The sequence below is a fragment of the Dipodomys spectabilis genome, unplaced genomic scaffold (genome assembly GCF_019054845.1).
Source record: "Dipodomys spectabilis isolate Male_0828 unplaced genomic scaffold, ASM1905484v1 ptg000018l, whole genome shotgun sequence".
NCBI lineage: Eukaryota > Metazoa > Chordata > Mammalia > Rodentia > Heteromyidae > Dipodomys > Dipodomys spectabilis.
This window is the reverse complement of record NW_024870695.1, coordinates 10,674,517-10,898,502: the sequence shown is the minus strand read 5'-3', so window position 1 is coordinate 10,898,502 and position 223,986 is coordinate 10,674,517. Positions and strand designations below refer to the sequence as shown.

Below are 223,986 nucleotides of genomic sequence, written 5' to 3'. Positions count from 1 at the left end.
TTTGGCAGCTCTTCTTAGAAGCCTTGCTTCACCTCCAGTATATCAGCCACAATGGTCTTTGGGTCTATAGCTCATCACAAAGCCTTTCTTCCTACCCAGGCTATTGCTTCTGACCCCATGGCTGGACCCACACCTGATGCAATGCTTTTCAGAGGAGCAGGAAGCTTAGAGTCTGGAGCAGAAGCTTGGATGGAAGTCACAGCTCTGGGCTTTCGGGCAACCTCTCTGGTAATCAGTGATCGTGGCATTTTGACACTTGGTCCCACATTTCTCCTTGTAAGCACTCATACATGCAGAACACACACTGTCCCCTCTGCCTGGACTGTCCCCCTGTCCTCTCACTGCTCGCCCATTTGTGACATTGGCTCTGAGTAGCATGAATGTACATCCCACCCCACATTGTTTGTCTTTATTACAGCACCTCTGTGATCAAGAAGTTTTTTCCTTAACATGTGTCTTCCCCCGACCCCAACATTCATCCACTTTGCAATTCCCCCACCCTGAATAGATCCCAATAAATATGGTTTGCTTAGGGAATGGAAAGGAACCATAAGGATTATGTTGGCATTAAAAGTGTAGGGTCAATAGTTGTATTGTCAAAGCTCATAGAATTCACAAACTTTATAGACAATTTGCCTTGTGAAGGCTAAAATGTGTTTGTGATTTTAATTAAGTATCATTATCCCACAATACTGAGAAATTTGTGAAATTTATGCAATCACTTTATTTCAGTAAAAAATTTATTTAAAAAAAAAAAGAGTGTAGGGTTTAGGAGCCAGTCTTGATGGCTCATGTCTGTGATCCACGCTACTCAAGAGGCTGAGACAGAAGAGTGGAGGCTTGAAGCCAGCCTGGGAAGAAAAGTCTGTAAGACTCTTATCTCCAATTAACCACCAAAAAACTGGAAGTGGGTCTGTGGCTCAAATGATAGAGCTGCCTTGAGCAAAAGAACTAAGGAATAGTGCTCAGGCCGTGAGTTAAGTCCCAGGACCAGCACCAAAAAAATTTTTTTGTAAGTGTAGAGCCTAAAACTAGACTGTCAATTTCTTCAGCCATGTGACTGTGAGCATCTGACTTTGATCTCTTTGAGGTAGCAACAGCTAGCCCATAACATAATAAGAATCAAGTGGGTTAATACACATTGACACACTTCAAACACTGTGAAGCCCTCTATGTAGTTAAGTATTATTATCATTGTTGTTTTTAGTAAAAGCTACGGTTTCTACCTGTCTTTTTAAGACTGACAGGTATAGGACTCAACTCAAGTTTCCATGGCCACTGAAGAACCACCTCCATAATAGTGCCAGTTTAAATCCCCAAGCAGGTAGAACACTTTATTCCTGAAAATCATAACCCATCTCTGACTGATCTGTATGCATCCAGCTAGTCCTGTGTGTACAGACATGAAGGGCAGAATGTTCTGTGGCAACCTCAGCAAAACAGAAAGTTGTCATCCTGGGGAGGAAGAAAGGTCCAACACCCACCTCTCTCTGCTTGACAGTTCAAATGAGAGGCTCTTCAGGCCTCGGGACCACAATCTTCTAAGATATGGAGATACAAGACAGAAAGAGTGCTGGAAAGAAATTGGACAGCTAGGATCCAGAAAGATCCCAGGGAGATTTGTGGAGATGCAGAGATGACCGCTGTGGGGACATCTCTCAGCCCACCCTAGCCTAACTAGGAGTGAAAGAGGCTTGAGGAAGAGCCTGGAAACCTGGGCCTTGGCCATATGCCATCCCTTACTTCTAGCCAGAACTGACTGTGGCCTCCTCCCCTCATGCTCATGACCAATAATATGGCTACCACATGAACAACTCCTTCATTTCACATCCTCCCTCCTCCTGCCCAGCCACAGGGAAACCATGAGGCCATTTTCAGGAAATATAATTGAAACCACAACCAGGATCCCCTCTAGCTAAAGACCCACACTCACGTGGCTTCCCTCTGTAGACCTCTCTGAATCCCAGGAATCGGACTGGCCTCCGGGGAACCACCTGCCACACATTAGGCAAGGAAGGGCACTTGTGGGAACTTCCCTTCTTCTGTATGGGGATAAGTCAATACAAGCTCCCCTGGAGCCATTGGGAGGAAACCAGACACACAACACACAAGCCTACAGAGACTGCAGGTCTCCCAGCCTCAGATGGAGGAGTGTGAGAGCCAGTGTTTGAGAGGGGCTTTTGTGAGTGGTTGGAGCATAGGTGATTTTAAACAATGCTGAGATTTTAGAGCTAGTTCCAAATGTCAGCTTACCAATTTATAGCTTTGTAACCTTGGTTGGTCAAAGGAATTAACATCTCTGAGAGCCTCAGTTTCTTCTCCTATGCTAGGAGCTAGCAGGATCTTTCTGGGGGTACACACAAAACTCTAGGAACTGGGCTGGGAATATAGCTTAATGGTAGAGTGCTTGTCTAGCATGAATGAAGCCCTGGGTTCTATTCCTCAGTACCACATAAACAGAAAAAGCCGGAAGTGGTACTGTGGCTCAAGTGGTAGATTGTTAGCCTTGTGCAAAAGGAAGCTCAGGGACAGTGCCCAGGCACTGAGTTCGAGTTCCAGGATTGGCAAAAAAACAAAACAAAAACTCTAGTAATTTCTTTTTATAGGATATTGGGGACAGAAAAAGAGAGTCTAATTTTTCACTGTCTCTCTTCTTGAATCTTTAGTATTTTGACCCACACACATGTACCACCTATTAAAGCATTAGTAAAATGGCCATTTTCAAAAGGAAATGGAGAATGCTTTTGAAGCCAACTAGGCATTGTACCTGACCTAAGGAAGAATGCAACAATAAAAGAACATTTTCCTGTTTCTTGCTCTCAACCCCTGACCTAGAGAGCTTGCTGGACCCCGAGGGAGCAGGTGTTGAGGGGAGGGGGATGAGAAGGGACAGAAATGGAGCAAAGGATGTGCGGGTCCTTTCAGGATTCAACTGGAGATTCTCCTACGTTCTTGTCTGACTCCCGTGTGCTTCACCTAACTGGGCTCCCTTCCAGCCACCGTGCAGGGGTAGCTCTCTGGAAACCTCTGGGGCAGGGTCACCTCATCCTCTATCCCCAGAGTCCTGGGGCGCTGCTGCTGCTGCATAGCCAAGCAGGGTGTGGCTGACACAGAAGAGAGAACAGAGTGCCACCCCAGCCACCCTTGCTGGCTGGCAGCACAGGTTAAGAACTCAAAAGCCAGCCTAGTACCAGGCAAAGATGACGTTCCTGCTGCTGTCATGAACTGGAAAGCAGGTCAGTGGGACTGGAGCAGACAGGGGCCAGGGTGAGGGTAGAAAGAACCTTCGAGGGCTGGGGGGAAGAGGGGTAGAGAGAGTGAACAGGGGTCTTCCCTGAACTCTCAGAGCAGCAAGAAGTTCAATGCTCTTTTCACAAATATCTACAAAACCTCTATTACATGTAAACAAACAGTATCATACAGCCCTATAGGCAGCTGGCTAGTTAGAGCCATAATAGCCCATAGCATACACAAGGACATGATGGATAGAGGGGAAAATAGAAAATTCCTAGCCCTCTGCTAGTCCTATGTGCCAGGCAGTGACTGAGTCTGGACAGCAATCCTGCCAGATGGGTTTGACTGTTGTCTTACAAATGAGAGAGGCATGGGTTGGGAAGGTGGCTCAGTGGTAGAGCACTTGCCTTGCATGCATGAGGCCCTGGGTTCTATTCCCCAGCACCACATAAGACAAAAGGAAAAAAGGGCTGGGATGTAGCTCAGTGGCAAAAGCGCTTGCCTAGCAAGTGCAACGTCCTGGGTTCGATCCCCTGTACCAAAAAAGAAAAAGACAAAAAAAAAAATAAAGTTAAACAAAAGCCCAAAAAAAAAAACAAAACAAATGAGAGAGGCAGATTCTGCATGTTCAGCTCAGAGAGGCCATCTCAGTTGCTCAAGGCCACACAGCAGAGCCAGGGTTTCTATTAGGGTCCTTATGACCCCAAAGTCTTTGTGTTTTCCTCTAGGCCATACTGACCCTGTGGAAGATGACGTGGCCCAAGGTGGGCAAGGCAGGAATGGCATTCCAGGTGGGTAGAATGGAGGAGCTCAGAGCTGAGAGGCAAATAAAGGGGAAACTGGATGTGTTGTGGCCCACATTTGGAGCCAACGTTAGCAGTAAATAAAGCCCAGGCCAGGAGAGAAGAGGAGCTTGGGGTACTGTCTCAGCCCTCATTTTGACTTTGTATTCTTCATTTGCTCCCAAAGTGGGAAGTCCTGCTTTAAGGCTTTGAGTAAGGGAGCCACCAGGGACAATGTGGGTGGGTTGGAGACTTAAGAAACCAAGGAACAATGCAAAACAGACAGCAGGAAAGAAACCCCCTGGAGTCATCACAAAGCAGAGTGGCTGGCGTGGAAAGCAACAGAGACAGCCTACTCCACACACCCCAGAGGGCTTGAGGTTAGGTACTGGGCTGACCACGGTACAAAAGAGTTCTTGTTGGGCTGGCACAAGGAGAAACTAGCTCAGCGGGAAGAGGGGCCTGATAGTTATCAGGGATGAGGCAAAGAAACCAAGCAGATCCACGTTACTCAGGACAGCGGCCAAGCCCGCTCAGCTCTCTCCCACCAGCTTCCTTGGTCACCCCTACAATGAGCAAGACGAGCAAAGGGTGGGCTTCTCTCTGCTTACCTGGCCAGGTAGAAGGTGAATACCTAGCACAGCCCCCGCCTGCAGGCCTTTAGGTCCAGAGAGAACCCAGTCTGTCAGCCTCACCTCCAGGCAGGTGGGCACAGCAGCTGGGCAAAGGACTTTTTCCTACCCCATCCCCCACTCCCAGTCTAATCCCACACCCCTTCCTCCCCTCCCTCTATTCCCAGAAACAGAGGACAGTCACCGTGCCTCAGGCAGCATGGCCTTGTGTTCTTTTAGTGACTTCACTGTAAACTGGCTTCTCTGAACAGTGGTGGAGGGCTGCGGACAGAGGTGAGATCAGGACTCACACCCAACCTGAAGCTCCTTCTCCTCCCTCTCCCCTTGCATCCACACAGAATCCCTCCCCCACCCCCACCCCTCTTCACCCTTCCCAGCTCCTGCTCTGTCTTCATGGACAAGAACAGGGTAGCATTTCTTTTTCTTTCTTTTTTTTTGGGGGGGGGGAGGGGCCTGAACTCTGAGCCTGGGCACTGTCCCTCAGTAATTCAGCTCAAGGCTAGTGCTCTACCATTTGAGCCACAGCGCCACTTCCAGCTTTTTCTGTTATTATGTGGTGCTGAGGAATCAAACCCAGGGCCTCATGCATGCAAGGCAAGCACTCTACCACTGAGCCACCTTCCCAGCCCCAAGAGTAGCACTTCTTCCTTCCTTCCTTCCTTCCTTCCTTCCTACCTTTCTTTCTTTCTTTCTTTCTTTCTTTCTTTCTTTCTTTCTTTCTTTCTTTCTTTCTTTCTTTCTCTCTCTCTCTTTCTCTCTCTCCCTCTCTTTTTCTCTCTTTCTTTCTTTTTTTCTTTCGTTCTTTTTGCTAGTCCTGGGCTTGAACTCTGGGCACTGTCCCTGAACTTCTTTTGCTCAAGACTAGCACTCTACCACTTGAACCACAGCGCCACTTCCAGCTTTTTCTGTGCATGTGATACTGAGGAATTGAACCCAGGGCTTCATGCATGTGAGGCAAACATTCTACCACTAAGCCACATTCTTAGTCCCAGAGTAGCATTTGTACAAAAGTCAGATACTGGCTTCAGAGGTGGATGGGCACTGAGCATCGGGCTGTGGCCCTACTTTAGGAGGTTCAGGTGGAGCTGGAGTGGAGGCAGACAGTCCACGCAGAGGCAAGGTGGGCGAAGCAGGATGTTTAAAAGCCCCAGGGTGATAGCCGCAGGCCACAGAGACATTTCCTGGGACACCTCCAGTTTTCTTGGGAACTCCCTTGCTTCTGGCTCCCAGGCAACAGGAACTCCCCTTGAAGAAGGGAGTTGGGGCAGAAGAAACAAATGTGACTCTGTACCACCTCTCTCTAGCAGGGACAGTCAGGGCAAGATGACCTCTGCCTGGCCTTCTGCTAACCTGGTCTCTAAGGTCAGGGCAGAAAGACTTGGGACTATTCTTCCATAATCTCAAACCCACCTTCATGTAACACACAGATTACACTGCCTCATTCAACAAAAGAAGCATTGCAACTGCTCACCGAAGCTTTGAAATTTGGCTTCTAGTACCAGCTGTATACTCACAGGCCACACAACTTCTCGGGACAGGCCTTTTTCCTGGATTAATTGTGAGTGTACATATGTGCACATGCCATTCTGGGGCTTGAACTCAGAGCTTCATGCTTTCCCTCAGCCTTCGCACTAAAGGCTGGTGCTCTATTGCTTCAGCTATACCCCCACTTTTTTTTTCCTGCTGGTTAATTGGAGACAGAGTCTCTACAATCCTTGGATCTCAGCCTCCTGGGTAGCTAGGATTACAGGGATGAGCCACTAACACCCAGCTTTTTCTTTTTTTCCTGCTAGACTAATTGAGAGCAGGATGATTCTTGCCCTGCCTGCCTTCTAAATTGTTACCAGAATCAGTTGAGTTGAAGAACCATACTTGTGACTCGGTTCAGGGCAGGTATATAGTGTTCTGACTGTAGCCTAGCCTGTGGGTTATTACTATTCCCAATAAAAGACAACCAGTCTTCTTTGGAGAATGTATTCCTGTGCTTTTTTTAAAAAAATCCTTTCTCACTCCCCATCTAATGCTGCAAACTTGAATTAGGGGTGAAGAGCAGTTAAGGACAAGGAGGTCAAGGTCTAACCTCAGCTCAGTCCAGACCCAAGGAAGTTTCTGTTCTTCCCAAACCCCATCCCTGAGTCCTCAAGTTTTTCTAGAGCCTACTATCCTAAAATCACCAGTCTGCTTTTTGCTTTGTGGTGGGATAGAGCAGAGACCAAACCAGAGAACTGAAAGCAAAAAGAAACCCCAAATTTGACATCTGCAGGTAGCAGTGTTATCTGGAGTCAAGAGCATAATCACCTCTGCCTCCAACCCAATTTTGACACCCTTCCCTCCTCCATTCCCCCAACTGGGGGTTTGGGAAGGGAAGGTTGCTCATTCTGGGAAAGCTACAAAGCTCCTCCTCCTGCCCACTCCATCTCAGAGAGAGCACAGAGGCACAAAGAAAGGGAGAGAACTCCAGATAGAATCAAACAGAGAGCCAGACAGAGACCCAGAGAGAGAGAGAGAGAGAGTGCCCTGAAAGCAAAACAAGGAAATAGCAGTGAGAGACAAAAGCTTTCAGAGCCTCCAAAGACTCAATGGGGAGAGAAACAGAGGCTCACTGGGGAGGTGCTTCTGAGCAAGGTGAGGCAGAAGACCCTTCTGCTCCTTTTTAAGCTAGCTCTTCCAGTTCTGTACCCTGGTACCTCACACCCTCTGTTCACCTACATATTCCCTAGGCAAGTGGAGCCCAACCTAGCCAGATGGTTGGTGGGTGGGGCTGCCAGCTGGAGCAGCAGGCCTCTGCAGGCCCTGGAAGAGGAGTATAAAGAGGCAGATGCCTGAAAGGCAGGTAGGGCCCCAGCTTTCAGATGTGTACCCCCACTCCATTGTCTTCCAGGGGCCCAGATGAAATGCATGATCAGGGTAGTCCTTTGCCTCTAGGCTTGGCTCAGAGAAAGCAGAAACCCAAGAAATCTGTATGAATTCACTGTTTTCCTTCAACCATCTCCTCCTGTTGGTAGTGAAATGCCACTGGGTACAAGTGCCAAGGGGGCTCCCCACAACTATTTGCCAGAAGGATTGGCTCTGCCACTGATGGGCTCAGTTGACACTGGACATGTCATTTCCCCTCTCTGGCCTTTGTTTTCCTATTTGTTAAATCATCTTCATAGCCAGGCATTAATGACTCACACCTAGCTACTCAGGAGGCTGATCGGAGGATCACAGTTCAAAACCAGCCCTTGCAGGAAAGTCCGGGAGATTCTTATCACCAATTAATCACCAGAAGAAAAAAAAACAGAAATGGTGCTGTGGCTCAAGTGGTAGAGCACTAGCCTTGAGCTGAAGAGCTGAGAGACAGCACTCAGGCCCAGAGTTCAAGCCCACCACCACCACCCACCAACCAAAAAGCCCCTCAGGAACAGTGCCGAGGGCCTGAGTTCAAGCCCCAGGACTGACTCTCTCTCTCTCTGCCCCTCCCTCTCTCTCTCTCTCTCACACACACCCCTCTTCATGGTCACTTCCAGCTTTAATACATGGTTCTCATTCCAGATGACACCTAGCTGGTATGTGTCTGACCCTCTCCTTCTGCACACAGTGGGTGGGGGAAATAAGAGAGAGCAGAGAGCTCCAACTTCCTCTTCCCAAGCCACCCCAATCTCAACATCTGGAGAGCAAGGTTTCCCCAAATCACCTACGGTACCCCTTACAGTTTTCAATTCCTTTCCTCACAATCCTGCCAACTAAGTCACTGTGACCACACAGAGAAGGTGGGGAGAACCCAGATATTTCAACTTCTGCAGAAAACTTCATTTTTTTTTCCCCTCTGAAGTAAAAAGAATGAAACTAAGGGAGGTAGCAAGGGGCAGGACCAGGAGGAATAAAGAGCGAGGAATGGAGAGAAAAGGGCAGATCTAACGAGGAATTGGGAGGGAGGAGACAAAGAAAATGACTCCCACAGGGCATTGAGGCTTGGCCAGGCTGGGCTGTGAGTGGGCAGCCAGGCTGGCCCCTCCTTTGGTACTGCCAATTCCAGCTGCCAAGCAGAGAGGAGGCCCAGAGGAGAGGGAAGTTGGGCAAAGGGGATGGCAGGCTTCCAGGCTGACCTTATCCAACCCTGGGGCCTTGTAAGGGAAATCTTAAGGATGGGGACTATGACCAGACAAGGTTCTAGAAAGGAGGTTTGCTGCTGTCAGGAGGGCTATGGGCAGATGTGAGGTCAGAGGGATCAAGATGGTCCCTCCAAAGACATTTTTTAAGGTAGGACTAACTTCAGATGAGACTGGGTGGGTAAAAGGAGGGGCTGGATAGCTTGTAGATCATAGTCTATTGATGAGAACATGTGCCAGCTGTAGGGCTCTGAGCAAGCCAGTGTCCTTCATGGACTGATGGACTGATATTTCTTTTGTTTGTTTAGTGTGTATGTGCATGGAATGGTACTGGGGCTTGAGCTCAGGGCCTTAAAACACTCTTGTTTAGCCTTTGCACTCAAGGCTGGTGCTCTGCCACTTGAGGCACACCTAAACTTCTTGCTTTTTGCTAGTTAGTTGGACATAAGAATCTCACAGACATTCCTGCCTGAGCTGGCTTCACATTGTGATCCTCAGAGCTCAGCCTCCTTAGGTAGCTAGGATTATAGGTGTAAGTCACTGGAACCCAGCTTAGACTGACATTTCTTACCTGAAAAGGTCAGAATGGGGGTTTTGGTAGTGGTGAAGGGTTGAAACATGTGACTGCCAAGGTGTTTCCTGGTTCTCCTTCAGTGGGGGAAGCTTAGCTGGTAAGAATTATGGAAAAAGAGAATGAGGAAGGCAGGTGGTGGGGAACTTGGCTTCTGTGGAATCCCCAGGCCTTTCCATATCCAAAACTTTGACTCTGAAGTCACAGCTGTGATTCCCAAGCTACACACACACACACACACACACACACACACACACACTTTTTTTTTTTTTTTGGTCAGTGGTGGGGCTTGAACTCTGGGCCTGGGCCCTGTCCCTCAGCTCTTCAGCTCAAGGCAAGTCCTCTACCACTTGAGCCACAGCACCACTTCAGGTTTTCTGGTGGTTTATTGGAGATAAGAGTCTCACGGACTTTCCTGCTCGGGCTGGCTTTGAATTGTGATCCTCAGATCTCAGCCTCCTGAGTAGCTAGGATTGCAGGTGTGAGCCACTGTTGCCCAACAAAGCATACTTTTTAAATTTGGAGACTCAAAAGATGACACCCTCCAGACCTGGGAGGCATTCTCAACTAGTTCACCTTTCTCTCTTGCTATTTATACTAATTGTTAGTGAAATGAGCTCCCTTCCCATAGCTTAGTCCACTCCTTCCCCTCTCCACAGCTTAGCATGCTCCCTTCCTAGGCAACACTAGGCCCATTTAGTAAAGGCAGTCAATTATCGGCCTCCAACCCCCTTTCCCTTGGGATGGCACTCTTCTGGGGCAGCTACCACCATATAAGTCAACAAGAGCCCCTTGGAGTGACCTTCAGGTCCGGACAGCTGCAGGGCCCCTTATCTACTATTTGGACAGCAGCCATAAATCCTGGTCTGCCATGATGGAGCCCCTGGCCCTCCCGTCCACACCAGGGTCACAGCCTCCTAGCTAGCCCCTTCTAAACCTCCTAGGTTATATAGGTCACCCCAGACAATAACGGGCACTTCTCACTTCTCCCTTGTGAGAAGGGGTCTTGCCAGCCCCCTTTCCAGGCAATAAACCTTTCTTTGTTCTCTGTAGCTTTATGTGTCTTTTTTTTTTTTTTTTTAAACCAGGGCTGAGAACCGAACCCACGGCCTTGCGCGCGCCAGGCGGGCGCCCTTCCGCTGGGCTAAACCCCCAGCCCCTTTCTTTGTTCTCTGTACTGGCTATCTGTGTGGTTTTCTGGCAAAGTCCAAATAATCTAATAACACGAATGACAAAAACGGAAGCCATGGCTCACGCCCGTACTCCTGACTGTGATGTGGAGATCACAGTTGGGAGCCAACCCTGGGCAGGCAAGTCTATGAAACTCTTATCTCCAATTAGCCACCAAAAAAGCAGAGGTGGAGCTGTGGCTCAAGTGGTAAAGTGCCAGTCTGGGGGGGGGGGGGGGCGGCGCTCAAGGACAGCACCCAGGCCCTTAGTTCAAGCCCCAGGACTGGCACCAAAAAAAATAAAAAAAAAGAAGGCCCAGCTGTGGGATTTCCAAGGCCTGGGATTTCCCGGCCCACTCTGGCTGCCCCTGTGTCTCTGGTCAGGCCGCAGTCCCGGGACGCTCCCGCGGAGCCACAGGGGCTAGACAAGGGGGACCCCACGATCGGGGGCGCCACCCGGCCTGGCCGGCCTGCCCAGCCCTCGCCGGGGAGCCAGCGGCTGGGGGCGGAGGCAGGGAGGGAGCGACCGGGGCGGGGAGCGGCGCTGGCGAGAGCTCGCGCGCTGTGTTTGGTCTGTCGGAGGCAGCTGACCTTTGAGGAGGAAATCGCTGCTCTCGGCTCCTTCCTGTAGTAACAGCCTCAGCCGCTGCTGCTGCTGCTGCTGCTGCGGGAGCCCAGGCCGGGCCGGGAGCGCGAGCCGCGGGCGCACAGCAGCCGGCCCCGCCGCCGACGGCCGGGCCCCGCCAGGTGGGTGGCCCCGGGCGCACGGCGCATGGCGCGCGCGCGCCGAGAGGGGGGCCACGACCCCGCCATCGCCCCCGCCCCCCGGCGGCCAGCTGGGTGCGGGGCAGGGGTCTGGGGCAGGCGGCTTCGATGGGGGGAGTTTCGGGGCTGCAGCGGGGAGGACGGACAGGGGGCAGAGACGAAGGCGGGGCGGGGGGGGGGGGAGTGAGAGGTGGACAAGGCCAGGCAGTGGAAAGGGGGCTGGACCCAGGATGGGGGAGACTGCCCAAAGAGGGGAGCATCTCTCTCCCCAGCCCTCTCTTCTTGACAGCCCGTCCACGTGCCCGAGGGGACCAGGCCATCTCTCTCTGCGTTTTGCCCTAACTTTGGGTTAGAAAAGACCCGCTTACTAAAACTTCAGCTTCAGAGTCTCGGGTGTGGGGTGTGGGGTGAGGGGGTGCGTATTCTTGCAGTCCTCTCTGGAGCGGGCTTGTGGGCTTCTGGCATCAAGATTTCCTTTCAGTTTCTAGCAGTTCTCCCCCCCCCACCCCCCACTTCTGGGGAAGCCCCGATGGGGCAAAGGGAGAGGAAGAGGGGGAGGGCACCTGCCTCCCCCAAACCTTGGCAGGTTCCTAGTTGGAAGGGAAAAGTGGCCTGCCCCTCCTCACCATCTTTCTTCCCGCACAGGAAAGTATGTATAGGGAGGATCCCGACCTATAACCATGGCTTCGGTGGGCAAAGCGGGGTAAGGCACAGGCCTCTAAAGAGAAGAGGCCTCATGGGTCCTGTGTTCACCCTAGGTGAGCAGCCATGGCGGGCTGGATTCAGGCCCAGCAGCTGCAAGGAGATGCCCTTCGCCAGATGCAAGTGCTGTACGGACAGCACTTCCCCATCGAAGTGCGGCATTACCTGGCACAGTGGATTGAAAGCCAGCCATGGTAGGTCTCCCCTGTCCTAAGCCCTCTACTGTGGCTCCCCACCATCAAAGTCTTTGGGCCTGTGGATCTCCTCTTTGTGGTTTGATGTGACTCCCATCCTGTCTGTCTTCTGTCCCTGGAAAGGGGAACAAGGAAATGGGACACTCAGAGGGGAAATAGGACTTTCCTACACTTCCATGCCCTGTGGAGTTACCAAGAACAAGTCTGGTGGGTCCCTAGAGTGCCCTGAGTCACCCAGTCTGGCATTCTGGAATCATTCTTGGTTCCTGGCTTCCCTACCCAAGGAGGTGCCACAGGATGTTCTTTTCTCTCCTCTGCCCTATCCCAAGGGATGCCATTGACCTGGACAATCCCCAGGACCGAGGCCAGGCCACCCAGCTCCTGGAGGGCCTGGTGCAGGAGCTGCAGAAGAAGGCGGAGCATCAGGTGGGGGAAGATGGGTTTTTGCGGAAGATCAAGCTGGGACACTATGCCACGCAGCTGCAGGTGGGTGTGAAGGCTGGGCTATCTGCAGGGTGGTAGTACCTGCCTTTTCTTCTAGCAGCAGCACCCTAGGGATTTTTGCTAGCCTGGCCACTGACTTGCCATATGACCATAGTATACTGATAATTTTTCTTCAATTTCCCCCACCCCCTCCTTCTAAGTCAGATCTGCCAAATTCTGGTAACCTATTACAAAAGCAAGTGTGTGTGTGTGGGGGGGGGGTGATGCCCAGCAGGGAGTGTGTGTCCCCAGCAACAGTGGGTGGATGGGTAGAAGGGAGGGTAGTAGAAAGAGTCAAGATGGCTTTGCTATCAGAAGAGAGACTGATGGATTCAAGAAATGAGAGAAGGAAGCAGCCAGATTCCCTGCCCATCTTGAAGCCCTTTTAAAGGCAAGAGAGCTGCTGATGAGAGACAGAGGTGCCCTAGAGGCAAACACCAGATAAAATACTTAAATCAGGGGATTGGAACTAAGATGTTGTCTTCTCCTTTATATAGGAGGGGGAGTTTTGCGGAAACAGGAAAGAGGTGTGGGTGGTAATCATGGTCAAGCATTTATTGGAATTCCCTTGTATTTCTTAGAGAACAACTCTTACATCCAAGCAGCAAAATGCCAGGGAGATAAATAGGAAACAGGAGAAACCTGAGGGGAAGCAAACTAAAAAACCAGGGGGAGGTGCCTGGTGGAAAGCACCGCCATGTGGGCATCAAGCGTACAGAGTCTTGAGTCATCTGCTCTCCCACTTGTTTGCCTCTGGACTGGTACTTACCCTTTCTGGGCATCAGTCTTGACCATGAAATGAAGGGAGGTAGCCAGGTACTTGTGGCTCACACCTGTAATCCTAGCTACTCAGGAGGCTGAAGTCTGAGGATCACAATTCAAAGCCAGTCTGCCCAGGAAAGTCCATGAGACTCTTATCTCCAAACCAACCACCAAAAAAGTTGGAAGTGGAGCTGTGGCTCAAGTAGTAGAGTGCCAGCCTTGAGAGAAAAAAAAAAAAAGCCAAATGCCCAGGCCCTGAGTTCAAGCCTCCATTAAAAAAAATAATGGGAAGAGTCATTTCTGTGTGTCTCCAGTGCTGTGAGTGAAAGAAAGTTGACAGGAAGTTTGGAAGCGCTTTGTAGCCTGTGGGTCTTCAGTTCCTTTAAACAAATGAAGATTTGAGAAAAATACAGCAATGACAAAACAGAGATATTTGAGGTTTCCTAGGGGAAGCTGAGCAGAGGTTGAAGGAGAGGAGGCAGTGGCCCTAGCACGGGGACCAACACAGCTAGAACACAGGGTGGCTACTATTGCATTCTTTCAGAACACATATGACCGCTGCCCCATGGAGTTGGTCCGCTGCATCCGGCACATTCTGTACAACGAACAGAGGCTGGTCCGAGAAGCCAACAACGTGAGTGTCCCTGGGCGTGGGGAGAGGCAGGGAGATCCTACCATGTGCCTTGCTGTCTGGGACACAACTATGGTTATGTAACACTGGCACGAGGCGAGTACCAAGGAAGGGACCTGGGCCATGTGAGAGGCAATATTGCATGCTGGTGTAACCTGACTCCTGGGTTCAATCCCTAGCTTTCTTTGCTGTGTGACTTGAGAAGGTTACTTAACCTCTCTGAGACTTTATTTCTTTTTTTTTTTTCCTTTTTCTTTCTTTCTTTCCTCTGCTGGGGCTAGTTTTCAACCAAGTTCCTTGGATCTCAACCTCCTGAGTAGCTAGGATTTCAGGCCTGAGCTTCTAGGACCCAGAAAAGGATGAGTTTGATAGCCTATATGTGAGGGCAGGAATCACGGCCTCACATTCCAAAGCTTGCAAGTAGTCAGAAGCTTAACTACCACCACCACCCCACCCCCCCATCTCTGGCTTACTACCACCACACAGCTACCTGTAAATGCGGCCTGATTGAGAAATGCAGGTCTGTAGCATGGTGTTGAAGTGCCTGCTTCAGAGGATTTGGTGTCCGAATATTCCAGACTGATGGCACAGGAAGGACCAAGGCCCCTGCTCCAGGCACATGGCTATGTATGTGTTCAAAGAGCAGAGGCAGCGTGGGAGCTGGGGTAAAGGCCAGCAGAGGTCCCTGCTAGACCTGATGAAGCTAGGAGAAGAAGGTTAGAGTTTATTCTGAGAGCAGGTATTTGGAAAGTTCCCAAATACCTGGTTCTTCTCAGTCAGAAATTAAAGGAATGTTGAGATCTAAAGAAGCCTCCTTAAGACTTCTCCTATGACTTCATTTTGGGATCCCCAGAATGTCCTCCCCAATTCCTTAAGCCACGTGGCACTGATGGCTCACATCTGAAATCCTAACTACTCAGGAGGCTGAGAGCTGAGGCTCACTGTTCAAAGCCAGCCTGAGCAGGAAAGTCTGTGAGACGCTTAACTGCAATTAACCACCAGAAAACCGGAAGTGGAGCTGTGGCTCAAGTGGTAGACCACTAGCCTTGAGCAGAAGAGCTCAGGGACAGTGCCCAGGCCCTGAGTTCAAGCCTCATGACCAACAACAAAGAAAAAAAAAAAAGGAAAAAAGAAAATCAAACCAAAGCTCCTGCCCTTTCCCAATAGAAATTCTTGCTATACCTGCCAAATAACCTGTTTCTCTTCTCTCTCCCCCCCTTTGGGCTCTAATTCTAGCAAATGAACCAAAGAAGCCTTCCTTCCTACCCCAGAGTTGGGATTTGGAGTCTGTAATACTGGTGTCCCCTGACGCTTTTCCCCCTCCTCTCTGCCCAGCACATTTCTTACTTCCCCCCTCCTTCTGTCCCTAGTGCAGCTCACCTGCTGGCATCCTGGTGGATGCCATGTCTCAGAAGCACCTTCAGATCAACCAGACCTTTGAGGAGCTGCGACTGGTCACGCAGGACACAGAGAACGAGCTGAAGAAGCTGCAGCAGACCCAAGAGTACTTCATCATCCAGTACCAGGAGAGCCTGAGGATCCAAGGTGAGGCTGGGCAGCAGGGTGAGGGAACCATGTGTGTCCTTACCAGGGGGAGGGGGAGGAAGGAATATTCTGTGACCCCTTAAAAAGATCCATTAGGATAAGGTCAATGTCTGTCTCCTCAAAGCCAGAGGTCATGGCCCTCAGTGTTGTTTTGTTTGTTTCATTTCTTTTCTTTTTCTTTCTTTCTTTTTTGTCAGTTGTGGGGCTTGAACTCTGGGCCTGGGCACTGTTCCTCAGCTCTTCAGCTCAAAGCTAGCGCTCTACCACTTGAGCCACAGTGCCACTTCTGGTTTTCAGGATGGTTTATTGGAGTTAAGAGTCTCACGGACTTCCTGTCCGGGCTGGCTTTGAACCACAATCCTCATATCTCAGCCTCCTGAGTAGCTAGGATTACAGGCATGAGCCACCAGCACCCAACTTTTTTTTTTTTGTCGGTCGTAGGGTTTGAATTCTGGGCCTGGGTGCTGTCCAGCGCTCTTCAGCTCAAGGAGAGTGCTCTACCACTTGAACCACAACACCACTTCCAGTTTTCTGAGTGTTATATTGGAGATAAGAGTCTCATGGACTTTGTTGTCCAGGCTGGCTTTGAACCAGAATCCTCAGATCTGAGCCTCCTGAGTAGCTAGGATTATAAGTGTGAGTCCTGGGCGCTGGGCTGTTTGTTTCATTTTTTGTGGTGGCTTTGGGGTTTTGAACTCAGGAGGGCCTCAAGCTTGCTAGGCAGGTGTTCTGGAGCTGGAGCCAAACCTCCAGCTCATTTTTGTTTTAGGTATTTTCCAGGTAGAGTCTTGTGGGTTTGCCCCAGTCTCAGACTGAGATCCTCCTGATATCTGCCTTCCACGTAGCTGGGTTTAACAGAAATAAGCCAACTTATTTGGTGCTTCTGCTACTGGCCAAGCACTATGCTCTAGAGTAAACTCTGCATCATGTATAATTTGACTCAGTTCTAGCAGCAAGCCTGTGGACCAGATAGCTTGTTGTTTCTATTTGTCTGATGGTACTAGGGAGGTTCAGAGAGAGCTCAAGACTTGGCCTAGGTTGCCTATAAATCACAGAACCAGGTCCCAACTAGAGATTTGTCACAAACTCCCTGTATCTCACTAACCCATATTCTCTCCCATATGGTAGGTAGCCATTGAAATCTGAGTATGAAAGGAGATGGGCAAAGTGAAGGACTTGGAATAGGAGACCCAGGTGGATCCAGGCTGGGGAGGGATGGAAGTCCAGGGGGTTTCTCCTTCAGCCTCATGGATAGCAATACTACTTATGCTTCCTGAATAACTGGGATGACAGGCACAGACAACTTGCCCAGCTTTTTAACTGGCTGACATGAAGTATCTTGAAGTTTTTGCCTAGTGTGGCTTCCAACTATGATCCTTCTAATCTCTGCCTCTTGAGTAGCTCTGATCACTAACGTGAACCATTATGCACAAATTCTCATTTTTCTTGTGATTAATTCTTCCACCTGCATGTTGTTTACAAGTGTGTTATTTAATTTCCACTTATTAATTCCTAGATGTTGTACTTTCATTGATTTCAATGTTATCTTCTTATTGAATTCTATTATGATTCCACTCTGACTGGAGAAGCTATTCTATGTGGTTTCAGTCCTTACAGTGTGTGTGTGTGTGTGTGTGTTCGTGTGTGGTGAGATGAACTCAGCATCTGGGTGCTATCCGTCAGCTTATTTTACTCAAGGCTAGTGCTCTACCACTTTGAACCACAACTCCACTTCCAGTTTTTAGGTGGTTAAATTCTTCAAACCATGATCCTAAGATCTCAGCTTCCTGAGTAACTAGGATTACAGTCATGAACCACCTAGTGCCTAGCTAGGTGTGTGTGTGTGTGTGTGTGTGTGTGTGTGTGTGTGTGTGTGTGTGTGTGTGCGCGTGCGCCAGTATAGGACTTGAACTCAGGACCTCACATTCTTGCTTAGCTTTTTCACTTAAGACTAGCACTCTACTACTCAAGCTACACCTCTACTTCAGGCTTTTTGCTGGTTAGTTGGAGATCTCTCTTTAAATTGTATGCCCAGATTGGCTTTGAGCCCTGATCCTCAGATCTCAACCTCTTGAGTACCTAGGAGTACAAACATGAGCCACTAGCCCCCAGCTCAAGAGCTCAGCATCTGCTCTACCTTGGTAATGCATCTTGTAATTGAAAAGAATGGATATTCTTTGGTTGTTTCATTCATAAATAACAACAATAAGGTTAATAATGTTAATGGGAGGCTGGGAATGTGACTTAGTGGTAGAGTGTTTGCCTAGCCTGCATGAAGTCCTGGATTTGATTCCTCATTACTACATAAACAGAAACAGCTGGAAATGGTGCCGTGGCTCAAGTCGTAGAGTGCTAGCCTTGAGCAAAAGAAGCTCAGGGACAGTGCCCAGGCCCTGAGTTCAAGCCTCAGGACTGGCAAAATAATAATAACAACATCAACAATAATAATAATGGGAAATGTAAATTTCAAGAAAAATTTAGTGAGTAGAATGAGTTGTTTTTCATGTAGTCATGTGCTATATGACATCTCGGTCAGCAATGGACCATATATATGACATTATATATTACATAGCCTAGGTGTGTAGCAGGTTGTACAAGTAAGATGTGTAAATGCACGCCCAGCAAGGAGTGTACATATACAATCTCTACTGTTTGCACAATGACAAAAATCACCTAATAGCACACATCTCAGAATTATCCCCATCCTTAAACAATTTGTGATTGTATTCTCAAATCTCTTTAGTATTAGGCTTAATAAAAGACAGCTGGGTCTTATTGTTAAAATGTAATACCTTGTAGCCTGGAAAATTCCACTGTATATTTGCTAGATATTAAGATGATGGTCTGGGCATGGTGGCAGCTGTAATCCAAGGTCTCTAGAGGCCAAGGCAGAAGGATTAAGAATTCCAGGCTAGCATGGATTATGTAGTGAGATCCTGTCTTAAAAACGCACACACACAAAAAAGGTAAATGAGGGCTGGGAATGTGGCTTAGTGTAGAGTGCTTACCTAGCATGCATGAAGCCCTGGGTTCGATTCCTCAGCACAACATAAACAGAAAAAAACCAGAAGTGGCACTGTGGCACAAGTGATAGAGTGCTAGCCTTGAACAAAAGACGCTCAGGGACAGTGCCCAGGTCCTGAGTTCAAGTCCCAGGACTGGCAAAAAAAAAAGGTAAATGATGTCTTATAAATTTTTTGAAAAAAAAAATTCACTTTGTGGAACCTTTCAGGGATTCTGAGAAACACTTTGAGAAACACTGATCTTGGTCTTTATTTGTTTAGTTATTTTCCTAATTGTTTTGTCAGTTACTGAAAAGGAAAAAAATTCTAGTATAATTATGGAATTGCCTACTTTTTTCTTTATATGACTTGAACTAATATTAAATGTAGACATATTTACACTTATGACCTTCTTATAGATTCATATAACCATTTTGAGATGTTTTTCTTAATATCTGCTAAGTTTACTTCACTAGAAATGAGCAAAGTAGGGCTGGGAAGGTGGCTCAGTGGTAGAGTGCTTGCCTTGCATGCATGAGGCCCTGGGTTCAATTCCTCAGCACCACATAAGCAGAAAAACCCAGAAGGGGCGCTGTGGCTCACATGGTAGAATGCTAGCCTTAAGCTGAAGAGCTGAGGGACAGCACCTAGGCCAAGAGTTCAGGCCCCATGACCGACAAAAAAAAAAAAAAGAAAAGAAAAAGGAATTAGCAAAGTATTCCAAGGTATGGGAGTGCACCTGTAACCTCCACTACAGAAGAAATTAAAATATGTAGGACAATCACTGTGGGGCACTGGAAACCTTACTCAGGAGAATGAGATCTGAGGATCCCAGTTCAAAGCCATCCTGGGCAAAAAAGCCCATGAGATTCTTATCTCCAGTAAACCAATAAACTACTCAGAGAAAGCTAGAACTGGCCCTGTAGCTCAAGTGGTAGAGTACAAGCCTTAAGGACAAATTGTTTCAGCAACAGCACCCAAACCCTGACATCAAGCCCCAGGACAGGCAAAAAAAAAAAAAAGAGGGGGGGCATGTGCCAGTAGCTCACACCTATAATCCTAGCTATTCAACAGGCTGAGTTCAAAGGCTGTCCTGGCAAGGAAAGTCTGTGAGACTCTTATCTCCAATAAACCACCAGAAAATTGGAAGTGGCACTGTGGCTCAAGTGGTAAAGCTGTAGCCTTGAGCTGAAAAACTCAGGGACAGTACCCAGGCCCAGAGTTCGAGCCCTACGACGAACAACAGCAACAAAAAAGAAGAAGGAGGAGGAGGAGGAAAAAGGGGGAGGAGGAGGAAGGGAAGGAGGAGGAAGAGGAAGAAGAGGAGGAGGGGGAGGAGAAAGAAGAAGAAATAACAAGTGAAAAAACAAAAGAGCTAGAAGCAGGACTCAGTGGTAAAGCTCCTACCTAGCAAGCATGAGGCACACAGTTCAAACCCCACTATAAACAGCAACAACAAAAGGATATGTACATATCCTTGACTTTAGCAACAGCTCCACTTCTGGCTTTTTGGTGATTAATTGGACATAGGAATCTCAGAGAAGCTGGCACTGGTGGATCATGCCTCTAGTCCTAGCTACTTAGTAGGCTGACATCCAGGATCTCAGTTCAAAGCCAGCCCAGACAGGAAAGTCCATGAGACTCTTATCTTCAACTAACCACCAGGAAACCAAAAGTAGAGCTGTGACTCAAAGTAGTAGAGCCTTGAATGTAAAGAAGCTAAGGGAGAGCACCCAGGCCCTGAGTTAAAGCTGCAGGACCAGAAAAAGACAAAAAGAAAAAAGTCTCAGAGACTGTACTGCCCAGGCTGGCTTTGAACCACAATCCTCATATCTTAGTCTCTTGAGTAGCTAGGATTATAGGCATGAGCCACCAGCGCCAGCTTATGATATTTAAAATTTTGTTATTTCCCTTTTCAGTTTTTGTTCCACTGTTTATCTTTACTACTTTATTATTTTTTTAGAAGAGCATTTTTATTCATTTGCTTTGTGTGTGTGTGTGTGGGGGGGGGTTGTGGGGCCTGAACTCTGGGCGTGGGCACTGTCCCTCAGCTCTTCAGCTGTAGACTAGTGCTCTACCACTTGAGCCTCAGCCCCACTTCCGGCTTTTTCAGCTTATGTGGTGCTGAGGAATCGAACCAGGGCCTCATGCATGCAAGGCAAGCACTCTACCACCGAGCCACCTTCCCAGCCCCTGATTCATTTACTTTTTTGGCAGTTTTGTACTCCGAACTCAAGGCCTCATGCTTGCAGGAAGGTGCCCTACTTTTGAGCCACACCCCCAGCACTTTAAGTTCTCTTCTTACCCAAATTAGTGCTTTTCTGTACACCAAGGGAGCATAATGACTGACAGGAGGTAGATGTTGAGTCAGTGTTGACAGGATGGTTCTAGCATCTTCCATCTGAAAAGGATAGCCTCTTCCTGCACTGGGAACAGGAGATATCAGCATTGACAGTGACAGGGTTTATGATCTTGGACATAGGTTTTTGTTGCCTGGGTGGGTTTGGGCTTGGATTCTAGCTGGGATTGGCATACAACACGTGTGTGCTGTCAGTCTGTCCCCTTTGTCCAGCTCACAATTACAAACATGGACCAGGGCTGGGGATGTGGCTCAGTGGCAGAGCACTTGCCTGGCATGCACAGGAATCATGGGGCCATCCCCAGCACTGCAAACAAGCCCAACAAAACACAGACTATGGATCTGTTTGTACAAGGCAGGGCATGCTCGACCGGTGGTGACTCTGGGCTGCCCTGGCCTCCTTCCCATATTGCCTGCAAATGGCCAGTTGAGACCTAAGAGAGTCATGTGCATGGGAGGCTGGGCTCAGGGGTTGGGCTGCCACTCACTCCCTGAGGAGGGGACAAGGGCAGGATCGCAGAGGGCACTGTGAGGATTGCCTGCTGTGTTCTGAGTCTGAACAAGACTCCAGCTACTCAGGGACATGGGAGATGCATTCCTGAGCCCCAGTTCTGGGTTCTTCCTGTCTGTCTAGCATTGCTTTCCTCCATGTCTGGGGCATGAGACGGGTCAGTGTGACATGGTACCCAGAGGCCAGCCAGGCACTCCAGAGAGAAGTGTCAGGACACACATGGTCTTGATTCTCTGGGTGAGGCTGCCTGGGCTGCTTGAAGGCTGTGGGGAGGAGCAATGGCCCCAGCGCTGGAAACACTGTTGGGAAGGGGATGGGGGAGAGGTGCCAGGATTCCCCAACTTCACACATGGGGGCAGTGAGGCCCAGCAAAGAGGGGTTTCCTTGAATTCCCCCAGCTCTTAAATGGCAGGCACACTTGTACCTTGGTCATTTGGCACCAGGCTGTGCTGTGTGGGGCAGATTCCTCTCAGCCTTGTGTGTCCACTGCCCAGAGGGCAGCAGGGATGGTGGCAGGGCCCTGAGGCTGCCATCTCAGGAGCCCTTCATCTTTGGGCTCTGGTTGCTGGGAGATGGGGCTTGCCACAGATGGGTGACCCTGAGGGTCGCTCCAGAACAGATGAGTGCATCCTGGGGGCTCCCTGCCGGCACCGGGAGATGATGGTGGTGGGTGTCCTGTCTGTCCTCTAGCTCAGTTTGCCCAGCTGGCCCAGCTGAATCCCCAGGAGCGCCTGAGCCGGGAGACAGCGCTGCAGCAGAAGCAGGTGTCCCTGGAGGCCTGGCTGCAGCGCGAGGCACAGACTCTACAGCAGTACCGCGTGGTGAGTGGGGCCTGTGACCCTGGGCTCCCGGGAGGGAGCCCCTCAACCTGAGTCCTTGGGGACCAGAGAGAGGGTGGGAGCAGGAACCAGGAGAGCAGGAGGCCTGCCTGTCTTCCTAGGGGGATTTGTGAGACAGAGTCAGGCCTGAGAGCAAACAGCCTCCTGGGCCTGGCTGCTGGGCGAGGCCTGCAGGGCTGGAGCATGGGAGGCCAACGGGGCCGCTGTCCCCTCTCCCTCACCCCCCCTCACCAGGAGCTGGCTGAGAAGCACCAGAAGACCCTACAGCTGCTGAGGAAGCAGCAGACAGTCATCCTGGACGATGAGCTGATCCAGTGGAAGCGGCGGCAGCAGCTGGCTGGGAATGGGGGTCCCCCCGAGGGCAGCCTGGACGTGCTGCAGTCCTGGTAAGGCTGAGGGAGGCGCCAGGGTGGGCTGGCAGGGGTGCCGGCTGCCTCTGCTGCCTCGGAGCAGCAGGCTTCCACTGTCTGGCAGCGCAGCACACGGGGTCCTGGTTCCTGCAAGACTTTGGTCCCTGTCCAGTGCCACCTCCCCCTCAAGGATGAGTCCTATCTTGGGGAGTGGGGAAGGGCTTGGGTGTGCAGTGACTCAGGCTGATTTTGAAAAACCAGGACGGCCCCTCCTGTGTAGTTCTTTACTTCTAGAAGGCAGACTCTGCTTCCCAGCAGCTCACAGGAGCGTGGTGAATGAACGCTCCTTGTTGGCTGGGTCTAGCTTCCAGGGTGGAGCTTTGTTGTGGGTCTCCCAGCGCCTGGTGAGACTTGCAGGAGAAGCCATTGTCGAAGCCCCGTGGGCCTTGGGTGTCTTGCAGGTGTGAGAAGTTGGCTGAGATCATCTGGCAGAACCGGCAGCAGATCCGCAGGGCAGAGCACCTCTGTCAGCAGCTGCCCATCCCCGGGCCGGTGGAGGAGATGCTGGCTGAGGTCAACGCCACCATCACAGACATCATCTCAGCCCTGGTGACCAGGTGACTGCTGCCTCACAGCCAGGTCCACCGGGGCAGGGTAGATCCATGGGTGGACAGGTGGAGGTCCAGGTGCTGTCTAGACAGGGACCTCCCTCAGTCCTGCTCTCTCCCCACACCCCACCCTGGATGGTCCTAGTTACTCTGGCTGCTTGGGGATTCCCTCATCCAGAGTCTGTTGGTGGGAGCTGCCCCCAAACTCAGTCTACCCTCCCTGACCATGGGAGGGGGACAGGGGAAGGAACCCTGGGAACAGACACAGCTCCATATGTCTCCCTCCTGCAGAGGCCAATGGGAAGCTCCTCCCCTCCCCTCCAGGAGAACTCCCTGCCCTTTCCCCTGAGCCAGCCCCTGGTCATCCTGTGGCCACTTGTGTCCCCTGCAGCACGTTCATCATCGAGAAGCAACCTCCTCAGGTCCTGAAGACCCAGACCAAGTTTGCAGCCACCGTGCGCCTGCTGGTGGGTGGGAAGCTGAACGTGCACATGAACCCACCCCAGGTGAAGGCCACCATCATCAGTGAGCAGCAGGCCAAGTCCCTGCTCAAGAACGAGAACACGCATAAGTGAGTGTGCTCACCTTGCCTGCCTCTCCTGGTCTGGGATTAGCTACGGCTTGTCTCCCTCCATTCTTGCTGGTACCTTTACCTGGATGGTCTCTCTAGGTTCCTCTGTCTAGTCCTCCTGCCCAGAAGCCTTCCCCATTCCTGCCCATACCCAGCACATAGTAGGTCAGCCTATATGTGACTGTCATATGTAGACAGGCTTTGCCAGTCTCCTCAGTCTACCTGCTTACTAGCAGCATAGTGATTACGGGAATAGCTGTGTGACTGGAGACCTGAATCAGGGCTTGTGGAGGGGTTCACATTCCAGGTGGTGGAAATTTTTCAGTTGGTCTCAGGAGGCTGCTAGTGACAGGGATTGTAGTGGGCAGAGCGCATGTGCTGTGTTCTAAAGGAAGTGTGTGGAGAAGGCATAGGTGACTTGCAAGCGCCAGGTCGGAGCTGGCCACTCACAGAGTGTGCAGCTGATGATGAGTTGTGAGAGCAAGTGAGTGATTACCCAATTACACACTATTCCTGAGTACCTTCCTTGCGATGTGGGGCTAGCATGAGGAAGGCGATGACTGCTCCCCCTGTCCTGCAGCTCTCTGGGTAGCTAGGAAGCCAAGAGAATAATACTTCTTCCCTCCCTCTCTCCCTCCCTCCCTCCCTTCTTTGCTTCCTTCCTTCCTTCCTTCCTTCCTTCCTTTTTTGTGCCTGTTCTGGGGCTTGAACTCAGGACCTTGCAATCTTAGCTTTTTTGTTTAAGGCTACTGCTCTACCACTTGTAACACCTCTACTTCCAGAATTTTGCTGGTTAATTGGAAATGAGTCTCTTAGATTTGTCAGCCCCCCCACTCACTTTGAACCAGGATCTTCAGATCTTAGCCTCCGGAGTTACTGGTATTATAGGCACGAACCCCTGGCAGCTAGCTGAAAAAATACATTTAAAACAGCAACAACAAAAAAAGTCAGGTACCAGTGGCTCACACCTGTAATCCTGACTACTTAGGAGGCTGAGATCTGAGGATTACAGTTCAAAGCCAGCCTGGGCAGGAAAGTTCCTGAGATTCTTATCTCCAATTAACTGGCAGAAAACCAGAAGTGGCGTCGTTGTATGTGGCTCAAGTGATGGAGCGCTAACCTTGAGTGCAAAAGCTGAGGGACAGTACCCAGGCCCAGAGTTCAAGCCCCACGACCAACAAAAATAAATAAATAAGACAGTCTCCCAAAGTGATATTGGTCATAGGAGGGAGGGAGTGGGAGCTAGCAACACCAACAGGTGATTGAGGATTGAGGATGGCCTTTTTTTTTTCTTTTGCCAGTCCTGGGGGTTGAAGTCAGGGCCCGGGCACTGTCCCTGAGTTTCTTTGTTTTTTTTGTTTTGTTTTGTTTTGTTTTTTTTGGGTCCGGTCGTGGGGTCTGAACTCTGGGCCTGGGCGCTGTCCCTCAGCTCTTCAGCTCAAGGCTAGCGCTCTACCACTTGAGCCACAGTGCCACTTCCGGCTTTTTTCTTTTTGCTTATGTGGTGCTGAGGAATTGAACCCAGGGCCTCTGGCATGCAAGGCAAGCACTCTACCACTGAGCCACCTTCCCAGCCCTCCCTGAGTTTCTTTTGCTCAAGGTTACATCACTTCTAGCTCTTTCTGTTTATGTGGTACTGAGGAATCGAGCACAAGGATTCATGCTAGCCACACGCCCTTCCACGAAGCCACAGTCCCAGCTGTTCTATGGAGACATTTGAGTGTGAGACAGAACGAGGAGATAGTGGAAAGTGTTTGGGGTGACAGAAAGAGCATGTCCAAAGTCCTAAGGTAGGAATCCAGTGTAGCATGCTGAGTAGTCAGTCAAAACCAGTGTTGCTTTTTGCTTTTGTGTTCTGAGTTCTGGAAAGGGAACCCAATAAGACCAGGGAGCAAAGCAGCCTTGATCATGGAATACTTATAAGTCTTTTGTTGTTGTTGTTGTTTTGCACAAGGATTTGAATTCAGGGCTTTATGTTCTCATTAGACTTGCATGCTCATGGCTGTCACTTTACCACTTGAGCCAATCGTCCAGTCTGGCATTTTATTAGTTAAATGGAGAAAGATTTTTCTGCCTAGGCTGGCTTCAAATTGTAATCCTCCAGGTCTTTCTCTCCTGAGTAGCTAGGATCACAGGCCTGATCCACTTAAAATGGCTTAGGCCATTTTAAGTACACTAGATACTACCAGAGGCCCTTAAGTCCCCCACATCAATCTCAAAGCCTAAGCAGTTCCTAACCTACAAAGCTAGAGGGTTGTAGATATGGCTTAGGTGGTAGGGTGCCAGCATCAGATGGCAAGTCCACATCCTGGTCCCAGACAAAAAGAAGGGAGGGAGGGAAGAAGAGAGGGAAAGAGGAAAGAAGGAAGGAAGGGAGGGAGGGAGGGAGGGAGAGAGGGAAGGAAGGAAGGAAGGAAGGAAGGAAGGAAGGAAGGAAGGAAGGAAGGAAGGAAGGAAGGAAAGAAGGAAGGAAGGAAGGGCCGAAGGGCCTAAAGCTAGAGACGCAGACTTCATCCTCAGAGGCCTGGCCTTGGCACCTCTAGTTGATGGAAAAGCTAAAACCCCAGAGAGACCAAGAGATACTGGTAGGGATTGAGGGGCCTGGGCTGCTACAGGGCTGACCAGACTGAGGTCCCAAGCTCAAGGACAGGACAGGACCAAGCTCCTCACCTGGATCCCATGTGGAGCTGGGTCTACCCTCTCTTTTGCAGTGAGTATAGTGGTGAGATCTTGAACAACTGCTGTGTCATGGAATACCACCAGGCCACCGGCACCCTCAGCGCCCACTTCAGAAACATGGTGAGCACAGGACCCAGCCTCAGCTCGTTGGAAAGGTCTGCCCAGAGCTGAGTATTGGTAACTAGCTTCCATCTCCCTGTCCCCTTCCGGCCTCCTGCCCTGTAGTCTCTCAAGAGAATCAAGCGTGCTGACCGGCGGGGTGCAGAGTCCGTGACAGAGGAGAAGTTCACCGTGCTGTTTGAATCTCAGTTCAGTGTTGGCAGCAATGAGCTTGTGTTCCAGGTGAAGGTGAGGCTTCCATGTCTGGCCTGAGACTACCTGGCTGGTTTGGGAAAGCCAGAGCATTCTGATTCTTTCTAGGTTCCCCCCTCCCCCCAGTTATTCTGCCATGCTCTTTTAAGTCCACATAGACAAGTAGGCTGAGAAGAAATGGGATGTTCTTTTGGTTTGCCTGTGCATCGGATTCTTGGGCAGGGCTTGCGATTGGAATGGTAGGAGAGGAATGAGGGTAAAATGCTGTTCACATCTTGCCAACAGTTATTCCTTTGACTTCTATAGACGCTGTCCTTACCTGTGGTTGTCATTGTTCATGGCAGCCAAGACCACAATGCTACTGCCACCGTGCTGTGGGACAATGCCTTTGCAGAGCCAGTGAGTCCCCAGGGAGCCTCCACCTTGCCCTTCCCCCCCCTCCACCTCTGCCCCCCTCAGGCCTTAGGACATTCCCAAGGGTCCTAATTCCCCACGGCCCTGCTGAATAGCCTTTTCAGACCCCAGGACCGGAGCAGAGCTGAGAAGGGCAGCTGAGGTCTGGCTAAGTTCTAGAATCCTGAACTGGACTCTGAGCTGCTCTTACTTTGCTTTATGGCTGAGATCCCTCATCTCTGTCCAAGTGTCCTGGTCTGGGTCTTAATCTCTACTGGCTCACACTTCCTCTTCTCCTGTCCCTCTTTTTATTCTTTCCCTTGTCTTTCTTTGTGTCTCCTTTCTGGATGGTTCTCAGACCCCCCTCCCCCTCTCTCTGGGTCTCTGAACATCTCCCGTTTCTTAGTGGGTGGCTCTGGGTCTGGGTGGGGGTGACATGGGTATAAACATTTCTCCCTCAACTGTCTTCTCTTCCCCTTTATTCCTTCCCTCTCAGGGCAGGGTGCCATTTGCTGTGCCCGACAAAGTGCTGTGGCCACAGCTGTGCGAGGCGCTCAACATGAAATTCAAGGCCGAAGTGCAGAGCAACCGGGGCCTGACCAAGGAGAACCTCGTGTTCCTGGCACAGAAACTGTTCAACAGCAGCAGCGCCCACCTGGAGGACTACAGCAGCATGTCCGTGTCCTGGTCTCAGTTCAACAGGGTGAGCAAGCAGCTGCCAGCTACCTGCCTTTATCAGCAGGGTTCTGACAAGCCGTGTCCAGAGCTATGTCCCAGCCTCCATCCCCAAACATCCTCTCCTAGAGTCAGGAGAGATGGGAGCTCAGACGCCAAAGAAATGTAGACAAGAGGTGGGCACCCGTGGCCTGTAATCCTAGCAGGAGGCTGAAATCTGAAGATGGTGATTCAAAGCCAGCCTGGGCAGGAAAGTCTGTGAGATTCTTATCTGCAATTAACCCTCAACAAGCTAAAAGTGGAGGTATGGCTCAAGTAGCAGAGTACCAGGCTTCAGCAGAAAATCTAAAGAAATGAGCTTAGGCTCTGAGTTCAAGCAATAGTATTGGCAACACGAAAAGGAAGGAAGGATAGGGGCTGGGAAGTTGGCTCAGTGGTAGAGCGCTTGCCTTGCATGCCTGAGGCCCTGGGTTTGATTCCTCAGCACACATAAGCAAAAAGAAAAAAGCCGGAAGTGGCGCTGTGGCTCAAGTGGTAGAGCGCTAGCCTTGAGCTGAAGAGCTGAGGGACAGCGCCCAGGCCCAGAGTTCAGGCCCCATGACCGGACCCAAAAAATAAAAATAAAAAAAAAAAGGAAGGAAGGATGGAAAGGAGGGAAGGAGAGAGAGAAAAGGAAAGAAAGAAATGTAAGCCAGGGATCATAAGGAATTGTGCCCTTGGTGTAGTAAGCCAAAGCAAAATTATGGACAAAACCCAGAGCTTCCGTCCAATCCTAGATCTAATTTGAAGATCTAATCGAACTAATTTGAAGGTCCCTTCTACTCTCTGTGCTTCAGTTTTGCCCAGCTGTCAATGAGGGGATGGGGCAGGAATGTCCTTAAAAGGCTTGTCCAGCCTGGATAACTCTTTACAGCTCCCACCCAAGGGATTGTGGCACGTTCCTGTGTTAGAAGCATGGGGAGAGTTCACTCTGACTCCCTAGGACACCAGTAATGGGCTGTGTTTGTATATGGACTGCTGGGGGCCAGCTGGAGGAAGTGAGAGGAGGCCTGGTAGGGGCTAAAGGGCCCGGATTCATGGGCCTCCATGACTCCTGATGCTGGGTTTCCTGGGGCTCTCAGGAGAACCTACCTGGCTGGAACTACACCTTCTGGCAGTGGTTCGACGGGGTGATGGAAGTGTTGAAGAAGCATCACAAACCCCACTGGAATGATGGGTAAGGACTGGGGTACAGGCTCTGGTGACAGGTCTTGTTGGGGGGGGGATTCCAGAGACAGCAGCCTGCAGCCCAGCAATGACACCAAATGCTCTGTGTAACCCAGCGCCATCCTAGGTTTTGTGAATAAGCAACAGGCCCACGACCTGCTTATCAACAAGCCAGATGGGACCTTCCTGTTACGTTTTAGCGATTCAGAAATCGGGGGCATCACCATTGCCTGGAAATTTGACTCACGTGAGTGCACAGTTTGCTCATCATGGCCCAGTAAAAGGGACCCTATCTGCTGTTCCCATGCTCCCACTGTCCACCAGGCCTGTCTCTGTAGAAGGTTCTCTGGGGGAGGGGAGAGGGCAAGAGTAGAGCTCAGAGTGTGGGAAGAATGTTGCTTGAATATGTAGCCCTTTCCTGTCATTCTCCATGTCAGAGAATGTAAAATCACTGAACCCTCTCCCAGACTGTAGAAGTACTGGGCGAGTCTCTTATAAGTTGTCTGCCTTCAGCCATGACCAGTCTTGTGGGGGTGTCTACTCATCCCATTAGCTGAGCAGAATGTTCCAGTATCTACTTCTATGAACAGATGTGCGTGCAGGCTGGGCTTCCAGGGTCAGCTTGCAAAAGGCACATTTTGCAGCAACCTTTCTTAAAAATTCTATACCTGTGATCCCAGGTGGGGGTCCCCTTCTCCCCCTGCCATGGCTGGGCTTGTGGGAATGAGTTGTGTCTTTCACAGCGGACCGCAATCTGTGGAACCTGAAGCCATTCACCACGCGGGATTTCTCCATCCGGTCCCTGGCTGATCGACTGGGGGACTTGAACTATCTCATCTATGTGTTTCCTGACCGCCCCAAGGATGAGGTCTTCTCCAAGTACTACACTCCTGTGCTCGGTGGGTCCTAGGCCTGGTGGGGGCCCTTCCCTCCTTTCTAGACTGAGCCCCAGGCCGGGGCACTTGCTCAGGAGGCCATTTCCCTATGAGTTCTAGTGTCTGTGATGAAGAAGAGGATTACAGGGTTCACACCTGAGCAGCAGGAAAGTGAAATCCATCCCAGCTTTCTCCTCTGCTGAGCCAAAAGCTGGGGTGTTGCTCCTGAACCCTAGAGGAAGAGGTGGCAAAGTTGGGGGAGGAGCCCAGATAATCCCCACCCACAGATAGTGCTCCACCCTGTTTTTGTCCTGGTTCAGGGCCTTGACATTAGCTCTTGGCTTTTTCACTCAAGGCTAGTGTTCTACCACTTAAGCCACACCTCCACTTCCAGATTTTGTTTGTTAACTGGAAATTAGAGTCCCATGGCTTTTGTTGCTGGGGCTGGCTTCCAATGTCTATCCTCAGATCTCAGCCTCATGAGTTGCTAGAATTAAGGTGTGAGCCATGAGTGCCTGGCTGTGCTCCGTTTCTTTGCTTCTGGTGCCTGTCCTGGGGCTTGAACTCAGGACCTGGTCACTGTCCCTGAGCTCTTTTACTCAAGGCTAGTGCTCTACCACTTGAGTCTCATAGATGTTCCTGCCCAGGCTGGTTTTGAACTGCAATTCTCATATCTCAGGCTCCTGAGCTAGGATTGTGTGACTTAGCAGCACCCCGTTTCTGCTCCCTCTTTTCCTTTATTTATTTATCTGGACCTGGGCACTGTCCCTGAGCTCTTCAGCTCAAGGCAAACCCTCTACCACCTGAGCCACAGCACCACTTCCAGTTTTCTGGTGGTTTATTGGAGATAAGAGTCTCATGGACTTTCCTGCCTGTACTGGCTTTGAACCATGATCCTCAGATCTCAGCCTCCTGAGTAGCTAGGATTATAAGCATGAGCCACCAGCACCTGGTTCTGCTCCCTCTTAACCAATGGTTTTCACTGTTCCTCCAACTACAGTGCACAATGTCCTCCTCCACCTGTTACAGTTCTCTGTAGGACTGTGACATTACTTCTTGTTCTTGGGCTGTTTCTTTGGCAGAAGCGGAGACAGGGTCAGCGGAAGTAAAGGAAAAGAGAAGGGTTGGAAGCCATCCTTGAGAGTTTTGGAGAAAGTTTATGCAGGAGAGTTCTCAGGGTCATCTGGCGGGAGGCAAGAGACAAGTTTCCCTCCTACTTTCTTTTCACCATGGTTCTTGCCTTGGCAGCTAAAGCAGTGGACGGATACGTGAAGCCACAGATCAAGCAAGTGGTTCCTGAGTAAGCGTCACCCACTCCCAGTCTCCTGTCCCTCCTCCTTCTATGTCCCCAACATCCAACATGGCCACCCTCCCCTGCTGAGCCCAGCACCCCTGAGCCCCTGCGAACCTGATCAGCCCTTCTGGATCCCTAGGCTTAGTCCTATTTCATCAGCATCCAGGGCCCCATGACTAGAACCAGATCCCCAGGACTCAGTGGGGCACCTTGTCCTTCTGCACGCTGCAAATGACGTCACCACACCCCACATCAGCGCCACTGGCCTCATTGTGTTCCCTTCTGCAGGTTTGTGAACGCGTCTGCGGATGCCGGAGCCGGCGCCACGTACATGGACCAGGCGCCCTCCCCAGCAGTGTGCCCCCAGACTCATTACAACATGTACCCACAGAAGTAGGTCGTGTTCTTGTGGGGGTCCGTGGGGAGGTACTGGGAGCCTGGCTGCAGCTGGTCCCCTGGGCGGGGTGGGTGGGGGGCAGGGCTGGTAAGCAAAAGGAATGAAAGATCCTGGGGATCTGAGACCACTCAGGGAGGCCTGAGCTGAGGTCCAGCCCAGTGTGGAGAGGGTAAGGTCATCGATATACTAGGATTCCATCCTCCCTTTGGTACTTTCTGTGACCTTGAGAAAATTACTGAGCTTCTCTGATAGTGTCTTTAGCTGAAAAAATGGGGATGGTGGGCTGGGAAGGTGGCTCAATAGTAGAGCGCTTGCCTTGCAGGCATGAGGCCCTGGGTTCGATTCCTCAGCACCACATAAGCAGAAAAAGCCCGAAGTAGCACTGTGGCTCAAGAGGTAGGGCTCTAGCCTTGAACTGAAGAGCTGAGGGACAGCGCCCGGGCCCAGAGTTCAGGCCCCATGACCGACCCAAAAAAAAAAAATGAGGATGGTGGGCAAGAACAGCCATCTCATAGGTGAGGCGTTGGAAGGACTTGGTATAGAGTAGCTATTAATAGGGTTTTGGTTTGGCTTCATTTGTTGTTGTTTTTTATGCCAGTACTGGGCTTGAACTCAGGGACTCACGCTTGTTCTTGGCTTTTGTGCTCAAGGCCAGTGCTTGAGCCACATCTCTGCTTCCCAGAGTCGCTATCGATAGGGTGGTTGTAATGTAGAGGCAAGGTGAAATATTAATTTCCGTCTGAGCTGTGCGTGGCCTGGACTAGACATGTTGGGGTCTGGGAGACAGCAAGGGGAAGTGGGACCACCACACTGTGGGAGTCACAAAGACCCAGATTCTAACCCTGACTGCAGGTGACTCAGGGCAAGTTTCCTGACAGGACTGGGCCTCAGTTTCCTCCTCTGTGGCATGGAGTAGCTATCTACCTTTAGATAGAATGCTTAGTGATGCTGACATTCAATCAAATAGCCCTGCACATGGGTGTTACAGCATCAACATGCAAGGAGCAAGAGGAGAGGAAATGAACTCCTTGAGATCATCCTGTGAGGTAGCAAGACATGCAGGTGGAAGTGGAGCATCTCCCAGGGAGCCAATGACTGACAGCTGCCCAGCTGGGGGAGGGGAGGGGTGAGCGAAGAGCTCTCCTGCTCTCATTAACCTCTGGGCTGGGTGAAGGGGGCGGGCCAGGAGTTCATCTTACATCTTCTCTTTTTCAGCCCCGACCCTGTCCTGGACCAGGACGGAGAATTCGACCTGGATGAGACCATGGATGTGGCCCGGCATGTGGAGGAACTCTTACGGCGGCCCATGGACAGTCTTGACCCCCACCCTTCCCCACCTGCTGGCCTCTTCACCTCTGCTAGAAGCTCCTTGTCGTGAATAATTCTCTATGGAGACAACTTTCAACCTGAATAGTGTTTATCAGTTATGCCTGTAGTATTGCCCTGCATACTTACACCTTTGCAGGCATTATGTTGTGTGTGTGTGTGTGTGTGTGTGTGTGTGTGTGTGTGTGTAAGCGCGTGTGCACATGCACGCACGCTTGCTTGTTCACAAGGGGTGCCTGTCTCACTTTTGCTGTCCTAGCTATGTGGCTGCAGCAGCAATAGCTTTTGTTCGTTCAGATCAAGGTCTCCAAGGACAAGATCTCTCCTGGGTCTAAATGTCATGGGACACATTGCCATTGCAAGCAAACTGGCCCTCCCAAACCTATCCTTTCTCTGCTCAGTGGCTATTCAAGTGAAATTATTCCAGAAGAAGGAGGGAGATAGGGAAAGGCTACTACTCCTGAGCTAGAAGCCTCCTGTGTATTCATATATGTGTATTGAGTGTGCATCTGTCCTCATGCGCATGTGGTGGTCTCCTGCTTTCCCCTCTGCAGAAAGTCCATCCCCCCTCCCCCCCCCACAGTGTGTCTAGGCTATAACAATTCAAGTTGGGTTCATTGGAGTCAGAGCTGTCTGAGCTGCTCTGTGTACAGAGTTGCTTGGCCTCATGTCCTTGAACCAGAGCATGGGCTTCAAATCTGAAATGCCCTTCCCATATTCCTTTCTCTCTCTCCTCTCTCTGTCTGTGCCAGTCCTGGGGCTTGAACTCAGCACCTGGGCAATGTCCCTGAGCTTTTGTGCTCATGGCTAGCACTCTACTGCTTGAGCCACAGCCTCACTTCTGCCTTTTTGGTGGTTGACTGGAGGTAAGTCTCATAGACTTTCCTGCCTACATTGGCTCCAAACCTCAGATCTCAGCCTTCTAAGTAGCTAGAATTATAGATATGAGCACTGGTGCTCATATCTCACTCTTATAACCCCTCTGTCCTTCCTCCTCTTCCTTCTCTATGCCAGAATGGAGTTTGAACTCAGGGCTGTGTGCCCATTCAGCTTGCTTGCTCATTGAGGCTGGTGCTCTACCACTTGAACCACGCCTCCAGTCTACCATCCTGCCAGTTGTCATCTTCCTTCTCCTCTTTCCTTCCTCCTCCTTCTTCCTTGTTGTTCTTCTCCTTGATACACCTTCCCTATATAATCTTGGCTGGCCTGAAACTCACCACCCTCCTGCTTCAGCCTCCCAAGTGCTAGCTAGGATTACAGATGTGAAGCACCATGCCTAAGCTTTGGCCTTTTTTCCTGGTCTCTCTGTTTGCAACTTGGCTTTGCCAGGAAGAAGGGAAGGACTGGCCTAGAACATGGTGGATGAACAGGGGTCTGAGACTTGCAGGGTTGATGATCTCCCTGCAGGGAAGTGGCAGGGGGTCCGGATGGGGTGGGGAGCTGCAGCAGAACCAGCCACCAGCTGCAGGCTGTGGAGGAAAAGCTGATCTTTTTGCACCCTGCTGGGTGGTGGAACCTGGAACAGGCGTCACACAGTTGCATAATAGGCTGTGGTCAGGGAAAGCCTCACTCCAACCTCTCCCTCCCTCTGAGGCCACACTAGCTCGGGGCAGCCCTTGGCAGAAAATTGAGAGTCCCAGGTTTTAAAACTTCTGAAGGGACATAGGGATAAAAAGAGGGATTCTTTTGTACTTTGTATATATATATAGGCCACACATTTGAGTCAACTGGTTTTGAATAAAGTATTTTTTTTTTTTCATAAATTGCTTTCTGGTTTGCAGAGTGGATGGCAGTCTTCTTGGGTCACTGAGGCTCTTTTGTTTGGTTCCTGAGTGTCAGGTTTTAGCAAGGAGCTAGAATTCTTCCTTCTCTATGGTATGAGGTGCTAACCACCTCTGGAAAGCAATGCTTTTTTTTTTTTTTGGTTGGTCATGGGGCTTGAACTCTGAGCCTGGGCGCTGTCCCTGAACTCTTCAGCTCAAGGTGAGCGCTCTACCACTGGAGTAACCGCGCCACTTCCGTTTTTCTGGTGGTTAATTGGAGATAAGAGTCTCATAGGCTTTCCTGCCCAGGCTATCTTTGAACTGTGATCCTCAGATCTCAGCCTCCTGAGTAGATAAGATTACAGGTGTGAGCCACCAGCACCCAGCCATCAGTGCTTCTTAAAAGGCTAAAGAACTAGGTGTGTGTTTCAGGTGGAGGGGGATGTTACATAGCCAGGAAAGCAAGGACTTGCAGTCCTGGAGAACGGAGCAGGAATGACTAGGGAGGAGCCCACAGCTGGAGCTGTGGCCTAGGCCTCTACAGATCAGCTATTAGCAATCTTGTAGCCTGAAGCTGAGGGCCAGTGCCAAAGTAATGGCTGGCCCTCCTGGAGCCCAGAGCAGCAGAGAACCTGGACAACAGCCTATCCTCCCTGGCCTGTTCCCAGAGACCAGCAGGTGGCACCATCCAACTGCTGCTTTGGCCTGAAAGGGAGAGGCTGGCCAGGACAGAGGATCAGCTTTCCCCATGTGGACCCCTCAGGCCCAGCTGTGGCTACTCCCAGCCTGGAGATGGGACCTTGGAGTCAGGAACACAAGCTGGGTGGCGGTTTGGGGAGCAAGGAACCACAGGAACCACAGGAAGGCAGGCTTTCGTCAGCACTCAAAGCAACGACGACTGGCCCAGAGCAGCTGTGTGGGTGGGCAGGCTGAAAGCAGGCGCTGGGTGAGCAGGATGAAAGCGGGCGCTGCTGCACCTCAGCCGCCCTAAATCTCACTTCCATCTCTCAGGGGCAGGGGAAGGGAAGCGCTGGTATCTCTCACACAAGCAGTCACCATGGCACAGCCCTGTGAGTGGAGGAGGGCGGGAGAAGCTGAGAGATGGCTCTGCTGTCTGTGGCCTTTCTCTGAATTATCACTACTCACTGCCTAGGGGCCTCTCATCAAGCAGCCAGTGAAGAGTCTGCAAGTTGTCGTCCCTCCCCCTCCCAGCCCCCCAGTGAACTGAAAAGAAAGTGATAATGACCCAACTGTGGAAGAGAGGCCTGGGGGAGGATCTGCACAAACCCCCTTTAGTAGCTTATCTGACTCCAGACAGGATACAGCAGCCTTGGAGGGAGGAGGCTATTCTGACACCTTCCTGCCACTGGACACTCTGTCCCCTCAGTCCCTCCATCTGGAGGCTGGTGGCTGATGCCACCACCTGCATCACTTCAGGCATGAAGCCTCAGCTCTGGGGTCTCCTGGTCACTCCTAACTGGTCTGTGCAAAAAGGTCTTTTCAGAATGTAATCAGAGAAAAGGGCACCTCCACCAGCCGCACACACAGCTGTCACACTTTCAGACAGTTCCTATATAACTTTTATTTCTGGAAGTTAAAGTAGATACAGCAATGTACAAAAAAAAACCCACAACACAATAATATAAATTTTTTTTTTTTTACACTAGGAAGTATACATTGGAATTTGAATGCAGTGGCCGGGGCAGCAGCTTACAAACTACTATAATAGGGAGGCAAAGCGATCTGCAGTAATCCCTGGGCTGGGCTGGGGACAGGCAGTGAGCAGTGAGAGAGAAAGCACGCAGGTCCCGAGGACTCTGTCTTATTTAAGGAAGGAATTGGAACAAGTTTCCACTCCTTAGAACTTTCCTACAGTCAGTAAGCCCAGATATGCATGCTACCTAACTAAAGCTATGAACTTTACAAGACCTGCTCCATAGAAGCCCAAGACCTTTGCCCTAGATATCCTAGGGTTCAAATCCAAATGCTAAGCCCAAGTCTCATCTTTCTAAATATTCTTTCAGTTTATGAGTTCAGCTTATTTGTGTACTAAAGTGTGTTGGAGGGAAGGGAGTTCTCCATACTACAAATGGACAGGGTGGCCAAGGTAAGTCCTGTTTGTCTTGGACAGAAGATTGTCACCCCAGGACCTTCAAACGCTCACTCATTTGTGTCAAACAAACAGGGCTCCATAGATACTCTAATGAACGGAGGCACCATGCCTCTGGGTTAGAGGTGGCCCACCCGGGTCACTAAGCGTGCCTTCTGAGCACACTGCCAAGTGCTCAGGAAGCTGACTGGCCAAGGCAGCAGGTGAAATGAAGGCCACAGCAGGTGCAGGTGGTCTGGTTGTTCTGCTTCATGGGGGAAGGAAGGCTGGGGAGCAGATAGTCACCTGTCTCAAAGGACCCTGGAAGTATGTCCTTCACACAAGGGTAGCCCTTAGGTTCATCAGTCAGCCTATGCCCTATGGTAATAGGTGAAGAAGAATTACAGGTGCCTTTGAACATCTCCAAGAACCTGGGATAAGGATTATATTCCCTGAGTTCAACTAGATGCTTTGCCGGGGCCCCAGCGCATGAGTTATATTCAACCTGTAACCTTCTCATCTCCTTCCACAAGGTCCCGAGACTAGGATTTCTAAAGCAACAGGACAAGGGGCCTTTGTGGACGTGGGGAAGGAGACATTCTACTAGCAGGGTTAGGTGGGAAAGGAAGCCAGAATGACTATAGGCCTGATAAGCCACCTGCAGGAACAAGCTGGCTCTGAAATGGATCCAAGTCCAGGGAAAAGGGAGCAAAGGTTGGCAGCACTCTCTGCCCAGCCTTACCCAATGGATGACACATTCCAGTGCAGATAGTTTAAAAAGAGTCTGGGATGTTTGGTTTTTCCTTAAATGATCTTAGTTCAAAGCTGAAACCCAAGCCATAATTTGAGAATTTTTTTCCCCCTGGTGCCAGTCCTGGGGCTTGAACGCAATGCCTGGGTGCTGTCCCTGAGCTTTTTTGTTCAAGGCTAGTGCTCTGCTACTTAGGCTACAGTTCCACTTCTGGCTTTTTGGTGTTTGATTGGAGATAAGAGTCTCACAGACTTTTCTGCCCAGGTTGGCTTCAAACTATGATCCTCTGATCTCAGCCTTCTGAGTGGCGTGAGCCACAGGTGATAACTTTTTTTTTTCTTTCCTGGCCAGTCCTGGGGCTTGAACTCAGGGCCTGGGCACTGTCCCTGAGCTTCTTTTGCTCAAGGCTAGCACTCTACCACTTGAGCCACCCCAGATAACTTTTAAGGGTTTGATCTAAAGCCCATTTCAAGGTTTATACAAATTATCAGCCTGAAGACAGCTGAATGCTTAAAGCACCAAAGAGGCTGTTAAGTGAGTTTTCTTAAATACAGAAAGGCTATGCTGCTACAGTGTGTTTTGCCCTTTAATTATTATTATTAAATTTTAAAATGAAAACCAAGAAGCTTACATAGTTTTCTATTTGGACATTAGCAGGGTTAAAAGCGCAATGCCAGGAGTCCCCAGGGAGCCTGGCACATCAGCTCGCAGAAGTAGGCAAAAGGACGCCACTGGCACCAGGAGGCTCTTGTCTATCAATAAGCAGCAAGCCACTGAGCAAGAAGGGCAGGGGAGCAAAAGAATACAAGACACTTCCTTTCCCTCCTCCTGCCCCTCCACATCCCTTACTTTCTTCTTGCATAAAAGCACATCACCCACATTCACTCATTTCTCTATTTTTAAAAGTGTCCAGATTGCTCAAAGATAGCAGAAGTAGGAGAGTTTAAAAAAAAAAATCTGGAGCCACAAAGTTAAGAGTTTCAGATGATCTGGGGTTCAGCTGCTTAAGGGGCGGTGGAACACGGGTAAGGTGCCTGGATCACATGTCTGCAGCTTCCGTTCTCAGCTCCTCACATGGGGGAGGTAGCACACTCCGAGGTCAACTCCATGTCAAAGGTGAGCGACTCTGCAGAGACAGACAGAGAATGCTACTTCAGCCACCTGACCCTGCAGCTGACAGGACACAGCCCCCAACTGATCAGGTCAGAGTGCAGGCCACTACTGCTAACCAGTTTCCTGATCCTTCAGGTCAAGGCAAGGCCTGAGCCTTCCCTCCCTACAGGGCCTTGCCCTTTAGAAGGGTCAGGGAGTTCTCTACCTTATTTATCCCCAGTTCATCTTGTTTCAATAAGATCTAAAGCTGCCCTGTGTGACCTGGCCCCATGCAGCCACTGAATGCCTGAAATGAGTCTAGTTCAAATCAAATGTGCTAGAGATGTCCAGAGCCCACTATTGGTTCAAAGACTTAGCATGGGAAAGAAAAAAAAAAAAAAAAGGAATGAAAAAACAGCTCATTGATTTTTTTCTCTACATGATGGACGGATGGCCTGTTGGATGTCTTGTATTGATAACTTTGATCAGAAACAGTGCCCAGGCCCAGAATTCAAGACTAAATACTGGCATGTGCACACACACACACACAACACATACACAATTGACTTTAATGCTAGATTCCAGTAATCCTACCTATTCAGGAGGCTGAGATCTGAGGATTGCAGTTTGAAGCCAGTCTAGGCAGGAAAGGCCATGAGACACTTATCTCTAATTAACCACCAAAAACTTGAACTATGGCTCAAGTGGTAGATGCTAGCCTTGAGTGAAAAAACTCAGGGACAGTGGCCAGGCCTTGAGTTCAAGCCCCAGAACCAGCGCAAAATTAATGATCATTTCACCTGTTTCTTTTTACTGCTGGAAATGTTACACTCACACACAGCATGCATTCTACTTTGACAGTCTCCTCCTACCAATACAGCTCCATATACCTGAGCATCACTCAAAGGGGACTAAGTTCTCTCTTAGGGACAAGAAAATCTGAGGACCAAATACTTACCAAACTGCCCTCCCGCTGAGGGCTCAGCACCTTCACCATTATTTCCAAACTGCATCAATGAATCTAAAGTGCGGGGGGACATCGGCAGGTCAATGGTATTGCTGCAGGTCGTTCTGTAGGAAATGGGGAGCGGCAGGAGGGGAAAGGGCCGGGTTGACAAGACACAATGGAGGGGGTAAAAAAAAAAAAAAGAACAAAACACACACACACAAACCATCAAACTCTGGTCTCCAACAGAAAAATAAAAGCTCAAGCTTTTTAAACACACAAGGTCACTCTGAGCACTAAACACAGCCCAGGAGTATCCAACCCCTGCAACAGGGTAAGTCTTACCCAGTGTCCCCCCTATTCCTGGGGCTCAGGGGTGGGGTGGGGTGGGAGGTGACTGAAGACATTAGAAATGAATACAAAACTGGGAAAGGAAACTACTTACGGTGTCACACAGATGAACTTGGTCTTCAGGTATGGAGCAGCACCTGGGAAGTGGAAAATGAGGTTTACTGATTGTGACTCTGCGTGTAGAACAGGAAGGAGCCAAGTCAACAGAACTCACTTTATCCTTACATAGAGAGTTTCTGGAAGCCTTCATCTGCCCCTGGGGTTCCCTTCCCTCAGCATGTGCTACCTAATACCGTCACATTTGAAGTTTGATTCTCTCCTAAAATATTCCTGAGCTCTGAAGACTTTGAAGCATACTGTGGCTCACCTGAGCCAGAGCCAACCTGGTTCACTCTTTCCTAAATGATGCAAATATTTAACCAATGTCATGTGATCTGAGCTTGTATCTCTTAGGTAATTTCTCTGCATGTAGGGACAGAACTGTGCCATCCATGGTTAGCAGCCCAGACTCCAACAAGACTAAGAGATGTGAAGGGGCCATGAAGACGACCGGTGCTAGAGAGAGGTTCCAAAGCTACTGCTATTCTCACAAACTGAGAGCACTGGTGACTGCCCAGTTGGATACATGCATCAAACAAAAAGCAGCTTTTATGTCCAGGAGAGATGTCTTTGTAGTACAGTACAACTATCCCAACTTGACAGTTACCCAGGCCCAGAGACATCTTCAGTAACTCAGACTTTGGGTAAAGCATGCTCTCGTGTGCAAAAGAAGAGGGAGAGAGAAGGAGTTGCTGCCATCAAAGGAGTCTTGACCACTCTAAAATGAGAGCTGGAGAATTCAACTACTAAACAAATCACCTTGGAGGCCCGGGGGCAGAGTGGGTGAGCCATGAGAAGTGAGGACATAACTTGGGGCTTAAAGAGAAACTATAAACTGGATGTCAGCTTTTGTCTGTAATCCTAGATACTCAGGAAGCTGAGATCTCAGTATTGTGGTTCAAAGCTAGCCCAGGCAGGAAAGTCTGTGAGAACCTTATCTCCATTTAATCACCAAAAAGCTGAAAGTGGAACTGTGGCTCAAGTGGTAAAGTGCCAGCCTTGAACGAAAAAGCTAAGGAGTAATGCTGTGGCCTAAAAGAGAGAGAGAGGAGTGGGGAGAGAAACTGTAGGACCAGGATATCTGACATGGCAACAGATGACCAATCTGAGTTTATTCCAATTCCAAAGGAACTACTGAGGCAGGGTTCTGATAGTTACAAATCCAACTTGTTTGACCAAGACCTGAGAACAGCTGACATTATAGACAGAGAAAGATTAAAAAAAAAAAACAAATAAACAGGCTTAGCCTAAGATGGACATGTCAAAGCCAAGAAAAACTAAGACTGATCAAAGAAATAACAGTCAATTCATGTGTGGCCCTGTACAAGATAATGAACGTGCTTTATCTAATTTGTAAATGGCTCAGAACCCTCCCAACAACCCATCAAAAGATACTATGTAGGATCCTGGTAGAGAATAAGGAGGGAAGAGGCTCACTCTCTGAGGCACTCATATACTATAATACTCGATGGAAACAGGAAATAGTCACAGGCTTACGTTCCTGAAGAATCTCATTTGAACCCTTATACCTTCACACTGCCTGGTCACACCTAACCCTCAGTGCACACTCCTCACCTTCTCCTCTACCTCCCCACCAGGCAGAAAAATCACTCAGGAGTTTGTGCTTTCCTTTCCTTTCTTGCTCTCTCATCTCTTTCAAATCACTCAGTAGTTCTCCTTCCTCCCTCCCTCTCTCCTTCCCTCCCTCTCTCTCTCAGAATCATAGACTGGTTCTAAAAGCTGAGTGTAGAAGAGAAGTGTTGGGTCCATGACATCAGTAATTCTTTCCTTGATTAGCGCCTTGCCGCTAAACAATGTCTTGAATAGGAAAGACCTACCTCCCTGCCAGGGGAGACATGGAGACAGAGGATTCATCCTAAGCTGGGAGCTTGGATCTTCAAAGCAAAGTTAGTGGAAAGGACCAATACTTGCACCTCAAAGTTCTCAGCAGAAGGAACAAAGGGTGGTGTGAAGAGGCTGATAAACAGATCTCCCAACTGAAGTACAAGGTGGAAAGAGAGATAAGGGCAGACAGGAAGTGAGGGCTAATCTCTTCCACAATGTGAACAGAGCTTACCACTGGAACAAAGGGAAAAGGAAAGTCAGTTGGCAACAAGCTCCTACGGCCTCCCTCAATCTAAAATTCCTATAAAAGAGTGGGAGGGAAGCTATGGCATCGTGCTGGGGTGCTCCTTGCACAGAGGTAGTTTTTTTTGGTGTGTGTGTGCCAATCCTAAGGCTTGAACATAGGGCCTGGGCACTGTCCCTGAGCTTTGTGCTCAAGGCTAGTGTTCTACCACTTGAGCACCCTTCAAAATGTCCTAGTCTCTGTGTGTGTGTGTGTGTGTGTGTGTGTGTGTGTGTGAGTGTGTGTGTGTGTGTGTGTGTATTTTCTATTATTTCCCCTTGCAGACTGCTGAGCTCTCTGTGGGACAAGAACTAGTGACTCCAATTTGAACCTTCTCATGAATCTCACCTCTAAAAGCACTCACTACAAAGTTCTTCCCCATAAGGAAGAATGAAGATTCCCCCTAGCTCTTCAGACCTTCCTGACTCTCCTTCCAAAGAACCTGTAGTTTCCAATCTTTCCCAAGAACAAAGGGCCAGGACATAGAAAATCAACAACTACCTGGGTCTGCTTCGGGATGCTCCTGGCTTTCTGGCCGACAATACTTTCCAAACGCCTCCTCCTTAGGAATGTCAGGGTAGAGATAGACCAGCGGAGATACCAGGATGTTGGTAGCATCCATGATCTTATAGCCCATGATGATTTCAGCAAATGACATGTTGTTTAGCTGCTGCTTTGTATATGGCTCCACCGACTGGATCTGGGTCTTGCCTGTCATAAGAGATGGGAAGGAACAAGAATGAAACCTATAACTGGTAGTCTCAGAGAAAGCTGTCTGATATATCTTTCCTGGGAGAGGGGAGGCATATGCCAGCCTAGTGCTTGAGACCCGGCAGCATGACACTGTGGAAAGATCCAGACTAGATTTTTACAGTGGCTCTCCAGCTTGATCACACATAGCACACTTGCATAAGGTATTACTGGGGTAGGTATGAACCAGGCACCAGTGGCTCACATTGTAATCCTACCTACTCAGGAGGCTGAAATCTGAGGATCCAGATTCAAAACCAGCCCAGGCAAGAAAGCCCGTGAGATTTTTGTCTCCAATTAACTACCAAAAAAGCTAGAAGTAGAGTTGTGGCTCACGCGGTTAAGTGTAAACCTTGAGCAAAAAAGCTCAGGGACAGAGCCCAGGCCCAGAGTTAAAGCCCTAGCATTGGCAAAAAAAAAAAAAATGTAGAACAAAACTGAAATTGTAAACGATAGACAAATAGCCATTGAACAGGCAAAACAAGCTGGTAGAGAAATCCTTCAGCTGGAAGGATTGAGAGAGAAGTCAGTTGTTTACAAGTCTGAGTGAGGCTGGGGAGTCCTAGGCCCTCTCTGCCCTCTAGGGGTCAGTACCTCATAGTAGCAGCTAGGAGGCAGTGGTAGAAATGGCCACCAGGTGGGGTGAGCAGAGTTATCTTACCACTGATGTCCTTTTCCACCCAAGTAAAGGTGACTCCTCCTTCCTTGCTGCTCTCACTGAATCTCAACAGGAAGGTGCCAGGAGGCTTGGTGCTCAGGATGGCCCGCTCCCGCTCCTTGCTGATGAAGCCCATGATGTACCTAGAGCCAAAGAAGGCCAACATTGTTTGGGCTCACAGAGTATTCCCTCTGCCACTGTGACTTTGTCACACCTGTACCCACACTGTGCAAGACAGAAGAGTTTCAACCTACCCTTCATTCCAAAGGGCTAATATGTACTTTTTCACAAGGTCAATGATATTGTCCAGCCAGACCCAGAAGGAGAAGCCCTTGCCAGCCATGTTTTCCTGGAGAAAAGATTAATAAGGAAGCCCAGTTCAACATCATCTTCCTAGCCTTTTTCTTCCTGGGACACAATGCACTGTGAACACCTTTGGGCCCATGAACCCTCAGCAAGGTCCTGCTGGCTGCTTGAAGGAGGGTCCAAGGCCTTCCAGGCCTGACACCCTCCATGAACACCTTGCAGGGGAGTGCTCCTACCCCCACTCCCAGACGTGACCGCAAGGACACAACAATATCACTTACTTTGCAAAACTTGGCCCATGTGATTTGACACCCTGAGTAGTTCACACCAGGTCCTGAAGGGGGACAGGGGACAAGAACAAAATAAAAATTTTTTAGTTTAAAATCAAATTTTATTTCCCCGAACAGAATGCTCACAATGGTAATGCTCAACTGTCCCACAATGAGCTGTGAGTGAAACCATTGGCTTTAATGTTATCTCTAGGTTGCCTCCACTATGTGTGTAAACGTGCACATACGTGTGCATATGCGCGTGCACACACACACACACACACACACACACACACACACACACACAGAGTCCCCTCATTGACAATGCCACCTCCTGAGCTGTTCTTTAGCCTAGCATCAAGTCCTGTGCTCTTTCTATCTGTGAGTGTGTTCTGGGGACCAGCAGCACACACTAACAAGCTAACAAATGGGTTTAGGATATATTTGATAGCAGCCTGGTGCAATGCTACTTTTAGACCACGTAGCCAAAAAAAAATAACTTACTTTTTTTTTTCACCTAATAATTTTTAAATAAGGCCAGGTGCTGGTAGCTCACACCTGTAATCCTGTTACTTAGGAGGCTGGCTGAGATCTGGAGGATTGTGGTTTTGAAGCCTTCCCAGGCAGAAAAATCCAAGAGATGCTTATCTCCAATTAATCAGCAAAATGCCAGACTGGAGGTAGGGCTCAAGTGGCAGAGCACCAACTGTGAGTAAAAAGCTGAACCAGAGGTCCTGAGTTGAAGCCTCGATACAAGCAAAAATAAAAATTCTGTGTAAGCCTGGCAAAGTAGCATATGCATGTAAACAGCACTTGAAAGGTGAAGGCAGGAGGATCACAAGTTCAAAGCCAGCCGGGCTATAGGGAGACTTTGTCTCAAGAGGTTAGTGATGTAGCTGAGTAGTAGAGCACTTGCCTAATATGTGCTTGCCCCTGAGCTCCAACCCCATATTGAAGAAATAGGAAGTAACGGAATGCCAAAACACTTAGTTCCATCTTTTAAGGTTAAAATATCTTTTAAGGTTAGCTAGTAGTACCCTGGAAGGTGAGGGAGACAGCAACCAAGAGAAAAGAAATCTGCCTCTAAGCTCATAATCTGGGCGCCAGTGGCTCATGCCGGTAATCCTAGCTACTCAGAAGGCTGAGATCTGAGGATTGAAATTCAAAGTCAGCCTGGGAAAGAAAGTCCATAAGTCTCTTGTCTCCATTAAACTACCAGAACAGCGAGAAATGGAGCTGTGGCTCAAGTGGTAGAATGCTAGCCTTGAACAATAGAAGCTCAGGGAGAGCCCAGGCACTGAATTCAAGCCCCAGGACTGGTACAAAAACAAACAAACACAAAAAAAAGACTTCTAGATTAGAAGCAAACTTGCCCTGTGCCCTGACTCTCCACCGTGGCATGGACCAATGCCTCCCTCCAAGCAGATGCTAGGGAACTGTCTGGGCAAAGGCCCCTTAGAATCCTTGCCTGAGAAGGGCAGGGAGAACAAGGGGTGAAATGCAGACCTAGGAGTTTTTCTGCCAGCGTAGTCAACTGCTCGATGCTCAGGCCCCGCTTTGTAGTGGAGGAAAACTGCCAACTCAGCACCTCGGCCACTTGATCCCAGGTTCCAATTGGAGGCTTGGTGAAGAAGTTCACGTTCTATTCAAAAAGAATATATGTGCTCAATGGAGCTAACAGCTCTCACCAGGACCTGACCAGAGAAAGAGATTTCTGAGAGGATGGGACACTAACCTTGGGGTTGTTGGTCAGCATGTTATACCACAGGATTGATGCCCAGGCATTTGGCATCTGACAGATGTTGGAGATCACCACAACTGGCAAAGAATGGGTCTGTGGAGAACATTGGGAATAAGCCAGAGAGTCAGTGCGCCTTCACAGACCCCCCAAATCTACTCATCTGCATCTCACGGGGTTTGCAGTGGACAGGACTGCCCTAAAGCACAGCTGTTAGGGAGTCTAGACAGGAGGCCTTGAGCCCACTCAACACCCAGAGAGGGGAAGACTGAAAACAGGGAAGACTGAACTAAGGCTGCTGTCTGACCACAACAGGTGTGGCTTGTGAAATCTGCCTGTGAGTTGAGACTGATAGACCCTTGTTCATAAGTCTTGAAGTATGCTCTCCAAAAATGAAGACTCCCCATTTTCCTGTGAAATCAAAGATGAAGATTCTTGCTTTTGCAGGTTTAACTTAAAGACAGTTGGCATGGGGCTGGGAAGGTGGCTCAGTGGTAAAGCACTTGCCTTGCATGCTTGAGGCCCTGGGTTCGATTCCTCAGCACACATAAGCAAAAAAAAAGCCAGAAGTGGCACTGTGGCTCAAGTGGTAGAGCGCTAGCCTTAAGCTGAAGAGCTGAGGGGAAGCGCCCAGGCCCAGAGTTCAGGCCCATGACCGGACCCAAAACAAAACAAAACAAAACAAAAGATGGTTGGCAACAAAATGCAAATGCTATCATTTTCTACACACTGAAAGCTAAGACTCATCCGCTCATACTACCAAGTTTTGGCTCTAGTGTGTGTGTGTGTGTGTGTGTGTGTGTGTGTGTGTGTGTGTGTGTGTGTGTGTGTGTGTGTGTGTGTGTGTGTGTGTGTGTGTGTGTGTGTGTGTGTGTGTGTGTGTGTGTGTGTGTGTGTACTAGGGTTTGAACTCATGGCTTCAAACTCTTGTTCAGCTTTTTCACTCATGGCTGGTACTCTACCACTTGAACCATACCACACCTCTACATCAGGCTTTTGCTGGTTAACTGGAGACAAGTCTCCCAAATTTGTTTGCCTGGGCTGACTTCAAATCTTGATCTTCAAATCTCAATAAAAGTCCTGTTGCATGCTTTCACCCTGAGTCCCTGCACACAGGGCCACCCTGGTTCTCTCAAAAAACTCACTTCAAGGTCAATCTTGAGGCCTTGGTGGTAAACCTCAGTCTCGAAGGTGATCAGGTGCAGCTCCTCAGTCACAATCAGGGAGGCCTACAATGAATGAGGAGGAGAATGACTTACAGGCCTCACAGACACAGCCTCACTATACCACAAGTCAGCAAGCCACAAGGTGGCCACAGAGAGGCGGTCAGGCCACAAGTCAAAGGACACATTCCCTTCAACATGAAGAGCTCCAGGCCTTCATTTTGTCTTTTACTACGTTACACAGAAATAAAAGGTTATTTACAAAACATATTAAGGCTGAGTCATTCCCTACACCCAGGTTGTGGAAAAACAGCTTTTTGCATAGGCTGTCCCTGAACTTTGATCCTCCCCAATCTCTGCCTCCCAAGTAACTGCTATATCCACCAATTGGTGTGGAAGATGACTCAGGAGAGACTTTCTGTTTCTCGTAAAGATCACTCCCCAGACACTCAGGGAAGTACTCTGAGCCAGAGAACTCCATAGCACATGGCCTTCTGAACATGTCCCATTGGCCCCAAGTGACTTTTCTGAATGATAGCAGTTGAAATAACAGGTGAGACCTCTTCCTCCCTTGAAGAGAAAACCCTCCCAGTTGGCTTATTGGCTTTCACTCAACAAAACTTACGTCACAATTGGCACGGCCTCCATTCCCACATCTTTGCTCCCTCAGGGTCTGTAAGAAAGGGGGAAAATGTCATATGTCACTTCAGCTGTGTCCCATCCTCCCTCTCCGACAGATGCCTTTTTTTTTGCCAGTCCCAGGGCTTGAACTTGGGCCAAGGCGCTGTCCTTGAGCTTCTTTTTTGCTCAAGCCTAGCACTCTACCACTTGAGCCACAGCATCACTTCCTGCTTTTTTTGTTTATGTGGTACTGAGGAATTAAACCCAGGGCTTCATGCTTGCTAGGCAAGCACTCTACCACTAAGCCACATTCCCAGCCCTGACACAGCCTTTCGCACACAGGGGTGGGGGTTTCCCTGGGGGCTTCTCCCACCTACCAAGTGCTTGAACTCTGCAGAGAGGCTGCCATTGTTCGATTCTTCCATGTTCATCACTTTCGTGTTGGTACCCAGAATATTAAATTTCCGGGACCTGAATCACAGAAACAAAATCAACCACATGGGTGCCTAAGTGGCCAGAAGATAAAGTTACATTAGCCAGAACAAAAGGAAGCCTCAAGGCTGAACTTACCCTCTGAGAGCCGCAACCTCCCCAGAGTCTCTGTTAAAAACACATCAAGGTTAATAAAACATGACCTAGCACCAGTCAGTGCTCCTGAGCAATTCTGTAAACTATTCAGTTACATTTTATTTTATTATTATTTGTGTGTATGCAAGTATGTGCATATGCTGGTACTGGGGACTGAATTTAGGATCCTGCACTCATGTTTGTTTTTCCATTCAAGGATGAGCCACACTTCTACTTCCTTATCACATACTTCCCTAACTCACAAAAGTCCCTACTTGCCGTGTGCCGGTGGCTCACACCTGTAATCCTAGCTACTCAGGAGGCTGAGATCTGAGGATCATGGTTCAAAGCCAGCCCAGGCAGGAAAGTCTGTGAGACTCTTATCTCCAATAAACCACTAGAAAACTGCAAGTGGCGTTGTGGCTCAAGCAGTAGAGCACTAGCCATGAGCTGAAGAGCTGAGGGACAGTGCCCAGGCCCAGAGTTCAAGCCCCACAGCCAACCCCCCCCCCCCCCAAAAAAAGTCCCTACTCATGACATTCATCAGAATAAACACGCCTACAGAGCAGGTCTAGGGGTGAGGGCATCATAGTACTGTCTCAATCACCAAAAGGAGGGAATTCTATGCCAGCCTGCTCTTATATTCCTTACTTCACCTAAATAGGGGTGAGAAAACATATGGCCTTAACCACTGCCAGCAACCTGAAGGGAACCTGGGTGTGTGGTGATCTTCATGATGGCAGAGAAGAAAGACAGAACTCCCTGAGGACACCCATGAGTCACTAAGCTCAGCTCCAGGAACTTGCCCCAACTCTGCATTTCCAGTTATACTGGGTGGCAAATGTCCTCACTAACGAAGCCACACTGGGTTTTCCCAAAAGTCTGCTGTTGGCAGCAATGCACACATCTCCTGGGTGCTAGCAAGAAATCCTGTCCAAAAAATAAAAAGAAATCCTGTCCCGTGAAAGCACCATCAACTCTATGTGTTGGAATGCGCTATCTTCTAGGTGGTCACATTTCTCAATTTTCATCTGTTAATACTTTGTAAGTTCTTCTCTAATTTTGAATACTCCCTAGAGTTTTAGAAAATATAGCTACTTTAAACAGTGAGTATCAATCATTTTACAGAAGAAAACTGACCAATCAGAAATCATTTATAAGACACCTTCTATACACCACATTCTCAAACCTAAGTTCTCCTCCATATCTACATATCTATATATATGGAATGCAGTTCATTGGTGTGGTGTTTTGTTTTGTTTTTTTTTGGTCATTTGAAGGGCTTGAACTCTGTCCCTTTACTCTTCAGCTCAAGGTGAGCACTCTATCACTTTGAGCCATGGCTTCACTTCTGGTTTGGGGGTGGTTAAGATGGAGATAAGAGTCTCACGGAACTTTCCTGCCCAGGCTGGCTTTGAACTTCAATCATAAGATCTCAGCCTCCTCAGTAACTAGGATTATAGGTGTGAACCACCAGCATCTGACCTAGCCTACTTTTTTTTGTTGTTGTTGTTGTTGGTTGTGGGGCTTGAACCTCTGGGGTTGGGCACTGTCACTGCACTCTTCAGCTCAAGGTGAGCGCTCTACCTCTTGAAGTGCCACTTCCAGTTTTCTAGTGGTTTATTGGAGATAAGAGTTTCATGGACTTTCCTGCCTGGGCTGGCTTTGAACCATGATCCTCAGATCTCAGCCTCCTGAGTAGCTAGGATTACAGGTGTGAGCCACCAATGCCCAGCTCTGGCGTATATTTTTAATATTCCTTTTTTTGTATTAGCTTTTTGTTTTGTTGGTTGTGGGACTTGAACTTGTATTAGCTTTGATATAACTGACAACCAATAGACTACATTATTTAAAATGTACAATTTGATGAAACTGATGTATAGATTCCACACATACTTGTGAAACCACCAATACAACCAAGGAACATATATCCATTACCCCAAAGTTTCCCTGTGATCATTTGTAATTCATCCCCCAACCAACCATACCCTACCCCAGCCTGGCCCCAAATGACCACCAATCTGTTTTCTGTCACTGTAGATTTATTTGCATTTTTAGGATTTTATATATGTGGCATAAAATGATAGGGGAGGAGTGGTCTGGTTTCTTTCACTAAGCATAATTACTCAGTTTTATTCATGTGTCACCACTTCATTGTTTTTTGAGTACTAGGCCATGAATGGAGTATAGAATGATGGAATGTCCACCATTCAGCTGGGTGGCCATTTGTGGGCATATACTTTCATTCCTCTTGGGCTAATATCTAACACAAATGACAAGAGTCATAGGCCAGGTAAAGGTTTTACATTCTAGGAATCTGTCCTGCTTTCTTCCATTAGCCATTCTCCACTATTGTATATTGATTCACCTCTGAAGACAGCCTTGTTAACATGTAACTATACCTCAATTTTGTTCTGGTGGACCACAGAAAGTCAGATTTAACCTCCCAATCCAATCCCCAATATCAAATTGTTCTCAGACCATTAGTGTGAGATAATGTTTCAAACTTATCTTCATTCCATTTAACAACTTCAGATCTATTTCTAGACTTCATTTGGGGAGGAAAAAAAAAGGAGTTAAGCTTAGGAATACTTACTTATCAATGCACACTTTAATTTTAAGCTGATAATTCAACTCAGGGAATTTGACCAACAACCTAGTTAAAAAAAAAAATCCAGTTTTAAAAAAAAGTTAAGTTTGGGGCAGGCAGGGGGAGGATGGGAAGGGATGGGAAGGGGAAACAAAGGAGGAGGCTACCATGCTTGATAAGAAATGTACTCATTATCTTGCCCATGTAATTGTAACACCTCTGTACAGTATTTTCACAATAAAAAAATTAAAATTAAAAAAGTTAAGTTTCTCCAGTAATCTCTAGTTTTAAAAAAAAAAAGAAAAATTCACTAGGCACTAGTGGTATATGTCTGTAATCTTAGCTACTCAGGAGGCTGAGATCTGAGGATCTGAGGTTCAAAGCCAGCCTATGCAGGAAAGTGTGAAGCTCTTATCTCCCAGTAACTTCCAAAAAAGCTGGAAATGGCGCTGTGGCTCCAAGTGGCAGAGCGCTAGCCTTGGGAAGGACGAAAGGAAGGAAGGAAGGAAGGAAGGAAGGAAGGAAGGAAGGAAGGGAGGGAGGGAGGGAGGGAGGGAGGGAGGGAGGGGAGGAGAGGACAGAAGAGTTGAGGAGAGCAAAGGGGAAGAAAGGAGAGGAAAGGAGTAGAAAGGAAAAGAAGGAAGAGCGAGCTCAGAGACAGCGCCCAGGCCCAGAGTTTAAGTTCTAGAACCTGCTTTTAAAAAAAAAAAGTAAAATTTAGCTGGAGGTATAGCTCAAGTGGTAGAGAGCCTGCTCCATTTCTAAGAGCCGAATAAACCGTAATCCCAAATGCCTCCTCCATCCCGCCCAGGTAAGCTCCTTCAGACAAAAAGACACTGCAAAAAGCCTACAAATGGAGGACTTGGACAAACCTGTATGAAGTTCACGAAAAGAAAGTAAAAATCACTCAATGAAATATACAGCAAGAAGATGCTCTGCAGCTGCTATTCTTTCTATTAAACTTGAAACCCAGCACCATACAAGTTTCCAAGGAGGGAAATTTCACCCCACAAGGGGAAACCCTCCATGTCTATTTGGATCTGGGGGCTTGCTGGGGCCTCACAGCTAGCCCATCAATAAACCTACTCTTTCCTTGAGATCTTCAAGGAAGAATAGAACCAAAAGTCCACAGTATTATTGTGTCCCTTTTGAAGCAAAGGAGAAACTACAGCTTACTGGATTAGATTAGTCTGTCATCACAGAAATGTACCTAGCATTTTTTTTTTTTTTTTTGGTGCCAGTACTGGGGCTTGAACTCTGGGCCTGGGCATTGTCCTTTAGCTTTTTTGATCAAAGCTGGTATTCTACCACTTGAGCCACAGCTTCACTTCCAGCTTTTTGGTGGCTAATTGGAGACAAAAGTCTCATGGACTTTGCTGCCTAGACTGGCTCGAACTGTGATCCTAAGATGTCAGCCTCCTGAGTAGCTAAAATTACAGGTTTGAGCCACAAGCACCAGTAACCGAAGATAAACCAAAGAACATAACTGTATCTAGTTCTTTGATTTTGACATGAGACTCAATAAGCAAGTTGATACCAGGCCAACAAATTCTATACCCACAATAGGACTGCTGGTGAAGCCTGAAGGAAGAACTCTGAAGCCAGACATGATAGAACATGTCTACAGTTCCAGCTATGCAGGAGAACCGAGTTAGAAAAGGATGAGTTCAAGACCAGCCTGGGCAACATAGCAAGACTCAGCCTCAAAAATAATTCACAAGGGGCTGGGAAGGTGACTCAGTGGTAGTGTGCTTGCCCTGCATGCATAAGGCCCTGGGTTCAATTCCTCAGCGCCACATAAGCAGAAAAAGCCGGAAGTGGTGCTGTGACTCAAGTGGTAGAGTGCTAGCCTTGAGCTGAAGAACTGGCCTCACAACTGACAAATAAATAAATAAAATAACACACCAACAACAACAAAAGAACAACACTGGCCACCCACTTTTCTTTGGATCTAAGAATGTCCCTAAATAAAAGCTCCCGCCAAATGTAAGCCCAGTGGCCCACCTGACTTTAGTGGTAAACTGGACTCCAGTCTTGATGACTAAGGGCCGGTCGGGATGCATAGGCATGCAGGGCTGCCGTTCAACCACAAAGGCACTGAAGGGAAAAGAAGAACAGTGTCACATTACTTCCATGGTGACTAGTCTTTGTCCTGTTCCTTTGAAGTCAGCTAGTCTTTTGCTTTAGGGCATGATTTTTTTTTTTCCTTCACTTTTTGGATAAGGCAAAGAGGACAAGAATTCTAAGATACCTTTTCATTAAGTTTCGAAATAGCTCCACAATTCTCTCTTCCAGCATTGGCCGGTGCTGCACAATGGGGTCCCCTTTATAAGAAACCTTTTGCTGCAACTCCTCTAGCTTCTTAATTTGTTGGCGGGTCTGAAGTTGAGATTCAGCTAATGATGTTATCCTGCCAATAAAATCAGAAAGTTATCAGTTACCAGAGTGTACACAGGTTAAGTAGAGAAGAAGAAAGAATAAATTCCAACCTGGGAATGGTGGCACATGCCTATAATTACAGCATTAAAGAGGCTGAGATAGCCAGGCATCCGTGGCTCAAGCCTGTAATCCTAGCTACTCAAGAGGTTGAGATCTAAGGATCATGGTTGAAAGCCAGCCCAGGCAGGAAAGTCCATGAGACTCTTATCTCCAATAAACCACTCAGAAAACCTGACGTGGCTCAAGTGGTAGAGTACGTGCCTTGAGCTGAAGAGCGCAGGGAAAAGCTCCCAAGCCCAGAGTTCAAGCCCTATGACTGACCAAAAAAAAAGAGGCTGAGACAGATCACAAGGTCCAGACCAGCCTGGGCTACATGGTGAACTCCTGTCTCAAAAAAAAAAAAAAAAAAGAAGAAGAAGAAGAAGAAAGGAAAGAGAAGGAAGGAAGGAAGGAAGGAAGGAAGGAAGGAAGGAAGGAAGGAAGGAAGGAAGGAAGGAAGGAAGGAAGGAGTCTTCTAAAGCTGGACACCAGTGAGTCACACCTGTAATCCTAGCTACTCAGGAGGCTGAGATCTGAGGATCACAGTTCGAAGCCAGCCTGGGCAGGAAAGTCCATGAGACTCTTATCTCCAATAAACTACTCAAAAAGCTGGAAGTAGCATTGTGGCTTAAGTGGTAGAACATTAGCCTCATGCACGAAGAGGTTCAGGGATAGTACCTAGGCCCTGAGTTCAAGACCTACAACTCAGCTAGGTGCTGGTGGCTCATGCCTGTAAACCTAGCAACTCAGGAGGCTGAGATATGAGGATCGCGGTTCAATGCCAGTCCAGGCAGGAAAGTCCATGACATTCTTATCTCCAATTAACCACTACAACACTGGAAGTGTTGCTGTAGCTCAAGTGGTATAGAGTGCTCGCTCACCTTGAGCTGAAGAGCCGAAAGACAGTGGTCAGGCCCAGAGTTCAAGCCTCACAACCGACAAAAAACAATAACAAAAACAAAAAACACCAGGAGCATGAATGGAGTTGTTGCTGGCGGAAAAGCACACAAGCACAGATATAGAGAACATGAAATAGATAATTTGTTTTCATTTTCCCCATCCTATCTTCTGTGTGTATCACCACATGTGATACTGACTAACTCAGGAGTCTGGATGGCCTGCACACTCATTACCTATGTAAGCTTGGCCTCTCCTCTTGACTATGGTAGACCTCAGTCTTTCCTGGCTTGAAGAGAATGGAGTGAACCACGATAGCCATGAACCCTTTTGATGTCAGTCTCACAGATTTGTTTGCCTAGGCTGGCTTTGAATTTCAATCCTTAGATTTGAGTCTCTTGAGTAGCTAGGATTATAGGCATAAGCCACCAGCACCTGGCTAAATTAAATGTATTTAAAATACAATAATGTAAATATACACACACACAAATATATTCTGTGCCAGTCCTGAACACAGCACCTGGGCATCATCCCTGAGGTTTTCATGCTCAACGCTAGTACTCTACCACTTGAGCCACAGCTCCACTTCCAACTTTACTGATGATTATCTCCAGTCTCACAGACATTCTTCCCAGGTTGGCTTCAAACCAAGAGCCTCAGATCTCAGCCTCTTGAGTAGCTAGGATTACAGGCATGAGCCCCTGGCACCTGGCCAAAGGTTGTTTTTTTTGTTTTGTTTTGTTTCTGTTTTCTGGGGGCGGAGGTGGGGCGGGGAAGGGATCTGAGACCAGGACTCAAACTCAGCATCTGACACTTTTTATTCATTGGCTGGTAAGCTACACCTCCAACCTAGTATTTTTTATTTTAAAATTGTTCAAATAAAGTAAAAACACTAAGTTTTAGACTAAATTTGAATATGTAAAAGCTCCCAACTTAGCCGGGCGCTGGTGGCTCACGCCTGTAATCCTAGCTACTCAGGAGGCTGAGATCTGAGGATCACGGTTCAAAGCCAGCTCGAGCAGGAGAGACTGTGAGACTCCTATCTCCAATAAACCACCAGAAAATTGGAAGTGGCGCTGTAGCTCAAGTGGTAGAGTGCTCGCCTTGAGCTGAAGAGCTGAGGGACAGCACCCAGGCCCAGAGTTCAAGCCCCATGACCGACAAAAAAAAAAAAAAAAGCTCCCAACTTAAAGATATAGTGCCAACTGGAACTAGGTTCAAGCTAGGTATTTAGTTGGTGGTAGAGCACTTTGCCAAGAATACTTAAGCACAACCACCACAAAGATTTTTTTTTTAAAGACAGAGGGAGCAGTGATATCAGCTCTATGATCATAACCATGATTATTATCTCAGCTCTCTAGAAGGAAGAGAGAGACGTCTTCCTTCTGTCTCTTACCAGTTTTCAGGACGATCCAGGCAGATGTTGGGAGGGCCTCCAATGCACGCAATCTGTTGTCGCCGCTTCCAATCAGCCAGCTCCTCATCAGTGAGTGTTTTCTGCACATATTCCATGGCCGACAAAAGCCCTGCCAGCTCACTCACAATGCTCTGGTTAGAAACGAAAACAAAGTCAGAAAACATTTCCCCACGCAATCTCTAACCACATTCCTTAGTCAGTTCCAGAGAAGGAACTTATTAGAAACCAATCAAGTTGTGTCACGAGAGGTGCCTGATACCAGGGCTGTCCAAGGCGCTTACCCTCCGCATCTGGTCCAGGGCTGTGAGCATCTGTTCCAGCTGTTGCATCTTCTGTCTAGTCACAGACTGGTTGTTTCCATTCAGATCCTGCATGTCTGTGGAGGGGAGGAAAGATTCTTTGACCAGAGGGAATCCTCTCAGCCTTCTAAACAAGGCCCACTGTAGAGGTTGAGACAGGAGAATGATGAGTTCAAGGCCTGCCTGGGCTACATCTCAGAATGAAAAGAAGGAAAGAAAGAGAGAGAGAGAAAGCAAGCAAGCAAGCAAGCAAGCAAATGGAAAGTTTCATTAACCATTACGTTTCAGAAGCTCGTAAAACTCTTGCTATAAAAACTAAACACAGTTGGAAAATAGTCTTTAAAGTCAGTAACACAGACTCATTTTCTATGGGAGATTTTTGTTGTTGTTGTTGTTCGGTTGTGGAGCTTGAACTCTGGGACTGGGCACTGTCCCTGCACTCTTCAGCTCAAGGTGAGCACTCTACCACTTGAGCAACAGCACCACTTCCGGTTTTCTGGTGGTTTATTGGAGATAAGAGTTTCACGGACTTTCCTGCCCAGGCTGGCTTTGAACCTTGGAGCCTCAGATCTCAGCCTCCTGAGTAGCTAGGATTACAGGCGTGAGCCACCAGCACCCAGCTGAAGTCAATAAATTTTTAATCATTTCACATGTTGTGATTCCTTCACTGCCCATCAAAGTGAAGCTCAAGATTTCTCTTGAAATCTAAGGCAGCCCTTTTTTTTTTTTGTCAGTCGTGGGGCTTGAACGCTGTCCCTCAGCTCTTCAGCTCGAGGCAAGTGCTTTACCACTTGAGCTACAGTGCCACTTCCAGTTTTCTAGTGGTTTGTTGGAGATAAGAGTCTCACAGACTTTCCTGCTCAGGCTGGCTTTGAACCGTGATCCTCAGACCTCAGCCTCCTGAGTAGCTAGAATTACAGGCGTGAGCCACTGGCACCCAGCAAAGGCAGCCCTTTTTGAAGCAAACAATTCAAGCTAGCCATACCACTCACTGCTCAGGAGGATCTATGGGAGATTTTAATGTATCTAATATTCACTTGCCTCCTTGACTCTTGAGGGTTTTATAGTTGAAATCGAAGTCATCCTGGAGATTCTCTACCACTTTCATTTTCTGTTCTAGATCCTGTTTGAAACAAACCAACCAAAAACAGAAGTGAAAAGAGGTTTCCTTGGGGAAAGAGACAAAGTTTCTGAGAATGAAAAGGTGCACTCAGGGCTAAAGGCCAAGGCTCCTGGCTGAGCCCCGCTTTACCTGTACACGCTTCCGAACATCCTGCAGGTGCTGTTCCAGCATCTGCTGCTTCTCTGTCACCACAGCAGCTGTAGGGTGGTTAGGCTGGCCTCCTTGCTGCAAAAGACAGGATTAATACACGTGTGAACGCACAGAAAGACCTTGTCCAGTCTCCATCCCACCCTACTTGGCTGGCAATGTGATTGTATTGTGAGAGGAGGAGAAACAATGGGACAATGAGTGGGATGTGATACATGAAAACCCTCATGTTGCCAGGTGCTGGTGGCTCACGCCTGTAATCCTAGCTACTCAGGAGGCTGAGATCTGAGGATTGTGGTTCAAGGACAGCCCAGGCAGAAAAGCCTTATCTTCAGTTAACCAACAAAAAGAGCTGGAGGTGGAGCTGTGGCTCAAGTGATAGAACGGTGGCCTTGAGCCAAAGAAGCTCAGGCACAGCACCCAGGCCCTGAGTTCAAGCCCCATGACCATCAACAAAATAAGCAAGCAAGAAAGAAAGAGAGGGGAGGGGAGAGTGAGGGAGGAAGGAAGAAAGGGAGGGAAGGAGGGAAAGGAAGAGAGGGAAAAGAAGGAAAGGAAAGGAAAGAAGGGAGGGAGGGAAAAGAAAAGACAAGACACATTGTTAAACCTGTGTCACTGGCTTTTGACTGACAGGTCATCCTAGAAACCCATTCTCCATATTGAAGTAAGAGTTCACACGCTAAGACAGGGTTCCTGCCATCAAATAGCTCACAGTAAGTATGTCAAAAAAATTTCAGATGTGGGCACCAGTGGCTCATGCCTGTAGTCCTACTCAGGAGGCTAAAATATGAAAATCACAGTTCAAAGCCAGAGTTGCCAGAAAAATCTGTAAGACTCTTAGCTCCAATTAACCAGCAAAAAGCTAGAAGTGACCATGTGGCTCCAGTGGTAGAACTCCAAGCTGGAGTGAAAACACTAAGGGATTCAAGCCCCAGTTCTGGCACAAAGGAAAAATCAGAACCAGGAATGGAGTCATGGCTCAGTAGTAGAGTGCTTGCCTAGCAAGCATGAGGCCTGAATGTAGACCTCAGTACCACAAAAATAATCAAACAAACAAACAAATCCAGATAGATGGGGGGTATAACTCAGTGATATAGTGTGTCTCTAATACCAGAAAAACAAACAACTGCAGAACAACAGATGATAGCTGATATTAATGCCTATTTAAACATAGTGTAACTCAATCATCATGAAACAGAACAAAACAAAAAAATCCTGCCTCCCCCCCCCCCCCCCAGGAGGAATGGCTAGCACTTTGCAAAGGCCAATTAACCTGTGAAACTAATAAAACAACTTGTGACAGAGGAGATAAGTAGAGGCTTGGTGAACAAGAAAGTAAGAAAGTGTACAGGGCTCCAGGACAGAGATGCTAATTGATGGGGCAGAGCTGAGAGCTAGGAAAGATGTTATCAACCCAGTTTTCCAAGCTGGAAACCTCAGGCATCTGATTTCACACTGAGTCACTAACCTTCTGGGTCTCTTGAACAGATCTCTGTGCCACAGGCTCTCAGTTCAGGCCCCACCAAGCCTATCTCTTGGCTTCTCACCCATCTCTCTCATGTCCAGTCTATTCTATCTGCTGCTGCCAGGAGACTCCTAAATAGGTCTGAACTTGCCAGTATTAGAAGAAGCCATTTTTTTCCTTTCCCATGTTTATCCAAGCCCATAGAATACAAACTTCTTAGAAGTCTGAGAGTAGGATCCCACTCCCCACCCCCATCTTGACTTTCTCTCCCTGTGGTAGAAGTGACTCATCTCTTTGGCAAGAATGTGAGAAAGACTAGGCAAAGACATCTTAAAAGAGCCCAGCCCTGAAGCTGATGCTCTTTCCTTCCCCTGTGGTCTTTCAGAATATGTCTGGGAAAGGAGTGAGGATCTTTAGATGCAGTTCTAGAAAGTTCCATCTCTGCATTGGCTGCAAAGAAGGAGCCAAGCACAACTCCATATGAAAGCTCCATGTGAATGGCTGCAGGCATGCACTATAGAGCTCATCTCTCCATGCAGCTCTATCTCAAAAGTCAGACCTAGAAAGCCCCTGTGCTTACAGCTCAAGCCATGCTTTCAGTCTAGTTCTACCAACCATACAGATGCTGCCATCATCTGTTCTGGGCTCCCATCTCTATTTCTCAACTGGTACTGTACTTATAGGGAGAAAATGAGAGTGACTAAATTATCTCCTACAGAAGCCTGACTCTAAGCCTGACTTCACTAGGGGAGTTGGGTGCTGGTGGCTCACACTTGTAATCCTAGCTACTCAAGAGAATGAGATTTCAGGATTGAGGTTTGAAGTCAGCCTAGGCAGGAAAGTCCCTGAGAATCTCCAATTAATTAGCAAAAAGCCAGAGTGGAGCTGTGGCTGAAGAGGTAGAGTGCTAGATTTGAGCTAAAAAACTCACAGACAGTGCTCAGGTCCTGAGTTCAAGCCCCAGAACTGGCACATACACACATAAAAAGGAGCTAAAAACAATATATTTTAAGATATATATTTTATACCAAAGCTTAAAAACAAGAAGTGCCAGGCACTAATTGATGGCTCACACCTAGCTACTGAGATTTGAGGGTTGTGGTTTAAAGCCAGCCCAGGCCAGAAAGGCCATGAGACTTTTATTTCATCAATAAGCTACTCAGAAAAAGCTGGAAGTGATGCTGTAGCTCAAGGAATGATAGAGCACTAGTTTTGAGCACAAAGAGGCTCAGGGGACAGAGACCAGGCCCTGGGTTCAAGGCCAAGGCAAGAAAGAAAGCAAGCAAGCAAGAAAGAAAGAGAGAAAGGGAGAGAGAGAAAGAAAGAAAGAGAGAGAAACAGAGAAAGTGAGAGAGAACGAAAGAGAGAAAGAAAGAGAAAGAGAAAGAGGAAGGAAGGAGGGAGGGAAGGAAGGGAAGGAGGGAAGGAAGCGAGGGAGGGAAGGAAGGAAGGAAGGAAGGAAGGAAGGAAGGAAGGAAGGAAGGAAGGAAGGAAGGAAGGGGAAGGAAGGGGAACAAAGTCCCCATTTATAGGCTATTAAAGGAAAGTTTTCCAGAAAAAGTTTCCTATAACCAACTATTTAAATGACTTGCATATATCCTTACAGATATTTTCTTATACCTATCAGCTATAATCCTAGCTATTCAGGAGGCTTACACCTGGATGAGTGCAGTTCAAAGCTAGCTTAAGAAGAAAAGTAGTCTGAGATTTCATCTCAGCACAATAACCAGAAGGAAAAAACAAAACAAAAACCTGCTGGAGACCGGCACTTGCAGCTCACGCCTATAATCCTAGCTACTCAGGAGGCTGAGATTTGAGGAAAGCCAGCCCAGGCAGGAAAGTCCAGAAGACCCATCTCCAATTAACCATCAGAAAACCACAAGTAGAGCTGTAGCTCAAAGTGGTAGAACACTAACCTTGAGCAGAAAAGCTCAAGGACAGTGCCCAGGTCCTGAGTTCAAGCTCCATGACTGACAAAAAAAAGCCTGGCTGGAAGTAAGGCTCAGGTATGAAAGCACTAGCCATGAGCAGGCAAGCCAAGGGAGCTCAAGGCCTTTAAGTTCAAGACACAGTACCAACCAAACCAATCAATCAGTAACTAAAAACAAATTCCTGTACGATTGCACTACACAGTTGTTCGGCTTTCCTTTTCTCTCAGTCTAGGACTTTGTTCTCAGGTCTCACCTGGGCTGCAGTTGCTGCTGTCTGGAGAAGGCGAGACTCTTCCCAAAGACACCTGGCTACAATCCGGGCAATCTCCATTGGTTTTTCAAGGTACCTGCTCTGTAAGGAGGAGGGAAAAACAGTGAAAAGCTGCAGCAGACTATGGAGGCATGGACAAAATAACACTAATTTCTGCAGAGCCTAAAGGAAGCCTTCCATGGGCTTTCTGTACAAAACTACAGAGGCCTCAAAGCCTGGCTTTCTGCAAGCAGGGGACGAAAAAGAGGGAAGAGAAGAGGGGTGATTTCAAGGAAGAGAAGAAGTACAGGAGGCTGAGGGTTCGGACAATGGGTTATTCTGGTCTTACAGGGAGGGAAGTAGTGGACTTTGTTCACAAATATTCAATTTATGGTCAAATCTTTAACATTTAAAACTCAGAGCTATCTTCCTGTAAGGAGTAGGTGTTATTAACATGCTAACACAAGATAATTAGCATTACAGCAATCACTTTATTACTTTTTAATGAGGACATGAGAATTGAATTCTGATAACCATGCTCAAGGGCAAGTATATAATTATTTAGTCAAATGAGAAAGTAAGTACTTCCTGGAAAGAAAGCTAACATTCCACTTTGCAGGGCCAGTGTCTCCTACTCCACTTCCCATCCCACCTGGAGAAACTGCTTGATTCTTCGCAGATTGTGCTGGTAGAGAACATTTGACTCTTGTAGGAAGCGGCTATACTGCTGGTCTATCTCACCCAGGAGATTATGAAACACCAACGTGGCATGTGACTCTTTGCTGGCTGCATATGCCCTATGAAAAGAAAATGATTCTGAAACCTACGTTCACATTCACTCACTCACACATACCACTCATTAAACTAGGCACTGGTGGCTCACTCTTGTAATCCTAACTAATCAGGAGGCAGATATCAGGATCACATTTCAAAGCCAGCCTATGCAAGAAAGTCTGTGACACTCATCTCCAAGTAACCACCAAAAAGCTGGAAGTGGAGCTGTGACTCAAGTGGTAAAAGTGTTAGCCTTGAGCAAAAAAGCTCATGCACAGTGACCAGGCCCTGAGTTCAAGCCCCAGTACCAGCCCAGCTCAGAAGAAGGAAGGAGGAGGAGGAGGATGAGGAGGAAGAGGAGGAGGAGGAGGAAGAAGAGGAGGAGGAGGAAGAGGAGGAGGAGGAGGAAGAAGAGGAGGAGGAGGAGGAGGAGGAGGAGGAAGAGGAGGAGGAGGAGGAGGAGGAAGAGGAGGAGGAGGAGGAGGAAGAAGAAGAAGAAGGAGGAGGAGGAGGAGGAGGAGGAAAGAAGAGGAGGAGGAGAAGGAAGAAGAGAAGAGGAGGAGGAAGAGGAGGAAGAGGAGGAAGAGGAGGGAGAAGAGAGAAAGAGAGAGTGAGAAAGAGAGAGAAAGAAAGAAAGAAACCACTACCAAGCAGAAAAAAAAAAAAAAAGATAAGCCTGATGCTGTAGCCCATTCATCACATTCCATTTTTCTTTTCTTTTCTTTTTTTAAATCTTTTATTAGCCCAGACTGGTCTCATATTTGGGACCCTCCTGCCTTATCCTCCTTACTAGTGTACACCTCTATGGCTGGCTACTTTCCCATTTTTCTTTCTCAGCAACAATAAATGACATTAATTTCATAACTATTAGCAAGAAATCCAGATATTATTGACCACTTTCATAGTCTTTGTACAAAATATTTGCACAAAATAGACTTATAGGTTGTTTTGACTTAAATTCTCAGTCAACTCTGTGGCCAGATTATTAGTACAAATAAATGCACATTAAGCAATCTAAACCTGGGAGGCCTATCTCCACCATCTCTGAATCACCTCGTTGGCTCTTCACCAAATCAGGGCATGTATTCTGGAAAAACTAGGTCATATTAACATAGGCTTGAAGTAAGTCAAAATTAATGGGCAGACCTGAATACATTAAAGTGAAATAAATAGTTGCCATTAATTCCTCTATGAAAGGAATCTTCCTCTTTCCTACATCTCTTTCCTTTAATTAAAGGGGAACTACACATATGGACCAAAACTTCTATCTGAGATTGATTTTGCAGGTAAAAAGTATTTCTACCATATCCTGGGAGTGTCAGAATTCCCCATGCATCAAAGAGCTTCCCAAATAAATGATCTAAATGAACCTTCAAAACATCTCCCACCAAAGTGGGCTATTCAGGGTGCTAACAGACAGCTGCTGATCAGCCCTTCTAATACAGAAAATGCTTTATAAGCTTAAAGTTAGCCCTTGATCTCTTATCCCTTGATCTCTGACACTCTTATAGTTTTTTTTTAATGACTTGGGTAGCAAAGCCTGAAAGCAGAAGAGATAATGTGAGTACATGCACACACACGCATGTACTCACACCTGTACTGTGGCTTAAACTCAGGGTCTGGCATGAGCCACCAGCACCTATCTGATCATGGCTCTTGATTCAAACCAAAGCTTAATATTATAGGGAGTTTCCCAGGGAGGACTTACCAGTCTTGACTCTCAATCCAAGGTGCCAGGAACTGCCGCAGCTCCATGGGGAAGCTGTCACTGTATAGTTGATGAAGTTGTTCCAAGTACCGTGTGTCGAGCTGCTGCAACTGATTCCATTGGGCCATCCTGTTGGAATTGGGGGATCAGAACTGTAAAACACAGTGTTAGTATGGTCACCACAAGCCCAATAAGGGCAAACAATCTGGAAATACATCCACCCAACATAGATGTTTGGTGTCAATATATATACATAATCCCTACCTTTGAAATACCTCAGCTTCTTTAAAACTGGGGAGGCAAATAGGCATAATGCCCAGTTCTAGAAACCTAGACCTTAGAAAAATTCCTGAAGTTCCAGATTTTTACTTCTTCTAATGCTGCTTGGTAAGTGGGAAGCCCTAAGTTCAAACCCTAGTACTGAAAAAAGTTGTAACGTCCAACTCCAGAGTTACTGAAATATTTCTGATGATCCCAACCCAGTGCACAGCACACAACAGAGGCTCAACAAATCTGTTTCTTTCTTTCCATTACACACCATGGGTGTGTGTGTGTGTGTGTGTGTGTGTGTTGTATGTATTTGTGTGATACTGGGATTTGAACATAGGGCATTTACCAAACAGATGTGCTATCAATTAAGTCACACCCCCAAACCTTTTTTTTTTAATTTTGTTTTCTTGAGGTAAGTTCTGGCTATACAGTCCAGACTGGACCCAAATGTACAATCTTCCTACCTTGACTTCTTAAGTACTAGGAATACAAGTATGCATCATAATGTCTGACTTACACCTTATGACTTTTCAGGTAAACTATAAACCTATACTGACACCAAAAATAATTCCAGGTATATGAGTTTTCCTCAGGTTCATGTATATTCCAGCAAAATGGTCAACTATGAGAAATAAGTGGTTAGTCACTTTCAGTCCTCTTTCTGCATAGTTTGAGCCATGAAAATGCCTATATAAGTCATCTTAAGATCTAAAAATATCTACAGGTAAGAGCCAAAGACTAAGAGGTTGTAGGTACATATGAAACACTAGCTGAAATAAAACCAGAAACCAACAGCCATTAGATCTCTCTAGCAATACTCACAGTATGGTAAAGCTAAATCCACCGCATGAGCTGGGCACCAGTGGTTCTCACTTGTAATACTATCTATGCAGGAGGCTGAGATCTGAGGACCAAGGTTCAAAGCCAGCCCAGGCAAACAAACAAAGCCCACATACTCCTTTCTAATCAATCAACAAAAAGCCAGAAGTAAAGGTATGACTCAAATGATAAAGTGCTATTCCCATGAGCAAAGAAACAAAATGAGAACATGAAGCCATGAGTTCAAGCCTTAGTACCACCACACCAAAACAAACAAACAAAAAAAACAACAACAGAAACAAAAAGAAGCTATTTAGTTGTATATCTTGAATACAGACTAGTCTATTCCCTAAAGCTCCAAGTCATAATCATAAAATGGCATCTAGTACACCTGTTCAGTTGAGGGTAAACATTAAAATAGAACATGCATAATTCTCTTTGGATTTTCTTTTTCTTTTTTTTTTTTTTTTTTTTGGTGTCAGTCCTAGGGTTGGAACTCAGGGCCTGAGCACTGTCCCTGAGCTTCTTTGCTCAAGGCTAGCACTCTACTACTTGAGCCCCAGCTGCATCTCCAGCTTTTTAGTGGTTGATTCTCCAAGTTTCACAGACTTTTCCTTCCTTGGGCTGGCTTCAAACTGCAATCCTCAGATCTCAGCCTCCTAAAGTAGCTAGGATTAAGGGTGTAAGCCACTGGTACCTGACAACATTTCTATTCTTAAACATTAAATTTTAAAATATTAAATTGTCAAGGGCTGGGAAAGTGGCTCAGTGGTAAAGTGCTTGCCTTGCATGCATGAGGCCCTGGGTTCGATTCCTCAGCACCACATAAGCAAAAAGTAATAAGCCAGAAGTGGTGCTGTGGCTCAAGTGGTAGAGCGCTAGCCTTGAGCTGAAGAGCTGAGGGACAGCGCCCAAGCCCAGAGTTCAGGCCCCACGACCGGACCCAAAAAAAAAAAAATTAAATTGTCAAAACCTGATTTATTTCTAGTCCCTAACTCTGAGGAGGCTTGTTCTGTTGTAGCTATTTGAATTTTTAATTGGGACTAATGGATTGTTAGTAATATAAAAATTACACTATTAGCTAGATGCTGGTGGCTCACACCTTGTAATCAATCTAGCCACTCAAGAGGCTGAGATCTGAGGATCATGATTAGAAGCCAGCCTGGGCAGGAAATTCCATGACATTCTTATCTCTGATAAATTACCAAAAAAGCTAGAAGTGGAGCAGTGGTTCAAGTAGTGGAGTGCTAGCTTTGAGTAAAAGCAACTCAGGGAGAGAACCCAGGCCCTGAGCTGAAGCCTCTGGATGGGAAAAAAAAAATGCTATTTCTTAAGCTAGAGACTAGCTAGCAGCTTTCCTCATGATTAAAGCACCAAGAATGACTATTTTATCTCTTAGTCTAACCACCATAAGTAATACTGTAACAATATCTTATATCAAAGTAAAGTTATTCTAAATTAAACCCAAAGAGAAGGTGGTATTTTTAAGGAAATCGTGGGCTTTTGGGTTATAGTCTAGAGTAGCTGTGTCAAATAGGTCTTTATAGGCTGCTTAGTTACAAGTCATATTAATTAACAGCAGCCACAAAGCAATCAAATACTGTTCACAAGAACAGCATATGCTTAAGAGATGACTAGCTGTTTTACTGGAAAAAGTTTTAACGAGCCCACTTACTTCACAACTTAAATTGTTTTGTCTTGTTTTTCGTCCGAGAGCTGAGGACCAAATTCAGGGCCTAACACTTGCCGAGCAAATGTTCTTCCACTGAGCTAAATCCCCAACCCCAATTAAATTCTGTTTTTTGTGTTGTTTTTCTTTTTTCTTCAAATTATGAGTTAATCAAGAGGCTATGGATATAGCTCAGTTGGTAATACCTGGGGTTCAATCTCTAGCACTGCAAAAATAAAGAACCACAAAACCCCAATACAACTTAATGCAAAGAACTCCTGAAATTATCATTATCATCATCATTATCATTATTTTGGTGGTGTTATCAGGGTTTGAACTTGGGCTCACATTGGCTAGGCAAGCATTCTATCATGTGAACCATGCCTCTACTCTCTAAAGTATTTCTTATCTACCAAATAATTCTAACCTTGTGGTCAATAAGCACTTCAGTGAATCCCAGAACACACTGGGTGATTTGATTAACAATTTGAATACCAAATACCAATTTGAGTGCCCAGGAGAGACCAGAAGCCCTTCCATACAGTGTCTAAGGGCACTTATTTCTCCCAAAGCATTTACTAGGCTTACCTTGGCAGATCAGGGACTCTAATACATCAGGGGAAAGTATGGTATTATTTTCTATAACTGGAGAGAATAGGAAAAAGAAAAAGAAAAATGACAGAGCATGGACTTTTCAAACTAGGGCTTTCTCAGCCCCTTGGTGGATAACCTACCAACAAGTAATAAGGCAAATTACCATTGTCTAATAAGGAACTTATTACTGTAAAGATCACTAAAAAAGTGGGTTCAAGGTCACAGTTGTCATTTGTATACTTCATCTAAAGAAACCAAGGGATTTGCTGAGAAACACAGGGGGCCACTCACAAAAGGGATTCATGACATCACCTCATAGAAATTCTCATCTCACATCTACGCACCAGTGGATGTGCAACGTGATGGGAAGGTGAAGAGGACAACGGCAGATGTGCACAGTCATCCAGAACAGAAAGATATCCAACGGTAATTCAGAAAGTGATCCTCAGGTCCTTTAGAAAGTGATCTAAAGACCACTGCTGTTCCACCTCACGTGTCACGTGAGTCTTTTAAACACTATCCACACTTCATCTTAGAAATGCCTGTATTTTAAGTAGGGCATGCTGCTCCTCTTTGCTTTCAGAAAAGGCTCAAGGGACTAAAGCAACCAAAGAAAGCATGAAGTGCTTATATGTGCACTTATTTCCATAGAAACTAGTCCTTTTCTTTTGTCAGTAATGGGACTTGAACTTAGGGCCTGAGCACTGTTTCTGAGCTCTGCTGCTCAAGGCTAGCAATCTATAACTTTGAGCCATAGCTCTGCTTCTGGTTTTTTGGTGGTTAACTTTAGGAGATAAGTGTCTTACAGACTTTCCTGCCTGGGCTGGCTTTGAACCACAATTTTCAGATCTCAGCCTCCTGAGTAGCTAGGATTACAGGCATGAGCTACCAATGCCCAGAAAAACTAATCCTTTAAAAAGAGTTTTTTGAGCCAAGTGCCAGTGGCTCATTACTATAATCCTAGCCATCCAGAAGACTGAGATCTGGGGATCATGATTCAAAGCCAGCGTTGGCAGAAAAATCTGTGAAACACTTTCCTCCAATTAACCACCAAAAAGATAGAAATAGAGGTGTGGCTCAAGTATCAAGTAGGAGAGTTCTAGTCTTGAGCAAAAAAAGCTCAGGGGCAGTACCCAGGCCTTGAGTTCAAGCCCCAGGACACACACACACACACACACACACACACACACACACACACACACACACACACACACACACACACACACACACACACACACACACACACACACACACACACACACACACACACACACACACACACACACACACACGGTGGGCAGGAGGGAAACTATACTTACAGGATCATTAATTGAGTTGAAGCACATAACATTTAGGATACAGCCAGCGTGCAGTATAAGTGTCTGTATTGCTAACGTAACTGATCTCCTAGCTGGCCTTGCTTCTCATTCTTGGCTGCCATCTGCTAAGCTCCTGGCACCCACTCTGTTCTTTCAGCTACTCAAAGTCACCAAGCTCCTCCCTGCCACAGGCCCTCACACAAGCTTTCCTTCTAACAGCACCACTTGTCTCTGCAGGAGTCACAATCACTCTGCAGGACTGTTTGCAGGACTGCGAGGCCCAGGAGGACAGGCAGAGCCTCAGCTCTTGGCCTCTAGCATGCCTCTCCTCTCTCCACCACCCAGCACAGTGCTCCTGACTCTTAGCCTGAGCCCTGGCTCTGTGAGTGAAGAAATCTCATTGAGTATTGCCTCCTGATGTTCAAGTTTTCCCAGCTAAGGCCTCAGCTATCAGAGAATAAAGATAAGTCATCCTGCTGTGCCTCCCCGAATTCCTGCCCACACAATCAGTAAGTATAATAAAATGTTTACCTTAAATTTAGGTTGACTTAAACTTTTTTTTTTTTTTTTTGGTGCCGTCCTGGGGCTTGAACTGAAGGCCTAGGCAACTATTCCTGAGGGTTGTCCCCTCTTCTCCGCTCATGGCTAGCACTCTACCACTTGAGCCACAACTCCACTTCGAGCCACAGCATCACTTCCAGTTTTCTGGTGGTGTAGAAAGAAGGGTCTCACAGACTCTCCTGCCCAGGCTGGCTCTGAACCATGATCCTAAGGATCTCAGCCTCCTGAGGGATGACAGGCATGAGCCACCAGTGCCTGGCCACTTCTGGCTTTTTGATGGTTAATTGGAGTTAAGAGTCTCATAGACTTTGCTGCCTGGGATAACTTCAAACTTCAATCTTCAGTCTTCAGATTGCAGCCTCCTGAGTAGCTAAGATTACAGATGTGCGATATCAGCAGGCAGCAACTTACATTTTTCCCAACTTAATGAAAACCAAGTGTAGTTTTAGATTTGATTTCCATGGAAAAGTAATTCATAATTTTAAGGGAAAAGAGTTTGCTAATAAAACTATTTTAAAAATAAACCTATTTTCACTACATACTTTCTAAATGGTTCATCCAATCTTGCTCTTTCAAATGTTATCTATAACTGAGCCTGGTAGCTAAAGCCTAGAAGGCAGGAAGTTCTCCACAATCCATTGCTACCTTAATCCACACAGCCAGCATCTCTTCCTAGACAGCTGCTGCCTTGATGTCTTCATCCTTGCCTGTTTGCAGTCAATTCCCTGCAGTGCAGATCCTTTCTAAGTGTAAGCCAGAGCCTTCTTCATTCCTCTGCTTAACACCTCTCAGAAAAAAATTCAGACTCCTACAGTGTATAACCCATGGATAAGCCTTTCAGCCCTGAGATGCCTCTAACCTCCTCCCCTGCAGCTCTCTCCCTTCTTTTTTTGTCAGTCATGGGGCTTGAACTCTGAGCTCTTCAGCTCAAGGCTAGTAATCTACAACTTGAGCCAGAGCATTACTTCCAGTTTTCTGGTGGTTTATTGGAGATAAGAGTCTCATGGATGTTCTTGCCAGTGCTGGCTTTGAACGGTGATCCTCAGATCTCAACCTCCTGAGTAGCTAGAATTACAGGCATGAGCCACCAGTGCCTGGCCTTTTCCCTTCTTATTCCTGTCTCTTTCCAGCTCCTAAAATATACACTGTCCATTTCTGCCCCAGGCCTTTCGCACTTGCTTTTCTTTCCACCTAAATAGCCACATGGCTACTCCCTCACAAACGTCCCATGACACCAATCTATTCAGAATATAACACATCCAGCCTGGTGCCGGTGGCTCACGCCTGTAATCCTAGCTACTCAGGAGGCTGAGATCTGAGGATCACAGTTCAAAGCCAGCACGGGCAGGAAAGTCCATGAGACTCGTGTCTCCAATAAACCACCAGAAAACTGGAAGTGGCGCTGTGGCTCAAGTGGTAGAGCGCTCGCCTTGAGCTGAAGAGCTGAGGGACAGCGCCCAGGCACAGAGTTCAAGCCCCACAACCGACAAAAAAAAAAAAAAAAAAAAGAAGAAGAAGAAGAAAAGAATATAGCACATCTTAGCATGTTAGATTTTTTTTTTTTTTTTTTTTGCCAGTCCTGAGGCTTGAACTCTTCTTTTGCTCAAGGCTAGCACTCTACCACTTGAGCACCGCTTCCAGCTTTTTCTGTTTATGTGGTACTGAGAAATCAAACCCAGGGCTTCATGCATGCTAGGCAAGCACTCTACCACTAAGCCACATTCCCAGCCAAACATGATAGAAACAAGTACTCATCATCTTCTAGTATGAAATACAGTGTCCAGATATGTAATACAGTATTTTCAGGGGATCCGTTCCTGGCCCTTTGTGGTTGCCAACATCTGAGGATGCTCAAGTCAAGTCCTTTCTATAAAATGGCATATTTGCATATCATCTTCTCTCTCTAGCTAATCAGGTGTCTAAGATCTAAGGATCAAAGGTCAAAGCCAGTCTGGGTAACAAATCCATAAGACTCATATTCAATTAACCAGAAAAGAAAATATGAGCACCAGCCATAACATGAGCAAAATAGCCAAGCGAGAGCTTAAGGCTCTAAGGTAGGCCCCACTACAATGTAAAAACAAAACAAAACAAAACACAGATTTTCAGAAGAACTATCCAGAAGATCCATTATCAGACCAAGAGGAATCCCAGAAAACAAAAAAGGAACAAAATGGCAAGGACAGAATTACCAAAGAAATAATTTCCCTTTCCGATCATAAGAGTATCATCTTATACCCAGTCCAATACATGAAAGTAGATCTACACTGAGGTACATGCTATGACACTTCAGAACAGGGGAAACAAAAACATTTGGTCAAGCTTTCCTATGAAAGAAACAGGTCTTTTGGGCAGGCTCAGAAATCAAAACAGCACTAGACTGGCAAGAGCACAAACACTGAAGGATTCCAAGCCAACAATGCCTTTTAGATTAAGAGCAAATTACTCAGTCAGTGCCTACCCAAATGATCACTGAAGTATAAAAGAGAACAAAGATATTTTAGGTACCTAACAATTGAAAACATTTGTTCCCCAAGCATTTTTTCTCAATGGTGGGTTTCTAGATTATGTGCTTCAGCAAACAAGGCAGCAGAGCCAAGAAGAGAAAAACAGTCTCTAGCAGGTAAAAGCCCAGCACAGGAGAGTAGTAAAGATGAAACAGAGTTTGGGAGGCCTGGATGGGATGGATAGGAAGGATGGAGGTCACCAAGAAAATTCTGTGATAGATACCAATGTTTCATTATTTAATTTCAACTGCTAGGCTCTCTTGAAAGACCTGGTAGAATGTTTAGGAAAAGTTAGCAACAGGTATAAGAAAACAAAACAATTTTTTTCAAATAAAAAAATATTGCAGGACACTGGTGGCTCATGCCTGTGATTGTAGTGCTACTCAGGAGGCTGAGATCTGAGGATTGTGGTTTGAAGCCAGCCTGGGCAAGAAAGTCTATGAGACTCTTACCTCCAATTAACCACCAGAAAATCAGAAGTGCCCAGGCCCAGAGTTCAAACCCCATGACCAACCCCTACCCCCAAAAAACAAATTTAATTCCAGGCAACATAAATATTTGTGGTTGAAAAGGGACACAAGGTCTCATACTATAATCCTACTTACATGTGAAGCAGAGTTCAGGAGACTGGCCATTCAAGGCCCTTCCTTTTGAGTCCTCATCTCTACCAACAAAAGTTAGGTATAGTGGTATGCACTGTCATCTCAGCTACAAGAGAAGCTTAAAAATAACTAAAGCAAAGAGGGCTGATGCTGTGGCTCAAGTGATAAAGCTCCTGCCTAGCAAATATAAGACCCCGAGTCAAACCCTACTGCTGCCAAAAACAGGAACCGACTCATACTTGGTTTATACTTGAACAGTACTTACTCAATCAAAATTAAATACTCACTGATTTGACTATAAGTTATAACAGATTAAGAGGAAAAAGGAAGGTACAGCCGGGCGCTGGTGGCTCACGCCTGTAATCCTAGCTACTCAGGAGGCTGAGATCTGAGGATCGCGGTTCAAAGCCAGCCCGGGCAGGAAAGACCGTGAGACTCCTATCTCCAATAAACCACCAGAAAACCGGAAGTGGCGCTGTAGCTCAAGTGGTAGAGCGCTCGCCTTGAGCTGAATTGCTGAGGGACAGCGCCCAGGCCCAGAGTTCAAGCCCCACGACCAACAAAAAAAAAAAGAAAAAGGAAGGTACAGAGGTTGTCAGAGAAGTAAATCTTCACCAATCGTAATATAAAAATGTAATATTGTCAGGTGCCAGTGACTCCTATAATTCTAGCTACTCAAGAGGCTGAGATCTGAGGATCTAAGTTTGAAGCCAGCCCAGGCAGGAAAGTCCATGAGACTCTTATCTCCGTTTAATTACAGAAAAAGCCAAAAGTAGAGCTGTGGCTCAGGTGGGACAGCAGCCAAAGCTCAGAGTTTAAGCCCCAGGACTGGCAAAAAAAAAAAATTAAAACATATAATATACATAGAGATAGATAGATTTATCAAAAATAATAGTATAGGGCTGGGAAGTTGGCTCAGTGGTACAGTGCTTGCCTCACATGCATGAGGTCCTGGGTTTGATTCCTCAGCACCACATAAGCAGAAAAAAGCCAGAAGTGGAGCTGTGGCTCAAGTGGTAGGGTGCTAGCATTGAGCTGAAGAGCTGAGGGACAGCAACTAGGCCCAGAGTTCAGTTCCCAGGACCAACAAAAAAAAATTAAATAATAATAGTATAAGCATATTACTTAGAAATAGCAAACTAAATACCAGGAAAAAGTTATATGAGCCAGGCATGGTGGCACACACCTGTACTCCTAGCTGCTGGGGAGGCTGAGACAGCCTGGACAACTTTGTGAGACTCTATCCCAAATAAAAAAAATAAACTGGGTGTGGTACATATGCTTCTAATCCAGTTGTCGAAAGGCTGTGATAGGGGGATTTCAAATTCAAAGCTTGCCTGGCTCACATAGTGAGCGCTAGGCCAGACTGGATCACTTTTACAAAGCTATCTTATAAATGAATGAATGGCTGAAGCTGTAATCAGTGGTAGTGTGTTTGGCTAGCATATTCAAGGCCTGGGATTCTATCCTCCATTCTGAAAAAAATTAACAGAGGAAAAACAAAGCTAAATACTTCTTAGGACCACCTAAAAGCAATACGTAGAAGTGAAAATGGGAAAAACAGGAGATTGTTGTTTTCAATATAAGCATTTCAATATCTGATTTTTGTTACTTATATTATTACCTAGATAAAAATTAAAATTGTTTTCAAATCAGGTGCCAGTAGCTCATGTTTATAATCCTAGATACTCAGAAGGCTCAGATATAGAGGATGGAAGTTCAAAGCCAACCCAAGGCAGAAAAGTCTGTGAGACTCCATCTTCAAAATAATCAGCAAAGGGCGGGGAATGTGGCTTAGTGGTAGAGTGCTTGCCTAGCATGGCTGAAGCTCTAGGTTCGATTCCTCAGTACCACATAAACAGAAAAAGCCAAAAGTGGCACTGTGACTTACATAGTAGAGTGCTAGCCTTGAGCAAAAGAAACTCAGGGACAGTGCCCTGGCCCTGAGTTCAAGCCCCAGGACTGGCAATAATAATCAGTAAAAAAAAAAAAGTGCTGGGCTAGAGGTATGGCTCAAGAGGTAGAACACCAGCCAAGGCAAGCATGAAGCAGAGTCCAAATCCTAGTACCAGAAAAAATACATATATATTTAGATAGTATATTATATCTATCAAGTGAAATGTTTAATATCCAAATATACTAAAAATAATTAGCATAATTTATTTTGTCTTCATGAAGAACTTCCTTGATCTTTAACTCAGTCACCCTTTTACTTATTCATTCAAAAGAGATCCAAGGACAAGGTAGAGATGGTGAACGGCACAGGTGGTCTCTGGCCAGAAGTAAAGAACCAGACCAACGGTAAACTAGGAAAATAATGACCACTCATAACAAGAACAGTAAAGAGGGGCTGGGAAGGTGGCTCAGTGGTGAGCGCTTGCCTTGCATGCGTGAGGCCCTGGGTTCAATTTCTCAGCACCACATAAAAAAAGAAAAAAGCCAGAAGTGGCGCTGTGGCTCAAGTGGTAGAGTGCTAGCCTTGAGCTGAAGAGCTGAGGGACAGCACCCAGGCCAAGAGTTCAGGCCCCACGACTGGACCCAAAACAAACAAACAACAAAAAAAAAACAGTAAAGATTCCTTGTGATAAAAATAGATATGTCAGGTGGGTATGCTGGATAGTCTCAAAGGCTAGAAGAAATGTTTGCTCAAGTTCTAAGGGAAACACCCCTTTCTTCTGTTAAAATCTCCCCCTTGGAAGTTTCTAGAGCCAAAAACAGTGGGAGTTTAAATGTTTCAGTGGGAAACCTCTATGCTTAGCTTTCCCTTAGGAGACTCTCGACTCTGGGTCCTGTCCAAGGCCAAGTCCAAGGCCTTAGCTTCTGTTTATAGTGGATGTTGAACCAAAACTCCTGGATGAGGAAGAATCATTACATGCCACACTCAGATGCTCACCCTGGCAGTCCAGAATGGTTTTAATTCCTTCTTTTGGTGAATTATGTTGTTTGGTTGGTTGGTTTTGTCTCTGAAGATTTCCCCCATTTTCCTTGAGAGTTGAGTTTACCCAGGACTCTTGGATATTTTGTACAAAAGTAGTTTTGGGGTATCCAGTCTAATACACAGGGGAAAAAGAAGTCAGGAAGGATGAAATAAAGGAGTTTGTGAAAACAGTAGTGGTGGAAGCCACCAGGCTTGAATGCAAATGGAAACATGGGAGATGAAAGGAAATAAGGACTGGGAGAGAGGCTCAAGTCTGCAGAGAGAAGTTGAAGACTTTCAGTGTTGGACAAAATAAACAAGAGGAATCTACAAAGTGCCTAAGGGAAATGTCAGGAAAGCCAGAGAGTTGGGGGGGGGGGGGGGGGTGTCAGGCCGGAGAAATACACCAGGTGAGCAGAGTGGTTAAAACATCCTCAAGGTCAAAGGCCAAGATCAAGGCTCAGATAACCTCTCAAGAGAATGTAGAAAAAAGCAGCCTTAGAAGGAGGGGCCTGAGGTACTTCAACCTCTGAGTTCAGAGAAGGAAGGATGGCAGGAAGGCCACTACGAATCAGTGAGACAGAAGGAAAACTAAGGGAACGGCCATAGAAGCCAAAAGACTATATTAGTACCAAAAGGTGGGCAAAAGGGCCACAGTTTGGCAATGCAGAGATCACTATGGCACTGGGCCACTGGCACTTTCAATTAGTTCATGTTTCTGAACTTCAAATCCACCAAACTACTCAACAAGGCACTCAAGCTACTCATTACTTTTCTTCCTGGAAAAGGCACCCAGGACCCCTTCACACTTCTGAGCTTTAGTCTGATCCCACCTCACCCCCCCCCCACCCCCACTACACACACAAAAATCTGATTGTAGAAGGCCCAAGAGGAATAAATTGAGAATTTAGAGATTCTCTTCCCTCAAAACATTATTTTTTGCTGGGTGCCGGTGGCTTACACCTGTAATCCTAGCTACTCAGGAGGCTGAGATCTGAGGCTCATGGTTCAATGCCAGCCTGGGCAGAAAAGTCTGTGAGACTCATATCTCCAACAAACCACTAGAAAACTAGAAATGGTGCTGTGGCTCAAGCGGTAGAGTGCTTGCCCTGAGCTGAAGAGCGCAGGGACAGCGCCCAAGCCCAGAGTTCAAGCCCCACAACTGACAAAAAAAAAAAAGATTATTTCTTGATGGTTGGGGTTGTGGATGTGGCTCAATGGTAGAGTCCAAACTTAGCATATGTTGAAGGCCTGGATTTGATATCCAGCACTGGAAAAAATGAATAATTTTTCCTCATTCCAATCCACTTATGCCCACAAATGTTTAACAAATGTGGCTGCCAAGTAGAAGAGCACTAGCCTTGAGCAAAAAACCCAGGGACAGTGCCTAGGCCCTGAGTTCAAACCCCAGGACTAGTGCCTGTGCACACATGCACACGTGCATGTTCACACACACATACACACACACACACAAACCACCATAAAAATCAGTATGTAAGCCTATATATTCATGACTGTGGCCCAATGGCCAGCTTTATAAATAAACACAAGAAAATTTAAAAGTGAAAATTATGCAATTATTTGATAGGGTGTTTCATTTCCTTGTCCCCAGTACACAAACCACAAGCACTCCGTGTTTGTTTCTACATGCAATTGAATTCCTGGAAAAAAAAATCTTGTGTGGTGAAAAGTTTTAAAGGGCTAGGCACTCATGGCTCACCCTGTAATCCTAGCTACTCAGGAGGCTGAGATCTGAGGATCATGGTTCAAAGCCACCCACGGCAGGAAAGCCCATGAGACTCTTTTTTTTTTTTTTTTTTGTCGGTCGTGGGGCTTGAACTCTGGGCCTGGGTGCTGTCCCTCAGCTCTTCAGCTCAAGGCAAGCACTCTACCACTTGAGCTACAGCGCCACTTCCAGTTTTCTGGTGGTTTATTGGAGATAGGAGTCTCACGGTCTCTCCTGCCCGGGTTGGCTTTGAACCGCGATCCTCAGATCTCAGCCTCCTGAGTAGCTAGGATTACAGGTGTGAGCCACCAGCACCCGGCAGCCCATGAGACTCTTATCTCCAATAAACCACTAGAAAACTGGAAGTGATGCTTGCCTTGAGCTGAAGAGCTCCAGAGCTGCAGAGAGAAGATTGAAGAGTTTCAGTGTTGAACAAAATAAACAAGAGGAATCTACCCAGGTCCAGAGTTCAAGCTCCAGGACCGACCCAAAAAAAAAAAAAAAGGTTTTAAAGGGGGTTGGGAATGTGGCTTAGTGGTAAAAAAGAAGCTCAGGGACAGTGCCCAGGCCCTAAGTTCAAGCCCCAGGACTGGAAAAAAAAAATGTGTTAAAGGGGAAGGTTAAGGGATGTCCCTCAATAGTAGAACATTGCCTAATGTGCTTGAAGTACTAGCACCACAAAAAAGGAAAATAAAGTTTTATGGAAAAAGAATTAAATATAGGTCTGGAGATGTAGTTTAGTCACACAGTGCTTGCCTAGCATATATTGCTGGCACTGAAGAAAAAAGTGGTGTGTGTGTGTGTGTGTGTGTGTGTGTGTGTGTGTGTGTGTGTGTGTGTGTGTGTGTGTGTGTGTGTGTCTGTGTGTCTGTGTGTCTGTGTCTGTGTCTGTGTGTCTGTGTGTATGTATGTAAAATACACAGAGCCATGCCTGTTATCATGACTACTCAGGAAGCTGAAATTTAAGGATCACAGCTCAAAACCAGCCCAGGCAAGAAAATCTATTATCTCCAATCACTACTAAAAAGCCAGAAGTAGAACTGTGGTTCAAGTGGTAGAACACTAGCCTTGAGTAAAAAAAAGGTCAGGGACTGAGTTCAAGCCCCATGACCAGCACAGAACATAAAAGAGTTCCTGAACAATAAGAAAACAATCTTAGACACAGTGGACCACACCCATAATTCTAGCACTTGGAAGGCTGCAGGCAAAAGGACCATAAGTTCCAGGCTGGCCTGGGCTATTCAATGAGACCCTACCTCAAAAATAAAAGGTGGTTCATGCTTATAATGCTAGCTAAGGAATAGCACTCAGTCCCTGAGTTCAAGACCCAATACCAGCATAAAATAAATGAGTCAATAAATAGAAAAAGAAACTAAGCAAAACAAATAACCTAAATTAAAGCTGAACCAACACTTCCCTAAAGAGAATCTAGATAATAAAGAAGCCTAAGAAAGCTGGGCACCAGTGGCTCACACGGTAATCCTAGCTACTCAGGAGGCTGAGATATGAGGATCACAGTTCAAAGCCACCCTGGGCAGGAAAGTCCCTGAGACTTTTATCTACAATAAACCACTAGAAAACCAGAAGTGGCGCTGTAGCTCAAGTAGTAGAGTGCTCGCCTTGAGCTAAAGAGCGTAGGGATAGCACCCAAGCCCAGAGTTCAAGCCCCACGACTGACAAAAAAAAAAAAAAGAAGAAGAAGAAGAAGCCTAAGGTTCACAGCATCAACTACCATTTGGAAACTGCAAATTAAAACAAGCAACTTTATTAATAACTACCAAAACTTGTAAACAACCAAGATTTCCTTCAGGTGAAGAATAGAAATACACCTTGTGGCAAGGTCATACAATGGAGTACAGACTAACTCATTTTTGAAAGATTTTAGCAATGAACAGAAATGAATTACCAAGCCAAAAGACAAGGAGGAACTTGAAATTCATATTGCTAAGAGGAGGAAGACAATCTGAAAAAGGCTACTGTATGATTATAATTATATCACAGGGACATTTGGGACTGTATAATGATTTAATATTTTGTCTGATACTGAAATGGAAGATACAACATCATTATATTTATCAAAACCCATAAAATGGCTGGGTGTTGTGGCTCAGTCTGTATTCCCAGCAATTCAGGAAGCTGAAGCTGGCCAACCTGGACTGCATCATAAGATCCTGCCTCAAAAACGAAACAAAAAATCAACAAATGAAACAAAAAAAATTAATAGAGCCTTATGAAAAGGTTGGGGTTTTGGTTGTTTGTTTTGTTTTTGTTTGTCCAGTCCTGGGGCTCAAACTCTGGGTCAGAATGCTGCCCCTGGACTCCTTTTTGCTCAAGGCTAGCACTCTACCACTTGAGCCACAGCTCAACTTCTGGCTTTTTCTGTGATTAATTAGTAATTAAAAGAGTTTCATAGACTTTCTTGCCCCAGCTAGCTTCAAACCACCATCCTCGGATCTCAGCCTCCTGAATAGCTACAATTACAAGTGTGAGCCACCATTGCCTAGCTTAAAAAAGATTTTAGAGCCAGGAGCCAGTGGCTCATGCCTGTAATCCTAGCTATTCAGGAGGCTGAGATCTGAAGATCACGGTTCAAAGCCAGCCTGGGAAGAAATCTGTGAGAATCTTATCTCCAATAAATCACTCAGAACACCAGAAGTGGTGAGCTGAAGAGCTGAGGGACAGCACCCAGGCCCAGAGTTCAAGACCCATGACCGACAAAAAAAAAAAAAAAGTTTTTAGAAACAAATCAAAATGGAAGCTAAGCAAGATCCTCAAATAGACAAGCAAGCTCCTCAAATAAACAAGTTTCTCTATAAAGTCTTATCAAACATCATACTCAGAAAAACAAACATAATTTTGTAGAATGTAATAAGCACTCTTCAGAGAAGAGCTGATTTTATTCATTAGGTCCTACACAGAAGAGTAAGAAAACATGAAATTCTAGTCTGATGCAATAAATACTTACAACTTAGAGAAAAGAATATACACTTAGAACAGCAGTAATGAATAAATTGGAAAGGAACATTGTTCCAGTTTCTGGTAAGCATAATTTGTGATCTAAATGCTAAAATATAGGCTGGGAATGTGGCTTAGTGATAAGAGTGCTTGCTAGCATGCATGAAGCCCTGGGTTGGATTCCTCAGTACCACATAAACAGAGAAAAACAGAAGTGGCACTGTGGCTCAAGAGGTAGAGTGCTAGCCTTGAGCAAAAGAAGCTCAGGGACAGTGCCTGAGTTCAAGCCCCATGACTGGCAAAAAAGGAAAGGAAAAAGGGAAGGAAAGGAAAAAGGGAAGGAAAGGAAAGGAAAGAGGGAAGGAAAGGAAAAAGGGAAGGGAAAGAAGAAGGGAAGGGAAGGGAAAAGGGAAAGGAAAAAAAAATGCTAAAATTCACACCCATATACCATGTGACCAGAAACAAGAATTCACATAGGACTTTCCAGCTACAGAGCACCCTGAGGTAGTCAAGATAATGTAACAACCCTATTGCTTGCAGATACTTTCACTCCAACTTTACAGATAAGGACCAAAGGTTAAATGACCTTACACACAAACAATGGTAGAGACAGAAAAATCTGAGTCTTCAAATCCCCTAGGCTAGACAAATTATGTTTTAAGTCATATCTCTGCTATAAGATCTCTGACTTTTGGAACTTGTTACACAATTTTAAGAAAAATGAGAGCCTTAGTTATATTGCCTGTAACAAGTGAAAGTTAAATCTGAAATAAACATAATTTTTTTCTGTTATTCATAGGCCTTGAACTCTGGGCCTGGGCGCTATCCCTAAGCTCTTCAGTTCAAGGTGAGCACACTACCACTTGAGCTACAGTGCCACTTCTGGTTTTCTGGTGGTTAACTGGAAATAAGAGTCTAACAGGCCGGGCACCGGTGGCTCACGCCTGTAATCCTAGCTACTCAGGAGGCTGTGATCTGAGGATCATGGTTAAAAGCCAGCCTGGGCAGGAAAACTCCATGAGACTCTTATCTCCAATAAACCACTAGAAAACTGAAGTGGTGCTGTAGCTCAAGTGATAGAGTGCTAGCCTTGAGCTGAAGAGCTCAGGAACAGAGCCCAGGCCCAGAGTTCAAGCCCCACGACCAACAAAGAAAAGAAAAAAAGAAAAGAATCTCCAAAGCATTTTACCTCTAAAAATAACAGTGATTTCTAAACCCTAAGGATATAACTTCACAATCTAAAGATTTTATGGTCCTTGTTAAATAGGCCCTTGTAAAGTTTATGAAACTAAGGACCAACATACATCAAAATACTGAGCATTCCTGCTAAAATGACCCTAAATCAAACAATTCACTGTCCCTGGGACAGACCCAAAGAATCCCAATCTGTTTCTGTTTCTCTCTCTCTTTCTTTCTCTCTCTCTCTCTCTCTCTCTCTCTCTCTCTCTCTCTCACACACACACACACACACACACACACACACACACACACACACACACAGAATTCTTTTTTTTTTTTTTTTGTCGGTTGTGGGGCTTGAACTCTGGGCCTGGGCGCTGTCCCTCAGCTCTTCAGCTCAAGGCAAGCGCTCTACCACTTGAGCTACAGCGCCACTTCCGGTTTTCTGGTGGTTTATTGGAGATAGGAGTCTCACGGTCTCTCCTGCCCGGGCTGGCTTTGAACCGCGATCCTCAGATCTCAGCCTCCTGAGTAGCTAGGATTACAGGCGTGAGCCACCAGCGCCCGGCTACACACGGAATTCTTATGTTAAAACTTTTAGATTGCCAGGCACAGGTGGCTCATGCCTGTAATCCTCACTACTTAGGAGGCTTAGATCTGAGGATAGAGATTCAAAGTCAGCCTGTGGAGGAAAGTCTGTTTTTTGGGATTTTTTTTTTTTCGGTCGTGGAGCCTGAACTCTAGACTTGGGCGCTGTCCCTGTGCTCTTCAGCTCAAGGTAAGCATTCTATCACTTGAGCCACAGCACCACTTCCAGTTTTCTAGTGGTTTATTGGAGATAAGAGTCTCACGGACTTTCCTACCTGGGCTGACTTTGAACTGTGATCCTCAAAGCTCAGCCTCCAGAGTAGCTAGGATTACAGACGTGAGCCACTGATACCCAGCTTCTATGAGACTCTTATCTCCAATTAACCACCCGAAAACCAGAAGTGGCACTGTGGCTCAAAGTGATAGAGTGCTAGACTTAAGCCAAAAAGGTCAGAGACAGCGCCCAGGCCCTAAGTTCAAGCCCCACAACCGACAAAAACAACAACAACAACAAAAAAAAACTTTTTAGATTAATAATGCACAATTTTTTTGCTCTCAGAAGCAAAAATCTATATATCCTAAATCTGTATATATATATATATATATATATATATATATATATATATATATATATATATACTTTTTTTTTTCTTGTTCCCATTCTGGGGCTTGAACTAAGAGCCTGACATGCTCAAAGATAGTTCTACCACTTGAACCACAGCTCATCAGCCTTTGGCTGGTTAACTGAAGATAAGAGTCTCACACACTTTCCAGCCTGGGTTGGCTTCAAATCTTGATCCTCAGATCTCAGCATCCTCATAGCTAGGATTACAGGCATGAGCCACTGATACAGCCTATGCCAATGAACTTTTCAATAGTCTACCTTGCACTATGAATATGGCGTTTCCAATTTTGTTTTGGTTTTTGTTGGGGGGGGTCCGGTTGTGGGGCCTGAACTCTGGGCTTGGGCGCTGTCCCTCAGCTCTTCAGCTCAAGGCTAGCACTCTACCACTTGAGCCACAGAGCCACTTCCGGCTTTTTTCTTTTTGCTTATGTGGTGCTGAGGAATCAAACCCAGGGCCTCATGCATGCAAGGCAAGCGCTCTACCACTGAGCCAACTTCCCAGCCCTCCAATGTAGGATTTTGTTTTACGCATTAGTCAAAGTCAGCCAGAGCAAGAAAGTCCTCAAACTCTATTTCCAATTAACCAGCAAAAAGTTGGACTAGGGGTATGGCTCAAGTGGTAGAGCACCGGCCACATACGCTATGTGAAGACAGGAATTCAAGCCAGAATACTGACACACACACACAAAGAGAAACATTGTTTTAGAGATACACAGATTTTTCCAAATGCTAGCACATTTCATTATACCTCGCACCTCCCCTCCCCACCCCCCAAAAAAAGTCCTATTTGTTAACATTGAAAAATTACATTCACACTGGGAATGTGGCTTAGTGGTAAAGTGCTTGCCTAGCATGCATGGAGCCCTAGGTTCCATTCCTAAGTACCATATACACAGAAAAAGTTGGTAGTGGCTCTGTGGCTCAAGTGGTCAAGTGCTAGCCTTAAGCAAAAGAAGTTCAGGGACAGTGCCCAGGCCCTGAGTTCAAGGCCCAGGACTGGCAAAAAAAAGAGAGAGAGAGAGAAAGTTACATTTATAAATATTGGGGCCGGGCGCTGGTGGCTCACGCCTGTAATCCTAGCTACTAAGGAGGCTGAGATCTGAGGATCGCGGTTCAAAGCCAGCCCGGAGAGGAGAGACCGTGAGACTCCTATCTCCAATAAACCACCAGAAAACTGGAAGTGGCGCTGTAGCTCAAGTGGTAGAGCACTTGCCTTGAGCTGAAGAGCTGAGGGACAGCGCCCAGGCCCAGAGTTCAAGCCCCACGACTGACCAAAAAAATAAATAAATAAATATTGGGAAGCTGTAAAACCCAGTACATACAGGTTTTCTCAAATTTTAATTTTTACTCTTAAGCTCAAGTTTTATCACTGGCAACAAATACTGTCAGCTGTTTTTCAATAGCCAGCCAGTTTCCTTCTTTCATTTTGAGATGTCTCTGACTCTCTCAGTTGGTCTGTCAATCATTCTTTCAAGTAAAAGTAGTGTTTCATGGAAGAAGCCACTAATTTGAGAACACAACTCATTTCACAACCATCACATTTCAGTGTAAAAGAGTATTTGAGTTGTCAAGCAAGGTGGCTCACACCTGTAATCTCAACTACTCAGTTGACAGAGGTGGGCAGATCTAAATTCAAGGCCACTAGGGGAAGAGGAGAAGAAGGAAGGAGGGAGGGAGACCTCATCTCACCCAAAAGCCAGACCTGGTGTTTCATATCTGTAATCCTAGCTACACAAGAGGCAATAGACAGGAGGATCATGGTCCTAAGCCAGCCTCAACAAAAGCACAATCTAAAAACAGAGACTCAATCTTAAAGTAGATTGTTTACAACTATGAAAACAGAACAATGAAACTTGTTGAAATTGTTTTGGGAAGAGAAGGGGAGAAAGAGTGATACAGGGGGTGAGAGAAATCAGAATAAATTACAAGCATTTGTGGAGGGCTAGGATGTGGTTAGTGGTAGACTGTACGCATGAAGCCCTGGGTTCGATTCCTCAGTACCACGTAAACAAAAAAAGCCAGAACTAGCACTGTGGCTCAAATGGTAGAGTGCTAGCCTTGAGAACAGAAAGGTTCAAGGACAGTACCCAGGCCCTGAGTTCAAGCTCCAGGACCAGCAAAAAAAAAAAGTGAATTCTAACAACTAAATCCCCCTTCACTTATTAGAAATGTTAAGTAAATAACAATAATGCTAGGCTCTGGTGGCTCATGCCTCCAATACAGCTACTCAGGAGACTAAGATCTGAAGGTCTTGGTTTGAAAAGTCTGTGAACTCTTATCTCCAATTAACTGACAAAAAATCCAGAAGTGGAGGTGTGGTTCAAGTGGTAGACCACTAAACTTGAGCAAAAAAGTTCAAGGAGGGACTGGAAAGGTGGCTCAGTGGTAGAGTGCTTGCCTTGCATGCATGAGGCCCTGGGTTTGATTCCTCAGCACCACATAAGCAGAAAAAGCAAGAAGTAGGGCTGTGGCTCAAGTGGTAGAGCACTAGCCTTGAGCTGAAGAGCTGAGGGACAACGCCCAGGCCCAGAGTTCAGGCCCACAACTGGCAAAAAAAAAAAAAAAGAAGTTCAGGGACAGGGCTGGGAATGTGGCTTAGTGGTAGAATGCTTGCCTTGCATGCATGAAGCCCTGAGCTGGGTTCTATTCCTCAGTACCACAAAAACAGAAAAAGCTGGAAGTGGCACTGTGGCTCAAGTGGTAGAGTGCTGGCCTTGAGCAAAAAAAGAAGCTCAGGGACAGTGCTCAGGCCCTGAGTTCAAGCCCCAGGATTGGCAAAAAATAACAACAACAACAAAAGAACCTTGGAATGTAACTCAGTAGTAGAGTATTTGCCTGGCATATGCAATGGGTTCAATCCTCAGCCAGAGAGAGAGGGGGGAGGGGGAGGGAGAGAGGGGGAAAGAGGAAGAGAGAGGGAGAGAGAGGGGGAAAGAAGGGGACAGACAGAGAGGCAGACTGAAGGCATGGTTCAAGTAGCAGAGTGCTTGCCTAGCAACTGTAAAGACTGAGTTCAAGCATCTTTACAGCTGGGTAGCGTGCTGGTAGCTTATGCATATAATCGTAGCTACAACAGAGGCTGAGATGTGAGGATTTGGGTTTGAAGCCAGCCCAAGCAGGCAAACCTGAGAATTTCTTGCCTCTGATTAGCCACCCCAAACACCCCCCCTCCCACAAAAAAAAAAAAAAAAAAAAAAAAACAGAAGAGGGGCTGTGAGAAGCTAAGGGACAGTGCCCAGGCCCAGAGTTCAAGCTCTAGAACAGGCAAAAAAATTGTTTTTACTAGCACTGGCCGTAGAATACTTCATTTTTTCCACATGCCCCCATGCAGGAGATAGCTACCATCCTAATTATATCTTGAAAAATGTTTCAAGGAGTTTTCTTTCCCTAAACATATCGATATAAAGGCCCACATACAAAACTGAATTGTCAGGGAAAGTCAGCCTAAGATTAAATATTTATTGTGTCTAAACCACAAGTAGAAAAAAAAATTCAAAGGCTGACTATTTTAATGTGAACTCAATGCAATATTGCACTTGGTTTGGTTTACAGGAGAGGTAATTACACTGCTAGCATTTGGGTTTTAAGGCTTTAAGAATTACTTGGGGGAGGGTGGGTGGACAAAGGAAAAGTCTAAGGCTTTTCAATTCTGTGCCAAACAAGCAGGGCTTGCTGAAAGCAAACAAAATTAGTGTTAGTAAAGATGTGAGAATCATCCATTTTAGGAAATTTTCACCTAAGCAGGTGTTGTTTAAGTTCAGAGCTTCAAGTGCTCGGACTCTCACAAGAATGAAAGGTCAGAAGACCACAAACTAATAAAATCAATCAACAAAGCGGGAAGAAGCAAGTAGCTGACACACACCCCAGCACGCAGGGTTTTCCTAAATCAGGCTTATCTTCGCAAATCCAAATTAGTTTTCAGAAATGGTGTCTACAAAAACTACCCAAACATCCCCCTAATAATTTGTACTCCTCCTCGACTACAAGGAAGCCATATTTACCAGAAGTTTTACTTTCTCTTTTCAAGCTCAGTCAGCTTCCTCCTGCTCCATACAATGCCAAAACACAACTAGGTGGCCTTGAATAATCCTTAAAAGTAGAGAGAGAGAGCTGGACATGAAAGAATTCACTTTATGGAGAAAATAAATAGTTTTTCACTTCAAGGCTGTTTAGAATACTGGTTAGTTTGCAAAGACTTACAGGGACAGGAAAAGAAAACTCTAAGCCTCTAAGGAACTCCATACTTGTATATTTATACATATATACACTCTCGTACATAGTGATGCCTGTACCCACACTCCATGAAGGTAGCTAATTCAGCTGACAGGTGCACAGCAAATCAGCTCCCAGCTTGACACAAATCATCCACATTATCTGCATTTTCTTGACTTGACTCAAAGTTTCTCCTGTTGTCTTCTTCCTGAGAAATACTTAACTCTAATCACTCCTCTGTCCTTCAAACTTAGGAGGTGATTATTTGTTCGATTTTAGGGCTGGGGATCAAACCCAGTGCTTCAGGAGTTCTAAGTTAAGTGTTCTACCACAAAGCTACATCCCCAGCCCAAAACAACTTTGATTCACTTTCCTAGCTTTTTTTTTTTTTTCCTTCCGTGGTGGTGGGAACAGGGAGGGTTTAACTCAGAATCTCACAATTGATAGGCAGGTGCTTTACCACTTGAGCCCTCAAAACTTTCAATTTTATCTGTACCTTTTCTCCTTCCTCAGTATGAAGGATTGAATCCAGTGCCTTGAGCATGCTGTCACCAAACTACATTCCCATCTCCTTTTGAAATTTTAGTGCTGGTACTATGGCTTGAACTCAGGGACTTGTTACTCTCATTCTCTCTCAGCTTTTTTTTTTTTTTTTTTCTTACTCATGGTTGCTGCTGCTCTATCATCTGAGCCACATCCCCAGTCCTTTGTATTTTAGGGGTACTATGAAAAACTCCACAGTGCTCAACTTTTAATGTGTTACTTAAAATAGATAGGATGCCCTCATTGATTTTGGCAGATGAAAGAAAATTACCACAAGAGCCTCTGTGTGACCAGGGATTTACAGTTTGCCATGTGTTTATCTTTTCTCCTCTACCACAGTATAAATTCCCATCCCTGTTCATTTAGTTTGTTCCCAGTAGGTTACAATCTCCCAATTACACTTTGTTTCCTTTGGGTCATGAATGAGTATCATGAATCATAAGTTATCCAACTTTGTAGTTAGATACTATGGTTTTTATAATAGTCATAACCAGCATTTGAATGTACACTATCAGCCAGGTTCTGTGCAAAGTAATTTATGGTACAGTCTATGCATTGTCTTACTTCATCCACACAATTACTCTGGTAGCCATGGTTTGGGTATATAGAAACTGAAACCCAGAAGTTAAAGCAATCAGGGTCCGGGAGGCAGTGATCTAAAGCCCAAGGAGTCTGGTCTCACAGCAATTCTTTAGCCTCTTTAGCAACTGTGTAGCATGAAACTCTCAAACACAATCAAAGCTCAAGGGTTTCCACACTAAAATACTAGTGACCTTAGAAAAGCTCAAAATCAGAGCTGAGTTCTGGTGGCTCACGCCTATAATCCTGGCTACTCAGATGCTGAGATCTGAGGATCATGGTTCAAAGTTAGCCTGGGCAGGAAATTCCATGAGACTCTTATCTCCAATTAACCACCAGAAAACCAAAATGGCGCTATGGCTTAAGTGGTAGAGCACTCCCCTTAAACTCAGGGATAGCACCCAGGCCCAGAGCTCAAGCCCCATGACAGACAAAAAAAAAAAGCTCAAAATCTAAGTCATCGGCTGATGCAATTAAAAGGTCAAAGATCAAGTCAATTGTTCACTGGTTGGCAGTCACTCATAACAGAAGATGAGCTAGTAAGAAGGAATTATTTTATTTGGAAGAACTGACTTGTCCGTCTTGTTAGGCTGTTAAAAGGAACTTGGGAAAATACATACTAAACTATTAACAGGAAAATAAGTTTAAGTATTTTAAAAATAGCATAGATTGCTCTTATAAAAAGATAACTTATTTTAATGACCTTTAAACTTAATTAAAGGGCTGAGATGTGGCTCTGTGGCCTCCTGCTCTCTCAGTTTAGTTCTCCTAAATTAGGAACTTCCACTTATAGCTTCTGAATACACCATGCTGTTTTAAGCCTCTTCACATTCATGTTCCTTCAGCCTTGACTGTAACTATTTACTACTCAACCTTGTCAAAATTACTATTCATCCAACAAAACCCTATATTATAGACAATATAACAAAGCCTTGCTCTTACTCCCAAGGAGGAGGGGGGGTAAATCTAATCTCTGTTCTTAGACAGTTAATATAAGGACTTAGATTTAAAGAGCTCTTATTATAAACCAGCATAATGCTAAGAATTTCATTTGAAATATCTTACTGAATTTTGTCTGTGATTTTTTTTTTTTGCCAGTTCTGGGGTTTAAACTCACTGTCCCTGAGCTTCTCTGTGCTCAAGGTTAGCACTCTTCTGCTTGAGCTACAGCACCACTTCCAGCTTTTTCTGTTTATGTGGTACTGTGGAATCAAACCCAGGGCTTCATGCATGCTAGGCAAGCACTCTACCACTAAGCCACATTCCCAGCCCTTGTTTTGTTTTTTGACATAATGTCTCACCACATAGTCCAGAGCTGGCCTCAAACTCCCAGTCTTTATGCCTCAGCCTCTTGAGTGACTATAGGTAAATCTAGCTCTAGTCTTTTTACAGACAAGAAAACTGTCCAGATTCAAGATCTATTTATTAAAGATGTATGTATTTATTTATTTGTGTCTATCCTGGGGCTTGAATTCAGGTCCTAGGCACTATCCCTAAGCTTCTTTTTGCTCAAGGCTAGCAATCTACCACTTGAACCACAGCACTTATGGTTTTTTCTGCATAGTTTATTGGAGATAAGAGTTTCAAGGATTTTTCTGCCTGGGCTGGCTTCAAGCCGTGATCCTCAGATCTTAGCCTCCTAAGCAACTAGGATTACAGTCATGAGCCACTAGCATCCAACCAACCCCAAATTTTTTATTCCAGACCCTGAGTCTTGAACTATTCCTTTTCATCTCCCCTATCCTAAATCCATACTGGAATAGCATGCGCCCTGGTCCCTACCACATCTCCAGTTCTGTAAAAAGCAGGGATGATATCTCATCATTCTCCTTGGCTGCCACCAAGCATAATATATAATACGGTTGCAGATTTGAATGAAGACTTGTGATGACCTAACATAAAAAAATGAAAATTAGCCATCATTTTAATTCCTATCCCCAGACGCTAATTCTTTTTAACAATTAGAAACATCTCTAAAAATTTACTACTAAATACTATCTGTTCATCCTAACTACAGTGTACTACAGTAAACCAGGGTTCCTAGCAACAAGTATGTAAGGACAACATTCTTTTCCCATCCTAAAGTCAAGACAGTCCACACTAAGGCTGCTCCAGAATACCAGTTCCTCAAGATCTGGGGTTGTGCCTCAAGTACACTTTAGGTGATGTTTTAAAAATCAAATGACCCAAAAGTCTTATATACATTTGTATATAAAATTGAGTGCTGAGGGTGTAAACTCAGAGGTAGAGTGAAAGAAAGAAAGAAAGAAAGAACAAACACAGGTACTGGCAGCTTATGCCTGTAATCCTAGCTACACAGTATGCTAAGATTTGAGGATCTCAGTTCCAAGCCAGCCCAGCAGACAAATCTGAGAGACTCTTATCTCCAATTAAACAAAGAGCCAGAAGTGAAGCTATGGTTCAAATGATAGAGCACCAGCCTTGAGCTGAAAAAGCAAAACAAGAGGACAGGGCCCATGGGTGCCTATGGCTCGTGCCTATAATCCTAGCTACTCAGGAAGCTGAGATCTGAGGATCACAGTTCAAAGCCAGCCCAGGCAGACACAGGTGGCTTACACCTATAATCCTAGCTACCTGGGAAGCTGAGATCTGGGGATCTTGATTCAAAGTCAAGAAAGTCCATGAAACTCATTTCTCCAATTAGCCACCAAATAACCAGAAACAGAGGTGTGGCTCAAAGTGGTAAAGCAGTAGCCTTGAGCACAAAAGCTCAGAAACAGTGCCTAAGCCCCTGGGTTCAAGCTCCAGGACTGGCAGAGAGAGAGAGAGAGAGCCCACATAGGCCCTGAGTTCAAGCCCCAGTAGTGGCACATAAAAATAAAAAAGATAGGAAGAAAGAAGGCAACAAGAAAAGGGGGGAAGAAGAAAGGAAGAGTGGTGACTCAGACAATCAAAAAATCCTCAAAATCCACTTCTGCATATAAGCAGCCTATACTTTTTTTCACCCAAAATACCAAATAAGGATATGGTGTCCCAGTTTATAAGGCAGCAACTCCCCTAGGGCAAAGGGCAAATGCATCGATTGACATTGAATAAATTAGCCAGGAACTGCCAGGCATGTGTCTGACACATAGGTAGGCACTCAAACATTTGTAAAAGCTTTCCCTCCAGCATTGTGTGTGTGTGTGTATTTGTGTACATTTCTGGAAATGGAATCCAAAGCCTTAGGCATGCTAGGCAAAGGTTCTATCACTGGGCTACATCTCCAGCCCCTCAAGGCCTTGATAAGTAGGCATTCCTCCTTTACACACCCAATAACCTACCAAAATGTTTTTCCTGTGTTATGTCTTCACACCTTCTCATTCCATGTCCTTGACACCATCAAATTCGAATTCTACCCATTATTTAGGACCCAATTCAGAGCTCTCCTTTCCCAACAAGACTACCTAAACAATTTCAAGCTTTACAATCTCTCCTTCCTCTTAAGACCTACAGTGTTTAGCATCTCACTGTCTGATAGAACTTTCTACAATAATGGAAATGTTCTATGTACCATATTTATGTTCTTTTAAATATAATAGCCACCTTGTTGAGTAGGGAAATGTCTTATCTAGCTGATCAAACTGCTGCATGAATGACATTTAAAGCATTTATCAAATTGCTCTATTTACATAGACTACAAATTCAAAGATCAAAACACATCTGATGCTTCAGAGCAACTTTCACAAATTGGAAGGGTTATTTATTGATTTGTACACCAGCTCTCAGAAAACTTCAGTTAAAAAGCTCCTGCGTTCAGGCATCTGATGTGATCTGATATTCTTCATTACCTCAGTCTCATCTCATATCTGAATGTCGACACATTAGAGGCAGGAAGGAAAAAACAACTTCTTGAGACTGAAATGACCACTAGGTGGTCAAGCCACAAGGTGCTTTATTTTTATTTATTTTTATTTTTTCTGCAGGTCATGGGGCTTGAACTCTGGGTCTGAGCACTGTCCCTCAGCTCTTCAGCTCAAGGCTAGCACTTTACCACTTGAGCCATAGTGCCACTTCTGGCTTTTTCTGTCTATGTGATACTGAGGAATTGAACCCAGGGCTCCATGCATGTGAGGCAAGCACTCTACCACTAAGCCACATTCCCAGCCCCCAATTTTTTAAAAATAATTCCAGATTTCCTTCCCTGTTCAGTATCCAAATGACTGGACAAAAACTCTACTAGTGCTGTCTGGCATATGCAATAAGGAAATAAATGGATTGCCTCAAAGAACATAGTTAATACAAAAAGCCCTGAGCTCAAACCCCAGTACCACCAGAAAAAGAATTCTTTTTCAAGAAAAATAAAATAGCAAATTATCTGAATCAGGACATAATACAGTCTAACTCCATACATGTAAGGTGGAGATGATTTACTGCTTTGATTTAGTCAAACCAATGCCTTATCTATCAGCAGTCAGCTCAAATCCTTGAGATATCAAAACCAGCAAACACACACCACACGCATTTTTACTAAGAAAAAATGACTAACCACTAGTTGTGTTAAAACACATATACCAACTGATAGAAGAGTAATGTGTACTAAACATGAAAAAACAACTTGGGTGACAGCTGTTGCTAATTTAAGAACACCCTCACCCACTACCAACAGGTAAAGTTTGCCTACCGAGCTCAGCCAAGGCCAGCCCGTCTTTGTTTCCCTCTCTTCTGCATTTACCCAAGTTCTTGGCTCTGAGACAGAAAACTCCCACTCTTGATTGGTTCATTCTGTCCTATGCAATTAAGCAACACCACAATCCAGTAAACGCAATGGCTTAATTCTTTATCATCCAGTCGACTTTACTAGGTATTTATAAAAGGACAATGTCAAAGAGGAAAGAGATTTGTCACACTCTACAGCTGGTTTGACCAGGGATTTATCGTATCATATATATATATATATATATATATATATATCACATCCACACGGTGGAGAGAAGCACATCTTAACCTAAAATAAGGTGGAAGAGAATTTAGAAAGAGTCCAAGTTTGTCAATTTCCCTACAGGAAACTTGATTCTTAGGCGGGCTTCGTACCCACCACCAGCCAGCCAGGGAGGCTGTAAGGGGGACAGACACCTCTTGCCACCTCTGGAGGGGCACAGCTGGCACAGCTGAAGGAACAGAAGTAGGGCCTGGGTGCAGAGAGTAGCTCAGTCCGGAGCCCCTGGGCCCGTCGCCGGGGTGGGGAGAAAGGAGGAGGCTCTTTCCAACCACCACCCCCACTTGGAGATCGCAGGCGTGACTGACAATCGCCCCCCCTCCGACCCAACGTCCCCAGAGGGCCGGAAGTCGGGTGGCTGTCCCCTCACTCCTGCCACCCTCAGACTCGCATGTCCGCGTCCGAGGTCGTACCCCATGAGCTCCCAATCGCTCTCCCTCCGCAACTCCCAAGATCGAAACTTCCAGCGTCCCTTTCCCTTCCGAGGCCCTTTCCTGTCATCGCCGGGAACCGTCCCTTTAGGAAGGACCCTCTGTATCCTCCCCGCCCCCCTAAAGTGTCCATTCACAACTCCCTCCGACGCCCCCTCCCAAAAGCTCCGGCCCCCGCCGCGCCTCCCCGGGTCCCCAGGCCCGGCGAGTGGTCCGGGTGGGGGGAAGCGGCCCCACCCTTCGCCCCCTTCACCTGTTTCTCCGGCTGAGGCCGGACAGGCCGGGCTGCGCTTGCGCCGGGTGCGGACCGTGGGGCTCTCTCAGGCTGCCGGGCCTTTTCCGAAACCGACGCGGAAAGAGACAGCGCCGAGCAAGGGGTGCCCGTCAGGGGATCCGGCTGGGGCTCGTTCCCTCCGCCGCGACGTCGGAACCCCAGGCTCCCCCCCTCCCAGTCTGCTCCTTTGCAGCTCCGGAAACCGCTGAATTACAGCCCCTCTAGCCAATCCCCACCCAGACCCTGCTTGGTCAAGACACGCCCTCATACATAATTCATGAGGCTGACGGCGTGCTTGGCCACCCAGAGGCCCCAGTGTATCTGCTGTACCTACAAAGCCCCACCCACTGACCAATGAGGAGAGGTTGTAAAAGAAGAGGCGGAGTCTAAGGAAGACTAGGGACAGCCCCTTGTTCTGGCTGTTCCAAGAGCTTGGTGCTCCTCCCACCGTAGTAAAAAGGAAAGAGCGGGGGCCTAGGCTACACATGCCCGGAGGGAGGGAAAGAAGATGCCCGGAATATCCTGCTGAAAACTCAGCTGAGTTCCTGGCAGTGCGTGACGTCAAGACACTTTAAATGCCCAGATACAGCTCCCTCCAGCCCGCTCTCCCTTTTCCCGGCCCTTGGCACCACGTGGGGGCGAGGTTGTGAGCCTCTTACCACGTGGGAATCAACCATTTAGGCAGTCCCCTGGTGTTACCAGATCTCAAGGGCCCAACTCTTGAGTTGGGGGACTTTGGGGAAGACAACAAAAAGAGAATACGGGCGACTCCTGCCTGCTTTGAACTTCAGTTTCCGCGTGAGTCCGGACATACACACCCGGAAACATGACGTGGAAATAGAGTAATTACTAGATTGCGTGGGGAGAAGACAGCTAGTGGATGTAACCTGGTCCTATAGTGGCTGTAACCCAGTCCTCCATTCCATGGCTTCAGGCATCAAACCCCAACAGTCAGCCCATTGGTCAGTACCCCAAAATGCAGAGACTGTATATACATATGCACAGTGTTGACATTTCCAGGTATCTATCTGAATTGAAGTGCTTGAAATTAATCTTTTCTTTTCCACCTTGTGCCACAGTACCACATAAAAAGAAAAGGCTGGAAATGGCACTATGGCTCAAGTGGTAAAGTGCTAGCCTTGAGCAAAAAAAAAAGCAACCCAGGGACAGTTCCCAGGCCCTGAGTTCAAGCCCTAGGACTTGCAAAAAAAAAAAGGAAGAATTGGAAGCAGGGGGTGAGAAAGATTTACATTTGCGTAGTTAAAATAGTCTCAGGTCACAGGCAAGGCCTGGCTCACCAGTAATTCAATTTTCATCTCTGGAGATTTGACTGGTGGTCCATAGCTTTTGGCTGTTCTCTTCAAGATGATAGGAAGATGGCATTGCCTATCTGAGGAGTTTGCCTTTTCACCAGATGCTAACATGCTTATCAGTAAATCCTATTCTTTCTGGAGCTCAGGGTGATTGTAAAATGACTGACTGCAGCCGGGAATGGCTCAGGTCAGAGCCCAGATACAAAGTGGGGAGGGAGGGCTGGGAAGCTGGCTCAGTGGTAGAGCGCATGAGGCCCTGAGTTCGATTCCTCAGCACCACATAAGCAGGGGGAAAAAAGCCCGAAGTGGTGCTGTGGCTCACAAGTGGTAGAGCGCTAGCCTTGAGCTGAATTGCTGAGGGACAGAGTTCAGGCCCCACGACCGGGCCCCCCCCCCCAAAAAAAAGAAAAAAACAAAGTGGGGAGGGAAGACTGGGTATCTAGCTTCTAGTTAATTCACAGGCCCAGCAAAAACAGCTTTTTTTCTTTGAAGTCCAAAACTGGGACTTGAACGCAGTACCTGCCACTTTCAGTCATTTGCTAACCTTCTACCCACTGAGCCATGCCTCCAACCCCAACAGTACCGTTGTGTTTTTTTTGTTGTTGTTTTTTGGTTGGTCATGGGGCCTGAACTGTGGGCCTTGGTGCTGTCCCTCAGCTCCTCAGCTCAAGGCTAGCACTCTCTCACTGGAGCCACAGTACCACTTCTGGCTTCTTCTGCAGTGCTTGAAGAATCGAACCCAGCACCTCATGCATGCAAGGCAAGCACTCTACCACTGAGCCACCTTCCCAGCCTGAAAGTAGCTTTTAAGTTGCCTCTTACAGTAGCACCTCATATCCATATGTAATGCTGGTTGTATTAAAAATAGAACCCAGAATCTTGGAAATAGAACCCGGGACACTCTACCACTGAACTATATCCTTAGGCACCACTCCTTCTCCAAGTGTGAGGTGAGGCTCTCTATAGAGTAAATAATAGAATCACTGACAGTAGGCTTGAGTTTCCTGATTCTTGGGAGAAGCAGACCAAGGTAGAAACTGTTACATGTATCTGTAGAGTCTGTGTATGTATTTATCTCTATCTTCACTGTAGAACAGATAGCCCATCTGACCTGAACTCTTTTAGCTAAGATATCCCAGGCAATTGACTGGTTTCCTGATAACATATTGTCAAATATGTGCCCAATGACTTACTGCTGGATATTGTTGTTTGTGTTTTTGTTATTGTCTTGCTTTTGTTTTGTTAGTGTTGTGTGTGTGTGTGTGTGTGTGTGAGTCCTGAGGCTTGAACTCATAAAAGCCTGTGCTTTTGTGCTCAAGGCTAGTGCTCTATCACTTAAGCCACAGCTCCACTTGCAGTTTTTTGGTGGTTAATTGGAGATAAGAGTCTCATGGCTGAGCACCTGTGGCTCATGCTTATAATCCTAGCTACTCAGGAGGTTGAGATCTGAGGATCACAGTTCAAAACCAGCTTTGGCAGGAACATCCATGAGACTCTTATCTCCAATTAACCACCAGTTGGAAGTGGCATTGTTGTTCAAGTGGTAGAGTAATAGCCTTGAGCTGAAGAGCTGAGGGACAGCATCCAGACCAAATTCAAGACCCATGACTGACAAAAAAAAAAAAAAAGTCTCATGGACTTTACTACCCAGGCTGGCTTCAAACCATGAACCCTAGATCTCAACTCCTGAGTAGCTAGGATTACATATGTGAACCACCAGCTCCCGCCTTCTCATGTCTTCCTTTTAAGACAGAGTAGAACTCTAGCTCACTGGCCTTACAATTCTCCTGAATGTTAGGATTACAGGCTTGAGCCACCATGCCTGCCTGGCTCACTGCTTCTCTTCTTTCTTACACAATCATGTGCAGCACATAAAGAGAGAACATATTGATCTACTGACAGAAAACTAAGGTCAAGGGTGTCTGTGGCTCATGTTTGTTATCAGGATTCAGGTTCAAGGCCAATATAAGCAGAAAAGTCCATCAGATTCCATCTCAAGGGAAAGAAGCTGAGTGTGATGGCATTTGCCTGTCTTCCCAGCTACAATGAGAAGTATATAATGGGTGGATCGGGATGAGTTGCCTCTGCAGGCAGGAAGTAAGACTCTATTCCCAAAAATAACCAACAAATGAACAGGGTTGGGTGTGTAGCTCATTGAAAAAGCACCTGCATAGCAAGCATAAAGCCCTAAGTTCAAACATAGGACTACTGAAAAAAGAAAACTAAGGTGAACCTGGAAGCTGAGTAAGTTAGTGTGTGCTTATAATCCCAGACACTGACCACACACCCAAAAGAGCTCATCCTCAAGGCTGGGAATGTGGCTTAGTGGTAGAGTGCTTGCCTAGCATGCATGAAATCCTAGGTTCCATTTCTTAGCACCATTAAACAGAAGAGACCAGAAGTGGTAGTGTGGTTCAAGTGGTAGAGTACTAGCCTTGAGCAAAAGAAACTCAGGGATAGTGCCCAGACTCTGAGTTCAAGCCCCCAGACTGGCAAAAATAAATAAATAAATAAAAGTAATAAGATAAAATAAATAACAATTCCAGGCACTGGAGTGGTTGAAGCAGAACAATTTGAAGTTCAAGGCCAAACCTGAGTGACTTAGAAAGACCCTATCTCAACATAAAAATGAGAGAAACTTCAGACCAATTAATTGTACAATATCTAGACCACAGAGGTATCCTAAGGGGGCTCAGAATCAGGATTTTGGATTCTACCACCCAGCTTTATCCATCCACTCAAACCCTGCCTTCCTACTCTGACTGCTAGGAGTTGGCCTTCCTTTCCCTTCCAACATCCCTACTGTGCACATACCTCACATACCTTTATACACCCTTCTTTGGGGAAATGCTATAGTTTCTCTCACTTCCGCCAAAGCTTTGTTGGCCCAACATCTCTCTTCACTCTATCCTTCCCCTTGTTGCCTTGGATCAGCCTAAAACTTCAATATTCAATCATATCACCGTCTGCTTTAAAAAGCTCTGCTAAGGCTGGGAATGTGGCTTAGTGGTATAGTGCTTACATACAGGAAGCCCTGGGTTTGAATCCTCAGTACCCCATAAACAGTAAAAGATTGGAAGTGACTCAAGTGGTAGAGTAATAGTCTTGAGCAAAAAGAAGCTCAGGGACCTTGCCCAGGCTCTGAGTTTAAGCCCCAGGACTGAGGAAAAATAAAAGGCTCTGATAGGGCTAGGCACTGATAGTTCATGTCTGTAATCCTAACTACTCAAGAGGCTGAGATATGAGGATAGCAATTCAAAACCAGCCTGGAGACTCTACCATTTGAGCCTACCACCAGCTTTCTGGTGGTTAATTGGAGATAAGTGTCTCACAGATGTTCCTGCACAGGCTGGCATTGAACCTTGATGCTTAGATTTCAGCCTCCTGAGTAGCTAGATTACAGGCATGAGCCAATGGCTCATGCAAGACTCTAATCTCCAGTTAACCACCAAAAAGCAGATGTATGGCTGTGGCTCAAGTGGTAGAATGCTAGCCCTGGGCAAAGAAGCTCAAGGACAGCATCCAGGCCCTGAGTTCAAGCCCAAGGACTCCCACTCTCCCCCCCACCCTCAACCCCCGCAAAACGAAGAAACAAACCCACAAACATTCCTATTCCCTAATATCTACAGATAAAATCTAAGTTAAAAGAAAAAAAAAACTGACTATCCAACACCATGCCAGACGGATGATAAGAGTTCAATCAAGGTGGCTCAGTGGTAGAGTGCTTGCCTTGCATGCATGAGGCCCTGGGTTCGATTCCTCAGCACCACATAAGCAAAAAGAAAAAAGAAAAGCCGGAAGTGGCGCTGTGGCTCAAGTGGCAGAGTGCTAGCCTTGAGCTGAAGAGCTGAGGGACAGCGCCCAGGCCCAGAGTTCAGGCCCCATGACCGGACCCAAAAAAAAAAAAAAAGAGTTCAATCAAGCCGGGTACCCTCAGCTCATGCCTGTAATCCTAGTTACTCAGGAGGCTGAGATCTGAGGATCGTGGTTCAAAGTCAGCCCGGCAGGAAAGTCCGTGAAACTCTTATCTCCAATAAACCACCAGAAAACTGGAAATGGCACTGTAGCTCAAGTGGTAGAGCACTTGCCTTGAGCTGAAGAGCTGAGGGACAGCGCCCAGGCCACACGACCAACAACAACAACAAAAAAAGAGTTCAATCATTGTTATAGTACCCCTTCCCATTTATTCTGACAGGCACAATCCTACAAATTCTGACCTGAACTCTGCCTTGCCAACCTCATCTTATACCCTCAGCTCCCACACTGAATTTATCGCCTGCCTCCAAACACGTTAGTACCTTCTATAACTTTGTGCCTTTAAGGGTATTCTTCCCTTCACCTAGATTGTCTTCCTTTCCACACTCCCTGCTGGAAAAGTCCTGTTCATTTCCCAAAGCTCTGTTCCCATATTACCTCCTCTGGGATTTCCAGGATTCTTCCTGGCAAAGGTAATCTCTTCTTCTGCTAGAGTCATTCAGCAGGTTGTTTATTCATCCAGAATAACATTCATTACCTTGAACTATAATGTGTCCATTTATTAGCCTACTCCCTGATACATAAAATTAATATTAATAATTAACACTTAAGCAATAGCCATGTTCCAGGAAGTATATGCATTTTATATGAATTATTTCAAGTTGATCTCACCAGAAGCCAATGAAGTGAGTATTATGATTCTCACTTTATGACTTAGGAAATCAAGCCTTAGGAAGTAAAGGACTAGCCAAGCAGGGTAGCACATGTCTATAATTTCAGCATTTGAGAGGCTGAGGCAGGAGGCTCAGGAGGCTACCCTGGGCTATATACCAAATGAAGGATCTGCCTCTCCCCCTCTTGGCCCAATTTTTTTATGAATCTGAAGATGGAATATGAAGGATTGAATCCTACCTTATTCCCCAGGGTCAAGCAAAGCACCAGGTGTGTGTGCACGTGCTTGTCCACAGGCAGGTCATCCTGACCTTGGCCTCAGGAGACACTAGCCCCCACACCAGCTTCCACTGTGGGCCTGGCCAAGGACATCATCTTTGATCCCAAGGAGACCAGACCCCATTTTTTTATGCTCTGCTTCCTTGTTAAGCCCTACATAAACCCACCCCAAAATCTAGTCCCTTGCACAACCTCAGTGGGAAGGTCTGCGCCCCTCAAACAGTCCTCACCTGCTGACAATTGAGTCCAGCCTATTCCTTTTCTGCTCTCTATTTTCCCAACACCAAGTATGAGGTGAATTGAAAAAGAGAGAGAGAGACAGAGGGGGAGAGAGAGAGAGAGAGAAAGGAAGGAAGGAAGGAAGGAAGGAAGGAAGGAAGGAAGGAAGGAAGGAAGGAAGGAAGGAAGAGAAAAGGAAGGAAATGAGAGACAGGTCCAGAACTGGTTCCACAACTAGAAACAGGAGTGAACTGAAAATAGAATCAAGCCATTGGGTTCCCACGGCTCCAACCTCTAACCCCAACTACTTGGGAGACTGAGATCTGAGGATCACAGTTCAAAGCCAGCCTGGATAGTAAAGTCCATCAGACTCTTATCTCCAGTTAATCACCAGAAAACCAGAAGTGGTACTGTGGCTCAAAGTAGTAGAGCATTAGCCTTGAGCAAAACAGCTCAGGCCCAGGCCCTGAATTCAAGCCCCAGAACCGACCAAAAAAAAAATAGGCAGAGGCAAGAACTGCCCAACTCACTAGCCTCTCTGAGGGGAAGTCTATTCGGTCTATTCACTGTGAATTCCTTGGCTCTTCTAGCTACAAAAACACCACTCAGACATCATCATAGGAGCATGATTAAGATTTCCTCCGGCCTGAAAAACAGTCCTCTCAACTCAAAATTTTCAAGTCTAAGGTTTTTTCCAACATTGCTTAACCACCATTCATATCCTGTCATTCAGTTCCTGTAGTAGCTTCCCATGGGCCTTCAGATAAAAGAGTTCTTTATCCCACCCCTGCCAGGCCCTGCCCACTGCCATCTTCCCTGCTACAACTGAATTCCAGCCAGTCTACTTCCCAGCTCAGGGCCTTTGCATACGCTGTTTCTCTCTGATCTCTGGCTTTGGTGTAACTAGTTCCTTTTTACTCTACCTGTTTTACTGCTAGAGACTAAGTCTAGCCACAACTATCTAAAGTTACTCCCACTCTGTTAATCACTTCCCCTATATCCTATTTCCTGTGAACTCATTGTAATTCTGATTTTATTTATCTGTGGATAGGGTCTCTTGTCTACCCCTTCCCCATCCTGTTATTTCCAGAAAGATGTATAGACTATGTGTTTAGTAAATAGTAAATAATTAGATGAAGCCCGGCTCCACTGGCTCACACCTGTAATCCTAGCTACTCAGGAGGCTGAGAACTAAGGATCACGGTTCAATGCCAGCCTGGGCAGGAACTTCCACGAGACTCTTATCTCCAATTAACCACCTGAAAGCTGGAAGTGGCACTGTGGCTCAAGTGGTTGCCTTGAGCTGAAGAGCTTAGGGACAGCGCCAAGGCCCAGAGTTCAAGCTCCACAACTGACAAAAAAATATAATAATAATAATAATATGAGCTCCTGGTCCCTTTCTGGCAGCTTTTTCAATTCTCTCCTCCTCCTAGCTTTCTCCTCTTGTTCCTTCCCTTCTGTCTTTGAAGATACTTCCTCTCACTTGTCTTTCCCTCCCCCGTCCCCTTTGGTAGTACTGGGGTTTGAACTCTGTGCTTACAGGGCAGGCACACTACCATTTGAAACACACTACAATCCCTCTCTCCTGTCTTTTTTTTTCTTCCTGTTTTGAGGCTTGAACTCAGCCTTGTATACTCAGTTTTCTTGCTCATTGCTGGCACTCTACCACTTGAGCCACACCTCCAGCTTGACTCTTTGCTGGTTAATTAGAGATAGAGTCTCACAGACTTTTCTGCTTGGGCTAGCTTTTTATTATAATTTTATGCATACTAAGGCTTGAACTCAGGGCCTCATGCTCTTGCTTAGCTCTTCCACTCAAGGTTGACCCTCTACCATTTGAGCTATACTGCCACTTTGGGCATTTTGCTAGCTGATTGGAGATGAGAGTCTGCTAGGGCTGGCTTTGAACCTTGATCCTTAGATCTCAACCTCTGGAGTAGCTGGCACTATAAACATGAGCCACTGGCCAGGTTCTCTCTGTCTTAGCCCTGCTATTTCCTCATTACTTCTCTCCCATTATTGTCCCCATGTCCTCATGCACTTGCTTTATCCAAGTGACTTCTGCTTTCTCCTGCCAGACAGAAGACTGTCTCCTGCAGGCCACAAAAGAACCTCCTCATCAAGGTTAATGTTCTCAATATATCTAACTTACTTCTTTTTCTTCCCGGAGACAGGTTGTCACCATATAGCTCAAGCTATCCTGGAATTTTCAAAGGTCTTGCTTCATCTTCCTGAGTGCTGACCGAGCCCTGCTGTCACTGTACTTAGCTTTGCTGAAGAACCTCTGATGCTGTCAATCATTTCTTTTTCTCCTCTGGGACATCCCTTTCTCTCTTGGCTTTGATGGTTAATAGAAGCAGTTGCATTAACTTGACAGTTGAAGCTAGGTGCTGGCGGCTCATGCCTGTAATCCTAGCTACTCAGCTGAGATCTGAGGTTTGCAGCTCCAAGCCAGCCTGGGCAGGAAATTCCATGAGACTCTTATCTCCAATTAACCACCCAAACTGGAAGTGGAGCTGTGGCTCAGAGTGGTAGAGCACTAGTCTTTTTTTTTTTTTTTTTTGGGGTCTGGTCCTGGGGCCTGAACTCTGGGCCTAGGCGCTGTCCCTAAACTCTTCAGCTCAAGGCTAGCACTCTACCACTTGAGCCACAGCACCACTTCCGGCTTTTTTCTTTTTGCTTATGTGGTGTTAAGGAATGGAACCCAGGGCCTCAGGCATGCAAGGCAAGCACTCTACCACTGAGCCACCTTCCCAGCCCTAGAGCACTAGTCTTGAGCATAAAAGCTCAGAGACAGGCCCAAGCCCTGAGTTCAAGCCCCATGACTGACTAAACAACAAAAACAAAACACTTAACAATTGAGGGGAGCTAAAGTAAGAGAGACATCCTGGGTTTGAATCCTGATTCTGATACAAGATAAGCTGCATAAACATGGGGCTCCAGGTTCTCAATCTCTCTAAGCCTTGTCACCCTCATTTGGTGGGCTTACATTAAAATTCTTTCCTTGGAAGATATTCTCAAACTCCCTGTGAAGCATGGCAGATAAGAACTAAGAAAGAGTGTTGGCTTCAGCAGCACATATACTAAAATTGGAACAATACAGAGAAGATTAGCATGGCCCCTGTGCAAGGATGACACGCAAATTCGTGAAGCGTTCCATATTTTGGACCCTTTCAAAGGGTAGCTGATTCCCTTCTCCCAACCCTGAATTTCTGGGCACCTGCATATTGCACACTGAAGCCGAAGTAGTATTGCCAGAATTTGCCCAATTCCCGTCTAAAACAAACCAAGACAATGTAATTTAAAAAAAGAAGAAGAAGAAGAAGAACTAGGAAGAAGGTTCTGGGGAACACTGCAACAAGGAATATGGAAGCACCTACCCCAGGGGTTGTGAGAAGAAAAAATGAGACAATTAGCAAAGCTCTTGATTCAATATATGACACAATGTGCTACTCAATAAATACATTAGCTCTGTATTATGTATCTTTTTTTTTTTTTCTGTCATGGGGCTTGAACTCTGGGCCTGGGCGCTGTCCCTCAGCTCTTCAGCTCAAGGCTAGCGCTCTACCACTTGAGCCACAGGGCCATTTCCAGTTTTCTGGAGGTTTATTAGAGATAAGAGTATCGCGGACTTTCCTGCTCAAACTGGCTTTGAACTTTGATCCTCAGCCTCCTGGGTAACTAGGATTACAAGTGTGAGCCATATATCTTTAGCTTATGAAAAATAGTGAAGAAGGGACTTATAGAAAGAACACAGATCAGCCAGGCGCCGGTGGCTCATGCCTGTAATCCTAGCTACTCAGGAGGCTGAGATCTGAGGATCATGGTTCAAAGCCAGCCCAGGCAGGAAAGTCTGTGAGGCTCTTTTTTTTTTTTTTTTTTTTTTTTTGAGTCCAGTTATGGGGCCTGAACTCTGGGCCTGGGCACTGTCCCTCAGCTCTTCTGCACAAGGCTAGCACTCTACCACTTGAGCCACAGCGCCACTTCCGGCATTTTTTTTCTTCGTATGTGGTGCTGAGGAATCAAACCCAGGGCCTCATGCATGCAAGGCAAGCGCTCTACCACTGAGCCACCTTCCTAGCCCTCTGTGAGACTCTTATCTCCAATAAAAACCACTAGAAAACCGGGAGTGGCATTGTGGCTCAAGCGGTAGAGCACTTGCCTTGAGCTGAAGAGTGCAGGGACAGCGTCCAAGCTCAGGGTTCAAGCCCCATGACCGACCAAAAAAAAAGAAAAGAAAAGAAAAGAAAGGACACAGACCCAGGAACTAGGAGCTCGTGCCTGTGATTCTAGCTAATCAGGAGGCTGGGATCTGAGGATCAAGGTTAGAAATCAGCATAGGCTGGAAAGTCCATGACACTTCTATCTTCAATTAATCACTCCAAAAGCAAGAAGTGAAGGGGTGGCTTGAGTGGTAGAGCACCAGCTACCACTAAACCTAAGGGACAGTGTTCAGGCCCTGAGTTCAAGCCCTAGAAGGGTATGTGAGTGTGTTCCCATAATCCCAGCATTCAGGAGGTTGAGGCAGGAGGATCACAAGTTCAAGGCCAGCCTGGGCTACATAATAAAACTCTGTCTCAAAAAAGGAAGAGCTGGGCTGGGAAAGGTGGGAAGAGCTGGGAAGGTGGCTCAGTGGTAGAGTGCTTGCCTTACATGCATGAGGCCCTGGGTTTGATTCCTCAGTACCACATAAGCAGAAAAAGCCAGAAGTAGTGCTATGGCTCAAGTGATAGAGTGCTAGCCTTGAACTGAAGAGCTGAGGGTCAGCATCCAGGCCCAGAGTTCAGGCCTCATGACTGACCAAAAAGAAAGAAGGAAAAAAAGAAAGAGCTGAGCAATGGTGGCTTCATATCTGTAATACTAGCTACTCAGGAGATTGAGATGCAAGGATTGCAGTTGAAAACTAGCCTAGGGAAAGAAAGCCTATGAGACTCTTTCTCCAACAAACAACTGAAAACAGAGCTGTAAGTGGAATTATAGCTCAAGCCATAGAATGATAGCCTTGAGCAAAAAAAAGCTCAGGACTATAGAAAGAGACAGGAAGGAAGGAAGGAAGGAAGGAAGGAAGGAAGGAAGGAAGGAAGGAAGGAAGGAAGGAAGGAAGGAAGGAAGGAAGGAAGGAAGGAAGGAAGGAAGGAAAGAAGGAAGGGAGGAAGGAAGGGAGGGAGGGAAGGAGGGAGGGAGAGAGGGAAGATGTTAGGAAGGAGAGAAAAAAGGAAGGAAGAAAGAAAAAGCAGAGAGAAAGAAAGAAGGGGAGAGAGAAGAGAATGAGAGAGAGGCCGGAGATTGCTCCCAAATTCCAATGAAGAGTTATATAACCACACCTTAGGAAAAACAGTTCCCAGAAGTTTGTGAAACATCCCGCTGCTGAAGTTCTGCCCTTCACATGTCATGACTTGCCTGAAAATACTTATTTCTGTCTGTCAGCTCCTAATTCTAATCCTGACAGAGAGCACTTCATTGGCTCAACAGGACCTTAACTAAGTAGCCATGTTCAGGGGCTGCATTCTTTTCTGTGCCAGTACGGGGGAATTGAACTCAGGGCCTCGTGTTCTTGCTTGGCTTGTTCTCTCAAGGCTGGCACTGTACCACTTGAGCCACACTTGCAGTGTGTGTGTGTGTGTGTGTGTGTGTGTGTGTGTGTGTGTGTGCGTGTGCATGCTGGGGCTTAAACTCAGGACCTGGATACTGTCTCTGAGTTTTTGTAGTCAGGCTAGCCCCCTACCAGGGTGCCACATATTGACTTCCAACTTTTTGCTGGTTAATTGAAGTTAAGAGTCTCATGGACTTTCCTGCCTAAGCTGGCTTCAAACCATGATCCTCAGATAGATCTCAGCCTCCTGAGTAGCTAAATCAACAGATGTCAGCCACCTTTTTGAACATCCTATGTTCTACTCTACTCTCTTTCCTCCTATCATTCTCTGAAAGATGCCTGTTGCCACCTCCTCCTCCACCTCTTCCTTTATCTTCTTACCAGGAACCGTTCTACCACTAAACCATACCCCTGCCTCCTACCCAGATTCTAAATTCTTTTTTTATTCCTCCCTTGGAAAATTCATCTAATTCTACCAATTTAATATACATCTTTCTTCTGATAACTCTTTCATGCCTTGTCTTACCGCGCCCCCCAACCCCCCATCCAACCCCAATCCCGAGTCACTGGGATTACAATCCTGTACCACTATGCCCAGCTAGCATCTGCTGCTTTTAATAGATACTTACTTCTTGGTATTCTGCCTAACTCACTAATCCTTTCCCAGGATTTTCTCCTCCCAACTCACCAATCATACAGCAGAATATGACTCCTTTGGCCACATCTAAGATATGATCCTGTCCTCCTGGCCATAAATAATTAAATCTAGGGCAGATACTAGTGTTAACTGGGTTTAATCAGATCCTCTCTGTGCCAGGAATCTGGAATTGGAAATGGACAGCCTCAGAGCTTGGAAGCTTGGGCGCAGAATTCCACTGGTGTCAGCACTCCATCATCTCCTCCTGCAGAAGTCCCCAGAGATCCCCTAATTCCTACTCTTCTAGACTGTACTCCATGATTCCTTGGAGTCCAAGGAATATCTTGGCAGCCATTCAACAGGAACTTATTTTCCCTTTAAGCTGGCCAATGTCCTTTCTTTTACACAGTCATGAGCTGCAGAGCGATGTTTCAGCCAATGATGGATGACATGTACTGTAGTGGTCCCCTAAGGTTATTACCTCCTAATGATGTTGGAGCCTCTTGCACTGTGTACATTACATTCTGCAATCTCACTGTACTGTGTGTACACTGTCAAAATCCACTAAGGATTTCAAGCAATGCGTGACTGTACTTCTAACTGAATAGCAATGATCAATGCAATAATATGAGTTTTTTTTTTTTTTTAGGATCTAATGGCATGAAAAGCAAGTTCAATGCTTCCTCTGCCCTCCAGCAACATCTACTGAAAATCTACCCATGTTTACAGTAGCAATTTAAAAGGCCCTTTCCTCCTCTCCCTTTTCCCATAATCCCCAAGCAGGACTGATTTCCCCCATTACTGCCTCCCCCCAGCCCCGGACACTGACGTTGAGCCTTGTTTTTCCTCTTACAAGCAGCTCTTTGAGCTATTTTGAACATCTGCCTCTCCCACTAATTGCAAACTCTTTCAAATCATGAGCTGGATTTTGTTGTCTTTTTCATCTCTGGCTCCCAGCACAGTTACAAACAGATCATTTGGAAAAAACAGTGGGTTGTTTTGTCTGCCTGTCTTCCTTTCTCTTTTCTCTTAAGATAAGGCAACATAATTTTCCTCTGCAAATGATGCTTTCTTTCTTTCTTTCTCTCTCTTCCTTTCTTGCTTTCTTTCTTTCTTTCTCTCTCTTTCTTTCTTGCTTTCTTTCTTTCATTTTGCCAGTCCTGGGACTTGAACTCAGGGCCTAGGCACTACCCTGAACTTCTTTTTGCTCCAAGCTAGCACTCTACCACTTGAGCCACAGCACCACTTCCAGCTTTTTCTGTGTATGTGGTACTGAGGAATCAAACCTCAGGCTTCATGCATGCTAGGCAAGCACTCTACCACTAAGCCACATTCCCAAACCACTTTTTTTCTTTTTTTCAAAATACCCTGAGACAGACACTCTCTCTCTCTCTCTCTCCCTCCCTCCTTCCCCCCCCTTTCTCTCTCTCCCCCTCTCTCATCAGTTGGTCATGGGGTTTGAACTCTGGGCCTGGGCGCTGTGCCTGAGCTCTTTAGGTCCAGGTGAGCACTCTACCACTTGAACCACAACGCCACTTCTGGCCAGGAACCTGTAATCCTAGCTACTCAGGAGGCTGAGATCTGAGGATCACAGTTCAAAGCCAGCTTGGGCAGAAAAGTCTGAGAGACTCTTATCTCCAATAAACCACTCAGAAAACCAGAAGTGGTGCAGTGGCTCAAGTGGTAGAGCGCTCACCTTGAGTTGAAGAGCTGAGGGACAGAGTTCAGGCCCAGAGTTCAAGCCCCATGACAGACAAAAAAAAAAAAAAAAAAAAATCTCCTGGACTTGGGCTGGGAAGGTAGCTCAGTGATAGAGTGCTTGCCTTGCATGCATAAGGCCCTGGGTTTGATTCTTCACCACATAAGCAGGAAAATCTGGTAGTCTTTTTTTTTTTTGGGGGGGGGGGGTTGGGTCATGGGGCCTGAACTCTGGGCCTGGGCGCTGTCCCTCAGCTCTTCAGCTCAAGGCTAGTGCTCTACCACTTGAGTCACAGTGCTACTTCTGGCTTTTTTCTTTTTGCTAATGTGGTGCTGAAGAATCGAACCCAGGGCCTCATGCATGCAAGGCAAGCCCTCTACCACTGAGCTACCTTCCCAGTACAATAAGCAGGAAAATCTGAAAGTGGCGCTGTGGCTCAAGTGGTAGAGCACTAACCTTGAGCTGAAGAGCCAAGGGACAGCGTCCAGGCCCAGTGTTCAGGCCCTACACTGACAAAAATAAAATCTCACGGACTGTCCTGCCCAGGCTAGCTTCGAACCACAATCTTCAGATCTCAGCTTCCTTACTTAGTAGCTAGGATTACAGGCATGAGCCACCAGTGACCAGTATTCTTTTACTCTTCATTACAAGTTTCTGATGGGTTCTAGAAGTATTCACATAATGTCTGTTTGACCAGAAGCACAGTGGGCTGTACAATCTATAGGGACCAATGGAAATCATTGCTGAGATGCTAGCTGAAAAGATGTGGAAATAAATCCTCTTCACTGGGGTTGCTCAGCTGTTAGGTCATAAACCTGCAGCTGTTGAGGGTCCTCTTTGCCACTGTGTGGGAAAAATTTGATGATTAACATGAATTAATATGTTGTAACAAACACAGAGGAAGAGTAAAGATTCAAGAGAGATGGATTCCTAGTGCTATTTTATCAGAATGTTGTGTTGTGTTAGCCACCCTCGACCTATTTCTGGGGATTTTTTCAATTAAAATTACCCCTGGGCTTGTTTTCAGCTTTGATGTTTTGTTTGTTTTGCTAATATTGGTTTGAGGTGAGTTTATGCCACTTGCAAAGGGAAGGAACTTGTAATTCATTCACTAGACAAGTGTTTATTGATTTTTTTTAAGGGGGGAGGGCTGGTGGCTCACTCCTGTAATCCTAGCTACTCAGGAGGCTGAGATCTGAGGATTGTAGTTCAAAGCCAGCCCAGGCAGGAAAGTCCATGAGATTCTTTTTTTTTTTTTTTGTGCCTGGTCGTGGGGCCTGAACTCTGGACCTGGGCGCTGTCCCTCAGCTCTTCAGCTCAAGGCTAGCGCTCTACCATTTGAGCCACAGCACCATTTCCAGCTTTTTTCTTTTTGCTTATGTGGTGCTGAGGAATCGAATCGAACCCAGGGCCTCATGCATGCAAGGCAAGCATTCTACCACTGAGCCACTTTCCCAGCCCCTCCATGAGATTCTTTTTTTTTTTTTTGGAGGGGGGGTTCTGGTCATGGGGCCTGAACTCTGGGCCTGGGCATAGTCCCTCAGCTCTTCAGCTCAAGGCTAGCACTCTACCACTTAAGCTATAGCGCCACTTCTGGCTTTTTTCTTTTTGCTTATGTGGTGCTGAGGAATCGAACCCAGGGCCTCTGGCATGCAAGGCAAGCGCTCTACCACTGAGCCACCTTCCCAGCCCTCCATGAGATTCTTATCTCCAATAAACCACTAGAAAACCAGAAGTGGTGCTGTGGCTCAAGCCATAGAGCACTCACCTTGAGCTGAAGAGCTGAGGGACAGCGCCCAGGCCCAGAGTTCAAGCCCTACAATCAACAAAAAATTTAAAAAAATGAAAATAAAACCAGTTCTATGGAAGGTCTGAGAAAGTGATGATTAGGAAGATTAGAATAAAACTGAGGAAAAAGTTGTTTTAAGGGGAATGGTTAAGGAGGGGCTTATGCCTATAATCCTAATTACTTGGGGGGCTGAGATCTGAGGATTACAGCTTCGAAGCCATCTAGGTAGACAAGCCTAAGAGACTCTGATGTCTTGTTTTGTTTTGTTTTTGGGGGTCCGGTCGTGGGGCCTGAATTCTGGGCCTGGGCGCTGTCCCTCAGCTCTTCAGCTCAAGGCTAGCGCTCTACCACTTGAGCCACAGCACCACTTCCAGCTGTTTTTTCTTTTTGCTTATGTGGTGCTGGGGAATCGAACTCAGGGCCTCAGGCATGCAAGGCAAGCGCTCTACCACTGAGCCATCTTCCCAGCCCCAAGACTGATCTCTTTAACCAACAATAAATCAGAATTAGAGCCGGGCACAGTGGCTCACACCTGTAATCCTAGCTACTCAGGAGGCTGAGAACTGAGGATCACAGTTCAAAGCCAACCAGGGCAGAAAAGTCCATGAGACTCATATCCCCAATTAACCACCAGAAAACCGGAAGTGGCACTATGGCTCAAGTGATAGAGGGCCAGCCTTGAGTGGGAAAAGCTAAGGGACAGTGCCCAGACTATGAGTTAAGCCCCAGTATTGGTACAAAGGGGAAAAAAAAGGGTGGGGGAAGAGATGGAAATGGGATACCACACCACACTAGAGTGGGGGTGAAGGGTGTGTCAGCCTGTGCAAAGGCCCATACAACTGGAAATTTCCATCTCATCCTGTCCACAGACAAATTCCCTAAGAACATGTTGAGTAACAAAAACTGAACCAGGACCGGATTCTTAAGAAGTCTTGTGGGCTGGGAAGGTGGCTCAGTGGTAGAGTGCTTGCCTTGCATGCCTGAGGCCCTGGGTTCGATTCCTCAGCACCACATAAGCAAAAAGAAAAAAGCCAGAAGTGGTGCTGTGGCTCATGTGGTAGAGTGCTAGCCTTGAGCTGAAGAGCTGAGGGACAGCGCCCAGGCCCAGAGTTCAGGCCCCACGACCGGACCCAAAAAAAAACAAAAACAAACAAAAATATTTTCAAATGATCTATGAGTTACTCTAGTTACTATTGTAACTCATAGACTGAACCATTGTAGATCAGAGATTCTACGTGGTAAATAGATTAGAAAGAGGATCCCAAGTCACTTCTAATGTGGCAGGAGAGAGGGATGAGGGACTCCACTCAACCAACACTGACTGCAGCTGTGTCCTGACCTCATGGAAAGTTACTTCCTAAGAATAAGACCTTGGAAGGTAACATAACATGCCCCTGATAACTCAGGACCACCAAAAGGAACAAAGAAATCACAGAGACCTGATGGTTCAATTTGAGGTTATATATAGAGGAACTTCCCTTGCTCCTAATATTCTTTTTTTTTTTTTTTTTTTCAGTCATGGGGCTTGAACTCAGGGCCCGGGCTGTCCCTGAGCTTCTTTTGCTCAAGGCTGGCACTCTACCACTTGAGCCACAGTTCCACTTCCCGCTTTTTCTGTTTATGTGGTACTGAGGAACTGAACCCAGGGCTTCATGCATGCTAGGCAAGCACTCTACCACTAAGCCACATTCCCAGCTCCTCCCAAAATTCTGTGACAGATCATATCCCTACTTTATTGTCTGCCTATATCTCTTGGAAATAATGCTAATGCAAATTTATATTAGATGAAAGTGTTGGTATAGGATCTTGGAATTCCCATCAAATCCTATTAGATAACAGGGACTAGCTCTCCAATGTCAGTTTCACCCATTTTCCTTATCTCCAAGACTCTTACCACCAAAAGTGGAGCTGTGGCTCAAGTGGTAGAGCATCAGCCTTGAATGAAAAGGCTGAAAGACAGTTCTCAGGCCCTGAGTTCAAGCTCCAGTACCAGTACCTCCCCCCTCCCCAAAATTGGGTGAGGACAGTAAAGCAATTTGTTGATATTGGAAGGGTATTAGGTGAGTTATGGCAGAAAAAGGAAAAGACTGTGGGTGAGAGATTCTAGATGATGGCTTGCTAGCCAAGGGAAAGCATGAGTTTACCTGGGGTTCAGGTCTGGTGTCATTCCCCCCTCACAAGGGACAAATTGAGGTCTCAGAGGTGTTAGCAGTCTTGGGATATCTCACCTGGAAAGTGAGAAATTTTCTAGCTTCTGGACTCTGAATTTTCAATATCATCATCCATGATGCTGGTGGGAAGCAACCTTTTCTGGGGAACCTAGAACTCTGGATAGTTCTGGAATCTTCTGTGGGAGGTGGGGGGCGAGATAAAATGGGAACACATTCATGGTTCATGAGAAAGACTGTCTGAGATAGCAGCAGGAGGATGGAGTAAAGTCCCAGAAATGGCATTACTTTCATGAGGAATACCTTCAGCAGGTGGTTTTAAGGCAGGCAAAATCCACAAGATGATTCTGTTTCTAGCAGATTGATCCTGAGGAAAGAGGATAGAATATGTGGGTACAGCTGGCATAGAGATGCATTGATGGCCAGGTGTCAGTGGCTCACGTCTGTAATCCTAGCTACTCAGGAGGCTGAGAACTGAGGGTCCCAGTTCAAAGCCAGCCCAGGCAGGCAAGTTTGTGAGACCCTTATCTCCAATAAACCACCAGAAAACTGGAAATAGCACTATGGTTCAAGTGGTAGAGCGCTAGCCTTGATCTGCAGAGTTGAGGGACAGCTCCCGGGCTGAGTTCAAGCCCCAAGACTGACAAAAAGATAAACAAGAGATGCATTGATGTCCTTTCTGACATCCAGATCTCTTTGATGGGGCCTCCAATTTCTCCCTTCCAAGGATGCCTCCTCCAAGCCTATAATTGGGTGGGGTAGGATATCTAGAGGAAGTTTAGGATAACAGGGTGCATATTCTAGATGCATCCTGAAAGCTGGGAAAGGGGACCCAAACAATAAGGGATTACAGATTATTATTTTAAATATGGTGGATCCAAGCCTTTGCCTGGCTCTGTCATTTACCAGTTATGTGACCTTCCATAAATCAATTTCCTCTTCTCTCAGATAGGGATAAGAAGGATGGAATTGGACCTCCTAACAGATTAAATAAGCACTTATATGCCAAAGGGCTTAGAAACTTCCAAGAAAAAAAGGTCTAATACATTATAATTCTCTCCCTCTTCCACCCCTAGCCCAGCCAGGTGAGATAAATTTATACTACCAATCTTCTTTCCCTCTCTCCTTCTCTCTTTCCTTCCCTCTATCCAGTCTTCTCCCTAAGTTAATTGCTTTGGAGAACATGAACTCACACAGATCCTTTTAGAAAAGCAGGTTTTATTGGTCGGGCTGCTCACCAGGACACAGCAACGTAAGAGGCTCCCTAGAGCCCACAGGAAACTGCATCTTCCCATAGCTCAGGCCCCTTCTGCCCATCAGCACTTAGAGACTTCATCCCACAATCCCCCATCTCCTTCAGCTGACAAATCTCCAACCATTCAGAGGAGGAAGGGAACCAACAAAAGGAAAAGAAAAAAAAAAAAAAAAGCAAAGCTTTGTGTTGTATAAAAGGTTTGTGTCCCCAGGCTCCTTCCCTCCCACCCCCTTAACACAATTAGCTATAATTCAAAAAGAAAAAGAAAAGCAGAGCAGGGAAGACAAGGAGTCCGGCAGTAGGCTGTAGGTGAAGCCCCAGCAATCCTTTGGGACTGTGACTTGGGAGGGGGAGGAAGAGGCTTCTCCTTGGTCTGACAAGTCTTTAATGGAGAAAAGCAAGGGGACTAAAATGTCCTGAGGATAGCATTGTCAGTAGATGACAAAAATCAAGCCTCAGACTGCCCCAATGTTTTGGTAAATGCATTCTTAAAGACAAGGAACCCAGCAGGGTCTGGACAAGTCCTACATGTCAGAGAAAGATGTGCTTCTGCAGGAACAGCTGTACAGGCTGCTCTACTGCGCGCCCAGTGCAGACCTCCCCTCCAGCTGTCTGCTCACACACAGCCAGTCCATTAGCCACTCATGCTCTTTCCCCCAGCCTGGCTCTTAACTCCCAGCTCTCCTGCAGCCTGCTGCTGCCCCCTTCTGGGACCCTAATTTCCTAGGCAAACCCCAATTGAGGGATCTTCGTTAAGAGTCACCTCTCCTTTCTCTTTGCCTCACCCCTCTTCCAAACTGCCTTCCTATCGTCCTACTCCTGAAACTGGTCCTGATGTCCTGGGACTTCCAGATTTGGATTTTATCCAGTATTTCTTCATGCTACTAATAAGGACGCTTCTCTCTTCATCCTTCTTTTCCACTTGTTCCTATTATCCCATTCTTCTTCCCAAAGCCATAGCCACGTGCTCCTGTGTGCAGACAGTGTGCAGAAATGGAAGATGTGTAAAAGTGCCCCTCCCCCACACGTGTTCCCACCCTCTTCCTTCCCCAGGCTCTGTAGTTAACCCACACTAGTGCAAGGTCACTGGGCTTTTCTCCCCAGCCTGAAGTTCCCATAGACTTTCTCAAGTCTTCTAGTAGGAATCTATGGGCAAAAAGGCTCTTTAAGGTTTACACTTCTTGCAGTAATTTTGGCTTCAGAGACTCCTGGGGTGAGGATGAGAAGAGCTCAAGGAGCAGGAATGACATAGCCGGATGGGTGTGATGGGGGGCAAAATGAGTGGCAGGCAGTTTCCACCCCCACCCCCATGGGGCCCAACCATGGAATTAAGGAATCTCCCCCCCCCCCCAAGGATCACTAATATGGAAAAGCATATCCCATCCAGGCTATGTCCAAAGTGAGGCTGTCCAAGGTGGGGGCGGGGCCTGCCTCCCGCCCACTAACCGTGTGATTGGCAGGCACGCTCCTCGGTGGGGAGGGGGACAGGGTGGGAGGAACTGATATTTGAGAAAATTCTCAACCCAAAAGGGTCTGAGGAAAATGCAAAAGAGCAAGTTTGGAAAGGGGAGAGTAGGTGGGTAGGGGCTGGGGACAGAGAGCGGCAGCAGGCGGCAGGGCGAGGCGCGGAGCCCACCCCGTCCAAGTGCCAGAGCCCCACGCTCGCCCCCCCCCCCCCGCGCATGCGCGCTCTCTTGGCGCGGGTGGGGCTCAGTCGCTGTCACTCTTGTCCACCAGCACGGCATCCGACTCCTCGGTGATCTCCAGCAGCGTGTGCACGTCGGGGCTGCTCCCGCGCAGCAGGTCGGCGGCCTCCCCACGCGGGGCGCCCTCGTCATCGTCATCGGGGCCCACCTCCACCATCTCGGTGGCCTTCAGCACCTCCACCTCCCCCTCGCGGATCTTCTTGACGTGGAAGGTGAAGGGCGGCACCTTGTAGACGGCCGTCTTGGAGCGCGCGTAGACCACGTGGTCGGGCGTGAAGGACTTGCGCAGCTTGTCACGTGACGTCTTGAGCTTCTCGCGGCGCTCGGCGGGGACCAGGCGCGTGCCCAGCTTGTTCATGCGCTTCTCCAGCGTGTGCCGCGTCTTCTCCAGGTTCTCCTTGGTCTTCAGGCGCGTCTTCTCCAGGTTCTCGCGGGTGCGCACCCTGGTCTTTTCCATCTTCTCCTTGGAGAAGGCCTTCTTGAAGTCGTCCACGCGCCGCAGCCCGCTGCGCTTGATGCGCTCCGCGCGCGATTCCTCGATCACCTCTTCCACCTCCACCGCCTCGTCGGAGGAGAGTTCGAGCACCGCGGCGTCCTCCTCCGGGCGCTCGCCCTCGCCCAGCTCGTCGCCTTCCTTCTCCGGCAGCGCCTCGGACTCTTTGAGAGACTTGCCGACGCTCAGCTTAGCTGGCAGCTTCACGTCGTCCTAAGGAAAGAGCAGCGCAAGGTGAGAGTGGGCCCGAGCGAGGGGAGAGCAGGTAGGCGCTGGGAGGAGGAGGGGGAAGACCCCAGGTGGTCGACCCTGGGGATGGGGGGGGGCTGCGTGGTTGAATTTGACAGCACCTGGTACCGTTGCCGCACACATTGTGGGCACCCCGTACCTGTGATTTAAGTGGTCCCTGTACAGGCAGCACGGGGTGGGATCGTGGCAGGCATTATAACTGTAGTTAGTTAAGTATCTCGGAGAGCCCCCAGCCCTTACAACTCTAAGACCACCCCACTCTACCCCCCCCCCCCCAGATGGCAGGGAAACGCTTGATTTGAAGATGCAGCTTAACTTTAGACGTGGCAGAGCGCCCTCTGGTGTCCTAAATTATATAATGCCCTAGCCTGGCCAAAAAGCAAGAGCTTGGTTGGGACAATCCGCTGAAAGTTTGATTGGGAGGCAAGGGAATGAACTCACAGGCCACAGGGAAGCTTTAAGGTAACGTCAAGGCACTGCATTTTCCACCCACTAGAGCCATTTCAGAAACAGGAAAGGAGACGGGCTAAACTCACACAAGGAGACACACATACACATTTCCATGACATTCTCATATTGGTTGACTCCACCAGTGGTCATAATCCCTCCCCCAGGCAGAAACTGATAGAAGAAAGGAAAAGAGCCGGTGCTGGTGGCTCACGCCTGTAATCTTAACTACTCAGGAGGCTGAGGTCTGAGAATCAAGGTTCAAAGCCTGCCTGGGCAAGAAAGTCCATGAGACGCTTGTCTCCAATAAACCACTAGAAAACCGGAAGTGGTGCTGTGGCTCAAGTGGTAGAGCGCGCCTCTTAAGCTGAAGAGTGATGGGTGTCCCATCCCAGTTTACCCATGGTCTTTTTTTTTTTTTTTTTTTTTTTTTGCCAGTCTTGGGTCTTGAACTCAGGGCCTGAGCACTGTCCCTGAGCTTCTTTTTGCTCAAGGCTAGCACTCTACCACTTGAGCCACAGCGCTACTTCTAGCTTTTTCTGTTTATGTGGTACTGAGGAATTAAACCCAGGGCTTCATGCATGCTAGGCAAGCACTCTACCACTAAACCACATTCCCAACCCTACCCATGGTCTTTAAACACACACAGCACCACTGTTGTTTTCTATACTGGGGAAATTTTCCAAGATCCTGAAATGTTGCTCCTGAACATTTCACCATCCCAGGCTTCCTCTCTCTCTCTCTCTCTCTCTCTCTCTCTCTCTCTCTCACACACACACACACACACACACACACACACACACACACAATATCACCACATCAAAAGTAGAAGATGCTGAGTACAGAAAGGAGCCTGATCCAGAACATAAACAGGGGCTTCCATTTAGTCTAGATACTCTTCAATTACTTCAGACCAGCAGGTTTTCTGAAGACAGTTTTCCAGAATTGTAAGAAAATCCCATCTCCTGAGAAAATGTGGCAACACAAATTGACCTCTCTTACACAAGCGCTCACGCACGCACGCACGCACACACACACACACACACACACACACACACAACCTATTCATAAGCTACTTGGAATCTCTTTGGATTCCACTGGAACCACCTGCTACAGAATTCCTTCCCTACCCCCCAGACCTCTTTCCTTTCCCTCGCATCAACATCCCCCCAGAATTTCCTGGTTTACACTGAAAACTAGGAACACCTCCTCCCAACTTCCTTCCCTCCCTGTCAATAACATTAGCAGGGACAAAGAGGGAAAGCTAGCTCCACCTCTTCTCCCAACTGGGCAACAGCTCTGTTGGGCATCAAGCCACCTCTAGCTCTCTATTACCCTACTACACCTCCCAGCAAGCAAGGTGACCTGGGCACAGAGCATGCTGGGACTTGTAGTCTCCACCTGCCATAGGTGGCTTAGTGCTATTGTGGGCATTCTGGAGCATAGTTCTGCTTCTGCCTCTTATTCACCAAGGCAATGAGTGAAAGAGAGGGTTTTTGTTATTGTTCTGAGTATAGGAAGGTCTCAGCCTCTCTCAACATTCCCTCTGATTTCATCTGTATCTTTTGGGTCTGTGTATGTGTGGTGTGTGTGTGTATGTGTGCCTAGATCTCGGGGCCTTCTGCTCTCCACTTTTCTTTTCTTTCTTTTTTTTTTTTTTTTTGTTGTTGTTGGTCATGGGGCTTGAACTCTGGGACTGTGCACTATCCCTCAGCTCTTCAGCTCAAGGTGAGCACTCTACCACTTGAGCCACAGCACCACTCTGGGTTTCTGAGTGGTTTATTGGAGATAAAGAGTCTCATAGAGTTTCCTGCATGGGTTGGCTTTGAACTGCAATCCTCAGATCTCAGCCTCCTGAGTAGCTAGGATTGCAGGCGTGAGCCACCAATGCCTGGCTTGGCTTTTCTTTATTCAAGACTGATTCTCTACCACTTGAGTCACAGCACCACTTCCAACTTTTTAGTGGTTAGTTGGAAGTCAGAGTCTAATCCAGTCTGGCTTCAAACCTCAGTCCTCAGGTCTCAGCTTCCTGAGTAGCTACGATTAAAGAGGCAGGCATGAGCCCCCAAGCATCTGGCTCTTTTAGGTCTTTTGTAGTCATCTCCCTGCCTGCCACTGGCGACTTAACATCAGGACTTAACATCATTAGGACTTAATTCATCATTTTAGGACTCCCTAGGAGTAAACTCTGTTACAGGAAGAATTTACCCCAGTGTGTGTGTATCCTACTGAAAAGTGAGGTAAAGTTCCCTAAGCTCAGACACTATGGATGGATTGGGGAGGGCAGGAGGGTTGAAGAGTGACTACAGGGAATAATAATAATCAGGAAACGGTCCCAGCTGCTAGAAAGCAAATTCACATTGCCCCACCCCCACCCCCAACTCCCAAAGGCTGAGCTGGTTGGTTTTCCTGGCCTCTGGCTTTCTAGATAAAGGCCTTTGCCAGCTAAGCAGGGAAAGCTGATTGAGAACTTTATGCTTCTCATGGCCATTCTGTCTTCCTGACACCCAAAGAAAGCTCTCAAACGACAGTATGGAGAGCAGTCTCAGTGTGAGGAGGATTATTCTTGGATTTGGGGACATCTACTCAGATCAGAAAGGTAGTTGGAGGGATATAACCCCATTTACCATAGGCTTCTACCAAAGGAGCTATCTTTTTTGGTGGAAGGTTGGGGACAAGGGAAGAAACAACTTGACATTAAGGCCTAGGCAATGTCCTGTAGGTGTGCTCCAGAGAGAGAGAGTGCATCCTTAGCTTTTCCCCTCTGTTAATGGATTTGTTCCCCCCCCCCTCCTTTCCAAGCCAGGTTTCCCCCATGACTCACAGCCTTGGAGTGTTGTCTTGGGCCCACCCAGTCTGCCAGTTGCTACAACAGCCAAGAATACACAGAAAGCACTTCCCCCAACCCTGGACACACAAGGCCAGGCACCTTTGTCCCACCCCCGCTTCCCTGGCAGAGTTCCTAGGCCAATGGAGGGGCCTTAGGGGGTGCAAAGAGAGAGCTCTGCTTGTTCTGTTTTCTGTTTGTATTAAAACCACCACTCCCAACAGGCTTGTTTTCCAGAGTTACCTTTAATGACCAGGTCTGAACAAAACCATGCAGTTTCCCCTGCCCCCTGCCAAGCACACACAGCTCTCCAAACCCAGAAGGTATGAGTCCAGGATGGAATTAGAGGAGCCTCAGGAGGGCTCCCACACCTTCCACTCTACCTCCAGAATCTGCTATAGAAATGTAAGGTCTGGTTTCAGAAGATCTTTATAAGATCATAATTTGATTGAGTACCTACTACATACCTGGTCCGTGGCCAGGCATTTCACATTTGTTAGGGAGAAGGGATAAGTGCCAAATGGCTCTAAATAGGAGCCTCTCTTGATTTACTGCTAACCAGTTCTGTCTCCAGTCACTGCTGGGGAAGACACTGGAGAGGTAATTCAGAGACGCAGGTTAGAGTACTGGCTTAGCAAGAGCAAGGCCCTGAGTTCAATTTCCAGGAGAGAGAGAGAGAGAGAAAGAGAGAGAAACCACTGCTTAGGAAGTAAGAAGGACATGTGCAGAATTGAGGAAAAATTAAAGGAGAATCCTGGAATCTACCCAGGACCCCTCCACTTCAGGCTGTCAAAATAAGGAGACAAGCTAGGCACTGGTGGCTCATGCCTGTCATCCTAGCTTCTGGGGAGGCTAAGCTCTGAGGATCAAGGTTTGAAACCAGCCCAGGCAGATGCTTCCAAAAGACTCATCTCCATTGGGCTGGGAAGGTAGCTCAGCGGTAGAGTGCTTGCCTTGCATGCATGAGGCCCTGGGTTCGATTCCTCACATAAGCAAAGTACCACATAAGCAAAAAAAGCCAGAAGTGGCACTGTGGCTCAAGTGGTAGAGTCCTAGCCTTGAGCAAAAACCTAAGGGACAGTGTCCAGGTTGTGAGTTTAAGCTCCAGCACACACAAAAAAAGAAAAAAAAAATATCCAAAAGTGCTCCTTACTGAGGGAAAAATGAAGCCAGAGCCAACTAAAATATTCTCCGTCTTTCTAGCCCCTCTCCCACTCTCTCCCTCCTTCCTTTCTCTCCCTCCACCTTCTCTCTTTCTCTCTCTCCCTCCCCTCTCCCTTTCTCTGAGCTAGCCAGCAGCCTCTGAGAGCCCTGCCCAAGGCAGAATCTGGCAAACATAAGGGATTTCTTTGGGAAATGTTTTCCTCAGCTACAAGGAACGGGTGGAGAGGGCACAGAACAGTCCCCAGGCCTGGGCCTCGAGAGGCCCTCCTCCAACGAGGCTTACAGCCAAACTGGCCTATCCCTGAGGAGGCAGTTGCAGGGGGAAGGGAAGAGAAAATCCAAAGCCACACCCAGTTTCATGCAGCTTCATGCAGGACAGCCTTTGCGTGCAGTTTTTAGATGCTGGGAGCTCTACTATTAAAACAGCTACCAGCTGGGATGTGGCTCCATGTTAGAGAGATTGCCAAGCACATATGAGGAGGCTCTGGGTTCTATCCCCAGCACTGCAAACAAACAAACCAAAAAAAACATAAAAAAAACTCCATGGCTCTGCCTGTAATCCTAGCTACTCAGGAGGCTAGGCTAAGCTCTGAGCACAGCGGTTCAAAGCCAGCCCAGGCAGACAAATTTGAGAGACTCTTATTAAGAGACTCTTCTCTCCAACTAACCAGCAAAATGCCAAGAGTGGAGATGTGGCTCAAGTGGGAGAAGGCCAGCCTTGACTGGGAAAAAGCCAAAGGGAGAGCATGAGGCACTGAGTTCAAGCCCCTGGACTGGCACAAAACAGAGAGAGAGAGAGAGAGGAGAGAGAGAAGGAAGGAAGCAAGCAAGCAAGCAAAAGAAAAAGAAACCAAGAACAGAAAGCCCCTTCCCTTTCCCTCCCACCCCCTGCACACATCATATTCGCCTCATCTCTCCAATGTCTATCACCCACCCACAAGGGCAGTGTCTTGGAAAGACTGCCCATTCTGGCACTACCAACAGTCGATGCTGCTGGAGGTCTGGAGTGACACCCCACGCTCACTGGCCCCAGAGGACCAATAGATCCTAGATGCCCCCACTGGCTCTTGGCTCCTCAGTGGTGGGCCGGGGCCCAGGCTCTGGGTAATAGGGCAGTGTCCTAGGCGTCTGCTCAAAGTCTGGGAGCTCAGGCTTCAGGTCAAAAGGCTCAGTCTCAGGCAGAAGGTCAAAAGGCACGATCTTGGGTGTGGCCCGGGCAGAGGGTGCATTCGGCTTCTTCTTGGGCTAAGATGAGGAAAAGGGGTTTAAATGGGGCTTGGGATGGGTGTGGATGGGGTTGAAAGAGGTCTCTGTAGCATGCAGAGTTGGAGCTGGTGAGTAGGGAAGTGAACACACAATTATTAGGGTAGGGGAAAAAAAAACCCACCCACACTTAAAATGCTTTATCAAGAGAGCCCTGGGGCTGAAAGGGAAGGGACAAACCCAAGCCCTTGAATTAATAAACAGCTTTAAAGGAACCTCCCCTCTCTCCCTCCCTCTAGTCTTCCCCAGTCCCACCCACGGGCTCCCACCTTCTACCCTTCCTGAGCTGTGGGTATGAGATGACCACGCCTACTAGAGGTGGAGAGATGAGGAGAAGCTGCTGGGTTTTCTAAGGGATCAGTGTGGACTCTAACTGGTAAAAGAAAAGGCACACATTTCTTTGTCTCCTTGTACCCGAAGATGAACTGGGCATTGGGTGCTGTTCGGGATATAAAGAGGAACAATCATGTGAGGTGGCTCATACCTGGAATCCTAGCTACTCAGGAAGATCAGGTCAAAGAATCATGGTTGGAAGCCAGTATACAAAGACAAATCTGAGAAACTCTTATTTCTAAGTAACCAGCAAAAAGCTGGAAGTGGAGGTGTGAGGTATGGCTTAAGTGGCAGAGCAATAGCCTTGAGTGAAAAAGCTAAGAGACAGGGCTCAGGTCTTTGAGTTCAAGCCCCAGTACCAATATACAGACACACACAGACAGACAGACAGACAGACAGACACACACACACACACACACACACGGGACAGATATGCAGGGGAATCTGACTAGTTTCCTTTAGTCATGCCCCCACCTCATGCTCTCTGCCTTGCTCACTAGCGGCGCTTGGAATATCAGTCATTAAAATACACAGAGCAGGACACTGGTGGCTCATGCCTGTAGTCCTAACTACTCCAGAAGCTAAGATCTGAAGATTGTAGTTCAAAATCAGCCCAGACAGGAAAGTCTGCGAGACTCATCTCCAAATAACCTCCCAAAAGTCAGAAGTGGAGCTGTGGCCCAAATGATAGAGCGCTAGCCTGGAACAGAGAGGCTCAAGGAAAAGAGCCCAGGCCTGGAGTTCAAGCTCCAGGACACACACACACACACACACACACACACACACACACACACACACACACACACACACACACACACACACACACAAACCAGTCTAAAACTAGTCTTTTTTTTTTTCACACACACACACACACACACACACACACACACACACACAAACCAGTCTAAAACTAGTCTTTTTTTTTTTTTTTGACCAGTCTTGGGGCTTGAACTCAGGGCCTGGAGAGGCTCAAGGAAAAGAGCCCAGGCCTGGAGTTCAAGCTCCAGGACACACACACACACACACACACACACACACACACACACACACACACACACACACACACACACACACACACAGAGAAACCAGTCTAAAACTAGTCTTTTTTTTTTTTTGACCAGTCTTGGGGCTTGAACTCAGGGCCTGGGCTCTGTCCCTGAGCTTTTGCTCAAGGCTAGCATTCGACCACTTGAGCCACAGCACTACTTCTGGCATTTTTTTTTTTCTTTCTGTTTTATTTGGTACTGAGGAATCGAACCCAGGGCTTCATGCATGCTAGGCAAGCACTCTACCACTAAGCTACATTCCCAACCAAAAGCTAATTTTTCTTAATCACAGTTGGATCTATGTCCTGGGGTCCTCCTGGGAACAGCTCATTGTCCCTCCTCAGGGGCTGATGAGAAATACTGCTTCTGATTGAAGAGAGGGACAGATGAGGACACCAGCAGAATTAAACAATAGCAATATTCAGTAAGACCTGTATAGTCACAAAACCTCAAAGTAGTAAAGTAGCTGGTCCTAACCTGCCAGGGAGTGTCTGTTGAAGAGGCAGATAAAGGAGAAAGCCAGGGGCTGGGAAGGTGGCTCAGTGGTAGAGTGCTTGCCTTGCATGCATGAGGCCCTGGGTTCGATTCCTCAGCACCACATAAGCAAAAAGAAGCCGGAAGTGGCTCTGTGGCTCAAGTGGTAGAGCGCTAGCCTTGAGCTGAAGAGCTGAGGGACAGCGCTCAGGCCCAGAGTTCAGGCCCCACAATCGGACCCAAAAAAAAAAAAAAAAAAGATTAAGAGTCTCTTGGATTTGATTGCCAGGACTGACTTTAACAAAAAAAAAAAAGAGAGAGAGAGAGAGAGAGAGAAAACCAAAATGGTTCTCTGGACACAAGAGTCCAGGCTGGGGGATACCAGTGGCCAGCCAGCTCCTCAATCCTTATACTGTCCACCTTCCCACTGTCATTGGGATGGCAGACTACACAGGGCTTCTACTTCAGCACTAGAAGTTAATAGCTACCAGTGTTGGCTACTAGTAGCCAACGAAGTATGCATGTACACACACCACACAGAGACAGCATCCCCAGTACCAGGACTTCAGTCTCTCAGAGAATAAGGAGCACCCCAGGTTAAGGGCAGCCTTCACCCTGATTTCTGCTGCTTAGCCTGGAACAGGAGATCAGGGTGGGAGCACTAGCTGAAACAGAAGGAAGAGTAGACCTGGGTTCTGGCCCCAGTTTTTGGCCCCCAATCTTATATAACACAAAGCAAGTGAGTTCCTCTTTCTGGTTCCCAACTTCCTAATCTACACAAAGAGAAAGATAAAGCTGATTGCCATTAAGATCCTTCCAGCTCAAAAGGTCTATAATGACAAAATGATGAAGTATCTTTCACAATGGGACAGTTGCTGGTGGCTCTTGCCTGTAATCCTAGTTACTCAGGAGGCTAAGATCTTAGGATCATGGTTCAAAGCCAGTCCAGGCAAGCAAATCCAAGAGACTTTTTTTTTTGGGGTCTGGTCGTGGGGCCTGAACTCTGGGCCTGGGCGCTGTCCCTCAGCTCTTCAGCTCAAGGCTAGCGCTCTACCACTTGCGCCACAGCGCCACTTCCAGCTTTTTTCTTTTTGGTTATGTGGTGCTGAGGAATCGAACCCAGGGCATGCAAGGCAAGTGCTCCACCACTGAGCCACCTTCCCAGCCCCGTAAGAGACTCTTAGTCTTAATTGTTGCTTTGCAGTGACATTCTTTTCCCTCTTGTTATTAGTTGCCCCTCTATATTAAATACCTCACCTTTTTTATTTTGACCTTTAAAATAATAATAATTTTTTTTGTCGGTCCTGGGGCCTGAAGTCTGGGCCTGGGCGCTGTCCCTCCGCTCTTCAGCTCAAGGCTAGCGCCCTACCACTTGAGGCATAGTGCCACTTCTGGCTTTTTTCTGCTTATGTGGTGTTGAGGAATCGAACCCAGGATCTCATGCATGTGAGGCAAGCACTCTACCACTGAGCCAACTTCCCAGCCCAGACCTTTACAATAATTTTTAAGGACAATAGGAACATGCAGATACTAAAATTTTAGTCTTGGGGACTACTCCTAAAAAAATACCCCTTCTTGGACTCGATGACCAAGAAAACCCAAACTCAGCTTTTCTGGAGGAAGGGTATAATAGGCACATTCTCCATTCACTAGGTTTAAAGGCTAGAAGGAATCTAAACACTAAGATGAAAGAGGCTTGAATTTCTTTTGGAACAAGGTAGCCTTGATTCCCATGGAGTCTAGGAAGGGAGTTGCTAACAGCTGGGTCAGGATTTGGGGAGGAGAAACCAGCAAACTCATTCCAGCCTTGTTGTCCTCTACTTTGGCATCCATGAGCCACTTGATCCCTTAGAGGCTTCTCAAACCTATCCCAAAGAATCCTGAGCAGGTCTGATGACTCTTACGTGCTGGCCACCAGCTTTGTCTCATCAAAACTATTCCAGAAGTTGGGGGCCTGTGGCTCACACCAGTATTTCTAGTAACTCAGAAGGCTGAGATCTGAGGACCATAGTTTAAAGCCAGACCAGGCAGGAAACACTGTGAGACTCTTGACTCCAATTAACTGCCCATAAAAGCTGAAAGTGGAGCTGTGGCTCAAGTAGTAGAGTGCAAAATTGAGCAAAACAACTTAGGAACAGCCAGGTGCTGGTGGCTCATGCCTGTAATCCTAGCTACTCAGGAGGCTGAGATCTGAGGATCACAGTTCAAAGCCAGTCTGGGCAGGAAAGTCTGTGAGAGTCTTATCCCCAATAAACCACCAGAAAACTGAAGTGGCGCTGTGGCTCAAATGGTAGAGCGCTCGCCTGAGCTAAAGAGCTGAGGGACAGCGCCAAGGCCCAGAGTTCAAGCCCCACAACCAACCAAAAACAAGCAAAAAACTCAGGGACAGCACCCAGGCTCTGAGTTCAAGCCCTAGGGCAAGTACCCACACAAAATAAACACTATTCCAAAAGTGGCTCATGGAGTTCAAGTATGTGTGTGCACGCACACACACAGATACACACACAAACAGATACACACACATTATCCCAGACCTAGGCATAGTGATTCAAGCCTGTAATTCTAGCTGCTTGGGATGCAGAGATCCAGGATTGAAGTTTGAGGCCATCCTAGAGACGAAAAAGAACGTGGAGAGACTCCATCTTAACCAAGGACTATGCACTATGGCATGTATCTGTTGTCCCAGATACTAGGGAAATAATGGCTGGGCACAGAGGCATGTACCTATCCCTAGAAATATAGGGAAGCACAAATAGAAGGATCACAGTCCAGGTTTGAAGTGAGACCCTACTTTGAAAATAACTGATGATGGGCTGGGAAGGTAGCTCAGTGGTAGAGTGCTTGCCTTGCATGCATGAGGCCCTGGGTTCCAGTCCTCAGCACCATATAAGCAGAAAAGGCTGGAAGTAGCACTGTGGCTCAAGTGGTAGAGTGCTAGCCTTGAGCTGAAGAGCTGAGGGACAGTGCCCAGCACCAGAGTTCAGGCCCCACAACTAACAAAAAAAGCCCAAAAACAAAAAAAAAAAATGATGAGGGCTGGAAATGTGGCTCAGTAGTAGAGTGCTTGCCTCACATGCATGAGTTCCTGGGTTCGATTCCTCAGTACCACATAAGCAGAAAAAAGGCAGAAGTGGTGATGTGGCTCAAGTGGTAGGGCGCTAGCCTTGAGCTGAAGAGCTGAGGGACAGCGCTCAGGCCCAGAGTTCAGCCCCCAGGACCAACCAAAAAAAAAAAGCCAGAAGTGGTGCTGTGGCTCAAGTGGTAGAGTGCTAACACTGAGCAAAAGCAGCTCAGGAACAGTGCCCACGCCCTGAGTTCAAGCCCCAGAACTGGCAAAAAAAAAAACAAGAAAAAGAAAGAAAATAACTGATGCAAAAAAGAGCTGGAATCATGGCTCAAATGATACAAACAAACATATTCAGACAATAGTTCCATTCTCTCTCCTTTTCTGTGTGTGTGCGTATGTGTGCGTGCGCGCGTGCCTGTACAAGGACTTCAACTTAGGAGATCTCATGTTTTCATTTACTTTTTCACTAAAGGATGGCACTCTACCACTTGAGCCATAACTCACTTCTACATTTTTGTTGGTTAACTGAAGATAAAGAGTCTCACTAACTTTTCTGCTTAGGTTCTCTTCAAACTGGGTTCCTCATATCGCAGCTTCCTTGAGTAGCTAAGATTAGAGGTGTCAGCCACCGGCACCCATCTCTTTCTGGATTCTAAAATAACTCAAGGGGCTGGGAAGGTGGCTCAGTGGTAGAGCGCTTGCCTTGCATGCATGAGGCCCTGGGTTCGATTCCTCAGTACCACATAAGCAAAAAGAAAAAAGCCGGAAGTGGCGCTGTGGCACAAGTGGTAGAGTGCTAGCCTTGAGCTGAAGAGCTGAGGGACAGCACCCAGGCCCAGAGGTCAGGCCCCACGACTGGGCCCAAAAAAATAAAAATAAAATAACTCAAATATATCTAAATCACTGCCTGAGAGGCTTGGCTCTGTAACACTCATAGCTCCACCCAGTTGCACTGTGTTTAAGAGTTTATTGTTTTTCCAGGACCAGGACTTGAATTCAGTGTCTGTCACTTCTGCTCAATGACTGATGATGTTCTACCACCTGAGTTATGCCTCCAGCTCCTGATGGTATTTTAGAGCAAAACCTGGCCTGACTCTCTCAGTAGCCCTCAGTCCATGCACCCCGATTACTAGTACAATTTGCTTTTCTTTATTCATTTGCTTTTTTTATTCATTCTGCTGCCCAGCTAAGCATCAACTAATAGGATGGAATGCCAAACTGCTAGCTTTTATTTGTGGACAGATAAGTGAACCCCAACTAAGAAATTGGATCAGGGGGCTGGGAAGATGGCTCAGTGTTAGAGCACTTGCCTTGCATGCATGAGGTCCTGGGTTCAATTCCTCAGCACCACATAAGCAGAAAGAAAAAAAAAGCCAGAAGTGGCGCTGTGGCTCAAGTAGAGCACTAGCCTTGAGTTGAAGAGCTGAGGGACAGCGCCCAGACCCAGACTTCAGGCCCCAGAACCGACAAAAAAAAATATTATTATGATCCTTTAGTGTCCTCCTCTACCTTACCCCCACATCATACCCTCCCATCTGCAGTAGGAAATACAGCATCTCTTCCCTACTTTTCCCTCTGAAAACCCTACAGCATACCAGAAACCACTTCTCCAAATCAATCCATCTCAACTCCTCTCTCTGTCCCTCTCTCCTCCTTTCTCCTCCTCTCCTTCCCCCCCCCACCCCAATCTCTCTTTTTTCCTGGTTACCCAAGCATCCTGCCTCCCAGCCTAACTTTCTCATAACTGCTGCCCCCAGTCTTCCCTATTAGGTCTGCCAAAACACACAGCTATTTTTACCTCATTCTTTCTCAGGCCTTAGACCTCTACAGACCTGAGGAGGAGAAGCATCTGTTTTTCTCCAGAAGTGGAGGTCTCTCTCCCCCACCTCAGACATCTATACCACAGCTCAGAGAAGTTTGGCAACCGTGGACCCCACCCAGCTTTACTTGCTGTTATCGTTTCCCTACCTCTGAGCTCCCTTCAGGATTGGAGCATTTAATTTTTTAGTTATTTCCGCAATGGGTCTGCTCCACCCTCACCCCTTTCTCCATCTCCTCCTTTTTTAATTTCTCTCTCTTCTGTTGTGGGACTTGAACTCTGGGCCTGGGAGCTGTCCCTCAACTCTGCAGCTCAAGGTTAGCACTTGAGCCACAATGCCACTTCAGGTTTTCAGGTGGTTAATTAGAGATAAGAGTCTCGGGACGTTCCTGCCCAGGCTGGCTTTGAACTGCGATCCTCAGATCTCAGCCTCCTGAGTAGCTAGGATTACAGGCATGAGCCACCGGTGCCTGGCTTCCTCCTTTTTGAAGTGTTAGAAATCAAACCTAGGCTCTTGCCCATAGTAGGCAACTATTCTACCATTTGAGCCAAGCTTCCAGCTGTACGCCACTCTTCTGCCTCAACTCTTTGAGGCTTAGTACACATATAGTCAAAGCCATGCTGTTATAGACACTCTCCCCAACCCACCCACCAACACACACACTTGCTATTATAGACCCCACCCTGCCCAGTGCTGGGAAGAGTGGGAACAAAGGGATGTCATGGGCCTTGGAAGAGAAGTCTTGTCTCCATCATAATTCTCTTGTCTCCATCCATAACTGTCAGAATTTCTGTCTTTAACACAAGGATGTTTAACACAAGCCTTGAGCTGAAGAGCTGAGGGACAGCGCCCAGGCCCATGACCGGACCCCCCCAAAAAATAAATAAATAAAAAGAAAATCTTCACTCCCCCCCATACATCCTACTACATGCAAGCAGTTAGGGTAAATGGATAAAGCTCTGGGTAAATATGTACTAATACGAAAAGCAAAGAGACTGGATGTTAGCTGAAATGGAAGAGCAGTTGCTAGGTAAGCCCTAGATTCAGTCCCAAGTACTACAAAATAAATATATGCACAGTTCTTTGGTCTGTCTTTAAAGACAGGGCTATATAATCCAGGCTGGCCATGAACTTGTGATCCTCCTACTTCTACCTCACAAGTGCTGGCATCACAGGCATGAATCATTACACTCCCACCAAGAAGGAAAGCTTTGTAAAGACCCAGGCTTTGTGGAGAAAGGCCTGAGCAGTACGTGCAGGGGAAATGGGAGGAGTGCCATTTCTGCCCTGACCAACCATCTCCTCACAGAGGTACCACTCATCACCTGTCTCTGTTCTTCCCAAACACCTGTCCCAATCTGTATCTCTCTCAGTTCCCTATGGAGAGACCAAGCCAAGGACCTCACCTCACCCCAGCTGATCACTAAAAACCAGCTTGACCAGGCCCCAGAGTGGTGGGCAAAACCACAGGAGGCGTAGGGCTTTTCCTTTTTCTTCCATTCTCTCAGAGACTAGAGTCCAAACTAACCACTAAAGCCCTCAGGATCCTGATCCCTTGGGATAGGAACATCAATCAGGCCTAGGACCATGGAAGGGGGCAAGGCTAGGCACATTCGGGCCCAGCCCTGAGCTTAGACTCACTCCTAATGGGATTAAAAAAGGGGAGTGGAGAGGAGCAGCAATACTGAGATTCCCGAATTTATTTGGGAGTCACGGTACAAAAGTTACATTTGTATTCATTAGAGAAGAATGCAGGCAAAGGAAGCCACTAGGTGCTAGGGGACTTGAGGAGGGGTAGAGGGGAGGGAGCCTAGGGCTCATCAGCCTCCTCTCTCCCACACTCTGCCTCTCCACACCATCTCCCCGGTCCCCTCCCCCGCAGGTATGCGGGTGGGGGGGGTGTGATTCACCGCGCCCAGACCCTGGGCCTCCCAGGAGGCTGTTCACCCGCCGCGCCCCGCACTCCTACCGCCCACGCCCACCCCTTCCTGTCCCACCCGCTTCCAGCAGGCCAAGGGCGCAGGGTGGGGTGCAACGTGGGCTAACGTTGTCCCCAGGAACTTGGAAGTGCCTGGAGGCCCGGGGCTGTTCCGAGGAAGGGGGCAGGCGGGCGTGGGGAGCCGAGGCTGATGCGGGGGCGCGGGGATCGAGTGAGGTGGGCTGGCGGTCGCGTCCCTCGCCTGGCGCAGCCCCCGCGAGTGCGTTCCTGAGCCCTGAATCACCCGCTATATTGGGCCCGAAGCGCCGGAGGCCCCAAGTCCGGGCCTTGCCTCTAGTGTCCGCTTACAGCGGACCCGAACGGTCGCCAGGGACCCTCGGATGTTCCCTTGAAACTGCACCCCAATAGGAAAGCATCTGACAGAACCAAGTTGTGGTACAATCGGCTAAAGGCAGCGTTCCGGAGTCCAATCCCCTTCACCCCCCCCCCACCCCCCAAAAAGTTCCGCTTTTGAGTTAGAGGCCAGAGGGAGGGGCCTGGGCGGGGAAGCGCGGAGTGCAGCGCGCGCCCCCGGTGAGCTCCCCCAAGAATCCGCCGCGCCCCCACCCCGCACCCCAACCGAGTCGAGCTCTCCAAAAAGAGGGAGAGCCACGCAACGGAGTAGGGCTCTTCCCCTAACTCCACCAAGCCCGGGGCGCCGGGGACCGGGGCTGGGTAGCGGGGCTCGGGGAAGATTGGGGGTGGGTGTCGGGGCCCTGAGCGCGGTCTGACCCGCAGCCTCACCTGGTAGATCATGACTTTAAAGTTGCGGCGCCGCAGCAGCTCGGCCTCGTTGACCTCCAGCTTCTTAATCTGGCCAGCCTGGCGCTCCAGGCTGCCGCGCACGGTCTTCACGTTGACGCTGACCTTGCGCACCTTCTCCAGCAATTTGCTCACGGTGTTACTGGTGGTGGCGTGCGCCTTGCCCAGCTTGCTCAGTTCGCCCTGGATGCTTTGCACCGCGCCCTCCATCTCCGCCTGCCGCTCCTCCAGCTGGGTTTGGGTCAGCTGGATCTGGTCGACAGCGCCGATGATTTTATCCAGGAGACTCAGTACCAGCACACCGTTCACCTGATCTGATTTGATCAGCTCTTCAGAGCCGGCCCCCGACGGCTCTTCGGTCGTCGGCGCCCCCACTGGAGAGGGCTCCGGACTCTCGGTGGCATCGGGGAACCCGGGAAACGGTCGCTCGACGATTTGGAGCGTGACGTCCTCCATGGCTTACTGGGAGCCGTGCAGGGAAGCGGCTGGCTGAGTGGAGCGGGAGATCGGGAGAGAAGAAGGAGTGAGAGTGGGAGAAGAGCGAGCGAGCGCGCGGAGAGCTGGAGGAAACTCGAGCCACGTCCGTGCGCACCGGGACGGCGGCCAGAACTGTGGAGCGGGAGGGGGGGGGGGGCGGGATTCGCGCACAACCCAGCTCCCAGGCCAAACCCGGAGTCTCGTAGCTCATTGGCTGGCCCCATCCCAGAAAGGGAGGGATCGGGGCAGAAGGGGGAGACCGACGGCGAGGGAGGGGGGGGGAGACCCAAGAACCGAGCGCCCCACCCAGCCCAGGATGGTTGGAATAGTTGGATCGCGAGACTGGGGGGGGGGGGGGGGGGGGTGTTAGTGGAGGCGGCGGCCGGAGCGGGACTGGGGCGGAGGAATGTGAGCCTGAGAAAGGGATCAAGTCCTCAGAGTGTGCTCTACTTTTCCTCTTCCCTTTTCCCCACTCCTCTGCAGACCCACTTCAGCCTCTTAAAAGTTCTACAAAGCGGCGAGTCAGGTGGACCGTGAGAGTCTGAATTACACCCAGGCGAAATGTGGCCTTAGCCGCTGCCTGAAGGGCCACCTTCCTCGCAATCTTTTTCAAAGCGGCCTCTGACTCCCTTTCCTCTCGCCCCACCCCCTAACTCAAAGTTAGCCAACCCTTAGCCTACGCGAGGTTGAAAGGTGGTGTGTGGAAAAGAAGAGAGGAGTGAAATTAAATCACAGAACTCATGAGGGGCTGCAAAGCTTCTCGCCAATGCTCTGCTCCTTAAAAACTGGCCTCAGAAGGAGGATTAGAATAGGTAATAATGAAAATTGCCAGGTGCCAGTGTCTTGCGCCTGTAATCCTAGCTACTCAGGAGGCTGAGATCTGAGGATCACGGTTCAAAGCCAGCCCGGGCAGGAAAGTCCGTGAGACTCTTATCTCCAGTAAACCACTCCGAAAACTGGAAGTGGCGCTGTGGCTCAAGTGGTAGAGTGCTATCCTTGAGCTGCAGAGCTGAGGGACAGCGCCCAGGCCCAGAGTTCAAGCCCTATGATCAGAAAAAAAGAAGAAAAAAAAAAAGGAAAAGAAAGAGTTTTGACTCATCTCTCACCTGTCTAAAAAATTGCCTCCCTCTATCTTTCTCTAGCTGACAATAAACTCAAGAGAATAAGATGTATGTGTTATGTCCATTTTCCTCTGTACATCCCAGAGACTACCAGTAAGCAATCAGGGAAATCATGGATTCTCTCTGTCTCTGTCTCTCTCTCTCTCCTCCCTCCCTCCCTTCCTCCCTCTCCCTCTTTCTTTATGTTTATCCTGGGGCTTGAACTCAGAGCTTGGGCACTGTCCCTAAGCTTTTGCTCAAAGCTAGTGTCCTACCACTTGAGCCACAGCTCTACTTCCAGCTTTTGAGGAGTAGTTTATTGGAGATAAGAGTCTCCTGGACTTTCCTGCCTGGGCTGGCTTTGAACTGTGATCCTCAGATCTCAGTATCCTGAGTAACTAGAGCCACAAGCATCTGGCAGATTCTCCTATCTTTTTTTTTTTTTTTTTTGGTCTGGTCGTGGGGCCTGAACTCTGGGCCTGGGCGCTGTCCCTCAGCTCTTCAGCTCAAGGCTAGCGCTCTACCGCTTGAGCCACAGTGCCACTTCCGCCTTTTTTCTTATGTGGTGCTGAGGAATCGAACCCAGGGCCTCGTGCATGCAAGGCAAGCGCTCTACCACTGAGCCACCTTCCCAGCCCCAAGATTCTCTTATCTTTATTTGACAGACAAGAAAAAGAAACGCAGGTAAGAGGCCGTATTGGCTTGGCACTTAAACTCAAGCCTATGTGCTTCTGGTCCTTCCCCCCCCACCTTTTTTTTTTTTTTTGTACTGGGGCTTGAACTCAGGGCTTTGAGTTTGCTTGGCTTTTGATTTTTTCACTTAAGGCTACCACTTGAACCACACCTCCACTCCTGGCTTTTTGCTCTTAATTGACTTTTTTTTGCCCAGGATGGCCTTGAGCTGAGTGTCTCATAACTTAGTCTCCTGACTAGCTAGGATTACAGGTGACACTACTACCAGCCCCTGGCTCTTTTGCTCGCTCTTCCTTCCTTCCTTCCTTCCTTCCTTCCTTCCTTCCTTCCTTCCTCCCTTCCTCCCTCCCTCCCTCCCTCCCTCCCTCCCTTCTTTCTTCTTTCCCTTCCTTCCTTCCTTCCTTCCTTCCTTCCTTCCTTCCTTCCTTCCTTCCTTCCTTTCTTTCTTTCTTTCTTTCTTTCTTTCTTTCTTTTCTTTCTTTCTTTCTTTCTTTCTTTCTGCCTGTCTGCCTGTCTGTCTGTCTGTTGTGGGGTTTGAATTCTGGGCCTGGGTATTGTCCCTGAGCTCTTCACTCAAGGTAAGCGCTCTATATTGAACCACAGCATTACTTCCAGTTTTCTGGTGGTTTATTGGAGATAAGAGTCTCATGTATTTTCCTCCATGGGCTGGCTCTGAACCTCGATCCTCAGATCTCAGCCTTCTGAGTAGCTATGGTTACAGGTGTGAGCCACCAACACCTGGCCCTCTTTTTGCTTTTTCTACCTTTTCATTTTGAACCTTTTATTGGGACAGGGAGATGGATGCTGTCTTTTAGTATGTTGGCTGGAAGATTAATTGAAGTATAGTTTTATTCATGGCAGGTACAAAGGAGCAAACAGTTCTCAAAGGCCTAAGAAGGTTCCTTAGGACAGAGTTTCTGGAGGCAAGGGGTTGTCCTGTTCCCACATCTGTCCCTCAGCATGTCAGAGTTTCTGGAGCCACTCCAGCTCCCTTTCCCACAGAAAGGCTGTAAACCTTTTCCCTGCTTAAGAAACCAGGCTTGGATTTCCCCAGCAGGATGGATGATGAGCTCAGCAAAAGGTCACTTCTAGCCTGCATCTACTACCATTATGAAGCATGAAAGCCTGTTCTATGGAGGAGCCAGAGAAGCCACTAATCCAAAAATCTTCATAAAGTTCCATTAAAAAAAAAAACTGATTAGAAAGCCAAATACCAGTGGCTTATGCCTATAATCCTAGCTACTCAGGAGGCTAAGATTCAAGAAACAAGGTTTGAAACCAACCCCAGGCAGGAAAGTCTATGAGACTCTTATCTCCAATTAATCCCCAAAATGTTTAAAGAGGACCTGTGGCTCAAGTAGTAGAGTGCTAGCCTTGAGCAAAAGAAACTTAGGGACAGTGCCCAGGCTCTGAGTTCAAGCCCCAGAACTGGCACAAAAAATAGAAATAAAAAATGATATTTATTTGCCAGTTCTTGGGCTTAAATTCAGGGCCTGGACACTATCTTTGAGCAAATGAGCTTCTTCTCAAGGCTAGTGTTGTAACCACTTGAACCACAGCACCACTTCCAGCTTTTTTTTGTCGGTTGTGGGGCTTGAACTCAGGGCCTGGGAACTGTCCCTGAGCCTCTTTGTGCTCAAGGCTAGTGTTCTACCACTTGAGCCACAGCCCCACTTCTAGGTTTTGAGTGGTTAATTGGAGATAAGAGTCTCAGGGACTTTTCTGCCTAGGCTAGCTTCAAACCACTATCCTCAGATCTCAGCCTCCTAAGTAGCAAGGTTTACAGGCTTGAGCCACTAGCACCCAGCTCACTTCCAGATTTTTCTTAGTAATTTATTGGAGATAAGAGTCTCATCAGCTGACAATGTGGCTTAGTGGCAGGACTAGCATGCATGAAGCCCTGGGTTCAGTTCCTCAGAACCACATAAATAGAAAAAGCCAGAAGTGGCACTGTGGCTCAAGTGGTAGAGTGCTAGCCTTGAGCAAAAGAAGCTCAGGGACGGTGACCAGGCCCTGAGTTCAAGCCTCAGAACTGGCAAAAAAAAAAAAATCTCATGGTCTTTCCTGCCTGGGCTGGCTTCAAACCAGGATTACAGGTGTGAGCCACCAGCACCTGGCCAAAAAAAAAAAAAACTAAAAATTGACATGTAAGGTATAGTACACCAGTAAATAGTACACAAGTAAATAGTACACAAATAAATATAGTAAAAAGAAGTTTCATTTTTCTGCACAAGTAACTAGGTTCCTTCTCTCCCCCGACACCATGGTCATTATTTCCTTGTGGAATCTTCTATAGAAAATTTCTGTACATTTGATTATATATTTAAAATCATATATATGAGCACTTTTCTTTTTCCACTTTTTATTATTAGTTACTAATAAATACATCTTTGAGGTTGTTCCATGTCACCTGACTTATTTCCCAATGTATGGATGCGCTAAACCTATTTATAAATTGTTCTCTATCAGTGGACATTTACAGATGACAGGTTTTTGTTTGTTTGTTTGTTTTTGTTTTGGTCGGTTGGTGGGGCTTGAACTCTGGGCCTGAGCACTGTCCCTCACCTCTTCAGCTCAAGGCTAGCGCTCTGTCACGTAAGCCACAGCGCCACTTCTGGTTTTTTCTGCTTATGTGGTGCTGAGGAATCGAACTCAGGGCCTCATGCATGCAAGGCAAGCACACCTTCCCAGCCCCACAGATAACAGTTTTAACTTTCCTGGAGGGTGCTACAGAGGAGCTTTTGTGCTTGGTTTGTTTTTCTGACTACATGTTCACTAAAAGAATTTTTAAGTCCACACCATCCTATCATTCCCAACAGGAAAATATTTCTGTTCCACTTCTTCAAAAAGGAATGTTAGTATTTGTAGATGAGTCAAGCTATGCTCTAGGGATAGTCCAGAGAATACAGTTCTGACTCATTTGATGCCTTGTAACAGAGAACTTTTGTGAAAGGGCCCTGCCCTGCATAGCTATGGTAGAGAAATGTCCTCATGTACTAGCTTCTCCCACTGCTCCTCTTCTTCTTAAATGCCAGCTAATTCCAACAGGGGGCGTTGCCAGTCTTCCTGCACTGGGTTTACAGTACCAACAGAAAAACTCAGACTAGGAGTATGCCACTCCATTTTAGTGAAAATAAGTAGTTTCTCTCTTAGTAATTGCATTCAGCATGCCATTGCTTGCATTCAGGTTGTTGCTTTGTATTTTCCATTGCTCATTTTCCTTGATGAAAGGCACACTGTTTCATTATGTCATTTGAGCTGCTGAGAGAAAGACCAGAAAAGGGGATTAAAAAACAGATTAATAGCAAACAATTCCTTTGGCCCCAGGTAGAGACCACCAGGACACAACCATGTCAGCAGGCAGAATCTTAGCATTCTATCATATTGCATAATCCATCCATTTTTTGTGTGTGTGTGTCAGTCCTGGGGCTTAAATTCAGGGCCTGGGCCCTGGACTGTAGCTTTTTCATTCATAGGTGTGTTTTGCCACTTTAGTCACAGCTCCACTTCCAGATTTTTGGTGGTTAACTGGGAATAAGAGTTTCATGGACTTCTGCCTAGGCCTAGCTTCAAATTGTGATCTTCAGGTCTCAATCTCCAGAGGAGCTAGGATTATAAGCATGACCATCATATCCCTCTTACACCTATGCTCATGTTCAATAAAGGACAACTATTTTCCAGGAACCAGCTACTGCATTAGGGATTTTAATGATGATAAATAAGGTTTACTCATTTTTGTGGAGATATAGCATAGCAAGAGAGACTGGAGCATAGGTTATCTGTGATGAAATTAATGTAGCAGCTTAGAGAAGGTAGTCACTACTTCTAGGGGAGTTGGAGAGGGTTCATGGATAGGGGGAATCTCTCTATATAAAAGAAGAGACGCTCCTCTCACAAGCCTGGTAACAACGTGAGGTGTGAAAGTACACTGTGAAGAAATCAAGCACTGTTCATCTCCTCTTATCATGGTTCTGTTCTCCTTCTTATCAGTTTACATAAGGGAAAAGCAGCCAAAGGGATGATATGTTCCACTCAGCTCTGGATCCCTGCTGGAAGAACCCTGGGGATACAGTATGTTTTGTTAATAATAAACGGTTGGCATGGATGATGTGTCTTCATGTCAGAGAAACCACAGTAGCCCTCAGCAGCTGGCTCACAGCTGTCACAAACAGCAGGGATTTTTTTTTTCTTGCCAGATTTATATGAAGGCACTATTTTTTTATTTTTTAGGGTTTGGTCGTGGGGACTAAACTCTGGGCCTAGGCGCTGTCCCTCAGCTCTTCAGCTCAAGGCTAGCACTCTACCACTTGAGCCACAGCGCCACTTCCAGCTTTTTTTTCTTTTTGCTTATGTGGTGCTGGGTAATGGAACCCAGGGCCTCAGGCATGCAAGGCAAGCACTCTACCACTGAGCCACCTTCCCAGCCCAAAGGCACTATTTTTTGTCTCTATGTTACATACAAAAACTCCCCATACTACTTGTATATTTCTCTCCCTCAAAAGAGGTGACATGAATCATGCCTGTAATAGGTAGGAGGCTCATGATCTGAAGCCAGCAGGAACAAAAAGCAGGAGTCTGTAGCTGAAAGATAACTAAAGCAAAGAAGGTGGGGGATGTGGCTTAAGTGGTAGAGCACTTTCCTAGAGGAGAGGCTGTGAGTGTAGTATTCTGATTTCCCAGAGAGACATGCCAACACTCAATCAACTAAGCTAGGAGTTTTTATTAGCAGCGTGGTGACTATACCCCACTATTTGGGTAGTAGAATGCAGTGAAGTCTTTTCTCGTGAGGGTCTTTTAAAGGAAAAACCACAAACGGGGTGGGGAGGGTTGTTAACCTTGAGCTGCAGAAGTAGAAGCAAAACACAGTCTTGAGTTGGTCAGCATGACCATTACTTAATTACAAAAGCCAAAACATAACCTTGAGTAGGGGTAGCCAGGCACCAGTGCCTCATGCCTGTAATCCTATCTACCCAAGAGGTTGAGATCCTCAGATTGAGGTTCAAAGCCAGCCCAGGTAGGAAAGTCTGTGAGACTATCTCCAAATAACCACCAGAAAACTGGAAGTGGCACTGTGGATCAAGTGGTAGAGTGCTAGCCTTGAGTTGACAAGTTCAGGGATAGTGCCCAGGCCCAAAGTCAAGCTCCATGACCGACCCACCAAAACAACAACAACCTTGAGTAGGGGTAGTGTATATATGTTTTTTTAATTATTAATTTTTGTAGGTTGTGGGGCTTGAACTTTGGGCCTGGGCGCTGTCCCTCAGCTCTTCAGCTCAAGGTGAGCACTCTACCACTTGGGCAACAGTGCCACTTCTGGTTTTCTGAGTGGTTTATTAGAGATGGGAGTCTCAGGGGCTTTCCTGCCCTGGGTTGATTTTGAACCGTGATCCCCAGATCTCGGCCTCCTGAGTAGCTAGGATTATAGGCATGAGCCACCAGTGCCCGGCTGAGGTAGTATATTTTAAATCCCAAAACATTAGAAACTCATTCCCATGGTTGGAGGTGCACTGAAATTTTCTTTTTCTTTCTTTTTGTCGATTGTGGGGCCTGAACTCTGGGCCTGGATGCTGTCCTTGAGCTCTTCAGCTCAAGGCTAGTGCTCTACCACTTGAGCCACAGTGCCACTTCTGGCTTTTTCTGCTTATGTGGTGCCGAGGAATTGAACCCAGGGCCTCATACATACAAGGTAGGCATTCTACCACTGAGCCCCCTCCCAGCCCTGAAATTTTCTTTACAGAAATTATTTTTATTATAAGTTCCTGACTGATCTAGCAACTCAGTACAGCTGGTGATAAGCCTCAAAGCTGTCAGTGGCCTTTAAAAAAGTTTGTGATGGGGCTGGGAAGGTGGCCCAGTGGTAGAGTGTTTGCCTTGCATGCATGAGGCCCTGGGTTCGATTCCTCAGCACCACATAAGCAGAAAAAAAAAAGCCGGAAGTGGTGCTATGGCTCAAGTGGTAGCGCACTAGCCTTGAGCTGAAGAGCTGAGGGACAGCGCCCAGGCCCAGAGTTCAGGCCCCACGACCGGACCAAAATAAAAATGAATAAAAAATAAGTGGGTTTGTGATAAACTGCAAAGCTGCCAGCTTGGTAAACTTGAGTGAAGGAGAGATGCTCTTTTTCTTTTTCTTTTTTATTTTTATTTATTTATTTTTTTTGGGAGGTGGTCTGGTCTTTTTCTTTTTAGCAAGGATGGAAAAGGCTTAGGCTGACTACTGGCCATTTGACTTGGAGTTAATAATTTTGTTCAACTGAAAAATAAGTTGAGGGCTGGGAAGTTGGCTCAGTGGTAAAGCGCTTGCCTTGCATGCCTGAGGCCCTGGGTTCGATTCCTCAGCACCACATAAGCAAAAAGAAAAAAGCTGAAAGTGGTGCTGTGGCTCAAGTGGTAGAGCGCTAGCCTTGAGCTGAAGAGCTGAGGGACAGCGCCCAGGCCCAGAGTTCAGGCCCCACGACCAGACCAAAAAAAAAAAAAAAGAAAAAAAGAAAAAGTTGAATAAATAAGGGGGCCAACTACAGAGGCTCATGCCTTCGATACTAGCTATTTGAGAGACAGAGATAGGATAATCATGGCTCAAGGACACTCCAGGCAAAAGTTAGGAGACTAAATGAGCTGGGGGCTCATTTCTGTAATCTCAAATACTCAGGAGGTAATCGTCAGGAGGATTAAGATTTTAGGACAGCCTGGTACCCATGGCTCACACTTGTGATCCTAGCTACATCAGGAAGCTGAAATCTGAAGATCGTGTTCAAAGCCAGCCTGGGCAGGCTGGTCAGTCTGTGAGACTCTTATCTCCAATTAACCACCAGAAAACTGGAAGTGGTGCTGTGGCTCAAGTGGTAGAGTTCTTGCTTTGAGCTGAAGAGCTCAGGGACAGCGAGACAGAATCAGAATCCAGGCCCAGAGTTCAAGACCCACAACCGACAAAAAAAAGAAAAAAAAAGAAAAAAGCTAGCACAATTCCATTTCAACAAACAAGCTGGGCAAGTTAGTATACACCTGTATAATCAGGAAGACATAAGTAGGATAAAGGTGTGAGGCCAGCTGGGGCAAAAGCATGAAAAACAAACTAAAAGAGCTGGATAATGTGACTTAAGTGGTAGAGTACTTACAAGAACTAAGCCCTGGGGCTGGGAAGGTGGCTCAGTGGTAGAGCGCTTGCCTTGCATGCATGAGGCCCTGGGTTCGATTCCTCAGCACCACATAAGCAAAAAGAAAAAAGCCAGAAGTGGCGCTGTGGCTCAAGTGGTAGAGTGCTAGCCTTGAGCTGAAGAGCTGAGGGAAAAAAAAGAACTAAGCCCTAGCTGGCTCTGTTAGCTCATCCCTATAATTCTAACTACAGCAGGAGACTGAAAAGATGATGAAGTGCTAGGGGCATGAATCAGTGGTATCACACGGGCCTGTCAAGCTAAGGCTTTGAGTTCAAACCCAGTACCATCAAAAAAATGTTTAAATTCTTCCTAAATCATTTGAGTAATGATAACCTAATATACCTTACCATCTCCAGATACTTTAGTGTGTGCAGGGTCAGTTTGTGTGTGTGTGTGTGTGTGTGTGTGTGTGTGTGTGTACACATGCACCAGTACTGGGGTTTAAACTCAGGGCCTTTTGAATTTGCTTAGCATTTTCTGCTCAAGTTTGCACTCTATAACTTAAGCCATACCACCTCCAGTTTTTTGGTGGTTAATTAGAGAAAAGAGTCTCACAGGCTTTGCTGCCCAGGCTAGCTTCAAACTGCGATCCTCAGATCTCTGCTTCCTGAGTCCCTTTTGATTATGAAGTAGCCAACTAACCTAATTGTAAACACTACCTCTTTTAGTTTAAACCCATTTTAAATCCATTTAGAACTTCTTTCTCAGTCTTTAATGGATACAGCAACAGTCTGTGTTGCCATTCCACACCAGTCAGAGGCCCCTGGGAGTTACAGAAAGTTGTGTCTTGGGGGAAATATGAGTCACTTTACAGATGTACAGCTGGACTCTCACTCCCAGAGCACAATAGAAATGTGGAAATCGGACTGGAGCTCCAGGAATCTATATCCCAACAAGAGTTCAGGCTCTTCCTGTTCTATTATATTGTGAAATGGAAACACTGTTTCCTGGGGAAAGAGTCAGATACTACTAGTGAAGTACACACAGCTGCTAACCGGTACTTGGCTTGCAGAGACCACCTTGTTTAGAGATTTGGAAGATCTGATTCTGATCAGAAACTTGAAAGAAAAGGTCTCCTCTCTTTAAATTAAAAATAATTTTAAAAATAATTTTTTTCTGGCCAAGTGGTGGTAGTTTACACCTGTAAATTCTAGCTGCTCAGGAAACCAAGATCTGAGGATCCCAGTTCAAAACTAGTTTGGGCAAACAAATCTGAAAGATTTTATCTCCAATTAACCACTAAAAAAGTCAGAAGTGGAGCTGTGCCTCAAGTGATAGAGTGCTAGTCTTGAACAAAGCAACTCAAAGACAGCACCTGGGCTCTGAGTTCAGAATAGCCTCCTGCTCCTCTCCTCGCCCCCCAGCCAAAAAAGAAAAAGTGGGTTAGTGTCGTAGCTTAGTTTGAAAGTACTTGCTTAACATTTATAAGGCTCTGGATTCCATCTTTAGCACTGTAATTTTTTTTTAATAAGAGCTTTAACTCAGGGCTAGAAAAAAAAAATTGTGTGTGTGCCAGTACTGAGGCTTGAACTCAAGGCTTCATACTCTGGTTTTTTCCACTCAAGGCTAGCACTCTACCACTTAAGCCACAGCTCCATTTTTGGCTTTTTGGTGGTTAATTGGAGATAATAGTCTTGTAAACCTTCCCGGCTAGGCTGGCTTTGAACCATGAACCTCAGATCTCAGCCTGTAGCTAGGATTACAGGCATGACCCACTAGCACCTGGTATCACCACCCCCCCTGCCTTTTTCTTTTTTTTTTTTTGCCACTCCTGGGGCTTGAACTCAGGGCCTGGGCACTGTCCCTGAGCTTCTTTTGCTCAAGGCCAGCACTCTACCACTTGAGCCACAGCACCACTTCTGGCTTTTTTGTTTATGTGGTATTGAGGAATGGAACCCAGGGCTTCAAGCATGCTAGGTAAGCATTCTACCATGAAACCACATCCCCAGCCCTTTATTTCCTTTTAATAGAGGGATTTAGGCTAAGTATTACTGGTATATAAATAGATAGTTTGCATTTCAAGTTCACTTACTTGTTTATCACAGAAGGATTAAGTCTAATTTCTACAGGAAAACCTTTGCAATCAGAGAAACTATGTATAGTGGGCAAATAATAAAGTTGAATCTTTTTTTTTTTTGAGTTGGTTGTGGGGCTTGAACTCTGGGCCTGGGCACTGTCCCTCAGCTCTTCAGCTCAAGGCGAGTGCTCTACCGCTTGAGCCACAGCGCCACTTCCAGTTTTCTGAGTGGTTTATTGGAGATAAGAGTTTCACAGACTTTCCTGTCCCGGCTGGCTTTGAACCTCGATCCTCAGATCTCAGCCTCCTAAGTAGCTAGGATTACAGGCATAAGCCATCAGCACCCAGCTTGAATTTCTTTTTAAAATCATTCACTGGACTAGCAATGTAGGTCACTGGTTGAGCACATGTTTAGCATACACAAAACTCTGTTAGAGCCCCAGTACTTCAAAAAATGAAAATGAATTGTTTACTGTTCTATAGGGTGTGTGTGTGTGTGTGTGTGTGTGTGTGTGTGTGTGTGTGTGTGTGTGTGTGTGTGTGTGTGTGTGTGTGTGTGTGTGTGTGTGTGTGTGTGTGTACCAGTTCTGGGGCTTGAACTCAGGGACTGGGCAGTTTTGTTGCTCTAGGCTAGCATTCCATATCCCCACTCTAGGTGGGATCTTAAGGACTTACTTTTCAGTTACTTTTTTTCTATTTTGACAAGCACAGAGTTTGAACTCAGGACCTCATACTGACAAGGGCACAGAGTTTGAACTCAGGACCTCATACTGACACTTTACCACTGGAAACCCACTCCCAGTCAATTATGATTCCATTTAATGAACTCTGAGTGAGACTATCTATGGAGGCAGAAGTGGATTAATTATTTACAGGTATTAGGGAACGGGGAGAATGGACGAAGAGAAGACAATGTTGAATCTTATTACCTGATTCTCAGGCTCCTGGAAGACTAAAAAACGTAAAAGAAATTTGCCGCAATCCCCCTCCCCCTCCCCCCCCCCCCCCCCTAGTTTTGGGGCCTGAACTCTGGGCCTGGACACTTACCCTCTTAAGCTCAAGGCTAGCACTCTACCATTGGAGCCACAGTGCCACTTCTGGCTTTTTCCGCTTATTTGGTCCTGAGGAATTGAACCCAGGGCCTCATACATGCTAGGCAAGCACTCTACCACTGAGCCACATTCCCAGCCCCCCCCCCCCTTTTTTTTTTAATGTTCTGGTAACGAATTCACATAAAGAACCTCTGTTTTCCATATAAATCACAGATGTCCCCTTGGAGACAGGACACAGATTGTTTCCTTAGGATAGAGATAGGTCTTTGAAAAGCCCATTGTTTCCCTCACAAATGATTAAGTGATCTGCTTGAATCCACTGATCGCTCAGAACAAAGTTCTGGTGAGCCAAACCTTCCTGAAGCCTCTTCAGCCTTTCTGATAGGGTCCTGAACTTTGGCCCAGGCTTCCTCAGCTTGAGCCAGGGCAGAGCCCATCCTGAAAATTGGCTGGCCTCAGAGGCAAACATTCTTATTCTTCTCTATCACAGCAGATTTCATACCATTTCCCATACCTGGCTCTTTCTGGCTTTGTTTACCTCTCGATAAAGGGAAAATTTTCCTTGCCTAGCCCTTGAGATGCTTGCAGTCCTTAGGGTCACAGCCTTCTCCTCCTCTTCCTCTCTCCCTCCCTCTCTCTCTGGTGCCAATCCTGGAGCTTCAACTCAGGGGCCTGATTTTTTTTTTTTAAACTTGGCTAACACTCTACAATTTGAACCATAGCTCCACTTCCAGCTTTTTGGATTGTTAATTGGAAATAAGAGTCTCAGGGGCTTTCCTTTCTGGACTGTCTTTGAACTGCAATCCTCAGATCTTAACCTACTTAGTAGCTAAGATTACAGGCATAAGCCACCACCAGTGCCCAACTGAAGTAGTCTCTTTTATTACTTCACTCCAAGTTCCTCAAAATAACACTCTGCTTTTACTTTTTAAAATTTTTTTTCTTTTACTTTCAAAGCTTGTGTTTATAATACTTTTGTGTGTGTGTGTAAAAAGCAAAAACTTCATAATAGATTTTGTGGGCTGGGAAGGTGGCTCAGTGGTAGAGTGCTTGCCTTGCATTCATGAAGCCCTGGGTTCGATTCCTTAACACCACATAAGCAGAAAAGGCCAGAAGTGGTGCTGTGGCTCAAGTGGTAGAGTGCCAGCCTTGAGCTGAAGAGCTGAAGAGCTGAGGGACAGGGCCCACGTCAAGTTCAGGCCCCATGACAGACAAAATAAATAAATAAATAAATAAATAAATATTGAGGTTTCCTTTGATGCTTAAAAAGTGTTTTTTTTTTTTCTTTTCCTTTTTTTGTTTGCTAGTCCTGGGGCTTGAGCTCAGGACCTGGATGCTGTCCCTGACTCTCTTTGTGCTTTACCATTTGAGCCACAGTGCCATTTCTGGCTTTTTCTGAGTAGTTTATTGGAAATAAGAGTCTCCTAGACTTTCCTGCCCAGGGCTAGCTTCTAACAGCAATCCTTAGATCTTAGTGTCCTAGTAGCTAGGATTACAGACATGAGCCGCTAGCGCCCAGCTGATTTTTTTCTTTAACTCTACTAATGGTTATATGGACAAGGAGATGTAAGCATAAAGCATGTGACATTTTATGCAACCCTCATAACTCTTGTGATAGACACATGAGGTAGGGAGAGTTTTAGCTTGTGGGACTTAATGCACTGCACAGCTACGGATGTGGCTCAAGTGGAAGAACATCTGTCTAGCAAGTGTGAAGCCCTGAATTCAAATCCAAGTACCACAAAAAAAAAAAAAGTTGTGCAAAAGCCTTTCCAAAAAAAAATGAATTTTGCCGGGCGCTGGTGGCTCACACCTGTAATCCTAGCTACTCAGGAGGCTGAGATCTGAGGATCGCGGTTCAAAGCCAGCCCGGGCAGGAGACACCGTGAGACTCCTATCTCCAATAAACCACCAGAAAACCGGAAGTGGCACTGTAGCTCAAGTGGTAGAGCGCTCGCCTTGAGCTGAAGAGCTGAGGGACAGCGCCCAGGCCCAGAGTTCAAGCCCCACGACTGACAAAAAAAAAAAAAAATGCATTTTAAGATGGGTGCCAGTGGACTAGCTACTCAGGAGGCTGAGCTCTGAGAATCACAATTTGAAGCCAGCCTACCCAGAAAAATCCATGATACTTTTTTTTTTGGTCAGCTGTGGGGCTTGAACTCAGAGCCTGGGTGCTGTTTCTGAGCACTATCTGCTCAAGATTATTGCTCCACCACTTGAGCCACAGTGCCACTTCTGGTGGTTAGTTGGAGATAAGAGTCTCATGGATTGGGGCTGGGAAGATGGCTCAGTGGTAGAGTGCTTGCCTTGCATGCCTGAGGCCCTGGGTTCGATTCCTCACCACCACATAAGCAAAAAAGAAAAAAGCCGGAGTGGCGCTGTGGCTCAAGTGGTAGAGCACTAGTCTTGAGCTGAAGAGCTGAGGGACAGCGCGTAGGCCCAGAGTTCAGGCCCCACGACAGACCTCCCCCCCCCACCAAAAAAAAAAAAAAGAATCTCATGGACTTTCCTGCCCAGGCTGGCTTTGAACTGCAATCCTCAGATCTCAGCCTCGAGTAGGATTACAGGCAGGATCCAGCAGCACCTGGCATAGTCACTGCTTTTAAGCCCCAGTACTGGCAAGCGCATGTGCACACACATGCATGCACACGGACACACACACATAAAGACTTGTGGCAGCAGATGAAAGGAAAAGGAGAGAATATACTTTCAAGGAAGCCAGGAAAGCAGTTCAAAGGGAAAGGCTATGAAAAAATTTGTGGTTAGCAAGCATCTGACTAAGGGTAAATCTTTTTTTTAAAGTCACTGAGGAAGGAAGTGACAGTAATTGTGCAATAGTTTCCTAAAACTTGGCAGGTTTTCAAATGTGGGTCCCTATCTGCCTTGTCAGGAAAGTTGAGAGACACAGGAAGCAAGGAAAAGAGTATGACTCGGTTCAGATGTTGCTTCTCAAGAAAACTTCAATGAAGTCAACTTGTGTCTTCACTCATCCAACAAGAGAGAAGATTCCAATAAAATGTCCATATTTGTCCTTTGTTACTTTATGTAGGCTAGTAAATCAAGGTCGACAACGTTTTTGCCAGGCAGACAAAAAATTTTAAGTCTCAGGTTTTTTTTTTAATATTTCCCTCATTACACTTGAATCTAAAAAGGATTCCACCACCCACAGGCAGAATAACCAGTTTTCCAAGTTCTTACTGACGTGCTTCTGGTTATTACAAACTCAAGAATTCTGCTCCTTTCAAACAGAAAAGGAAAGGGACTCATCATTAATATTTGAGAAGGCGGTTTAAAAAATAATCGGCATCATTTGGCATTTAAAAATTATTCTCTGGGGCTGGGAAGGTGGCTCAGTGGTAGAGCACTTGCCTTGCATGCTCGAGGCCCTGGGTTCGATTCCTCAGCACCACATAAGAAAAAAGCCGGAAGTGGCGCTGTGGCTCAAGTGGTAGAGTGCTAGCCTTGAGATGAAGAGCTGAGGGACAGCACCCAGGCCCTGAGTTCAGGCCCCATGACCGGACCCAAAAAAAAAAAATTATTCTCTTTAATAAGTTTGAGCAACTGCAAACCCCTAAGTGGTCAAATAGACCCACAAGTATCTATCTACCAAAGAAGGTTAAAAATAAGACTTTCAAAACCAGGCACTGGTGGCTCACTCCTGTAATGCTAGCTACTCAGGAGGCTGAGATCTTAAGATCGAGATTCGGGGCTGGGAAGGTGGCTCAGTGGTAGAGCGCTTGCCTTGCATGCCTGAGGCCCTGGGTTCTATTCCTCAGCACCACATAAGCAAAAAAGAAAAAAGGCCGGAAGTGGTGCTGTGGCTCAAGTGGTAGAGTGCTAGCCTTGAGCTGAAGAGCTGAGGGACAGCGCCCAGGCCCAGAGTTCAGGCCCTACGACCGGACCCCCCCCCCCCCCCAAAAAAAAACAAAAACCAACAAGATCGAGATTCGAAGTCACCTGGGCAGAAAAGTCGGTGGGAATCTTATGTTCAATTAACTACCTCCCAAACCGGAAGTGGAGCAGTAGTGGAGGGCCAGCCTTGAAAGAAAAAGCTGACAGTAATAGCCAGACCCTGAGTTCTAGCCCCAGTCCTGGCACATACACACACACACACATTAGATGACTTTTCCAATTTATGGTCTTTAAAGGTTTTTCCTCCTAAGAGAAAATGTAAATCTAGTTGCTGGAAGAAACACACCATGTACTTTAAGAAAGGTTTTCATGTTTAAGTGGAATGGACTATTTCATAGGATCTCTGGGAAACAATTTTTTTTTTTTAATAAAGCAGGTACGCAGTCTTGTCTGAAAGAGAAGGATTAGAAACAAAAGACTAAAAATTCTCAGGGACCCCAAACATCAAAGCCTGGCACCACCGGCCCCGCCCCACAACCCTCCCAGCTGGAGTCACCGGATTGGGATCAAGATGGCGTCACTAACATGAGACTCGCCCGCGCCCCTGCAACTCCGCACTGCGGCAGCCCCAGCGAGACAACACCTGATTGGTCAACGTCGATGAGATCATCCTGTGGGCGGGGCTCTGTGGTGGTGGCGCGGGGGCGGTGCCTTGCTGACGCACGCACGTCGAGGCGCTTCTGCCCTGAGCCGAGGTGGAGGAGGTGGAGAAGGAGGAGGAGATCGCGGCTGCTGTGGCGGCGGCGGCAGGGCCTGAGGTGGGAGGTGAGCGTGGGTTGTAGGTGTAATGCGTCTTGGAGCGGCCTTTGAGGGACGCAGGAACCTTTCCTAATATTCCTCTGGCCTGTCAGACAGAATCAGTAGCGGTGTTAGGTCGCTGGGAGAAAGTGGGGGTTCACCCCTTTTGGGTACCCCTGTCTGTAGCTGAGGAGCTGGAGGGTCACTGTCGGGTGGAGGACCTGAGTCCCCCTCCCCCCCCCCCCCCCCCCCCGCCCCACCGTGCTAGAGGGAGGCGAAAGGATTGAAGGTATGGGGTAAGGCAGACGATTTCAAGGATGGAGGTTCCTTCGATGTGGTATTATTCCCTCCCCTCTTTTTGTTTTTTTAACCTGCCCAAGAGATAGGGTTGCGGGGTCCCGAGAGTTCCTGCTTTTCTCTGGGCAGAGAGGAAATGGAGCAGGTGAATTAGTGCCTCGCCAGGACTGGAGGACTGGATTCTTGGAGGCGGTGGGGTTCTTAGAAGCGGGCGCGCGGGATGTGTGTGTATGGGAGCAATATTTGGACTCCTATTTTTACAGAATTGCTATTGCTTATTTCGTTGTGCGACAACATCCTCCCCCCCCCCCAAAAAAAAAAACAACAAAACCTCTTTGGCTAAATTCGCTTTCTGTTTGACTTCGTTGGGGCGAGGGTAGAGATGATCTCAGAGGACATCCTTGGAGACTGTCATTATCGGCAGCCCCTGAACTATAATGATCAGGCATTAATTGGATGTTTTGAAGTTGTGGAACGCATCTTTGTTGAAGGTGGAGGGCTGGTAGAGGCTGGTTTGGATGATTCAGATACCTATCTCATGTCTTGAGAAACCGTTGTTTTTTAGATGAGCGTGCTGTCTTGTCGCCCTTAAACATCACAAGCACAATGTTGTTCAGATTTCTCAAAATGGTCTCCCTGTCTTCCAGAAAGAGTACATCTTCCTTTGATGTCAGTCTCCCCCTATGTCATGTGCCATACGGGATGTGGGTGACCTTGTGACATTAAAAATGGTGTATATGTTTTCTGAGGTTAGATACTGTACAATCTGTGCCTTAGACTAGCTGATGGAGGATAAAGAATTGGCAGTTTCAGGACCACTGATAGCGCCAGTTTTCTTTCATATCCAACAACTTGTAAAATAGATAGAAAAATTGTAAAATAGATGGAAAACTCCACCTTTATTGCTCATGTATGAGATTTGGCAGATGGAAAAAGATACTTACTTACCTTGAAAATGAGATGAGAAACAGCTCTTGGGGTAGAAAGCTTTTCTCTGTGGCTTATTAAAATTGCTTTGTCATTACTAATGTGTTCTGTCTGATTTGATTTCAAAGTGAGCTTAATATGCTGACTGCCTCTTTTTTATTTATTATTATTATTTAATTTATTTATTTGTTTTGTGTCAGTCGTAGGCCTGAACTCTGGGCCTGGGCGCTGACCTTCAGCTCTTCAGCTCAAGGTGAATGCTCTATGCTCTACCACTTGAGCCACAGTGCCACTTCCGGCTTTTTCTGCTTATGTGGTGCTGAGGAATTGAACCCAGGACCTTATGCATGCAAGGCAAGCACTCTGCCACTGAGCACCTTCTCAGCCCTATTTATTATTATTTTTTATAATTTTTTATTTCCAATTGAGCTCTGGGCTAAAATTGGAGTTAGTCTCTTACGGACTTTCCTTTCTGGTCTGGCTTTGAACTGCCATTCTCAGATCTTAGTCTCCTGAGTAGGTAGGATTACAGGCATGAGCCACCTGTGCTGGCTCATGTTTGAATTCTTCAGAGGGAAATAGTGTTTTCTGAAGAGATTAAATCCTTTATAAAAGTAAAGTATTGGCACTTTGGTTGATGAAAATGGGCATTGTCAGCTGACAATTCACAGTGCAGACATCTTTTATAAGAGGGTAATCAAGGTATGATCTATTTTTGCTCAAGGAAACAACAACAAAAAAAAGCCAAAAAACAAACAATAGAACCAACACTGCAGGCAATGCCTCATAGTACTGTGTCCAGGGTGAAAGAGCTGTTTGAGGTTCCCATTACCAGCCTTTGAATCTGGGTGTATTCTTTTTTTTTTTTTTTGGTGGACATGGGGCTTGAACTTTGGGCCTGGGCACTGTCCTTGAGCTCTTCAGCCACAGCATCACTTCTGTTTTTTTTTTTTTTTTTTGGGTCCAGTCATGGGGCCTGTATTCTGGGCTTGGGCACTGTCCTTCAGCTCTTCAGCTCAAGGCTAGTGCTCTACCACTTGAGCCACAGCGCCACTTCCGGCTTTTTTTTTTCTTTTTTGCTTATGTGGTGCTGAGGAATCGAACCCAGGGCCTCAGGCATGTAAGGCAAGCGCTCTACCACTGAGCCAACTTCCCAGCCCCCACTTCTGGTTTTCTGAGTAGTTTATTGGAGATAAGAGTCTCATGGACTTTCCTGTCCTGGGCTGGCTTTGAGCCGAGATCCTCAGGTCTCAGCCTCCTAACTAGGATTACAGGAGTGAGGGCCCAGCAATCTGGGTGTATTCTTAGCTATTGAGCCCACAGTAGTTACCAGTCCTGACTCAGTTGATTGCAAAGGAAATAATTTTTTTTTTTTTTTTTTTTTTGTGCCAGTTCTGGGGCTTGAGCTCAGGGCCTGAACATTATCCCTGAGTTTCTTTTGCTCAAGGCTAGCACTCCACCACTTGAGCCACAGAGCCACTTCCAGCCTTTTCTGTTTATGTGGTACTGAGGAATCGAACCCAGGGCTTCATGTGTGCTAGGCAAGTACTCTACCACTAAGCCACATTCCCAGCCTTTTTCTTTTTTCCCAGTTGTGAGGCTTAACCTCTAGGCCTAGAGCTTTTGTGCTCAAGGCCAGCGCTCTACCACTTAAGCTCCAGCTCCACTTCTGGCTTTTTAAAAAAAAAATTTAAGGGAGATAAAGAGTCTCACAGATACTCTGGGGTTGGCTTTGAATCATGATCTTCAGATCTCAGCCTCCTGAGTAGCTAGGATCACAGACAAGAGCCGTGACTTAAAAAAAAATTTTTTTTTGGGGGGGTGGGGGTCCGGTCTTGGGGCCTGAACTCTGGGCCTAGGTCTGTCCCTCAGCTCTTCAGCTCAAGGCTAGCACTCTACCACTTGAGCCACAGCGCCACTTCCTGCTTTTTTTCTTTTTGCTTATGTGGTGCTGGGGAATGGAACCCAGGGCCTCATGCATGCAAGGCAAGTGCTCTACCACTGAGCCACCTTCCCAGTCCGACTTTTTAAAATTTTTTTATTTTTTATGATACTCCATAGGATTGCACTTTCTCATTTCCTCTTTTTATTTTTATTCATCAAAACAGGTGTTAAAGACAACTATTGTCAGCAAGAGGTGGAAGAAGATCCTTACTTTGGGGTATTGTTCTAGGTAATTACCAAAGTCACAGCATTTTCTCTCTTACTTCAGGTTGCAGTAAAATTCAGAGACTCTGTTGACAACTTTCTGCCACCATGGGGGAGCTTTTCCGCAGTGAGGAGATGACTCTGGCTCAGTTATTTCTACAGTCAGAAGCTGCTTATTGTTGCGTCAGTGAATTAGGAGAACTCGGGAAGGTTCAGTTTCGTGATGTAAGTAGTTGTGGGGCTGCTTCTTGATGACCACTGAACTGTTTTTCTTGTTAATGTCTAATGGCTTTATTATAAATGTTTTGCTTTTGTTTGCAAAAATAAAGGAGTAACATTACAGAACTGTCTTACAGAGTGTAGACTACATGCCATGTTTCTAAAAGTAAATTTTTTTTTTGTTGATCATGGGGCTTGAACTCTGGACCTGAGCGCTGTCCCTCAGCTTTTCAGCTCAAGGCTAGTGCTCTACCACTTGAGGCACAGCCCACTTCTGGTTTTCTGGTGGTTTATTAGAGATAAGTGTTTCACTGCTTTTCCTGCCCGGGCTGGCTTTGAACTGTGATCTTCAGATCTCACCCTCTTTAGTAGCTAGGATTATAGGCATGAGCCACTGGAACCTGGCGTAAAAATGTTTTGTGTTAGTCCTTCCGTGCCTTTGCTAGCACTTTCTTTGAAAACCATCCTAAGCACTCTCAAGGTACTTGTTTGGAATGCTAGGAGAGGAAAGATAGCAAACTAACTTTTCACTTTGAGTTCCTATAAACAAAATATCAGGCATGTAGGTATAGATACATTGTGCATAAGTAAGTGTGTATACTGATAGCCCATTTTATTTTGAGTACTTAGTGAAGATATCAAAAGAAAATGAGCAATCTAAGAGTAAAAACTACAAAACAAATACAAAGCCCTGAATTCAAACCCCAGTACTGCTAAAGGTAGAAGGTGTGTACTATGAGGTTTATAATCTGATCAAGAAGTCTTAATACACATTGCTGAAAGGCAGTGTTCCCTGACTCAGATCTTCCTATTATAGTCCCAGAGCTCCATGTACCTCTCATTCATCATGGTCATGGTTTTACATTTCATAGTGGAGTACTTGGTTAAAGTTTCTCTCTTCATCTATGACCTATGCACCATGAAGATAGGCATGTTTTCTGGTTATGGGTATTGTATCTTTTTTTTTTTTTGGTCAGTCATGGCGCTTGAACTTGGGGCCTGAGTGCTGTCCCAGAACTCTTTTGCTCAAGGCTAGCACTCTACTGCTTTAAGTAATAGCTCCACTTCTGCTTTTCCGGTGGTTAATTGGAAATGAGTCTTATGGACTTTCCTCCTGCCTGGCATGGCTTTGAATTATGATACTCAGATCTCCGCTCCTGAGTAGATAGGATTATAGGCATGAACTAACAGCCCCTGGCTCAACAAATGCCTTTTAAGTTCAACATTGTTTCTGAGATTTGATCATGTTAATTTAAGTAGTTGTGGTTCATTGCTTAAAACTGCTCTATATGGGGCTGGGCAGGTAGCTCAGTGCTAAAGTGCTTGCCTTGCATGCATGAGGCCCTGGGTTCAATTCTTCAGCACCACATAACAAAAGACTAGAGTGGCACTGTGGCTCAAGTGGTAGAGGGTTAGCCTTGAGCTGAAGAGCTGAGGGACTGCGCGTAGGCCCAGAGTTCAGTCCCCACGATTGACAAAAACAACCCAAAAAACTGCTCTATAGTCATTTTAAGCACATGCAGTTTTTCCTGCTTATGAATGTTAAGGTTGATTCTGATTCTGTTTAATAAATGTACATTCTTTTGTTTTGATTTTTGTTTTTGCCAGTCCTGGGGCTTAAACTGAGGGCCTGGGCACTGTCACTGAGCTTCTTTTGCTCAAGACTAGCACTCTACCACTTAAGCCATGGTGCCACTTCTGGCCTTTTCTGCTTATGTAGTATAGAGGAATAAAGGCCAGGGCTTCATGTATGCCAGGCAAGCACTCTACCACTAAGCCACATTCCCAGCCCTATATGTACATTCTTAAGTATATTTTTGGCATACCTATATGATAATTGCTCTAGGACAAAGATCTTAGTACATCTATTTTTTTGGTATTGAAACTTGAACTCAAGGCTTTATATTTGTTAGGCAGGTGCTCTACCACTTGAACCACATCCATAGGACCTCTTTCCAAAGAATGTTTTACTTTATTTCATTTTGAGGTATAATCCAGATTGGTCTCAAACTCAGTGATCCTTCTACCTTCCCAAGTGCTGGGATTGTAGGTATATGAAACACTAAAAAGTTTTTTCCCCAGTATTTCTTTTTTTTTTTTTTTTGGTCGGTCATGAAGATTGAACTCTGGGCCTGGGTGCTGTCTCTCAGCTCTTCAGCTCACGGCTAGTGCTCTACCACTTGAGCCACAATGCCACTTCCAGTTTTCTGAGTGGTTTATTGGAGTTAAGAGTCTCATGGAGTGGGCTGGGAAGGTGGCTCAGTGGTAGAGTGATTGCCTTGCATGCCTGAGGCCCTGGGTTCAATTCCTCAGCACCACATAAGCAAAAAGAAAAAAGCCAGAAGTGGGGCTGACACCCAAGTGGTAGAGCGCTAGCCTTGAGCTGAAGAGCTGAGGGACAGGGCCCAAGCCCAGAGTTCAGGCCCCACGACCGGACCCCAAAAAAAGAAAAAGAGAGAGAGTCTCATGGAGTTTCTTCCTTGGGCTGGCTTTGAACCTTGATCCTCAGATCTCAGCCTCCTGATTAGCTAGGATTACAGGTATGATGCCTGGCCCAGTATTTTTTAATATTCTTTTAAGATTTATTGACTGGGGATGGGCATCAGTGGCTTACACTTGTAATTCTAGCTACTCAGGAGACTAAGATCTAAGGATCATGGTTCAAAGCCAGTCTAGATAGAAAAGGCTGTGAAAGTCTTATCTCCAATTAACCACCAGAAAACTAGAAATAGAGCTGGTGATAGAGTACAAGCCTTGAGCAAAATTGCTCAGGGACAGTGCCCAGGTCCTGAGTTCAAGCCCCACCACTGCCAAAAAAAAAAAAAAAGGATTTATTGAGGATCAAAGAGAGTTCTTGCTTATGTAACTTATCATTATTAATATTTATTATATTAAAATTTAAATTTTAGCAATGTTTGTTAAATCATTTAAAATAATAATAAACCTATTGCCTGTTGTCATCTATATTACTTTTTTTTTTGGTCTGTCGTGGGGCCTGAACTCTGGGCCTGGGCACTGTCCCTGAGCTCTTCAGCTCAAGGTGAGCGCCCTACCACTTGAGCCACAGTGCCACTTCTGGTTTTCTGGTGGTTAATTGGAGATAAGAGTCTCATGGAGGGGGCTGGGAAGGTGGCCCAGTGATAGAGCGCTTGTCTTGCATGCTTGAGGCCCTGGGTTTGATTCCTCAGCACCACATAAGCAAAAAGAAAAAAGTCGGAAGTGGCACTGTGGCTCAAGTGGTAGAGTGCTAGCCTTGAGCTAAAGAGCTGAGGGACAGCGCCCAGGCCCAGAGTTCAGGCCCCATGACCGGACCCTCCCCCTCCCCCCAAAAGAAAAAAAGAGTATCATGGACTTTGCTGCCTAGGCTGGCTTTGAGCCTTGATCCTCAGATCTCAGCCTCCTGAGTAGCTGAGATTTCAGGTGTGAGCTACTGGCACATGGCTTATACTATTTTTCTGAAAAACATATTCTTATACCAAAACAAACAAAAATTACATTAAGAAGAATCTTTTTTTCATTTTTTCCTTTTTCTTTTGTATGCTGGGGATAAAACCCTAGGCCTTTCACCTGTGGCTTATACCTACAATTCTAAGTACTCAGGAAGCTGAGATTCAGAGGATCTTGGCTTGAGGCCATCCTGCTCAAAAATAGTCCTCAAGACTCTACTTTCAAAATAACCAGCAAAAATCCAGGCACAAACTGTAAAGCACTAAATGAACTAGTAAACCAAGGAAGCTTGTGGTCTTGAGTTCAAACTCTAGTCCCATCGCAGGAAAATAAATCTCTCTGACCTGTGTCACTAGAATAAGCAGGAAGTAAGAAACACATGGTGATATTAAAACCATTGAGGTGATGGTGATGAGGAATAGCCAAGGGGGAAATCAAACCTATGTTTTCCTGCTCAATAAAAAGTATAGCTTGATTTTTCCTGCTCAATAAAAAGTATAGCTTGATTTTTCCTGCTCAATAAAAAGTATAGCTTGATTTTTCCTGCTCAATAAAAAGTATAGCTTGATTTTTCCTGCTCAATAAAAAGTATAGCTTGATTTTTCCTGCTCAATAAAAAGTATAGCTTGATTTTTCCTGCTCAATAAAAAGTATAGCTTGATTTTTTAAAAAAATATTTTGGGATTGTCCAGTCAATTTTGCAAGTCTCTCAGTTTGAAATTGGCTCATTATTTCCTCATGATTTGTTTTAAGTTCAACAGTTTTGTCAAGAACACTACATAAATGAGATAGTATGTCTAAATGTATTGTATTAGAAGGTACATGATATAATTTATTCTTTTATTGGTAGAAGTAAATTTGATCACCTGACTAAGGTATTGTTTGCTAGATTTCTCCACTGCTAAGGCATTTTATCCTTGTGATTAATAAATAATGTGGAGTGATACTTTTGAGAGTTGTATCAATATCCTTTTCTCCCAAACTTTTCTACCTAATAGTTTTTATATCCTTTGCTTTGAAATCTCAGTGATTACAGTGGTACTTACAAAAAATGATTTTTTAATTATTCCTCTTCAATTACTAATAACAATTCTTTTTTTTTTTGTTTTGTTTTGCCAGTTGTGGGGCCTGAACTCTGGTCCTAGGCACTGTCCCTCAGCTCTTCAGCTTAAGCTAGCACTTTACCATTTGAGCCACAGTGTCACTTCCGTTTTTTTCTGCTTATGTGGTGCTGAGGAATCGAACCCAGGGCCTCATGTTTGCCAGGCAAGCACTCTACCGCTGAGCCACCTTCCCAGCTACAATTCATTTTTAAAAAGGAAAAGTGAACTTAGGGCTGATCTAGTTAGGGATCACTAACAACACTGAAATGTGCAAGTTTTGTTTTGTTTTTCAGTTCTGGTGATTGACTTATAACCTGTTAGACACGCACTCTATTCCTGAGCTATATACCACCACCATCATCACCATTGTTATTCTCCTCCTCCTTTTCTTCCTCCTCCTTTTCTTCCTTTTCCTCCTCTCCTTTCTTTTCCTCTTCCTTCTTGTTTTTAGTACTGGAGATTGAACCTTGTGCTCACTAGACAGATAGTATAACACTTGATCCACATTCCTAGTCTCCTCCCCCGCTTTTTTTTGTGCTAGTCCTGGGACCTGAACTCGGGCCCTGGGTGCTGTACCTAAGATTCTTTTTCTCAGGGCTAGTGCTCTACCACTTGAGCTACAGTGCCACTTCCACTTTTCCTTAGTAGTTTATTAGAGATAAGAGTCTAACAGACTTTCTTATTCAGGCTGGCTTTGAACCATGATCCTCAGATTTCAGCCTCTTGAGTAGCTAGGATTATGGATGTGAGCCATCAGCACCTGTCTCCTAGCCCTGTTTTGTGTGTCCAGAAAAGCACTTCGGAGGCTGAGGTAGGAAGCTCAAGCTCAAGGCTAGCCTGGACTTTATAGAGGACACTCTCTCAAAAAAACAATATAAAGCAAAACAAAGAACCTGATGTATTCTAACATTATGTACATTTTTCTAGCAAAATTAAAAGGATTTTGATCTTTAGATTTTAATCTCCTTAGGTTTTATTATTGTTATATATCTATATCTGTAGTATATGTATACAGATATGTAGTAGGGAGTCTAGTTCTCCACCCGCTATGAATATCCAATTAGTTGTAAGACAACTAATTTTTTTTGGCACTACTAGGACTTGAACTCAGGACCTTATGCTTTCTAGGCAGGTGTTCTACTACTGAGTCATGCCTCCAGTCCCTTTTTTGCACTGCGTTTTTCTTTTTCTTTTTCTTTTTGTCGGTCATGGGGCTTGAACTCTAGGCCAGGGCGCTGTCCCTGAGCTCTTGAGCTCAAGGCTAGCACTCTGCCACTTGAGCCACAGCACCACTTCTGGCTTTTTCCATTTATGTGGTGCTAAGGAATCGAACCCAGGGCCTCATGCATAGGCAAGCACTTTACCACTGAGCCACCTTCTCAGCCCTTGCACTGGTTATTTTTGATAAGGTCTCACTTCCTGCTTGGACATGTACTTGGACTACAATCCTCTTATTTTTTGGCTTCCCATCATATATCAGATTACATGTGTGTACCACCATGCCCAGCTTCTGTTGAGATGGTCTCTTGTATGTTTTGTCCAAGCCTGGATTTGCAGTACTCCTGTTCTCAGCTCCCACATAGTTAGGATTGATCCCAGCTATTGTTGAGAAAGGGTCTTGAGTGTATGTCTGAGCTGGCCTCATACCTTGATCCTCTTAATCTCAACTTTCCAAGTAGTTAGAATTATAGGGGTGAGTCACCAGCTCCTGCTCAGAGCAACTTTTTGATTATGTGTTCTTATTTTATGATTTGTGATCTCATGTGTAAAGTATCAAATTTTCACATACAATTTGGATCTGTTTCTAAGTTCTTTTTTGGCTCATTGGCTTATTTATCTCTGTCCTTATAGTAATTGTCATTTCTAAGATTTGATGTTTTATAGGGTAAATATTCTACTTTATCGGAATTATCTTGCCTATTCTAACTCCTCTGTGTTCTTCCATATTCATTTTTATTCTTTTTTTGTTGGTTTTAGGGCTTGAACTCAGGGCCTGGGTGCTGTCCCTGAGCTTTGTCGCTCAAGGCTAGCTCTCTACCATTTTGAACCACAGGGCCACTTCTGGTTCTCTGGTGGTTAATTGGATGTAAGAGCCTCCTAGAGCTGGGCACTGGTGGCTCTTGCCTGTAATCCTCGCTACTCAGGAGGCTGAGATCTGAAAATTGCAGTTCAAAGCCAGCCTGGGCAGGAAAGTCTGTCTGTAAGACTTATCTCCAATAAACTACTCAGAAAAAGTTAGAAGTGAAACTGTGGCTCAAAGTGGTAGTTGCTAGCCTTGTGGGAAAAAAGCTCAGGGACCACCCAGGCCCTAAGTTCAAGCCCTACAACTGACCAAAAAAAAAGTCACAGACTTTCCTGCCCAAGCTGGCTTCAAACTGTGATCCTCAGATCTCAGCCTCCTGAGTAGCTAGGATTATAGGCAAGAGCCACCAGTGCTTGGATTCATGTTCATTTTAAAATTTAGAATGAGATTGTTAAATTTTATTACATTTTCTGTCTTTTTTTTTTTTTTTTTGTCGTTCATGGGGCTCGAACTCTGGGCCTGAATGCTGTCCCAGAGCTCCTCAGTTCAAGGCGAGCACTCTAACACTTGAGCCACAATGCCACTTCCCGTTTTTTGTGTGGTTTATTGGAGATAAGAGTCTCATGGAGTTTCCTGCCCAAGCTGGCTTTGAACCATGATCCTCAGATCTCAGACTCTTGAGTAGCTAGGATCACAGGTGTGAGCCACTGACGCCCAGCTTGCTTATTTCTTCTATAAGATTCTTTTTATTTTTTCTTTCTTTGTGCTAGGCCTGGAACTTGAACTCAGAGCCTGGACTCTGTCCCTGAGCCTTTCTGCAAGGCTAGCGCTCTACCACTTGAGCCACAATGCTACTTCTGTTCTTTGAGTGCTTAATTGGAGATTAGAGTCTCACTGGTGGGTAGGGTTGGGGGTAGGTGTCTCATGGGGCTGGGAATGTGGCTTAGTGCTAGAATGCTTGCTAGCTTGCATGAAGCCCTGCTGTGGCTCAAGTGGTAGAATAGTAGCCTTGAGCAAAAGAAGCTCAGGGACAGTGCCCAAGCCTGAGTTCAATCCCCCAAGACTGGCCAAAAAAATATTATTTTTTGCTGAAGTCAGGCACTGGTCGGTCATATTAGTAATCCTAGCTACTCAGGAGGCTGAGATCTGAGGATCATAGTTTGAAGCCAGTCTGGACAGGTAGTCTGAGACGCTTATCTCCAATTAGCCTTGAGCAAAAGAAGTGCAGAGACAGTGCCCAGGATTGGCAAAAAGAAAAAGAAAAAAAAAAAAAGTTTCACAAGGACTTTTCTGCCCCGGCTGGCTTGGAACAACAATCCTCAGATCTCAGCCTCCTGAACAGCTAGGATTACAGGCAGGAGCCACCAGCACCTGGCTTCTTAATTTTTTTTTTTTTTAAGCTATACTGAAATACATGTAGTTAATGTTCCATCATATTAACCCATGTATAATGTGCACTTCAGTAGTTCTTGATGTAGGGGCTGGGAAGATGGCCCAGTGATAGAGTGCTTGCCTTGCATGCCTGAGGTCCTGGGTTCGATTCCTCAGCACCACATAAGCAGAAAAAGCCGGAAGTGACACTGTGGCTCAAGTGGTAGAATGCTAGCCTTGAGCTGAAGAGCTGAGGGACAGCGCCCAGGCCCAGAGTTCAGGCCTCACAATCAGACACCCCTCCCCCCCCAAAAAAAAGAAGAAATCTAATAATAGTTCTTGATGTATTTCCAGATGTAACCATTACCACAGGTTTAGAACTTTCTGAAACCTTGAACTTATTAGCAGTCTCCCCATTCTCTCCATCACCACATTATACCCCACCTCACTCTGGAAATCGGAGTAATGAACTTTCTTTACCCATTCTATATAGATTGTATAAATGGAATTATATAATGTTTTTGTGTTTTGTTTTTGCCAGTCATGGAGCTTGAACTCAGGACCTGGGCACTGTCCCTGAGCGGCTTTTTGTTGAAGGCTAGCCCTCTACCACTTGAGCCACAGTGCCACTTCCAGCTCTTTCTGTTTATGTGGTACTAAGGAATAGAACCCAGCGCTTCATGCATGCTAGGCAAGCACTCTACTACTAAGGCACTAAGGCACATTCCCAGCTCTTAATGTATATTTTTATGATTGGCTTCTTTTCCCTAACATAAAGTTTTTTAGGTTCATCTATGTTGCAATATGTATCATTGCTTTTGGCTTTTTTTGGGGGGGGAGGGTCAGTCATGGGGCTTGAATTCTGGGCCTTGATGCTGTCCCTGAGCTCTTCAGCTCAAGGCTACTGCTTTACCACTTGAGTCACAGCACCACTTCCAGGTTTTTCTGCTTATGTGGTGCTGAGGAATCGAACCGAGGGCCTCATGCATGCAAGGCAAGCTCACTCTACCTCCGAACCGCCTTCCCAGCCCCGATTTTTTCATGTTTTGAGTAAGAGTTTTCAGGTGCTGTCCCTTAGCTTTTTTACTAAAGGCTTGCACTCTAATACTTAAACCGCAGCTTCACTTGTGGCTTTTTGCTGATTGGAGATAAGAGTTTCTCAAATTTGTCGGTCTGGGCTGGCTTCTAACTATCATCCTCAGATCTCAGCCTCCTAAGTAATTAATATTACAGGCAGTAGCCACCAACACTTAACTCCTTAATTATATACATTTGTGGAATACAGTGACTTTATTTATATATGTATGTATGTAATTAATGTGGATATCTCTATTATCATTTTTGTAGTAAGAGACTTGAAACTTGCTTATTTTGAAATGTACAGTGCATTGTCTTTGACTATAGTTACCTCTTTTGTGTGATAATCTCAAAACTACCTCCTTTCAGACTTTCTACCCTTTGGCCAGCAACTCCTCCTGTCCTTCTTAACCTCTCCTATCTGAAACTTTATAATCTTTGACCAACAACTTCTCTATCCCCTCACTTCCCCCTACTCCCCTCTGGTAACCATCATTCTACTCTATTTCTACGAGTTTGTCTTTTAAAGATTCTACATGTGAGATCATGAGGTATTTTTCTTTTCTCTGTGAGGTTTATTTTACTTAATATAATGTCCCTCACTTTCTTCATCTGTTGATAGATACTTAGCTTTGATGAATAATACCGTGAACACAGAAGTGATTTCTCTTCCCCATAGTTTCACTTACCTTTGCATAGATTTCACTTCTTTGCATAGGATACCCAAAAGTGAGACGGTAGGATTGCTGGGTCATATCCTACTAGTGGTGGTTGTGGGTTTTTTTTTTTTTTTTTGGTCATGGGGCCTGAACTTTGGTCCTGAGCCCTGTCCCTTAGCTCTTCAGCTCAAGGCTAGTGCTCTACCACTTGAGAGCCATGGTGCCATTTCCGGCTTTTTCTGCTTTTGTGGTGCTGAGGAATCAAACCCAGGCCTCATGCATGCAAGGCAAGCACTCTATCACTGAACTACCTTCCAAGCCCCTGGTTGTGGTTTTCTGCTTTTTTTTTTCGGTGGCATTTGGATCAAACCCAGGGCTTGTATAGGCAAGGCAAAGTACACTATCACTGATCTGCATTCTCAGTGCTTTTTTTTTTTTTTGGTTGGTCCTGGGGCCTGAACTCTGGGCCTGGGTACTGTCCCTCAGCTCTTCAGCTCAAGGCGAGCATTCTACCGATTGAGCCACAGCACCACTTCCAGTTTTCTAGTGTTTTTTTTTTTTTTCCCCCCGAGATGAGACTCTTACGGACTTTTCCCTGACGGGGCTGGCTTTGAACTGTGATCCTCAGATCTCAGCCGCCTGAGTAGCTAGGATTACAGGTGTGAGGCACTGGCGCCCAGCCAGGAACTTTTTATTTTTGCATGTGTATCCCAGAATATCTATCACATTGCTTCGAAAATTACATATGGTGTGTAAATGAATAAAACTAGCCTATCACAGGGAGTGAAGACACAAGGGGGAAAAAAAACAAAACAAAACAAGGATGCTTTCTGTCTTCTCTACTTGAGAAGAAAAAGAGAAGGAAACCAGAGTTCTATACCTATTCCCCTAATTTTAGATGTTGGGAAGGGAGCTCGCTGCTTTGCCTGATCTGCTTCCATTCCAGGAATGTGTTGTAGCTGCAAGGAAGGAAGGTTTTGGCTTCGCTTGTGTGACTGGTTGCAAAAAAATTTACATAAATCGGGGGAGGCTGGGAAGGGATGTGAAGGGTAAACAAAGGAGGAGGCTGCAATGCTTGGTAAGAAATGTACGCATTATCCTGCCCATGTAACTGTAACTCCTCTGTACAGTATGTTCACAAATAAAATTAAATTAAATTAAAAAAAAATTTACATAAATCATTAGATGATTTTGATTAGTTTCAGTATACCTTGACACAAAATTAGGTTTTCACTTTGAAGGATGTTGCTTGTTATAGGAAATGGATGCATTTATTTGAAGTTTTTAAATGGGTTTTTATTTTTTAGTTAAATCCAGATGTGAATGTTTTCCAACGGAAATTTGTGAATGAAGTTAGAAGATGTGAAGAAATGGATCGAAAACTTCGTATGTGCATTTTGGTCTTGTATGATGTCACTATAATTTATGTAGATTACAGACATTAATACTTTTTTTATTTTTTTGGTCGGTCGTGGGGCTTGAACTCTGGGCCTGGGTGCTGTCCCTGAGCTCTTCATCTTAAGGCAAGTGCTGTACCCCTTGAACCACAGTGCCAGGTCCAGTTTTCTGGTGGTTAATTAGGGATAAGAGTCTCACGGACTTTCCTGTTTGGGTCTGGCTTGGAACCACAATTCTCAGGTCTCAGCCTCCTCTGTAGCTAGGATTACAGCCATGAGCCACCAGCACCCAGCTAGACATTAGTACTTTTAGTAAAGGAAGGAAATATTACAGGAGAGAAAAAGAGACATTAAGATGATCAATATATACAAATAGATTTTGTGGGGTTTAGGCTAGAAACCTTGTTCAAACAACAGGGCAGGTGGAAAGTACTGCCGTTATTTTTTTCTTTTTTCCTTTTTTTTTTGGGTGGGGGGTGTCCGGTTGTGGGGCCTGAACTCTGGGCCTTGGTGCTGTCCCTCAGCTCTTCAGCTCAAGGCTAGCACTCTACCACTTGAGCCTCAGCGCCACTTCTGGTGTTTTTTTTTTCTGCTTATGTGGTGCTGAGGAATCGAACCCAGGGCCTCATGCATGCAAGGCAAGCACTCTACCACTGAGTCACCTTCCCAGCCCTGCAGTTATTTTTTTCATGAGATTTAATAGCATTATAGAATGCTGAGAGAAGAAAGCAGAGGACTGTCAATTTCAGATGTCAGCAGAGCCACCTTTTAATGTAGGCTAAAGAATGAGTAAATGCCTTATTTCATTCATTCTCTTTAAGTTTCCTTCAAGATGAGTGCTAACCATTTAATGACCAAAGTGCCTAAAGATCAGAGAGTTTTAGTGACTTGTCCAGGAACATAAGTAGTCATGATAAAATTAGTATTTCATGTTGCCCAAGTAATTGTAACCCCTCTGTACAGTATTTTCACAATTAAAAAAAAGTTAAAAAAAAATTAGTATTTCAAACCATGTTTTTCTGTTTGTATCCAAACCTACTATCTTACCACTGTACCAAGCCTCTTAAAGTTGGATGATAGGTGGCTCTGAAACACTTTTCTCTTTTGGTATTTTGATCCTTTTGCAATATTTTTAAAATGTGTTTGCTTATTTAAACTTTTACACTTAAAACTTACCTGAGAGCTTGGTAGAGTGCTTGCCTAGCATGTAGTAAGGTCCTGAATTCACCCTAGCACCACAAAACCAAACTAAAAACAAACCCCCCAAACCGAACAAAAAACCTGATTGTTTTCAAATGTAATACATCCTTTTGGCTAAGAGTTGTTTTACTACTGTGTGGTGTCATGTTCATTTATATTATATATATTTTTTAACTGTGTTTGGCCATAATAATATTTACAAACTGAACCGTCATACTTGGGGAACATATTTTGGGGAGCATTTATATTGAGCATTTATATTTATATTGAAAGGAGTAAAGAGAGAAGGAAGGAAGATGTGGGTTCTGGGTTTACTATCCTCTTTAGAATAGCTTTAGAGAGTGTGGGGTATAAGAAAGGATATGGTAGAGCTGGGAAGGTGGCTCAGTGGTAAAGTGCTTGCCTTGTATGCATGAGGCCCTGGGTTCGATTCCTTAGCACCACACAAGCAGAAAAAGCCGGAAGTGGCACTGTGGCTCAAGTGGTAAAGCACTAGCCTTGAGCTGAAGAGCTGAGGGACAGTGCCCGCCCAAGCCCAGAGTTCAGGCCCCATGACCAACATTTAAAAAAAAAAAAAAAGGATATGGTGGAAATATGAAATGTCTTTCTTAGGCTGAAATACTTTGTAGCCAGGTTTTAAATCTTATTTTTCCTCTAATAGTTGCAGTTCTAGGCTTGTATAGTTAGATGTGACTGTTTTGACTCTTATCATTTTAGGATTTGTTGAAAAAGAGATAAGGAAAGCTAACATTCCCATTATGGACACTGGTGAAAACCCAGAGGTACCCTTCCCTCGGGACATGATTGATTTAGAGGTAAATAATTCTGAGAAAACAAAATATGTTTTTTTTTCTGATTAAGTATGGAAATTACTTTCTGAGTAGGTAGTGAGTAGAGTAATTCTTGCCAACCTTATGAACATAGTGGATTGACTATAAGTAAATTCCCTTTTTTATGTTTCAGACAGTATCTCAATATCTCACTATCTCATATCTCATATGCTACTAAATAAATGTTTACTGATTTATTGAACCCTTATTGGATTAATGTCAAATTATCTAGTTGTCTATTAATCATAGAGTAAATGAATAGTCCCTGGGCTTTTTGATAATATTTGTCCTCTTGAAATGGGCACCAGAGGGGCTGGGAATGTGGCTTAGTGATAGAATGCTGGCCTAGCATGCATGAAGCCCTGGGTTCGATTTCTTAGTACACATAAAAAGAAAAAGCCAGCAATGGGGCTGTGGCGCAAGTGGTAGAGTGTTAGCCTTGAGCAAAAGAAGCTCAGGGAAGTGCCCAGGCCCTGAGTTCTTCAAGCCTTGGGACTGGCAAACAAAAAACAAAAACGAAAAAAAGAAGAATGGCAGCTGGGCACATGGTTCATGCCTGTAATCCTAGCTACTCAAGAGGCTGAGATCTGATGATCGTGGTTCAAAGCCAGCCTGGGCAGGAAAAGTTTATGAGACTCCTATCTCCAATAAACCACCAGAAAACTGGAAGTGCCGCTGTGGCTCAAGTGGTAGAGCACTCGCCTTGAGCTGAAGAGCTAAGGGACAGTGCTCAGGCCCAGAATTCAAGCCCATGACCAAAAGAAAAAAAAAAGAATGAGTACCAGAGGCTTATGCTTGTAATCCTAGTTACTCAAGAGGCTGAGATCTCAGTATCAGGGGTTGAAGCAAGCTGGGGCAGCAAAGTCCATGAGACTCTTATCTCTAATTAAGTACCAAAAAGCTGGAAGTGTAGTTGGCTCAAGTGGTAGAGCACCAGCATTGATGCAGTGCGGGGAGGGAAGCTCAAGAATAGCACCCAGTCCCTGAGTTCAGCAACCTCTAGAGTTAAACAAAAAACAAAGAAATTTACAGAGTGTACAATAAAATCTATAGACAATGATTATGTTAAGCAGAAAAATTACATAAAGAAACTTGGTCCAGCAAAATCAGAAGTATTTTCTGGGTAGGTATATCTTTGACAGGCTAAATTCATTGAATTCAGAATAAGCATATTGAGCTTAGCTTGATTTAACTTTTTTTCCCCCTCTAGGCCAATTTTGAGAAGATTGAAAATGAACTGAAGGAAATCAATACAAACCAGGAAGCTCTGAAGAGAAACTTCCTGGAACTGACTGAATTAAAATTTATACTTCGCAAAACTCAGCAGTTTTTTGATGAGGTCAGACTATTGTTTCTTATAGTTCTTGAGCAGCTGATAATATACCTGCACACATGGGCCATGATTTGATTCCAATAATTATTTTAATTTGCTAGTTTGGAAGCAATACCATTTTTGCACCTTTTATTTGAAGAAATGTCAGATTGTGTTCCATTCTCATGCAGTACATAGCCAGCCATGGTTCTGTATATTTTCACATCTGCAAATTTTCATCTTAAGATAGGGAAAGAAAGGAACCCTAAAGTCATTGCATAAATGTAGTTAAAATTTTTATATTAGATACAGCTTAATATTATAAGGTAAGTATATTCTTAAGGTTAAAGTGTAAGAAAGTAACATCTGGCTATATGCAAAATAATAACAAATATTTAACCAACAAACCCTTTATTATATTTGCATTTTATCTTTGTGTTCACTTTTAAAGTTTTGGGCACATTTTCAATACTTTTAGAAAACACTGTTACTGATTTTTTTCCAAAAGTTTCTCAATATGTTGTATGGAAATACTGGCAAGCATATTTGGATTTTCCCTAAATATAACTTCATCATTTTACAGGGAAAAATGTTAACAAGTTCCTGGGTTAAATAGGTAAATAAGTTGATAAATGGCAGTTTACTTAAGTGGTCCCCTTAAAAGGACTTAAGAGGCTTACAAAAGGCTGCTTTCTTCCAGTTAAACCTGGAAAGAAATATTATCTTTCAATCTGAAAGCAATTTTTCTCATGGACTAAAATACTGGTAACTCTTTTTGACTGATGTCTTAGTCATGATTAGTAGCATTAGACACTTCAGAGATTGTTCTAATTACTACTATAGTGTATAGTTTATTTTCTTCGCATAACAAAAATACATTGCAGAGCTTTTAAATATAGAGGGCCTATTCTAGTGAGCATTGATTACTACCCTTTAGCTTTATTTTTAATTTCTGTCTCTTGAAAAGAGACCACGTCTCGAAGTTGGTACAGTTCTCTAATCAGCAGCAACACTTCACCTGGGACCTTGTCAGAAATAGAAACTATCAGTCCTACCCTAGGCCTGCTGAGTCATAAACTTTGGGGTCAGGCCCAGTCATCATTTTAACAGGTGAGCATGATAGTTTGAAAACCACTAATCTAGAGGAAATGTGCTGAGACTGTGATACATTCCTCAGCCACTACAGATTTGACTCAAGAGAAGCCACACCAATTAAAAAGATTTGTGGAGGTGAGGGCAGAAGAAAAGCTCATGTGAACTTAATTGCTAGGTCCTCCCAAGAATCAGACTAGTTATGTATCAGTAGAGGTTTGGTGGAAAATTCAGCTTGCTCACTGAGTTGAGAATTTGAGACTGGTGATAATGTTCTAAAGTCATCACATAAGAGGGTGTGGACAATGTGATTAACTCTTTCCAAGTGTTTTAGGTCTTTTGCAACAGACATATTTGTTCATTAGAACAAACTACAGGCATTCACCACCATATCTAGCCACCCCTCCTTTTTGTGTGTGTGTCAGTCCTGGGGCACTGCCCCTGAGCTCTTCTGCCCAAGACTAGACCTCTACCACTTGAGCTACAGCTCCACTTCCAATTTTTTTTTGTACTTAATTGGAGATGAGTGTCATGGACTTTCCAGTCTGGGCTGGCTTTGAACTACAATCCTCAGATCTTAGCCTCCTGAGTAACTAGGATTATAGGTGTGAGCCACCAATGCCTGGTTAGCTTTTCCCCTTTGATGTTCCCTTTAGTTTACTGCTGAAATGTTGCTGTGATATCTTTCATCTCCTGTAATCCCAGAATTGGGAGGACTGAATTAGGAAGATCTTGAGTTCAAGGCCAGCTAGGACTAAATTAGCAAGACTTCGTTTTAAAAAAGAAAGGAAAGAAGGAATGAAGGAAGGAAGGATTTCAAGATCTCTTTGTTTAAGGAGTAAGTTCCCTATTTTCTGAAAGTCTGAATAAAGAGTAACAAATGGGCTCCCTTAAGGGAAATAATTATTTAAGTAATTAATTTTCTAACCCAGACATGGTAACACACGTATGTAATCCCAGCTTCTTGGGAGGTGGAAATCAGGAGGTATGTGGTGAGAGACCAACTTGAGTAAAAAGATAGCTAGATCCCCATCTAAATAAATGCTAGGTTCTGTGGTTCACATCTATAATCCTAGCTACAGGAGAGTATTGGTAGGAGGCCATAGTTGAAGGCCACCCCAGGCAAAAGTACAAGTCTTGAGCTGAATGCTGGTAGTTTGTGCCTATAATTCTAGTTAGTTAGGTAATTTAGATAAGAGAATTTAGGTTTGAAGCTAGCATAGGCAGAAAAATTTGGGAGACTCTTGTTTTCTATTAACTAGGAAAAAGGTCTGGCTTGAGGCATTGTTCAAATGGTAGAGCACTAGCCATGAGCAAAAAAGCTGAGAGTTGAAAACACTGAGTTTAAGCTCCAATACAGTGAGCTAGCTAGCCAGCTAGCTAGCTAGTTTTAGATAGACAGGGGGAAGTGGCGCTGTAGCTCAAGTGGTAGAGCGCTCGCCTTGAGCTGAAGAGCTGAGGGACAGTGCCCAGGCCCAGAGTTCAAGCCCCACAACTGACAAAAAAAAAAAAAAGAATAGATAGGGTAATCAAGCAAAAAGGGTAAAAATGAAAGGAACCTTTTAGAAAGATGATTCATAATTTTAAAATTATAAATTAAGGATTTTTTTGTGATTACTGTCTAAACATTAAATAGCAAATGTAAACTCCAGATCTTTATGATCTTGCCCTATCCCCTCCCTCCCTGTCTGTGGAAGTACTTTGCCCATGAGGCTTTGGCTGTGAGTGCTGCTCCCAAACCATTTCCATCAGTGTCCTTTAAATCCCTAGCAGCCTCACAGCAGTCCTGACATGTGACAAGAACCACCGAACCACTGCTTCTACTGTCAAGTACACAGTCAGTGCCTTGCCCTTTCTTGCCATAATCGCAAAGCTTTGGCCAGGTGCTTTCCAGAGGTCTTGCCCTGCTGTTGCAGTGATGCTCAGAGTGGTTGTGTCTACATGCAAGTGTATGTTTAAATATCACACAAAGAGCCAGGTGGTACACATCTTTAATCTTAGCCCTCTGGAGAGAGGATGATCTTGAGTTTGAGACCAGCCTTGGGCTGTAGAGCTAGTTCATGATTAGCCTAAATTACATGGTTTGAACCTTGTCTCATCTAACAATGATGATAATGATGATGCAAAAAAAAGTGAGCAAACCTGGGACCCTCAAATGTCAGAAACTTAAGAGTTTCTCATCAGATATTTTAGTGTTTGCAAATGACCTGAAACACTATCAATAGTAAGCCTCTCGTCTTTTTTTAAAAAATAATTTGATGAATGTAATCAATAATTTACAGAAATTACTTAGCATAAAATGGCTAAATCAGAAAATATTCTTTCCATATTTAGGCATAAGAATTACAATTGGCAAGGTGTGTAGAAAGGAAAAAAGTAAACATGCTGAATATTCTTATGATTAAAGGTGATTAAAAATTCAACTTAGCCATTTCTTATCCAGAGCATTTAAAATGACTTGTTAATGATTATCCTTTTCTCAGTCTTCTTGCTTATGAAGAACTGTAAGAGCTGGAGAGGTTTCTCTGCATCTTTTACCATAAGCACCATAACATATGAGAACGTAAAGAAGACTGGAAAAGTAATGGTTAATGGCATGCAGACCCCTGCCTTCCTTTCCTTCTCAGTTTTTCATCCATCTGCTTTCTTTATTTTTCTTTCTCATCTGCCATCTCCTTTGGGGCTTGGGCAAATACCTCAAGTGGTGAAACATAACTTCTTACTGCAGATGGGAGGTAAAGTGTTTGCTCTTAGCAACTGGTGTAGCTTGGCTGGATGTGCTGTATATACTTAGGCACTACAGAAACAGAACTGAAGTTCTGCTCTCTTACTTCCTGTTAGTCATGGCTTTCAGAATTCTGAATGGGGGAAGGGGTAACCCAGAGAGTATAGCAAGTAACTTAGAGAAACATTGACAATATTTTTATTGTTACTAGAGAACCCAGAGTTTCTATTATTTGTTACAAGTTCAACAATGTGATTTTAGTAATTGCTTCAAAGGTCTTCAGTTGTTCTGGTCATCCTGGTTTCCCACCAAGCACAATTTTGTGTATAAATTTTGACCTTTCCTTGCTAAGACTTAGCATTCTATATACGAAGTAGTGAAAGTAGTAACTAGAATATTGAACTTTCTGCTTACTTCTATTTTTCTGATTATCTGAGAGTGCCAGATAAAGAAGCTTTTGATAGTTCAGAAAGTCTTTAGAGTATTCTAGTTGCTATGTGCTATCTATTGTTTGTCAGAACAAATATGTGTGCATTTGATGATAAGATTTACTTGAAGGAGATTATGTGAACCATATAGTCCAGTAGGAGAGAGTTTTGTCTAGGGCTATCCCAAGAATAAGTTTAAATGTCATCTCATTACTCAAAACGAGTTACTTCCAGTCAGCTAGTTTGAAGTTGAAACAGAAAAAACCCTTTATATTCCCATGTAATTGGTGTTCCCATTATCTCATCTTAAACAATTGCAATCTCATTGCAGTGTTTCTTTACCCTTCTAATATGCCTGTCTTTTGCTTTGCTTTATACTTCACAAAATAATTGCTTTTAGTTTTTTGGCTTTAGACTTACCTGGTTTAAATCAAATTTTCCCTTTCTTTGCTATGCCATTTGTCCTATAACTTTTATCAAAGAAGGTAAGCATGTGGCATGTTTTCATAGCATACTTTGACAGGAGTAGGATCAAACTGAAATTTTTGGATGTAGAAAAATTCTAACATTTTATATTGCTTTTGAATAGGAAGGGTGTTCAGGATTCTTTGTCTTTGGTCAAATAAGTTGTGTGTGAATATTAAAGTTGGGGAAGTCAGGCAATGGAAAAGTTGAAGTTAATTGGACTTTATTTTTCAGAGTAGATTTTCCATTCTGAAGGCAGGACCATTTGGATAGAGAGGCAAGGAGATAATAGACCTCTATGTGGGAAGATCCTTCTCTTTCATTTCATTGTATAAACTGTCATGGTGGAAATCATTTTAAATTTGACCAATTAAGCTATTCCAGTGCCTCTAGATTGTTTGTTTATTGTTTTTTTTCTTCACTTTACTTGATTCTTGAGCTGTGTTCTTAAGAATTCTTCTCTTGTAAAGCCTCTTAACCTTTTTTGGTATTCCTAGAATCCTAATCAGAAAATAAAGCATTAGAAAAACATATTTTCACTTTCTCTCCCCTTTATGGTTGCATCAGAGACGCAGGCTTACCCAACTATTGTGCTTCTTCTCCTTTTGAAGACATACTTTTTTTTTTTTTTTTTGTAGTTAATTTGAGATAAGAGTCTCATGGACTTTTCTGCCTGGGCTTTGTATCCTCAGATCTTAGCCTCCTGAATAGCTAAGATTATAGGTGTGAGCCATTGACGCCCAGTGAAGAAATATTTTTCTAATACCATACTTTGGGGATATTTTGTGCATTTTATATGTGTTCTGAATTTTTTTTTTCTTTGTGGGATTTGGGACTTGAACTCAGGGCCGTGGTGCTGTCCTAGAGCTCTTTGCTCAAGGCTAGGGCCCTACCACTTTGAGCCACAGCTCTACTTCTGGTTTTCTGGGGATTAATTGGAGAGAAGAGTCTCAGGAACTTTCCTGCATGGGTTGGCTTTGAACCTCGATCCTTAGATTTCATCCTTCTGATTAGCTATGATTACAGGCATGAGCCACTAGTGCCCAGATTTTTTGTGTGTGTGTGTGTGCTGGTCCTGGACTTGATCTCAGGTTCTGGGTGCTGTCCATGAGCTTCTTTTGCTTAAGACAAGCTCTTTGCCACTTGAACTACAGCTCCACTTCCACCTTTTTGGTAATTTATTGGCAATAAGAGTCTCATAGACTTTTCTGCTCAGGCTGGCTTCAAATTACAATCCTCAGAACTCAGGTTCCTGAGAAGCTAGGATTAGAAGCATGATGTGTCCAGCCTAAATTTCTTTTTTTTTTGGGGGGTCCGGTCATGGGGCCTGAACTCTGGGCCTGGGCACTGTCCCTCAGCTCTTCAGCTCAAGGCTAGCGCTCTACCACTTGAGCCACAGCGCCACTTCCGGCTTTTTTCTTTTTGCTTATGTGGTGCTGAGGAATCGAACCCAGGGCCTCTGGCATGCAAGGCATGCGCTCTACCACTGAGCCACCTTCCCAGCCCCCAGCCTAAATTTCTTAAAGGCCTGGAGAACCTAGAAATTTAGAGATGCTCCTTCTTTCCTTCTCCAGATCACAGTGTGTTCAAGATAACACAGTGATTTGTTCCTTACCTGGAGAATCTGTGGCGTCCACATTCTCACACAAAGGAAGTTCTAGTTGGTAGCTACCGAGAAATTCGAGTATTAGCAGAGCTGATGCCTACTCACATGCTAAGGTATTTCCTGGTTCATTCAGGGAAACATTGAGGAGAAAAATGGCTTCCACCAAGTTACAGATTTATACATGTCACCATCACTTAATGTTTTTCTTCTATTCCTTATTTCTAAAATCATTTCTCCAGATTCTTTGCTGGAGAAATTATGCTTTCTTTACCTTTGTTTCCTTTGTTTTATTTCCCTGTTCTTTCTGTGGGTATGTTCTTTCAGTGGTTTGTTTGGTGTTTTATTCTTGTTTTGTTTTTTTTGTGTGTTTTTTTCACTTTTTTTCCTGAACCTGTCTCCTGGTTCCTCGTTCCCTGCATGCCACTAACTATTTTCATTAGATATTAATTGATTTGTGAATTCAGGCTGAATTGCATCATCAGCAGATGGCGGATCCAGACCTGTTGGAAGAGTCCTCATCCCTCTTGGAGCCAAGTGAGATGGGAAGAGGCACGCCCTTAAGACTTGGGTAAGTACCACTTCAGCCCATTCATACCCAATAGGATCATATTCTCCTTTGCTGTTCAGAGGAGCAGTGAGGCTGGGCATTGACTTGCTGCCTGGATGTACTTTCTTGTGAGCCTGATGAGAGCTATTTCTCAGTCTCTAGATTCACTTCCTGAGTTGTCTGTCAACTCTCAGCTGGGCCAGCTGAGGTCAGGATAAGACTAACAGGCCTTTGACCTAATAGTCATGTGTAGTGTATAATTTTTGTCCTTCTCTCACTTTTTTTTTGCATGTTAGGTGAGGTAAGCCTGCTCAGAGACACAGATAGCATGTGTTTTCTCTATGTGGAAGCTAGAGCTCAGATATCCTGGGATATGATAAATTATACAGGACTATAGGCACTCACACACTGTAAGACCAAAAGAGGATATTCATAGGGGAGGAACACAAAGGCACAATGCCTATGTGCCTCTGATCATATAAAGTAATATTTATTAAAAAGAACTTCAGGAAATGGAAACGAGATTTTTTTTTCTCTGCTGTTTTGTTTTCTTTTTGTCTTATTTATTCTTTTTTTTTTTTGGGTCCGGGCGTGGGGCCTGAACTCTGGGCCTGGGTGCTGTCCCTCAGCTCTTCAGTTCAAGGCTAGTGCTCTACCACTTGAGCCACAGCGCCACTTCCGGCTTTTTGCTTTTTGCTTATGTAGTGCTGAGGAATCGAACCCAGGGCCTCATGCATGCAAGGCAAGCGCTGTACCACTAGCCACCTTCCCAGCCCCTTATTTATTCATTTATCTGTCTTTAGGAGGATAAGGGGGACACAGAAATGGAGGGACAAAGGGTGAACAAATGCAGCAGTGGTACTCAATGGACACTACATTGAAAGTGAACTATATAACTTGTGGGTGAGAAGGGGAGAGAGCAAGGAAAGGGTGACATTGTTCAAAAAGAAATGTACTCTACTTGACTTACATAACTGTTACCCCTCTCTATATCACCTTTATAATAACAATAAAACATCACAATAAAAAAATCTAGAAGTTGAAAAAATAACAATAAAACAATTAAACAAAAACTTCCCATCCCAGAGTTAGGGATTTAGCTCAGTAGATGAGCACTTGCCCAGCAAGTGCAAGGTGCTGAGTTCAGTCCTCAGCTCTGCAACACACACATACACACACTCACACTCACACGCTCACATACACAATCTTCCTTACCCATGTTGTCAACTAGAGTTCCTGATCTGGCTCTTTTCCCACAGCTTCGTGGCTGGCGTGATTAACCGGGAGCGCATCCCTACTTTTGAACGCATGCTTTGGCGCGTGTGCCGAGGGAATGTGTTCCTGCGACAGGCTGAAATCGAGAACCCCCTGGAGGATCCTGTGACTGTAAGACAAGGAAATTGTGTCCTGTGGACTAGGTCTTATAAAGGGAGTCCAGAGCAGTAGCACAGCATGGCATCACCTGAATCCTCCTCTTCACAGAGGAGCCTTCTGTTTAACCCTGCTTTGATCTGAGAACTTGAGGACTGCTGTTCTTCTTTAACTTAACTACTTTCATGTATTCCGATGTGTACATGTCATATGCATATTTTCAAGCCTTATCTATCTATGGAGGTATTATCTTTATTGGAAATTTTATTTCCAATTACTTTAAACTTTTAACTTTATATATTTCCTGTTACTAATCTGGAGGTCAGAGAAAAATTGCCTTTTATGAAAACTAATTACAGCAAACACCTGGTTCCAAATGTATTAATGTTCATGTGAGAAAAGAGGAGAGATTTCCTAATGGAGAGATTTAATGTTCATAAGCTGATAAAAACTTTATTATCTACTTGTTTACTGGGAAAATCAGAAACTTAGTTTAAGAATAAGTATTGCCAGGTGCTGGTAGTTTATACCTGTAATAATACTCAGGAAGCTGAGATCTAAGAGTTAAGGTTCAAAGCCAGCCTGGCAGCCAAATCTGAGAGAATTTTATCTCCAGTTAACCAGCAAATAGCCAGGAATGGAGGTGTAGATCAAGTGGTAAGGGCCAGCCTTGAGAAAAAAAGCTACAGGACAGTATCCAGGACCTGAGTGCAAGTCCTCAGTACTGGCACAAAAATTAAATAAATAAATAAATATTGTGCAGGATAAGATTATTTTCCCTACTAAGCATTTTGGAAAGTAGGAACAGCCTAGCAGCTTAGTATCTGACAATTCATAACCTACATCTATTGGAACAGGGTAAGTCCTAATTTCAGGGATTATAAGCATAGGTTGAATTTACTGCAAAAATTTCACTTCATTTTTTTTTTTTTTTTTTGCCAGTCCTGGGACTTGGGCCTGGGCACTGTCCCTGAGTTGCTTGGCTCAAGGCTGGCACTCTGCCGCTTGAGCCACAGAACCACTTCCAGCTTTTCTGTTTATGTGGTACTGAGGGATCAAGCCCAGGGCCTCATGCATGCCAGGAAGCACTCTACTCTCAGTCTCACTCACACCTCAGCCCCTGTGTGGGACTTCCTAAGCTTCTAAACAGACATGAGTAGCTTCCTTTCCTTTCTTCTATAATTCTGTCATTTAGGCAACATGAGATTCAAAGCTGATTGGAAAATAAGCCAAAGAAGAACATATTGTAGACTTTCTTCTCTTTGTTGTATCCAAAAACCGAGAAAGATTTTTTTGAAGGTTATCATGTAGATATTCTTTTTTTTTTTTTTTTTTTTTTTGGGTCCGGTCGTGGGGCCTGAACTCTGGGCCTGGGCGCTGTCCCTCAGCTCTTCAGCTCAAGGTAGCATTCTACCACTTGAACCACAGCGCCACTTCCGGCTTTTTTCTTTTTGCTTATGTGGTGCTGAGGAATCGAACCCAGGGCCTCAGGCATGCAAGGCAAGCACTCTACCACTGAGCCAACTTCTCAGCCCCCATGTAGATATCCTTGTAATAAAGCTTAAGAAATGGAGTACAGGGGCTAGGAAGGTGGCTCAGTGGTAGAGCGCTTGCCTTGCATGCCTGAGGCTCTGGGTTTGATTCCTCAGCACCACATAAGTAAAAAGCAAAAAGCCAGAAGTGGCGCTGTGGCTCAAGTGGCAGAGTGCTAGCCTTGAGCTGAAGAGCTGAGGGACAGCGCCCAGGCCCAGAGTTCAGGCTCACGACCAAAAAAAAAGAAAGAAAAAGAAATGGAGTACAGTTGGTCACCATTGACTTAGCTATTCAGGAGGCTAAGATCTGAGGATCATGGTTCAAAGCCAGCCCAAGCAGGAAAGTTTGTGATACTCTTATCTCCAATTAACCAAAAATAAAAAAGCTGGAAATGGAGGTGTGGCTCAACTGATAGAACACTGTCCTTGAGCACAAAAGCTCAGAGACAGCACCCAGGCCCTGTGGTCAAACCCAGGACTGGTGCACGCTCTCTCTCTCTCTCTCTCTCTCTCTCTCTCTCTCTCACACACACACACACACACACACACACACACACACGAAATGGAGTACTGATAGTGGCTAAAGTTAAGGAGGCCATATCCTTAAAGAATTCCTGTTGTTCCTGATCACTCAGAAAGTTAGATGTTGAAGAGATTTTCATCCCCTTCTAGAAGTCTGAACTCTTGTGTTTGTTTCTGGCCCTAGGGTGACTACGTGCACAAGTCTGTGTTTATCATTTTCTTCCAAGGTGATCAGCTGAAAAACAGAGTCAAGAAAATCTGTGAAGGGTAAGAAGCACCTGCTTTTACAAGAGGGCACAGCCTATTGCTTGACTAATGAGGTTTAGGATTCAGAATAGTGAAGTGCATATCCTATTAAGCCAATTTTGACATGGTGAATATATCATTTATTTTGTGTGTACATGTGCCAGTATTAGGGCTTGAATTATGAACTCTTGTCAGCATTCTGTCTCCTTTTTCACTTATGACTGACTGATACTGTACCACTTGAACCACATTTCTTTTCATGTATTGGGTTATTTTTGGTGCTGATGTTGGAATTTTAACTCAGAGCTGTGGTGCTGTTGCTTAGCTTTTTGCTCAAGCCATTCTACCAATAGAGCCACAGCTCTACTTCTCAGCTTTTTGGTGGTTTATTGGAGATAAGACTCTCATGGACTTTCCTGCTGGCTTCAAACTATGATCCTCAGATCTCAGCCTCCTTAGTACTAGGATTACAGGTGTGAGTCACCAGTTATATTTATTGCTTTTTACTGGTAATCGGAATATAAGAATCTCTTGCACTTGTCTGCCTGGGCTGGCTTTGAACCTCAACTCTCAGAATTCAGCCTCCTAAGTAGCCAGGATTGTAGGTGTTCCTAACACTGCTCAGCTTTTGCTCATGTTTTTTGCTCATGGCTAGTGTTATACCATTTGAGCTCCAGTCCAGCTTTTATTGCAGTGGCTAGAGATGGAGTTGCATGGATATTTCTGCCCAGTAGGAGTGAACCACTGGTGCCTGGTAAATATGTTGGTTACAAATGTTAGGTCTATTTTATTGTGTGTGTGTGTTTTTTTTTTGGGGCGGTCGTGGAGCTTGAACTCTGGGCCTGGGCGCTGTCCCTCAGCTCTTCAGCTCAAGGCAAGCTCTCTACCATTTGAGCTACAGCGCCACTTCCTGTTAGGTCTATTTTAAACCATTAGAAAAAGAAATAATCCCAAGTGTTTTGTTTGTTTATTTTAGTGTCATCAAAACCAGTTTTCTTAGTGGGATGCCAATGGCTCAAGCCTGTAATCCTTGCTACTCAGGAGGCTGAGATCTGAGGATCGAGGTTCAAAGGGAAAGTTCTTGAGACTTTTATCTCCAGTGTTTTTACTGGAGAAAACCAGAAAACCGGAAGTGGGGGCGTTGTTGTGGATCATGTGGTAGAGTGCTAGCCCTTGATCTAAAGAGCTGGAGGACAGCTCAGAGGCCCAGAGTTCAATACTCAGGACCAACAGCAACAAAAAAAACACCAGTTTTCTTTGTCTAGGACAGTAGATTTACATATGTGCATTAAGCCATAGCTCTTCTGAAATTCTGCCATATTGACAGAGTTTTTTACATGGATTTTTTTTCCCCTAAAAATTTGCAATAAATTTTCTTACTGTTTTTTAATATCTCAACAATTACATAGCTATGAGAATTTCAAAATAGTTCAAATGTTGTTATTACCCTGTCTGCAAGCCTCTTCCCATAATTAGTGCTGGTTAATGCATTAGCCTTACTTAATCCTGTTTGTGCTGCTAGTAATTTAGAATTCCTTTTCGAGATTGCTTGAATTGAATATGTTAAAAAAAAACTTCACTGTTCCTAAGGTCACACCCATACATTTTAGGTTCCGAGCCTCACTCTATCCCTGCCCTGAGACACCACAAGAAAGGAAAGAGATGGCTTCTGGAGTCAATACCAGGATTGATGATCTCCAAATGGTACACCAAAGGCCAGAGGGAATTTTGTTTTTGTGAACTACTATAGTAGAGGTCTTTTGTCTTTCCTAATTCACTGAGTTTGTTAGGCACCTGCAGAAGTTGAGGATACATTAAGAAATGAAGAGAGGAAGAGAGGAGAGAGGAGGGAAGAGAGAGGAAGGAAGGGGGAAAAAAATGGGATAGGAAGGGGGATTGTACCCATGTATAAGTCTGCCTGGGAGCTGAGCATGTCTCAAGGAATGACTGTTAATAATAGTGTTAGTTGAGGCTGGGAATGTGGCCTAGTGATAGAGTGCTTGTCTAGCATGCATAAAGCCTTGGGTTTGATTCTTGAGTACCACATAAACAGAAATAGCTGGAAGTGGCACTGTGGCTCTAGTGGTAGAGTGCTAGCTTTGAGCAAAAGAAGCTCAGAGACAGCACCCAGACCCCGAGTTCAAGCCCCAGGATTGGCAAATATATATATATATATATATATATATATATATATATATATATATATATATATATATATTTATTTATTTATTTATTTATTATTATTATTTTTATTTTTATTTTTTTTTGGGTCCAGTCATGGGGTCTGAACTCTGGGCCTGGGCACTGTCCCTCAGCTCTTCAGCTCAAGGCTAGCGCTTTACCACTTGAGCCACAGCACCACTTCTGGCTTTTTTCTTTTTGCTTATGTGGTGCTGAGGAATTGAACCCAGGGCCTCAGGCATGCAAGGCAAGCGCTCTACCACTGAGCCACCTTCCCAGCCCTATTATTATTATTATTATCCTCAATGCAGGAATGCTATAGGCATCAGGATTTAAATCCTCTCTAGTTTATGAGTCTGGGATTACGTGTGTGTGTGTGTGTGTGTGTGTGTGTGTGTGTGTGTGTGTGTTGGTATTGGGCTTGAACTCAGGGCCTAGGCACTGTGTGTGTGTGTGTGTGTGTGTGTGTGTGTGTGTGTGTGTGTGTTGGTATTGGGCTTGAACTCAGGGCCTAGGCACTGCCCCGTAGCTTTGTTAGCTCCAAGGCTGGCAGGCACTCTGCCATTTGAGCCAACTCCATTTTGGGCCTTTTGGTAGTTAATTGGAGTAAGAGTTCTTCTATGCATGAACCACTGATACCCAGTAAGTCCAATATTTTTTTATAACAAAAAGAGGGATGGGCTGGTGTCATGGCTCAGTGGTAGAACACCTGCCTAGCAAGTTCAAAGCCCTGAGTTCAAAACTCAGTACTGGTAGTGGAGGTGGGCAGCAGGGATGAGTATGTTTAGCTAAGAAAAAAAGAATACAAAAGTCAGTCTTACCCTTATGCACATACTCTTCTCCCAGGGCAGCTTCTGTTATAGCATGGTGTGTTTCTGGTCACATTTTTTTGTTTGTTTTTTGTTTTCTAGTCCTGGGCTTGAACTCAGGGCCTAGGAACTGTCCCTAAACTTCTTTAGCTCAAGGCTACCACTATTTGAGCCACAGTGCCACTTCCGGCTTTTTCTGTTTATGTGGTACTGAGGAATTGAACCCAGGACTTCATGCATGCTAGGCAAGCACTCTACCACTAAGCCATATTCCCAGACCATCTGGTCACCTTTTTATCTTTTCTTTTTTGGTGCTGGTCCTGGGGTTCGAACTCAGGGCTTGGGTTCTATCCTTGAGCTTTTGTGCTCAAGGCTGGTGCTCCACTTTTGGCTTTTTGGTGGTTAATTGGAGATAAGAGTCTCACACACTTTCCTGCCCTGACTGGCTTTGAACCGTGATCCTCGGGTCTCAGCCTCCTAAGTAGCTAAGATTATATGCATGAGCCACAGGCACCCAGCCATATTGTTATTGTAACTACACAGTCCAGGCAAAGAGCATTGGTATAATTCTAAAATCCATTGAGACTGAATTAGATTTTGACCAAGTCTCTGTGTATTATGCACATTATGGACATCAAAGATTTTTTTTTTTGGTTGTTATTGTTTTGTTTTTGTGGCTTCTGCTATTCAGGAAGCTGATTCAGGAGGATTGCAATTCAAAGCCAGTTTGGGCAGGAAAGCCCATAAGATTCTTATCTCCAGTTAACTATCAAAAAAGTCAGAAGTTGAGCTGTGGCGCAAGTGGTATAGCATTAACCTTGAGCAAAAAAGTTCAGGGATGACTTATATAACTATAACCCCGCTGTACATCAATAACAATAAAATATATGTTGTTGGTGGTGGTGGTTGTGGGGCTTGAACTCAGGGCTTGGGTGCTGTCCCTGAGGCTTTCTGTGCTTAAGGCTAGTGCTCTACCACTTGAGCCACAATGCCACTTCCAGTTTTTGAGTGGTTAATTGGAGATAAGTGCCTCATGGGGACCTTTCTGCCCAGACTGGCTTTGAACCATGATCCTCAGATCTCTGCCTCCTGAACAGGTAGGACTGCAGGCATGAGCCACTGGTTCCCTGCTTAATAAAATAAACTTAAAGAAAAGAAAAAGCACAGGGACACCTGAGTTCAAGCACCAGGATTAGCAGTAAAAACAAAAAACAAAAAAGGCCTACCTAGGGGTAAAGCCTTATCTGTGATGGCAGTTGTATGTGGCAGTCCAAATTCATTTGGAGCTGTGAGTAATCCTCATTGTCATAATGTCTCCCAGATCGCATTCCAGGCATGTCAGGTGATGAGTACTTTACTCTTCCGGTGGTGCTGGCTCACATGCAGGGCATTCTGCTGCTTGCTGTTCTTAAGTGTGGGACTGTCTACTTATAAGCTTGTGGACCTGTGCTACCCACCTCTTCAGGTTCAGGCTTCTATGTGGAAAGTACTGCTCTTTAGCCATCCAAGTGAAAGCTAGGAAACTACATTTGTTGTGCTTTGGGTTGGTGGGTGAATAAATAGAAAGCTAAAAACTGTTTTCTCAGGTGTCTTTTCAGCTGGAAGCTAAATGAAAATGTACATTAGTATAGAACTAATATTTTTTTGTAATTTGACCAAGAATCCAAAAATCCAGCCAGAGAAAGAATAAGGTAGTTCTTTGGTAACTTTTTAAAAAAGGTATGCCTCTTTGTCATTCCTATTCTGAGATATGTTCCTTTCTCCAAAGGTTCTGAATCAAACAGAAGATCACCGCCAGAGGGTTCTGCAGGCAGCTGCTAAGAATATTCGAGTCTGGTTCATCAAGGTGCGGAAGATGAAGGCTATCTACCACACCCTGAACCTATGCAACATAGATGTGACTCAGAAGTGCCTGATTGCAGAAGTCTGGTGTCCTGTCACTGACCTTGACTCCATCCAGTTTGCACTCAGAAGGGGCACGGTGAGTCTCCAAAGCTAACCAGTGAAGCTTACACCAGGAAGAGAGGTTCTGATCAATTCCATTTTATGACATCTTGGCTTTTAGAGTTATTTTTATTTTTTTGATTGGTCATAGGGCTTGAATTCAGGATGTGGGCTCTATCCCTGAGCTTGTTTGCTCAAGGCTAACACTCTACCACTTTGCACCACAGATCCACTTCTGGTTTTCTAGTTGTTAATTGGAGGTAAGAGTCTCATGGCTTTGAACCCTGATCCTCAGATCTCAGCCTTCGAAGCCACCAGTGCCCAGTTTACTTGTAGAGTTTTTAATATTATAATTCTTGTATCCTATAGTTTATATGTAAACAGAATGTCCTACAGTACCAACCAAGTGAAATGATTTGGTCATATGCCCATGATTCTTAGCATGGCTCATAACTGAATATCAGTTTCCTCTTGACTACTTCTGTAGTTCATTAGAGCAATTGCTCTCTAGGCCTGGAAGGATTCAGAGAAATACAAATGTGCCTCAAGTATCAGTTTATTAGGATAGGCTGACACTAAGAGTAGAATGTATGTGGAGAGAGGTATAGCTTTTCTGATGAAACCATCAGAATGAATAAGATATTTATCAGCAGGGGCTGGGAAGGTGGCTCAGTGGTAGAGCGCTTGCCTTGCATGCTCAAGGCCCTGGGTTCGATTCCTCAGCACCACATAAGAAAAAAGCCTGAAGTGGCACTGTGGCTCTAGTGGTAGAGCGCTAGCCTTGAGCTGAAGAGCTGAGGGATAGTGCCCAGGCCCAGAGTTCAGGCCCCACGACCGGACCCAAAAAAAAAAAAAAAAAAGATATTTATCAGCAGTGATGAAAAGAAAACAATATGGACAAAAAGCAGAAGAATGGTACAGTAGTGTGTGGGGGACAAGAACAAGAATTTTAAAGGTTTTGCTGAAAGTAGGAACTAAAACTGCATATGGTTGTTTAGAACCTAATTGTGAATGAATTTTTTTGTGGGGGACTCAATCAGTCATGGGGCTTGAATTCTGGGCCTGGGTGCTGTTCCTGAGCTCTTTTTTGCTCAAGGCTAGTGCTCTACCACTTTGAGACACAGTGCCACTTCAGTTTTCTGGTGGTTAATTGGAGACAAGAGTCTTTAAGACTTTCTTGCGTGGGCTGGCTTTGAACCATGATCCTCAGATCTCAGCCTCCTGAGTAGCTAGGATTACAGGTGTGAGTTGCCAGCACCCAGCTTGATTTTGTGTGTGTGTGTGTGAGGCTTGAACTCAGGATTCACCCTTGCTAATCAGGCACTTGATTTTTTATTTTTTTTTTTTGGTTGGTTGTGGGACCTGAACTCGGCCTGGGTGCTTTCCCTCAGCTTTTCAGCTCAAGGCAAGTGCTCTACCACTTGAGCCTCAGCCCCATTTCCGACTTCTTCTGCTTATGTGGTGCTGAGGAATCGAACCCAGGGCCTCATGCATGCAGGACAAGCACTCTATCACTGAGCCACCTTCCCAGTCTAATCAGGCACTTGAATCATACTTCCAACCAGCAAAGACAGCAAAAGAATGGTTAGTGAACAGAAAAGAACTACTAAAGAATAAAGAGCAGGGGGCTGGGAAGGTGGCTCAGTGGTAGAGTGCTAGCCTTGCATGCCTGAGGCCCTGGGTTCAATTCCTCAGCACCACATAAGCAAAAAGAAGAAAAAGCCGGAAGTGGCGCTGTGGCTCAAGTGGTAGAGCACTAGCCTTGAGCTGAAGAGCTGAGGGACAGCGCCCAGGCCCAGAGTTCAGGCCCCATGTCTGGACCCAAAAAAAAAAAAAGAATAAAGAGCAAGAAGAGGAAGAGTTCCAGTGTCAGCTGTGTATGGGAGAGAAGACAGTCAGTTTGAATGAGCAGCCAGACTGCAGGGATCAAGGCGTGAGGAGCAAGTGGTGAGGAGAAACTGAGCATAAGCTTTGTTTTCTCCGTGAGAGGAGAGTGATGCTTGTGGAAGAAGCAGTTCCATATTTTGAGTTTTGGTTCCACATTTTGCTGGGACTAGAGGTACACACTAGTGTTCTGTCTTAAAGTTTTGTTTTGTTTTGTTTTTTCTGGTAAGGATGTTCTCAGGACTTAATTGAAATTGTATACTTAACTCCAAGTGTCCCCAAAGACTAAACAAGATAACCTTTTGTTGGTTTTATGCAGATAATTTATACAAAAAAAAAACAAAGCACATTTTATGTGTACAGTTTGAATTTTAATACATATATGCATCTGAGTAACCACTGCCACAAGGAGGAGGACAACCTAATCTTGATGTGTTTGCTGATGTTTTTCAGGAACACAGTGGTTCCACTGTACCCTCCATACTGAACAGGATGCAGACAAATCAGACTCCTCCAACCTATAATAAAACCAACAAGTTCACATATGGCTTTCAGAACATAGTAGATGCTTATGGAATTGGGACTTACCGAGAAATAAATCCAGGTAAAAACACTGAACCTTTTTCCTCCTGAAGTTCTCATTTGATTCTTTTAATACCTCACTCTTCTATCCATTGATCAACTAACTTAAAGCTAAAGATGATGTCAAGTCCTCAGTTCACATGTAATTCCTGTGGGACAAGTGTCAATTTGACATGAATAATAAGTTTATCTACTGCTTTAAGAACTCACTGGATTGAATTCTCTGGGTCATGAAGCCTTAGGAACACTTAATTCTCTTTCCTAGCTGGGCACTAGTGGTTCTCAGGAGGCTGAACTCGGAGGATTGTGATTCAAAACCAGCCAAGGCAGTAAAATTCATGAGACTCTTATCTCCAATTAACCACCAGAAAAATAGAAGTGGCGCTGTGGCTCAAGTGGTATAGCACTAGCCTTGAATGAAAAAGCTTAGGAACAGTGTCTAAGGCGGTTCAAGCCTTGCAACCAATCAAAAAAAAAAAACCCAAAAAACAAAAAACACAATTCCTTTTCCTATATTGTTTTTTTGGGGGATGGGGTGGGGAGGTGTTGGTCATGGAATTTGAATTCTGGGCCTGGGCGCTGCCCCTCAGCTCTTCAGCTCAAGGCTAGTGCTCTACCACTTGAGCTACAGTGCCACTTCCAGTTTTCTGGTAGTTTATTGGAGATAAGAGTCTTACGGAAGCCAGGCGCTGGTGGCTCACACCTGTAATCCTAGCTACTCAGGAGGCTGAGATCTGAGGATTGTGGTTCAAAGCCAGCCCGGGCAAGAAAGTCCGTGAGACTCTTATTTCCAATAAACCGCTGGAAAACTGGAAGTGGCGCTGTGGCTTAAGCGGTAGAGTGCTCGTCTTGAGCTGAAGAGCGCAGGGCCAGTGCTCAGGCCCAGAGTTCAAGCCCTACAACCGACAAAAAAGAAATAAATAAATAAAAATAAAAGAGTCTTACGGACTTTTCTGCCCAGGCTGGCTTTGAACTGGCATCCTCAGATCTCAGCCTTTCTAGTAGCTAGGATTACAGGTATGAGCCATTGGTGCCTGGCTTCCTGTATTCTTTTGTATGTATGTGTAACTGTACTGGAACTTGAACTCATGCTCATATTTAGTTTTTGTTTTTTGTTGGTCATGGGTCTTGAACTCTGGGCCTGGACACTGTCCCTGAGCTCTTCATCTCAAGGTCAGCACTCTGCCACTTGAGTCACAGCGCCACTAACGGTTTTCTTGTGGTTGATTGGAGATAAGAGTCTCATGGGACTGGGAAGGTGGCTCAATGGTAGAGCTCTTGCCTTGCATTCATGAGGTTCTGGGTTCAATTCCTCACCACCACATAATCAGAAAAAGCCAGAAGTGGCACTGTGGCTCAAGTGGTAGAGTGCTAGCCTTGAGCCGAAGAGCTGAGGGACAGTGCCCATGCCAAGAGTTCAAGCCCCATGACCAACCAAAAAGACCAAAAAAAAAAAAAGTGTCTCATGGATGTTCCTGCCTGGGCTTGCTTTGAACGACAATCCTCAGATCTCAGCCTCCTGAGTAGTTAGGATTACAGGCGTGAGCAACCAGCACCCAGCTTTCTGTAGTCTTTCTCAGCCATAAAATATCTAGCCTTCTCTAGAAAATCATTTATAGTAATTGTTTTAAGGAAATTTTTTTGGCCAGTCCTGGGGCTTGAACTCTGGGCCTGCATACTGTCTCTGACTCCCTCCCTCCCCCTCATCTCCCTTCCTTCCTTCCTTTCTTCCTTTTGTTCAAGGGGAGCACTCCACCCTTGAGCTACAGTGCCACTTCTGGCTTTTTCTGAGTAGTTTATTGGGGGTAAAAGTCTCACAGATTTTCTTGCCCAGGCTGGCTTTGAACCTCGATCCTCAGATCTGAGCCTCCTGAGTAGCCAGTGGGAGCCACCAGTGCCTGTCTTAAGAAAAATATTCCAAGATATATTTTAGACTTCCTCCTGGCTTCCCTATTCTAAGGTTATATAGAGAAAACAGAGTTATTATTAGCCACTTTTAGTATATTAGGTCTCTCCTCTTTTGAAAATATTAATTGTTGTCAAGAACTAGCATCCATCTTTAGCTGGAGCCGTATTTAGGACCTGCTTTGTCACAATTCTAGGCTTTCCCCATTACTTGGTAGCTTTATTTAGTTCATACATGGCTGTTGCACAGGTGGAGTAAGCTGGTCGTCCCAGAAACTGTGTCAAAAGAGTTAGAAGGGAACTAGAGAGTAAACCATGTTACCTTCATTTCCTGTTAGCTGCTTTGCAAGGGTGCATAGATCCTGCCATGAAAGATTTTTCCTGAGAGTTCATCTGTTTGCCAGCTGAGGAATAAGCTATCCCCATTGATCTTAGAATACAGAGAAAAATGTGGTATTTGGGACATTGTTGTGCTTTTATGTAATTTGTGTTTTTCTTTCTTTGGTTCTTTGTAGCTCCATATACCATCATCACTTTCCCCTTTCTCTTTGCTGTGATGTTTGGAGACTTTGGCCATGGCATTTTGATGACCCTTTTTGCTGTGTGGATGGTGTTAAGGGAGAGCCGGATCCTCTCCCAAAAGAACGAAAATGAGGTAATGTTTGTTACATCTATATTAGATTGAAAAGTTGTTTCTTAAGTATTCATTTATGAAATTAATGATCTAGAAATCCATGAATTTATTATTTGTTTGTTTGGGGTCTGGTAATGGAGCCTGAACTCTGGGGCTGGGTGCTGTCCCTCAGCTCTTCCACTCAAGGCTAGTGCTCTACCACTTGAGCCACAGCGCCACTTCTGGCTTTTTTCTTTTTGCTTATGTGGTGCTGAGGAATCGAACCCAGGGCCTCTGGCATGCAAGGCAAGTGCTCTACCACTGAGCCACCTTCCCAGCCCCCCATGAATTTATTAGAAGGAAATAGAGAAGCTCATTTACCACATGGTAAATTCCTCTTAGCGTTGTAGTTTGGACTTCAGTTCAAGCTTTCTGAATTGGATTGGGTAAAATATTACCCCCCAAAACATCAGCTGAAATAGTACATTTTCCATCACTTCTTTCTTCTGCTTCCCAGATGTTTAGTACTGTGTTCAGTGGTCGATATATCATCCTGTTGATGGGCATATTCTCCATCTACACTGGCCTCATCTACAACGACTGTTTTTCCAAATCTCTTAATATCTTTGGGTCATCTTGGAGTGTACGGCCGATGTTCACTATATATAATTGGACGTAAGTTGCAAAACTAAAAGTCAAAACTAATTCTTTTTATATCCAGCTCTTATTTGTAAGACAGGTGGTAAACTAACCACCCCCTTAGGAAATACTTGGTATTGTCCCTGTTTCAGAAGAATGCAGTGTCACCTCTTAGGTATGCTTTAATCTGAAGTGCTTTGTTACGTATTCAGCAATTATCACAGAATTAGGACGATAAATTAACTGCATTTATTTATCTGTATACTAAGTATAGATTCTCCAAGTTCCCAATTTAGTTGTGTATATTTGGTTAATTTTTCCTTGTGTCTGAATCCTCATCTTTGACTTAGCCCTTCATCTTATTGAAGAGATAGGATAGATGTTTGTAGTTTTTAGGGGGATGGGTTTTTCCACGCCAGTGGCTTCCTCTCTTAATCAGAAGTAAGTGTGACTTTTCACGGTAGGGAGGACACACTTCGGGGAAATCCTGTTCTCCAGTTGAATCCAACTGTCCGTGGAGTTTTTGGTGGACCATACCCATTTGGCATCGATCCGGTAAGAGTACTTCTTTTTCTGTGTGCTATCTCCAAGGTTTTTAATATAGCCCTGAAAAGAGAATTAAAGTGAAGAGTTATTTGGTTTTTAGTTGACATATTTTTTTTTAAACTTGGATGTATTTGTTCAGTTTATCAGACTATAGAAACCTAAGTACCTTGGAGAGCTGTGTGTATGTGTATGTATGTGTGTGTGTATTTTTTCCCACATTGTTTATTTCTGAGATGGCTAGTTATATCAACTGTGGTAAAAATGAATTTCAAGACTTCCAGTTCTGGGCTGGGAAGGTGGTTCAGTGGTAGAGCGCTTGCCTTGCAATGCATGAGGCCCTGGGTTCGATTCCCCAGCACCACATAAGAAAAAAGCCGAAAGTGGCGCTGTGGCTCAAGTGGTAGAGCGCTAGCCTTGAGCTGAAGAGCTGAGGGACAGCACCCAGGCCCAGAGTTCAGGCCCCACAACCGGACCCCCCCAAAAAAAAAAAGACTTCCAGTTCTTCTTTGATTTTTCTAAATGTTTTAGTTGAGCTAGGCATTGGTTACCTACAATCCCAGATACTTAGGAGGCTTAGATCTCTAAGGATCATGGCTCAAAGCCAGCTCAGGCAGAAAAATCTGAGAGACTCTTATCTCCAATGAAGTACTTTAAAAAAAAAAAGAAAAAAGCTTCACAGACTATCCTGCCTGGGCTGTCTTTGAACCATGATCTTCAGATCTCAGTCTCTTGAGGATTACAGGCATGAACCACCAGCACCTGGCTTATGTAATGTATCATATTTCTTTGTCTTCTTTTAAGAGTTCCTCTTTGCTGGTGTAAAAGGATGTGATTGTGATAGTTATTAATCAGGTTTTCTTTTTTCAAGAAAGGTCTTTTTTTTTTTTTGTCGGTCATGGGGCTTGAACTCTGGGCCTGGACTCTGTCCCTCAACTCTTTAGCTCAAGGCCACCTGAGTCACAGCACCACTTCTGGTTTTCTGTTGGTTAATTTGAAATAAGAATCTCACGGATGTTCCTGCTCAGGCTAGCTTTGAACCAAGATCCTCAGATCTCAGAGCTCGGCTTAAGAAAAGTCTTTTCTTAAATACATGAATAATATTTTTCTATTCAAGAATTCTTTGGTACCTTTTGTTTTCTTGGTTATAGATCTGGAACATTGCAACCAACAAACTGACCTTCCTCAACTCCTTTAAGATGAAAATGTCTGTTATTCTTGGTATTGTCCATATGATGTTTGGAGTCAGCTTGAGCCTTTTCAACCATATGTGAGTTATTCTGTTCTCATCATTGCAAAACATCTTTGGGGAGGGATTAGTAACTCAGAACCTGTTTCTGTATTGTAGAAGTGATTTATAAAAAAAATCTCATGGTGAAGGGTACTGGTAATTCATGCCTGTAATCCTAGCTACTCAGGAAGCTGAGATCTGAGGATCACGGTTCAAAGTCAGCCTGGCCAGGAAAGGCTGTGAGACTCTGCTCTCCAATTAACCACTAGAAAACCAGAAGTGGCTCTGTGGCTAACGTGGTAGCGTGCTCACCTTAAGCTGAAGAGCTGAGGGACAGCTCCTAGGCCCAGAGTTCAAGCACCATGGCCGAAACACACACACACACACACACACACGCACACACACACACACACACACACGCGCGCGCACACACACGCACACACACAGGAAATCTCATGGTTGCCAGTTGCTGGTGGCTCACGCCTGTAATCCTAGCTACTCAGGAGGCTGAGATCTGAGGATTGCAGTTCAAAGTCAGCCCGGGCAGGAAAGGCTGTAAGACTCTTCTCTCCAATAAACCGCCAGAAAACCAGAAATGGTGCTGTGGCTCAAGTGGTAGAGTGCTAGCCTTGAGCTGAAGAGCTGAGGGACAGCACCCAAGCCCAGAGTTCTAGCCCCATAACCACCACCAACAACAACAGATCTCATGGTCTTAAATGAGGACCAGTGGCTTATGTCTATAATCCCTGCTACTCAGATGGCTGAGATCTGAGGATCCAGATTTGAAGCCAGCCTGGTCAGGAAAGACCATGAGATTCTTTGGTTGGTAGTGGTAGTAGTAGTCATGAGGGTTGACCGTGGGCCCTGGGAACTGTCCCTGAGGAAGGCTAGCACTTTATCACTTTAAGCTACTGTGCTACTTCTGGTTTTCTGGAGGTTGATTGCAGATAATAACTTCATGTACTTTCTTGCCAGGGCTGGCTTTGAACCTCGATCTTCAGATCTCAGCTTCCTGAGTAGCTAAGATTACACATGTGAGCCACCAGCACCTAGACTCTTATCTTCCATTAACTACCAAAAAGCCAAAAGTGGAGCTGCTGCTCAAATGGTAGAGCATTAGCCTTGAGCACAAAAACTCAGGGATAGGCCTGGGAATGTAGCATAGTGGTAGAGTGCTTGCTTAGCATGCATGAAGCCTTGCGTTCCATTCCTCAGTACTATATAAACCAAAAAAGCCAGAAGTGGTGCTGTGTTTCAAGTGGTAGAGCACTAACCTTGAGTAAAAGAAGCTCAGGGACAGTGCTCAGGCCCTGAGAGTATATGTATGTCCTCTAACAATTTACAGTTGTAATAAAAATATTTTTTAAAAAATCCTCAGCAGTTTTGTCAAACTGAGTGAATTCTTTCTTGTTTTTGTTGTCATAGATTGAACTTGGAGCTTTCTGGTAGACAGAATTGTGTGAGAAATTTTTTTTTTGAGCGGGGGGGGGGGGGGGGAGGAGGGGGGGGGACTGGTCGTGAGGCCTGAACTCTGGGCCTGGGCGCTATCCCTCAGCTCTTCAGCTCAAGGCTAGCGCTCTACCACTTGAGCCACAGCGCCACTTCCAGCTTTTTTCTTTTTTGCTTATGTGGTGCTGAGGAATCAAACCCAGGGCCTCATGCATGCAAGGCAAGCGCTCTACCACTGATCCACCTTCCCAGCCCCTTGTAGGAGAAATCTTGTGAGCATTCTGTTCCCCTCAGTGACGAGGTGGCCCTGGGTCTGTTTATTCTTACATTTTCTTTCTCTTTTCCCTTTTAGCTATTTCAAGAAGCCCCTGAACATCTACTTTGGATTCATCCCTGAAATAATCTTCATGTCCTCTTTGTTTGGCTACTTGGTTATCCTTATTTTTTACAAGTGGACAGCCTATGATGCTCATTCATCTGAGAATGCACCAAGCCTTCTGATCCATTTCATAAACATGTTCCTCTTTTCCTACCCAGAATCAGGTTTTCCAATGCTGTATTCTGGACAGGTGTGTCAACTTAAAGGAGAGCTGTCATAGATAGTTACCCTAGGTCAAAAAGTTAGATGAAGACTCCTTTTCTATAGTGTTTGGTTTTCAGCCCATGTATCCAGATCTAAGTTCAAACCATCCTCCTTTGGCTTTGGAGAATTCACTATAATTTCTGTGTTCAGAAAGGATGTAGTTTAGAATTACCATCTATGGGACAATTCTGGGACTTAAATATCTGTTGATCATTTTTGAGAAACCAGATAGTCGTATTCATAAATTGATAAGAAAGCATTGGGGAAATGAGTGATTTGCCTACTATTTGCCGCTGGTCTGACTCTGCTGTGATTGGTTGACTTTAAAAATAAAATTTGTCTTCTTCAATGAAAAAAAAAAAAAAGAAAGAAAACATTGGGGAAAAATTGTGTTGCATATTGATTGATGGACTTACATGTGATGTACCTTATTCTTTGCAGAAAGGAATTCAGTGTTTCCTGGTAGTGGTGGCCCTACTATGTGTACCTTGGATGCTGTTGTGTAAGCCACTGATCCTTCGTCATCAGTATCTGAGGAGGAAGCATTTGGTGAGTATATTCCTACACTGGAATTACTAGGTGTTTTTTTTTTAAGACCAAAGCAGTTCCCCAAAGTATAAAATTAATTTTCAAACATCTGTATATTCTTAAAATGCATTTACTTTGTATCCCAGCATGATCACTGGGCCTGCGGAAGTAGAGAAATACATATTTGTTGCTCAAACATCTGGATTCAGCCTTTGAGTGGCTGGGGTGGAGAGAATAAACCATGTGTCTGCTATCTTTTGTGGTCATGATTTACTCATACTGTGCTCAGAAGAATCCAGTCCTGTTATATGCAGCATCAGCCAAAGCAAGGCTAGAAGAGCTGCAGACGATGAAACAACTCATGTGGTTTGCCTGGGCAACCACAGGACTGATGCTGGGACATTTTCTTTTAAAATGAGACCATGATACTTTCACTGAGCAAAACATCCGGGAAAAAGGTTTGGTTTAAAGCACACTGATTTTTTTTTTCCTTTTAAGAAACAGCGTACATACAAGTATTTACTAATGTATGTGTGCATATGTTGGCCAGTGTTCAATATTGTGTAATTTCTGGCTATCCAATAATGCTTATTTACTGCACGCCTGGGGAAGCCCCAAAGACCTTGTTGCATGATATTCATGTGACTGTAAGATTATTCCTGCTATTGGAAAGCAGCTGAGTTACAAGACCGTCCTTCTCCCTTTTCTGACCATCTTCATCCTTCCACGTACCCTCCATTCGTCTCCCCCTTTCCCTCCCTCCCTCTTTTGTTTTCTTCTCCTTTTCTTCCATTCACTATCAGGAAGGGCAACCTGTGGAGGCCCCAGTCAGCCCAACCCCGAGCCAACAGGGACTAGAGGCAGCAGCGGCTGCAACAGTGAGTGCATTAAATCCATCACCCCAAACATTTTGTTTAAAGAGGTGGCAAACAGTGCAGCAGAATTCTTTTTTAATGCTATTGAGATCATGGCACATGCGTGCCCTCAGGAAGTGTGTCCTTGTAACTCATGAAACACTGACAGAAGAGCTTTCCACCTCTTAAGAGTAGATTCTGGTATCGTCTTTACATTGATCTAAAGTTTCTGTTCAGATATGTAAGTATAGTCCTATACTTGAGAGCACAGTGCATGTTGTACCTCTCTGAGTCCTATCATCTTACTGTAAAGTGGCAGCTCTTGGATCATCCACTTTTGTGTCTGCATTCTGTGACTATGAACTGGAGATTTCTCAGCACGGAGGCTAGAACATCTCTGTAATTCTTGAGCTGATTTCCCTGTACTTTAGAATTCTGCGTGAGAGATGCTTGGACATTGGTCCTTTTTAGCATTGACTTACCCTTCTAGAATGAGAGTGTTACTTGTTCCCTTTATTGTAAGACTCCGAAGCCCTCACATCTTCAGCTGTTTCATTGAAATCTCTCTCCCATGTGTCTTGTGCATGCTATACATCTGGTGTAATAACCAAGTTCATGTTCTGTCTTCATCTTTCCTCCTTCTGATACTATCTTGTGATTCAGTAACAGCACTTTCAACTTCAACACATTTCAGTATTTGCTCTGAAAGATATCTTTTAACCATAATATTATACTAATATCAGCCTAACTCATTCTGGATTTGTAAAATCTCACTATTAGTGATTACTTATGTACTTCCATGCTCTGGTAGCACATACTCCTTTAAGGCAAATGAAATGTTTACATGGATAATCGCTTTTTTCCATTATGGGCTCCTGATCATTTTAAACTTGGAAAACTGCTTAGCCATCCTACTAGAAAAGGGATGATTTTTCTTTTTTCTTATTTTTTCTTTTCGGGTGGGGGGGAAGATCAGCAGGAATTTCAATCTTGCTGCTTCAAACTATTTTCCAGCAGAGACTTACTTTCTCCTTCCCTATGAATAAAAAATAAAAGCACACAATACCTGTGGCTGATGGTCTTCCCTCATACTGGTCTTTTTGCCAGTCTCAGCATCAGAAGGTGCTTCTGAGATGGTCTTGCTGCTTTGAAGTCTAGTACTTCTTCTGTGACAGACTGAGTTAATATTCCCAGTTTGCAAACAATCATATTCCTTTAGCTTGTCCTCTTGGGACAAGAAGATGTTGTTCTTGCTACACTTGAAGTCCTTTTGTGGACTTCTTTTGAAGAAGAAATTCTTGTTATACTTGAAGTCCTTCTATTTATTTATTTATTTATTTTTGTTGGTTGTGGGGCTTGAACTCTAGGCCTGGTCGCTGTCCCTCAGCTCTTCAGCTCAAGGCGAGTGCTCTACCACTTGAGCCACAGCGCCACTTGAAGTCCTTCTTTTGGGAGTGGTCAGATGTCATTTGTGCCTGACCTGGAAGTATTCAAACTATAGTACTTCCAAAATCTGACCAAACATCTGAATCACCTGGTAAACTTAATTTGTTCCTTAAGAGTATTAAATTCTTAAGAGTATTAAATAAGTTGAAGAAATACAAGAGGCTTATGATTCATATTAATTCTCACTCAGAAAATTTCCTACTGACATTAAATAATGCAATAGGTACACTTGGCTAGAGGGTGCTTATAGTACTAACCACAAAGAAACCTTCATCCCTGCTATGTTCTCCTCTGAAGCATTGTTAACAATGAGGAACTTTGTATCTGCCTATCATCTGTGTGTATGTGTGTGTGTGTGTGTGTGTGTGTGTGTGTAGAAGGAGAGAGATGTATGGAATTGTGTTTTGGACTATAACACTTTTAGTAGTATTGGGGTTTGAACTGCACTTTAGATTTGTATACCCCTTGATTTTTTTTAGTTTTTTTTTTAGAACTTTAGTTTATCTTAGAGGGTGTTTCATAGTGGTACTCACTTTTACAGTAACCTGTAGAATAGTCTCTTGGATTACCAAAATTATGGGAGCACTCTTGTCATTGATGGATGTGTTGGTTTTTCCCAGTTATTTGCTATTAGAAACAATGATACATAATTAATACTTGTCCATACATACTTTATTAAAGCTTTCCAGCAGTACCATTATTGAATCTCAAGGATGCATGTGTTTTACATTTTGATATGGCCTTCACTGTGATTGTACACTTCACACTTGTAAAGATAGTAGTTTTTTATTTTTTGCCAGTCCTGGGACTTGAACTCAGAGCCTGAGCACTGTCCTTGAGCTTCTTTTTGCTCAAGGCTAGCCCTCTACCATTTGAGCCACAGTACTACTTCCTGCTTTTTCTGTGGATGTGGTACTGAGGAATGGAACCCAGGGCTTCCTGCATGCAAGCACTCTACCACTAAGCCACATTCCCAGCCCCAAATAGTAGTTTTCTTTTCTTTTTTTTTTTTTTTTTTTTGGTCAGTCATGGGGCTTGAACTCTGGGCCTGGGCACTGTCCCTGAGCTCTTCAGCATTCTACTACTTGAACCACAGCACCACTTCTGGTTTTCTGGTGGTTAATTGGAGATAAGAGTCTCATGGACTTTCCTGCCCAGACTGGCTTTGAACCATGATCCTCAGATCTTAGCCTCCTGAGTAGCTAGGATTACAGGCATGAACCACCAGCACCTGGCTAAGATAGTAGTTTTTAAATAAAAATTTCCTATGTTCACCCAAGACCTAAAATATTTCCAAAAATAGTATTTGAGAATCTAAAGAGTAGCTTCCAAGGTGATTCTAATGGAGCTGGTTCTCTGGACAGCATGTAAGGACCACTGCTGCAAATGCTAGGGGTCTGAGCGGGCACTGAGCTGTGGTAAGCAGGGCACCTAAAAAGTGAAGCTGAAGAGGAGGACTATAGGATTCTGGTCAAACCTGCTTTCATACTTTGGGTGCTGCCATCCAGACAGCTCTCTACATTGTCCCTAGACAGAAGTATCTAAAGTATGAAGAGCAGCCATCTCCTATTATTTATTTATTTATTGTTCTAGTTCTGGGGCTAGAACTCAGGACCTGGGCATTGTCCCTAAGCATGTTTGCCCAAGGCTAGCACCTCTACCATTTGAGCCACAGCTTCAGTTCTAGCTTTTTGGTGGTTAATTGGAGATTAGAGTTATAGACTTTTCCTGTCTGGGCTGGCTTCAAACTGTAATGCTTAGATTTCAGCCTCCTAAATAGCTAGGACTACAGGTGTGAGCTACTGGCAGCCAGCTCCAAACACCTTTTTACTTTGCTGCTATTTTAACCCAATTCGTCCTGGATTTTGTAACCAGAGGACTTTTACATCAATGAACCCCAAGAGTTTTGTTTATTTAATTTTTTGGGGGGTGGCGGCATTTTGCGAGAAAGAGGTCTGGTATGGGAGTTTGAAGTTAGGGCCTCAGGATTACCTGGTTTGCTTTCTTTTCTTTTCTTTCTTTCTTTCTTCCTTCCTTCCTTCCTTTCTTCCTTTCTTTCTTTCTTTTTTTTTTTTTGTTGGTCATGGGGTTTGAACTCTGGGCCTGAGAGCTGTCCTTCAGCTCTTCAGCTCAAAGTGAGTGCTTTACCACTTGAGCCATAGCATCACTTCCGGTTTTCTGGTGGTTATTTGGAGATGAGTCTCACAGAGTTTCCTGCCCTGGCTGACTTTGAACCATAATCCTCAGATCTCATCCTCCTGAGTAGCAGGATTACAGGTGTGAGCCACCAGTGCCTGGCTCCAGCCTAACTTTTGGCTGGTTATTTTTGGAGATAGAGTCTCACAGACTTTTCTGCTAAGAATACCAGGCAGAATCTCAGCCTCTTGAGTACCTAGGATTACACTTGGGAGCTGCCAGTGCTGAACTAAACCCAAGTGTTTTTTTGTTTTTGTTTTTGTTTTTTTGGGTCCGGTTGTGAGGCCTGAACTCCGGACCTGGGCACTGTCCCTTAGCTCTTCAGCTCAAGGCTAGTGCTCTACCACTTGAGCCACAACGCCACTTCTGGCTTTTTTTCTTTCCGCTTATGTGGTGCTGAGGAATCGAACCCAGGGCCTCTTGCATGCAAGGCAAGCGCTCTACCACTGAGCCACCTTCCCAGCCCAACCCAAGTTTTTGTAAGTCGAGTTGACTTGAAAATTCTGTGTATAGAGATCCTGCTGAAGACTGAAGAGCAAACACCAAGTCAGCATCTGCCCATATGCCTATAGAGGAGTAATTTTTATTTATTTTTTGGTGCCAGTCCTAGGGTTTGAATTCAGGGCCTGGGCACTGTCCCTGAGCTTCTTTTGCTCAAGGCTAGCACTCTACCACTTGAGCCACAGTGCCACTTCCAGCTTTTTCTGTGTATATGGTGTGAGGAATGGAACCCAAGGCTTCATTCATGCTAGGCAAGCACTCTACCGCTAAGCCACATTCCCAACCTAGAGGAGTAGTTTGAACATCATATATTCTCTAGCAACAAATGATTGTACATAAAGTTGTAGGGGGGATGGAGGGAGTTGTCTCCTTGACTTAGGGAGTCCTTTATCTTAGTAAGAAACCCAGTGCATATTTGAGAGAGGTTGCTGGAATTCTTGAGCTTCTGTTGAAACTTACCAGATAAACTCGCCTTGTCATTTGATTACCCTCCCTCTTAGAAAATCTAATCTTCATTTGCAGTAAAACATGGCCACTGGCAAGCTTTATGGATGAGCTGCACTTGTTAGGAGAGTCTTCATATTCAGTTTTTGATCAGGGTGAGCCTGGTGCATCTTGGTGAAGCCAGATGAAGTGATAAACACTGGTTACACCTGTGGGGGCTGGGGCAGGGTTGGGATGGGAGCAGTTGTCTTCACCACAACTGTTCAGTGAATTTTGCTTTTGTTGTTAGGATGTATGCCTTTCTGAGGTTTGTATGTACTAACCATCACCCTTCCCCACCTCACAGAATGTCACTTTAAAGCCCAGGCAAATTCTACTCTTTCTGTTCATCTGTGTAGGGAACTCTCAACTTTGGTGGGATCAGGGTGGGCAACGGACCAACAGAGGAGGATGCTGAGATAATTCAGCATGACCAGCTCTCCACCCATTCAGAGGACGCGGAAGAGGTAAGATACAGCGGTGTGGGCATCTTCTCCTTCCAGCTCGGTCGGGTCAGCCTAGTCTTGTTTTCCTCAGAGGCTCACTTCAGTCTTCTCCTTAAAAAAAAAAATACTAATAGTTGGTCACCTTCTGGACCACTTAGGGCACTACAGCTGGCCTCACTCTTAAGCTCCAGGTGTTGCCCAAGGAGCCTGAAGCAGCTTTGCTCTGCTCTTCTTGATTTTCCTGTTGCCTGAAGTACTTTGCATGTGACCTTAGTTACTAACTGCTCTCCTTGGCCCAGGCAGCACCTAGTGTCCCAGCTTTTGTTACCAGAAGCACAGAGAGCTTAGGATAGCTTCTTCATCCCTTGATCCTTCTGAGAATTATTCTACTTAGACTGCTTACCAGCTGTAATCACTGATACTTTTTAAGGCCTACCTCTCTGGTATGTTCTTATTGAAGATATTTTGTTGGAGCTTTTTTTTTTTTTTTGCTTTTTTTGCTGTTGTAGTTACTGGCCTTCTTTTTACAGGGAGAGTGGAAACATCAGGTTAGGCTAGTCTTTCTTTAAGTCATTACCTCCATCTCTAGTTATTGAATCCACTCTCCTTGCCCAGCTACTCATAGCACAAAGCCTCCAAACTTAACTATTAAATCTCATCCACTCATCATATTCTTTTTAAAATAAATAGGATAGAAATGAGATGGAGGATCCAGCTTGGGCTGTTAAGTCTATCTGCCCACTTTGACTCTGATTTTTTTTTAATGCCAGGTATCAGGATACTTTTTAAAAATATGTGACTTAATCCTCTAAATCCCTGTGTGTGCTAACAAGGCCTGCTTCTGACATGTTAGCCCCATTTAATATTTCCAATCCTTCCCGAGGTATGTGCTTATAACTTGTGACCTTGTTTGTGGCGTGGCTTCCCACTTAAGTGTCAATTTGTGTTTTCAAGCCTACCGAGGATGAAGTGGTAAGACCAAAGCCTTCATGTTTATCTGGGGCTTCTCTTTTCCCATCCTTGTGATCACTCTGCTGTCCCTGCCACACCCTGGGGCCACACATACATGACCCTATGCATCGTGCATCTCACTGGCCATTTCTAACCAGTTTGTGAGCCTGTGTTCTGACAAAGCTCATCTCCATTAACTGCATCTCATGCTGGTCATCTCTGTCTTTGTGTCATTGATTTTGCTGATCTAATACCTCTGAGAGTGGCTTTGAAGGAGTTGCAAGTAATGTCTGCACTGGCATTCTTGAAATGACTCCTCTCAGGGTTAAGTCCCATGGGCCTCCACCTTCCTCTCCTGTGGTAGCTATCTCTGCCCTGCCTCTCTGAGTGCTTATGAGCAAAGCTTACCTTTCCTCCCTGTCTGATATGCAGTCAGCCTCTTCCTGCTGCCCTCATCAGCTTGCTGATGCTTCAGCTTGAGACCGTATACCCTTGCTTAGAGTCAGTTCTGCCTCCATGTGACCTAGGTGAGAAGTAGACAGCTGTCAAAAGGAGGTTTTGCCTCTCAGGTGCATCCTGGGAAAAACAATCAGTCTGAATGGAAAGAGTTCATACAACAGGCACATGTGGAGAATGACAGAATGGAAAGAAATTTGAATTGTTTAGGCTATGTCTAAAGTACTGAGCAGTACTTCATTTAGCAACACACGTTTTTGAATTGAGTTTTTAAAAGGCCTCGCTGCACTGTTTGCGTCTTTCCCCAAAACTTCTCTCTAAAATACCTAGAATTATGAACTCTACCTTTCTCTTTCCTGGCTCTCCTGGTCCTAAAGGGCAGAGGGATGGCATGGGGAAAAAAAAAAAAAAAACAACTTTGCTGTTCTGTGTAAAAACAGGCAGTACGTGCTCTTCATGAAGTCTGGAGAGGTTCCTTTGCTGGCATCAAGGACATCCTTTGTTCCTGGACCGCTCGTCTGTGCAGTCGCTGGCTGACCTGCCTTGCATGGTGGGGGGTTGGGGAGGCAGTGTTCCATGTTGGGGAGGAGCCCAGTCCTCTCCCAGTACTACCACCTACAACAATACTGCTGTGAAAATATCTTTTTCATTGAGCACACAGAATGGTTCAGCCAGCCGTCTAGAACCAGTGTCCTCATTTGTAGCCATAGCCCTAGGGGTTGGGCATCCAAAGAAGATGGGCTAAATTCAGCCTTCCAGCCTCTGGCCATCCAGCCTACCACTACTCATGGATTCAGTGTCTGTTGGCTTCCTCAGTAGTCATAACTGGTAACGGAGTTTGAACTTAGCCTGGAGCTATTCAGCTAGCTTGCTGAGCTGGCACTCTACCCCTTGAACCATGCATCCAGCCCTGCTTTTTGCTGGCTGTTTCAGAGATGGCATCTTGAGGACTTTTCTGGCCTGGCTTTGAACCATGATCCTCTGGATCTCAACCTCCTGAGTATCTAGGATTACAGATATGAGCCTCTGGCACTCATAGCATTTTATTTTATTTTATTTTGGCCAGTCCTGGGGCTTGAACTCAGGGCCTGGGAGCTGTCCCTGAGCTTCTTTTTACTCAAGGCTAGCCACAGCGCCACTTCAGGCTTCTTCTATATATGTGTTGCTGAGGAATCGAAACCTGAGCTTCATGCATGCGATTCAAGCACTCTACCACTGAGTCACCTTCCCAGCCCAACATTTTATTTTTATCAGGCAAATTTAGAAAACTGATGTTACTTAATGATTTCAAACAAAACAGATTCTTTTGGAGGAAAAAAAGTTCAGCCTACTAGAATTTTCCCACTTTGCTTGGCTGTGAAAACTGTTTCACATGGGACATTGTTCCCTCTCCCTAGGAGGCACTCAGCCAGCTGCAGACCAGAGCCAGATCTCTGGTATCTGAGAAATCTGTAACGACACAGCAAGAGTCAGTGTTCCCACCCCCACTGTCCTTTTCTTACCAAGTACATTCACCAGCCCATCTACGCACTCGCCCATCCATCTTTGTATTCCTTCACCTCCATGTGTCAGGCACTCACTATGTTTAGTGCTGTAGAAACAGAAGGCAAACAGTTGTTGCCTTTAAGGATTTCCCAGGCAGAGTGTTGGAAGAGCCAGGGTGACAGACACAGTAGATGTGTGCCAAGGATGCTGTGACAGCACAGAAAAAGCATCTCACAGACACCGGGGTGAGGAGACCAGGAGAGGAATCTCTTAGGGAGCAAGTGCTGAGCTCAGTTTGGCCAAGCAGACGTCTCTGGAGAGAGGGAGAGAAGAAGGTAGACCCACCAGTGTCCATAGTGTTCCAAAAATGAAATGAATCTTTGAGTTGCTTGGCCCATACCGTGTTGAGCAAGGGTTCAGTTTGGCTAGAACAGGCAGAGGTTGGGGGACTGGGTGAGAGATAAGAATAGAGATTGGCAGGGACCAGCTGTGAGATTTTGGATCAGCCAGGTGCTGATGGCTCACGCCTGTAATCCTAGCTACTCAGGAGGCTGAGATCTGAGAATAATGGTTCCACGCTAGCCCGGGAAGAAAAGGGCAGAAAAGTCTGTGAGACTCTTATCTCCAATTAACCACTAGAAAACTCGAAGTAGCGCTGTAGCTCAAGCGATAGAGCTCTCGCCTTGAGCTGAAGAGTGCAGGGATAGTGCCCAAGCCTAGAGTTCAAGCCCCATGACCGACAAAAAAAAAAAAAAAAAAAAGATTTTGGGTCATTTAGGGAACAAGCCCTCGGACTCATGGAGCAGGGGCTGACACTGACCTAAGCACATGTGCACTGCTGGTGGTGAAGTTGTAGGGTACGTTGAATGGGGGAAGAACCAATCTGGAGGTATGGACAGCTTGTAGTCAGAAGTGATTCAGGAAAGAACTGGGCAACTTAAAGGAAAATACAGCATTTATAGAGGGAATTGGAAGGGCAGGTTCAATTTGAGACACTACCACAATAAAAGCTAATGACCCGGGGCTTTGATAAATGTGATGGGTAAGAATGAGATGGATTCCCAGACTTGGAAAGGAGACGTGGAGCAGAAGTCAGTTTGCAGTTGCTGAGTTTCACTTGGTGCTGCTGGTGCTGGGCACCCATGGTATGCCAGGAGATGCAGCACAGCAGTACAGAGATGGAGATGTCCATTTAGGAGTCACTTCTGAAGTGACCATAGTGGCCGGAACTCTAGGCAACCTTGAGGCTTAGAGAAGAACTGTGATGGAGATAAGGAATTTCCAGGGAGATGGGAGGAAGATGAAAGGGAAGCAAGCGTGTCTAGGTGGTGACAGACATCAGAGGAGGATGGTCACAGACATAGACTATTAGATTTAAGCACTGGGCAGTGCTTCCTCCCAGGAAGAGCCATTTTGAGGGTTGAAGCCAGGGTGCAGAATAAATGGGTGAGATAGAGAACGCAGAAATGGGAGCATGCACCTCAGAGCTACTTACATTGTGCTAGGCCAGTAATTCTCACCTTGCCTGAGAAAACATGCCCTGATTGCAAAGCAGCAAGATGGGAATGAAGAAGAAGGGGTACTGCCTAAAAGGAAAATTTCTCCCCTCCTTTCCTGTTTTGTTTTTGTTTTTGTTGTTGTTGTTTGTTTTACAGGGAAGTAAGGGCAGTACTTGTTTGAACTCAGGACCTCTTGCTTGCTCAGCTGGCACTCTATCCCTTGAGCCCTGCCTCCAGCTCTACTTTTTGCTGATTGTTTTGGAGATAAAGTTGCACTGACTTTTCTGCTCACTGTGGCCTTGAACTGCCATCCTACGGATCTTAGCCTCCTGAGTAGGATTACAGCTGTGAGCTACTACTATCCAGCTTCTTTTTCTTTTTTCTTTTTTTATTGTTTTTGTTGCCATTGCTGGTACTTGACCTTAGGGCCTAGACACTGGTCCCTGAGCATTTTTGCTCAAGGCTAATTATCCCTTAAACCACAGTTCCACTCCTAGTTGTTTTTTTTTTTTTTTTTTTTTGAGATGAGAGTCATTGACCTTCCTGCCTGGGTTGGCTTCAAACCCTAATCTCTGATCTCAGGCTGCTGAGTAACTAGGATTACAGGCATGTACCACTGGCATTCAGCTTTTCTTTTTCTTTCCTTTTTTTTTTCCCCTCTTTCTGTTGTTGGTCCTAGGGCTTGAACTCAGGGCCTGGGTGCTGTTCCTAAGTTTTTTCACTCAAAGCTAGCACTCTACCACTTTGAGCCACAGCACCACTTCTGGTTTTCTGGTGGTTAAATTGGAGATAAGAGTCTCATGGACTTTCTTGTCCAAGCTGGCTTTGAACTGCAGTCCCAGGTCTTAGCCTCCTGAGTAGCTAGGGTAACAGGCATTAGCCACAGCACCTAGCTCTTTCTCTTTTTTGCTAGGAGAAATTTGAGTAGAATAAAAATACTGAAAGTGGTCCTTATTGCCACTGAACCTAGGAATAAAGATCTGGGCTCCTAGAGGTCTGGACTTCGCTTCTTCTAAGTCCAGGCAGCAGGGATAGGAAAGAACTCATTTCAGCATTAGGGGGACTTACGTAACTAGGGGTATTAGGTTTCTTTAGTTTTCAGGGTAAGAAGCTTAGAGAGGAAAAGTCCAGAAACTCATGGGGTTAAACAGATGTGAGAGGAAGCGAGGCATGTCCCTAGCAATGACATGCTGGGGCTGGTCCCTCTTCCCACTGGCCTTCATCTTACAGCTTTATGGTATAGACCCTGAGCTGAGGGCCAGGGCAGCTGGCCGAGCCTTAAGAGCTTGTAGGGCCCAGGGCTATGCTAGGCTAGCCTCTGAGGAGCAGCTCTGGAAGTGACCACCACCTCCTGGGCTTTGGTGGACTATTGATTACTCTACCTGGTACTTCTAAAACATTACATGTTTAGAAAGCTGCATAACACAGATTGTGCTTGAAGCAATCCTAAAAGCGAACTACGAAGTGACAAGTTTTTTTGTTTTTGTTTTTGTTTTTGTCAATCTAGGGCTTGGATGCAGGGCCTAGGTGCTGTCCCTGCGTTTTTATGCGCAAGGCTAGTGCTCTACCAGTTTGAGCCATGGTTCTCTACTTCTAGTTTGTAGGTGGTTAATTGGAGATAAGAACCTTACAGACTTTCCTGCCCAGGCTGGCTTCAAGCCACGTCCACAGATATGAGTCTCCTGAGTAGCTAGGATTACAGGTGTGAGCCACTAGCACCCAGCCACTTTTTTTTTAAATACAGGCTCTCACTGTATGGCCCAGATGGTCTCCAACTTTTGGATCCTCCTGCCTCAGCCTCCCGAGTGCTGGGATCGCTGGCATTCAGCACCATGCCTGGCCACCCCCTTCTTCTAGAAATAATACTTGATATTGAAAGGAAAATGGAAAGGATCCTGCGGTGGTAGTGGGGATAACACAAGATAAGCTAACCAGCTATCTATGGGAGAATCTTAAGACTTGTATAGAAATTTTCCTGGGTAATCTTCAGAAGTCACAAAAGAAAAAGGAAATTGTCTTGGCCTCACAGAACTGTAAAAAGAATGAGTCTGTGGAGAATTAGACTTCTGCAGGTATTTTCCAGCCTGTCTGTGCCTGCTCTTGCCACTGCCACATTCCCTGGTTTTCATTTCCCAGCTGGCCTCACCTTGAGGTAGGAAGCAGCCGGGTGGGGTCCTCTGGCAGTCCTCTCTCCACTGAGCATTCTTGCTTGGCCCAGTGTGTACCCTGCTCTGGAGCTCAGCGCCCAGCAGGAAGAGTACACAAAAGTTGGGAAGGATCTCATTAAAATATGATCCAGTGTGGTTTGTTGAGAGGTTGAGAGTCCTAGGGTTGGGGCTAGACCAGGCAGGATTTCTGGAGAAGTCATCTCTGCAATCACCTAAGGTCAACGTTGGATGCTCTTGGCTCCTCCCAAGGTAAGATGCCAGCATGAGGAATGTGGTCCTCTGCCCTGGCCTCATAGATTCTCTCTGATTTCCTCCCACGACAGTTTGACTTTGGGGACACCATGGTCCACCAGGCCATCCACACCATTGAGTACTGCCTGGGTTGCATCTCCAACACCGCATCCTACCTGCGGCTCTGGGCCCTCAGCCTTGCTCATGCACGTGAGTATGTTTTGCTCCAATTCAGAGCTGCAGGTTTCTGCTTCTCTGGCAAACTCCCTCAGCTGAGTGAGGTCTTCCCAAGCATGGAAGTCACATAGGGGTTCTGGAATTATTCCAGCTCCTGAGACCAGAAGAAAGAGTATAGAGCAGAATCAGCACTTATGCCAGGTCAACCATCCATGATGATACCACCAAAACTGAAGGAATTCAGGATGCAAGAAACCCTCCAGGTGAAGGATAGCAGAGCAAAATAATGGTCTATAGCTACCTCTTGCCAAACTGAACTAGGCTTTGTGTCTTTCCACCCCCCCAGAGCTGTCTGAAGTGCTTTGGACCATGGTGATCCACATTGGCTTGAGTGTGAAGAGCTTGGCAGGAAGCTTGGCCCTGTTCTTCATCTTCGCCGCCTTTGCCACCCTGACTGTGGCCATCCTGCTGATCATGGAGGGCCTCTCGGCCTTCCTCCACGCACTGCGGTTGCACTGGTGAGGCCAGCCAGGGTGGGGTGTGCAGGGGTGGGCGGGTCCTTGGCTGAAGGGAGTGAACAGCTCTCCTACATGGAACCCATGGGAAGAGCTGACCCTTCACTGGCTCTTGGCAGCACCCCAGAACTTACCTTGGCATTGAGCCTTGGAAAAAGGCCACAGTGAATCCCAGCTCATCTTTTTCTGGGTTCCAGGAAGAGTTCCCTGTGAGTGTTGTTAGGCTCTCACTCTCTGCCATTATTATTATTCTCTGGCGCCTACAGGTCTAATGTGTATGAAGTTTTTTGTTTTTGTTTTTTATTTTGTTCTGATTTATAACTTCTGTTCTCAGAGCAGTACACGCAGTACAGAAGTAGACAGTCCAGGAATGAGCTAGAGTAACTGCCTCCCAACTTGTCCCTATACTAGTGCGCTTTGATTTGGTTAGGACCCTGGCAGCTCTACTGTGGGGTAGGAGCTCCTGGTCCCCTCGTGTAGCTGGTCCCTCAGAAGGGCAGGCTGAGGGGGGGGTTGTTGGTCTTCTTCACTGTGTGACTCTTAGTGGCTCTGAGAGAAAGCTCAGGAATAGGAAAGCCCAGGTCTTGTCTAAGCTGTGATCTCAAATCAGCTATAGGACACTCAGTTAAGTTTAAATTTCAGGTAAACAACATTTCTTTGTATGAGTATTTCCCAAATGTGCACAGAACATACTGATACTAAAAGACAGGCGGTATATATATATATATATTTTTTTTTTTGGGGGGGGGGGAGGTCCAGTCGTAGGCCTGAACTCTGGGCCTGGGCGCTGTCCCTCAGCTCTTCAGCTCAAGGCTAGCGCTCTACCACTTGAGCCACAGCGCCACTTCCGGCATTTTTCTTTTTTGCTAAGGAATCGAACTCAGGGCCTCAAGCATGCAAGGCAAGCGCTCTACCACTGAGCCACCTTCCCAGCCTCCAGGCGGTATATATTTTATCTGGCAAACTCTCCCTCTTGGGGGTCTACATTTTCTCCTTTATGTTATGCTTCTCTCTCCTTAGGAGGCCCGAAACCCAGACTCTACAAGCTCTGGAACATGTTTCTGTAGAAATACCTCCCTCCCACCACACACACTGTTTTACAGATGAAGGGGTCACAAACGTAATGACCCTAATCAGAAGCCCCAGTTGAGGTGGCCTATGGTGGTGGTGGTGACTATTTCTTGTTAGTTCTCTATCATCTTAACCCTGTGAAGTTCCTTCCCGCTCCCCATCCCATTTTTCTCCTGGCCTCTGACAGATTCTCCTAGTGCCTGTGCTAAATGATGATGGAAAAAGGAGAAGGGTGAGGCTTCCCTCACCCTCATAGCTTCTGCTGTGCTTCTAGAGGTTGCCTTCTCTGGCCTGGCCCTCTGCTCCGGGCCTCCTCATCTAGTGCGATTGTTTACTGTGGAGCCTGGGTGGCTGGGTGTGTGTGTGTTTTATACTCCTGGCTCTGCACCCTGTTCTCAGCTTATCAGTGGGCTCTCCCCAGCACACTTCCTCAGCCACTCTGGGTAAGGGAATGTCTGAGTAACCAGCCCGTAATGACTCACTTTTTCTTGCCCTCTTGGCCTCCTTATTTTCCTGTTCATGTCTCTGTCTCCTGAGCCCTAGACCCAGAACAGTGACCACCCTACCTTGATGCCAGCAAACAATTGAGGGCTGTTTGCTTCCTCTCTGGGCAGAATGAGCACTGCTCAAGACTTGAACAGAGCTGTCAGACAGATGGTTGAAGCAGGCACACTGTGTCCTGGGGAAGAGTGCCCAGGCTTGGGCCTCATCCAGAGTGAACTGAGACCCTTTTAGATACCAAGTTTTTTTTTTTTTTTTTTTTTTTTTTTGTCGTCGTGGGGCTTGAACTCTGGGCCTGGGCGCTGTCCCTCAGCTCTTCAGCTCAAGGCGAGCGTTCTACCACTTGAGCTACAGCGCCACTTCCGGTTTTCTGGTGGTTTACTGGAGATAGGAGTCTCACGGTCTCTCCTGCCCGGGCTGGCTTTGAACCGCGATCCTCAGATCTCAGCCTCCTGAGTAGCTAGGATTACAGGCGTGAGCCACCAGCACCTGGCTCAAGATGATGCCAAGTTTTATTACCAGAAAAGTTACTTCTTCAGATTCACCTATGGCCTTCAGGGGAAGATGTCTCTCCCTGTCTTCCTAAAGGAGTATTGAGTGACAAGCACAGGCTTCTTAGTAAGGCTGCCCTAGGTTCAAACCCCAGTCCTGCCATACCAGGCAGGTGACTGTGAACAGACAGAACAGTACCTCTCTGAATCTGCCTTTGTCTCCTATGGAAAGAGGACAGTGACCATGTGACAAGGTTGTTGTGAGTAAATAGGTAATGGTGCCCACACCAAGTATCCTTCACATCTTACTCAAGTGTGCTGGAAAGCAGGATTCCTAGGAGAGGACCTGGTTAGGGTATACCAGAAAGAAATTGCTTTTAGCTGCTTAGAAAAAGAAGAGACCCCCAAAAGAAGCACAGAATACATCTGAATGCTCCTTAGATGTAGTTTTCAAGGATCAGACCTGCTGTACATGTTGCACTTTTATTCATTTACCTGTCTTGTAGTAGAAGTACTGGACAAAAGTGGAAAAATCGCTGGAAACTTCCTTGATGCAGCTTTCAGAATTCTGTCTTTGGAGGGTTGGTGACTTGTGATACACTTGGGGAGTCTCCACCACTAAAAGTGAATGCAATTGGTGGTGATTTTGCTCCCTCTTCTGGCCAAACACAGATGTGTGCTAAAGGTTCTTCCCCATTGTCTAGGGCTGCAGAGAAGTTCAGAGCTGTGTTCTCTGATGAGGGATGAGGACAGCTAGTCCTGTGCAAAGTGACCCAGGGGCTTCACTGCTGGTTTTCCTATCGGCCAACATAGACAACTTTATACATTAGATCCAGAGAAGCAAAACTGCCTTCCCTCAGTCACCCCACCAAAAAGTGGAGTCCCTAGATCTCATTCCTCCTTTACCCTGTCAAGAAATAAACTTTCCTGTGACAGGAATGAGCTCTTTTTTTTTTTTTGGTGCCAGTCCTAGGGCTTGAACTCAGGGCCTAGGCACTGTCCCTGGGCTGCTTTTGCTCAAGGCCAGTGCTCTACCACTTGAGCCACAGCACCACTTCCAGCCTTTTCTGTTTATATGGTACTGAGGAGTTGATCCCAGGACTTCATGCATGCTAGGCAGCACTCTACCACTAAGCCACATTCCCAGCCCTGGGGTTGAGCTCTTTTGGGATCCCCTTTAGTCCCTCTTGGTCACTGGATGTTCTTTGCCAAATGGCTGCTCTGGAAGGGGTGATGGAGAACCCCATCTGGCTTCTTGAGGCTCTTCTCACAAGTTAGAAACTGGGAGTATGTTTTAGTAATTGGGCAGCACAAGTCCTGGAAGGTCCCTAAGTCGAGTCAGGTGGTAGTCTGTATAAGGAGAGCTTTCTCTTCAGGGACTCCATGTCCCCTTTGCTAGGAAGCATGCATTTCCCTGCCTCCATGTAAGGCGGTAGAGAGACTGATGGAAACTGCTTTCCAGATCTGAGCTAGGAGCTGAACTGAGGGCCACTAGGGAAAGGGGAAATCAGGTTGACCCCTGATAGATCCAAGCTGTTGAGCTGGCGGTAGAGCTCAATGGTAGAGTACCTCACTAATGTGTGTGAAAGCCTGGGTTCCATCCTCAGCATGACAGAGGGGTGGTGGCTAACCTAAAAAAATCTCCAACCTTGAGCAGTAGCTGGTGGGAAGGGCTGCGCGGAATTGAAGCAGAGAGAGCCCATCTGTCCCTCTCAGGCATGTTTCTTCCTTTCCTCCAGGGAGGAGTCAAGCAAATGGGTACCAAAAAGGGTGACTCCAGAGCCATGTGGAAGCCAAGCTTGTGCTCCCCTGGCCCCATTGGGAAATGAGAATTATGTGTGATTAGCTGACGAGGTTGCCTCACTAGACTGGGACAGCACACCCCACCGAGGCTGCCATCTGCCCCAGGCCATGAGCTGGGACTCAGGTGACATACCTGCTCTCTGAAATGCATGGTGAAAGAGGGGATGGGAGTTTATTTTTCAGTCATTCTCATGTGAACATTCAGATGGAAGCAGGACCCTACCCCACTCCCCAACACCTCCTCCAAAAGGGGCCTCAGTAGTTGGGTCAGGCAGAAGGACTCTTTAGACATGTGGGATCTGGGGTAAATTCGGATGCTGGTTTGGAACTGCTCTTGCAGCAACCCTGCAAAAGCCTCATTGACCTTCCCAGCTCCATTGAACTCCCCCTTAGGACCTGTTTTCCCTGGGAAAGAGGACCCCAGCCGAAGCAGAGGGTGACTGATAAAGCTATCAGGGCTCTTGGAGCCTTAAAACTTCTTAAAACCATTGCTCTGCACCCACAAGTTACCTGTCCCCCAGAACCCAGTGCATCCTCCATCCCTACCTGTTCTTATATGTCATGAGAGTCACAGCATGCCAAGTGGAAACTATGCCTCAGAGCAGCTCTCCTTGGCTTTTGTCTCCTCTGAATCATGCCTGCTTCTGCCCATATTTGGTGGCTCTTTGGCTGCTGGGCAGCCCTCCAGGGTGCGTGCTGGAGGAAGTCCTGCTCCGAGCTTCTTCCTGCCCCTCTGAGTTTGAAAGGCCCCAGAGGAGACCAGCAGGAATGGATGCCCAAAGCCTGGGAAGGGACTAGAGGCCCTGTTTTTCCTTCCAGTCCCCAGAGAAGAATTCTTTCTCAGATGTTTTTGTACTTGGAGAATATTTTTGCCATTGCTTTGAGAAGGCTTCCCCTCCTAACTTCCCCTCTTTCCTGGGAATTTCCTCTCCTAAGCTGAACGACTTCACATTCACTTGTAGTTCCCTTTAAGAACAGTTGTGTTGGCTGGAAGGTGGCTCAGTGGTAGGGTGCTTGCCTTGCATGCATGAGGCCCTGGGTTCAATTCCCCAGAGTTCAGCCCCCATGGCCAAAAAAAAAAAAAAAAAAAAAAAAAAAAAAATATATATATATATATATATATATATATATATATATATATATATATATATATATATATATATATATATATATATATATATATTGTGTTTGCCCCCTGGAGGGGCTTCCTTTAGAGGTGGGCTGTTTGAACCTCTGTTAGGAGGACTGTTGGGAAAAGGGTTCTCTAGTACCTTCATTGTCAGAAACCTAATGCTTTTTGCACATGCATCTAGAAGACTTTTACATAAGTATACCCTCTGTCTAGCAGGGTAAAGAAAGAACAAGCTTATCAGTTTCGTTGAACTTTTATTGGGGGCTATTCAGGCTTTAAAAGCTGGTCCTCTACTCAGGAGTCTGAGACCTGAGGATTGCAGTTTGAAGCCAGCCCACGCAGGAAAGTCTGTGAGACTCTTTTTTTCTTTTCTTTTCTTTTTTTTTGGTTGTGGGGCTTGAACTCTGGGCTTGGGTGCTGTCCCTGAGTTCTTCAGCTCAAGGCTAGTGCTCTACCACTTGAGTAACATCACCACTCCAGTTTATTGGAGCTAAGAGTCTCACAGACTTTCCTGTCCAGGCTGGCTTTGAATGGCGATCCTCAGATCTCAGCCTCCTGAGTAGCTAGGATTACAGATATGAGCCACTGGCACCCTGCTAGTGAGATTATTATCTCCAATTAAGCACAAAAAAAGCCAGAAGTGAAACCATGGTTCAAGTGGTAGAATGCTAGCAATGAGCAAAATGAAGCTCAGGGACAGTTGTCCAGCCCTTGAGTTCAGCTCAAGCCTCCCCTGTCTACTTATTCCCACCCCCCCAAAAAAAAAAAAAAAAAACTACTTCTGGCCCTACTGTTAAGAGTGTTGCTCATTCATGAAAGGGTCTTGGAAAAAAGTGGATATGGGACATTTTTCTATTCCAAATGAAATCCCAAAAAGCGTCAAGAAGTTTTTATGAGCTAAGTATGGAGGCATCCCTCTAGTCTCAGCTATTCTGGAGGCTATGACTTGAGCCAAAGAGTTCAAGGCCAGCCTGGGAAACATAGCATGACCGTGTCTTCAAAAGAAAAAAAAAATCCATGGAATGACCACTTTTCTCTAACTTCTTTCCAGGGTCGAGTTCCAGAATAAATTCTACAGTGGGACCGGTTTCAAGTTCCTGCCCTTCTCCTTCGAGCACATTCGGGAAGGGAAGTTTGATGAGTGAGCCCCCGGGAGGGGCATCTGCCCCAGGTACCCTCTCTCCACCGTGACTAGCTGTGTTCCCTTTTGCCTGTTGTGATCCCTGGGCACCAGGGCCCTGTGTCACCCTTACTATCCCTGCCCCAGCTGTGAGTCATTTAGCTAGAGCTGGCCTTTCCTGGGCCTCTCACCACCCCCAGATTTGTATGTCGTGTACAGATTTCCTAGAGAGAAGCTGGTTCTGGCTGTCATGACCACTGGGCATCAGCCTTGTCCTCCTAGCTTCCATCCAGCCACAGCTCTTCGCCCTCCGGTGGCCAGCCAGTCTGGGTCCACTTGGGTGTGCAGAGCCCTCTAGGCTGCTGGATGAAGGAAGTAACCATGTGTTCATATTGACCCACCCCTGCTCCTGCTATAGGAGTTACTGTAAGCCAGTGGAGCAGAGCATGGCAAGTTCTCTGCTAGAAGACAATGCTCTTTACCAGGTCCCAATCAGGTTAGCAAGGGTGGTCCAGGAAGATGGTGTTTTTGTGCTGTTCCCCAGACATGCCCCACTCCCATGCGTGTTAATCAGGAATTGAGCTGGCCCCATCAGGACCAGCATGAGTTGGCCTCTCCCTTAGGATCCTCGGATTCCCCAAACCAACTTCCTAACCATCCCTACATACCCCCCTCCTCCTCTTCCTCTCCTCTCCCACCTCTCCTTATTCAGCACAGTGTAGCCCAGCTGGGAGCACACAGGACAGAGGTCCTAGATAGCTTGCCAGCATATAACTTCCCTTCCTTGGATGCTGCCCAGAGGGCACCAGGGCCCTGCCCAGCAGGGCAGAGGGTTCAGATTGACTTTCCTGGTGGAGCCCCTGAGGCGTTCCCCATCTCTGATCAGGAATTTTGAGTGCAGGGTTGGAGTCATCAAGGCTGGTTCTGCTGGCAGGCCTGCCTTAGTCTGCCCACCAGTCCCCCTTCCCACTCCCACATTGAGTCCTGCTCTCCCAAATGGCGTCTGGGCAGGGAAGATCAGCGTTACATACAGTTTGGTTACTGAAGGTGTCTAGCAGGACCGCCAGTGCCTATGCGGTGAGCCCTGCTGCACAGCCCTGCCAAGGGACCACGCCAGCACCCCACATCCCAGTCTGTGGCTGTGGATCTTAATCATGTGCTGCTGCAGCGGCACTGACTGCTCCAGCTAAATCATCTGCACTTCCTCCCCTGGAAAGGACTCCACCGGCCCGTAATCTCCTCCCACCCAGCTGCTGTTCCTGAGTGAGCTACTGAGCTGCCCAGTACTCTGCCAGGCTGAGATAAGGCACTGGCCCAGCTTCACCAGGCACTGGCTCACTGGGAGCTAACCCAGACCTTGTACAGAGTCCTCTCCCCTCTGGTGCCTGGTTTGCGTGGTGCCCTTTGCTCTGTTTACAGTGTGCTTTTCAGTGGAGTTCTTTGTCAGGGTCTTGCCCAGACCTTTTGTTAATACCTTCCCATGCTGAATAAAGTGTGCTTGACTCCTCCCGAGAGGCCGCCGCCTGTCTCTGTGCCCACAACCCCTGTTGCTCAGTCCTCCGGAGCCCGTCCGTGCCCCACCCCCTCTACCTCCCGCCAGGGCCAGTGCTGCCGCTTTTCTTTCTGATCAGAGGCCACAGCTGCCATGGCCCTGGCTGGGCAGTGACTTTGTGAAATTCTCGCCTTATCTCAAGTTTCCCAGGCGTCTTCCCACTCCCTGGAGCCAAGGCAGCTTAGCACACACTTCATCTCTTCCCTCCCCACACAGCGCAACAACCTAGGAGAGGGGATCTGGGCATCTGCCCTTCCTCCTTTCCCTCTTTCCCATGCATGCTCTCCAGGGCTGGTTGGCCTGGCTATTTTAATCCCTGAAGCTCTTGGCCTGGGTGTAAATGGAGGCTCAGCATGGGTTCTGAGGATAACTGGGGAAGGAGCTGCTGAGGTAGACAGGCCATAGGTCAAAGCCACTGACTGGGCAGAGAGGGCCACCTCCCTCTCCTAGCCGCCCTGGGAGGCCACATTCTTTCTGGGTGCGTGGGTAGGGAGGGGGCTGCAGAGCAGAGGCTGCCCAGGAATGTGAGCAGCAGCTCCCAGCGGCCACCCTTGGAGAGGTGGAAATGGCCCTGTTTGTTCAGTGTTCCTTCCCAGCCTAAGCCCCGCTTCCCAACAATTGTACCTGCTGCTGAAGCAGGCCCTGGGGTGCTCCCCTGTGGCCCCTGACTCCCCAAATGAAAGGACTACAGGAAATCCTAGTCAGGCTTTTTTAGCCTACTAAAAGAGGGGCTGGGGCGCTAACCCAAATAGATACTTAGGCCAGGCAGTAGTGGCTCATCCTAGAAGCTAAGATCTGAGAATAATGGTTCAAACTCCATGAGACTCTTACCTCCAGTTAACCATCAGAAAACTAGAAGTGGCACTGATGCTCAAAGAGATAGAGTGCTAGCCTAGAGCACAAAAACTCAGGGACCGCACCCTGAGTTTGAGCCCAGTGACCGACCAAAGAAAAAAGAGCCAAGCGCTGATGGCACACGCCTATAATCGTAGTTACTCAGGAGGCTGAGATCTGAGGATCGTGGTTCAAAGCTAGCCTGGGCAGGAAAGTCTGTGAGACTCATCTCCAATAAACCATTAGAAAACCGGAAATGGTGCTGTGGCTCAAGTGGCAGAGCGCTAGCCGTGAGCTGAAGAGCCAAGGGACAGTGTTCAGGCCCAGAGTTCAAGCTCCATGACTGACAAAAAGAGGGAGGGAGAGAGAGGGAGAAGGAGACAGGGAGAGAGGAGAGGAGAGACTTAGAATCAGTGAAACAGAATTGAGATTCCAAGAATAAACCCTAACATTATGGATTTTTTGACAAAAGAGCCAACATAATTCAGAAATGAAAGAATGAATGGTTTTTATCAAGTAGTGCTAACAAGACTATATCCAGCTAGGCCACTGGTGGCTCATACTTGTGGTCCTAGCTGCTCAGGAAGCTGAGATCTGATGATCTAGGTTCAAAGCCAGCCCTGGCAGAATACTCCCTGTAAGACTCTTATCTCCTATTAGCCACTTAAAAATGGGAAGTGGATGCCAGGTGTCAGTGGCTCACGCCTGTAATCCTAACTACTCAGGAGGCTGAGATCTGAGGATTGAGGTTCAAAGCCAGCCTGGGCAGGAAACTCTGTGAGACTCTTATCTCCAATTAACCACCAGAAAACCAGAAGTGGCGCTGTGGCTCAAGTGGTAGAGTGCTCGAGTTGAGCTGAAGAGCTGAGGGACAGTGCCCAGGCCCAGAGTTCAAGCCCCATGACTGACCAAAAAAAAAGGAGGAGGGAAGTAGAGCTGTGGCTCAAGACGGTAGAGCACTACCCCTGAGCAAAAAAGCTCAGATACAGTGCTCAGGCCCTGAGTTCAGGCTCCACAACTGCAAAAATAAAAGACTAGATACCCACATATAAAAAGACACATTTGGAGTGCTACCCACACCATTATACAAAAATGAACTCAAGCACGGTGATGCACATCAGTAATCCCAGCACTCTGCATGCTGAGGCAGAGTGCTTGAGAGTTTGAGGCCAGCTTGAGCTACATAGAACCTAGCCTGGTTCTGTGAAGCTGGTGCCAGTGGCTTATTCCTGTAATCCTAACTACTCAGGAGACTGAGATCTGAGAATTGAGGTTTGAAGCCAGTCTGGGCAAGAAAAATTCCGTGAGACTCATCTCCAGTCAACCAATAAAAAGCTAGAAGTAGAACTATGGCTCAAGGGGTAAAGTGCTAGTCTTTAGCAAAAAAAAAAAAAAAAAAAGGGCTCAGGGACAGTGCCCAGGAGCAGCTGAGTTCAAGTTCCAGGACTGGCACTAAAAGAAAATGAAAAACTACCCCAAAGTGGATCAAAGACCTAAATGAAAGAGTTAGACTATAACTGACGGGGATCTTATAGGAGTACATCCTGATGTTCTTGAGGCAATGATTTTAGATATCTCCCACAAAGCACGAAAAACAAGACAAAAATGTAGATAAGTTAGACTGGAAAAATCAAAGACTTCTGTGCTTCAAAGATCAAAACCAGCAGGATGCTGGTGGCTCACATCTGTAACCCTAGCTACTCAGGAAGCTAAGATCTGAGGATCACAGTTCAGAGCCAGCCTGAGAAGGAAACTCAAAAGACTCAGCTTTTAACCAGCAAAATGATGTACTAGAGACTGGCTCAAGAGATAGACTGCCAGCCATGAACATAAAAGCTCAATAGCTGGGTGCCAGTAGCTCATGTCTGTAATCCTAGCTGCTTAGGAGGCTGAGATCTGAGGATTGTGTTTCAAAGCAAGCCAAGGAAAGAATGTCCATGAGACTCTTATCGCCCATTAACCACCAGAAAACTGGAAGTGACGCTTTGGCTCAAGTGGTAGAGCACTAGTCTTGAGCTGAAGAGCTCAGGAACAGTGCCTAGGCCCAGAATTCAAGACCCACAGCGGACCAAAAAGAAAAAGGCTGAATGAAGCTGGGGTGCCAGTAATCCTGGTCACGCCTGTAATCCTAACTGCTCAGGAGGTTGAGATCTGAGGATCATGGTTCGAAGCCAGCTCAGGCAAGAAAGTCTGTGAGACTTTTTTTTTTTTTTTTGCTGGTTGTGGGGCCTGAACTCTGGGCCTGGGCGCTGTACCTCAGCTCTTCAGCTCACGGCTAGCGCTCTACCACTTGAGCTACAGTGCCACTTCCAGCTTTTTCTGCTTATGTGGTGCTGAGGAATCGAACCCAGGGCCTCATGCATGCAAGGCAAGCACTCTACCACTGAGCCACCTTCCCAGCCCCTGTAAGACTCTTATCTCCAATAAACTACTCAGAAAAAGCCAAAAGTGACACTTTAGCTCAAATGGTAGAAAGCTAGCTGTGAACAAAAGAAGCTCAGGGAGGGGCTGGGAAGGTGGCTCAGTGGTAGAGCATTTGCCTTGCATGCATGAGGCCCTGGGTTCGATTCCTCAGCACCACATAAGCAAAAAGAAAAAAGTCCTCATGACTGACCCAAAAAAAAAACAAAAAAGAATGTAAGGTCACATCAAGGTAGAAACCAAGAATGTTTCTTTTTTTTTTTTTTGCGGGTCATGGGCCTGAACTCTGGGCCTGGGCGCTGTCCCTCAGCTCTTCAGCTCAAGGCTAGCGCTCTACCACTTGAGCCACAGTGCCACTTCTGGCTTTTTCTGTTTATGTTTATCAAACCCAGGGCCTCATGCATGCAAGGCAAGCACTCTACCACTGAGCCACCTTCCCAGCCCCAAACCAAGAATGTTTCTTAGTACACAACTTACACATGGGCCGGCACATCTGATAACAGGTGCTCTAACATGGGAATTTATGGTGAACAAAGCAAGTTGGGGCTGGGAATGTAGCTTAGTGATAGAATTCCTGCCTAGCATGCATGAAGCCCTGGGTTCGATTTCTCAGAACCACATAAACAGAAGAAACCAGAAGTGGCACTGTGGCTCAAGTGGTAACGTGCTAGCCTTGAGCAGAAGGAGCTCAGGGACAGTGCCCAGGCCGGAGTTCAAACAACAACAAAAAAAGCAAGTTGGGGTTTGGGTCAAATTCACCTTAGGATAAATGCTCTTTTGATCTGACACCTGGCATATTTTGTCATTCTTGCTGTTAAACATTGTTTTACTAGTTGAGCCAGAGATTGTGAAGTTGGCATGCTCAGTAAACTTGAGTCATTGATGTCTGGAATCTCTTCAAAGAAAGGAGAAATTCTATCACACGCTCCCTTCAAGACAGGTGTCCAAAACAGTTTGTGCCCAGAGAAATCATTGTCCCTGGTGTTTGTCAGGATTAATGCCTTTCTTTAAGATATCCTTGCTCAGTTCCCAGAGCACACAAATTACTTCTGGACAATCAGGCAAGGTCAAAACAGAGAGCTGCTCTTTTTCCTTTTTTCTTTTCTCTTTGACACATGCTACAGTTATGAGGTACTATAGGCTTCAAGCAAAGATATTACTTGTGTTTCTAACAAAGCTACCCAAGAGTACTGTTTGTGTCTCTGAATTCCTGGCTGGAGGCTCTTATGCCTTGTTTTCTCTGATTTACCCTCCCTCAAGAGAAAATACTTGCACATCCTATCTGATAAGGGACTTAAATCTAGGATCTGAAAACAACTCTTCTCTAAACAACTCTAAAATAAAGGGGTTTTGTTGTTGTTGTTGTTGTTGTTTTGGTCAGTCATGGGGCTTGAACTCTGGGCTTGGGCGCTATCCCTCAGCTCTTCAGCTCAAGGCTAGCACTCTACCACGTGAGCCACATCGCCACTTCCGGTTTTCTAGTGGTTTATTGGAGATAAGAGTCTCACGGACTTTCCTGCCTGGGCTGGCTTTGAACCACAATCCTCAGATCTCAACCTCCTGAGTAGCTAGGATTACAGGTGTGAACCACCAGCGCCCAGCTTAAAGAAAAAAAAATTTTTTTTTTTGGTCGGCCGTGGGGCTTGAACTCTGGGCTTGGGCACTGTCCCTCAGCTCTTCAGTTCAAGGCCAGCACTCTACCACTTGAGCTACGGTTTTCTGGTGGTTTATTGGAAATAGGAGTCTCGCGGTCTTTCCTGCCCGGGCTGGCTTTGAACCGCGATCCTCAGATCTCAGCCTCCTGAGTAGCTAGGATTACAGGCATGAGCCACCAGCGCCCGGCTTAAAGAAAATTTTTTAAGATGGTCATCGGAATGGTAAATAAATACTTGGAAAGAGGCTCACCATTAGTCATTATGTAAATGCAATGTGATACAGAGCACACAAACTAAAAAGGCTGTAATCAGACAAAAATATCCAGATGCCAGGGCTGGGAAGTTGGCTTAGTGGTAGAGTGCTTGCCTAGCATGCACGAGGCCCTGGGTTCGATTCCTCAGCACCACATGAGCAGAAAAAAACTGGAAGTGGCACTGTGGCTCAAGTGGTAGAGCGCTAGTCTTGAGCTCAAGAGCTGAGGGACAAGCGCCCAGGCCCAAAGTTAAAGCCCCACAACCAGATCAAAAAAAAAAAAAAAAAAAATATATATATATATATATATATATATATCCAGATGTCAGTGCTCATGCCTGTAATCTAATCCTAGTTACTCAGGAGGCTGAGATCTGAGGATTGTGGTTCAAAGCCAGCCTGGGCTGGAAAGTCCGTGAAATTCTTATCTCCAATTAACCATCAGAAAACCAGAAGTAGCGCTGTGGCTCAAGTGGTAGAACATTCACCTTGAGCTGAAGAGCTGAGGAACAGTACCCAGGCCCAGAGTACAAGCCCCATGACCGACAAGAAGGAGGAGGAGGAAGAGGAGGAAAGGAGAGGGAGGAGAAGAAAAAGAAAGAAGGAAGAGGGGAGAAGAAAGTAGTTCAAGGCTATCTCAAGCAAAAAGTTGGTAAGATCCACATTAATCAAAAAACTGGTGTGTGCCAGTCATCTCAATATGCGAGAGGCATAAATAGAATTCAGTTCAGACCAGTCCAGGCAAAAATGTGAGACCCTATCCATAAATAAATAAAAAAGCTGAAGGTAAGACAAGAGGATTGTGTAATCATGGCCAGACTGAGCTACATAGTGAAGCCCTATCTCAAAAAAATAAAATAAGGAAAAAGTCACATAAATCTTATTCTCAGAGAAAGAAAATTTATTATTCATTTAATAAGAACTTTCCAGAAGAGAACAAGTAAATCTATGGAGAAGAAAGCAGGTTGGCAGTAGTAACCAGAGGCCAGATGTGGCTGAGACGGGGCCAGGGTTATGATGGGAAGTAACTGTTGATGATTTTCTTTGGGAGTTGATGAAAATGCAGTCTTAGACTTTAGTAATGGCTGCACAATTCTATGATTATACTAAAAACCATTGAATTGTACACTGAACTGGTTAACTTTTTGATTTATAATCTCAAAGTGGGAGGAGGAGGCTTCCCTGGGCGGAATTCCCACCATACATACACCTTGGCTTATTTAGGGGGAAAGCAAGGCCCATAGGTCCTCAAAATCTAATGACTTTGTGTTGCTTCTAGCTAGCTAAAGACATGCTCACCACATCTGAGTCTGGGTGGCACATGCCTGTAATCCTAGCTACTCAGAGGACTGAGATCTGAGGATCACAATTCAAAGCCAGCCTGCACTGGAAAGTCCATGAGACTCTTATCTCCAGTTAACCAGGAAAAAAGTGGCAATGTGGCTTACGTGGTAGAGCATCGGCCTTGAGCTAAAAGAGAGTGTAAATATAAAGCTTTGAGTTTAACCCTCAGTATAGGCACACACACACACACACACACACACACACACACAAATAAAATTAATTAAAAGATAACACGGATAGGCTGATTGGAAACTGAGCTACAGCGAAGTCCAGAGTGCCATCCTAATGAGGAACCTGCCCTCTTCTCTGATCCTTTCGTACAGAATCCCTGAATTCCAGACATTTGTTGAGTGAATCAGAATACAAAATGAATGCCTTTTTTTTGGCTGGTCCTGGGGCTTGAACTCCGGCCTGGGTGCTTTCCCTGAGCCTCTTTATACTCAAGACTCGGGTTCTACCACTTGAGCCACAGCACCACTTCTGGTTTTCTGGTGGATAACCTGAGATAAGAGTTTCATGGAGGACTGGGAATGTGGCTTAGTGGTAGAGTGCTTGGCTAGCATGCATGAAGCCCTAGGTTCAATTCCTCAGTACCACATGAACAGAAAAAGCCAGAAATGTCACAGTGGCACAAGTGGTAGAGAGCGCTAGCCTTGAGCAAAAGAAGCTCAAGAAAAGTGCCCAGACCCTAAGTTCAAGCCCCAGGACACTCTCTCTCTCTCTCTCTCTCTCTCTCTCTCCCTCTCTCTCTCTCTCTCTCTCTCCACATTTCTGCCTGGGCTGGCTTTGAACCACTATCCTCAGATCTCAACCTTCTGAATAGCTAGGATTACAGGCATGAGCCACTAGCCCCAGGGTAGGAATGCCTTTTATCCCAAGGTCTTATAACTCTCCGAGGAGACAGTGGCTGCAGGCCTGCTTGGCTTGGGGGGTGGGGGAGGGGGTCCCAATCACCAGCTTTACTGGGTGGAGCTGGGTCTCCTTTTCCCCAGCAGCCCAAGTAGAAGACTGGAGTACAGAGCCTGCTGTCAGCCTGGCCCCTTCAGGCATGACCACCCTGTTCCCCGCCTTCCCTAGGCATGTCCTGCTCTGCTCCCTGGTGGCCACACAGGGAAAGAGCATGTCCTGCTCTGCTTCAGGTGGCCACCCAGGGAAAGACTCAATCCTCAGGCCAAATGGACTGGTACCTAGCTGGACTTAAGGAAGGTAACTGGGTAGTCAGAAAAGAGACCAGTGCAATCGTAGGGCTCTTCGGGGGTGCATGGGTAGAGAAATGGGATGCTCAGGGGCAAATGTTAGTGAGATAAAGAACAAGCTGAGACCAGCCAACTGCTCATCCATCAACTGAAAGAGTAATAAAATGTGGCACATGCCCAAATTACCAACAGCACAAAAGGCTCTATTATAAAATTAACTCTTCTAGCCGGGCGCTGGTGGCTCACGCCTGTAATCCTAGCTACTCAGGAGGCTGAGATCTGAGGATCGCGGTTCAAAGCCAGCCCGGGCAGGAGAGACCGTGAGACTCCTATCTCCAATAAACCACCAGAAAACCGGAAGTGCCGCTGTAGCTCAAGTGGTAGAGCGCTCGCCTTGAGCTGAAGAGCTGAGGGACAGCGCCCAGGCCCAGAGTTCAAGCCCCACGACCAACAAAAAAAATAAAAAATAATAAAAAAAAATAAAATTAACTCTTCTATCCTCAGTATCCAAGATACCCACTGGGGAGCAGCCACTGTTTAAAGAGTCTTTTTTTTTTTTTGCGCCAGTCCTGGGGCTTGAACTTGCAGTGTAAGTGCTATTCCTGAGCTTTTTTGCTCAGGGCTAGTACTACTTAAGTCATAGCTCCACTTCTGGCTTTTTTTGTGTGTGTGGTTTTGGATAAGAGTTTCATAGAGGAAGCGCTGCTTTGGCTTAAAGTGGTAGAGCCCTAGCCTTGAGTGGAAGAAGCTCAGGGAGAATACCCAGGCCCTGAGTTCAAGCCCCATGGAAAACCCCACCCCACCCTCCAAAAAAAGTTTCATGGTCTTTTCTGCCCAGCTAGCTTGTTGAACCATGATCCTCATATCTCAGCTTCCTGAATAGCTACAATTATAGACATGAGCCACCAGCCTGGCTACAGTTATTTTTGAAACAGAATTTTTAAAAAAGAACAGTATAGGGCTGGGAAAGTGGCTCAGTGGTAGAGCGCTTGCCTTGCATGCATGAGGTCTTGGGTTCAATTCCTCCGCACCACATAAGCAGAAAAAGCCAGAAGTGGTGCTCTGGCTCCAGTGGTAGATGCTAGCCTTGAGCTGAAGAGCTCAGGGACAGCATCCAGGTCCAGAGTTCAGGACCCATGCCTGACAAAAAATAAAAAATAAAAAGAACAGTATACTATATTCATTGGTTTGATTGGTCTTAAATTCCTGGTCTCGAGTGATCCTCCTGTCTCAGCCACCCAAGAAGCTAAGACTCCAGGCTTGTACCACAACACCTGACTTGACTGGTTTTGTTGTTTTTCTTCTTGTTTGTTTGCTTTAATATGGTTTGCATCCTCAACCAACACAAACATATTGTGGGGTATCATACTATCACACTGTGTGTGACACCTTTCCTTCCCATCAGAACAGTCATGGCCAACATCCCTTCCTATAATAACTAAGAGAAAATGATAGGATGTATGCTGGTGGTTCATACTTGGGAGCTGAGATCTGAGGATCCTGGCTGGTAGCTAGCTCAGACAGACAAATTTGAGATACTCTTTTTTTTTTTTCCTTTTCTTTCTTTTTTCTGGTCCTGGGGTTTTGAACTCTAGGCCTAGGTGCTGTCCCTGAGCTCCTTTTTATGCTCAAGTCTAGTGTTCTACCACTTGAGCCACAGCTTCACTTCCAGCATTTTCTATGACTCAATGGAGATAAGAGTGTGAGGGACTTTCCTGTCTCAGTTAGCTTCAAACCACAATTCTCAGATCTCAGCCTCCTGAGTAGCTAGGATCACAAGTTTGAGCCACCAGCACCCAGCTATGAAGGTAATTTGTTTTTGTTTTTGTTTTCCTTTCCTGGGGCTCAAGCGCTAGGTCTGGGCACTGTCCCTGAGCTTCTTTTTGCTCAAGGCTAGCACTCTACAACTGAAGCCACAGTGCTATGTCTGATTTTTTCTGAATGCTTCATTGGAGATAAAAGTCTCATAAGACTTTCCTTCGCAGGCTGGATCAGATCTCAGCCTCCGGAGTAGCTAGGATTACAGGTGTGAGTCATCAGTGCCTAGCTTCAAGTAATTTTTTTAAGGGCAATTCTTACACAGAAAGGAAGGCAAATGGCTGGCGGGGACTGGGAAGGTGGCTCAGTGATAAAGTGCTTGCATGCATGAGGCCCTGGGTTCAATTCCTCAGCACCACATAAGCAGAAAAAGCCAGAAGTGGCGCTGTGGCTCAGGTGGTAGAGCACTAGCCTTGAGCTGAATAGCTGAGGGACAGCGCCTAGGCCCAGAGTTCAGGCCCCATGACCAACAAAAAGAAAAAGAAAAAGAAGATATTCTAACTTTTTGGGCTGCTTTGGAGAATTCGTTTGTTTGCCAAAGCTTATACTCTGGAATATCATCTTCTAGCCTCACTAGCATCTTCCTTTCTGTTGTTATTGTTTTTATCCAATGCTTGATACTTTATCCTATAGATATATCTTATTCAACCAACAACCCCCTACTTATCTCAAAGTTCCTAGCCTGCTGGAAATAGGAAAAAAGGCATTATGAACAGTAAGGAATGAATTGGTGATAATCCTGGCATACCATCTATGGGCTCAGGCATTAAAAGTGTTACCAGAAGCCAGGCGCCAGTGGCTTATACCTGCAATCCTAGCTACTCAGAAGGCTGAGCTGTGAGGATTGTGGTTCAAAGCCAGCCAGACTCATCTGTAGTTAACCACTCAAAATGGGAAATATCACTGTGGCTCACAGTGGTAGAGCACTAGCCTTAAGCAAAAATGCTCAGGGACAGCACCCAGGCCCTGAGTTCAAGCCTCACAACCTACAAAAAGTGTTTCCAGAGTTGTGGCACTGATGGCTCATGTCTATAATCCTAGATACTCAAGAAGCTGAGACCTGAGGATCGAGGTTCAAAGCCAGCCCAGGCAGGAAAGCTCAACAACAACAACAAAAACAGCCAGAAGAGGAGCTGTGGCTCAAATGGTAGAGAGGTAGCCTTGAACAAAAAAGCTCAGGGACAGTGCCTAGGCTCAGAGTTCAAGCCCAAGGACTGGAACAAAAAAAAGTGTTACCAACCCCTTGGTTGGTGCACTCAATCTGCTGCCCCTGCCACCTTCCCACTACCACCTAGTTGACTCTAGACTCCAGACAGAGGCAGTCTGAGCCAAATGGTAGACCAACAGCACAGTCTTCTCCCACCTTAAGATGCAGAAACGGGGAAAAGCCGGGCACTGGTGGCTCACACCTATAATCTTAGCTGCTCAGGAGTCTGCGATCTGAGGATCGCGGTTCAAAGCCAGCCAGGTAAGAAAGTCCATGAGATTCTTACTTCCAATTAGTCATCAGAAAACCAGAATTGGCGCGGTGGCTCAAAGTAGTATAGTATTAACCTTGAGCAAAAGAGCTCAGGGACAGCAGGGGAAACAGTAGTGGGGTAGTGGTTAATAAATCTCCCCTGGCACAAGCAGGGCTTGAAGAGGTCACTGAGGATGGGTAGGAGAGACCTGGGGGGCACATCTCTCAACTAATCTTGGAGCTGATGTTGGGAATGGAGTGGGGGCAGTTCCTCTAGCACTAGGAGCTTAGGATCCAGGAGCAGGGAGGGGGCAGTGCAGCTGTGGCTACTGCTCAAGCAGGAGGTGACAGAGCCTTGGGCCAGCTCAGTGGACTCCTGTGCTCTTTCTGGACCCTAGGACTATGTAATCCCTCCCTGACCCTTCCCTGACCCTAAGCTCCTCCATGCAGGCTAGTCAGTCTGCAAATCAACATCAGTCTCCAAAAGCACTCAGAAACCTTTTATGAAAAGCAGTCTTTTGGGCTAGGTAAGTGACTCAGTGGTAAAGTGCTTGCCTTGCGTGCATGAAACCTTGGGCTCAATTCCTCAGCATCACATAAACAGAAAAAGGCGAAAGTGGCGCTGTAGCTCAAGTGGTAGAGCACTAGCCTTGAGATGCAAAGTTGAGGGACAGCACCCAGGCCCCACAACCGACACAAAAGAAAAGAAAGAAAAGCAGTCTTTCCCAGAGCCCACAACTAGGTGCCCACCTTCAGCCCTGGCCATCCCATCCCTTAGAACTGGCACTGTAGGGCAATTGATGCTCCCTATTCTAGTTCACCTGCTCTCCTTGCCTGTCACTTCCTTCTTACTCAGCTTCCCAATCTGTAAGATGAAGATGATTCAATCTGTGGCTTCTGCCCTTGGAAAGTAAGATGGAAAAAAAATTCCTCTCTATCCACTAGACCCTGAAGCAGGCCAGGCTGAGCTTACTGGGCCATCTGCCCTCTACAATGACCTGACCTCTCAATTGCTCAAATGTGCCAAGTTCTTACCTGGTTGGGGGTGTGAGTGGGGAGATGGGCTACATCTCTGCCACAGGCTAAATAAGAATCATTAAGGGAAGACGACCAAAAGCTAGGAGCTGAGAATAAACACTGTATTAATAGGTAACTTGGTTTCTTATTGCAACTAGTCATGCACTTAACCTTGCACTAATGATTTGCATAACTCTAGGTAAGCATGCCCTGGATAAATATTGGAAGAAAAATATCTAGTAAAACTCCTAGGACTAAAAGGAGACATTGTTGATGTGCTTTTTGCCCTATATACATATCTTTTAAAAAGAAATCACAGGGCTGGGAAGGTGGCTCAGTAGTAGAGCACTTGCCTTGCATGCTCGAGGCCCTGGGTTTGATTCCTCAGCACCACATAAGAAAAAAGCTGAAGTGGCGCTGTGGCTCAAGTGGTAGAGTGCTAGCCTTAAGCTGAAGAGCTGAGGGACAGCG

General features: G+C 45.9%; 4 protein-coding genes and 1 non-coding gene across 12 annotated transcripts; 3 read left to right on the top strand and 2 right to left on the bottom strand.

The window, feature by feature from the left end:
- Window positions 1–11,164: 11,164 nt before the first annotated feature.
- Window positions 11,165–33,037, top strand: LOC122103309 (signal transducer and activator of transcription 5A-like). The gene is made up of 19 exons (XM_042673852.1): window positions 11,165–11,226; window positions 12,003–12,140; window positions 12,470–12,626; window positions 13,930–14,019; window positions 15,387–15,561; window positions 22,124–22,254; window positions 22,507–22,658; window positions 23,084–23,239; window positions 23,622–23,801; window positions 26,513–26,600; window positions 26,706–26,828; window positions 27,099–27,191; window positions 27,682–27,888; window positions 28,982–29,076; window positions 29,183–29,313; window positions 29,810–29,965; window positions 31,190–31,241; window positions 31,524–31,628; window positions 32,848–33,037. The coding sequence occupies exons 2-19, from the start codon at window positions 12,013–12,015 to the stop codon at window positions 33,008–33,010; spliced, it is 2,382 nt and encodes a 793-aa protein (XP_042529786.1). The 5' UTR covers window positions 11,165–11,226; window positions 12,003–12,012; the 3' UTR covers window positions 33,011–33,037.
- Window positions 33,038–38,134: 5,097 nt separating this feature from the next.
- On the bottom strand, window positions 38,135–92,835 carry Stat3 (signal transducer and activator of transcription 3). 5 transcript variants are annotated; one of them, XM_042673857.1, is made up of 24 exons: window positions 92,617–92,835; window positions 63,329–63,480; window positions 61,499–61,643; window positions 60,850–60,948; window positions 57,183–57,278; window positions 56,972–57,053; window positions 55,913–56,007; window positions 55,611–55,762; window positions 53,091–53,249; window positions 52,844–52,936; window positions 50,846–50,905; window positions 48,253–48,282; window positions 48,060–48,153; window positions 47,687–47,734; window positions 47,044–47,127; window positions 45,896–45,994; window positions 45,667–45,802; window positions 44,173–44,225; window positions 43,840–43,934; window positions 43,589–43,728; window positions 42,679–42,888; window positions 40,045–40,087; window positions 39,612–39,674; window positions 38,135–38,687 (listed from the first exon to the last, which is right to left on the bottom strand). In XM_042673857.1, the coding sequence occupies exons 2-23, from the start codon at window positions 63,454–63,456 to the stop codon at window positions 39,650–39,652; spliced, it is 2,166 nt and encodes a 721-aa protein (XP_042529791.1). In that variant the 5' UTR covers window positions 63,457–63,480; window positions 92,617–92,835; the 3' UTR covers window positions 38,135–38,687; window positions 39,612–39,649. The 5 variants fall into 5 exon arrangements, with proteins under 5 accessions (XP_042529791.1, XP_042529790.1, XP_042529789.1 ...); XM_042673856.1 differs by having other exon boundaries at window positions 42,676–42,888; window positions 92,617–92,834; XM_042673855.1 differs by having other exon boundaries at window positions 39,612–39,724; window positions 92,617–92,834.
- A 9,319-nt stretch (window positions 92,836–102,154) lies between these two features.
- Window positions 102,155–102,261, top strand: LOC122103622. The gene has a single exon (XR_006146795.1). It is a non-coding gene; the product is annotated as a U6 spliceosomal RNA (small nuclear RNA).
- An 11,481-nt stretch (window positions 102,262–113,742) lies between these two features.
- Cavin1 (caveolae associated protein 1) lies at window positions 113,743–130,480 on the bottom strand. 2 transcript variants are annotated; one of them, XM_042673890.1, is made up of 2 exons: window positions 129,848–130,480; window positions 113,743–114,648 (listed from the first exon to the last, which is right to left on the bottom strand). In XM_042673890.1, exons 1-2 carry the CDS (start codon window positions 130,319–130,321, stop codon window positions 113,947–113,949), a joined length of 1,176 nt encoding a protein of 391 aa, XP_042529824.1. In that variant the 5' UTR covers window positions 130,322–130,480; the 3' UTR covers window positions 113,743–113,946. The 2 variants fall into 2 exon arrangements, with proteins under 2 accessions (XP_042529824.1, XP_042529825.1); XM_042673891.1 differs by lacking the exon at window positions 113,743–114,648 and adding an exon at window positions 120,170–120,367.
- A 16,511-nt stretch (window positions 130,481–146,991) lies between these two features.
- On the top strand, window positions 146,992–211,478 carry Atp6v0a1 (ATPase H+ transporting V0 subunit a1). 3 transcript variants are annotated; one of them, XM_042671871.1, is made up of 21 exons: window positions 146,992–147,032; window positions 150,442–150,602; window positions 161,584–161,662; window positions 163,591–163,688; window positions 164,914–165,042; window positions 171,817–171,899; window positions 173,138–173,264; window positions 175,488–175,570; window positions 177,160–177,253; window positions 180,308–180,520; window positions 182,821–182,971; window positions 185,370–185,509; window positions 185,985–186,142; window positions 186,571–186,661; window positions 187,801–187,919; window positions 189,682–189,898; window positions 190,354–190,461; window positions 196,280–196,387; window positions 203,249–203,366; window positions 203,680–203,851; window positions 209,898–211,478. In XM_042671871.1, the coding sequence occupies exons 2-21, from the start codon at window positions 150,486–150,488 to the stop codon at window positions 209,989–209,991; spliced, it is 2,499 nt and encodes an 832-aa protein (XP_042527805.1). In that variant the 5' UTR covers window positions 146,992–147,032; window positions 150,442–150,485; the 3' UTR covers window positions 209,992–211,478. The 3 variants fall into 3 exon arrangements, with proteins under 3 accessions (XP_042527805.1, XP_042527788.1, XP_042527797.1); XM_042671854.1 differs by having other exon boundaries at window positions 171,796–171,899; XM_042671863.1 differs by having other exon boundaries at window positions 147,008–147,025; window positions 171,796–171,899.
- The last annotated feature ends 12,508 nt before the right edge of the window (window positions 211,479–223,986 follow it).

Bases quoted from the DNA above. Each gene is read 5' to 3' on its own strand.
- LOC122103309 (XM_042673852.1), top strand. From the start codon at position 12,013: ATGGCGGGCTGGATTCAGGCCCAGCAGCTGCAAGGAGATGCCCTTCGC. The intron at 22,255-22,506 runs GTGAGTGGGGCC...CCCCCTCACCAG, and splicing joins CTCTACAGCAGTACCGCGTG to GAGCTGGCTGAGAAGCACCA. The intron at 27,192-27,681 runs GTGAGTCCCCAG...CTTCCCTCTCAG, and splicing joins ACAATGCCTTTGCAGAGCCA to GGCAGGGTGCCATTTGCTGT.
- Stat3 (XM_042673853.1), bottom strand. From the start codon at position 63,456: ATGGCCCAATGGAATCAGTTGCAGCAGCTCGACACACGGTACTTGGAA. The intron at 52,937-53,090 runs GTATCTTAGAAT...TTTTCCCTTCAG, and splicing joins TTTCGAAACTTAATGAAAAG to TGCCTTTGTGGTTGAACGGC. The intron at 43,935-44,172 runs GTAAGTGATATT...TCTTTTCTCCAG, and splicing joins CATGGGCCAAGTTTTGCAAA to GAAAACATGGCTGGCAAGGG.
- Cavin1 (XM_042673890.1), bottom strand. From the start codon at position 130,321: ATGGAGGACGTCACGCTCCAAATCGTCGAGCGACCGTTTCCCGGGTTC. The intron at 114,649-129,847 runs GTGAGGCTGCGG...CTCTTTCCTTAG, and splicing joins TTAAAGTCATGATCTACCAG to GACGACGTGAAGCTGCCAGC.
- Atp6v0a1 (XM_042671854.1), top strand. From the start codon at position 150,486: ATGGGGGAGCTTTTCCGCAGTGAGGAGATGACTCTGGCTCAGTTATTT. The intron at 177,254-180,307 runs GTACACCAAAGG...CTTTCTCCAAAG, and splicing joins GGATTGATGATCTCCAAATG to GTTCTGAATCAAACAGAAGA. The intron at 203,367-203,679 runs GTGAGTATGTTT...CCACCCCCCCAG, and splicing joins CCTCAGCCTTGCTCATGCAC to AGCTGTCTGAAGTGCTTTGG.